General features: G+C 40.3%; 3 protein-coding genes and 1 long non-coding RNA gene across 8 annotated transcripts; all 4 read right to left on the reverse strand.

Annotated features, from left to right (window-relative positions):
* Nucleotides 1–50271: 50271 nt before the first annotated feature.
* On the reverse strand, nt 50272–183439 carry LOC149227076 (uncharacterized). Of its 5 annotated transcripts, none has more exons than XR_016247095.1 (4): nt 51240–51371; nt 50735–51134; nt 50531–50610; nt 50272–50443 (listed from the first exon to the last, which is right to left on the reverse strand). XR_016247095.1 is itself a non-coding variant. In XM_089375414.1 (4 exons), the coding sequence occupies exons 1-3, from the start codon at nt 51292–51294 to the stop codon at nt 50544–50546; spliced, it is 501 nt and encodes a 166-aa protein (XP_089231540.1). In that variant the 5' UTR covers nt 51295–51371; the 3' UTR covers nt 50272–50443; nt 50531–50543. The 5 variants fall into 5 exon arrangements, 4 of the variants coding, with proteins under 4 accessions (XP_089231540.1, XP_089231539.1, XP_089231538.1 ...); XM_089375414.1 differs by having other exon boundaries at nt 50531–50589; XM_089375413.1 differs by lacking the exons at nt 50531–50610; nt 51240–51371 and adding an exon at nt 183362–183439 and having other exon boundaries at nt 50272–50517.
* A 56785-nt stretch (nt 183440–240224) lies between these two features.
* Nucleotides 240225–241143, reverse strand: LOC149227077 (FRIGIDA-like protein 4a). The gene is made up of 4 exons (XM_089380396.1): nt 241035–241143; nt 240850–240938; nt 240690–240761; nt 240225–240572 (listed from the first exon to the last, which is right to left on the reverse strand). The coding sequence occupies exons 1-4, from the start codon at nt 241141–241143 to the stop codon at nt 240225–240227; spliced, it is 618 nt and encodes a 205-aa protein (XP_089236522.1).
* Nucleotides 241144–241522: 379 nt separating this feature from the next.
* On the reverse strand, nt 241523–259933 carry LOC149227078 (FRIGIDA-like protein 3). Its single transcript, XM_089380397.1, has 2 exons — nt 259832–259933; nt 241523–241990 (listed from the first exon to the last, which is right to left on the reverse strand). Exons 1-2 carry the CDS (start codon nt 259931–259933, stop codon nt 241523–241525), a joined length of 570 nt encoding a protein of 189 aa, XP_089236523.1.
* Nucleotides 259934–283040: 23107 nt separating this feature from the next.
* LOC149227079 (uncharacterized) lies at nt 283041–284069 on the reverse strand. The gene is made up of 3 exons (XR_016247096.1): nt 283939–284069; nt 283502–283860; nt 283041–283250 (listed from the first exon to the last, which is right to left on the reverse strand). It is a non-coding gene; the product is annotated as an uncharacterized LOC149227079 (long non-coding RNA).
* Between the last annotated feature and the right edge of the window lie 4289 nt (nt 284070–288358).

The following is a 288358-nucleotide window of genomic DNA, read 5'->3' on the forward strand; positions in this document are numbered from 1 at the left end:
GAGCAACAAGTCTTTGTAAGTAATGGGCAATCGCATTTCCAAAGTGGTTATCAACAACCATATTATAATGGTTGTGCCCATCAACCTTGTCAAAGTTGCCAGCATCAAATACATTATGCTGGTATGCAAAGACCCACTGCTCAGGCGATTCCATCTTATCCTGGGTATGCTTCGCCTAACCTGAATCAACAGTTGCCCTTTGTAGCAACTCTAGAATTACCAGATCTAAACCAGCTGATGAATGATCCAATTGCTTATGGCCCTTGGTGGCCAGCGATTCTGCATAAACTTCCATCAGATATTACTAAATTTAATGGAAATCCGGGTGAAGACCCATCGAATCATGTGATGACATTTCATCTGTGGTGTTCATTAAACACCCTAAATGATGATTCGATTAGGCTTCGCCTTTTCCAGAGGATGTTAACTGGTTCGGTAGCAAAATGGTATATCGAATTGCCCAGAGCTTCATTTGACAACTTCAGTACCCTAGCCACAACCTTTTTAACCCATTTTCGGTTACCGATAAGGTACGAAACAGGAACATAACTCCTTACCAATTTCAAGCAAACAACGGCCACTCACATATCCGATCATATAAATGAGTGGGGATGTCGTCGTAGAATGCTAAAAACATATGTTCCTGATCAGCTTTTAGCTGAATGGTTTATTAAGTCATTATTGCCTTCCATCACGGAAGATGTGGCAAAAGGGGGAGTCGTCACCGAAGAGCAAGTTATCGCTCGTGCATAATATTTAGACTTGATTTACACTCAGTCTGGTACGCTCTACGATAAAATACCTGACGCTCCTAGACCGGATTTCTCAGTCCCTCGTCCTCCTAAATCAAACAATGACTCTCATGCCGGCGATGGTGTGATTGGCACAACAGACACGAGATCGACAAAGGCTACATCTAAAAAGGCCCGTAAGATTTCCAGTCAAAATGCAAAAGAGGAACTTCTTGCCTCGGAAGTAAATGCCGTGTCGATCGACAAGGGCAAACAACTGAAGCAACCAGGGGGCAAGAAGAAAAAGAAAGGGAGAAAAAAGAAGCAGGATGAGTCATCTCCTAAAAAACCTTCTGCAAATCCTTCTGGGCAAAGGAAACCCCGTATGGGGTGTCATGTATGCGATGAGGATCATCGAACAAGAGATTGTCCACATAAAGCTGAAGTTAAGAAACTCTTTAAGAGTTCAAAAACATCAGCAATATTGACTGATTCGTTTCCAAACCCGGGAACCAAACTGGTTGCTAATCAAAATGCTTCCCGAACCCAAGTGCTTATGTTGTCTATCTCAAAGCACCAAAATGATGCTTTGACAAGGAATAAAGATTACAGGAATCCACAGCTGTCGAATAACAAGGCTAAACCGGTTGTTGGACAGCTTGCCCATGTTGGTACTGTCCCTGGTACGGAGGTTGAACAAATTGAGGTTGAGTAGTGACAACCGTACTTATACCAGGCTGACCTACAGGCATCTGGACTGTGGTTTGAATCGTAGATCCAGACAACGGTAAATATGTCTGAGGTGTGGTAACAGGGATAGTAGAAACTGGAGCCGTCGATACTCCAGAAGTAAGCATGGTAGATGTAGCGGTAGTTGCAGCAGCCGTTTGAGATGGAGTACTAGGTGCAATTGACGGCTGAGTAACTACCGAAGCTACAGAAGTTTGAACATTTGGCTGGACAGGTTGCGGTTGCTGGGTTGGACCAAAAACTACGGGTTGTCCAGCTTGAGGAACCATCTGTACACTTGGCTGCAACACCTGTTGACCCTGTGATGGATCCCACACTAACATTCCAGGGTACTAACCCGTAACAGGTTGAGGATACTGAGATCCATAACCAGATTGAGGGTAGGATTGATAATTGTAAGGTGCAGTTCCCATACTTGGAACATATGACTGACCTTGAGGCGGTTGATAACCTTGACTTGAGTATTGACCTTGAGGTTGATAACCTTGAGGTAAATACTGATACTGGGGTTGACCTTGACCTTGAGGTTGGTACCCTTGAGGTTGATAACCTTGGGGTTGATACCCTTGAGGTTGCCATCCTTGGGGTTGCCATCCTTGAGGTTGATATTGATACTGAGGTTGACCTTGGGGTACATATTGAGGCTGAGGTTGACCTTGAGGCACGTATTGCACCATAGGTACATACTGACTTTGAGGTTGCCCCCCAGACATGATTTGCGTACCTTGAGGTTGCCCCCCAGGCGTTAACTGCGGTTGCCCCCCAGGCGGTAATTGGCCACCTTGAGGTTGGGAAACGGGAACTAAACCTGACATCATGTAAATGTCTCCTACACCCAATGGTATATTACCACTGTTTCCAGCAAATAACCCATGATCAACGGGTTGAGGAGATGCCCCCGCAAAGGTACCAGAAAGTGACTGATACCCAGTGGGAACAGAAGGACCGCCGTGTAAAAAAGATTCAGGACTTTGAGTAAACACGGACGACTGACCAGACATATTTACAGGAGTATGAATACCTCCAGGTGGAAAAGGAGTACGAGGTGTAGAAAAACCTACTGAGTTGTCTAAAAAATTGGTTAACGCAAGGTACCAAGAAGTACTTCTAGGCGGACTGTAAAAGATGGATTCACGCTCTCTAAGATCAATAGTAAGTTGACCTTCAAGGTGAGAGACACCTATATCTTCTTCTGGAGCAAGTTCTTCTATAGCAATCAAACCAGAAGGAAGATTTTTGGTGATAATTCTTTCTATTCTCGGTGAATCAGGGACACTAGAAGTTGGAGTAACAGGTTCGGAAATTTCAGGTTCTTCGCCTGTTTCACTGGCAGATGAAAAACTACCAGCAAGCTCGGAAACTGTAACAGTTTCGGGATTGTAACCTGTTTCTAAACTTTGGTAATCTGGATGGACTACCAAGGAAGATTCTCCTTCTTCAGGTGAACCTACTATACTGTCACTAGGAGGAGTTACAAGGACCTTTAACCCTTCGTACTGACCCAGAATGTCTTCAGGAGATTCACCCCACGATTTACGGAGTTTTCTTAACAAATCTATTCCGGTAACAATCTCAGGAGACTTGCCCCGAAGTTGACGGGACTGTCTCGGTAATTCCGCCACAATTAAAGATTTTTAACTACAACACACGAAAACAAAGTAAAAATTTCAAATCAAACCATCTAAAGTCTTCTAAAGAAGCAAAAAAATTTGAAGCACACGCCTAAATAATCTAGAGCGTCAAACCAAACACAAACAGTAGTCTTCCGGACCAAAAGCGCTAGTTGGTGATTAGGCCCAACCTCGCAGGATTCAGTACAGAAATGGCGGGTGGAACAGTTACCTCGGCAACCTGCTTAATGAATAGACCGGCACAAGTTCCTCCACTTTAACCGTCTCGAAGTGAAGTGAACCCCCCGGAAAATCCAAGTGAGTATAACCGACGTCTGCTCCAGGTACAGTGGGACCTTCCCTCCACCGTCACCTCGGTAGAACCCTAAAGATTATGGTCACTAAAGTTACCAATCACAACAATTACACCTGGGGGAACAGTCTAAACTCCGACAGCACGCAAGGGCAGAGTAACAAGCTCAATCCCCTTACCGGCTCCTTGACAATAATCCAAGGTTTACCGATAAGTGACCCCTGGCTCCTCGACAATGGTTAATCCGAGGTTTACCATTTGTAATACGTACTGTCTGGCGTCGTTCCCAACGAGGGGGGAATGATCCCCTCACTGGTTCGGACACGAGCTCGTGCTTCTCCTTTAAGAGGAGCTTTCCCAGAGTGCAACTGAAACAATTGGATTTAATCTACTCAAGATAAACTATCTGTTTGGTTTTGTAGTCTTGGAGAGTTAAGTACTCACCTACTCCAAGACCCTAGCCTAAGCTATGTTGGTGTTTCAGAGCCCTAGAAAAATAAAAATTACTAGATTGATTTTAATTTAAGCGTTACTTTTAAGGTTGTTTCTTAAGTCAAAAGGTGATGGAAGTGAAACCAGTGGTGTGTTGACTCGACTCGAAACCACTACAAAATGCACCTAGGATGATTTACCCACTACTTTACTTTTTCGATGAATTGCTTAACTAAAAAGTTGAGAGAATGCAATCTTTATAAAAGCAACTTCTTAATTGAAGACAATCAAAGAAACAATTCGTTTGTCTTTTCCAAGCATAAAAAACATGACCGCTCTTTACATGCACGAAAAACTCTTTTTCTCTTTCAAAAACAAAAAGCTACTTGAAACAAGACTTTTAAAGAAGATGTTTTTGTATTTTTCTTTTAATAAAGAAAATAAATCTAAGGTAAGAAAAATCAATCTTAACAACTATTAAAATCTACGAAAATTCACTCACAAGCAAACTAAAAGGTAAATTTACTCTAAGCAATCTTAACGAGGCCAAAACCAACAATGATAATTCTAAGGTGTTTTACTTGATCACAATCAAATCAAGGACTAGCTTATTGCAGAACCAAAAACTAGCCAAAACAAAACTCTAATCTTTTTGTTCTTTTGTAAAATGGAAATCAACACTTTATAAACAAGTAATTCGAAATTTGACCCAAAACAACTTAAATGGCAAGCTGCTCACACAAGGAGACTTTACGACAGGCCCGACTTCTAAGAAGGCTGACTAACCAGAGAGATCTAAGGCTGGACAACTTTCTACCGTCAAAGTCACTACAGGACCTATCCAAAATCAAACCCTAGGCCTAAACTTCGTTGAAATCCACTAAAACACTCAAAGCTCACAAAACAAGTTCAGGTGAAAATTTTTGACAGGGTACTAAAGGATCTGGGCAGAAAACACTAAGAAAAATCAAAATCTAAAAGCAATTAAAGCAAAAAATGGAATTTTCCTAAATTTTACAGGAAGACGCAGGCAACCCGTTATAACAGGCGCGAGCCCGCTCTATGCAAATGGCAATAGCATGTCCAAAGACGCACTGTGCAGTACTCAGAGGGTGCGTCCTTCTGGAAAAGTTAAGAAAAACCAAATCTAACTAAATCTAAAGCTAAGCCACCCAGATACTAATTCTCACAGTCAAAAACCAGAAAATAAAAATGATTTTCTCAGAGCAAAGTTCACACAAAGGAAAAGACTTTCTCATTAATGGATTCCCCAGCGGAGTCGCCAATTTGTCGTGGCGGAAAAAGTCGTTTGTGCGGACACAACTGACCTCCCTAGGAGTCTAAACTCTCTAGCGACAAACAAGACAAAATGGAGTGATCTTTCTCTAAATATACCTTTTAAAACATGAAAACTACAAGTGTTTAGGCTTACCTTATTCCAAAACGCTGTTGTTGTAGTCCGTCCTTGCCGATCCGGATGAGCTCCTCCTTCACATCAATTCCTGCAACCACAAACAATCAAACAATTACCAAGCACTTGCATTTCATATAATAAAACATATATTCAACATGCAGACCAAGGAACACATGAAATAACTCATTAACACAAGCTATTGAGAAAAATAAACCAGTTTGTATTAATAACGAAACAAAGAAACTCTTACAACCTGGCCTTGGTGTTGTGCAAGTTCCTCCCAGGGTCCATCAAGGGTTTTCCTCTACTTTGACAAAGCTCACCCACTTCCAAGTAGAATCAAGCAAAGACAATCTCTCCTCACAAGGTTCTAAATGAGAGTCCTAATTCCTGCAGCATTTACCCAAAGAAAATGTATAGCTTCAACCTCTCCTCCCTCTGGCTCAATGCCTTTATTTATAGTGCTGTAAAGAGGTTATTCAGGTCCACCATCAATGGGATAATCCCCCTCTTTGGGTGGGATAGCTCCCTTATTGATGGGATAAGTTCCTCCTTAATAGGGATACATGAACCAACTGGAGGCGCATCCATTTCATCAAACCGACCTCTAGAAAGTTCTAGAAGTAACCACAAGTAACTTTTTTAAGATGAAACTTGCGCATTTTGCCTTTTACAGAAGGACGCACCTGTCCCTTAACATACAGAGCGTCCAAGGACGCAGCTTTTGTGAACATTGTGAGCGTCCCCGCAGGTAAGGCTAGAGAGAACCTGCGACCCCAGAGATAAACACATTTTTTACAAGACTTTCTCTCTTCTTTGAGTTTGAGATGGATAGCAGAGGCATAAGACTTGCCTAAGAGGGTAGCATGACTGTTGATTTGAGCCATACTAACTGTAAGTAGTCATGGTGACATTTTTTAGTGTAACAGATTGCCCCCTAAAGTGCGAAGCCTGGAATAGATTAGGGTTTTGTAATTCTAGGAAGGGTGAAGCGCTTTATCATTTCAAGGATTGTCTTGTGGATGACCTGGTTGGAACCTGCAATTTTCAACACAAAATACATGTATAAGATTATATCATCACTGAGGTAGGCATTCCCATACTCAGATTCAAAACTTTAACTAATGGACTAACTACTCTGATACAGGAATGATCTTGCAGTACATCATTTTTATAGACTTTTGTAGACACAGTATGGACGCAGCCATCTGTTTATGATTAGTCTACATAGATAATGAATACAAAACTCCTCGCAGCCTGGATGGTAGAAACTAGATCCAGGGTCTTCACTTCTACTTCCCGAATTGGTACGATTCTAGCCATGTGATTAAATGATTTGATGTCGAACATGTTAGAAACCACTTGATTACCAGTCGATGATGTAAACTGTTAACAAGCGTGAGAGAGACCACCAGTAATGTCAATGGTTCTCAAAGTACCAAGCACAACCCGTGAAATGTGAATAGATGTTTTGATGTCGAACACTTCACGGAATCCTTTGATCGAAAGTCAATGATGTAAACTGACGTCAAAGGCGAGAAACCTGCCATTGATGCATGCAGACTTCAAGGTACTGTCGATTCCTAAGTCATCTTTCTAGATAATGTGTCGATGTCGATAGAAAGCGACCCGTTGCAGGCAAGCCCGCAACACGAAATCATTGTTCAAGTTGAAGAAATGTTGCTGTAAGGACTGACTCAGGGATGGTCAAATGGATGACAAGTATTTTGCAGATGAAAGTTTTGCTTGCAGACCTCTTGAACACATAACGACACGACAGATGGCTTGGTGACGAATAACTCAAAGTTAATCCCCGGAACCCGGTTAAAGACTTTCAAAGTGGTTTGGTCAACTGTGAGGTAAAAGATTTCCCAACCCAGGTGAATGAAAAGTGTCGTGTTCAAGAGTGGTAATAAAGTTTCTTTTGAGACAAAAGGTAACAAACAGGTTCATTCTTCTCTCTTTTCCCCCACCATTTCTGGCAAGTACCTCTTTATTTTTAACAAGCTTGAGGAGGATAACATATGCTTGATTATAAGCTCATCCTTCGGACGAGTCCAACCTAGTTTAAATTCGAACCCTAGGAAGGAGTGGTTCGTTCCTGTTTGTAATTGAACAGGTCCTCTACTGTAAAAGTTTAACGAGCCCAGTATAGGAGAAACTCGGCGTTTTTCAATTTTAGAGAGTCTGAAAAAACTAAAGGAGACTCCACGTTGAACTTTTTCGTATATTTGTGTCCCTCAAGCCCGAAAAAGTATAAAATAATACCTGGGGGAACCGCTTGATCTTGCGACCAAGGAGTACTTTCATAATAGTGTCGTTGACCTGAAAAGTAAAAAGCGATCAAGGACACGTCGTTTTATTTCCTTATCGAGTTTGAAACGACAAAAACCCGGCAATCTTTTCCTGATTTTGCGGTCAGAAAAGAGCTAAAAGGGGACCGTCTTTTAATTCCGTTTTAACGAGTGTAAAAGAAACGCTCGGCGATCTTTTCATGTTTTAGGAGTCAGAAAAGGGCTTAAAAGATGACTCTGATATTTTTGTTTGTGAAAAATGACAATTTCCCTCGAAATCCCTTTGTCCTGCACAAAAGCAACACATTACTCATACCTGTTTAAAATAGGCAAAAATACATCGAAAAACATCTTTTCATGGTAAAAAATGAACTAATTCATCCAAAAAACCTATAAAAAGACCTTTTACCATGTCATTTTTACCGTTTGACTGTTGAGGTTGAAAAAGGAGCTTTTGACAAGAAACTTCCCGTGGTCGCTGCGGAAAATCTGACCGTCGGAATCGAACGCCGTCTTATCCAGGTATTTTACACATCCTACTCTGCATTTCTATCCGTTTAGAATTAATTTTTAGGTCTTAGTTTCATTTTTTTGGGGGGTTTTGGTTTTGGAATGCGCCTCTCGGCGGACGCGGGTGCCCTTCGGGTGACCCGCGTCCCCCGACTTTTTCCTATACAGGAAAACGGTCGGAAGACGCAGCCCGCCTTCAGGCCAGCCGCGTCCGGGCGCCCTGTGCTACAAAGCCGGGGTGCGTCTTCCGAGAAACGCGCATTTCAAAACCCCAACCCCCTCAAAAAACTACCAAAAATTCCCAAATCAATTTCTAATGCTATTTCTGATGTGCAGGGCATTAACCATGTTAGATTGGAGAGAAAGAGAGCATGTAGAGGATGATGAAGCTGCAATAAATCATCAACCTTCCCTGGATGCCCTAAGAGCATGCGGATTATACAAATATTGGACCATACCGGGCATGAGGGGCCAGGTAAGATTCTTGGAATGGCTGGTTGAGCGATGGAACGTTCAAGAACAATGCTTTTACATAGGAGGGCACCAGCTCGAGATAGAGCCCTCGGATGTATACTTTCTCACTGGCTTGCCGAACAGAGGTGAGCAACTCAGTCTTGCGGGGACTAGGCCGGGTGGCCAATCCCTTGATAGTCTCCGCGACGAGTGGTGCACACCTGGGGCTCACCATTCGAAAGGCATAGAGATAAAACACATCACTCTGCCTGAACTCAAAGTCATAGCGTTCACGGTTACCAGAATTTGCGGCGCGGCCGCTTTACACATTGCTTCCGGATCCCAAATGCGGATGGCAATTGACTGTTACCAAGGCACCATTTTCAACTGGTGTGAAGCTGTGTCGGCTCATATGAAGAGCCAACTGACCAAGGCAAAGAACGGACGACTAAAGACTTTTGGATATGGGCCTCTAGTCGTGAGCTTTGCCTTGGAGAGAGTTCCAATGCTGATCCCTCAGCAACTCACTGTTGATATCTTGGGTCCTCGGGAGCCAAAGCTGATACGATGGGTTGCGGTGATGGCCCGGCATCCTGACGAGGGCGCGACAGTGGTTCGATTCTCAGATAGTTACTTTCACTGGTTAGAGGACCAGGTTTTTTCGATACAGGACTTTCCGTATGCCGGAGTGGATTTTAGAGGTGATCCGGACATGGTTCTTCCACAGGGAGAACAATGGGATGACAGAGGTACTTTTATTTTCACAAGTTTTCTAATTATGTATTTTTTTTATTTTTCATATATATCGTCTCAAAACTAACAGTAAAATTTTCAAAATGCAGATGTTGGTCCACAGCGTCCAGCCAACCTCCGGCCTTTTGATAGACTACATCCAGCTGCACCGGTACCGGCCCCACAGGACGCGGCTGCAGAAGTACTAGCTGAGTTGGAGCATGATCTAGAGCGTCTCACGGCAGATATACCTGAGACTACTATGGACGACATTCCTATCAGGCTTCAGCGCTTCGTAGTCGCGGTCCCTGGACCGTTTAGGAGATTTTTGCGTAAGGTAGCCCGCGCAGTGGTGTCATACAGAGAGCACCACCAGTGATTGACTAGTCACTTTTGTAGTCACATGTGACATTTTGACTTTTTGTACTATCATTTTGCCGATCATAAGGTGTTTTCAACCTATGATCGAAGACGATGTATATATTTTTGACACACTTCTATCTATATATATCACTATTACCGGCTTATCTTGTTTAACATATGTGATGAAATGTTTTTAAATTTACTTGCATGATTATCGTAAATGTCTGTCCAACATTCGAGAAGCAATTGCATCTGCTAATGTATTCAAAGACCTTGGAATATGTTGATATTCAATGTAATCAAATTCACGTTCCAAGAGACGCACTCTCAAAAACAACCTTAATAACACAGGATTTCTAATGGCATAAACTCTATTAAGCTGTAATACAACAAGTTCAGAATCTAACCTCACTATCAAACGTCGAATTCCAAATGAAATAGATTCGGATAATAATTCAATCACTGCACTGTATTCTGCAATGTTGTTCGTTGTTTGACCGAGGCTTACCCCATGCATAGAAACTAACTCGTCAGAGGGCGAATAGATAACCCAAGCTGCGGAAGAGATATTCCGTGTACTACGACAAGCACCATCAGCAAATCCAATGTATGTTTGGAGAGGCGTCGACATCTGCAATATCAAGAGTAAAACCAAGATAAGCCAGAATAACGACGAAAAACCACACTCTCTAAGCTAAGCACACTGACTAAACTAACACACTTGCTAGCTAGAAAGAAAATCTAACCTATCTAAAAATTTCTCCATACCCATCATTTAAGCATAATACCTCTTTAGGTAAAGTCCATTTCTGGGTTTACCCAAAGAGTCCCCATCAAAGTCAACTAGCTCATAAGCCCCTTTTGCTAGCTTTCGCTTTACAATGTAGGGCCCATGCCACATGGGAACGAATTTTCCAGCACCTAGCTTATCGTTAGCTTGATCATATAATAGTACTAGGTCTCCTTCCGAAAAACTTCGAGGGGTTACATTTCTATCATACTGAGCTTTCATTCGTTTCGCGTGAGTCTCGATTGCCAATGTAGCGTCACGTCGAGTCTCATCTAATTTAGCCAAGTACAATAAACGTTTCTCCTCTTCGGAAGTAGCTGGAAGTAATTCGACAGCCATTTGAAGTGATGGGATTTCGCATTCAATGGGTAACACAGCTTCTAAGCCATAAACTAGCTGGAAAGGAGTGAACCCTGTTGAATTTTTCACTGAGGTTCGGTATGCCCATAGCGCTGAAAATAACATGTTGTGCCAATTCGACCGATGAACACCAATGGTTCGTCGGATCATGATAACTAGAACTTTGTTGATAGACTCAACCAAACCGTTGGCTTGCGGATAATAAGGAGTAGAGCTATCGTGGCGCAAACCAAGCTGGCTTGTAAGCTCAGTCATCATGACGTTTCGAAAATGGCTCCCATGGTCAGTAATGATTGCTTGTGGGACACCAAACCTAGTTATGATATGATTGAATACGAAAACTGCAGCTGTTTTGCCGCTTGCGTCGAATGTAGGCATCGCCTCGGCCCACTTAGTAAAATAATCAACCGCAAGGATGATATACGCATGCCCCCCGGCCGAGTGAGGGTTACAAGTAATAAAGTCGATACCCCATTTGGCGAATGGACCAACGGCAATTATAGGGTGGAGAGGAGCAGGTGGAGCGCGCATCTTGCGATCAAACACTTGACAGTTGTGGCACTTCCTGACTGCAATGATACAATCTTTAAACATAGACGGCCAGAAATAGCCAGCGCGCAACACCTTCTGAGCTGTGGCATACCCAGACATATGACCGCCACATGCTCCAGAGTGACAATCATTCAAAACCCTCTCAGCCTCTTCGTGAGTTAAACAACGTCGAAAAACTAAGTCTGCCCCCCGGCGATAAAGTGTATCTCCAATAATTTTGTATGGCTGGGATTGAAACCGAATTTTTCGACGTTCCGCTTTGGAAGCTTCAGGCCGAAAGGTTTGGGTTTGGAGATAGATGATTATATCCCCGTACCACGGATCTAAAGTACTGATAAGAAACAAAGATTCGTCCGCAATGGACTCCTCTGCCACAGTCTCTGTGTCAGCACTCGGGAAATCACACATCAATTCCGCAAAAACTAAGGATTTCTTAGACTTGGACTTCTCGAACTCCAAGTCGAACTCTTGCAGGATAACAATCCATTTAGAGTACTTGCCCCCTAGCAGTTGTTTTGTCAAAATATAAATCATAGGGTTGCAATCCGAAATAACTGTAGTTTTGCGGAGAAGAATGTAGTGACGAAAACGCTGGACAGCTTGAACGGCTGCCAGGGCCAATTTCTCCACATGCGAATATTTTAGCTCAGTGGGATTCAAGGTCCTACTAAGATAATATATCACATGCTCCGCTCCGAATTCATCTTCTTGAACTAACACCATTCCAATGGTGGAATGCGAAGCTGCGAGGTATAAGAAGTAGTCCTGGTTGTAGTTGGGAGGATGCAATAACGGTGCATGGGTCAACGCGTGTTTAAGTGCATCAAAAGATTGTTGGGCAATCTCGTCCCAAAAGAATTGTGCGTTCTGTTTCAACAACCGTGTAAAACCTTTAGTGACCTCGGCGTAGTTTGGGATGAATCGGCGTAAAAAGTTCGCTTTCCCTTGCAAACTTTGGAGTTGGCGCAAACTCGAAGGAGGAGGCAATTTGATGATAGCCTCGACTTTCGAGGGATCGACGCGAATGCCGGCTTTTGAAACAACAAATCCCAGCAATCGACCTGTTTCTATACAGAAAACACACTTGTGGGGATTCAACCGAATTCGATAATGCCTACACCTCATAAAGATTGCTCGTAGGTGGACAAGGTGATCAGCTCGATGTAAAGAATGAGCAGGCAAATCATCGAGATAGGGTTGCACAATGTGCTTGATGTCATGAAATGCATAAGACATCGCCCGTTGAAAAGTGGCCCCGGCATTCTTAAGCCCAAAAGGTAATTTGCAATAAGCAAATGTCCCCCATGGACAAATGAATGCCGTTTTTGGTTGGTCGGCAGGTAGAATATTGATTTGATTATAGCCCAAGAAACCATCCATGAAGGAAAACATTTCACTTCCGGCACAATCATCAATAATTTGATCGATATAAGGCGTAGGATAGTTGTCTTTTGGACAAGCTCGATTTATATCCCTATAGTCGATACAGATTCTTATTGTTCCTTGTTTCTTATTGACCGGAACAATATTCGATACCCAATCCGTTAACGGGATCGGATAAATGAAACCTGCTTTCAACAGCTTTTCGACTTCTGCTTTAATCGCAGCCGCTTTTCGAGGGTGAATTTGACGCAACCGTTGCCGGACGGGTTTAGCATCCGGGTAGGTCTTTATTTCATGAACAACAATGGCAGGATCAATTCCCGGCATTTCCTCGTAAGACCAGGCAAACACGTCGCGGAATTCTTGGAATAGGGCCTTGTAAGTTTGGATTTCTTCTTCAGTACATGCGGCACCTATATGAATGTTTTCCTCGATTCCGGGCTTCACTGAAATATCAATGGGAATAGTACGAGAAATATTCCCTAAATTCAACTCTGAATCAGAATGTTTCGTTGGATCCTGAGCGTCTTTGACATATTCAGCGGTAAAGATAGATGAAAAATCATTTTCAAATGCATCATCCTTAGGTAAAAACGAAGATCTGTGATGGAGATCCTCCCATGGTAGATCGTCTACACTTAGGATTTCGCGAAGTTGTTCGTCAGATGACACGACTTCGGGAAACGTTATCCGTTCTAAGGGTGAGGTGAAAAGTGACTCTTCACTGACCACATTCATTTGGTCGACTTCGGTTGAATGAAAGTCGGTAAAAGACATGAGAGCTTCATAAGCAATTTCATATGGACTCAAAGGCATAGCATCACCGAGTGAGTCTATCTCAGAGTCAGATGGGACAACCAAGGATCATCATAAATAATGTTTTCTGATGTAATCATATGAATTGTTGCAAACGAAGGATCTGCGCTGAGTGGAGGGAGAGGAAAAGTTCCCAGTAAACCGGAATCCTTAACTAAACCTACACCAACGTCCCTATAAGGGATTGTCGTCTTACCGACATGCTGGATACTCTCTGAAGAGGCTGGGTCGGATGAAAAGTATGTCAGCTGATCAATAGTCACGATCTTACCGTTATGTGGAAACTTAATTACTCTGAAGACCGATGAAACGACCGCTGTCATAGCATATGACCAACTTCGACCCAAAAGAAGGTTGTAGTCTAGAGGGGCATCAACCACTTCCACATCCAGACTAACGGTTTTACCTTCAACCCCTATAGGCAATTCTTGTAGAATACCAAACGGACGGAACCCACGGCCATCAAAGGCCTTAAGGATGGTGGGGGATTGGTTCAACGAAGGAGAACCAAGCGATCTCCAACATTGAATCGACATAATACACGTAGAAGCTCCCTCATCAATCACAGTCCGATGAATAGGCCTGTTTTTGACTATCACTGGAATTTGGAAAGCCATTTGATGGGGGAGACGTGGTGTACTATTTTCTAGATCAAAGATCATTAGGTTCGGGTCCTGAACATCGACAGCTCCGATAGCCGACAAAAGCAATTTCCGTTGTGCTGGGCATGATTGCAGCACTTCGAGTGCCGACATTGCTGAAGGTGAAACAGCTAAGTCCTCAACAATGTTGTAATTCTGGGCTGCTCTCGCATGTGGATTGAAAGCAGACCTTCGAAGTACACCCTTGGCGGGCGGCTTAATCACTAAGTCTGGGTTAGGTTTTTCGATCTGTAGTGGATCGGAACCAGGAGCTGAGGTTGATGGGTTAGAGTGAGAAGATTCTGCTTCCTTACCATCAACAGGAGCCTTACTACCATAATCTTGCGATCGAGTCGCAATCCTCACATGAGACATCATCAAAATGGGTTCTTCACTGGCATTCGAAGAAGAACCTATCATCTTATTCTCCTGCTCTGGAAATGGATTCTTTAACACAGCAGGAGTGGGAGAACCTTTGACTATTTTCACAACCTCGGCCCGATGAGGGCAATCTCTCGTAAAATGATCCTCTTCACAAATAAGACAAGGATATCGAGGTTTGCGTTTTTCGTCATTGGTTTCCGACTTTTCAGTTTTCTCCTTTGGAGCCTTGTCTGCTTTAGCCTTCTTCTTTCCTTTCTTCTTTCCACCGTTTTTTGATTTGGCCGTAGATGACTCTACAGCGTGAATGTCGGCGGTAAGTTCAGGAGAAGACTCTCCTGTCGGAGAATCAGGCAAAGTGATAATTGGAGTAGTTGAAGCCTTGGAAGACTTCTTCTTGCTCTTCGTAGTCACGATACCAATCATACCATCAGCGGCATGAGATCCCGAAGGAGCAGCAGCGATTTGATTCGACTTTGGAAGATCCGGAATCTTCTCGTGTAACGTACCCGACTGAGTGTAAACTAAGTCAAGGTATTGTGCCTGAGCAATGACTTGCTCCTCAGTAACTACTCCGGCCTTAGCTACATCTTCAGTAATCTTCGGTAATAATGATTTGACAAACCATTCAGCTAAGATTTGGTCCGGGATAAAAACTTTCACTAATCTCCTTCGACGTCTCCACTCATGAATGTGATCAGAAATATACGTGGACGTCGATTGTTTTAGTGAAGTTAATAACTCCGTGCCGTTATCGTATCTGACCGGCAACTGAAAGTGAGTTAAGAACGAGGTAGCTAACTGGCTAAAGTTGTAAAAAGAGGCCCGTGGTAACTCAATGTACCACTTGGCCGCGAGACCAATGAGTGTACGCTGGAAAAGACGTAAGCGGATGGAATCATCTGAGATAGAATTCGAAGCACACCAGAGGTGGTAAGTCATCACATGATTGGACGGATCCTCTCCAGACTTACCTTCGAACTTGGGTATATCGCTGGGCAACTTATTTGGCATTGGCGGCCAGAACTGAAGATATTGAATTGGATCGTTCGTTAGGCGCGTCAAGTCGGGTAAATCCAAAGTTGCAATAAACGGTAACTGCCGGTTAGGATCTCTAAAACTCTGGGTCACAATACCAGCCCCAGGAGGAGGATATCCAGGATAACTAGGAACAGGAGTCGCATTTGGGATATTATATCCTCCTGGAAAACCAGGATTAACCGGACCGTACTGGGGTTGTTGAGGTTGTTGATAAGTGTACCCAGGATACGGTTGATACTGGTAAACCGGTTGTTGGACAGCTTGCCCATGTTGGTACTGTCCCTGGTACGGAGGTTGAACAAATTGAGGTTGAGTAGTGACAACCGTACTTATACCAGGCTGACCTACAGGCATCTGGACTGTGGTTTGAATCGTAGATCCAGACAACGGTAAAGATGTCTGAGGTGTGGTAACAGGGACAGTAGAAACTGGAGCCGTCGATACTCCAGAAGTAAGTATGGTAGATGTAGCGGTAGTTGCAGCAGCCGTTTGAGATGGAGTACTAGGTGCAATTGACGGCTGAGTAACTACCGAAGCTACAGAAGTTTGAACATTTGGCTGGACAGGTTGCGGTTGCTGGGTTGGACCAGAAACTACGGGTTGTCCAGCTTGAGGAACCATCTGTACACTTGGCTGCAACACCTGTTGACCCTGTGATGGATCCCACACTAACATTCCAGGGTACTGACCCGTAACAGGTTGAGGATACTGAGATCCATAACCAGATTGAGGGTAGGATTGATAATTGTAAGGTGCAGTTCCCATACTTGGAACATATGACTGACCTTGAGGCGGTTGATAACCTTGACTTGAGTATTGACCTTGAGGTTGATAACCTTGAGGTAAATACTGATACTGGGGTTGACCTTGACCTTGAGGTTGGTACCCTTGAGGTTGATAACCTTGGGGTTGATACCCTTGAGGTTGCCATCCTTGGGGTTGCCATCCTTGAGGTTGATATTGATACTGAGGTTGACCTTGGGGTACATATTGAGGCTGAGGTTGACCTTGAGGCATGTATTGCACCATAGGTACATACTGACTTTGAGGTTGCCCCCCAGACACGATTTGTGTACCTTGAGGTTGCCCCCCAGGCGTTAACTGCGGTTGCCCCCCAGGCGGTAATTGGCCACCTTGAGGTTGGGAAACGGGAACTGAACCTGACATCATGTAAATGTCTCCTACACCCAATGGTATATTACCACTGTTTCCAGCAAATAACCCATGATCAACGGGTTGAGGAGATGCCCCCGCAAAGGTACCAGAAAGTGACTGATACCCAGTGGGAACAGAAGGACCGCCGTGTAAAAAAGATTCAGGACTTTGAGTAAACACGGACGACTGACCAGACATATTTACAGGAGTATGAATACCTCCAGGTGGAAAAGGAGTACGAGGTGTAGAAAAACCTACTGAGTTGTCTAAAAAATTGGTTAACGCAAGGTACCAAGAAGTACTTCTAGGAGGACTGTAAAAGATGGATTCACGCTCCCTTAGATCAATAGTAAGTTGACCTTCAAGGTGAGAGACACCTATATCTTCTTCTGGAGCAAGTTCTTCTATAGCAATCAAACCAGAAGGAAGATTTTCGGTGATAATTCTTTCTATTCTCGGTGAATCAGGGACACTAGAAGTTGGAGTAACAGGTTCGGAAATTTCAGGTTCTTCGCCTGTTTCACTGGCAGATGAAAAACTACCAGCAAGCTCGGAAACTGTAACAGTTTCGGGATTGTAACCTGTTTCTAAACTTTGGTAATCTGGATGGACTACCAAGGAAGATTCTCCTTCTTCAGGTGAACCTACTCTACTGTCACTAGGAGGAGTTACAAGGACCTTTAACCCTTCGTACTGACCCGGAATGTCTTCAGGAGATTCCGGTAACAATCTCAGGAGACTTGCCCCGAAGTTGACGGGACTGTCTCGGTAATTCCGCCACAATTAAAGATTTTTAACTACAACACACGAAAACAAAGTAAAAATTTCAAATCAAACCACCTAAAGTCTTCTAAAGAAGCAAACAAATTTGAAGCACACGCCTAAATAATCTAGAGCGTCAAACCAAACACAAACAGTAGTCTTCCGGACCAAAAGCGCTAGTTGGTGATTAGGCCCAACCTCGCAGGATTCAGTACAGAAATGGCGGGTGGAACAGTTACCCCGACAACCTGCTTAATGAATAGACCGGCACAAGTTCCTCCACTTTAACCGTCTCGAAGTGAAGTGAACCCCCCGGAAAATCCAAGTGAGTATAACCGACGTCTGCTCCAGGTACAGTGGGACCTTCCCTCCACCGTCACCTCGGTAGAACCCTAAAGATTATGGTCACTAAAGTTACCAATCACAACAATTACACCTGGGGGAACAGTCTAAACTCCGACAGCACGCAAGGGCAGAGTAACAAGCTCAATCCCCTTACCGGCTCCTTGACAATAATCCAAGGTTTACCGATAAGTGACCCCTGGCTCCTCGACAATGGTTAATCCGAGGTTTACCGTTTGTAATACGTACTGTCTGGCGTCGTTCCCAACGAGGGGGGAATGATCCCCTCACTGGTTCGGACACGAGCTCGTGCTTCTCCTTTAAGAGGAGCTTTCCCAGAGTGCAACTGAAACAATTGGATTTAATCTACTCAAGATAAACTATCTGTTTGGTTTTGTAGTCTTGGAGAGTTAAGTACTCACCTACTCCAAGACCCTAGCCTAAGCTATGTTGGTGTTTCAGAGCCCTAGAAAAATAAAAATTACTAGATTGATTTTAATTTAAGCGTTACTTTTAAGGTTGTTTCTTAAGTCAAAAGGTGATGGAAGTGAAACCAGTGGTGTGTTGACTCGACTCGAAACCACTACAAAATGCACCTAGGATGATTTACCCACTACTTTACTTTTTCGATGAATTGCTTAACTAAAAAGTTGAGAGAATGCAATCTTTATAAAAGCAACTTCTTAATTGAAGACAATCAAAGAAACAATTCGTTTGTCTTTTCCAAGCATAAAAAACATGACCGCTCTTTACATGCACGAAAAACTCTTTTTCTCTTTCAAAAACAAAAAGCTACTTGAAACAAGACTTTTAAAGAAGATGTTTTTGTATTTTTCTTTTAATAAAGCAAATAAATCTAATAACAAAAATCAATCTTAACAACTATTAAAATCTACGAAAATTCACTCATAAGCAAACTAAAAGGTAAATTTACTCTAAGCAATCTTAACGAGGCCAAAACCAACAATGATTATTCTAAGGTGTTTTACTTGATCACAATCAAATCAAGGACTAGCTTATTGCAGAACCAAAAACTAGCCAAAACAAAACTCTAATCTTTTTGTTCTTTTGTAAAATGGAAATCAACACTTTATAAACAAGTAATTCGAAATTTGACCCAAAACAACTTAAATGGCAAGCTGCTCACACAAGGAGACTTTACGACAGGCCCGACTTCTAAGAAGGCTGACTAACCAGAGAGATCTAAGGTTGGACAACTTTCTACCGTCAAAGTCACTACAAGACCTATCCAAAATCAAACCCTAGGCCTAAACTTCGTTGAAATCCACTAAAACACTCAAAGCTCACAAAACAAGTTCAGGTGAAAATTTTTGACAGGGTACTAAAGGATCTGGGCAGAAAACACTAAGAAAAATCAAAATCTAAAAGCAATTAAAGCAAAAAATGGAATTTTCCTAAATTTTACAGGAAGACGCAGGCAACCCGTTATAACAGGCGCGGGCCCGCTCTGTGCAAACGGCAACAGCGCGTCCAAAGACGCACTGTGCAGTACTCAGAGGGTGCGTCCTTCTGGAAAAGTTAAGAAAAACCAAATCTAACTAAATCTAAAGCTAAGCCACCCAAATACTAATTCTCACAGTCAAAAACCAGAAAATAAAAATGATTTTCTCAGAGCAAAGTTCACACAAAGGAAAAGACTTTCTCATTAATGGATTCCCCAGCGGAGTCGCCAATTTGTCGTGGCGGAAAAAGTCGTTTGTGCGGACACAACTGACCTCCCTAGGAGTCTAAACTCTCTAGCGACAAACAAGACAAAATGGAGTGATCTTTCTCTAAATATACCTTTTAAAACATGAAAACTACAAGTGTTTAGGCTTACCTTATTCCAAAACGCTGTTGTTGTAGTCCGTCCTTGCCGATCCGGATGAGCTCCTCCTTCACATCAATTCCTGCAACCACAAACAATCAAACAATTACCAAGCACTTGCATTTCATATAATAAAACATATATTCAACATGCAGACCAAGGAACACATGAAATAACTCATTAACACAAGCTATTGAGAAAAATAAACCAGTTTGTATTAATAACGAAACAAAGAAACTCTTACAACCTGGCCTTGGTGTTGTGCAAGTTCCTCCCAGGGTCCATCAAGGGTTTTCCTCTACTTTGACAAAGCTCACCCACTTCCAAGTAGAATCAAGCAAAGACAATCTCTCCTCACAAGGTTCTAAATGGGAGTCCTAATTCCTGCAGCATTTACCCAAAGAAAATGTATAGCTTCAACCTCTCCTCCCTCTGGCTCAATGCCTTTATTTATAGTGCTGTAAAGAGGTTATTCAGGTCCACCATCAATGGGATAACCCCCCTCTTTGGGTGGGATAGCTCCCTTATTGATGGGATAAGTTCCTCCTTAATAGGGATACATGAACCAATTGGAGGCGCATCCATTTCATCAAACCGACCTCTAGAAAGTTCTAGAAGTAACCACAAGTAACTTTTTTAAGATGAAACTTGCGCATTTTTCCTTTTACAGAAGGACGCACCTGTCCCTTAACATACAGAGCGTCCAAGGACGCAGCTTTTGTGAACATTGTGAGCGTCCCCGCAGGTAAGGCTAGAGAGAACCTGTGACCCCAGAGATAAACACATTTTTTACAAGACTTTCTCTCTTCTTTGAGTTTGAGATGGATAGCAGAGGCATAAGACTTGCCTAAGAGGGTAGCATGACTGTTGATTTCAGCCATACTAACTGTAAGTAGTCATGGTGACATTTTTTAGTGTAACAGATCATACACTCCATATGGGATTTTAAGTAACTTGCAAGTTGAACTGGGGGGCAAAACAATAGAAATAGATGTTGAAGTAATCGACGGAAACCTCGATTACAACATTCTACTGGGAAGGCCCTGGATATATGCCATGGCCACAGTTGTGTCAACCTACTTCAGGAAGATTGCATTTCCGTTTCAAGGAGGAATTACAATCGTCGACCAACAAACATTTCTCCCCAACAGTTCACAAGTTACGGGAAGCATTCCAATGATCCATGGAGGCAATCATTCGCTTCAAAATATTGGAGTAGGCCTCCTAAAAGACCCTGCCTTAATGGGTACTTTTTCCCTACCACCTCCTAGTAATTTGGCGGAAGTGGCCACAGTGGAAACCTGCAATATGGAATCTTCTATATCTAATGGATTCGGAAGATTCCTAAACATTTTGTCAGCATGGATCATCCCCCTAATAGAAATATTCTAGCAACCAATTTTCTTGGCCTGGGGGGCAAACCAAAATCAATGCTCATCGAGTGTTTGGATAGATAGGTCTAAGGAATATAGCACCTCTTCAGATCCTTGGTCACATGTACATTCTACAGACGAAGGAATCGTTCAATCAATGATGATAGGAGAGACACCATGGGAAGATTACCACCATCGCTCCCATCTTCCAGATAACAACGAAGATTATTCCAATGACCTTAATCATCCTTCAGTTTTTTATTTTCTATCAAATACTGTAAATACGGTGGCTTTCGAGGATGGTTCTTATCTCATGTCGACCTCGTTAAAAAATGAAACAAGGAGTCATGAGGATAGTTCTTTTAAAGTGTCAACCTCATTAAAAAATAAAACAAATCCCCTTTCCAAATCTCAAAGGTAAACCTTCATTCCAACCACCGAGTTGAATGTAATGAAGCTTGGGGGGCATGCACCTCGATTTACATTATTATGCTGGGGGCATGCAAACTTCTCACGACCAGTGTTACTGCAGGGTTCAAGCTCATTAAAAAATAAACCCACCATGAGCAGTGTTACTGCAGGGTTCAAGCTCGTTAAAAAATAAACCCTCATTGAGCAATTTTAGCGCATAGTTCAAGCTCGTTAAAAAATAAACATAAGCCATGAGCAAATGTTTCCCCCCGCATTTAAGCTCATTAAAAAATGAACTATTTCCCGGTAAATAACCATCGTGAATGTAGTACTCCAGCCTTTAAAAGCCTTGGTCGTGTTCTCATCATCACCTCCACTCTGTATTGGCCAATCATTCACCTCCATTTGATTGTTTACCCCTTTTGAGGAACAGCTGCGAAGAGTGATCTCACTAGCCATCCTTGTAACACTGCCGTGATTGGAAAATTCCAAACCTTACCTAGAATTAGATGCTACCCATTTCATCACTCGTTCCTCAAAAGACAAGTCTCCTTTAAGCTCTTTTCAACTCACTCGTAAAATATGAAAAGATTGCCGAGCCGTTGGCCTCTCCAACTCGTTAAAGGGACAGGAAGTGCTAGCCCTCCTCTAGATTTTAATCTTTTTGGACCGGAGGGATTATTACACAAAAAGATCGAGTGCTTGTTTTGTTCGGCTCGTTAAAAGTATCGAAAATTCATCCCTTATGTATTGTTTTATACTTTTTCGGACTTAAGGGATTAGATGACGAAAAAGGAATTTTGGAGTTACCTTTACGTTCCTTTTCAAACTCTCTAAAATTGAAAAGGACCGAGTTATCTTTGTCGTTAAACTCGTTAAAATTTTAATACCGACAAACTTGTCTATAGACAAGAATGAGTTTCACTATTGCTAGGCTCGTTAAAACATATCGATGGGTTTGCCCGAAGGGAAAATTATAGAACAAGAATATGTTATCCTCCTCAAGCTTGACAAAAATAAAGAGGTACTGGTCAGCAATGACTGGGGAAAATTGGGAAGAAAACTTGAAGAAACTTTGTTGGTAGCAAGTCGCTCTTGAACATGACACTTCCACTCCATGTCCGAGTCAGGTTGGGTTGTTTCATTCACCGGTCACATCACCATGGTCACGCCATACCATCCACATTTGCGGTTAATTCTACCAATCCATCACATCAGTGTCACCGATATGTTCAAGAGAAGTCATTCAGTGAATTCACCTGTGTCTCACCCACTACCATACATTATACTCCATTCTTTCATGACCGCCACCCTGAACCTTATATCACCAGATCGTTTTCACCTCCATTAAAATCATTTGCTCCATTCCGTGTCATTGATGTGGGATTCATTAAGGCCCTCCTGTGACGGATCACTTCTTGTCGACATCAGCTCATTATCCAAGAAGTTGATCTAGGAACACCCCGTCCAGTACTTTGAAGCTTGCATGCCTCAATGGCAAGTTTCTCACTTCCGGCGACAGGTTTACATCAATGGCCTTCGACCGAAAGATTTTGCGTGGTGTTCGACGCCAAGTCCTTTATTCACACCACGTGAATTGTACTGCAGTACCTTGAGGGTCATTATCATTATCGGTGATTCCTCTCGCGCTTTTTAACAGTTTACATCATTGACTGGTAATCAAGCGATGTCTTTGCATGTTCGACTTCAGAACATTTCTCACGTGGATCGACTTGTACTTCGAGTGAAGATCGAACGAGATTGAAGACCCGAAATCTAGTTTCATCCATCTGGGCTGTGATATATATTCAGGGAAAATAAAAACATTAAATGTACATCATTGCTGCACAAATAATCATCCACTCAAAAGGATGATGGCTCTACCAGAATCATCAGTCTACACTCAGACGATTGTCTGTCCTATGTATATGAAAATGAATTTATAAAGCTGAGCATGGGAATGCCCGCCTCAGCTAGATCATGAAAATAGTATGAAGATAATGTATTGTATTGTATCTTATTACAGGTCTCCTCCCAGCATTGAAAGAACTTCAGATCCTCATAATAAAGCATTTCACCCGACACCAAAAGGTTAACGGCCTCATACTTTAGGGGGCAACTGTTATAGACATTTTTGGGCCCTGCAACCCCAAGCATGAAATGTCCATAAATCAAGGGCTCCTAAGTCCCTAAAAGTGTTGTTCTAACCCCTAAAGGAACAAGGTCAACAGATTACAGCTTCTCCCAGAATTTCTCCATGAGAAACTGCTCAGAATTGGTTAAAACAGGATCATTGCAGCTGCTCCACTGGCTAAGTGCGTTGCATCTCACCTAAATACACTATGAGGGTGCGTTGCATTTCAAAAGTCCCTTCTGTGGGGTGTGATGAGCGAGAAATGACAAATGGCAGTGTCATTCCGCGAGGTGGAGAGGCAATGGAAGCTTGTGGGAGGAGATGCCAAACCAATTTCATTCATTCCATAAACAAAGTTGCTAAGAGATCCATTACTTTCATTGCATTTAGTAGTTTAATCACTATAGAAAATTACTTATAGGAGACCGTTATGAGGAGTTTTGGTTGCCTCGTTTGTATGTGTGAGATTATATGCATTGTGCGTTAAGTGGAGAACACTTTGTATTTAGTGGTTGTACCAGATGAGTGTAGAACTTCAGAAAGTTTTGAGAGATTAGATAGAAAATTTTATTCAGACTATTGTGCGTGGATTGAAGACTCGAATTGAGGGAATATTGTGGAGAAATGTTCTATTATTCAATGAATTTTTTTTGTGGCATTTAAAGGGTTATCTAGAAGGGTCATCTTTTGTAGTTGCAATTTTTGTATAAATTGAGAATTGCCTAGTAAGCTTTAGAATTATTTTCTTGTTTAGATTGTGGCCTCAAGCAAGTGGACATTTGCCTTAATTTTATAGGAGTTGTGCCTCCTGGTTGGTGGTGGCCAACATATTTAATTATTTAGTGGTTCCTTGGCTAATAGTACCTGAAAATTGTACTTCAGCGTATTTTGAATTAATAGAGAAAATAATTAAGAAAGTAGTTCGGTTGTTTTCCAACCCGCGAGGTTTTCTATCTAAAATATTAGTGCCTTCATGTGATGTTGTTTGTCCTCAATTATTTGCATGTTTTGTTGAGTTCTCATTTCGCAAAAGTTGTATTTCTCTTGAAATTTTCAATATTTGTGCAATAATGATTTACCTGATTATTTCTGGCTTCGAGCCAGTCGTATCAAAATCAAGTCCTCTGATTGCAGCTTAATGGTTGAAACGGGAATCCAAAGAGGACCATGGTTACTGAAGATGTTGAAATTCTTGTTTTTGACAAAGAGAAGTTTGCATTATGGAAGATGAGGATGAAAGCAAATTTGATGAGATTGGGTGTTTATGTCTATGCCACCATGGTGTCATGATATACAATTCCTGATACCATTTCCATAAGGATGAAAGCAAATTTGATGAGATTGGGTGTTTATGTCTACGCCACCATGGTGTCATGATATACAATTCTTGATACCATTCTTACAAATCTTAATGGGAAGAGATTTTATCAAATCAATGTTAAGGCAAAAAATGAAATTTTTCTGGACTTATTGAGAATGAACTTATTAAGGTCATGAACTTCAAGTAAACTAAGGATGTATGGGACAAAATATGGAACAAATATGAAGGCGATGACAAGGTTAAGAAGGTGAAGCTGAGAACCTACACACTACTAAATATTGAACCAATTTTCAATGACTCTTTGTATTTCTTATGTGAATCATTCATAGCTATAACCACAAAGAAAGAGATTTCGAGAAATTTCAAACGTTTCCCAGTGGCATTTTCTACATATCCGTTATCCTTGTAAGTTTAACTAAAATTGTCGTTGCAGATCATGTGGTCTTCCTATCAACAAAAATCGTTTTTCAAAATTATTTGAAGATAACCTCGATCATTTCTGCAATTCATTTGAGGATAACTTTCTTGTGCTGCTAAATGGTTGTCCCAAGACTAATGACCCTATTAATTATGCGATGAGCATGACTTAGTTGTGACATTTTTTCCATGGGAACGACCATCGCTAGAATGATGACCACACCAATTTTAAAAATTATATTATTACGATCTTAGTTGCTAAATCATGGGAGACCGGTATACAACAAAGTTTACCAAGTATGTGTTGAGATTAATGATGAAATGTATTAATGGACTGACCATTCAACTAAACCTTAGATTAAGAGTTTGTTCCTAATTTATAGGATGTTGTTTCAACTTCCCTAATTCTTTGTAAATTATATATTTCTCATTTAACCTTAGATTAGGAGTTTGTTCCTAATTTATAGGATGTTGTTTCAACTTCCCTAATTCTCTGTAAATTATATATTTCTCATGTAATGATTGTAAAGGAAAATTTTGTTGTGTTCCACACCTCTAACCTACTCAAGTTTAATTCAATAAATTTGATTCTTCTGTTTTAAACATGGTATCAGAGCTACAGGGTTGAGGACTGATTGTAACTTTGAATGCAGGAGTTATAGTGAAGTCTCCGAGGAAGTCCAATGTTCTTAGGAGGCAGATCCAGGAAGCATTTTTTTAAGAGAAATTAAGTGCGGATCAGTGGGGGATCTAGTGCCATAGTCACGACGATACAGTCCTATCTTATCCGTTTTTTATTTTCTCACTACCGTGCCAAGTCTATAGTCAATGCGCACCGTATATGCTGATAAAGAGAAGTTTCTTTCTGTTGGTGAAGAGAATGCAGGGTGGTGCTCCAAGTTCAGTCAGGCGATGCTATTTTCGCTGGTTTCAGGAAGCCTCTGCTCTTATTGACTAAGATCGTCATCGTAGCGGCTTAAGGTTGGAGGCCCTCTTTCACCAATGATTATGGAAACTATAGTTTGGAAATTATGGCAAGTTCAATCTATTGTGGCCGTGGTTTCACCTTGAAACATCTATCTACCTCTCTATTTTTCATACGACAACATTTTCTCTCTTCCCATCAATCGATACCTTATTCTTGAGCAGAGGCTAACAGTTACTGCAGGGCTGGAACTCCAAAAAAATTATGTGCTCTGTGAGGACTCTATAGCCAACGTGAAGGGCGTCTCGACTGCCGTGGAGGAGGCTGCCATTGAAAGTCGAAGGTGACTGTTGTGGGGTGGATCTGTTCGATGGAAGACCTCTTGCGTTGAAAAATTCTACGCATATGTGTGGAGATCGTGCATATGGATCCGGAAACTGTGATCGACTTGTAACATGAACCCACAATTGATTAGTGGAGAAGAGGACATAGATTTTCCGTCCTCAGTGTCGGCAACATGCTTTTCCATAGTAGCTTTGATCTTCGTGCTTTTCCACGGTGCCTTTGACATGCCCGACTTGGACATAATGCCTTTCCATAGCAGTAAGTTGTAATGTATTGAAGACTACCGGAGAAGGAATTGTGAGCACTTCTATGCTCTTTTGGACTCGTCTTTGCCGTCAAATGTCAGGAAAGGTCCTGCGAGAAACTTTGTTGTAGAGTTCTGGGCTTGAATGAAGCCTTAAAGGACTCCCATATTTCTCGAGGACAGTGACATTTCCCACATGATAGAGACAACCGTGCAAGATTTCGTAAATAAAGGGTATTGGAACGTTTTAAATTAAGATTTTAATTAAAGTTTTTAAATCAAAAGTTTATTTTTGTTAATTTAATTCTTTTTAAGGGGGGATTATTATTGATAAAGGGGGCTAAGGGTTTAATGGTTTAAAGTTGTTGGGGTTGAAGTTTTTTTTATTCAAGATGAATAATAAATTAGTAGAATCATTCCTCAATGATAATAGATCCAATTATTTTTGTTGGTAATTTAAGTTGCAGGCCCTGCTTGAGGGACACAATGCATGGGCAACTGTGAATAATGATGAGGTGAATTCGAAGATGCTTGCAGGAGGAATAGAAGCAAAAATCCAAGACTAGGACAAGCAGTGAGACTAAGGTGAGAATGATCATGAAATTGTCAGTCAAAGATTGCATTATTCCCCATATCTGTGATTGTAAGGCTGCACCAGAAATGTAGAAGATGCTCAAGGATCTTTATGAGGTCAAAAACACCAATCGATTGTTGTTCTTGAAGTGCAATATTCTCTCCATCAAGATTGAGGAGAATGAGACACTTGTAGCATTTATTTCATGGATCAAGGAGCTCAAGAACAAGCTCAGTGACATTGGTGAAGCTGTGTCACATAAAGATTTGGTCATAGTTACCATGAATCGTATGACTGATGAGTATCACCTGTTCATCACTAGCTTGAATGCAAGAGAAAAAGCCCCCGTGTTTGAATAATTGACAGAGATCCTCATGTAAGAGGAGAAAAGGTGGCTGACTCATAAATGTGAGAGTTCAAATCTAACCTTAATGGCGAAAAAGAAGCTCTTCAGAAGAAAGCAAAATGTAGCACAGAAGAGTAGTGCAACCCCACAGAGAAAGATGGCCTCACCTCAAGGTAAGTCTTTCAATAGAAATGACTCTGTGACCAGATGTTTTTATTGTGGTAGAACCGACCATATAGCTAGATATTGCATGAAAAAGAAGTCTGATGAAGGCCGAAAGAGACATAAACAACATACAGGTCATTTTTCTCATGAGGAACATAGTCAAAACCTCAAACTGTTCATATCTGATATTGTGTTGTCAGCTAAGGATGATGAAGTAGATACCTAGCTTGTTGACTCAGGTGCATCCATCCACATGACAGGGAACCTAAAACATCTAGAACATATCTAAGATATGAAAGAATTAAGGATACCTACAAAAAGGACTGATCCGATCCATAATGATACACCCGAAAATACAACATTTTTACTACTTGACCAACCATCGAGAGAGGCAAGTGCAACAGGTACACCAATCACTAGTAATGGTTTGAAGACTTCAAAGAGACTAGCAGTGGAGAAAACATATATCTTAGTGATGATAGAGGGTACAAAATCAAAGGTTATGGTAATATTCCTGTTGTTTTGTGTGATGGAAATATTAGACATATTCATAATGTAGTGTATGTACTAAGGATAAAGAAGAATCTAATCTTTGTCTCTATGATAATTGATCAGAATATCAAGGTAGAAATTTATAAATCATATTGTGTTATTAAAGACCTATTGGATTGTATGAAGCCTATTGCATCAGGTATTCATGTGGAAGGATTGTACAAGCTAAATGTTAAAAGCACACCACATTAGGCATTGACATCATGTGCCATGACTATAGTGGACTTGTGGCATTAGAGGTTCAGCCATATTAACTTCAATGATCTGGTACTATTATAGAAAAGAAGTATGGTCAAAGGTCTTCATGTTTAAAAGCCTATCAATATTCATTGTGATGCACTTCCACATGGAAATGTGCACAAAGATGAATTTCTTATGAATGTTGATAGAAGGAGCAGAGACATACTCGAGCTAGTACACACTAATTTATGCGGGCATATGTAGACAAGGTCATTAGGTGGTGCATACCATTTTATACTATTTATTGATTACTCTACTAGATTTACTTAGTTGTTTTTACTCACGAAGAAGAGCCACACTTTTGAATACTTCGAGGAGTTCAGAGGTATGGTTGAAAAGTAGACAGGTGAATGCATTAGGATTCTTCGCTCAGATTAAGGGAGAGAGTACAAGAAAGCTTGTGTCCTCAAATATTGCAAAGATCATGGGATACAACAATAGTTTACAGTACCCCACACTCCTCAATAGAACAAGATTGTATAGAGGAAGAATAGAACCCTTGTGGAGGGTGCTCACAGTATGTTAAAAGGTAAGAATCTTTCTAATGGGTTTTAGGCTAAAGCAATTAATATTGTAGTATATCTAAAGAATAGGAGTCCAACAAGAAATTTATATTTCAAAATTCCTTTTGAATCTTTATTTGGCTATAAGACTACAATTAAGGATTTTAGATTTTTTTGTAGTAAAGCCTTTACTCGTGTCCCAAAGGAATATAGAAATAAACTAGATTCAAAGGCCATTAAAAGTGTTTTTGTTGGGTATTGTACAGAATTTAAGGCTTACAAAATATTTAATCCCTCTACTAATAAAGTTTTTGTGAGCAGAGATGTAGTGTTCCATGAGAAAGTTAATGATGGAAGCCATAAGAGTGCTAATGAAGAAGGAACTAATGAATCAGGTGACAACAATTAGCAACAACAACACTGTTGGGCATGGAATCCCCCCACAATAGGTTTTGGGGCTCAAAGCCCAAGTTTTTGTCAAAGATGGAGTAGAACTCTCGGAATTGTAGGTGTGGAGCGTGAAGTGTACAATTGAGTCATAGGGTTGTCTGCCCTAAGCATTGTATTGTAAATTAGTGTAAATTCAGCCTAACCATGGTCCGCAGACCATGGGATTGTATAAATAGAGTGAGGCTCTAAGTTGTAAAGTCAGTTGATAATAAGAAGAGTAGTGAAGGAATGGTTCGAGCTTAGAGTAGAACTCTAAGTGTTTTGGGTTGTAGTGGTAGGAAGAGGCTCTACATCTGAGTGCGAAGAGGCCTAGTAGAGTACGCAGATGAGTGCACAGACCACTACAGCTGAGTGTGTGGGGTGGAGTTGAGTCTGTAATTGGGACAGAAGGCTAATAAAAAGAAGTTGATTCCTAATTATGTGTACTTGTTGTGCTTATCTTCTTTATGTTTATGATCATTTATGTATCACTTGCAATGATATAATTGTTGGATATATTTTAATAACCCTAAATCTTATGCATATAAGCTAAGTAAATAGTTAATAAGTGAATAACTTGGGTATTATATGGGTTGCACCCCGAGTAAGGTTGCATAGAAACCGCACCGCAGGTTGCGAAGGGATCACAAGTGTCTGCAGAAATAGGTCAAACCGCAGACCTACAGAAGCCCATCAGACATCCCAAGGGTATGGAAACCTGGTTCTAGCACCCTCCTATACTACGAAGGGTGAGACCTCAGTCCGTGCTCAGCGGAGTGTTGTCGAAAGAGCTGGTGGTAGCAGGCTTTGCTTGGCTAAATCATTTTCGAAACTGGGTTAGACCCCACTAAGAAAACAAATTGTTCCATTGCTGGAACCGGGATCTACATAAAAAATGTCTGATATCATGCAAGTGTGTTATAGACATTTTTGAGCACTGCAACCCCAATCAAACATGTCCATAAAATAAGGGCTCCTAAGTCCCTAAAACTGTTGTTCCATCCCGTAAAAGAACAAGGTTAGCTGATTACATCATCTCCCAGAAGTTCTCCATGAAAAACTACTCAGAACTCGTCAAAACTTGACCATCTCACCTGCTCCATGGTGAAAGTGCGCTGCATCCCACCAAAATGCACACGGGAGGTGCGATGCATACTGAAAAGCCCTTCTATGGGGTGCGACGGGTGAGAGTGGACAATTTGCAGAGTCAATTTGCGAGGTGGAGGATCATGGAATCTTCCAGAAACTTCTCCTCTGACACTTGCCTCTCTGCATTCGCCCAGGGATGAGTAAGAGATCATCAATCTCCAAGTGGAATCAAGAACTATCAGAGAGAGGACACTAATCAAATCTCAGAAGCTGACTCACCTCCCTGCAATCATCTATATATGGATCCCTCATCCCAGAGATCTGAAGGCTAGAATTTTGTATCTTGTAAGGAAGTGCTGCTGGTTTCTTGGTGTAACATCATAGTGTTGGGTGATCTAATCTTTTCATGAGGTGAAGAAGGGCTTTCTTGCTGAGAGGATGATGTTGGGTCAGAACAATTGGTTGTAATCCTGTTTGCTTTTCTTGATATTAATAAAGCTATTCAATTTTTCCTCCACATTCTTGTATGATTGATGATACATGCATTTGTGTGGTCAATATATACCTGGTCCTATACTGTTTATGATAGTAGATCTCTGTTATTAGATAGGGTTATGCTGCTTTGATTCCACAAGTTCTCTTTGAAGCTGGGTAGACGAGGAAGCGAGTGGCAAAGATCTATCAGAAGGGAGAGGAATCAAGCAAGGAACCAAGCGCAAGATAGAGGTTGGTCTCCTTTATTCCCCTCTTATCTACTTCTCATAAACGGAAACGAAAGTAGTTTTAGTTAGTTTGTTTCTAAGGTAGCTACCAGTCTTAGTGGGACTAGCAGCTCTGCATAGACACTAGATTTCCCAATAAAAAAATGGCGACTCCACTGGGGAGCTAATAGATTGTTTGTTTGTCTATATTTGTTTGCTTTATAAACTTACAGATGGAACCTGAAGTCAAGCCAGCTAGCCTTCGAATTGCATTTGCTATGCAAGTGTAAAGTAGATCAATGTTGCTTCAGTCTATCTCCGGGTTTTTCTTATGAACTAAACAATCGATTTACAAACTCTCTAATTGCCCTTATGGTGGCTCTAGTAACTTCCTTAGATCTACCCCTGTGATTTATTTACTGATTACGACTTGCTCGGCCTAAATCCCTGAACTGTGTTGCAAACTGTGATCAAGAACTGGATCAAAAGTCTCGCACTGTACCATCGCCCCCTCTCTTCAAGCATATCAGTATGCATCGCACTTCCCGTGTGCTGTAGGTGGGATGCATACCGGAATCCCTGTGTAACAAGTGCGCTCATCAGAAAAGACTAATTTTTCCTCCAGACTTTGATTTTTCTTCACTCTTTTCTGCTCTATTAAGGAGTTTTGCTGTCTGTAGTCAGTATACCTCTGTTGGAAACCCCCTTCTTTGCCATTATTCCGCCTCCATTGTGCAAAGAACTGTAAATTTTTTTATGTATTGTGGGTCATTTTCAGTTCTCTTTTACAAAGAAGTAGCATAGTTGAACTGTCGTTTCTTGATTTGGAAGTGTCGCAAGTGTCGTTTTCAGTCATACAAGAGAATCCGATTGTTCTTGATAGTAGATTACACTGTTACTCTTGTATTTGATTTGAATTAGTATTTTTTCAAATGTCTAAAGCAGGTTTTCAATTCCAAATCACAAAGTGTCGTCATTGTCTTCATTTTGTCTTGAAAAGAAGCTTGTTAGTAATGTCGCTTTGAAAAATAATTCAGATTTGCGCTTAGCTTTCTTTCTATCATTCACACATTAAGAAGGCTGAAAACAAATACATGCATGTGCATTTGCATTTAGAATGTTTGTTGGTTTGATTTAGGACAATGCATATAGTGTGTGCTCTCTGCTCTATGTTGAAATAATATCATCTCTCTTTCTTTAGTAGCTAGGATTTTCATTGCAAAAAAAATATTAAACGATTGTTTATCATCTTAGATTGCATTTTAGGAATTGTATATCTACATCACATGGTGAACCTGAAAGGAAAATTTCTTAAGCAAGATCAACTGTAAAATAAATTTAATGAATCTAAAAATGCTTTGGAACCTAACACAGAACATTTAGAAGTCTAGGCTAGAGACTATTCCGGTGTCGTAAAGCCTGGTAATTGTTGTTTTCATTGCTGGTTGGGTGATTCCTCCACTTTGAGACGACAAGTGCTAGTACGGACTTGTGCTCCCAAGTACCATCGAGTATATATTGGGAGACCACAATAGGCTATATCCTTTATACATAGGAAGTCGTGTCTGCCGCCCTATTGATCACAATGCACTGAACACAGCATTAGGGAAGACTGACTGCCGTATCGTAAAAGGTATTCTGCAGTTTTACGATTGGTTTGGTAATCCTTCTGTCTAGATTTCCAGAGTAGTCTCTTTCGTTCCTTTTCAGACTCCTTAAAGGAAAAGGTCCATCTGAGCACTTGCCACTTCAAGCTCATTAAAAATCAAAGGCGACTAGAGTCATATTTTGTTTTTTCTCGACTCTTAAAAATTGAAAAAACAAGTTGTGTCAAAGCTTCTAAAATTTATTTTAATTGGAATAAATATCACCTTTCCTACATTGGTCTTAGGTTGAGAAAAATGGAGTCAACCAACCAAGGATTTCCCCTTGGAGGAAATCCTAGTCCTTTCTCCTCTTGGGGAGATGTTGGTGCACCCCATATGGCCACATTGTTGCTTCCACGATTAACAATTTGCCTACCCATATGGCTCTTCTCGACCTCTGTCTTTCAGAACGCCATGATTCCTGAACAATCAAGTAAGCAACTAGACGACACCAAAGCTACCCGCCAACCTTCTACTTCGTCCGATTCTCCCTCTCCTCGTTCCTCTTCACTTGGTGAAGCTGGTAAAGCCAAAAATCAAGTAACTAAGAAGGAGAAGAAGAGGAAGGAGAAGAAAGAGAAGAAGAAGAAGGAGCCAAAGGCGAAAAGGGGCAATAAGGCATCATCTAGTGAAAATCCACACACTGCGCTGTCGAAGCCTAAATCTCCATGTGTCATTTGCAAAGGAGATCACTATCAACGAGATTTCCTTGCATCCCTCAGATCTTAAGGGATTGGTCTCCTCGTTTGCACAATCTGGTGTCAACAACCTCTGATGATCATGTTGAAAGTACACCGTCAACTAGTGAAAGCGAAGCATCTGGACAGAAAGGGAAAAGTAAATTCCCTTGTAAACTGTGTGGAGGCGATCACGCCGTCCACCATTGTCCCTTCCTAGATGAAGCTAAAAGAGTTTTGGACGACCGTCCAGTTTCACTGTTACGGCTCCCTCCTGGATATGAGAAACTCTTGCCAAGTCCATCCCTAGTTGAAAATCTGACTGACATGCCATTTTGGATAGTCGAAGCGTCTATCATTGAAGATAAACCATCTAAATTCACACCAGATGAAAGTCAAAAGGTCGAGGTGGCAGTTGACCCGGTCTTGCCTTCAGAAGGTCCATCTTCAAATGATACAGTCACCGGAGAGAATGAGAACGACACCGTTCAAATCCTCTTCGTAAACACGGACTCCGATGAACATAGGGGCAGTCTACCCGTTCCTTTACCGCAGGAAGGAAGTTCGTCAGAGTCATATCTGGCCGTCTATTCGGTCCCACCTGCAAGCAACCTAGTTGTTTCCTTCGATTGGAATCTACTAGGCAGACCCCGTTTACCGGCTAGTGTACCATTTCGAATCATTACTCAAATATACAGAATGGTCATGGCCGATACCATCATAGATAAAGGGGCTTCTGTGAGTATCCTTTCCTCAACTACTTGGAAAGCGCTTGGTTCGCCATCGCTTTTGCCTAAAATGAGAAATCTAACAGGCTTTGATAAAGGAACCAGTCGACCGTTAGGGATCCTTCCCAATGTGTCGATAACATTGAGAAGGAAAACCATTCACATGATCGTAATGGTAGTCCAAGGACCCCTGGATTATAACCTACTCCTTGGACGCAACTATATTTATTGCATGGGAGCCATTGTCTCCTCACTCTTTAGAGTAATGTGTTTTCCGCATGAAGGAAGAGTGGTCAAGCTCGTAGACCAGATTTCATTCCCCGGTTCACACATAGAAAATAGTCAAATACTATCCCTAAATGGTATTTTCATGCAAGGAATGTCTCATCAATCCCTAGTCCGTCCACTTGATGAGTGCGAGTGATTCAGGAGGACATGACTGGAACCCAGGGGGCATGCACCCTGGTCTGTTTCGGCAGGAAAACCTTCGGTATAGGGTAGGTTTTCACGAAGGATATATGACTAGTTTATGAGATTAAACTGGAATAAGATTCCTCCGTCAAAGTTATGTGAGTGGAGGCAAGTTGCGCCACTCACCTTTGTCTATTTCGGTAGACATCACTGAGGAAGTGTTTTGTTTACGGTGCAGATAGAACAGTCTTTGGTAACCTGGAAATTTTTCGCTATACCTGGGGGTATGCAAACCTTTTGGCATGCAAGAGAAGAGCGACCATTTATTTTTTAAATTTGTAGGTCCTCTAACCCTTTAAACTCATAGGATTGGTCGTTTCCTAACTTGCAGAAAGAAAGGATGCAAGGCAAAGCTTTGAAAAAATGCCATCTTAAATGAGACATCCTTATTATACGACTGGATCGAGTAGTTTTTATGTGGAGTTCAAGCTCATTAAAAAATAAACATACACAATGAGCAAATGTTTCCCCCAGAGTTTAAGCTCATTCATTAAAAAATGAACAATTTCCGGTAAATAACCATCGTGAATGCATTATCATCAGCCTTTGAAGCCTTAGTCGTGTTCTCATCATCACCTCCTCTCTGTATTGGCCGATCATTCACCTCCATTTGATTGTTTACCCCTTTTTGAGGAACAACTGTGAAGAGTGATCTTGTTAGCCATCCTTGTGACACTGCTGTGATTGGAAAATTCCAAACCTTACCTGGAATTAGCTACTACTCGAATTTATCACTTGTTCCTCGAAAAACGAGTCTCCTTTAAGCTCTTTTCATCTGACTCGTAAAATATGAAAATATTGCCAAGTAATTGGCCTCTCCAGCTCATTAAAGTGATAGGGAGTGCTATCCCTCCTTTAGATTTTAATCTTTTTTGACCTGAGGGATTATTACACAAAAAGATCAAGCGCTTGTTTTGTTCGGCTCGTTAAAATTACCGAAAATTCATCCCTTTTGTATTATTTTATACTTTTTCAGACTTAAGGGATTATATGACGAAAAAGGATTGTTGGAGTTTTCTTTACGTCCCTTTTTAGACTCTCTAAAATTGAAAAGGACTGAGTTATCTTTAGCGTTAAACGCGTTAAAACCGAATAGCGACAAACTTGTCCATAGAGAACAAAGAAACTTTATTGGTAGCAAGTCGCTCTTGAACATGACACTTTCACTCCGCATCCGAGTCGGGTTGGGTTGTTCCGTTCACTGGTCATATCACCATTGGTCCATCACACCAATCCATCATGTCAGTGTCGCCGATATGTTCAAGAGAAGTCGCTCAGAGAATTCACCTGTGTCTCATCCACTGCAATACATTTGCGCTCCATTCTTTCATGACTGCCACCCTGAACCTTATATCATCAGATCGTTTTCACCTCCATTAAAATCATTTGCTCCATTCCGTGTCGTAGATGTGGGATTCATTAAGGCCATCATGATGGATCACTTCTTGTCGACATCACCTAATTATCCAGGAAGTCGATCTAGGAACAACCCTTTCAGTACTTTGAAGCCTGCATGCCTCAATGGCAAGTTCATCACTTCCGGCGACAGGTTTACATCAATGGCCTTCGACCAAAAGATTTTGCGTGGTGTTCAACACCAAGTCCTTTATTCACACCACGTGAATTGTACTTTAGTACCTTGAGGGTCATCATCATTATCGGTGATTCCTCTCGAGCCTGTTAACAGCTTACATCATTGGTTGGTAATCAGGCGATGTCTTTCCATGTTCGACTCCAGAACATCTCTTACATGGATCGACTTGTACTTTGAGTGAAGATCGAACGAGATTGAAGACCCCGGATCTAGTTTCATCCATCCGGGCTACGATATATATTCAGGAAAATAAAGACATCAAATGTACATTATTGCTGCACAGATAATCATCCAACCCAAGGGATGATGGCTCTACCAGAATCATCAGTCTACACATAGACGATTGTCTGTCTTATGTACATGAATATGAATTTATAAAGCTGAGAATTAGAGTGCCTGCCTCAGCTAGATCATGAAAATATTATAGAGATAATGTATTGTATTGTATCTTATTACAGGTCGCCTTCCAGCTCGAAAGAACTTCGGATCATCATGATAAAACATTTCACCCAACACTAAAAGATTAACGACCTCATGCTTTAGGGGGTAACTATTATAGACATTTTTTGCACTGCAACCCCAATCAAACATGTCCATAAACCAAGGGCTCCTAAGTCCCTAAAAGTGTTGTTCCATCCCTTAAAAGAACAAGGTCAGCTGATTACATCATCTCCCAGAAGTTCTCCATGAAAAACTACTCAGAACTGGTCAAAACTGGACCATCCCGCCTGCTCCATGGTCAAAGTAAGCTGCGTCCCACCTAAATGCACATGGGAGGTACGATGCATACTGAAAATCCCTTCTATGGGGTGCGATGGGTGAGAGTGGACAAATGGCAGTGTCAATTTGTGAGGTGGAGGATCATGGAAGCTTCCAGAAACTTCTCCTATGACACTTGCCTCTCTACATTCGCCCAGGGATGAGTAAGAGATCATCAATCTCCAAGTGGAATCTAGAGATCCGGAGGCTGGAATTTTGTATCTTGTAAGGAAGTGCTGCTGGTTTCTTGGTATAACATCATAGTGTTGGGTGATCTAATCTTTTCATGAGGTGAAGAAGGGCTTTCTTGCTGAGAGGAGACGCTGGGTCAGAACAATTGGTTGTAATCCTCTTTGATTTTCTTGATATTAATAAAGCTATTCAAGTTTTCCTCCACATTCTTGTATGATTGATGATATATGCATTTGTGTGGTCAATATATATCTGGTCCTATATTGTTTATGATAGTAGATCTCTATTCTTGGATAGTGTTATGCTGCTTTGATTCCACAAGTGCTCTTTGAAGCTGGGTAGACGAGGAAGCGAGTGGCAAAGATCTATCAGAAGGGAGAGTCTTGTTGGGAAAAGTATCCAATACGGAATGACCCTATCCCACTCTAAGGGTGATAGTACCTCAGCAACAACCGAATGCAAAGCTATTCAAGATTACTTCTATATGAGATGTAAGAGAGAGGAGGAAGAGATCCACTAACCGTTATCTTCCACTAATGATTGATCCAATCTTCCCTCTTTGCTGCTTGCTCCCAGCTCCTTGCTCTTTCACTGGCCCAGCTACACAAAGATCCTGCAAAAGCACAAGAAAGGGAAACTACAAGAAGCATACATCCATAATTGATTCAAGGATTAGAATAAATCAAATATACAAGCATCAATACGCCACAAAGATACATGCATATAGAAGAACCTCAAATGCTTTATTAATGGAAGAAGTAAAGTTCTGAGAGTGTTACAACCATAAGAGGCCCAATCTAGCAACACCTCCCAGCAGAAAGAAATCTCCTCTTCACCTCCTTCAAAGCAATCACCCAATAGTTCTATGCACAAACCAACAACACTTCCTTACATTCACAAGATTCCAGCCCCTTAGACCTCATGAGAGAGCTCTATATATAGGAGTTTTGGAGAAAGGATGAGTCAGCTTGAGGCTGGCATGAAGCTGACTAGTGTCCTCTCCCACTTCAGTTATACTTCAGTTCTTGAGTCCACTTGGAGTTTCTTGCTTCCACTTGGAGATCTAGATCCTCTTACTCATCACAAGGCGAATTCCCTGATCCAAGTGTCATTTTGGAAGCTTCCTGGGCATTTGACACCTTGCAGAATGACTGTGCCACTTGGCCAATCTCGCCCAGCGCAGGTAGCCTTCATTGCTTTTGACATTCAGCGCAGGTACAGAGTGGAGCAGTTGACATTCAGCGCAGATGCTCAGTGGAGCAGCTGACATGATCCAGAAATAGCTTGTTTTTGAGTGTTTTCAGGTGGAGAACTGATTTTCAGTGCTGTGGTTTGTTGACCTTGTTCCTCTAGGGGTAGGAACAACATGTTTAGGGACTTTGGATCCCTCAGATTATTGACATTTCATGCTTCATGCTGTTAGGCACAAAAATGTCTATAACAGAGAGGAATCAAGCAAGGAACCAAGCGCAAGACAGAGGTTGGTATCCTTTATTCCCCTCTTATCTACTTCTCATAAAGGGAAATGAAAGTAGTTTTAGTTTGTTTGTTTCTAAGATAGCTACCAGTCTTAGTGGGACTAGCAACTCTGCATCGACACTATATTTCCCGATAACAGAGTGGAACCCTACAAAGAAAGAAATTGAAGAGTGGTTGGACAAGAAGATTCACGAGTTCACGGCATAGGAAAATAGAAATTCGCAAATATCTAAGAAGTAGTGATTGGATTTCTACTTGTACACTGAAATCCACAAGATATTATTTACATCTTTTCCATCTGAGTTGTATGAGTGGATCACAAAATTTGTAGACAACTAGGGAACGTGTGGCTCGACAAACCAATAGTGTGGACTCTAGAACTAGTGCGCAGACTAGAAGCCTCGGAAGAGAAGATAGCGCGAGCCATGGACCACTGGCTCGATTGAATAATAAGAGGATTTATCACTAAGTTCGCAGTAGACACGATTGTCAGCTATAGTGAGGCAAAGCGACATTTTCTCAACGAACCACGAGGTAAGTATGTTAAATCTTTACACACTTGGATTAAGATGTTATTGTGTGAAAAGCGGGTTATGCGAATAAATTAATGTTTGGGACTACGTGGGGCGGATGGATCTACAGAAGCGGAAGTAGTGAAGAGTTAGAAAACAACACCTTAATTTCACCCTCGCAGGAGAGCAAGGACGAACTTGTGAAGGTTTCTCCAAGAAGTGCGGTCAGTTTGATAAGACAACAAATTCCGCGTTTACCACCTCTAGCCACACCACCACCTGCTTCACCCCCCTCGCCTCAATCTCCACCCACTCCATCTCCACCACCTCCATAGTTCAATAATGTGAGCATGATCAAACTACCCATATTCAGAGGAGTAGGGAATGAAGATCTGAAACAATTATGGTTCGTAGTAAGAGAAGTATGGGAAGCATAGGTCGTCATCGATGATAATATAAAAAAGGCTACCCTAGTAAGTGCACTACAGGAACCCGTATTAACACAGTATATCAAGAATTCTAATGACCAGCCGAATGCAGGAATTATAGAGATCCAGGATGCGTTAAACAAGAATTAGCAGGACAAGATCAGAGACACAGTCAATCATCAAGTTTAAAGAGATCGCGATGATCCCCGGCGAGACCCCCTGGGATCTGGACCAAAGGCTGAAGAGTATGATCCGCAAAGTCTATATGATGTTAATGGATGCATAGCATTGTGCAGTGTTTGTGGCCTCGCTTATGGCACACTTAAGGACAATGTTGTCATAGCAAAAACTTTCTACCTAGGCCGAAGCATTGGAGATGGCAATGAGGTTGCATGAGATCCCTATACAAGACCATGGATTGCGAGTCCAACAGATCCATGTGCAACTACAAAATCTGTGTCTGGAAATTCAGATTTTGAAACAGGATAGGGCACCTCAGCTAGAGGGGTGTGAGGAAATATGGTGCATAAAATGTAAAGGCGAGGGCCACGACAAAGATCATTGTCCGATATTTGCGAACTACTTGGCAAGAGGAGGGCCAATTCCATTAAGACGGGAGGTACAGGCAGGGCCGAGTTCGGCATCTGCATTATGGTGCGTGATTTGCCAGGTAGGAGGACAACATACCACGGATAGTTGTCACCTATTGCAGAAGTATACGCAGACGTCCCAGCAGTTATTTTGTAATTTCTGTAGACCGGTAGGCCATGACAAATGCACCTGCCAAAGCTATGAACTCATGATGGATTGGACTCCTGCCTACAGGGTGCGGATCGAAACACGAACCCTCGACCCAAATGCAGGGATTGCGTGCACTGGGTTGAGGGGTGTGGTTGGGGTCGAGGTAGAATGGGACCAGGAAGGGGTCACAGTCAGATAATTTGCTACAATTGTGGAGGGCCATGGCATTATGCCTACGATTGTACGAACCCAACTAGGATATCATGTTGGTAGTGTATTCAGTTTGATCATGACGCAGAAGATTTTCCTTTGCTGATAGCAAAGATGCGCGAAAAGGGGGTACTCCAACCCCCTCCGACCGAGAATTTACAAATGATGAGGTCTGAACCACGTGAGGAAGACCCAAATGTAAACATGATGCTCAGAAGCACTATGACAATGGGAGATGATAAGGGGAAGCAGCAAGAAGAAAGAACATGGGTTCACGACGCTCCTACAAAGGAAGCCAAGTTTGATTTAGAATGGACAAAGGAGACATATATAGAAGCTAAGAAGAGTTTCATGGAGGCCTCCACTTCAGATAGCAAGGATCAACTAGAACGAGGGATGGATCCTTCCATGCTCACTACTTTTTTGGAGACATGCATGAAACTGTTGCGCGATAGCAAGGCAGTCAAAGGGCTACAGGAATTGATCACTAGGTGTGCAAGGTCAAGAGAACCGCGCGTGGTCTGAAAACTAGGAGCATGCGCTACACATAGGAAGGGAGATGAGGTTGACTATGCAAATAGGTGAATATGAAATGGATCAGGTAATAATGTACTACCTAAGCAAACATGGGAACACATGGGCAGACCCGCGTTGCAATGGTCCCCTATTCAGTTACGAATGGAAAACCAACATAATATTTTTCACATGGGAAGATTGCAAGGAGTGACAATCGATATTGAAGGCGCGAGCGCGCACGCAGATATTGAAGTGAAGAGATTTTCGATGATGAAAATCCCTATTATGCACTATTAGGAATAAACTGGGCTGCCGATATGAATGGAGTTATAAATCTGAACAAGTGCAAACTAACCTTCGAGAAAAAATCACTATGCGTAGCAGTACCACTGGACCCAGCCGATGGAGAGGGATACACTGAACCAGTGTGCGACAATGATAGTGATGACGATCTCAACTGTATCTACAAGATAACTGTACAAGGAGAGGATTGGGTGAATCTGACTATAGATGGAAGGATTTCGTGGGAGCACAAAAGCTCCTGCACTTCAGATTCAGACAAAGAGATAAAGCGGTGGCAGAATCGACTGCACAAAGTAACAATGCTAAACTACAACATGATGATCAGATCATTGTGTTGCATAAAAACAGAGGCAAGGGAACTACTGACATATGACAAATTATCAGTGGTGGATGAATTTCTAAGAAAATTCGAAAATTCAGTGCCAGAGTAGCAGCGGTTCGATGCGTTGAAGTGGGAATTTCGCATAACACCTACATGATGGTGGGGTATGCATCAAGGCACTTTTTCAGACTGGCATGGATGCCGAAGGATGAAGCACCTATGATTTGGAAAACCCCAAAGACGACGTAGACAAATATGATGGACGAGATGATCCATGCACACACCTCGCAAAATGGACCAAGGCCTATGGGGAAGAGCCACAGCCTGAATGGGTGCACCTATTCTACCATACCATGGATGTCATATGCATGAATCGGTATATAGAGACAGAGCTTTGCCATGGTACGGGCGAATGGGATGTGTTGTGCAACGGATTCTTGTTAATGTTCACATTTGAAGATCGTTGGTCACATACTATGGATGATGTGCTACAAGGAGTGAAAGTCGCTATCTTTAAAATACCACAGGAGCCAATGCAAGTACTTTAGCCAGAATGGGCAATGAAGTTAAGTAGCGCATTGGAGTGTTATAGCGTGAATGTTGAGGAAGATGATGAGGACCCATAGAACATTAACATTTCAGAAATAGAAGGCTCTCGTGAAGTTTGCAGACCATCTCTTGAAAACACTGACATCACTGCGCCATTAAAGACGAAGCAGGTCAACATCAGAATGGAGGCAGAACCAAAATACACAATGCTTGGGGACTATTAGGACAATGCCACAGTCGATAAGGTTGTTGAGTTACTCTGTGGATACCAAGACTTGTTCCTGACCAAAATTACAGACTTAAAAGGGATTGTGGGCGATTTAGGGATGACGAGGATCACCCTGAAACCTAACATGAAGCCAGTTAAGGAGCGGCCTTACGGCTTCAATCCAAAGTATAAAGAAAAGGTTTGCGATGAATTAGACAAAATGCTCATAGCCGGAATTATTGAACTAGTGGAAGAATCCGACTGCGTGAGTCTTATGGTGGTAGAGGAGAAAAAGCAAAAAGGTGAAATAAGAATATACGTAGACCTCAGGAAGCTGAACAATGCCTGTATACATGAACCATTCCCAACACCATTCACAGATGAAGTGCTAGAGAATGTTGGCGGGTAGGAAGCATACTTGTTCACGGATACCATCAGATCAAGATCACGCCAAAAGATAGGAGTAATATGACCTTCGCAACAGAATGAGGATGCTTTCAATACACCATAATGTCGTTTAGACTGAAGAATACCCTAGCTATATTTTCGTGCATCGTAGTAGCTTCATTCAAAGAATACATCCACAAATTTTTGGAAGTCTATCTTGATGATTGGACTATTTTTGGATTAGTTAAGCACCACATAGAAAGCTTACATTTGATGCTAGATATTTGCCACTGACACTAGATTGCGCTGAACTTGAAGAAGTTCACATTCCTCATTCCCTTTGGAAAGCTGCTCGGACACGTGGTCTACAAACAAGGGCTGATGGTGGACACTGCGAAGATTGTCATTATCCTCAATTTCGAAGCACCACAAAGTATTAAACAACTGCGAGCTACCTTGGGACAAACTAGATACTATATGAATTTCATCAAAAGTTATGCCCAAATAACCACATCGATGGAAAATCTATTGAAAAAATATGTTACATATTGCTCGAATGATGATTGCATGAAGAGTTTGGATGTCTTAAAGGGGAAACTAGCCTCCACACCCATCTTGGTCTTTCAGAAATGGGACGTGGAATTTCATGTACATGCTGATGTGTTGTGTATCGCGTTGGGAGTCGTACTCACATAGGAGAGCGCGAAGGGTGTGGATCACCCGATCGTGTTTGTGAGTCGAAGACTGTCCAAAGCAGAAAATAACTACTCTACCATCGAACGTGAAGGGTTGGCAATGGTGTATGCACTCCAAAAATACTGACAGTATTTACTGAGAGGACATTTCAAGATGTATACCAACCATTCAGCATTAAAATACCTGATGAACAAGCCTACGTTGGGGGGGTGAATATATAGATGGCTTTTACTCTTTCAGGAATATGATTTTGAGGTCATAGTCAAGCTGGGATGATTGAATGTAGGACTAGACCACTTGTCACGAATTGAGACGGGCAGGGAATTAACAAATTTGGAGGAGGGACTACTTGATGCATAGCTCTTTGCAATAGGTGTTATAGACAAAAACTTCACAGATATAATCCATTTTCTAACAATAGGGACTACACCGAACGAGTACTCAATCAGACAAAAGAAGAAATTTGTGGTGCGCATGGCGAAAATTTATGTCAGCGCGGGGAACATCTATAAGATGGGCAACAATGAGATATTGTGAAGATACGTACCTGAATTTGAACAAGGTCAGATCATCGTGGAAGCATATGGGAGTGCTATAGGAGGACACTATGTAGTGGAAGCATACGGGAGTGCTATAGGAGGACACTATGCAAGATGCACAACCACATATAAGATTCTTTGCTCAGGGCTATGGTGGTCGACCCTGCACCAGGATTCAAAAGTGCACTATAAGGCTTACGATATATATCAAAGGATGTGGAAACCATCATGAAGGGACGAGATACCACTAAATCCCCAAATAACACTATAGCCATTTGAGAAGTGTGCAGTCGACTTTGTGGGCCTAATCAAACCTCAGGGAAAGACAGGTGTGCACTACATCATCACCATGACGGAGTACCTAACATGATGGGCGGAAGCACAACTCGTCAAGGACTACATAGTCACTACAACTGCAAAGTTTTTGTTGAAAAATGTGTTGACACAATTTGGTTGTCACAAAATCTTAGTGAGTGTTTGCAAGACACATTTCTCAAATGAAGCCATCAACGCTCTCATAGAAGAGTTCTAGGTCTATCACCAGAAAATTACACTGTACCACCCACAGGCCAATGGAACAGTAGAAGCATTCAATAAAATACTTGATACTACACTGACCAAAGTATGTATTACGCAATGGGATGACTAGGACGTCCACGTACTCGATATGTTATGGGCATATAGGACAACATGTAAGAAATTGATGAGACAGACACCATTCCAGTTGGTCTATGGTATGGAAGAAGTCATGCCGATGGAATACATCATCGCTAGTCCACGAATAGTAGCACTCACAGGCATGATGGACCATGAAGCTCTGGAAGAAAGGCTCACGCAATTAACAGAGCTAAAGGAAGAATGATTTTTGGCTAGATTTCACCAACAGGTACAAAAGTAGCATGAAAAAGCCTGGCACGATGACCATATCAAGGTGCACACCTTCACAGTAAATGACTTAGTACTATTGTATGATAGAAAGTTTGAAAACTTTCTAGGAAAAATCTGAATGCACTGGCTGGGACCATATGTGGTAAGAGAGGTCACCAACAGAGGCACGGTCCAGTTAGTCAAACTCAATGGAGAATCTTTCCCAGGCAAGGTCAACAGCAGCTGCTTGAAACCCTACGTGGGTGGGCCAACTCTCTAAACTAATCGGCTGAAGCACAGTCTTCGCGGCTCGAGGAGCCAGACAAGGGGACTATAAACACAAGCACTAGAAGCTGGTACCAAAGAAGAGACATGAGTTAGATGTAGATGATTCAGAAGCAGGAATGTAGCAGATCCAGCAGACTACAGTTCAGTGTGTCGCGGACCTCAGGGAAGCAAAGGAATGGTTGGAAGGGCTCCGTGCTCAGATTTCCACACTAGCAGAGTGACTCGGGATGAGTCACGATGATTGTGTTGGGGGCCTGTTGGGCATGGAATCCCCCCCACAGCACGTTTCGGGGCTCAAAGCCCAAGTTTTGGTTAAAGGTGGTGTAGAACTGCACGAATTGTGGGCGTGGAGCACAAAGCGTACAATTGAGTCATAGGGTTGTCTGCCCTAAGCATTGTATTGTAAATTAGTGTAAAGTCATCTACCCATGGTCCGTGGACCATGGGATTGTATAAATAGAGCAAGGCTCCAAGTTGTAAAGTTAGTTGATAATAAGAAGAGTAGCGAAGGAATGGTTCGAGCTTAGAGTAGAACTCCAAGAGTCTTGGGTTGTAGTAGTAGGAAGAGGCTTTGTAGCTGAGTTCGTAGAGGCCTAGTAGAGTCTGCAGCTAAGTGTGCAGGCGGAGTCGAGTCTATATTCGGGACAGAAAGCTAATAAAGAGAAGTTGATTCCTAATTTTGTGTACTTGTTGTGGTTATCTTATTTATGTTTATGATCATTTATATATCGCGCGCACTGATATAATTGTTGAGTATGCTGTAATAACCCTAAAATTACACACATGAGCTAAGTAAATAGTTAATAAGTGAGGAACTTGGTTATTATATGGGCTGCGGCCCGAGCAGGACTGTGCGGAAGCTGCACCACAGGTTGCAAAGGGATCGCAAGTGCGCGTATCGATAGGCCAAACCGCGGACCTCGAGAAGCCCATCAGACATCCCAACGGTGTGGAAACCTATTTCTAGGACCCTCCCATACTACTTCGAATGAGACCTCAGTCTGAACTCCACGGACTGTTGCGAAAAGGGCTATTAGTACTGGGATTTTCTTGGCTAAATCATCTCTGAACCTGGGTCATGCCCCACTAAGACAACAAGCACCAGCAGCAGGAAGGGGAATAAGATGATGTAGTTGTCAAGCCAAGTCTATAAAAGGATGATCAGACAAGGTTTGAAGCTACCTTACCTCTTTGGAGATCAAGTAGGAAGGTTGAGTTGCCATTAGGATATAGGGAAAATGATTTTACAACTAGTATGACGAATGTTGTTGAACCCTCTAGTTATAAGGAAGCGAGTAAATATAGTGAATGGAGGGCTATTATGGAAGAGGAATATGAGTCAATTCTCAAAAAAATAAAGTGGCATTTAGTTAAACTACCTGAAGGCAAACAATCCGTAGGATGAAAATGGTTGTATAAGCCTAAATTTGAAGTATATGGGAGCATAGATAAATATAATGCTAGGTCGGCTGCAAAGGGGTATTCGTAGCAAGAAGTCATAGATTATGATGAAACATTTTCCCGTGTAGCTAAACTAAACACAATTGGATGATTCACTCGCTAGATGCTAAATCTTATTTTCTAAATGGGGACTTAAAAGAAGAAGTCTACTTAGTGCAACTTGAGGGGTTTGTGAAACAGGTTCAAGAACATTTAGTTTGCAGGTTGAAGACAGTGGTGTATCGACTAAAACAGGCACTGAGGTCATGGTATGACAAAATTGATTCATTTTTCCTGCAGCATGGTTATAAAAGAAGCAAAAATGACCCTAATCTTTATACCGTGTTTGATAAAGAGGGAAGGATTGTTTGGATTTATTTATATGTAGATGATCTAATTATTACAGTAAATGTTGATAATATCATTAAAGAAATCAAGGAGAAGATGTCACAAGTCTTTGAGATGAAAGACCTTGGAGAGCTACATTATTGTTTGGGTTTCGAAGTCTCGAGGGATTCTGGACAATCTTTTATGTCACAGAGTAAGCATGTGAGGAGCTTACTGGAAAAGTTCACAATGGATCAGTGCAAAGTTGCAATAGTAACTTTACAGTAGAATATAAAACTTCAGAATGATGATGGATCTAAGGAGGCACATGCGACTTTGTATAGACATTTGGTTGGGAGTCTAATCTACTTGACTACAATTAGGCCATATTTGGCATATTCGGTGAGTGCATTGAGCAAATTTATATCAAAGCCCCTTCAGACCAATTGGGTTGTAGTAAAACGTGTTTTAAGGTATCTCCATGGAACCTTAAATTTTGGTATTGCTTATACTGATTCATATGATGTTAAATTGATAGTTTTTTTACAATCCTATTGCAGTGGAAATGTACATGAGAGATGATCCATAACATGCTATGCATTTAGCATTGGATCTGGCGTCATTAAATGGAGCAACAAAAAGCAGAACACAATATCCTTGTCTTGTGCGGAAGCTGAATATCAAGTTATGTGTGGAGCAACATGTGAAGCAATTTGGTTGACAAGAATTCTCCTTATGTTGGAGAAGAAGAAAAGGTTGCAATAGTGATCAAATGCAACAACCTGAGCTCCATCAAACTTGCAAATAATGGAGTATTTTATAAGAACACAAAGCGTATGGATACACAGTTTCATTTTGTCATTTTGTGAGTGATAAAGTTCAGTCAAAAGAAATCCATATTGAGTATTGTACTAGTTGTGACAATGGTGCTAATATTTTTACCAAACCTCTTGGTTGAATCATTTTTGAATCGTTTAGGGAAGTGTTAGCCATATGTGTGAATCCATTTCGTCATTAAGGCGGAGTTTTGAGATTAATGATGAAATGTATTAATGGAGTGATGGTTCAACCAAAACTTAAATTAGGAGTTTGTTCCTGATTTCTAGGGTGTTGTTTTAACCTCCTTAATTGTGTGTAAATTATATATTTCTCATGTAATGATTGTAAGGGCAGAGTGCACAGGCGGTCTCCACCTGAGGTAATTGCAACCTTGAAGTCGTGGAAAATATTTTCCAAATAATGACAACCTTGAAGTGGTGGGAAATATTGTCCAAAGAATAACAAGTCCACTAATTTTACTACTCACATTTGGACGAATGTGTTTTATTTGCGACATGGTGGTCATGGTAAAACCCAGTAATTTTACAAATATGTTCCCATCAATATGTTGTAGTTGTGACATTTGACCTGTGGGTAATGCCAATGCAAGATCAACAGACTTATCAATTTAACAATATACATTGTGACGATTGTATTAGTGTCCCAATAATACAAACTCATTCTGCATTTAAAAAAAAAAAAGAACTTTGGTTGAGAAGGCCTCTTTATTTTTAAAGGACTAGCTAGTTGATTATTAATGTATGTTTGCATCTCATCCTTAGGATGAGAAGGATTTATTACCTTCTCTGCAATAAACTATATTTCCTAATTTTCATGTAAAATACCCTAAGAACCTATAACACTATCAATTATCAAATAATACCACGAAGATTTAAATACTAATGTCAAAACAACTCACCTAAACATTACAAAGATTCAATATAATTTCAAACAACTTAGAAATAGATGAGTTGGAAACATTAAATGACTGCATGTACAAACTTGTTAACCTCAACATTCTTGCATAAAAAATTCTATTTTTAAAACTTTAATGTCAATTATAAATAGAAATTGTGAAAACAAATGCAATTGAAGTTGACTTGAAATTGACAAATTCTTTAAGTAAACTTTGATCCAAACATGTTGAAAAATAGAAATTCTACAAGCTTAATAAGCAAAAGTATAATACAATGTTTAATCGTCACATGTGCATGAAATAAACACCCTCAATACAACTTTAAAATGTATAAATTCAATATAATTTGGAGTAAATAGAAAATAACAACAAACTGATCAAAGTTATGATGAAAAGTTCAATAACACTTGTTCAAATCTGCAAATATATTGACATGACATTATGATTGCATCAAAAAACAATGGACCAAAACCTTACAAATCTGATAAAAAAACAATATTAAAGACCTATATGTTCCAATGAATTGGAACAACATTCTAGAAAAAAAATTTCCATAAACTTCTCAATTCCATTCCAAACCACCTTGAAGAAAATCAAAATATCTTTCATGAAAAATAATGCATTTTTCCACCGAAATATGCATTACAACACCAATAACCAACTATTACAACAAAAAATTGCTAGATACTTGTCAAAAATCATGTAAGAACACTGTAACTGATCACAATATGTCAAAAGAAATGTTGGATTATTTGTAAACTGCCTTAAAAAATAAATACAACAATGCACATCAATCTCACTTAAGCTAAAGTGACCATAATAACATAACCATCCATTACCATACCTATTTTGTGGATTGAATTGGTATAAATATGCATTACAGAATGCTCACTTTTTCAAAAGTTCAAATAAAATTACAGGGTTTGTAAATAAAATTACAGGCTTTGAAAATTTATTAAAATTTAACATATAGAAAGTAAATTTAGCTTTCAACATATTAAAAAATATAACAAACCACGTTCACTAAAATACTTCAGTAAATGTTATATATATATATATATATATATATAATAAAATACTTCAGTGAATGTTATATATATATATTAATTAGAATAACCCTATTTAAAAAAATATGTATTTTAAATTTAATATTCATCTATAATTTTTGAATTAATTAATTTATTTAGCTAATTATTCAATTAACTTATTCAGAATCACAATAACTAAACAATTAATTAACTTATTCAGAATCACAATAACTAAACAATTAAAAACATTATAACAGAGAAACCAGGCAGGTAATTTGCTAATACATAAATCAAAATTACAACAAACCAGCGTCCAACTAGAATTGGTAGAATTGATATGGGGATGCCTTATTTATATAAAAACACGATTTGGCTCTCAACTGATTATATATGGACACCTAGTCAGTCTAAGATACACACATAATCTTCGACTGTATATATTCTTTCCCATACCTGCCATAGAAAGACACCTAGTCAGTCTAAGATACACAGATAATCTTCGACTGCATATATTCTTTCCCATACCTGCCATAGACGTCTTTCTAGCTACAAAAGAAAGCAAAATCATAAACCATGATATATTTGTGCATATACTCCATTGAGGAAAGAGCAGAGCATAAAGTCTACAAAACCCACCTAGTATAAGTTGGTCTACTTAAGTTGCAATTACCTGGTAGTAAGTTGCTCTAAAAGCTTATCGCGCTGTGTCCCCGCGCCCCACAAAGTTGTTCCTGCCGCCAACGTTGTTGTTGCCGCCAACGTTGTCGCTGCCGCCAAAGTTGTGGCTGCCGCGGACGTTCTGCCCTTGTGGTGGGCGGTTGGCCATCTTATTGTTGCCTTCGACGGAAGTGCCGTCGATCTGGGTGCCGCTGTTCTCCCCGCGCCCCACAGCGTTGTTCCTGCCGCCAACGTTGTTGCTGCCGGCAACGTTGTTGCTGCCGCCAACGTTGTGGTGGCCGTCGACGTTCTGCCATTGTGGTGGGGAATTGCCCATCTTCTTGGCTTACGGATACTGGATGGTATCACTAAGTTGAAACTGAACGCCTTCAAACCCGGCAAGACTCTCACTTCTGCTAAGAAACAATTCAGTCAGAAACTGCATAAGAAACAATTCAGTCAGAAACTGCATAACATGGACATTGATAAGTTAATGTGCATGAATGCAACAAGCATACCTACAACTGGAGTAGGGCAAAGTCCGTAAGCAAGGGGTGAGAAATACAATGGCATAGACTGCCTTATATAGAACCCTTATGGGGTGAGAAAACCATCTACGCTCCCAACCGGGGTTAAATTTTGATGTTTACAGTGCATGTGAGGACAATTCGGCGTATTAAATTCCTCTATGGTGGCCTCTTCTTTTTATGTCAAGTCAAGTCGAAGGGGGTATTTTCGTCCCACTTTGACAAGGGGTATTTCAGAAAGTGGTCTACTTTAATTTACAAGAGTGTCACGAGGATGACATGATCAATCATGCAAAGTCCAACGTCATATTTATTCGCGCAATTGGGCAGACGAAATTCTTTGTACCCCTACTATCTACTAATATTCGTGCAATTGGCGGAATTGGACCGACGAGTTATTCTTAATAATAATAAAGAAAAATACTTTGTACCCCTACTATCTACTAATATTCGTGCAATTAGGCAGATCAGTTATTCCTTTTCAAACAAAAAAAACCTCCGTTATTATTAAATCAAAATAAGGCAGGGTTTTAAAGCTTTCAACAGTAATCCACGTACTATTTGAAACAAATAGTACAGAGTTACGTTAGTAGTTGTTTCAGAACATTCACAACGTAATTTAATTCGTTGAAAAAAAAACAAACCTGAATTATTGGAAGCACCTGATTCTAGTGAAGTGCTCAATTTATTTAATATTGGTGACTGCTTAAAGTTATTATTAAATCAAAATAAGACATGGGTTTAAAGCTTTCCTCAATAATCCACGTACTATTTGAAGCAAATAGTACAGTCAGGTTAGTACAGAGTTAGGTTAGTAGTTGTTTCAGAACACTGACAACGTAATTAAATTGGTTGAAAAAACAACAAACCTGAATTATTGGAGTCACCTAATTATTTGGAGGCAGTAGGAATTTCCAGTGAAGTGTTCCATTTATTTAATATTGGTGACTGTTTAAAAGCTTTTATCTTCATCATGAAACTGTTTAAAAGCATAAGTTTTATTTTTATAATTTTGCATGTAACTTTATTTTATTGAATCGAAATATTACATGTTTTTTTTTGTAAGCTGGGGTGGGACTCTCCGATTTACATGTCCATTATGTAACCCTCTATGGGGGAAGGGTAGCCCAAGATTTGAACACTTCCGGTTCGGTGAGACTTCATTTCCACGGCCCTTGCCGCTTGAGCTACCCCATGTGGACAATCAAGATATTACATGTTACTATATGATTTAAATTTTAATTTAGGGTATTTTTGTTTTCGTAAAATTTATTGAGAATTATTTTTAACAAAATTACTCAATTGATTATTCTCTTGGAAATGCATATTTAGTAGTTAACTTTTTAAAGGATGAATATAGTTTTATCATGTAGAATGATATAAAGTATTTGTAAGTCTTTTCCTATAATAATATTATGTGATTCATAATTAGATTACTAATGTAGATATTTAGTTATTGTTGAAAATTCTTTTAAGGAAAAACATTGAGTTTGAAAACTTGACAATTTTGACTTCAAATCATTATTATAGATTTTTGTGGGTGGGGTTGATGAATTGAGGTTGCTGAGAGCTCCTCCATATATATTTTTTGTTGGAAGAGTGGTGTTAACATTGATGTCACTTGGTGTTTAGCCCTATTTTCTTTGTATTTATAATTCCATGTTCATAGAGAATATGAATGATAAACATTGAGTTGCCTATATTATTTACAATGATACATATATATAGTACATTGGTGTGACCCTTGGATTCATATTCCAAGTGCTTTCTTGGACTTCGGTGGTTGTTCACATTCCACACCAACCCATAGAGGATTAGGTGTCCAACATTCCCCCCTTAATCTGAAGGATTATGTATGAGTCAAAGAAGATAGTTGTAATAAAAAATGTGCAAAAATGCATGGCAGCACTAGATTAATGTGCTCTCTAAAATGTTGGTATAAGGGGGGTGGTTTAAGGATGACCACCAACACTCGAAAGCTTAGTGCACTTCCGAGAACTCTTCCAAATCTATCATGAACCTCACGTCTTCTGCAAGAGGAAGTGCTCCTCATGTTTTGAAGAGGGAAATCTTCAACCTTGAAAGGGAGGTCTCACCTCGCGTAAAATGTGAGAACCTCAACCTGAAAAAGGAGGTCTCAACCTGTGATGGTTTAACGTTGATGATTGCATCTTTATCTGTGGCTACAAATCTAAATTTGGTATGGCAAGTTGTGACTCAGGATTTTTTGATGTGTCTTTGAAGCTTGTTCATGACCATCACTTCCCCCCTATCAGATACAACGTGAGATGATGGAGAAAACTTGGCTGCAAGATTGTTCAACAATTTAGAACAAGTTCTGACATATGACTGAAATATCTTCTTCTCTATTGAAGCCCATTGCCAAGAGTGATCCATCGAGGATGAATCTTTGTTCTTCTAGGAGACTTGTTTTTTAAGCATACGTTTGAAGAATAAGTAAACTAACCACAATGCTTGAACGGATGAACACCAAAACAATGATATTTCATATGGCCAACTCGGTCACAGTGTTGCCATTTAATAACATGTTGTGGCTCCTATGGAAGAGGACCAAAATCTGAAGCAACTGAAGGTGAGTTGTCATGAAGAAATCCAACACTCTGAAACTTGATGGGCTTTGAGTAATCTCAAATATGAAAGGATTCCTCCTTGTCATATCCAAGACCTATTATGTGCTTGTTGTGGACAAGCCATTCCTAAACTCTAATGATCGACTAGGGAAGTGCAGACCAAACATTTACATTTGTATGCAAATATGTTGTTGGAATGGGCACAAGATGGGAGTCAACCCCAACTTTACTGATTTCGTAACTTTCTGGTTGTTGATGGGTGTTTGTTTTAACCTTGAACAGAGGATTGTTTTGAGCAGAAGACAACTTAGAATGAAAAATCTACTGAATCTCATATCAGTAGAACTGAGACTCCAACTGCAAAAAATGAATGTTTTCTTGTGCATTTTGTAGGGAGGTCATAATGTCAGAGAGAGTGTCTTTGTTGATTTTCACTGTACCATGACTAATGGAGTGTATTAAAGTATTTAATAACTTTAATACTCCATTAAGTGTGTCCATTTTCTAAGAAAAATAAAGACTCAACACACTAACAAGACTAGAAAAATCCCAACTAATTGCAATATAGATACGCTGATATATCGCACATATAAACCTTTAATTCAATGGCGCACACTCACATGACATATCAGGATAGGCTAGCTAACACCAGGTGGCTTCTTTAATCAATGCAGAAGAAATGACATGGTTGTAACAACCTTGAGTAATGCCGAATGGGAGTCCTCAACACCTACAAAGTGCATTTCCGTAAACAGCGAGCCCAAGGCGGAGAGTAAAAAACCAAGAGCTACCATTTAGCACATAGTTGTATTCTTCCCCATACACAAGGACATGCAACAATGCCAAAGGATAGGAAGGTGCTCAACAATGCTAATATATGTGCACCTCAGACATCAACGTAATAATATCTCCCTCTACCCATTAAGCATTTGACCAACAACAAAAGGTAAACCCGTTCTTCGTTGAAAGCAACATATCAACATTTAACAAATCTATCAACACAGATCAACCTTCAAACATAGCATAGGATAACACAAAGTTTGCACATATCTCATAAAACTTTATGGAACTTTACAAACGCATATGAAAACTTTATGGAGTGTACCAAGTGTGGCCTTGAAGAGTGAATAATGTTGTTTAATTGGTATGCACATACGAGTATCCATGGCACACAATTCACCATATAGTCAATCCATCAACTAGGACGATATGCATCTAACACAATTTGTAGGCACGATGAATTCAACATTGCATCATTCAATTTAAGTGCTTTAGATGCACCCTGCACAAAGTATCTTTATGTAATCAGTCTAAGACAATGAACAAGACGATGCTCCCTTCAATGATGCACTAACCATGGATTCGTTGCAGATTTCCAAATGCATTAGCCCTTAGAAGCTATTCAAGAAATGAAAAGACAAGAATTATTCCAGGATGCAAGCAGGTATCTTTGCAAAGATCTATAGTGCCTCTACAAATGGGATACTTTGAATGCATATGGGAACCTGCCTGTATCGCTAAATCTTAAGCTTCCTAGTGAGTCAAATGAAGGATCGATGCCAAGAACATTTGCCTAACCAGAAACTTCGAAACAAGATTGTCAATTTCGATCTAAGGAAATTGGCCAATGAGGGTTTTTCCTGCTTACTGGAGTGTTAGGGTAGAATTTTTAGACTGGAAATTACACACCTGATAGTGGTGGCAAAATTAACGTTCATGACAGCTACATAGACAGGGATGTCACAAAACATTTTGTCAAGCTACAAAGTTCAGTTGACAGAGTTCTAACGTCTCACGAATAACTGCAAAAAAATTAGGGTTTGATTACATATCTGAATGGAAGAACCAACAAACAACGAATTAATGGAGCGTTATGGACAGTGAGCAAAAATGACATAACTAAAAACAATGGCTCATATTTGGGCTGTAAATTCAGCTAGAATGTAGCTTAGAAGTGTAGGACTGAAATGCACAAGAAAGACCACAAATTAGTGGCAGATTTGAGTAGGGCCAGAATTGTCCGGCTCTGATACAATGTTAAACATATACATGGCAGAGGCAGAATATGAATGATAAACATTTAGTTGCCTCTATTATTCACAATGATACATATACATAGTACATTGGTGTGACCCTTAGATTCATATTCCAAGTGGTCTCCTGGACTTTGGTGGTTGTTCACATTCCACACCAACCCATAAAGGATTAGGTTTCCAACATTATGCTCTTTTATGGTGGTAATAATTTTCCTTGTACTCATTTTTGTGTATGCTCCTTTATGGTTTTAATAATTCTAAGCCTTACATCCTAATTTAATGAAATTGAGCTCCAAAATTTGTAGGCAAAGGTTACAAAGAACAAGTGTTAAGCCACCCTCTAGGTAAGTGGTGGACATATCTAATATGTAGTTATCCTTGTTGGCATGTCCATACTATCCCAATGAGTATCCTCTATGGGAGCATGTTTCATCCCCACTATGATGGTTGAACATGGAATTCTTGAAATGTGAGCACATCTAGTAATTGCGAGGGGCAATTACATTGGTTTTTGTACTTGGTTTTTGGTCAAATAATTTTAGGAAGTTCGTCTTTCTTCTAGAAGATGATCAACATTGGAAAATCTCTCTCTTTCCATGAAGGTAGTGGAAGGAGGAACCAAACCAATTTCACTGTATGAACATAGTTGTTGGGTGCTTGATTATTTTGTTTCTATTATCTAATCTAACCACTCTATAAAATTACTTATAGAAGAATGTTATGAGGAGTTCTAGTTGGCTCTTTTGTGTGTTAGAGATAATATGCATTTTTTGTTAACTTGAGAACACTTTGTATTTAGTGGTTGTACCAAAATTTTCAGAGATTAGATGAAATATGTTATTTATACTTTTATGCATTTATTGAAGATTTGACTTGAGGAAATATTATGGAGAAATTTTCTAGCATTTAGAAAAGTGTTTTAGTGGAAGTTGAAGGGTTATCTACAACTTCTACATTTGCAATTATTGTATCAATTGATAATTGCCTTGTAAACCTGAGAATTATTTATCTGTTGAGGTTGTGGCCTTAAAAAAGTGGATGCTTGCCTTATTTTGTAGGAGTTGTGGCTCCTAGTTGGTTGTGGCTAAAAAATTTCATTATTACGGAGTAGTGGCTCCTTTGCTAGTAGTGGTTGTATATTTTAATTGAGAATATTTTTGAATTAATAGAGAAGAAGAAGTAAGAAAATAGTTAGGTGGTTTTCTACCCCATGAAGTTTTCCACCTAAAATATTAGTTTCTTCATGTGATTTTTTTTTTGTGCCTTATTTGGTCCATGTGTTGTTGAGTTCTCATTTCTAAAATGTTTTACTTTTCGTAAAATTTGTAATATTTGTGCAATAATGATTCACCCCCCTTCATTGTTGCTAACTTCTAATAAGTGGTTTCAAATCCAACTCCTTTGATTACAACATGACCACTGAAAGAAGAATTCAAAGAGGATCATGGCTACATAAGATGTTAAAATTCATGGTTTTTACTAAGAGGATTTTGCATTGTCGAAGATAAGGATGCAATGAGATTTGATGAGCTTGGGTGTTGATGTATATGCCACTATGGTGTCATGATAAATAATTATTGGTAATATTCTTACAGATCTTTATGGGAAGAGAGTCTATCATAACAATGCTAAGGCCAAAAATATTATTTTGGTTGGACTTAGTCAACATTAACTTATTAAGGTGATACGATGCAAGTCTCCAAAGCATGTATGGGATAAGCTACAAAACAACTATGAAAGGGATAAAAAGGTGAAGAAGGGGAAGCTCCAAGCCTACACGCTACTAAATATTGAGCCAATTTTCAATGGCTCTTTTCCTTTCTTGTGACAATCATTCATAGCTATAATGACAAAAAAGAGATTTCACAAAACGTCAAGCATTTTTCACTTGTTGTAGTATACCTAGGGGGGATAATATTGGGTAAACAGGGAGGTACCCAAGGGAATAATGTAATGTAATAATGTGATCATGATAAATAAATGTACCATTATTAATAAATAAAGTGGTTAACCTGCATAATGTGAGGGACCACAAGTAGTTAGAAAATAATGTGACAAGCCCATAATATTTGATGTATAGTATTGAGAGACCCTATGGTATTGTATGTATGAAGCCTATATAGGTGTTAGAGACTCTCTATTGAGACATGTCAAGTATTGTTGTATTGAAAAGCATATGGTTTTTGGAGTGATCTCCTTCCTTAAGGAGTAGTTGTATGGTGTTACCCTACCTTAAGTGTTAGATATTAGTAAAGAGAAACATTTTATTTTATTCTTGTGTTATTTCTTGGGAATATTTTTCATGGTTGATATATTTTTAGGTCAGATATACTACAAGTGGTATCATAGCACTTTCTTCGGTAGAGTGGAAAGATTTTATTTATTTATCTATTTTCATATTTGCAAGAATTGTTTGGGCAATGAGTTTGTAGATCAGATCTCAAAATTTTGGTGAAAATTTCGCAAAACAAAAATAACATATTTGAATTCTGTGTGAAAAGATACCCAATTTCAAAAGACAATTAGTTGAATTAGTTTCTGGATGAGGGAGATATTGTTGATTTAAAATTAGTTGTTTTGTAGAAATTTTACTTACGACAACTCGTGGACGACAGCTCTTTAGTAATTTATTTTCAGTATTTTTGTGCATAATTTGTAAGATCCCAAATAGTAAATTTCAAAGATATCTATCACACATAGGTGTTCTAATAAAAATTCTCGCAATAAAAAACAACGAACCCAAAGGGATCTGAAAACGCAGCCTCTTATTTATATTAATAACTGAAAACAAGATGCCCCTACCAATAGCATGTATCGTTGCTCAACAATGACTACTCTAAAACACTAAAGTCCACTTGTGAATCTTGGATGGAACCACCACACCAAATGTCACTGTGGTTTTTTCATCTTGGGATCAACTTGGAACTCGCCACATCAAGTTCTGAACAAAACACAATAAGATAGAAAAACTCCTGATGATCCCAATGTATGGCTCCTAGCCCTTTTTATTGTCTTGATGGACTCTCTAGAAACTTTATTTTATTGTTTTCCCTCAAAAAATGAAGGAAAATACAATGGGAAAATGCCATGGTGAATACTATGGGTAGATTCTCTTCACTTTGACCATACCAAAAAGGGACTATTACAAATCCTCCGGCCCAAAGACTACTTGTCCTTAAACAATCCAATTTTACTCACAATACAACATGTGTACATTGATACCAAGATCCCATACAAATTAGTGTGTTATCCCATGCCTCCATGTTAAATGATCTTGAATGGATCCTTCAATACCTGGATCCAAAACAATCCTCCAACCAATCCTGGCCTTAATAGATCCAAGTGGATCCCAATTCCACCTAAGTTCTCAAACATGTAGGATATGATACCACCTCAACCATCCACTTCCTGTGCCTAAGGGCCCCTTCTACGATATGCCCTTGGCTAATAGTATCCTCCTAAGAATCATCCCATCAATAGAGTACCAACTCATAATCTCTCGCCAATCCATGCCATGACAAGGATGAATAACTCCACATGGAACAAATCTACCATGGTGATGTTGCTCGATGCCACACTCATGCTACTCCACCCAGTCACTCAACATGATCTATTTGGAGAACTCTTCCTTGCTCTCCACAATATATAGAGGTGGGCTAGTAGTGTTGCAAGCCTAATCTATGTACTCTTGTAGACGGCTTCTCTGGAACTCTGAATTGTACTCCTCTTGCTTCTTTGTGAGGGACTTAAGTCATTCCTCAACACTAGATAACTTGGTTGGTGATTCGGCACATAACCATATGAGCTCCTCAATTTTCCTATTCTCTTGTAAGATAGCATCTAGGACTGTCTATACTATGTGCTTCAACATCATAAGATCTATCTTGAAATGCATGATCTTTACCTAAAACTCCTCTATTGGAATTTTTGGTGCCACACTGAATTCCTCCGTATCTGTCTGCACTAGATGCTCAACTATCATAACTCCATCTTGAACCTTTGACCGACTCTCTAGAAATGGCCTATCCTACATACTACATTTTTCATGCTACCCCTTATGATCATGATCATCATATCAGTTTTCCACCACTGGCTCCTCACTTAAGTCTCCTAAAATGTCTTCTTCTTGGCCTTCTCCACCTCTGGGGGAAATATGTTGTCCATCCTCTCTAGTTGTCAAATATGGATGCACTAGTGGACCCTTAGTTACACTTTATTTCTAATACTCGTTATGCATATCCTCCTGGATATATGTGGACTCGGTTCTACAAGAGTCTACCACATCGTTAGGAGGAACTACCTCCTTCCTTTCCCCATGTAGTTTGTCATGCTTGCTGATTATCATCGGCTTGTCCTCGATGTATATCTGAAAAACATTGTGTTTCTTCTCACCATCCTAAAAATTAATAGACACATCTATAGTAGACTCTGCATGATCTGAAGAAATATCTTCTTCTATTTTCCTTGTTGTCTCCTTCCTATCACCTAGACATGAATGGTCAAGTGTGCAGATCCCTTGGAGATAAAGCATAGTCCTCTCCTTCTTAGTTCATTCTTGTTGCATCTTTTACTACCTTTGTTCTTGCTTCCTCCATTAATCCCTTTAAGCTCCTTCTTAGTCAACATCGTTCTTGTCAAGCTTATCTTTTGTATGACCAATTTCTTGATTAGATCATAGGCGGCTAATGATACAATTATTTCCTTCCTGCAAATGACCAATAGGTTGGATCTTACTATCTTGGAGATGCCGGCATCTACTTCTAGGAGCAAGGGCATAATATTTTTCTTTCTTGTTTTGATACTATCTCGATGAGTTGATGTAATGATGGTGTAAAAGTTGTAGAACACCTAAAATATCAAGTCCTCACATTGAAGATTCAACATGAATGTGCCAAAGCTGAATTTTGTCATGAGTTCTAAGATTTTGCGTCACTTCTTAAAGGTATGAGGCATGATGTTGTTTAACCCTTGAAGGGATTCTACCATTCATTGTAGTATCTCCCTCATGATATCATTATTGTAAGGTAGTAGTGGTGATGTTACAACTATGATCCCGTTGAGACAAGAAGCAATTGTGAACCTAAATTCTTCACAAGGATGCTCCTTGATTTTGGGTTGTATCAACGCAAACATGGATGGCTTGAGTTCCCAATTAAGTTTCTTCCATTCTAGCTACCTCGCCTTAGATAGACATGTGTCTAATTCCTCCAAATTATGAAGTTGTATGACTGAATTTTTTCGTTGCAATTAAAATCGATGTGGGAAGAGCTTAACTCCTCTTCCTTGTCCTTCCTTCGCTTCCCATGGGAACTTTTGCTGGAGAATGGCATGGACTCTTTTCGAGAATGGTTTGCTTTTTTTACTATCATTTTGTTCTAAGGAGGTATTCTTGTGTAAAAGACCATATATTTTCACTAGTTCATCAAGAAGTTTCTAAGTGTTTTCCAAGGTATTTTCAATATGATCCATCTTCTCCCATATGAAAGAAAGAAATTATGTAAGAATACACTATAGAGAGATTGTGTTAATCATGCCTTCCCAAAAATTTTGAACAAATTTGTCCAAAAAATACTATAGCCACAAACTTAGAAATGATTCTTTCTTCATTGTTTTTAATTTATTTATTTAATACCCAAAAACCCTATGTCTTCGAACTAATCGCAAAAAAAGAAAAATCCTCATTATCTCCAACCCCTTTTTTACAAAAACAAATAACTCAGTCTTTTTTTTAATTGAATTTAATATATTTATGCTAATAAACCCTCCTTATAACCCTCCTTATATATCCAATCAAAACAAAACAAAAATTATGTATGCTTATATTTCCACCACCGAGCACTCACTAGGTTTGCCCTCAACTTGGTCATAGCGGCCAATCCTGTCTCCTCTTGAAGTGGGGTGTTGTGCACCTAGAATGGGGTTAGCTTCTTTTGGTTCTAGATCTAACACTTCAACCTTTGTCTTTTGGGGAAAGCCCTCCTACTACGGGCCTGCTACAAATTTATTATGGCCCCTATGTCTAGCATACCTTGAATTAGTGGATGATCCTTGTATAACTGGCCCTAACGAGGATGACTTCAGGATCTTCCAATGGTTGTGTGTAGTCTGGTCTTTTCACTCATGCCGTTTTGATCCAACGTCTTCGTTTTGTAGCTTAAACCATGGTTCCTATGAAACCAGGTCCTCAGACTCACTTACTTCAAGGCACTATGATTTGACCAGGTCCATTATCACAAGACTTGAGATATTTCCAAAGAGTTTTAATGTGGCTTCAAGGACAAGATGGTCTTTGTTGTTGCTGAACAATCTATTGAATTCAGTATGGACAATCTCTTTTGAGCACCCCTTCCCAAGACGATGTGTTGACACCCTCCTCAAATCGGGTCCTTCAGTAGGTTGTATCAAATATTGAACTGGCTAGTCTACTTGGTATTATTCTCGATTGCCCATGATTTGGATCTCAGTGCAATTAGATCTCTGAAATACAAGATTAATTTTGGGTCTTAGCCTACTAATAATTGTAGATCTCAGTTTACAGCTAGCCTTTGAATAGTAATGAGACTTGGGCTATAGATTCAACCTGCAAGGAGCTACTATTTCGCCTTTTGGACCTAAAGAATACAAAATCGCTTCTCGACATCCACTAGAGGAAGGCTCTCTCCCTACATCAAAATTATTTTTCATTACAACCTTCCAATGATAAATGATTTAGCCTTGCATAAAACAATTTACCCCGCAGACTAATAAACTTAGATTCAACCTGTGTTGTGAGCTCTGTGCGTGGAGATGGTGTTCCCTTACTCTGATCTTGCGCCCAATGTGTTGTGATCACCACACAACCTCCACTTCCTTGATGCGACCTGCCTTGATGCAAATATCTCAAGGTTTTGGTCAATCTCGACTTGTATCCACGAATGTTAACATGGCTTTTGAGGACGACTGGTTTCGGATTACTGGCTTACCAATCTGCCTCCTAACCCTTGCATTCATAGTTCGTTGTATTGGCTGATCCAAAAATGGATCCTAGATAAACGTCTAAGTCTAAAAGACTTCATATAAGAGGTGAAAGGTGCCAAATGGCACACATCCTTTGTAAATCAGAAGAAAATGAAATTCACAGGCTGCTCTCAGAAATAGTCTCATTGCAGAGAGCCCTTCATTCTAAATCCAATGCAACTTGAATGGGAAAAAATAGACTTTAGATGCATAAGTTATCTCTTAATGAAGATGCCCAGTTTCCTTGGAAAAGGAGGTAATTTCTCTTTAAATGAGACTTAGGAAAAAAAATGTTTTTTAACATAAAGCCCTTAAATTTTCATCAGAGTGCAAGTCCTGAGGTGCAATGGAAATATGGCATCAGAGATGGCCCATTGCATTACTTCCAAAGGGAAGGACTTGAGCCAAAGGCATGAGGGATTCACGATGAGCGATATGCGATTAAAGCGACCGGAAATCAGGAGATTGGAGGAGCAAAGCGCTAGAACCCAGACCCCTGCAACAACACGATTGTGATCGAGCGATGGCTGATTATGAGTGTCGGTTATTGGCGTCAGCATATCCATATAACCCAAGGATGGACCCCTAGGCCGTAGTGATTAGGGATTGAGATATCGACGATTCGGGCTATCGGTCGATCAGCAATCGGGGTGATCGGCAATTGGGAGATTAGTGGTCCCAGATACACTTGGCTGTTGGGCAATGCGACTTGCGACTAGCGATAAAGGCCAAACCTGATAGGGATCATAAGCCCGATTTCATAATCTCTTAAGTCCATAAATTCCAACTTTGCAATGTATTTCCCATTTAATGGATTTTTGGCCATTGGCCATGTCGCTGAAACGATTGCAATATGGAATGGGAGGTGGGCCTGATAGGGATTTTAGGGGCGATTTGATGGAATTTCAAGTCCATAAATCAACACCTGATAGTGTATTTTTTGGCTATCTCTATGTATTGGGAAAAATGTTCCATTTATGGGATTTCTACACAGGAAGGTCCTGATTCCTCTGTAAAGGCCCTTGATCATCACGCCACGCTGCAAGAAAGCTTTTTATAGGAAAATGATGCATTTTGCAACCACGGAGCCACAGAGCCAAATGGCTAGCCTAGCTCAAAGGGAGCAGAGAAGCTAAAGAGCCGGAGAGAATGATTATGTAGAGAGAAAATGGCTATGGAAGCCGCAGAGTTGGGAGACTGCCTCAAAAGCCAAAGGGCCATGCAAGGTGATAGGCCGACAATTTTGGGAGCCCGTGGAGTTTGAGTTGCAGAAGTTGTAGAGAGCTCCAAAGCTAAAGGCCCAAAAGAAAGACAATGCTGGTACACAAAGGCACTTAAAGAAATGTAGTAAGCAGTAGTGTTGGATAGACATCAAAGCTCAAGAGCTCACGCTGTAACATCCCATAGCCGCAGAGCTGATAGAGGCAAAGACAAGCCACCAGAGGTTGGAGGCAAATTTCCCAGGGATGATTCCTCAGGATTAGGAATGGACAAGAGCCCGAGAGCGTGAAGGGCTTAACAACAAGTGAAGGGACAGAGAGCCAATAGCTACAGAGAGTGAGAGAGTGATAGCTGCAGAGAGCTCAATTGAGAGCAAGTTAAAGCTGGAAGCGGGATGCTGAAAGCAGTTGCAGAGTCGAAGAACTACTGAACAGAGCAGCTGAGGGAGCCTTTGGGGTCACATGAAGTTCAAGTGCAAAGATAAAGAGCTAAAGGTTGCAGAGAGCCAACGAAGCCAGAGCCAAAGAGCCAGAGCTGAAGAGTCAGAGCCAAGAGCCAGAACAAAGAGCCAAGAGCCAGAGTCAGAGCTAAGAGCCAGAACCAAGAGCCAAGAGCTAGAGTCAAAGCAAAGAGCTAGAATCGAGAGCCAAGAGCGAGAGCCATGAGCCGGAGCTTCAAGAGCCAAGGGATGAGATGGTAAAGTAAACCTATCATGTTTTGTGTAAATCGATGGAGTTGAGTCAAAGACTTGTAAAAGAACTGCTGCCATAATCCTAGATACCCTAGTCAAGTTGACTAGAGCTGAAGGATACATAGCCCAAGCGTGTTGGGTGAAATCCAAATTAAATTTTTGTTCTGTGTGTTTTGTTTCTTGTTTCATTAATATTTATTGTATGTATTTACATATCAGCATACACAGCAGATTCTAAAGAACATAAACAACCAACAATAAATATAAGCATACACCTATAATTTCAAGCATATTACTAATTCCGCATTGGTTAATCATGAAGACTTGGGAATATTTAAGATTTGGAAGTGGGAGAGGTTCTTGTAAGTTAGAAAAGAAGCCTAAGAGTGAATTTTTTAGATCAGGTGGTATCAGAGCTGAAGATTGATTAACCACACCTTAAGAAGGCTATATCAAAATGCTTGATTGACAGAGCAGAGATTTATTATCTAAAGGGTGTTAGGAAGTCAAGGACTGATTGTCTGATTGATGTATTCTTGTTTATAAACTGAATGTTGTTTGAGTTTGCAAAGGTGAGGGGAAAAGCTATGGATAGCTAAGTCCAAGAGAGGACAGGAAGGAAGAAGGGCTGAAGGCATTCTCCTTATCCCGAAGGACCTCAAGGAAATCATTGAAGCATAGGTGATGTACTTCACCTTTGTTTTAGCCACCTTGGATCAATGATCAAGGAAAAAATGTTAAAACCACCTTCTATGACCAGTTCAACAGATGTTCTATAAAAAGGCAAGGAAGAAGATAATTCTTCCCAAGAAGACCAGCCCATCCAAGAAGGGAAGTGGTTAGAAACTTTGGTTTAGAGGCACTATCAAAGGCAAGTTTAGGGAGGCTGAAACAAGAGGGTGAGCCACTCCCATTTGCTATTCAGATCAGTATATTAGTATTTTGTAGACCAAAGTTTCTCTCAGTGGTAAGGTGTGATCCAAAAATGATCCTCGATAAACCTCTAAGTCTAAAAGACTTCATATAAGAGGTGAAAGGTGCCAAATGGCTCACATACTTTGTAATCAGAGGAAAATGAAAGTCATAGGCTGCTCTCAGAAATAGTCTCATTGCAGAGACCCCTTCATTCTAAATCCAACACAACTTGAATGGGTGAAAATGGACTTCAGATGCAGAAGTTATCGCTTAAGGAAGATGCCCAGTTTCCTTAGAAAAGGAGGCAATTTCTTATTAAATTGGACTTACAAAAAAAATGTGTTTTTTAACATAAAGCCCTTAAATATTCATCGAAGTGCAAGTCCTAAGGTGCAATGGAAATATCGCATCAGAGGTGTCACATCACATTACTTCCAAAGGGAAGGACATGAGCCAAAGGCATGAAGGATTCATGATCAGAAATATGCGATTAAAGCGATCAATGATCGGGTGATCAGAGGAGCAGAGCGCCAAAACCCAAACCCCTGCGATAATTTGATTACGATGGAGTGATGGCCGATTATCGGCGTTAGCATATGTATATAACCCAAGGATGGACCCCTCGACCATAGCGATTAGCAATTGCGATATCGGTGTTCGGGACGATCGATCGATCGAAAATCGGGATGATCGGCAATCGGGAGATCAGTGGTCCCCAATACACTTGGTAGTTTGGCATCATGACCTGCTATTAGCGATAAAGTCTGGACCCGAGAGGGATCATAAGCCTGATTTCATAATTTTTGAAGTCTAGAAATTTGGACCTTTCAATGTATTTCCCTTTTAATATATTTTTGGCCATTGGCCATGCTGCCAAAGTGATTGCGATATGAAATGGAAGGTGGGCCCGATAGGGATTTTAGGGGTGATTTGATGGAATTTCAAGTCTGGAAATCAGCGCTCGATACTGTATCTTTTAGCTATCTCTGTGTATTGGAAAAAATGTTCTGTTTCCGAGATTTCTGCACAGGAAGGTCCCGATTCCTCTGTGATGGCCCCTGATCATCATGCCATGCTGGAGTAGACGTTTTATAGGAAAATGATGCATTTTGCAACCACGAAGCCACAAAGCCCGATGGCCAGCCTAGCCGGCAGGGAGCAGAGAAGCCAAAGAGCCGGAGATAATGATTATGTGCAAAGAAAATGACTGTGGAAGCCATAGACCCAGAAGACTACCTCAAAATCCAAAGTGCCATGCAAGGCAAGAGGTCGATGGTTTTGGAAGCCTGTGGAGTTTGAGCTACAGAAGTTGCAAAGAGGTCCAAATCCAGAGGCCCAAAAGAAAGGCACTGTAAAAGAAAGGCAGTGTTGATACGCAAAGGCGCTCGCAAAAATGTAGTAACTGCCAGTGCTATATAGACAGTGGAGCCCGAGAGCTCACGCTGTAACATCCCATGGCCACAGAGTTGACAAAGGCAAAGAAAAGCCACCAGAGGTTGGAGGCGAATTTCCCATGGATGATTCCTCAGGATTACGAATGGACAAGAGCATGAGAGTGTGAAAGGCTAGACAGAAAGCAAAGGAATAGAGAGTTGACAGCTGCAGAGAGCCAGAGAGCGATAGCTACAGAGAGCTCAATTGAGAGCAAGCTAAAGCTAGAAACAGGAGGTTGAAAGCAGTGGAAGAGTCGAAGAGCCACTGTGTAGAGAAGATGAGGGAGCCTTTGGGGTCAGATGAAGTTCAAGTGAAAATCCAGAGAGCTAAAGGTTGCAAAGAGCCAAAGAATCCAAAGCCAAAAAGCTAAAGCCGAAGAGCTAGAGCCAAGAGCTAGAACCAAGAGCTAAGATCCAGAACTAGGAGCTAAGAGCTAGAGTCAGAGCAAAGTGCCATAATCAAGAGCTAAGAGCTAGAGCCAAGAGCCAAAGCTTCAAGAGCCAAGGGATGAGATGGTAAAGTAAGCCCTACGTATTCTATGTAAACTGATGGAGTTGAGTCAAAGACTTGTAAAAGAACTGCTATCATAATCTTAGAGAGCCGAGTCGAGTTGAATAGAGATCAAGGAGACATAGCCCAAGATTTTTGGGTGAACTTCAAATTAAATTGTTGTTTTGTGTGTTTTGTTTCTTGTTGTTAATATTTATTGTATGTATTTACATATCAGCGTAAACAACAGATTTTAAATCACAAAAACATCCAACAATAAATATAAGCATACACCTATAATTTCAAGAATATTATTAATTCCACATTGGTTAATCATGAATTTCGCATTGGCTAATCATGAAGACTTGGGAATATTTAAAGCTTTAGAAGTGGGAGAGGTTCTTGTAATTTAGACAAGAAGCCTAAGAGCCCCATTTTCAGATCATTGGCAATCATGCAACTCATGATAACAGACCGTAATTTAGTGTGGAAAATATATATATATATATATAGATATATATATATATATATATATATATATATAGATATATATATATATATATATATATATATATATATATATATATATATATATATATATATATATATATATATATATATAGATATATATATATCGTTGCGGCGGGTTATAAACCCACAACGCTGTGATATGTGGGTCTTATGGACTCCAATCCCAATGTCAACCAAAGAAATGAAAATAAGAGTTGATCCTAGTGGTCAAACGACTACACAACAAAATGGCACTTTCACACTAGTGTGGCCAACCAACCTTATGCTTCTACAGTGGATATTTATGGCCTATTGGCCAAACCACTGTAAGGTGGATAAATAACAAATGACTTGTCCTTTTTATTATTATTATTATTACTAAACTCTCCCCCAATATAGATCAAGTTCTGTTCATCAAACTAGAAGTAGGAGAAATTCCAAAAGATACCAGTTAGGGTGATATTCAATCACCAAAGATGGAAATGTTTATTAGGGTGAGAATAAATCACACAGAAGTTTCCATAAAGAGAATGCACAACTCTCATATCTCTATAATATTCTAAAAAATTAAATTTGAAATAGATCTAGCACAGTTGAGTATTCTAATAAAAACACTTGCAATAAAAAACAATTAATATTAAAGGGATTTAAAAATGCAACCTCTTATTTATATTAATAACTGAATATAAGATGCATGCTCATATAAGACATATTGAAGCCCCCACCAATATCGTGTATGAGTTCTCAATAATGACTATTCTATAACATTGAAGCCCACTTGCGAATTGTGGATGGATCCACCACATCAATGTCACTGCAGGGTTTTCATCCCGCGACAACCTAGAACTTGCCATGCCAAGCTATGAACAAAACCCATTCTCATTACTATCCCCTTTATATGCTTGATCAACTCTCTAGAAACTTTGTTTTATTTTTTCCTTCAAAGAATGAAGGAAAATACTATGTGTAGATACCATGGGCAAATACCACTGTGAATACTATCGGCAGATTCTGTCCACTTTGACAATATAAAATAAAATAATATTACATAATTTTAGAAAACTAATTTCATAGCTTAGATTCTCTTGCAAAATCATCCAATTAAAAAAAAAACACGGTGGAATCAGAGTGTGGATGAGGGACATATAGCTCATTCAAACTCAACTATTTTCTCAGAATTTTTTGTGATGGCGAGACAATTGCAACACAAAATTGAGTTTCGAGAGTGCCCATATTGTGATTTCAATGATGATGCAAGGGTCATTCCATTTCAAATATAGGCTATAATAAGGGCCATATTAACCGAGTTGTGGCATTTTTAAATTGGTAGCACTGAGTAGGTAAATTTTTATAAAATCCTCATTCTATTTTAAAGCTTATGGCAAGATGCTTCTTACAGGAAAATATGATGGTCCTACTATTGAAAATTTATACAGTATCATAAGTCTCAAGTACCACTACTTTGGAGAATCTACATATGGAATCATTTGGAAGATGAGGTGGTTATATAGTGGAAGTCACTTGACAATAATTTTTTGAAGATACTTCCTCCTAAAGAAATTGAAAAACTCTTTTTGAACAAATAGTCTCATACTCGAAAGAAGGAAAATAATAATTATAAGGGGTTATTTTATCCTTATATCACCATAATACAAGTCAATGTACATATTCAAAAAGAGAATATCATTGTTGTTATTCGCCCTAGTCATAAGCATAATCTAATCAATCTCAAATTGGCCAAATGTTTGTAAGTTCTAGCACAACATAGTGCAAGCACATATGTTGATGAGGAACCTATTAAAATATTTAAGGACTTGAAGGTTACCATAGATAAATATGTATTACATGCTAACTCTTATGCTTTAGAAATGGATAAGGAAGATGTTGTTTTGGGTTATCCTTGGACGAACTCAGTGGGCACCATCAATATTAATGTACACAATAAATTGTTGAAGCTATGGTATAAGAGGAAGAAAATTACCCTAAATGATATTTCCATTAGGAACCAAGAAGATATTGTGAAGGCAGAAGAAAAACGCTCTAATGACACTAGCACATGAGATGATGAACCTTTGATGGTAAACCACCAAACTAATACCATCAATTAAAACTTCAACATATCGCCACTCACATCGCCAAGCAAGAAAATAACTAACAAGGTGGAAATGAATTAGCAAGAAGACCAAAAACCCCTTAACGACACATAGAGAGGTGTGACAATCCATCCATAACACATCAACATAGAGGAATCACAAGAACCATCTTCCATCTCAAGCAAGCGAGGCACCGGCTATGTCAATTGTTCACCTTTCTCTGGGATGGCTAGGTGCATGTGCCTAGTACTAGTTGACTATTCATTTGAGTAGATATTATTAATTGTGTTCTTCTCATGTTTTGGGGAAAACACATGTTTAAAGGGGGTGTAATGTAGTATATCTAGGGGGGATAATATGGGGTATAGAGAGCCATAATTAAATTAATAATGCTTTTGACCCGCATAATGCAAGGGACCAAAAGTAGTTAGGAAATAATGTTACAATCTCATAGTATTTGATGTATGGTATTGAGAGACCCATGGTAATTAGCCATGGTATTATATGTATGAAGCATATATAAGGGCTAGAGACTCTCTATTGAGGGCTAACAAGTATTGTGTATTGACAAGCATATGGCTTGTGAAGTGATCTCCTTCTTTAAGGAGTAGCTATATGGTGTTACCCTACCTCAAGGGTTTTCTAAAGATATCAATAAAGAAGCATTTTCATTCTAGAAATCTCTTATGTTATGTTTTTGGAATATTTGTTAGTTTAATATATTTTCAATTCAGATCTATTACAATCGTATTTTCGACATCTCTGTAATTATCATAAGTTCGATGATAATCATCGTAACGATTCATATGCCTAGTGACAATCGTCATTGCATGTTATGAAACCAACTCACAAAAAGATAGAAAAGATATATCAACACCTTAGAAATCAACATCTTCAAGGGGGAAACCTATTTTACATTACACAAATGAACAATTCATGGATGATACAAATGACAAGACCTCCTTTCGATAGATAGGAGTCTAAGGGGTCATAATATAATCAAAGCCGACATAACAATAATAATCTAAAGGCACAACAATAACAATAGTGGGCTTCTATGGGGCACAATAATAACAATAAGGTGTTACACTAGTATTATAGCGACCCAACATGCCTCTCTCCTTCAAAAAGTGTTGTCCTCAACACTTGAGTAGTTATGGATGCTTCTATATAAAATTATCATCCTTCCATGTGGAATCTTCAGTGGGTAAGTTCTTCCACTTTATGAGATAATCTGAAATTGATTGATTTCGTAGCTATCGATTTCTTGGTTTTGTAATTGCTTCAAGTTCCAATATGATTTTTCCTTCTTTGTCAAGTTTTGTCAATATTATTTGAACTAGGATCTTCTGCAACTTTTGAATGAGTTCCCACCCTGCTTCGTCATTATTCCATTCATCCCTTGCTTCATTTATCAAATTTGGTTGGATAATTATACCAACCTCTAGCATTTCTATAACCATACATTCAATTTCACTCCTTTGGGCATATGGATATCTATAAGGCCTGATGTTTTGAGGAAAACTTCCTCGAATCAAATGAATAACATGATCATGATCACAAATAGGTGGGAGGCATTTGGGAGTCTCAAATAACTTGGAGTGATTGTTCATGACTTTTTGGAGGTCTAGAGAAATAGATTATTTTAATGTGGGAACCTCTAGGGAACATAATTGTGCAATTACAGCTCATTTTTCTTTCTTTAGAAGCTTTTTCAGTCTGTTAGAGCTCATTATCCTTCTTGGTTTCCCTGTGATACCCATTTGTTCAACTTCCTTTCCTTCCAAAGAAAATTTCATGAAAAGTTCTTGAAAATTAAAATCTATTGTACCCAAGGATTGTAGCCATTTGACTCCTAGTACAACATCAACACCACCCATTGCAATGGAAAGAATTGGGATATTCAATACATATTATCCCATGGATAGCTTGATATTATGTCACTTTCTAGAGAAATTTATGGTTCCTCCACTTGTGACCATCACTTGACACTTTGGTGTTGGATATAGAAAGCAATTATATTCCTTGGCTATCTTACAATTAATAAAATTATGGGTATTGCCTGAATCAATCAACACTATTACCCTTTTCTTCTTGATATGTCCTTCTATCTTGATAGTTTGAGTAGTGGTAATTTTGGCCAATGCATTACAAGATATGGCCAGATTCATTTCTTCTTTCTCTAGGGTTTGTTCCTTGTGTGTATCCTCTTCTTTTGAAGTTTCTTGTTCCTTTTTATCCTCCTATTCATAATCTATGTGAATTAATTTCTTCCAAGCACACTTATGACCTTTATTGTATTTTATATCACAACTATAACAAAGTCCTTTTTCTCTTTTTCCTTCCAATTGTTGGGGTGTCAACCTTGTAGGTTGTGGAAGGGTAGGGGAAAAAACACTTCCATCCTTATAGTTGTGATTGGTAGGTTTCCTTGTTGCCATAATTTTTCTTTACATTTTTCTTGCCAACGTGAATGCCTTGTCCAATGAGTGAGGTTCCCAAAGACGAACCTCATGTTGGATGTGTTGCGTCTTGGATTTGTCTTATTTTTTATTCATTTCTCTCATATTGTTGTTTGGTTAAATGATTAACTATTGTGAATGTTTGTTACCTTCCTCATTTTAATATGATTAAAACTTTATTAATAAAGGTCTGTCTGTTATAGGCTTAAAATAGTTTTGATCATGCTTTTAAACATACTATGGATTCCTACACCAGTGTAGGCATGTTCGAGTTAAGACATGTTTAGTCTAGGAACTTTTTTAAGGCTTCCTACACAAGATCATTGAAGGTTGTGAAAAGCTACTTATGGAGGCTTGGCCGGAAGAGATAGAAGTCTCTAAACATGATGGATGACCTTGGAAAGCTCCTTAAGATCCAAAAACAGTATTGCTAGATCTATAAAGTGCCCAGGGTAATGTCGCTCCATGTCAAGGTATCCAACTAGAAGATATCGATTTGACTTATGAAGGAAAATCGAAAGAACCCGCTATATCTCTATGCAAGAACAGTGGGAAATAGAGGCCATTCTCGATGACTACACCAACGTTAGCCTTCAACTATTGGATGGATCCAAGATCAAGGCTCAAACTGTTGTTTTGATTAATGAACAGATGGCCTATGATCTGTTGGTTCTAGAAGAAAAATATCGGGTTAAGCACTGGTGAACTTCTTGTGAAAATTTTATAACATCGAGGGTGAATTGTTCTAAGACACATATAAACCATGATTTATACACGTTACCTCATCTATCCATCAAATTACCTTGGATTTTGGTTCTTTCCTAGAAAATTGAACTCCATTGAGCTTCCCCACTTCTTGTAATCTTAATTTCTCCATAACGTTTAAATTCCAATGATAGTCCTGGTGTTCCTTCTTACAAACCCCCCCCTATACCCAGTCAATGATTCATAATTCATTAGTTAACAAATTTATGGAGGGTTGAGCTATATTATTGGCAAACACTATACCAAAATTTATTGGTTGGTTATTGATCTAGTCTTACTCTGCAGACTTAACATCACCCCAGATGCTGACACGTATGCATTGCTGCTGGAGAATGAAGTTAATGTGAGTAAGGCCAAAGCTACCTGTTGTCGGGAAAACTAGTGTCTATGCAGAGCTACTAGTCCCACTAAGGCTGGTAGCTACCTTAGAAACAAACAAACAAAAACTACTTTCGATTTCCTTTATGAGAAATATATAAGAAGGGAATAAGGAGACCAACCTCTGTCTTGCACTTGGTTCCTTGTTCGATTCCTCTCCTTTCTGATAGATCTTTGCTACTCGCTTCCTTGTCTACCCAGCTTCACAGATCACCTGTAGAATCAAAGCAGCATAACACTATCCAAGAACACAGATCTATTATCATAAACAATATAGGACCAGATATATATTGACCACACAAATGCATAAATCATCAATCATACAAGAATGTGGAGGAAAACTTAAATAGCTTTATTGATAATCAAGAAAGAGCAAAGAGGATTACAATCAATTGTTCTGACCAAGCATCATCCTCTCAGCAAGAAAGCCCTTCTTCACCTCATGAAAAGCTTAGATCACCCAACACTATGATATTGCAGCAAGAAACCAACAACACTTCCTTACAAGATACAGAATTCCAGCCTCTGGATCTCTGGGATGAGGGATCCATATATAGATGTTTTCAAGGGAGGTGAGTCATCTTTTGAGATTTCATTAGTGTCCTCTCTGATAGTTCTTGATTCCACTTGGAGATTGATGATCTCTTACTCATCCCTGGGCGAATGCAGAGAGGCAAGTGTCACAGGAGAAGTTTCTGGAAGATTCCATGATCCTCCACCTTGCGGATTGACCCTACCATTTGTCCACTCTCGCCCATTGCACCCCATAGAAGGGCTTTTAAACATGCATCGCACCTACTGTGTGTATTTAGGTGGGATGAAATGTACTTTGACCATGGAGCAGGTGAAATGGTCCAGTTTTGACCAGTTCTAAGTAGTTTTTCATGGAGAACTTCTGGGAGATGTTGTAATCAATTGACCTTGTTCTTTTAGGGGTCAAAACAACACTTTTAGGGACTTAGGAGTCTTTGGTTTATGGACATTTAATGATTGGGGTTGCAGTGCCCAAAAATGTCTATAACAGTTGCCCCCTAAAGCATGAGGTCGTTAATCTTTTGATGTTGGGTGAAATGCTTTATCATGAGGATCTGTAGTTTTTTCAAGTTGGAAGGCAACCTGTAATAAGATACAATACAATACATTATCTTCATAATATTTTCATGATCTAGTTGAGGCGGGCATTCCCATGCTCAGCTTTATAAATTCATTTTCATGTACATGAGACAGATAATCATCTGAGTGTAGACTGATGATTCTGGTAGAGCCATCATCCCTTAGATTGGATGATTATCTATGCAGCAGTGATGTACATTTCATGTCTTTATTTTCCTGAATATATATCGCAGCCCGGATGGATGAAACTAGATCCGGGGTCTTCAATCTCTTTCGATCTTCACTCAAAGTACAAGTTGATCCATGTGAGAGATGTTTTGGAGTGGAACATGGAAAGACATCGCCTGATTACCAGCCAATGATGTAAGCTGTTAACAGGCGCGAGAGGAATCACCGATAATAATGATGACCCTCAAGGTACTACAGTACAATTCACGTGGTTTGAATAAGGGACTTGGCGTCGAACACCACGCAAAATCTCTCGGTCGAAGGCCATTGATGTAAACCTGTCGCCGGAAGTGAGAAACTTGCCATTGAAGCATGCAAGCTTCAAAGTACTGAAAGGGTTGTTCCTAGATTGACTTCTTGGATAATGAGCTGATGTCGACAAGAAGCGATCCGTCATAGGAGGGCCTTAGTGAATCCCACATCAATGACACGGAACGGAGCAAATGATTTTAATGGAGGTGAAAACGATCTGGTGATATAAGGTTTAGGGTTGCAGTCATGAAAGAATGGAGCGTAAATGTATTGCAGCGGATGAGACACAGGTGAATTCTCTAAGCGACTTCTCTTGAACATATCAGCAACACTGACATGACGGATTGGTAGCATTAACCCCAAATATGGATGGTGTGACAGAACCATGGTGATGTGACCAGTGAATGGAACAACCCAACCCGACTCAGATGCGGAGTGAAAGTGTCATGTTCAAGAGTGACTTGCTACCAACAAAGTTTCTTCAAGTTTTCTTCCCAATTTTTCCCCAGTCATTGCTAACCAGTACCTCTTTATTTTTGTCAAGCTTGAGGAGGATAACATATGCTTATTCTATAATTTTCCCTTCGGGCAACCCATCGCTATGTTTTAATGAGCCTAGCGATAGTGAAACTTGTTCTTGTCTGTTATGGACAAGTTTGTCGTTATTCGGTTTTAACGAGTTTAACGACAAAGATAACTCAGTCCTTTTCAATTTTAGAGAGCCTGAAAAGGGACGTAAAGGAAACTCCAGAAATCCTTTTTTGTCACATAATCCCTTGAGTTCGAGAAAGTATAAAACAATACAAAAGGGATGAATTTTTGGTACTTTTAACGAGCCGAACCAAACAAGCGCTCGATCTTTTTGTGTAATAATCCCTCAAGTCCAAAAAGATTAAAATCTAAAGGAGGGATAGCACTTCCGGTCACTTTAACGAGCTGGAGAGGCCAATAACTCGGCAATATTTTCATATTTTACGAGTCAGTTGAAAAGAGCTTAAACGAGACTCGTTTTTTGAGAAACGAGTGATAGATTCGGGTAACAGCTGATTCCAAGTAAGGTTTGGAATTTTCCAATCACAGCAGTGTCACAAGGATGGCTAACAGGATCATTCTCTGCAGCTGTTCTTCAAAAAGGGTAAACAATCAAATGGAGGTGAATGATCGGCCAATACAGAGTGGAGGTGATGATGAGAACACAACCAAGGCTTCAAAGGCTGATGATAATACATTCACGATGGTTATTTACCGGAAATGGTTCATTTTTTAATGAGCTTAAATGTTGGGGGAACATTTACTCATTGCTTATGTTTATTTTTTAACGAGCTTGAATTCCGCGTTAAAACTGATCGATATAATGGTCATTGATTTTCTTGATTTTACCATTAATAACTTTGTTCCTTCAAAGGTTGTACTGCTTGCTCAATTGCTTCATCAAACTAGTTAGAAATGAACAATATATGTTTGAAAAATGAGTCAAAACACAAACATTTTACTTGAATTACGAGAAAAGTAATTTAAAAGTGGTTTTTTACCTCTCATTTTACCATTTCATTTGAACTTTGGTTTGTTGGAGCTTTGGAGGTGCTTTCTGCTTTGATTTTCACTAGTTGATTCCGGGAGATTCTCTGGATGATTCTTGGTGCTGTCTGGACCAGCTAGGAGCTAAACCTGAGCTCTTCATTTTCATCCTTTCCTTTTTGAATTCTGAGCATGTTTTCTGGTTTTTCTGAGCCTCTAGGGTTTGAAAACTCGCCCTGACTCCATCACACCCTTTCTATATCGAAAGGTGCGTTTCATGATGGTCTGGCCATTAGCTAGTTAGCATGCAACGCACCCAGAACACTAATGGGGGTGTGATGGGCACAAGGAGGGAAAATTGTGCACAGTTTTTCATGGAAAGTTTTGCCTGTTTTTCACCAAATCAGGATCTGACTCTTCTCTTGTTTGTTTTCAGAGATTCATTGGAGAAAAATTCCTATTACATGGCGAGAACGTGAGCATGAAGAAGAGGACATGCTTGCTTTACATGATCCGGTTACAGTAAATGCACTGCGAAACTGTGGCCTATTCAAGTTTTTCCGCATCTCTAGCATGAGGCAACAAATCAACTTGTTGCAGCATTTTCTTGATGCCTAGGATCCTACCAGCCAGGTGTTCCAGATTAGGGGCAAATCTATCCCCTTGTCTGTCATGGACATCTATTTTTTGACTGGCTTATCGAGGTGAGGTGCCCCTATCTCATTATCAGGTTCAGCCCATGGGGGTGAATCTATGAGAGATTACATTCACAGGTATTGCAGAGAGGGATCTCAGCCGAGTAAGGATGGCAAGATCAATATCTGAGATGTCACTGACAGGCCCTTGAGGACCATTCTGTTCACTTTTGCTAGAATGGCTGGTAGTGCGGCTCTTCATGTGGCCAACCGGTCTTATATGCAGTATGCCTTAGAATGCCTTGAACCAAAGGTGCTCAACTGGTGTGATGCAGTATTCTTTGTGATGAAAGAACAATTGCCCAAGGTGAAAAATGGAAGATTGAAGAACTTTGGATATGGTTCTATTTTGACCGCTTTTGCCTTGGAAAAGATCCCTGATGCAGCCGCAGTATATTTCACTTGGTTTGCCTCCACCGACTGAGCCACAGATGCAGAGATGGGTTGACCATATGTCTAGACATGCTAGTCAATCTCAGGTTTCCTTTTTTGATACCTTCTTCGGGTGGTTCGATCATCAAGAGATGGTTTTTTCCGAGTATCCATATGCTGGTATGGATTTCCGAGGTGACCCAGATTTGGTACTGCCGGCTGGTGAGCAGTGGGGTGCCATTGGTAAAATTTTTGACCATATCTCTATTTATTATTTCTCTTTATAATTTCCTTGTGCTTTATTCTATCAAGACTAATCAGAACTCATGTCCTCATGTAGATGCTGGACCAGTTCGGCTAGTAGTACGCCTGAGAGTGCCAGGCGTTGCTCCAGCAGGAGAGGCTGTGGGAAGGGTTATCCTTCACGACCTTGATGTGGGCGAGACTCTTTCAGCATTACAATATCAGGTCGAGAGCCTCACTCTTGGTATTCCAGATGTGAGGACTGACGAGCTGCCTTTGAGGTTGCAGCGACATACTACTAGCATGCCAAGTCGATGGACTAGGCTTTTACGCATGATTGCAGTGGCGGTGACTTGTTATCACCAGCATGAGTAGACTAGGGTGCCCCCTAGCATTTTTTGAGTTTTGGGTCATTTGACCAATTTTTTCTTGGTTACAAAACATTATGTGTAAACCATAAACAATTATATATATCTTTGATTTTCAGAGTTTTATTTTGGTTAAGTTACATGATCCTGATGCAAATGTTGATGAAATGCTTCTTTTTATAAATGTTGCAAATGTCTATCTAACACATAATTTGCTAATGAGTCTGTTAATGTGTTTAAGTTTCTGGAAATATGTTGATATTGAATAAAATCAAATTGCCTTTCCAAAATCTTGACCCTTAGGAACATGCGATAGATGGCTGGATTTCGGATGGAGTAGATATCAGTGAGTTGTAGTATGACGAGCTGTGAGTCTAGCCTGATGACAAGTCGGTGTATGCCATGTGTGATGGCATCAGAGAGAAGTTCTATCAACGCGCTATATTCAACGATGTTATTTGTTGACTGACCAATACATACCCCTCTGAATATTACTAACTCGCTGCTTGGATCAAAAATGGCCCAGGCTGCAGAAGATAGGCTCCGCGAACTACGACTCGCTCCGTCAGCATATCCAACAGATGATTCCAATAGGTTCAACATCTGCAACAAATGTAAAAAGTGGATTACTTGACCAAAACGATTACCCTTAGCGAAAATAAAAATGTAACAAAAGCATATGGGTTACTACACTGCATCATGCATAGTAACGCTTAAGGTACAACCCGTTACGGGGTTGCGCCAGCGGAATCCCATCATAATCCATTAACTCGTAGGCTCCTTTTGCTAATACACATTTAACAATATAGGGGCCCATCCATAAAGACTTGAATTTACCTGCCCCCAATTTATCGGATTCTTGGTCGTAAAGTAAGACCAAGTCACCTTCTGAGAAGACACGGGGTTTGACATTCTTGTCGAACTGTGCCCTGACTCGTTTCTTATGGGCTTCGTTAGCCAAAGCGGCATCACGATGGGTTTCATCCAATTAGATTAGTTCTAAGAAACGAGCCTCTTCTTCTGAAGTTCCGGGGAGAAGGTCAACTTCACATTGAACTGGTAAGATTGCTTCTAGGCCATACACCAGTTGAAAGGGTGTAAACCCGGTTGCATTCTTTACCGATGTTCAGTATGCCCACAAGGCCGAGTACAGGATCAGGTACCAACTTCTTTTGTGGACTCCAATCATCCTTTGCAGCATCCGCTTCAGGACCTTGTTGGTTGCTTCAACTTGTCCATTGGCCTGCGGGTAATATGGAGTAGAGCTGTCATGGGACAACCCTAATTTGGCAGCCAATTCAACCGTCATGTGATTGCGAAAATGCGATCCATGATCTGTGACTATAGCCTGTGGAACGCCGAATCTAGTGACTACATGATTGGAAAAGAAAAGGGTAGTTGTTTCACCAGTGTTATCTAATGTAGGCATCGCCTCGGCCCATTTGGTAAAATAGTCTACTGCGGTTATGATATACCCATGCCCCCCGGTCGAGGTGGGGTTACATGTCATGAAATCAATGCCCCATTTGGCGAATGGCCCAACAACAATTCTTGGCTGCAAAGGTGCGGGTGGTCTTCTGGTTTTGCTATCGAAAATTTGACATGCATGGCAACTTCTAACTGCGTTTATGCAATATTTGAACATTGTTGGCCAGAAGTATCCTGCTCATAAAATTTTTTGCGCCGTAGCGTAACCAGATTGATGCCCCCCACACGCGCCTGAATGGCAATCATTTAGGACTCTTTCGGCTTCCTCATGGGTGAGGCACCTCCTCAGAACTGTATCGACACCACGACGGTAAAGCGTATCATCGACGATCATGTAGTCTTTTGATTGGTATAGAATACGTTCTTTTTCCCAGCGGGAGGTATTAGGCTTATATTTTTGGGTTGGGAGATAGATGATTATATCTCCGTACCACGGATTGCTTGAAGATATCAGAAACAAAGATTCATCCACGATGGTTTCTTCGGATGTTTCATTGTTGGACGACGATGGGAGATTGCATAGTAATTCCGCGAATACCAGGGATTTCTTCGATTTGGATTTTACAAATTCCAGATCAAACTCTTGAAGAATTGCTATCCATTTTGAATATTTTCCCCCCAGAAACTGTCGCGACAATATATAATTCATGGGGTTGCAATCTGATAGAACGATAGTTTTTTGAAAGAGGATATAGTGTCGAAATCTCTGTATCGCTTGAACAGCTGTGTTATAGAAATTTTTGTGCCTCGCAGCATGGAGCATGAAATGTCGATAATTACAGGGATCCTCAGTCCCTAAACATGTTGTTCTTACCCCTAGAGGAACAAGGTCAGCAAACCACAACACTTCCCATCAGTTCTCCACCTGAAAACACTCAAAAACAGGCTATTTTTGGATCATGTCAGCTGCTCCACTGAGCATCTGCGCTGAATGTCAACTGCTCCTCCTTGTACCTACGCTAAAAGTCAAAACCAATGAAGGCTACCTGCGCTGGGTGAGATTGGCCAAGTGGCACAGTCATTCTGCAAGGTGTCAGCTGCCCAGGAAGCTTCCAAACTGACACTTGGTTCAAGGAATTCGCCCTATGATGAGTAAGAGGTACTTGATCTCCATGTGGAAGCAAGGATCTCCAAGTGGACTCAAGAACTGAAGTTTAACTGAAGAGGGAGAGGACACAAGGCAGCTTTATGTCAGTCTCAAGCTGACTCATCCTTTCTCCTTCTACCCTATATATAGAGCTCTCTCATGAGGTCTAGGGAGGCTGGAATTTTGTGCAAAGTAAGGAAGTGCTGTTGGTTTACAGTTAGAGTTATTGGGTGATTGCTTTTATAGAGGAGAAGAGGAGATTTCTTGCTGCTGGGGAGGTGCTGCTGGATTGGAGCCATTTATGGTTGTAACCTTCTCAGAACCTTTATCTTCTATCAATAAAGCTTTTGGTGTTCTCCTATATACTTGTATTGCAATGATGTATTGTTTTTATCTGTATATTTGATCCATTCTAATCCATGCATCAGTTATGAGTACATGTTTCTTGTAGTTTCCCTCTCTTGTTTTTGCAGGATCTTTGTGTAGCTGGGCCGGCAAAAGGAGCAAGGAGCTGGGAACAAGAGGCAAAGAGAGGAGACAGGATCGACAAAAGCGAAAGACATCGGTTGGTCAATCTTTTCTTCCTTCTCTGTACTTTCATAAAGGAAAAATATCAAAGCTTTACTTTCAGTTGTTGCTAAGGAACTATCACCCTTAGAGTAGGGATAGGGTCATTCCGAGTCAGATACTTTTCCCCACAACAAACTGGCGACTCCGCTGGGGAGCCTAGTATCTTGTTGGTTTATTGTGTTTCTTGCTATTCATCTCATAAACAAAGAGAGCACCAAATCGAACTGCAATTGAGTCCTTCAATTGCAAAGTAGAGGGCAGCTGCTCTGACTCAGTTTCTGAGCAAGTTTATGATTTGAAGAGCTGATCCACAAGGACTCTTGTGCTCTTTGTGATAGCTTTTCATCCTCTTGATCATCCCTTAGCTTGTACTTGACCTATAGCTTTTTATTTCAGCAAAAACAGTGAATTTTTGAGCTTTTTATGACCCGGAAACCCTTGTAAACGCAACTCTCGTGTCTCAGTGCAGGCTGTCCAAAGGCAGTCTGCATTTCAGCGCAGGTACTCCCTTCGGGAACTGCGCTGAAAGTCAGTTTGACAGACCAGAGCCTGCGCTAGACCAGTTAGCCAGTGTCTTGCTGAGGTTTCCTACTGAGTCTTGGCCCTGTTTTCACTGTTGTTTTGCTGCTGATTGCTTGTCATTTGTACTTGCTGTAAACCAACTTTCCTTGACATTATTCTGCCTCAGTTGTGTGATGAAACTGTGATTGTTCTTTCATTATTTCGGGTTTCAGTTACAGTTTCCCATTGTGAAAAGCAAACAAGTATAGCTGTGGCCTCTTAGATCCTGAACTGTAAAAGTGTCTTTGTGATCTTAAGAGCTAGTTTTATTATTGTTCATGGCTGTTTGAGTTTGTTTGTTTTTCATCTTGTGGTTTGAACCTATACATTTCCAGTGTCTAAACAAGTCAATCTTAAGGTGTCTTTTGATTTTGGACAAGCTTGTTTACTTCCGCTTGAAATTAGATTCAAAGTTACACAACAGTTTCCTTTTTGTCTTACATCAACATTAAGGATAAAGAAAAGAAATATCTGCATTGTGCATGTGCATTATTGACAGTTTGCATGTTGATTTAGGAAAAAGTGCATTTAGTGTGTGTTCTATGATCTGTGTGAAAAGTTGATGTCTTTCTTTTCCCTCAGTAGATTAAGGTTTTCAAAGTTCAAAGATTGAAAAGTTTTGCTTCTCATCTTAGATTGCATTTAGGAAGTTGTATATATACATCTCGTGGTGATCCTTAAAGGCAAACTGCTAAGCAAGATCAACATTAAAATGAATTGAATTTACATAACAACGCATTGAAACATAACGCAAACACATAGAGGTCTAAGCTAGAGACGTGTTCCGGCGTCGTTAAACATGATATCTTAGCGTTGAGTGGTTGGGTGATTCCTCCACGGTGAAGCGATAAGTATCAATACGGATTTGTGCTCCCGCGTACCGTCGAGTATATTGGGAGACCCCTATAGGAATAAAGCCTTTATCCTTAGGAAGCCGTGTCGGCCGCCCTACTGATCGCGATGCAGTGAACACAGCATTCACGAAGATCGACCACCCGTACCGTAAAACGTATTCTGTGGTTTCGCGAAAGGTTTGGCACACCCTCTGCCTAGATCTCCAGAGCAGTTTCTTTTGGCCTTTTTCAAACTCTATAACTGAAAAATTCCAGCCGAGCATTTGTCACTTCGGGCTCGTTAATACATCGAAGGCGACTAGAGTCATCTTTAGCTTTTTCTCGACTCTTAAAACATGAAAAAGCAAAGTTGTGTCTAATAAAGCGTCGTTATAAAATTCATTTTAAACGGAACATAATCACCTCTTATTCCCGCGTTGATCTGTGAGTTGAGAACATGGAACGCCCCAACCAAGGAAGTACACAAGATGGAAATCCTAGTCCTTTCTCCTCTTGGGGAGAAGTTGGTGCGCCCCATATGGCCACATTGTCGCTTCCAGGACTGACAATAGGCCTGCCAGTTTGGCTGTTCTCGACCAATGTAGTTCAGGCCACCATGGTTCCTGATCAGTCGAGTCAACTGTTAGATCAGTCTAGAGCTGCCCACCAGCCTTCTACTTCTGATAACTCTTCCTCCAATCCTTCATCTTCGCAAGGTAGAGCCGGCAAAAGTCAGCCTCCCAAGGAGACGAAGGAAAAGAAGAAGAAAGAAAAGAAGAAGAAGGAGCCTAAGGCGACTGGGGGCAAGCAAAAGACATCTGACGAAAACCCACCCACTGCACAGACCGGGCCTAAATCGTCATGTGTCATATGTAGAGGAGACCATTTCCACAGAGATTGTCCCTGTATTCCCCGGATACTAAGGGACTGGTCCCCTCGTCTGCACAATTCGGGGGCATCAACCTCTGACAATCAAGTTGATGGCTTTCCGTCAACCAGCGAAAGTGAAGGATCAAGACAAAAAGGGGGAGTAAGATTCCCCTGTAAGTTGTGTGAAGGCAGTCATGCCATCCACCGTTGTCCCTTCTTAGACGAAGCGAAGAGAGTTTTGGAAGATCGTCCGGTTTCACCGGTAAAACTTCCTCCTGGATACAAAAAACTCGTGCCAAGTCCTTCGTTGGTTGAAAATACAGTTGGCCCGCTCAAGTGGTCGGCTGAAGCGTCAGTCACTGAAAATGAACCTACTGAATCCAGACCGGACGAAAGTCCAAAGGTCGATACGGCAGTTGACCCGGTTCTACCTTCAGAAGTTTCATCTTCAAATGACACCGTCGCCGAAGAGTCATCTTCATGCGACACCCTCACTGAAGAGAATAAGGATGACACCATCCAGGTTCTTTTCATCAGCACCGACTCTGATGAGTGTCAGGGCAATGCGCTCATTCCTTTATCGCAGGAAGGAACATCATCAGGGTCATATCCGGCCGTATATTCGGTCCCACCACCAAGCAACCTAGTTGTATCCTTTGATTGGAATCAACTAGGCAGACCCCGGTTACCAGCCAGTGTACCATTCAGAATCATTGTCCAGATCTATAGAATGATCATGGCTGGTACTATCATTGATGAAGGGGCGTCTGTGAGTATCCTTTCCTCTGTTGCTTGGAAAGCACTGGGTTCCCCAGCGCTTTTACCTGAGTTAAGAAATCTCTCAGGTTTTGATAAAGGAACCAGTCGACCATTAGGAATCCTCCCCAATGTGCCTGTTACATTGAAAGGGAAGACCATTAATTTGAACGTGATGGTCGTCCAAGGACCCTTGGATTATAACCTACTCCTTGGACGTGACTATATTTATTGCATGGGAGTGATAGTCTCCTCACTCTTTAGAGTAATGTGTTTTCCACACGAAGGAAGGATGGTCAAGCTCGTAGACCAACTTTCATTTCCGGGATCTCGCATCGCAAATAGTCAAATACCATTCCTAAATGGTCTGTTCACACAAGATTCGCCTCCGCCCCCAGTCCTCCTTCCCGATGAGTGCGAGTGATTCGGAAAGAAAGACTGGAACCCAGGGGGCATGCACCCTGGTCTGCTTCGGGCAGAAGAAACCCTGGGTATAAGGTAGAATTTCCGCAGAAGAATATGACTAGTCCGTACCCCGTCCGTGGATGGAAGAGGGGTTGTTCTGGAATAGTATTCTTTTGTTAAAGTTATGTGTTTGGCAAAAGAGTCATTCACCTTTGTCTAAAGAGGTGGGCAATGCCCAAGTAGGAATTCCCTTATTGCGACAAGCAGTAACCATCTTTGGGGAAAAGCAAGCCTCACCCATTAAAACAAATGTTTTGAAGGATAAGTAGGGGCAACCTCCAAAGAAAGAGATTCTATTGTTGTGACATAGGGTAACCATCTTTGAGTAACCTAATGATAGACATCGCCGAAGAAAGAGATTGATTTGCGGCAGCAAGTAGAACCCTCTTCGGATAATAAGAAAGAGGCAAGCCTCCCTCAATAATACCAATGTTTTGTCTTTGAGTAGTGTTCTTCTCTTGTCACAAATAGCTGTTCGTTAAAAGGTGGGCCGACGGGAAGACTGAGTACTGCGTAAGACCCCTTAGAATAACGAGAAGACTAATATCGTTAACATTAGATTAGCAAGATGACAAGTAGCTGTGAACACACAAAGAAAAGAAGAGGTGGGGGAGAGGAGGGGCAGCCTCGAAATCCTACCCTATACCTGGGGGCATGCAAACCTTCTGGAGTGCAAGCTAGGGGCGGTTATTTATCTGGTTTTAAGATTAACCGTTTTCCGAACTTACATAAAGGAAGGATGAGTTGGAGCATAGCTGTGGTAAGGCGCAAGCTCTATAAAAAATGGATCCTTAGAGGAGGCATTCTTATTTTATGACTGGTATATCGAGCAGTTTTAGCACATAGTTCATGCTCGTTAAAAAATAAACGCAAGATCCGAGCAGTTTTAGCGCATAGTTCATGCTCGTTAAAAAATAAACATAAGTTTATGAGCAGGCTTTCCTTTAGAGTTCAAGCTCATTCAGAAAAAATGAACCGGTAAATACCCTTTTGAGATCGTAAATTCATCAGCCATAAAAGCCTTGGTCGTGTTTGTGCACCGTCACCTCCACCGTCATTTGGCCGATCATTCACTTCCATTTGTGTGTTTACCCATTTTGAGGAACATCTGCGAAGAGTGATTTCACCTAGCCATCCTTGTGACACTGCCGTGATTGGAAAATTCCAACTTGTACCTGGAATCAGTTGCTATCCCTGTTCATCACTCGTTCCTCAAAAGACGAGTCCTCTTTGAGCTCTTTTCAGACTCGTAAAATATGAAAAGTTTGCTGAGTTTTGGCCTTCCAGCTCGTTAAAAGGACCGGAAGAGCTATCCCTCATTTAGACTTTAATCTTTTTGGACCTGAGGGATTATTACACAAAAAGATCGAGCGCTTGTCTTGTTCGGCTCGTTAAAAGTACCGAACACCCATCCCTTCTGTATTGTTTTATACTTTTTCGGACTTAAGGGATTAGATGATGAAAAAGGAATTATGGAGTTAACTTTCTGTACCTTTTCAGACTCTCTAAAAATGAAAAGGACCGAGTTTTCCTTGTCGTTAGACTCGTTAAAATGATTAAATAGCGACAAACTTGTCTTTAGACGAGAACGAGTTTCCCTATCGCTAAGCTCGTTAAATCATAGCGATGGGCTTGCCCGAAGGGCAGGTTATAGAACAAGCATATGTTATCCTCCTCAAGCTTGACAAAAATAAAGAGGTACTGGTCAGAAATGACTGGGGAAAAATTGGGAGAACATCAAAGCTTAATGGTAGCAAGTCGCTCTTGAACATGACACTTTTCTTCCGTACCACATCGGGTTGGGTTGTTTCATTCACCGGTCTCATCACCATGGTCTTCGCCAAACCATCCACATTTTGGGGTAATGCTACCGATCCATCGCATCAGTGTCGTTATATGTTCAAGAGAGGTCATTCTGAAAGTGTCAACCGTGTCCCATCCACTGCCATACATTATCCTTCATCCATTCATGATCGCCACCCTGAATCATATGTCACAGTTTGTTTTCACCTCCACTAAAATCATTAGCTCTGTTCCGTGTCATTGATGTGGGATTCATTAAGGCCCTCCTTTGACGGATCGCTTCTTGTCGACTTCAACTCATTATCCAAGAAGTTGATCTAGGAACAACCCCATCAGTACTTTGAAGCTTGCATGCCTCAATGGCAAGTTTCTCACTTCCGGCGACAGGTATACATCAATGGCCTTCGACCAGAAGATTTTGCGTGGCGTTCGACGCCAAGTCCTTTATTCACGCCACGTGAATTGTACTGCAGTACCTTGATGGTCATTATCATTATCGGTGATTCCTCTCGCGCTTGTTAACGGTTTTCATCATTGACCGGTAATCGATGTCTTTCCATGTTCGACTTCAGCGAAATTCTCACATGGATCGACTTGTACTTAGAGTGAAGATCGAACGAGTTTGAAGACCCCGGATCTAGTTTCATCCATCCGGGATGCGATACATATTCAGGAAATATAAAAGCATTTGTCATGTACATCATTGCAGCAGATGATCATCCTACTCAAAGGATGATAATTTCAGCAGAAAATTATCAGTCTACCATCAGACGATCGTCTGTTCTATGTACCGAAATGTATTTATAAAGCTGAGCATGGGAATACCCGCCTCAGCTAGATCATGAAAACAGAATGAAAAATAGTGTATTGTATTGTATTGTATTACAGGGCACCTCTCAGCACTTGAATGAACTTCGGACCCTCTGGATAAAGCATTTCACCCGATAAACGGCCTCATATTTTAGGGGGCAACTGTTATAGACATTTTTGTGCCTCGCAGCATGGAGCATGAAATGTCGATAATTACAGGGATCCTCAGTCCCTAAACATGTTGTTCTTACCCCTAGAGGAACAAGGTCAGCAAACCACAGCGCTTCCCATCAGTTCTCCACCTGAAAACACTCAAAAACAGGCTATTTTTGGATCATGTCAGCTGCTCCACTGAGCATCTGCGCTGAATGTCAACTGCTCCTCCTTGTACCTGCGCTGAAAGTCAAAACCAATGAAGGCTACCTGCGCTGGGCGAGATTGGCCAAGTGGCACAGTCATTCTGCAAGGTGTCAGCTGCCCAGGAAGCTTCCAAACTGACACTTGGTTCAAGGAATTCGCCCTATGATGAGTAAGAGGTACTTGATCTCCATGTGGAAGCAAGGATCTCCAAGTGGACTCAAGAACTGAAGTTTAACTGAAGAGGGAGAGGACACAAGGCAGCTTTATGTCAGTCTCAAGCTGACTCATCATTTCTCCTTCTACCCTATATATAGAGCTCTCTCATGAGGTCTAGGGAGGCTGGAATTCTGTGCAAAGTAAGGAAGTGTTGTTGGTTTACAGTTAGAGTTATTGGGTGATTGCTTTTATAGAGGAGAAGAGGAGATTTCTTGCTGCTGGGGAGGTGCTGCTGGATTGGAGCCATTTATGGTTGTAACCTTCTCAGAACCTTTATCTTCTATCAATAAAGCTTTTGGTGTTCTCCTATATACTTGTATTGCAATGATGTATTGTTTTTATCTGTATATTTGATCCATTCTAATCCATGCATCAGTTATGAGTACATGTTTCTTGTAGTTTCCCTCTCTTGTTTTTGCAGGATCTTTGTGTAGCTGGGTCGGCAAAAGGAGCAAGGAGCTGGGAACAAGAGGCAAAGAGAGGAGACAGGATCGACAAAAGCGAAAGACATCGGTTGGTCAATCTTTTCTTCCTTCTCTGTACTTTCATAAAGGAAAAATATCAAAGTTTTACTTTCAGTTGTTGCTAAGGAACTATCACCCTTAGAGTAGGGATAGGGTCATTCCGAGTCGGATACTTTTCCCCACAACAAGCTGCATGTGCCAGCTTTTCAACATAGGAATACTTGCTTTCTGTATCATTTAAGTTCCTACTTAAATAATATATAGGATGTTCAATTCTGTTGTCTTCTTGAACTAAAACCATTGCGATGGTTGTATCCGCTACAGCCAGATACAGGTTAAAGTCTTTTTGATAATCAGGAGCGTACATTAATGATGCTTTCATTAGGGATTCTTTCAAATCATCAAAGGAAGCTTGCGCGACCTGATCCCAGTCGAAGGGCAATTCCTTTTTCAATAGACGTGTATAACCTTTAGCAAGTTCGGCGTAATTTGGAATGAACCTCCTCAGAAAGTTTGCTTTCCCTTGGAGTTTCTGAATCTGAAGCAAATTTGAAGGTGGAGGCAAATTTATGATTGCCTGAACCTTACATGGGTCGAGACAAATCCCATCCTTTGAGACTACAAAGCCAAGCAAATGACCAGAACTGACACAGAACACACATTTGTGTGGATTGAGTCATATCTTGCAGTGTTAGCAACGTAGAAATATCGCTCTCAAATGCTGCGGATGATCGGTCCGCTTTCGCGAATGAGCCGGAAGGTCGTTGAGATATGGTTGAACAATGTTTTTGATGTCATGGAAGGCATAATTCATTTCCCTCTGAAATGTCACCCCTGTGTTTTTTAAACCAAAGGGTAATTTGCGATATGCGAATGTCCCCCATGGACAAATAAACGCAGTCTTTGACTGGTCCTATGGGCGTATATTTATTTGATTATAACCAGAGAATCCATCCATGAGTGAAAAGATTTCACATCCGGCGCATTCATCAATTATCTGGTCAATAAAAGGTGTAGTGTAGTTGTCTTTTGGACAAGCTTGATTTACATCCCTATAATCGACGCACACTCTAATCGTTCCTTGTTTTTTCATTACAGGAACAATGTTCGATACCCAATCGGTTAGAGGAACTGGGTAAATGAAACCAGCATGGAGAAGCTTTTCAACTTCTGCCTTGATGGCAGTGGCTTTCTTGGGGTGCACCTGCCATAGCCGTTGTCGTACTGGTTTGACATCTGGATACATCTTGATTTCGTGTTCAACTATACTCGAGTCAATGTCTGGCATTTCATCATATGACCAAGCAAAGACATCTCTGAATTCACAAAAAAGAGCGTTATATATTTCTATTTCTGAAGGAGAACAACATTTGCCAACATAAATATTCTCTACAACATCCATTTTGGTCGAGATATTTATGGCGATAGTCTCTTCAATATTGGACAAGTTTCGCTCGGAATCTACCATGTTTACAGTATTTGATAGGAAATAAAATACTGAAGGATAAGGAAGGTCATTAGGAGTATCTTCTTGACAATCCGGAAGATGGGAACGATGGTGGTAGTCTTCCCATTGCGCCCCGTCAGTTATCATTGACTGAACAATTCCTTCATCGATGTAATGCACTTGCGACCAAGGATCTAACGGGGTGCCATATTCCATAGACCTATCTATCCAAACGCTTGATGAGCGTTGATACGGGTCTGCCTCCCATGCCAAAAACATTGATTGCTACAATATTTCTATTGGGCTTGGAGGCAATACCTGCGGATGATCCATGTTAATATCGTTTTCTGAGATCTTTTGAACTGAAGATATCATATTGCAGGTTCCTACCGTAGCCACTTCCGCCAGATTGATTGGAGGTGGGAGGGCAAAAGTCCCCATTAATTAGTAGGCCTACTCCAATATTTTGAAGCGTATGGGGGCTTCCATGGATCATCGGAATGCTTCCCGTAACTTGGGAACTATTGGGGAGAAATGTTTGTTGGTCGAAAATTGTAATTCCTCCTTGAAAAGGAAATGCAATCTTCCTAAAGTAGGTCGACACAACTGCAGCCATAGCATATATCCATGGTCTTCCCAGTAGGATGTTGTAATCGAGGTTTCCGTTGATTACTTTGACATCTATTTCTACTGTTTTCCCTCCTAGTTCAACTTGCAAGTTACTTAGAATACCATATGGGGTATACGTTCATCCGTCAAATGCTTTTAATGTCGTCGAAGATCTTGACAAGGTTGGAGATCCTAAAGTTTTCCAGCGACTCATCGACATAATACATGTAGATGTCCCCTCATCAATAATTGTTCGATGAACAGTTTTGTAGAGGGCTTTCACTTGAATGAGGAAAGCTAGTTGAGCTGGTAACTGAGGATCATATCCTTTATGATTAAAGGACACAAGATTAGAATCCTTTGGGTCTATCCCACCTATAGCTGATAATAAAGCCTACTTTTGGGATGGATAATTTTGTAGTACCTCAAGTGTTGACATAGCGGATGGCGATTGGGCCAGATATTCCACTATATTATAATGATGTTCTGCTCTGGCACGACGATTAATTGTCGAGCTGTGTACTACTCCCTTTGGCGGTTTTATTGTTAGCTCTGGAATGATGGGCGGCGCAACTTCTGTCGAACTTGTTGTCGAACTACTAGGTTTATCTTTATCCTTGTTGTTCGACAGCTGTGGATTCCCGTAATCGTTATTCCTTGTCGATATCAAAGCATCATTTTGTTGTTTCGAAACCGACAACATCAGCACTTGGGATGGGGAAGCATTTTCACTAGCAACCAGATTTGTTCCTAGATTTGGAAATGGATCAGTCAATATTGCCGAGGTGTTTGAATTCTTGAAGAATCTTTTAAGTTCAGCTTTATGTGGACAATTTTTTGTCCAATGATCCACATCACATATTAAGCATGGATTTTTTGGTTTCCTATCTCTAGGAGGGTTTGCAGAAGAATTTTCAGGTGATGATTGCTCCTGTTTCTTCTTCTTCCCTTTGCTTTTCTTCTTGCCTCCTGGTTGCTTGGTTTCTTTGCCTTTATCAGTCGAGACAGCATTTACTTCTGAGGCGAGAAGTTCTTCTTTTGCATTTTGACTAGAAATCTTACGGGCCTTTTTAGATGTAGCTTTTGTCAATTTCGTGTCTGTCGCACCAATCACACCATCGCCGGCACGAGATTCATTGTTTGATTTAGGAGGAGGAGGGACAGAAAATTCCGGTCTGGGAGCGTCAAGGATTTTATCGTAGAGCGTGCCAGACTGAGTATAAATCATGTCTAAATATTGCTCACAAGCAATAACTTGCTCTTCAGTGACTCCTCCTCCTTTTGCCACATCTTCTATAAAGGAAGGTAATAATGACTTAATAAACCATTCAGCCAAAAGCTGATCAGGAACATACGTTTTTACCATTCTGCGACAACGTCGCCACTCATGAATATGATCGGATATGTGAGTGGTCGTTGTTTACTTGAAATTGGTAAGAAGTTCTGTTCCTGTTTTGTACCTTATTGGAAACTGAAAATGGGTTAAAAAGGTTGTGGCTAGGGTACTGAAGCTATCAAACGAAGCTCTGGGTAACTCAATATACCACTTTGTTGCCGGACCAGTTAACGTCCTCCGAAAGAGGTGAAGCCTAATCGAATCATCGTTTAGGGTGTTTGATGAACACCACAAATGAAATGTCATCACATGATTCGATGGGTCTTCACACGGATTTCCATTAAATTTAGGAATATCTGACGGAAGTTTATGCGGACTTGCTGGCCACCAAGGGGCGTAAGCAATTGGATCGTTTGTTAGCCTATTTAGATCTGATAACTCTAAAGTTGCCACGAAGGGTAACTGTTGATTCAGGTTTGGCGAAGCATACCCAGGATAGGATGGAATGGCCTGAGCAGTTGGTCTTTTCATACCAGCATAATGCATTTGATGCTGGTAACTTTGGTAAGGTCGACGGGCATAACCATTGTAGAATGGTTGATTTTGACCGTTTTGAATATACGGCTGCCCACTATTTGCAAAGATTTGTTACTCAGATCCTTGGTAAACGTGTTGGAATTGTGGTTGTTGGTATTGCACCAGCCATGGTTGCAGAGCTAGGTGCTATTGTCCAATACTGACTGTTTGACCAAGATGAGGGGTATTGTACCAGTTTGGGCCTGTGTCATTCCACTAGTTGGTGATTGTGGTTGAGTCGCAGGGACAAGAGGCTGTTGCATTACAACCTGAGAAACCTGAGGTTGGCATATGACAAGAAACGCTTGTACTTGCAACACTGTCACCATAGCCAGCGTAGTTGGTATATTTGACATAGGTAAACATTGTTGCATCGAATATACAACTCTTGGTTGTTGAGGCAGTATTGGCACCCAACAGCTAGATGTAATTCTAGCATAACCTGAATTTTGTTGTGAACTCACGTATGGTTGTCCTCCCAAAGCTGACAATGAAAGGGTATACTGCTCCCCATACAGCGGTAATCCGGTACTTAAAGGAATTGTTTGCCCTTGAGGACCAGACTCCCCAAATTGACACCCTGAAGGATCAATTTGCTGAGACTCAACATAAGAGTTCCCAGATACCATTCCGGATGAACACACAGGAATGGACCATACTGTTGAAATAGCCCCTGAGTGGACCCCGTCTAGCGATTGAGAGCTAGTTGGGACAGATGGTATGATGGCGAACATCATTGGAGTGACAGTAGGAAGTTCTGTCGTCGCTGTGTCGGATGACACAGTCCTAGATGTCGACAATTTTTCAGACATTTCTAGTCTATCCAAAAGATTGCCTAGCGATTCTATAGGAGCTTCCGGTGATGGTAGACTAATTTCTGATGAAGAAGGATATAGAGTGATCCCGACTCCAAATAGCGATGGAGTACTAGATGGATGATCTTCCACAATCTCTTCTATATAAATCAGACCAGGTGGAAGAGGTAGACCGTCTGGTCCGTAAAATATTTCTAGTGCTGAAGAAGGTATAGAATCTGCAGTGACAGATGCTTAGGGAATAACACCTTCCGAATCAACTGTAGATGGAGCTCGTTCAGTAATACAAGTGTTTATCTTCATACTAGGATTAGTTCTAATGTCCTTTGGTGGCTGCTGAACTTCTTCTGTAAAGGCAGGGATACCAGAAATGTTTGGAGTAACCGGCGTCTCTGATGGTGTTGGAACACTTGTTCTAACTTTACTAGGGGATTTAGAACTGGTTAAACGAGTTCACTTTGTCTGTAACAGTTTAGATTCCGAAGACAAAGACGGTTGACTCGTAAGCCTCTGCGAACGACGGGGTTTCAATTGACTTTCTTCCACGATTATGGATTACTCGATCAACTAAAAATCAAGGGGAAATATGTTTTTGGATTAAATGAATTTTAGACGCTTTGACACAACTTGTTTTTTCAATTTTTAAGAGTCCAGAAAAACCAAAAGATGACTCTAGTCACCTTCGATTTTTAATGAGCTTGAAGTGACAAGTGCTCAGATGGACCTTTTTGTTATAGACATTTTTGTGCCTTACTATAAGCATGAAATGTCCATAATCTAAGGGATCCAAAGTCCCTAAACATGTTGTTCCTACCCCTAGAGGAACAAGGCTAGCAAACCACAGCAATTCACAGAAGTTCTCCACCAGAAACTGCTCAAAAACAAGTCAATTCAGGATCAATTCAGAGGCTCCACTAGCTGTCTGCGCTGAAATGCAGAGATTACACTGGCTAGATGCACTGCAATGCAGGTAGAAGCACTACCAGGGTGCGCTGAGTGGGAAGTGACAAATGGCAAGTTCATTCAACGAGGTGGAAAGACCCTGGAAGCTTCCAGAATCTTCTCCAATGACACTTGCCTCAATGAATTCGACTAGTGATGAGTAAGAGGCTCTTAGTCTCAAAGTGGAAGCAAGAACTGACAGAGGGAGAGGACACTAGTCAGATCCCAAGCTGACTCATCCTCTCTCCAAACATCTATATATGGATCTCTCCTCCATGAGATCTAGGAGGCTGGAATTTTGTTATTGCAAAGAATTGCTGTTGGTTTGAGATTGGAATCATTGGGTGCTTAATGCTTTGAAGGAAGGTGAAGATAGGAATTTCATTTGCTGGGAAGGAGATGCTGGATTGGAGCCCTCTTGGTTTTATCTCCTCCTGAACCTTGTTATTCATCAATAAAGCTATCTTGGTTTCTCCTATATACTGATGTATCTTTGATGTATGATTGCATTAGTATGTTTAGTTTATTTCTAATCCTGAACTAGTTATGAATATGAATCTATGCCTTTGTGTAGTGTTCTCTTCTTGTGATCTTGCAGAAACCTGCTGAAGCTGGGCAAGCGAGAAGGCAAGTAGGTGGGAACTCTCAAAGAGAAGAGAAACCGGATCGAGGGACAAACGGAAGACACCGGTTAGTCCATCCATCTCTCTTCATTCTTAATTCATAAAGGAAGAATACTAGAATAGTTGTTTCTGTTTGTTGCTAAGGCACTGTCACACCTTAGGTGGATAGGATCGTCCTGCATAGTCATTTTTCCCCACAACAAATTGGCGACTCCGCTGGGGAGATCTGTTTAGTCATTTTATTTGTGTCTCTATCATTGTTTGTTTCATAGACTCAAAAGCAGCAATCGAACTGCATCTGCTATTTTCAGATGCAAAGTAGACAGTTGATGCTTTGATCCAATCACTGGATTTGTCTATGATCTGAACAATGGACTCACAAACGATTTGATGATCCTTTGTGATAGATCTTAGCCCTCCCTCAAAGCATCCCTTTGATTGTACCTTGCTTGTTGCTTTGATTTGGCCTGAAACTGTGGATTAAATAGCAAACTGTGACCCAGAACCCAGTGAGGAACTCTCGTTTCTCCTTCAGCGCAGACTCTGTGAAGAGGTTCTGCATTTCAACGCAGGTCTCGTGAAGGCTACCTGCGCTGAATGTCAAAACCTCTGTGTTTAGGGTGCGTTGATCCAGTTAGGCCTTGTGCAGCTGGGGTTCTCTGCTCTGTTTTTCCTTGTTTTGATCTCTGATTTTTGCAGCCTGTAACCAGCATAGGTACCTGTCTGGTAACTCCTTTTCTCTGCTTAAATTCCGCCTCCTTTTGTACAAAAAAACTGTGAGTGTTTTTATGTGTTTGTGGCATCATTTACAGTTTTCCTTTGCAAGAGTGAAATAGTCATCTTGTAGCCCTTGATTCAGATCTGTTGATTGTGATCTTAGGGGAGAGTTCATTGGCTGTTTACAGTTGGTTATACATTCATTTTTGCTTTTGGTTTGAGTTTGTCTCTTTTGAGTGTCAAAACAAGTATTCATTTCGAAAATCGTTAAGTGTTGTAATCTCTTCTACCATTTCTGATTTCGAAAAAGTAAACTTGTTTGTATTTGTCATTTAAAAGCAAATTCAAAGTTGTACAAAAAGCTTTCTTTTTAGGCATCAATATTAAGAGAGCAGAAAACAAACACTTGCATTGTGCATTTGCATCTTGGTAGTTTTCATGTTTGATTTAGGAAAAGTGCATTTAGAGTGTGCTGATTGCTCTTTGAGAAAAGATGGGTGTCTTTCTTTTCCCTTTGTAGCTAGGATTTTCATTGTTGAAAAAGAGATAAAATTTGCTTATCATCTTTAGACTACATTTAGGAATTTTATCATACATCTCGTGGTGATCCAAAAAGGCAAACTTCTAAGAAATATCAACCTAAAATAAATTGAATGAACTTAACAACGCTTTGTAACTTAACGCACAACATAGAGGTCTAGGCTAGATACGTGTTCCGGCGTCGTAAAGCCTGGTGACTGTTGATCTCGCTGATGGTGGGTGATTCCTCCTAAGGGACGATAGCGCCAGTACGGATTGTGCTCCCACGTACCGTCGAGTATATATTGGGAGACCCCTATAGGCATAAAACCTTTATCCTTAGGAAGCCGTGTCGGCCGCCCTACTGATCGCAATGCACTGAACACAGCATTCAGGAAGATTGATCACCCGTACCTTAAAAAGTATTCTGCGCTTTTGCGAAAAGTTTGGCACACCCTCTACCTAGAACTCCAGAGCAGTTCCTTTTGGCCTTTTTCAGACTCTATAACGAAAAAACTCCATCCGAGCATTTGTCACTTCGGGATCATTAAAACATCGAAGGAGACTAGATTCATCTTTAGCTTTTTCTCGACTCTTTAAAATTGAAAAAGCAAGTTGTGTCTAAAGCGTCGTTAAAATTTATTTTAAACGGAACAATCAACCGTTTTTCCTGCGTTGATCTTTAGGTTGAGAAAATGGAGCACACTAACCAAGGAATTCCCCTTGGTGGAAATCCTAGTCCCTTCTCCTCTTGGGGAGATGTTGGTGCGCCCCATATGGCCACATTGTCGCTTCCAAGACTGACAATTGGCTTGCCGGTCTGGCTCTTCTCAACCAATGTCGTTCAGAACACCACTATTCCTGAACAGTCGAATCAACAGTTAGACCAGACCAGAGTTACCCACCAGCCTTCTACTTCATCTAATTCTTCCTCTCCTCCTTCCTCTTCGCTTGACGGAACTGGTAAAACAAAAAACTAAGTTCCTAAGGAGAAGAAGGAAAAGAAGAAGAAAGAGAAGAAGAAGAAGGAGCCAAAAGCGACTGGGGGAAAACAAGTGTCGTCTGACAAAAATCCACACATAGCACTGACTAGGCCTAAATCGCCATGTGTCATATGCAAGGGAGACCACTTCCATAGAGATTGTCCCTGCATCCCTCAGATACTAAGGGACTGGTCTCCCCATTTGCACAATTCGGTGGCGTCAACCTATGATAGCCATGTTGACAGCACACCGTCAACTAGTGAAAGTGAAGCCATAGGACAGAGAGGGAAAGCTAGATTTCCCTGCAAACTGTGTGAAGGCGACCATGCCTTCCACCGTTGCCCCTTCTTAGACGAGGCTAAAAGAGTTTTGGAAGATCGCCCGGTTTTACCAGCGCAACTTCCTCCTGGATATCAAAAACTCCTGCCAAGTCCTTCACCAGTTGAGAACCCGGCTGGCCCGCTCAGGTGGTCAGCCGAAGCACCTATCATTGAGGATGAACCATCTGAATCCATACCTGACGAATGTCAAAAGGTTGAAGCGGCAGTTGACCCAGTTTTGCCTTCAGAAGTTCTATCTTCGAATGATACCATCACAGAAGAGAATAAAGACGACACCATCCAAATTCTCTTCATCAACACAGACTCCAACGAACAAGGGGGCAATTTTCCCATTCCTTTATCGCAGGAAGGAACTTCGTCAGAGTCATACCCGGCCGTATATTCGGTCCCACCACCAAGCAACCTAGTTGTATCCTTCGATTGGAACCAACTAGGTAGACCCCGGTTGCCAGCGAGCATACCATTCAGAATTATCGTTCAAATATACAGAATGGTAATGGCTGGCACCATCATTGATGAGGGGGAATCTTTGAGTATCCTTTCCTCTATTGCTTGGAAAGCGCTTGGTTCGCCAACGCTTTTGCCTGAAATGAGAAATCTGACAGGCTTTGATAAAGGAACCAGTCGACCTTTAGGGATCCTCCCCAATGTGCCTATTACATTGAAAGGGAAGACCATTCAAATGAATGTGATGGTCGTTCAAGGACCCTTGGATTATAACCTACTCCTTGGAGGAGACTATATATATTGCATGGGAGCCATCATCTCCTCACTCTTTAGAGTAATGTGTTTTCCGCACGAAGGAAGAGTGGTCAAGCTCGTAGACTAGCTTTCATCTCCCGGATCACGCATCGCAAATAGTCATATACCATCCCTAAATGGTCTCTTCACGCAAGAAATGTCTCAACCCACAGTCCGTCCTCCCGATGAGCACGAGTAATTTGGAAGGATATGACTGGAACCCAGGGGGCATGCGTCCTGGTCTACTTCGGCAGGAAAACTTTGGGTATAGGGTAGGTTTCCGCGGGAGAATATGTGTTACACTAAAAAATGTCACCATGGCTATTTACAGTTAGTATGGCTCTATCAACAGTCATGCTATCCTCCTGGGCAAGTCTTATGCCTCTGCTCTCCATGTCAAACTCCAAAAAGAGAGAAAGTCTTTATAAATGTATTTATCTCTGGGTACGCAGGTTCTCTCAACCTTACCTGCGGGTACGCACCCAATGTTCACAAAAGCTGCGTCCTTTTACGCTCTGTATATAAAGGGGCAGGTGCGTCCCCCTGTAAAGGTCAAAATGCGCAAGTTTCATCTTTAAAAAGTTACTTGTGGTCATTTCTAGAGCATTCTAGAAGGTTGTTTGACGTGTATTGAGCGCCTCCAGATGGTTCATGTACCCCTATCAAAGAGGAACTTATCCCATCAATGAGGGAGCTATCCCATCCAAAGAGGGGATTATCCCATTGATGGTGGACCTGAATAACTTCCTCTAGACCACTATAAATATAGGCATTGGGCCAGAAGGAGGGGAGGTTGGAAGCTAAACATTTCTAAGGGTAGATGCTGCTGGAATTAGGACTCCCATTTAGAAACTTGTGAGGAGAGATTGTCATCTTTGCTTGTTCTATTTGGAAGTGGGTGAGCTTTGTCAAAGTAAAGGAGAACTCTTGATGGACCCTGGGAGGGACTTGCACAACACCAAGGCTCAGGTTGTATTTGTTCCTTTTGTTTCCTATTAATGCAAATGAGTCCATTCTTCTCAATAACTTGTTATTATGAGTTGTTTCATGTACTCCTTGGTCTATGTGTTAAATATGTTCTATTCTATGAGATTATCAAGTGCTATTTAATCGTTTGATTGTTAGTGGATGCAGGTTTCAAAGTGAAGGAGGAGCTCATCCGGATCAGCGAGGCTAGAGTGCTACAACAGCGTGGGACTACAGGTAGGATCTAAACACTTGATTTCCCGTATAGTAAATGCATGTTTAGAGAAGGATTGCTCTTGTTTGTCTTGTTTGTCACTAGAGAGTCTTAGGCTCCTAGGGAGGTTGGTTGTGTCCGCACAATCGACTCTTTCCGCCTGACAAATTGGCGACTCCGCTGGGGACTCCATTGATGTGAAAGTTTTTTCCTTTGTATGCAACTTTGCTCTGAGAAAAGTCATTTCTTTTCTGGTTTTTGGCTCTGTGACTCTATTTTTGGGTGGGTTAGCTTAGGGTTAGATTAAATTTAGTTTTTCTTGGTTTTTTCAGTAGGACGCACCCTCTGAGTATTGCACAGTGCGTCTTTGTACACACTGTTGCTGTGTGCACAGAGCGGGCCCGCACCTGGCTTAACTGGTTGCCTGCATCCCCTGCTAAAAATTAAGAAATTTCCATTTTTTACATTTTTTCTCTTAGATTTTGCTTTTTCTTAGTTTTTACTGCCCAGATCCATTAGTCTCTTGTCAAAAATCTTCACCTGAACTTGTTTCGATAGCATTGAGTGTTTTAGTGGATTTCATAGAAGTTTAAGCCCTAGGGTTTGATTTTTGAGTAGGTCTTGTAGTGACTTTGGCGGTAGAAGTTGTCAAGCCTTAGATCTCTCTGGTTTTGTCAGCATTCTTAGAAGTCAGACCTGTCATAAAGTCTACCTATGAGAGCAACTTACCTTTGAGTGGTCTCTTTGGCAAATTTCGAAGTGCTTGTTGATTGAGTATTGAATTCCATTTTACAAAAAGAACAAAAAGATTTGAGTTTTGTTTTGACTAGTCTTTTGATTCTGCATTAGCTGGTCCTTGACTTGATTTTGGTCAAGTAAAACAACCTAGAATCATCTTTGTAGGCTTTTACCTCGTTAAGTTTGCTTAGAGTAAATTTCTTTTTGATTTGCTTGTGAGTCAAGTTTTCATAGATTTTATAGCTTTTAAGATTGATTTTCGTTAAAATAGATTTATATGCTTTGTTAAATAAAAGAAAATACAAAAACATCTCCTTTGAAAAGTTTTGTTTCAAGTAGCTTTGAAGAGTTTTGAAAGAAAAAGAGTTTTTCGTGCACGTAAGGAGTGGTCATGTTTGTATGCTTGGAAAGATAAAGAGAATTGTTTCTTTGATTGTCTTTACTAAGAAAGTTGTTTTCTATAAAATTTGCATCTCTCAACTCTCTTAGTTAGGAATTTCATTGAAAGAGAAAAGTAGCGAAAATCATCTTAGGTGCATCTTTGTAGTGGTTTGAGTCGAGTCTACACACCATTGGTTTCACTTCCGCTACCTTTTGTCTTTAAGAAAAATCATAAAATTAACGCTTAAAGTAAAATCAACGTAGTAACTTTTATTTACTAGGGCTCTGAAACACCAATTTAGATCAGGCTAGTGTCTTGGAGTAGGTGAGTAATTAACTCTCCAAGACAAAAAAACCAAACAAGTAGCTTATCTTGTGATAGAATAAATCCAATTGTCTCATTTGTACTCTGGGAAAGCTCCTCTTAAAGGAGAAGCACGAGCTCGTGTCCGAACCAGTGAGGGGATCAATCCCCCCTCGTTGGGAACGACGCCAGACACGCATGTATTACAAACGGTAAACCTCGGATTAACCATTGTCGAGGAACCAGGGGTCACTTGTCGGTAAACCTTGGATTATTGTCAAGGAACCGGCAAGGGGATTGAGCTTGATACTCTGCCCTTGCGTGCTGTCGGAGTGTAGACTGTTCCCCCAGGTGCATTTGTTGCGGTTGGTAACCTTAGTGACCATTATCTTTAGGATTCTACCGAGGTGACGGTGGAGGGAAGATCCCACTGTACCTGGAGCAGACGTCGGCTAGACTCACTTGGATTTTCCGGGGGGTTCACTTCACTCGAGACGGTTAAAGTGGAGGAACTTGTGCCGGTCTATTCATTAAGCAGGTTGTCGGGGTAACTGTTCCACCCGCCACTTCTGTACTGAATCCGGCGATGTTGAGTTTCATCACCAACTAGCGTTTTCGGTCTGGAAGGCTACTATTTGTGCTTGGTTTGACGCCCTAGATTCTTTAGGCGTGTGATTCAAATTTGTTTGGTTCTTTAGAGACTTTAGGTGGTTTGATTTGAGATTTTACTTTGTTTTCGTGTGTAGTAGTTAAAAGTTTTTAACTGTGGCAGAATTACCGAGACAGTCCCGTAGACTTCGGGGCCAGTCTCCTGAAGTTGTTTCTGTGGCCGAATTGTTGAGAAGATCCCGTAGACTTAGGGGTGAACCTCCTCGAGACAACCCTAGTAATCTAGAATGTTTGAAGGTTCTTGTAACTCCTCCTAGTGGCAGTAGAGTAGGTTCACCTAAAGAAGGAGAATCTTCCTTGGTAGTCCATTTAGATTACCAAGGCCTAGAGACAGGTTATAATCCCGAAGCTGTTACAGTTTCTGAGCTTGTTGGTAGTTTTTCGTCTGCTAGTGATACAGGCGAAGAACCTGAAATATCTGAACCTGTTACTCTGACTTCTAGTGTTCCGGATTCACCAAGAGTAGAACGAGTTATCACCGAAAATCTTCTGACTGGTCTGATTGCTATCGAAGAACTTGCTCTAGAGGAAGAAATAGGTGTCTCTAACCTTGAAGATCAACTTACTATTGATCTCAGGGAGCGTGAATCTATCTTTTACAGTCCTCCTAGAAGTACTACTTGGTACCTTTCCTTAACCAATTATTTAGACAACTCAGGGGTAGGTTTTTCTACACCTCGTACTCCCTTTCCACCTGGAGGTATTTATACTCCTGTAAATATGTCTGGTCAGTCGTCCGTGTTTACTCAAACTCCTGAATCTTTCTTACACGACGGTCCTTCTGTTCCCACCGGGTATCAATCACTTTCTGGTACCTTTGCGGGGGCATCTCCTCAACCCATTGATCATGGGTTATTAGCTGGAAACAGTGGTAATATACCATTGGGTGTAGGAGACATTTACATGATGTCAGGTTCAGTTCCCGTTTCCCAACCTCAAGGTGGCCAATTACCGCCTGGGGGGCAGCCTCAATTAACGCCTGGGGGGCAACCTCAAGGTACACAATTCGTGTCTGGGGGGCAACCTCAAGGTCAGTATGTACCTATGGTGCAATACATGCCTCAAGGTCAACCCCAGCCTCAATATGTACCCCAGGGTCAACCTCAGTATCAATATTTACCTCAAGGGTATCAACCCCAAGGGTATCAACCTCAAGGGTATCAAGCTCAAGGTCAAGGTCAACCCCAGTACCCGTATTTACCTCAAGGTTATCAACCTCAAGGTCAATACTCAGGTCAAGGTTATCAACCACCTCAAGGTCAGTCATATGTTCAAGGTATGGGATCTGCACCTTTCAATTATCAATCCTATCCTCAATCCGGTTATGGATCTCAGTATCCTCAACCTGTTACGGGTCAATACCCCGGAATGTTAGTGTGGGATCCATCACAGGGTCAACAGGTGTTGCAGCCAAGTATACAGTTGGTACCTCAAGCTGGACAACCCGTAGTTTCTGGTCCACCCCAGCAACCGCAACCTGTCCAGTCAAATGTTCAAACTTCTGTAACTTCGGTAGTTACTCAACCGCCAATTGCACCTAGTACTCCATCTCAAACGGCTGCTGCAACTACCGCTACATCTGCCACACTTACTTCTGGAGTATCGACGGCTTCGGTTTCTACTGTCTTTGTAACCACTCCTCAGACATCTTTACCGTTGTCTGGATCTACGATTCAAACCACGGTCCAGATGCCTACAGGTCAGCCTGGTATAAGTACGGTTGTCACTACTCAACCTCAGTTTGTTCAACAACCGTACCAGGGACTGTACCAACATTGGCAAGCTGTCCAACAGCCGGTTTACCAGTATCAACCGTATCCTGGGTACACTTATCAACAACCTCAACAACCCCAGTACGGTCCGGTTAATCTTGGTTTTCCAGGAGGATATAATATCCCTAATACGACTCCTGTTCCTAGTTATCCTGGATATCTTCCTCCTGGGACTGGTCTTGTGACCCAGAGTTTTAGAGATCCTAACCGGCAGTTACCGTTTATCGCAACTTTGGATTTACTAGACTTGACGTGCCTAATGAACAATCCAATTCAATATCTTCCGTTCTGGCCGCCAATGCCAAATAAGTTGCCCAGCGATATACCCAAGTTCGAAGGTAAGTCTGGAGAGGATCCGTCCAATCATGTGATGACTTACCACCTCTGGTGTGCTTCAAATTCTATCTCGGATGATTCGATCCGCTTACGTCTTTTCCAGCGTACACTCATTGGTCTCGCGGCCAAGTGGTACATTGAGTTGCCACGGGCTTCTGTTTACAATTTCAGCCAGTTAGCTACCTCGTTCTTAACTCACTTTCAGTTTCCGGTCAGATACGATAACGGCACGAAGTTATTAACTTCACTAAAACAATCAACGTCCACGTATATTTCTGGTCACATTCATGAGTGGAGACGTCGAAGAAGGTTAGTGAAAGTTTTTATCCCGGACCAAATCTTAGCTGAATGGTTTGTTAAATCATTATTACCGAAGATTACTGAAGATGTAGCTAAGGCCAGAGTAGTTACTGAGGAGCAAGTCATTGCTCAGGCGGAGTACCTTGACTTAGTTTACACTCAGTCGGGTACGTTACACGAGAAGATTCCAGATCTTCCAAAGTCGAATCAAATCGCTGCTGCTCCTTTGGGATCTCATGCCGCTGATGGTATGATTGGTATCGTGAATACAAAGAGTAAGAAGAAGTCTTCCAAGGCTTCAACTACTCCTATAATCACTTTGCCCGATTCCCCGAAAGGAGAGTCTTCTCCTGAACTTTCCGCCGATATTCACACTGTAGAGTCATCTACGGCCAAATCAAAAAACGGTGGAAAGAAGAAAGGAAAGAAGAAGGCTAAAGCAGACAAGGCTCCGAAGGAGAAAACGGAAAATTCAGAAACCAATGACGAAAAGCGCAAACCTCGATATCCTTGTCTTATTTGTGAAGAGGATCATTTTACGAGAGATTGCCCTCATCGGGCCGAGGTTGTGAAAATAGTCAAAGGTTCTCCCACTCCTACTGTGTTAAAAGATCCATTTCCAAAGCAGGAGAGTAAAATGATAGGTTCTTCCTCGACTGCCAGTGAAGAACCCATTTTGATGATGTCTCATGTGAGGATTGCGACTCGATCGCAAGATTATGGAAGTAAGAATCATGTTGATGGTAAGGAAGCAGAATCTTCTCATTCTAATCCATCAACCTCAGCTCCTGGTTCCGATCCACTACAGATCGAAAAACCTAACCCGGGCTTAGTAATTAAACCGCCCGCCAAGGGTGTACTTCGAAGGTCTGCTTTCAATCCACATGCGAGAGCAGCCCAGAATTACAACATTGTCGAGGACTTAGCTGTTTCACCCTCAGCAATGTCGGCTTTAGAAGTGCTGCAATCATGCCCAGCACAACGAAAATTACTTTTGTCGGCTATCGGAGCTGTTGATGTTCAGGACCCGAACCTGATAATCTTCGATCTAGAAAATAGTACACCGCGTCTACCCCATCAAATGGCTTTCCAAATTCCAGTGATAGTCAAAAACAGGCCTATTCATCGGACTGTGATTGATGAGGGAGCTTCTACGTGTATTATGTCGATTCAATGTTGGAGATCACTTGGTTCTCCTTCGTTGAACCAATCCCCAACCATCCTTAAGGCCTTTGATGGCCGTGGGTTCCGTCCGTTTGGTATTCTACAGGAATTGCCTATAGGGGTAGAAGGTAAAACCGTTAGTCTGGATGTGGAGGTGGTTGATGCCCCTCTAGACTACAACCTTCTTTTGGGTCAAAGTTGGTCATATGCTATGACAGCAGTCGTTTCATCGGTCTTCAGAGTAATAAAGTTTCCATATAACGGTAAGATCGTGACCATTGATCAGCTGACATACTTTTCATCCGACCCAGCCTCTTCAGAGAGTATCCAACATGTCGGTAAGACGACAATCCCTTATAGGGACGTTGGCATAGGTTTAGTTAAAGATTCCGGTTTACTGGGAACTTTTCCTTTCCCTCCAATCAACGCAGACCCTTCATTTGCATCAATTCATATGATTACATCAGAAAACATTATTTATGATGATCCTTGGATTGTCCCATCTGAATCTGAGATAGACTCATTCGGTGATGCTATGCCTTTGAGTCCATATGAAATTGCTTATGAAGCTGTCATGTCTTTTACCGACTCGCGTTCAACCCAAATCGACCAAATGAATGTGGTCAATGAAGAATCACTTTTCACATCAACCTTAGAACGGATAGCGTTTCCCGAAGTCGTGTCATCTGACGAACAACTTCGCGAAATCCTAAGTGTAGACGATCTACCATGGGAAGATCTCCATCATAGATCTTCGTTTTTACCTAAGGATGATGCTTTTGAAAATGATTTTTCATCTATCTTTACCGCTGAATATGTCAAAGATGCTCAGAATCCAATGAAACATTCTGATTCAGAGTTGAATTGAGGGAATATTTCTCGTACTATTCCCATTGATATTTCAGTGAAGCCCGAAATCGAGGAAAACATTCATATAGGTGCCTCATGTACAGAAGATGAAATCCGAAATTACAAGGCCCTATTCCAAGAATTCCGCGATGTGTTTGCCTGGTCTTACGAGGAAATGTCGGGAATCGACCCTGCCATTGTTGTTCATGAAATAAAGACCTACCCGGATTCTAAACCCGTCCGGCAACGGTTGCGTCAGATTCACCCTCGGAAAGCGGCTGCAATTAAAGCAGAAGTCGAAAAGCTGTTGAAAGCAGGTTTCATTTATCCAATCCCGTTAACGGATTGGGTATCAAATATTGTTCCGTTCAACAAGAAACAAGGAACAATAAGAACCTGTATCGACTATAGGGATATAAATCGAGCTTGTCCAAAAGACAACTATCCTACGCCTTATATCGATCAAATTATTGATGATTGTGCCGGAAGTGAAATGTTTTCATTCATGGATGGTTTTTCGGGCTATAATCAAATCAATATTCTACCTGCCGACCAACCAAAAACGACATTCATTTGTCCATGGGGGACGTTTGCTTATTGCAAATTACCTTTTGGACTTAAGAATGCCGGGGCCAATTTTCAACGGGTGATGTCTTACGCATTTCATGACATCAAGCACATTGTGCAACCGTACCTCGATGATTTTCCTGCTCATTCTTTACATCGAGCTGATCACCTTGTCCACTTGCGTGCAATATTTATGAGGTGTAGGCATTATCGAATTCGGTTGAATCCCCACAAGTGTGTGTTCTGTATAGAGACGGGTCGATTGCTGGGATTTGTTGTTTCAAAAGCCGACATTCGCGTCGATCCCTCAAAGGTCGAAGCTATCATCAAATTGCCTCCTCCTTCGAGTTTGCGCCAACTCCAAAGTTTGCAAGGGAAAGCGAACTTTTTACGCCGATTCATTCCAAACTACGCCGAGGTCACTAAAGGTTTTACACGGTTGTTGAAACAGAACGCTCAATTCTTTTGGGATGAGATTGCCCAACAATATTTTGATGCACTTAAACACGCATTGACCCATGCACCATTGTTGCATCCTCCCAACTACAACCAGGACTACTTTTTATACCTCGCAGCTTCTCATTCCACTCAGTGGGCACCATCAATATTAATGTACACAATAAATTCTTGAAGCTATGGTATAAAAGGAAGAAAATTACGCTACATGATATTTCCATTAGGAACCAAGAAGATATTGTGGAGGCAGAAGAAAAAAGCTCTAATGACACTGGCACATGAGATGATGAACCTTTGATGGTAAACCACCAAAGTAATACCATCAATTAAAACTTCAACATATTGCCACTCACATCACTAAGCAAGAAAATAACTAACAAGGTGGAAATGAATTAGCAACAAGACCAACAACCCCTTTGACGACACATAGAGAGGTGTGACAATCCATCCATAACAAATCAACACAGAGGAATCACGAGAACCATCTTCCATCTCAAGCAAGCGAGGCACCGGCTAGATAAATTGTTCACCTTTCTCTAGGATGGCTAGGTGCATGTGCCTAGTACTAGTTGACTATTCATTTAAGTAGATATTATTATTTGTGTTCTTATCATGTTTTGGGGAAAACACATGTTTAAAGGGGGTGTAATGTAGTATATCTAGGGGGGATAATATGGGGTATAGAGAGACATAATTAAATAAATAATGTTTTTAACCCGCATAATGCAAGGGACCAAAAGTAGTTAGGAAATATTGTTACAATCTCATAGTATTTGATGTATGGTATTGAGAGACCCATGGTAATTAGCCATGGTATTATATGTATGAAGCATATATAAGGGCTTGAGACTCTCCATTGAGGGCTAACAAGTATTGTGTATTGACAAGCATATGGCTTGTGAAGTGATCTCCTTCCTTAAGGAGTAGCTGTATGGTGTTACCGTACCTCAAGGGTTTTCTAAAGATATCAATAAAGAAGAATTTTCATTCTAGAAATATCTTATGTTATGTTTTTGGAATATTTGTTAGTTTAATATATTTTCACGTCAGATCTATTACAATTGTATTTTTGACATCTCTGTAATTATCGTAAGTTCGATGATAATCATTGTAATGATTCATATGGTTAGAGACAATTGTCATCGCATGTTATGAAACCAGCTCACAGAAAGATAGAAAAGATATATCAATGCCTTAGAAATCAACCTCTTCAAGGGGGAAACCTATTTTACATTACACAAATGAACAATTCTTGGATGATACAAATGACAAGACCTCCTTTCGATATATAAGAGTCTAAGGGGTCATAATATAATCAAAGTCGACATAACAATAATAATCTAAAGGCTCAACAATAACAATAGTGTGCTTCTATGGGGCACAATAATAACAATAAGGGTGTTGCACTAATAACAATAAGGTGTTACACTAATATTATAGCGACCCAACATGCCCCTCTCGTTCAAAATGTGTTGTCCTCAACGCTTGAGTAGTTATGGATGCTTCTATATAAAATTATCATCCTTCCATGTGGAATCTTCAGTGGGTAAGTTCTTCCACTTTATGAGATACTCTGAAATTGATCGATTTCGTAACTATTGATTTCTTGGTTCTGTAATTGCATCAAGTCCCAATATGATTTTTCCTTCATTGTGAAGTTTTGTCAATATTGTTTGAACTAGGATCGTCTGCAACTTTTGAATGATTTCCCACCCTGCTTCGTCATTATTCTATTCATCCCTTACTTCATTTATCAAATTTGGTTGGATAATTATACCAACCTCTACGATTTTTGTAACCATACATTCAATTTCACTCCTTTGGGCATATGGATATCTGTAAGGCCTCATGTTTGGAGGAACACTTCCTCGAATCAAATGAATAACATGATCATGATCACAAATAGGTGGGAGGTCTTTGGGAGTCTCGAATACCTTGGAGTGATTGTCCATGACTTTTTGGAAGTCTAGAGAAATAGATTATTTCAATGTGGGAACCTCTAGGGAACATAATTGTGTAATTACAGCTCGTTTTTCTTTCTTTAGAAACTTTTTTCAGTCTGTTAGAGATCATTATCTTTCCTGGTTTCCCTGTGATACCCCTTAGTTCAACTTCCTTTCCTTCCAAATAAAATTTCATGGAAAGTTCTTGATAATTAAAAGCTATTGTACCCAAGGATTGTAGCCATTTGACTCCCAGTACAAAATCAACACCACCCATTGCAATGGAAAGAATTGGGCTATTCAATACATATTCTCCCATGGATAGCTTGATATTATGTCACTTTCCAGAGAAATTTATGGTTCCTCCACTTGTGACCATCACTGCACACTTCGGTGCTTGATATAGGAAGCAATTATATTCCTTGGCTATATTACAATTAATATAATTATGGGTATTACCTGAATCAATCAACAGTATTACCCTTTTCTTCTTGATATGTCCTTCTATCTTGATAGTTTGAGTAGTGGAAATTTTGGCCAATGCATTACAAGATATGGCCAGATTCATTTATTTTTTCTCTAGGGTTTGTTCCTAGTGTATATCCTCTTCTTTTGAAGTTTCTTGTTCCTTTTCGTCCTCCTCTTCATAATATATGTGAATTAATTTCTTATAAGCACACTTGTGACCTTTATTGTATTTTCTATCACAACTGTAGCAAAGTCCTTTTTCTCTTTTTCCTTCCAATTGTTGGGGTGTCAACCTTGTAGTTTGTGGAAGGGTAGGGGAAAAAACACTTCCATCCTTATAGTTGTGATTGGTAGGCTTCCTTGTTGCCATAATTTTTCTTTACATTTTTCTTGCCAACATGAATGCCTTCTCCAATGAGTCAGGTTCCCAAAGACGAACCTCATGTTGGATGTGTTGGGTCTAGCATTTGTCTTATTTTTTATTCATTTCTCTCATGTTTTTGTTTGGTTAAATGATTAACTATTGTGAATGTTTGTTACCTTCCTCATTTTAATATGATTAAAACTTTATTAATATAGGTCTGTCTATTACAGGTTTAAAATCGTTCCAGGTGATAAGGAGTTGATTTCTAAGGTCACAACTATGCCTACATATGGAGAAAGAGTCTTTAGGATACATGTTTTAGCTGGGATTGATGTCCCATTCTTCCTAATGGACAAGTTCAAAGAAAGGAATTGGAATGAATGGGTGCAAGGGTCTTGGTTGGAAGACAAATGGCATGGGCTGCTATGAATCACTGAGTTGTGTTTCAAATGTGAAGGGTGTTTCAACCGGGTAAAATTATATCATTTTCATTTCACAGCTCACTGAGCAAGACAATTGAGAATGAATTCATGTTATTTTTTAGAAATTGTGAATCATATGGCTACTCAGGTTCATGCCAGGACAAACCCATCTCCACACTTCATTTATCACAAGGATTTAATTAAATTATTAATTGAATGTTAGTTGGCAAAGGTTGGAAAAACATGGGGCCGTTTTTTGTTCTAGGAGGGTTTCAACCCGAGCCCCTTAACTCTAAACGAGGAAGGATGATCTAGATTTACACAGGAATGAAACAAATTACATATATAACCATAAATCTAGAGATGCAATAGAAATAATACTTCCTTTAATTGATGTAAAATACTGAAATATGCTTACAAATGGAAGTGGAAATAACCTAGCTCGGGCAATGGTAGCTTATCTCTCGAAAGAGATGTGGTGGCTACGTCCCTCTGAAATGTGTTAAAATGAGGCTCGAAGGCCTATTTAATGTTTAGAAACAATGGAAAACCCTAAACATCCAAAAACCTAACCCTAGGAGATGAAGCACCAAACTATGGGCCCAGTTTGGGTAAATTGGTACATCAACTTCCCGGGGTCGTCACATTGGCATACAATCTTTGTTTGACGTGCACAATACCTTATTAGAAATATCTACCTGAGGATTATTACTTTTGAGTGTGTAACATCAGTCTGTAGACCCATGTTGCTCACAGTTTTCCCAAAAAAAAGTAGTAAATTGTGCTACAAGGAAACTAAAAAACTGCAAGAAAAAATGGTGGGGGTCCAAGTGGAATGGGCAGGTGGCCACCAATATCCACCTGGATGATTCTTCCCCCCATTAGGAAGAAATGGTCCCTATTGCATTGAGTTCCTCCATGAGATAAGGAAACTTCTGTTGAACTTGGTCCCTGGTGAGCCACTTGCCTTGGTGAAGGAGTTGGCATGATTTGAAAACTTGATATAGTTGTATCCTTTGTTGTTGGGTGTTCTTGATCTGTGTGTCCATAGTCCAATTAGTTGTGGCATGTTCCATGCAATCTGGTTTTAACTCTATAGGTGTGAGTTGTTTTGCAATGTCTGATTGTCTAGCAATGGTGGGAAGTATGGTCGAAGGTGGTCCACATTGAACACTGGGTGTAGGCCAAGGAATGGGCGAATGTTGAGCTCAAATGCATTATCTCCCACAACCTTCGTAATGGTGTAAGGACCATATCAGAGTGGCTTGAGTTTCTGATAGTCTACGGTAAGGTGTTCATTTTTCAAATGCAACCAGACTTTGTCGCCCACCTGAAACTTGTGTTGCACCGGATGTTGATCATATCACTACTTATACTTGGAATTTGATTTCTCCAAAATGTCATGTACTTGCTGGTGGATATTTTGGATGTGCTCACTAAAATTGTTTTCCTTATCGATTTTGGACTGGACATTAGTTGAATCTTCTTGAGTAGCTGCAAATGGCATGGCCACATGAATTGGACATGGTGGCTGGAATCCCAAGCCCACCTGAAAAGGGCTATGGCTAGTTGAGATGTGGAGAGCCTGATTATAGATGTGCTAGACATAGGGGAGGTTCTCATCCCATGTGCATCGAATCTTTGACTTGTACATGCGTAGAATGTGTATGACAATCTTGTTAATGACCTTTGTCTGGACATTAGTTTGGGGATGGAAAGCTGTGGACTTAGTGAGCTTAGTGTCCAACATCGACTAGAGACTGGAACAAAATGCACTGAGGAACCCTTTGTCCTGATATGAGATGATGCACTGTGGGATCCCAAAGTGTACCCACACTTGTTCAAAGAAGAGTTTAGAAGTGGCTTCTACTATGATATTCTTCTTCTAGGCCAACATAATGGCCATCTTTGAGAATCTGTCATTGACCACAAAAAAACTATCGTTGCAATGCTTAGTAGAAGGAAGGCCCGACATGTATTCCATGGAGATAGATTTCGAAGTTCAACTAGAGGTAGGCAATGAAGTATAGAGGCCTTGCTTCTTGATGGTTGGCTTGGGAATGGCACAAGCAATGTAGGCTCTGATGTACTTCCCGACATCTTGTCGAAGATTTGGCCAATAGAAATACTTCTGCAGTACTGCCATAGTTTTCTCGACCACAAAATGCCCACCAGCCTAACTGTAGTGCACTTCCCAAATCATCTTGGTACATTCGCTCGAAGGAACACAAATGTGACCCAGGTGGCATAACAAGGCATCCTCGAGGTGAAAATTTGTAACATGCTGACCCTCCAAGAGCGTCTGGTATGTGTGGCCGAATTCTGGGTCACTTTTGTAGAGAAATGTCCAATTAGAAGTCTCGTGCCCATAAGAGTTGAGCACGGTGGTTAACCCCATGATAAGTGGTTGGCTGAAGCAATCTGCAACATTATTGGTGCTACCCTTCTTATACTTCATATTCAAATGGAAATGTTGCAGGTGTGTGGACTACTTCTTATGGCGATCATTTTGAAACTTCCCTTGCATCTGTATGAACTATAGGGGATGGTGGTCTATATGGATGATTGTTTCCTTCCGCAAAATGTAATGCTTCCATTGTTGGCAGGCTTGCACAATGGAATAGATCTCTTTGTCATAAGTGGGATACTTCTGGACTTTGTCTAAAAGTGTCTCAGTATGATATGGCACTAGATGCCCATGTTGTGTAAGGACTTCGCCAATATCATAGTCAGAGGCATTTGTCTCAATCTCAAATGGATGTTGCAAGTCTGGTAATGCGAGCACTGGTGCCAAGCAAAGGTGATGTTTCAAATCTATGAATGCCTTCTATTGAGATTCAGACCAAAATAATTTTTCTCTCTCCTCCCTTGGTGACTTGACTCAAGGGCCAAGTGATATGAAAGAATCCCAACAATAACCTGTGGTAGAAAGTGGCAAGGCCCAGAAAGCTACGGAGCTATGTCAGAGTGGTTGGAGCTAGTCAATACCTAATGACTTGGATCTTGGCTAGATCCACATGCACCACCCGTTAATCAATAATGTATCCCAGATACTGAACTTGGGTCATGCCAAAAGTGCATTTCTCCAAATTGGCACATAGATTATGTTGTTGCAGTGTTTGGAGAACCTGTCGAATATGATGGAGGTGCTCTTCCCAAACCTGGTTGAAGATCAGTATGTCATCCAAGTATACCACTACAAATGAGTTGGTGAATAGCCACAAGATGTCATCCATTAGCCTCATGAAGGTTGCAGGAGCATTCGTCAACCTGAAAGGCATAACCAACCATTCGAAAATGCCCTCCTTAGCTTTCAAGGCAGTCTTACAAACATCAGAGGGTTCAATTGGCACCTAGTGATATCCTGACTTCAAGTTGATCTTGCTGAAAAATCTTCCCCCCTTCAGTTGGTCCAGAAGGTGATCAATTCATGGGATCGGGTACCTATCATGTACAATGATCTTCTTCAGTGCCTGATAGTCAATACAGAGTCTCCAAGTACCATTCTTCTTCTGTACCAACAGGATCGGGCTCCCACAGGGCAATGAACTAGGTTAGATGTGACCTTTCTGCAGTAGTTCTTGAATCTGCCTCTTGATTTCACCATTCTCTAGAATGGAGTGCCGATAGATTCGTCCATTGTGCAGTCATGCACCTGGGGTCATATCGATGGAGTTCTTGACCTAACAGTGTAGAGGGACCCCTACAGGGGAGGTGAAGATGTCCTCATACTCCTGCACAACCTTGTCCATCTGTTATTGTCATGTAGAGGGGTCCTATCTAGAGGTCGTGGCCACTGTCTTCTTCTTTCCCTGAGGGCACATCATCAGGAAAATAAATTTCCCGGTTTTGGAAATGAGCTTACTACATTATTTTGCAGTAACCAAAGAGATGGAAGTAGGCAGTGCTACCTCCGATATCATGTACAACTTATTTCCCAAAGTAATAATAGCAGCACGAGGCCTTGACTCATACACAATATGCCACTTCTAGAAGTATGGTTGGCCTAATAATACATCACAAAAATCAAGGGGAGCAATGTCACATAATGCCTCATCTGTGAAGGGCTTGAAGTTGTATGGAAGGCGACACTGTTGGCTCACGCGAAGATCTTCTCCTTGGTGAAGCCACTCGATGGTGTACCATTGTGGATCTGCTATTGTCGGTAAGCATAGCTACTTCACCGGCTATGTTGAAATGAGGTTCTTTTGGCTCTTGTTGTCGACAATGAACTGTAATGGGGAACCCTTTATACACATCTAGGAGTGGATGAGGTGCTCCTCCTCCTCTAGATATTTGAGTTCCTCCTTTTGGATCTTTGTGATGGCAACAGTGGCATTGTGCTCCAAAACAGTAATCTTCTTCCCTTTGTCATTCCCCTTGTCTGGTTCTGACTCGGAGTCGGAACATACATTTGATTCTGAAGACTTTAGCTCACTTGTGTTGTGAGGGGAGCTCTTATGGAACTCAGACCACTTCCCCGTGTCCTTCTTCGGCTTCGTGGTGTTGTTCTTTGCTTGTGGCTTTGGTGGGTTATCCTAGGCCACCCCGCCTTGACTTTTTCCTTTGTTCAGTGGTTTGGGGGCACCTTTCCCTTGCGTCGGATTTGCATATCCAAAGTCTCACTTCTTATATTTAAACTTATGCTCGATCTTGATAATGTACGGAACACCATGCCGAGCGAGGAGATGTCGAGGAACTCCATCTCATCGTCGATGTACCTGTGTAGGCAGTTGTGGTATTTGAGTACCAAATTCTGATCAAAATCCTTGATATCCAACTTTGTGCGAAGGGTATGAAAAAAATTGGTAAACTCTAGTATGTCTTGGTCCCTTCACTACAATAGCATGGTCCACTTTATGTATTTATCCTCATAGCTTCCGACAGGGTAGTACTGCTCCTTGATGGCATCCCGGAATGAATTCCAAGTGGGTGCAACTAAAAATAGTGAGGTCATACTTTCATCCTTCTCCTCACAGTAGGTTTCCCACCAGTCCTTAATGTGGGGGGCTGCTTTGACAAGAGAGAAAGTAATCTAGTTGGTTGGGATATAAGGAGTTACAACTTGAACTAGCTGAGCCTTTACAAGGCCAACCTCGTAAATCCTGATAGCCTCCCATGGCAGATGAAAAGAAAGATGAGGGAGTAGGAGATCCTATCAAAACCTTGATTGAAGAGGCCCTCGAGTGACAAAGTAACGTGATGATGGACAACTTGCCTAGATCCTTGAGCGGCTACCCAGGGGCGACACATCTACTTCCAGCAGCTACTCTGGAAGCATCACACCCTTTAAGGTACAAGTTAACTTTGACATTCCCATATTTGAGGGTCAGATAGATACAGATGCTATAGATAAATGGTTATATCTACTAGAAGGATATTTTTCTGTTCATGGATTTTACGGCTAGGAAACGATTACTTTCTCTAATGGAGTTTAGGCTTCTGTTATCCATATTATGTTAGAGAAAGATTTCGGCGAAAATCACATGGAACATCATTTGTCGACGCGTTTCGAACCAACTAGTGTGGTTCATCGTCAGGACAAGTTGGGGACATGCAAAGAGAAACAGAGAAAGAGCAGACCGCTCCGATACCACGATATGGATTTAAATATGAACGCAAAAAATTACAGGTATAACCATAAATCTAGAGATGCAACAAAAATAATACTTCCTTTCAATGATGTAAAATACTTAAATATGCTTACAGACAGAAATGGAAATAAGCTAGCTTTAGCGATGGTAGCTTATCTCTAAGAAGAGATGTGGTAGCTACCTACCTCTGAACTATGTTACAATGAGGCTCGAATGCCTATTTATTGTTTAGAAACAATGGAAAACCCTAAACATCCAAAAACCTAACCCTAGGATATGAAGTGCCAAAGTATGGCCCCGTTTGGGTAAATTGGTACATAAACTTCCCGAGGTCATCACTTTGGCATACGATCTTTGTTTGACGTGCACAATACCTTGTTAGAAATATCTATTCAAGGATTACAAGTTTTGAGTTAGAAAGATCAATCTATAGACCCATTTTGCTCCTAGGTTTCTTAAAAACCGTCATTTAGGGCCTCAAAATGGCTCGGAAGTTTAGGGCCCAAAAACTGCCAAAAATAGTAAATTTTTCTACAAATAAGGAAACTAAAAAACTAGAAGAAACAATTGTGGGGGTCCAAGTGGAATAGGTGGGTAGCCACCAATATCCATTTGGATCAAAGGAAAAAGGGTACCAAACAAATCGAGAACCCTCAAGAAGGAACCTCCTCTCACAGCACCCCTACTGTGCAAATCAGAAGTCAAAAGAAGGAATACCAACTCTCACCTTCTGTTCTTAGAATACCCAAGTTTTAGTCTAGAAGAAGTGATGAAAAATAAAATTGACTGCAAACCCTACTACTGCAAATTTTCCTCTTACTAGGAATTCCACTCATGCTGAAAGTCCACCTATTGAAGGTTCCCATGCAGAAATCTAGCTAACAGTGAAAACCAGGGGAAAGAGGGTTGAGCCTGAACAAGAACCCATCCTATTTGAAATTTTCAAAGGAGGTAAACAATCTCACTCCCTACCCTTGAACAAATTGATACTGAATATAAAGTTGAAAAAAAACCCTGACCTTGCCAAAGAAGTCATAGACATGGATAATAGTCCACTAAAAGGCCTAATCATAAACAGGGATAAAACTACAAGTTCAAAAGGCTCAAATAAAAAAAAGGCAACCAAGAAGAATATACCCATGGAAACTATACAGAGAAATAGGTAGAGGATGGATAAGGTGCATGTTTTATTGGAAACAACTGGTACCATTAACTGAGACGTTGGTAGCCATTTTGAGCTTCACTATCAAAGTGAAATTTTAATCAAGCACCTATCAGTGTTTAAGCATAAAAAGGCACAAAGGAGCATTGAGGGTTCCAACCTTGGGCCTAGTTTGGGTTCCAACCGGACCATGGTTCCGCAACTCTGGGTTCCGACATCCGCCCCCACTTCGCTACTTGGTCAACTGAACGAGCGGGTTTCTATAATGTTTGGGTAGTGAAGGCACTAGAGAATGAGTTGTGCCTCATTGGTGCTGGAGTCAAATAGCCCAGTATTGGTTCCAATTTCGAACCCCATTCAGTTCAACTGTCGGCCCGTTAAAGTTTTTGTGCATTGAAATTTGGAACTTGTGTTGTTAATTGGGTTGGAAGTTCCGTAGTTTGTTAACAGTGTTGATTGGTGGGCACGTCTACCAGGGGTGGCCTGCCCCAAAATCATTTTTTTTATATATAAAATGCATGTGGGGTGTGCGATGGTAGGGTTTGATAGCCCACCACCTTGTATTAGATATTTATATATGTGGTTGGTTAACGAGGTTGCTAGCCTGCCAACCATTTCTTATATTTTATTTTATTTCTTATATATATAGCCCCATTGGTTAAAAGATGTTGACCAGAAAATAAGGGATATTTGAAAAATTAAACATCCTACAGATTTGCCCATTCCAGTGGCCAAATTCCGTGCACGATGTCTCGGTCAATTTTTTTCCTCCTTAAGCCTGCCACTTGTCCATCATTGACCAGAACTTTGAGCAGCCATAACTTGACCATACAAACTCATATTTGAGCGACATTCACACCATTAGAATGAGGGTGACGAGCACTACGATCTAACCTTGGTTTTGCTTCCATCCAACAACTTTCATTTTGATCTATTTTCAAGGCAACTTGTACTTCGGGATCCTCTTAGATCATCATGGCTCCAAGAGAACTTAGAAGATGAATCCAACAATCATAAACACTGTAATTATGTAATTATATGCATAATTTTCTATTAATAAAACTATTATAATTCCACTAATATTCATATCTTAGCCATAAATTATTCTCTCTAGTATGCATCTACTATTCAAGGGAATATCATACACATAATTGTGAATTTGAAGTTTTCGTTAACCCAAAGAGACCAAATATGCTAGACATATGAATCTAACATATCATGGCCTTAATACATATATAATAAATTCCAATCACCACTTGTTAACATGGATAAATAAGTGCCACGCCAACAATGAGCTTATTTAGAATTCTAGAAAATAATTGTGTTTGTTGATAAAAGACACAAAGTAGCCTCGCGGCTAGAATACACAGTCAATTGTTAAAAGCATGAACCTCTCGTTTGCTACAAGGTCTAATTCCAATATTATCATTCTTGTTGATGAATTCCTCTAGTGAAAATCCCTACACTGCAACACCTTCCATGGCCTAATATCCTCCTATTATAAATATATAAATACCTAGACTTCTAGACTTCATTGTGGTCATTAATATTGTTTGTGTGAACAATTATATTAAGTTTTTTCTGGGGATCTTATGGGTGGAAAGTAACATTTTATGACCTAATATAAGTAATTTGATAAAAATTACCAATGATGGGCAACAACTATACTTACACCCAAGTCATTTTTCATTGTTGGTCACTTAGTTTGTCTAATCAACAGTCACTTCTGAAACCATTTAAAAGATTGCAAACTAAGCAGGAAGATTTCAAAATAAATACCACAAAAATTTGAGGGTGCATGGAATATTGGTTGCAATGAGAAAAAAGAATATCAAAATGACTAAGAAGTTTGTTGAATATTTTCAAAATTGAGAAACAAAATACCTCACAACTATGGAGGCAATGGAAAATTTCACTACAATGTTGTGATTAGCCATAAAACTTACAGGGAACTAAAAAAATTCTCTCTAAAAGTCCAAGAATAATAGATAAAGAAACTTGGTGAAGTAAGCCCAGTGCATGAAATATTACAAGAGCATCTGAGGACTAAACTGCTTCCTAGACCTTGTTACTCCATCGTCTCATAATCTCAATATTGGTCTGCAAATGCAATAGTTAAAGATTGAGTAACAAGGAAGTAAAATTATTAGTTAAGAAAATATGTAACCATGAAAACTTACATAAAGCCTTACTATCACTACCTAAAGAAAGCATGGAAAATTTTAGGGGCTATTATTTGTAGGTGGGTTAATTTTCTATGTTTTTTCCAAAAAAAAAAAAAAGATTCACCAATTTCCATTTTTCCCAAAATTATTCGCCAAAATTTTATATCATAAAATTATTTTACCTTAAAAATCATTGAATTTTTATAGAGATTATATAAAATCATTAGAAATTTGAATATTTTACAAACTATCACTAAACATTTTAAAGTTTTCATCTTACGAACTAGTAAGATTCGCCAAGGCTTCTAAACTTTAAGATACATTTTCATCCTTAAAATTTTCCCTAAAATCAAGTGAATTGCAATGACAAGGGTAGAATTCGCTACAATAATATTATTTCAAACAATATTTTATTTAAGATGTACCTCTCATTTTGACCAGACAAGGCCCTATGTGTGATCCTACATAAAACATTTATTGCATTAGTCCCATACATACCGGTCTCATTATTCATGTCTTTCAATAATGAAATTTTCACAATAATAGCCTGGAAGAAACTTGATGAAGAATCAATAAAGACCAAACTAAGGAAGAATAATAATAGATCAAAATAAAAGAGAGATAGAAGCTAATACCTCACCTCATCAGTAGAAGGAGAAACCTCCTTGATGATCAAATAAACCATTCTCCTCAAGCCAATGTACTTAAACTAAAATAACTTTGTGACATCAAAGAAAACTTATATAGCTTCAACCTAAAATGTAAATGAGACTTGAATTAGAAAATAAGATAGCAAATGTCACATACAAAAAACTGAAACAACTATAAATGAAAGAGATATTTAATACGAAAGAACAAACTAACCTTTGTCAAAGTCTCTTGATTAATTAAATATAAAGCTTTGTGCTAACCTGATTAGCATCCAAACCAAAAATTTGTATGTCAAACAAGAAGTAAATAAATTTATTCAAATAATTGTACCCAAAATTCATACTTTTTGAAAAGAAATACCAACCTGTGCCAATCTCCTTGCATTGAGTTGAGGATCATTGAAAACGAGGGCTTCATGCAACACTGCTCCTTTTTCATCCCCACAAAAGGGAGAGTACCCTATTGAAATTAAATGAGTCCATTATTAAGGTCATTGAAGACTCCACAGGATCTATGGGATGTCATCAAGAGAACCACATAAAATGTATACAAATATATGTAGGCATACAAAATATGAGATGGGATATGTAGTTAAGAAACTTGTGGTCAAGTGGTTAAATCAGAGTACTTTTAGTGTTTAGAAATGACTTCAAAATTTCTGAAAAAACATGTTTTTGTATTTTTGTGGCCAACACAGTTAACTACCACATTTGATACCAAGGGAATGTCATAGTAACCTTGAAAATCCACAATTTTTGCACATCTCAAGGAACAATGCCAAGTCCAAATTATGGATGAATTCAATGGAATAAATAACGCTTCTCTGTGCCATATAACCTAAGTCACTGGACACAAGGACATATGATATGCAAGACATGCAAATATGAGAGTCTGACATTGGACATGGAAACCCCTTGGAACATGACGCATAAGACATGTTAAATACTACATTATATATATTAAAAAAGTTGATGGATATTACACAAATTCTCATGATGATACAAATTTGATCAAACATGTATATTGTAACATTATGCATACAATCATGATTCATCAATGATATACATTTACAAATACCACTTCCTACTACATCAATGACGAATACAATAAATTAACATTGGCAAACATAAGAAATTAACCATAAAATATAATTTTCTCATTAAATCATCAAAATCATGATGTATTACATAGATATGAAGTCATCAGGACTCCTGACTCAGAATACTAATGGAAAATAGAAAATAATAAACAAAGTTGACACTAGAACCTGTTGGATACCTATAGTAATAGGTTTCATATTTCATGATTGGCAAGAGAAAAGCCAAATATGCTCTGCTCTCGTATCCCAAAGATCCCATATTTCCTAGAAAGCAAGAGCTGGGTAAAGTGTTTCAAGTATTGAGGACCTTATTTCAAATTTTGTGGATGATTCAACAGTCTAATCTGGATCATGCCATGTTTCAATTTTGAGTTGTAGAATAGAGAAAGAGGTCTGTCCAAACAGCTTAATCTTGGCAGACAAGTAGTTCAGGTAGAGAAGCAAAGGTTCCCAAAAGTTTAATCTGGGACCTTGGAAGACATAAGGGTAGAAGTAGATAGAGAGAAAAGGAAAAAGCCAAAGAAAAGAAAAGGCAATTGAGGGTTGCAAGTCCAAGTGCCCCTCCAAGAAGAAACAAAAAATGCTAGGCAAATAGTTGGGTAGGCAGTTGTGGTTGCAGAAAGAATATGATCACCATTACACAGGCATCAATAGGTCTCTTGCCAAGGCAATAAATCTATCAGCAAACAAAGTGGTGAATTCCATGAACTCACAGCAAAGAGCATCACTAACTTCTTTTCTTTCCCTCTCTAGTCCATCACTAACACCCCCTTTCTAATTCCCCTCCTTCATTCATATTAACTCCTAATTCTACTATATAACCTCCCCTATCTTACCCCCACCCCTAATATTATTAACACTAAGGTGTATAAAACCCCAAATCTTATGTATATTCCCTCCCCTAGGCATAATAGCCGTGTATTGTTCAAAAGGGACCAAAATGGCATCTGGCCACTTTGGTGAACCTATTCCACCCTATTTCCCCTTTGCTGCAAGTCAATTTGCCCTCAAATCACCTCTGCACTGATAAAACCCCTCTCCAAACCCCTTTGGCATATAAAACCTTTGCAAAGGCTAATACCCGCCTCTGGCACGTTTCCCAATCCTACCGCATGGTTGGTTAATCAAAACATTTAAAAAAAAACCCATAAAACCCACAAAGTTTGATTTTTCTGCCCGCACTATCAAACGCGCGTCTTTTCCCTCCGCCAGCCGTCGGATCAAGCCCATCAGATCCAACGGCCCACATCAATATCGGAGCGCTTCCTGTGGCGGCACGTTAACCTCCGGGAAAGTGACGTTGCGCCTTGTCACGCCTCCTCCACGCGTCAACCGATGGACCATCTCGGAGCCCGCTCTGACAGCCTCTGCGCCGTACCTAAACCGCCCCGAGAAACCGCGGCGGTTAAGGCCTTAACCGTGACCGCTGCAGTTTGACCGCCACCTACCCGCCGCTGACTCGCCGCCACGTCATTGCCTGCTCGTACCTGCCTCTCGTATGGGTCCACCTCACTGCTGACTGGACTGCCACCTCGCCGCCCCTTGACCAGTCACCCACTGCCACGTCGCCCGATGACGTCAACTGACGTCACCTCACCATGACCCACCAATGACGTCATGCTGACGTCAGCAGAAAAAAGCGCCAAATTGGTAAAATAACCCATATTCACCAATTTTCCCGTGTTTTTACCATTTTCACTGTGATTTCTGCTGAATGCTCTGCATGACCGTTTGAACTCAAATTTTCGCCAACCAGTCAATTAGCCCGGGCGACCTCCTCAAACAGCAACTGTGCACCTGTGTTTCAACCTCTGCTCGTCGAATTACAGGTGCCCCTCTCCTACAGAAAGCAAACTGGAACAGCTGCTAAATCTTCAGCAGCACAGCAGCAAACTACTGAGAAGACACCCCAGGCAGCAAGCAAAGACAAAGGAAAACAGGTGGAACAACCACCTATATTGATAGAAGAACAAGTTGACACCTTGCTACAGCAGCAAGAAGAAATGGAACAGCAAGAACTGGGGCAGCAACAAGAAGAAGCACAGTCCAGTGAACAACAGCCCTTGCAGCAGGAAAAGGGGACAGATCTACCTAGTTACACCGAGCAGCAGCCCCAAACAGAGGTGCCTCCCAGGACAGACACCAATGTAGACACCTCAGTCCTCCAAACACCACAGAAGGAGGATGTGACCAGGAAAAGGGAGAGAGAGACCCCCCACACCTCATCCTTCATCAGAGGAGAGAAGAGACAAAGACTGAATGACTCCCAAGAGGAGGACATAGCAGTAAGGCAAGCCATGGGCATGGGCCCACCCAGTGGAGAACTTTCGGCCAGCTCATCTCAGCGTGGACATGACATGACTATGGGAGGAGAGGTCAGCTCCTCCGGTCAACACAGAAAAGGGCAGTCAAGTATAAAACAGCAATTCATTGACATCAAAAGGAGGAGTGATCCCATAAAAGTGCAGCTGTATGATCACTTGTTAAACCTAGCTCCTAGCAACCAGCAGAGACTCATGTCTGCTTTCGATGTGAGCGAAGGCAAAATGGTAATGAGCCACTTCATGCCCACAACTTTGCAGCCTCAGTCCACCTCGGACTATCTAAGAACCAACATGGAGGTTCTTGCCAAAGACATACACCCCATGGACAAGATTGAATTACATAAGCAAACTGGTGAAATGGTGTATGCCTCCCTGGCAGATGAGACATTGGAGAACTATAAACTAAAGAGCAGCCTGGATAACACAGCTTCTCAGCTGGAGTTAGAAAGAGCATCATCACAAGCCAAGGACAATAGGATCAAGTCCTTGGAAGAGGTAATTATAGAGATAGGGCATGATCCTAAAGATGTCAAGGGCATCCAAGAACTCCTGAAGATAAGGGATGCAGACATGGCGGCCCTAAGAAAGAAAATCAAACTCCCGGCCACCATCCATCCACAAACAGATGAAGTTGCCCAGCAAAGGCAAGAAAAGGATGCTACAGATCTGCTGGTATCCCTATACAAAGAGCTGGTTAGGACTCAAGACCAGCTAGGACAAACTGAAGCTGCAAAGGCAGCACTACAAGAAACACTGAAGCAAAGAGAAGGGGGCCAACCCTCCCAGCCTCCTCCTGTGATAATAAATCTTGAGGAAATCCCTCCAAAGACCACTCCTCCTCCTCAGCAAACAGAAGCTACAGCACCAACTACAGCGCCATCCACAGCAACAACATCTACAACATCAGAACAGGCTACTAGTTTAGACATGCAAAAGCTGCAAGCTGAGATCCAAGCTATGGAATCTCAAATGAAAGAGCTGGAGGAACTTAAGAAAACCTTGACCAAGGTAAATGAAAAGTTTGACAAGAGCAAACAGAATGAAGCAGCCAAGGAGAGAGAGGTAAAAGCTCTTAAGAGGAGAATCGCTGAACTAGAGAAAGAGCTTGCACTAGAAAAGGTGACAGCTGAAATGAAAGCAGTGCTATGGAGCAACATTGGGCGGTCCATCGCCAACCAGTGGCAATATATTGAGACCATGGATGAGCAAATGGTGCTCATCACTAAAGCAAACAGAGAAATACAGAGGGCCAGGGCAAGCCTTGGACACATGCCAGAAGCTGCTACTAGGATAATCAATACTCTGAACTATAAGACTAGCTCTCAATTAGCTGTCATGGGAATCACCAACAGGACAGAAACAATTGCTGTAGCCAAGAGAGTCATAACATTGAGGAACCTGGTTGGAACACTGGAGAGGAGGACACAGGATATGCAAACTGAAATCAACAGATTCCTGGAAAAGTTCGTGGCACTACAAAACAGAGGCCTCCCCAGCATTTTAAGCAGTGTAGGAAGACTGCTCACCCTGGACAATTACAATAAGAGAATTGATGCCCAGGCAGTAGCAGAGATTGCACAACCGCCCAGCACTTCAGCAGAACCAGGGCCAGCCACCGGGCAGAGTATGTATGACAGAGTGGAGAACCTGTTTTTCCTCATGAATGAAGTTGACCATCTGTTTGATACACCACCTAACTTCTTCAAATTCACAGAAGCAGATGAAACTCTAGGGGCAATCTTAGCACACCAACTGCCCACACAGGATGCCTGGAGAAATTTGACACAGACAGTTTTGTCAGGCCAGAATCAGTAGCGCCAATTCTCCAGGCAAATGAGCATACATGCGCAGGCACAATTTTGAAGAAAGATATCTACAGAGAAGAGGCAGAGGCTGAGCCAACTCAGCAGGACCATTGACTCACCACAAGCAACAGTCACAATCACAGGTGACCAGTCCAGGATACAGCGTACAAAGCCTTAAAGACAGATCTTCCAGCATTTATTCAGAATATCTCGACCGACTTAGCTGTTTCCAAAAGCTAAAATATCTTCTGACAGAGCATTAAAATGCCTGTACTCTGTAATCAATGCTGTATTAAATTTTGATCATAATATCTTAAGTAGTTGGTAAGAATGTAAAATCTGAGATAACTCAGAACTCAGATATTTTGTAAATGACCGCAAGTATATATTCACCCTTCACAGCAGTTGGAGGGGTTGTTGCAATTTTCTTTTGAAGAGCTCTCGCTCGTTGTAATATTTTCAGAGAAGTAATACAAAGGAATAATGGAATTTCCAAGGCTTGGTGTTCTTTGATGTATTGTGGTGAAAGATGAATGTTACAGGATTCCAGGGTGTTGCATAAAACAATAAGTATTCTCAAATCTCTTTGTTATATGTTTTCGAGTCTTTTGTTCTCTTTTGTTGTTCAAATGTTTTACACTTGATAGCAAGGTGAAAGGATAGTTCCAGGATTTAACCATGTTTACCCTGGACTCAAACTGAGCTATTATATATGTTTTCCTCAGATACAGTGACAGAATTGTAATTCTTAATTGCTGCATTTCAAAACTGTGTCTTTTACTGTGACAGGCATTCTCAGGGATTCAATTTTTGCCCCTGAGACCTCCGTCTTTCTCCTCTTAAAGTTGTCTGTTGGAAATATATAGACAATAAGTGAAAATTCTTAAATGCTTTTCACTGTTTGTGTTACCTGTTTCCAGTCATTTAATCAAAAAAATATGTTCTATTAAACACTCAAATGGCCCTGTAAGTTCCATCTTTCGTCTCAAAATTTCAAACACATATAGCCACAGACTCCATTGCCCAATGGTACTCAACCTCTCTGAAAAATACATCACTAGAATCTAAAAGGAGTTTCATCAACCAAAACATAAACAAAACCAGTGCATAATAGCTAGCCTAAAACCCTATCATAAACAGTTACAAATCATAAAGAGAGAGCCCTCTCTGATCACAGTTTGGCTAGAAACAGTGATCCAAAGATTGGTTAGTGGTTACCCCGGCCGTATTCCCTTGGGAGTCATAGGGAACAACCTGGGTGTTAACATAATTGGCGACTCCGCTGGGGACTTAAGATTTTTTCAATTACTATCTATTTTCAAAAGCTACCATCAAGCCTGAAACTAGCCAAGAGGCCTTAGGACTGTTTCTGTAAACACAGGGGCAGCTTTAGGGAAGAGCTAACTAGGGAATCTTCATCTTAGCTTTGAAAAATATATAGTCATTCCAGAATTCTTACCTAGTCCTTGTACATACAAAACCCTCTGTATAAAGTTCTAAAAGAATACTTAGAAGCTGGCTCCCAAAAGAAACCCAAGGCACACTAGGGCAAACCCTGACCCTGATCAACCCGTCATTGTTGATAATCCAAATATCATACCAAAGAACATAAGGAGACAGCAAAAGCAGGAGAAGCTTGCTGATTCAGATATAAGTTTAGACCAACCTATCCTCATTCCAACTCCTTGTAAAGTCCTTTTCCGTTCCACACCTAATTCCCCTAGCTCATCATCAACACCTCACAGCCCTCCTCTCCCATCTTCACCATCTGCACATACTCTTTCAACCAGTTTCCCCCTTGTTACCCCTGTTATACCTGTGATCCCAGCTGTCCCATTTGTTCCTATTAACCCTATAAATCCCATAAACATGGCTAACAGATATGCACCTCTGCAGATACCAGCCAATGCTCCAGCTCTACCCCAAGACTACCAAACTAGACTCTCATTTTTTGACTCCCATGGCCCTTTGACAGCCATCCAGCATGCTAAAAAGATGCAAGATCACTTTGAGACCTATGAAATAGATGATGACAGTGTCAGGATGAGAATCTTTGTTCAAAGCTTAACTGGGGATGTCAGAACTTGGTTTAGATCCTTAAATGCAAATTCCATTGCAACCCCTGAAGTTCTATACCAGGAATTTACCAACAGATGGGAGAAAAAGAGAGATCCGCACCATATACTTGGTGAATATAACACTATTAAAAGAGGTCCCCAAGAAACGGTTTTGGAGTATTGTGCTAGGTTTAACAACATATACAATGCTATCCCCCAGAACTTAAGGCCCCCTCCTGATTTGGCCCTTTATAACTTCCCTGATGGTTTTGATTCTGATATGGCCTATCAGTTGAGAGAAAGAGACCCTCCAACCCTCGCAGAAGCCCAAAGAGTTGCAGTCACTGTAGAGGCCAACCTAATTGCCAAAAGAAACAGGGCAAAGCTTGAAAAGAAGGTTGGTTTCAAAGAAGAGCCCTCAGGCTTTGATCAAAAGTTGGATGCAATACTAAACAGCATGAAAAGACTAGGTGAAAGAGTGGAATCAGTTGAAAGAAAGTCATCATGGGAGGCACCACAAAACAATCCTCCTAGAAACCCAAATTTTAGGAGAACACAGAACCCCAATATAGGAAAGACAGGTGCTGACCAAGATATCAGACCCCCTTTTCAAGAAAATTATGCAGAAACTTCCTCAGCTAATCAGCTCAATGAAGATCCTGAGATCAACTTAATAGGTCTGGATGGTAAAAGCCAGGTTTTCTTAACACAAGAAGACCATGAGGAGGATGAAAGCAAAACATTCCAAACACAATCAGGAGAATCCTTTGACTTTAAACAAGGGTATGATACTGCTGTCTATGAAGTCCATAAACAATACAAACTAAGAAGTCGGACTGTAAATGCAAATCAGCCTGAGAAGGTAAAGGAGAAACAACAATCTAAAGAAACCTTAGTCACTGAACCTAATGACAAAACAAACTTGCCTGCAAAGGAAGTAGTGGTTGAGGAGGTCACTGAACTACTGCCCACACCACAACAGCCCACGGCAACCTCATCCTCCCACCCAAATCCGAACATTACCCCTCAAGTCATGGGTATGAGGGGCAGGTTCCAAAATCAAGATGAAATCCAACAAGAAGATTCAATGAACAGAGAAAGGACTGCTATCCGTGACTCTAAAATTCAGGTGGATAAACCCTTTGACCTAGGAACAGAGATTGGCAAGTTAAAGATAGCAATTCCCCTGTCAGAGCTAGCCAAGCATGACATATATAAGCAACAGATCAAAAAATCCCTTCAGCTCACCAACAGCAAAGATGATGTAAATGTGCTAGATGACACTCCAGAATTACTGTTTGGCCCAGAGGTAGACGGAAAGACAGTAGTCACAGGGGTTTTACCTTTTTATGTCAGCTTGCATATTCATGATAAAATACTGCATAATGCAATGTTTGACTCAGGTGCCTCTCACAACCTTATGCCAAAAGCGGTCATGGAAAGGTTAAACTTAGACATCACAAGACCATACAAAGACATGTTTTCTTTTGATTCTAGTCAAGTCAAATGCTTGGGCCTAATTAAGGATTTATGTGTGTCCTTGGTTCAATTTCCCAACAAAACCATTTTAATGGATGTTGTTGTTGCTGATATCCCACCCAAATATGGGATGCTCTTATCAAGATCATGGGGAGCCAAACTCCAAGGCTCCCTGCAATTGGACATGTCATATGCAACCATTTCTGTATTTGGGCAACCAAAAAGACTTTATAGGGAAACACTCATGAAATATATGGTCAGCAGTGAAGAAAAGCCTCAAAATTTCCCAATATATGCTGTCCATTCAGACATAGACTCCTTCATCCTCTTCAATGACAGCGCAAGCTTCTCAAACAATGACATTAAAACCGAAACACCCATACAAGAACAAAACATTGATCAAACAAGTGGCACCTGCCAAATTTCAATCAGCCCAACAATACCCATTAACCCTCCTCTAGTTGTCAAAGATTGTCAAACAAATGATGAAATTATCCTAGGAGACAAATGGGAAAAGAAACCTCAACTCATGCTCACATTGCCATCCCATGAAAAGAATTTAAAATCTCCTGACCAGCAAGATAGTCTGTGGGTCCTAGAGTTTGATGGCTCAGTTAACAAGTTAGGGGCAGGAGCTGGAGTATGGATACATAACAAAGAGAAAGGCTGTGCAGAAGGCCGGGCTTATAGATTGAACTTTAAATGCACTAACAACATGGCAGAATATGAAGCTCTGCTACTAGGTCTCAAGATTGCAAAATCATTACAAGCACATAGCCTCTCAATCATGGGGGACTCTGATCTAGTAATTCAACAAGTAAAAGGGGATTTTGTCACCAATGACAAAAGATTAAGGTCCTATAGGTCTGCTGTAATTGAAATACTAGAAACTTTCTCCGAGTTTGTTCTCACAAAGATTCCAAGGGGCCACAATCTCCATGCTCACAGCTTGGCAACATTTGCCAGCACCTTCAAATTCCCACTACAACCCAACAATTGTTTCACAGCAGAGGTCAAATATAGGCCTTCTATTCCAAACAATGTCAAAGAGTGGCAAGTATTTGAGAATGACATGCAAATAAACAACTTTTTAACCTTGCAACAAGAGTTTACAGGATTAAATATTGACCTTGAGACAGCAAGTCAATCTCAAATAGTTGATGGAGCAAGTCAATCACAATTACAGTTTCAACAGTCTGCCCACCCAATGTCACCTAGAACAGCCAAACAACTACTCAGTCCAACCATTTTCAACAAAGAAAACATTCAGCAAATTCACCAAATTGACTGTGAAGAGCTGAGCAACGCTGGAGATGAAATCATACAACTCAAAGACAATCTTCTTCCAGCAGGTCTTACCCCACTAGAGGATATTTTTGACTCAAATGATGTCCCCAGGAAACCAAAGATGCAGCCATTAGATGCAACAATTGAAGAATGTAACATTGGTACCACTGACAAGCCTAAAATAATAAAGCTATCTGCTGCTTTGCCCCCTGACCAAAAACCCAAATATATTGATCTCTTTAAAGAGTTCCAAGATGTCTTTGCCTGGGGTTATGAGGACTTGAAGTCTTATGATACCTCTGTTATCCAGCACACCATTCCCCTCAAGCCTAATCAAAAACCATTCAAACAGAAATTGAGAAGAATCAATCCTGTGCTTCTTCCTTCCATTGAAAAGGAATTACAAAAAATGTTCAAAGCTGGTATCATAGCACCAATCAGGTTTTCTGAATGGATTTCAAATTTGGTCCCTACAAGAAAGAAAACTGGTGAGATTAGACTTTGTGTAGACTTAAGGAATTTGAACCTAGTGTCGCTCAAAGACAACTACCCCTTGCCCAAAATGGACCACATCCTTCAAAGAGTAGTAGGAGCCTCAAGGATATCATTGTTGGATGGCTTCTCAGGTTTCAATCAAATCCTGGTGCACCCTGATGATCAAGACAAGACTGCATTTACTACCCCATGGGGCACTTTCAAGTATGTGAAGATGCCCTTTGGATTGAAAAATGCAGGGGCAACATTTCAGAGAGCAATGGACATTGCTTTTGCAAAGCAAATTCATGATTTCTTGGTCATTTACTTAGATGATCTTACACCCTTTTCAAAATCTGACCAAGAACACTTGAAACATTTAAGACAAATCTTCATAACATGCAGAAAATATGGTATTTCCTTAAACCCCAAGAAGTCATTATTTGGTTTGGAAGAAGGGAAACTTTTAGGACACATCATTTCGAAAGATGGCATAAGAATTGATCCAGATAGGATACAAGCTATCCTACAAATGCCTCACCCAAGTAATATCAAGGAGCTGCAAGGATTCTTAGGAAAAATCAACTTTTTGAGAAGGTTTATCCCAAATTTAGCAGAGTTAATCAGATTACTAAACAATATGCTAAAGAAAGATTCAAAGGTCAAATGGACTGTTGAAGCAAAACAAGCTTTTGAAAGTATAAAATTGGCCTTGACTCAAACCCCAGTGTTAACTAACCCTCAGTTTGACAGAGACTTCATCATTTTCTCCTTTGCCTCCCAACATACTATTGCTGCTGTTTTATTACAGAAAGATGACCAAGGGAATGAAAAGCCCATTGCTTTTTTCAGCAGAGCTCTTAGAGATGCCCCCCTAAAGTACCAAATAATGGAGAAACAAGCCTATGCCTTAATCAAAGCTATCAAAGACTTTAGGATTTACATCCTTTACTCCCATGTTGTGGCTTATGTACCAAGTCCTATTGTCAAAGACATCCTCACACAAGAAAACTTAGAGGGAAGAAGAGGAAAATGGATTGCAAATATACTTGAATTTGACATTGAAATAAAGCCTACAAAGCTGATAAAAGGGCAAGGTTTGGCCAAGTTAATGACAGAAGCAAATTTCCAAGCCTTAGACATTAACCAACTGGACAGTGAAACAGAGCTGGCGACTCCAAAGATCAATGTAGCCTTTGAACAATCTCCATGGTACTCTGATATCTGTTATGTGTTACAAAACTTGTGTGCTCCCCCAGGACTGTCCAGAACTAAGTCTAGGTTCCTAAAAATGAAAACATCTAAATTTTGTGTGATAGATGAGAATCTACTCTGGAAAAACCATGAAGGTATTTTGCTGCACTGTCTTCTTGAGAGTGAAACTGACAATATCATGCAAGAATTCCATGCTGGAGACTGTGGTGGACATTTGTACTGGAAGTCCACTGTAGACAAGATATTAAGGGCTGGTTATTACTGGCCCACTATGTTCTCTGATGTGAAGAAATTCACAACATCATGCCACAAGTGCCAACTGTTTGAAGGCAAAAGACAGTTGCTGCCACTTCCTTTGAGGCCCATTGCAACAGAGAGACCTTTTCAACAATGGGGCTTGGATTTCATTGGAGAAATTCATCCCTCATCTTCAGGACAACACAGATGGATCTTGACAGCAACAGACTACTTCACCAAGTGGATTGAAGCTGTCCCATGCAGACAAGCAAATGATTCAGTAATCATTCAATTTTTGGAAAACAATATACTGGCTAGATTTGGCTGCCCAGACAAGATAATAACAGACAATGCTGCTGCCTTCAGATCCAAGAAGATGGTGAACTTCTGCCATAAATTTCACATTACTTTAGGCCATTCTACAGCTTACTATCCTCAAGGAAATGGCCTTGCTAAATCATCAAACAAAAGCCTGATAAACATCATAAAGAAAGTGCTGGAAGAGAACAAAAAGAACTGGCATAAGAAACTAGTAAATGCTTTATGGGCAGACAGATTAACCACTAAAAGATCAATTGGGACCAGCCCATATGAGTTAGTCTATGGATTAGAGGCCAGATTTCCTTCATCACTAGGAGTGCCGGTTATGAAACTCCTACAAGAAAGCCAAGCAGAGCCAAATGACATGCAAAGAAGGATTAACCAGATAATTTGTCTACAGCAGACCAGAGAACAAGTTTTCAGCAGAGTGCAGATACTACAAGAGAAACTGAAAAAGGCCTTTGATAGAAGAACTAAAGCAGAAGATTTCAATGTAGGGGACAAAGTTTTAAAGTGGGATGCAAGAAGAGAAGAGAAAGGAAAACATGGGAAGTTTGATTCTTTATGGAAAGGACCATTTTCTGTCCAAGCAGTACAAGGTAATAACACCTACTTCCTAAAAAGTTTGACTGTAACTGAAATGGATGAAGGTCCTGTCAATGGCAGGATGCTGAAGCACTATTTTGACTGTTCACTATGATAGAAATTCAGAGGTTCATTGTATATATGCAGTTGTACATATTCCTTTTTGATTTAAATTGTATAAAGAGGTTTTCCCAAATGCTGCACCTAGCAGCAACAGGCAGATAGAATCAGAGGTTCTCCAAGAAAGGCACACTATTTTGACAGATTATATGCAGCAAATTTCAAAGATTAAGATAGGCAGTCAAGGAATAAGGCAATCTGACCTGCTGTTCTTGGTCTTTCAAAAGAAAAACCATTCCCATGTGGAGCCACTGTTGGATACCTATAGTAATAGGTTTCATATTTCATGATTGGCAAGAGAAAAGCCAAATATGCTCTGCTCTGGTATCCCAAAGATCCCATATTTCCTAGAAAGCAAGAGCTGGGTAAAGTGTTTCAAGTATTGAGGACCTTATTTCAAATTTTGTGGATGATTCAACAGTCTAATCTGGATCATGCCATGTTTCAATTTTGAGTTGTAGAATAGAGAAAGAGGTCTGTCCAAACAGCTTAATCTTGGCAGACAAGTAGTTCAGGTAGAGAAGCAAAGGTTCCCAAAAGTTTAATCTGGGACCTTGGAAGACATAAGGGTAGAAGTAGATAGAGAGAAAAGGAAAAAGCCAAAGAAAAGAAAAGGCAATTGAGGGTTGCAAGTCCAAGTGCCCCTCCAAGAAGAAACAAAAAATGCTAGGCAAATAGTTGGGTAGGCAGTTGTGGTTGCAGAAAGAATATGATCACCATTACACAGGCATCAATAGGTCTCTTGCCAAGGCAATAAATCTATCAGCAAACAAAGTGGTGAATTCCATGAACTCACAGCAAAGAGCATCACTAACTTCTTTTCTTTCCCTCTCTAGTCCATCACTAACACCCCCTTTCTAATTCCCCTCCTTCATTCATATTAACTCCTAATTCTACTATATAACCTCCCCTATCTTACCCCCACCCCTAATATTATTAACACTAAGGTGTATAAAACCCCAAATCTTATGTATATTCCCTCCCCTAGGCATAATAGCCGTGTATTGTTCAAAAGGGACCAAAATGGCATCTGGCCACTTTGGTGAACCTATTCCACCCTATTTCCCCTTTGCTGCAAGTCAATTTGCCCTCAAATCACCTCTGCACTGATAAAACCCCTCTCCAAACCCCTTTGGCATATAAAACCTTTGCAAAGGCTAATACCCGCCTCTGGCACGTTTCCCAATCCTACCGCATGGTTGGTTAATCAAAACATTTGAAAAAAAACCCATAAAACCCACAAAGTTTGATTTTTCCGCCCGCACTATCAAACGCGCGTCTTTTCCCTCCGCCAGCCGTCGGATCAAGCCCATCAGATCCAACGGCCCACATCAATATCGGAGCGCTTCCTGTGGCGGCACGTTAACCTCCGGGAAAGTGACGTTGCGCCTTGTCACGCCTCCTCCACGCGTCAACCGATGGACCATCTCGGAGCCCGCTCTGACAGCCTCTGCGCCGTACCTAAACCGCCCCGAGAAACCGCGGCGGTTAAGGCCTTAACCGTGACCGCTGCAGTTTGACTGCCACCTACCCGCCGCTGACTCGCCGCCACGTCATTGCCTGCTCGTACCTGCCTCTCGTATGGGTCCACCTCACTGCTGACTGGACTGCCACCTCGCCGCCCCTTGACCAGTCACCCACTGCCACGTCGCCCGATGACGTCAACTGACGTCACCTCACCATGACCCACCAATGACGTCATGCTGACGTCAGCAGAAAAAAGCGCCAAATTGGTAAAATAACCCATATTCACCAATTTTCCCGTGTTTTTACCATTTTCACTGTGATTTCTGCTGAATGCTCTGCATGACCGTTTGAACTCAAATTTTTGCCAACCAGTCAATTAGCCCGGGCGACCTCCTCAAACAGCAACTGTGCACCTGTGTTTCAACCTCTGCTCGTCGAATTACAGGTGCCCCTCTCCTACAGAAAGCAAACTGGAACAGCTGCTAAATCTTCAGCAGCACAGCAGCAAACTACTGAGAAGACACCCCAGGCAGCAAGCAAAGACAAAGGAAAACAGGTGGAACAGCCACCTATATTGACAGAAGAACAAGTTGACACCTTGCTACAGCAGCAAGAAGAAATGGAACAGCAAGAACTGGGGCAGCAACAAGAAGAAGCACAGTCCAGTGAACAGCAGCCCTTGCAGCAGGAAAAGGGGACAGATCTACCTAGTTACACCGAGCAGCAGCCCCAAACAGAGGTGCCTCCCAAGACAGACACCAATGTAGACACCTCAGTCCTCCAAACACCACAGAAGGAGGATGTGACCAGGAAAAGGGAGAGAGAGACCCCCCACACCTCATCCTTCATCAGAGGAGAGAAGAGACAATGACTGAATGACTCCCAAGAGGAGGACATAGCAGTAAGGCAAGCCATGGGCATGGGCCCACCCAGTGGAGAACTTTCGGCCAGCTCATCTCAGCGTGGACATGACATGACTATGGGAGGAGAGGTCAGCTCCTCCGGTCAACACAGAAAAGGGCAGTCAAGTATAAAACAGCAATTCATTGACATCAAAAGGAGGAGTGATCCCATAAAAGTGCAGTTGTATGATCACTTGTTAAACCTAGCTCCTAGCAACCAGCAGAGACTCATGTCTGCTTTCGATGTGAGCGAAGGCAAAATGGTAATGAGCCACTTCATGCCCACAACTTTGCAGCCTCAGTCCACCTCGGACTATCTAAGAACCAACATGGAGGTTCTTGCCAAAGACATACACCCCATGGACAAGATTGAATTACATAAGCAAACTGGTGAAATGGTGTATGCCTCCCTGGCAGATGAGACATTGGAGAACTATAAACTAAAGAGCAGCCTGGATAACACAGCTTCTCAGCTGGAGTTAGAAAGAGCATCATCACAAGCCAAGGACAATAGGATCAAGTCCTTGGAAGAGGTAATTATAGAGATAGGGCATGATCCTAAAGATGTCAAGGGCATCCAAGAACTCCTGAAGATAAGGGATGCAGACATGGCGGCCCTAAGAAAGAAAATCAAACTCCCGGCCACCATCCATCCACAAACAGATGAAGTTGCCCAGCAAAGGCAAGAAAAGGATGCTACAGATCTGCTGGTATCCCTATACAAAGAGCTGGTTAGGACTCAAGACCAGCTAGGACAAACTGAAGCTGCAAAGGCAGCACTACAAGAAACACTGAAGCAAAGAGAAGGGGGCCAACCCTCCCAGCCTCCTCCTGTGATAATAAATCTTGAGGAAATCCCTCCAAAGACCACTCCTCCTCCTCAGCAAACAGAAGCTACAGCACCAACTACAGTGCCATCCACAGCAACAACATCTACAACATCAGAACAGGCTACTAGTTTAGACATGCAAAAGCTGCAAGCTGAGATCCAAGCTATGGAATCTCAAATGAAAGAGCTGGAGGAACTTAAGAAAACCTTGACCAAGGTAAATGAAAAGTTTGACAAGAGCAAACAGAATGAAGCAGCCAAGGAGAGAGAGGTAAAAGCTCTTAAGAGGAGAATTGTTGAACTAGAGAAAGAGCTTGCACTAGAAAAGGTGACAGCTGAAATGAAAGCAGTGCTATGGAGCAACATTGGGCGGTCCATCGCCAACCAGTGGCAATATATTGAGACCATGGATGAGCAAATGGTGCTCATCACTAAAGCAAACAGAGAAATACAGAGGGCCAGGGCAAGCCTTGGACACATGCCAGAAGCTGCTACTAGGATAATCAATACTCTGAACTATAAGACTAGCTCTCAATTAGCTGTCATGGGAATCACCAACAGGACAGAAACAATTGCTGTAGCCAAGAGAGTCATAACATTGAGGAACCTGGTTGGAACACTGGAGAGGAGGACACAGGATATGCAAACTGAAATCAACAGATTCCTGGAAAAGTTCGTGGCACTACAAAACAGAGGCCTCCCCAGCATTTTAAGTAGTGTAGGAAGACTGCTCACCCTGGACAATTACAATAAGAGAATTGATGCCCAGGCAGTAGCAGAGATTGCACAACCGCCCAGCACTTCAGCAGAACCAGGGCCAGCCACCGGGCAGAGTATGTATGACAGAGTGGAGAACCTGTTTTTCCTCATGAATGAAGTTGACCATCTGTTTGATACACCACCTAACTTCTTCAAATTCACAGAAGCAGATGAAACTCTAGGGGCAATCTTAGCACACCAACTGCCCACACAGGATGCCTGGAGAAATTTGACACAGACAGTTTTGTCAGGCCAGAATCAGTAGCGCCAATTCTCCAGGCAAATGAGCATACATGCGCAGGCACAATTTTGAAGAAAGATATCTACAGAGAAGAGGCAGAGGCTGAGCCAACTCAGCAGGACCATTGACTCACCACAAGCAACAGTCACAATCACAGGTGACCAGTCCAGGATACAGCGTACAAAGCCTTAAAGACAGATCTTCCAGCATTTATTCAGAATATCTCGACCGACTTAGCTGTTTCCAAAAGCTAAAATATCTTCTGACAGAGCATTAAAATGCCTGTACTCTGTAATCAATGCTGTATTAAATTTTGATCATAATATCTTAAGTAGTTGGTAAGAATGTAAAATCTGAGATAACTCAGAACTCAGATATTTTGTAAATGACCGCAAGTATATATTCACCCTTCACAGCAGTTGGAGGGGTTGTTGCAATTTTCTTTTGAAGAGCTCTCGCTCGTTGTAATATTTTCAGAGAAGTAATACAAAGGAATAATGGAATTTCCAAGGCTTAGTGTTCTTTGATGTATTGTGGTGAAAGATGAATGTTACAGGATTCCAGGGTGTTGCATAAAACAATAAGTATTCTCAAATCTCTTTGTTATATGTTTTCGAGTCTTTTGTTCTCTTTTGTTGTTCAAATGTTTTACACTTGATAGCAAGGTGAAAGGATAGTTCCAGGATTTAACCATGTTTACCCTGGACTCAAACTGAGCTATTATATATGTTTTCCTCAGATACAGTGACAGAATTGTAATTCTTAATTGCTGCATTTCAAAACTGTGTCTTTTACTGTGACAGGCATTCTCAGGGATTCAATTTTTGCCCCTGAGACCTCCGTCTTTCTCCTCTTAAAGTTGTCTGTTGGAAATATATAGACAATAAGTGAAAATTCTTAAATGCTTTTCACTGTTTGTGTTACCTGTTTCCAGTCATTTAATCAAAAAAATCTGTTCTATTAAACACTCAAATGGCCCTGTAAGTTCCATCTTTCGTCTCAAAATTTCAAACACATATAGCCACAGACTCCATTGCCCAATGGTACTCAACCTCTCTGAAAACTACATCACTAGAATCTAAAAGGAGTTTCATCAACCAAAACATAAACAAAACCAGTGCATAATAGCTAGCCTAAAACCCTATCATAAACAGTTACAAATCATAAAGAGAGAGCCCTCTCTGATCACAGTTTGGCTAGAAACAGTGATCCAAAGATTGGTTAGTGGTTACCCCGGCCGTATTCCCTTGGGAGTCATAGGGAACAACCTGGGTGTTAACAGAACCCGAAACCATAAAATAGGAAGGATGAACCTCATAGGTTGTTTCCAACAGGATATAGGTTATACCTATAGCTCATTAACATCGAAATCAACATTATTACCACCACTTTTGTCTTCTATGTCCTCCTCCTCTATATCCAATGTAATCTATGCATCTATTGGTTTGGAGGATGAACCCTCTAGCACTAGCACATTATGATCCAAGTTGGTCAATGCTAACTCAATATTGTTTTCCAAACTCATATCATCAAGAAGCACATCCCACATCTTTGTCTTTCCCTTCAACCATCCCTCCCTATGTTTGTAAATAATAGGAAGGTTGGTGTGTACATACACCTTCTCTTTACCCTTATTTGTTTCCCTTGATTGAGTCATGAGTGCTATAAAAATAAATAAAAATTCACTACTAGAAGATTGTATATGCAAAAACAATGGACAGCTAGACTGTTGTAGCAAAATTGTAAAAAGAAAAATGGAAGGGAAATCCACTTACTTGTAGCTTTAATCACCTCGAAAATGCTCATATCTCCTTTATTGGTCACTCCCATAATCCCACAACACCCAAACAAAAATGAAAATGGAAAAATGCAGCTACATTTCAGCTTTTATCAAGCATGTTGGTCACTTTTTGGTGGACACTTGTCCAAAAATAATGATTCTCTCTAGGAATGAATCAGACTCCTTGTAGACATAAATCTAAAATTCAAATATGCACCAACAACGAATCAAACATGTTTCAGTATCAAACTGTGTCCAGCATGATGGATTCATGACACATGTGGGGTGGCAAGATGAATCTGATGACTAAGCATGGAACCCAAAGGTAAAGCCTACTTCATCAACAAAAAGCTATTTCCCAAATAACAGAAAATATTCAATTACAACATATTATATAATATAATTCCCAGATTACATTGTGAACCGAAAGATTTTGTAAACTCCCCCCTCTTTGGTAATGATAAAAAAATATGTAATTTTTTTTATATTCCGATAACCTCGTTTGCAAAAACCTCCTACATGCTTAACCATGAAATTTAGCCATGCATTAAAAAATCATCCAATAGTTGCCTGAAAAGTGTAGAATCAAAAGTTTAGATATTTCTCCATACCCAAAACCATGTGGTGGTACCCAACCAGAAATAAGTTTTGACAATGTGACGTGGATATTAGCACAACATAAAAAATATACTGCAACTATCGTACAATTATCGCTATATCCACAACGACAAAAAATTTAGCCAAAAGTGATACACCTTCCACTGTAAACTTACCAACAAACTGATATAAAATGAACCCAACAAACTATATATGTGTGAGTCATCTAAATTAGCTTTGCACAACATAACAAGCAATGATCAATTCCATTACGTGTTCATATAAGTCTCGCTAAATTGAAATACATAAAAATTTGAACTAAAAAGGCATTTGTACAAATAATTCTATCAGATCTACAAAAAGTGGGCATTGATTCATGCCCCTGAGGTTTTGTCATGAATGCCCTAATGTATGGATTTATGAATATTTCCAACACTCTCTCCTCTTAAGATGGAAGTGACACATATTGTAAGCATCAACAACTAGGCACATTGATAAGAGGTTTAAAATTACATGCCATATCATCAAATAAAATTCCTAGAGGGTCTCTAAATATTCAATGAATGCTTAAAATTTTCAGTGAATTTTAGGAGAATGGATAGAAGAATATATTTGTCATCTCTATCATCATCCTTCTTCACTAAGGACTGAATAGGTGCCACTGTTGTTCAATAAATGGTGGCTGGCCTCGATTCTGGTTTTAGTCTTAAGCCTTCTTAAGGAACTCTAGGATTGATGTACCCTACATCCTCTCATTCCCTTATTCTTGGTTGTCATCCTTCTTGGCTCCTTTGCCATCATTTATGGGCTAGTACCTATTCCTCTCATCTCAGGGGGGGCTTAGCTCATCTCTGATCTGCAGGGCTTATTGAACATCGAGCTTTGTTCCCACCTCTCGTGCTTGATATCATTAGATAGGGTTATCTCTGAGCAGCTAGATATCCAGCTTATCGAAAACAAATGCCAATGATACTCTTTCTCTAAGTGGATTTTATAGTGCTCATCTGGAATGAGATGGGATATTACGTAATTAAATTCATTCTGCTACTCTCTCTTCATATTGTGTTCTTGGGTAAGAATTATGTTTGAAGTTTTGGTCACAGAAAGGTCAAAATTTTGATTTAAGGATTGATTGGTTATGTAATATGTTCATAGTATAAATTAAATTAGATAAATAACTTGATATCCAAGTTTAAAAAAAATTATCTTAAGTTAAATGGTTATGTCTTTGAGAATAAAAAACGTAGATATGTATGAAAAGTTAAGTATTTAACTAAGGAAAATGTTTCCTCGACAAATTAACCAACACTTCTTTGTGCACATATTTTTCATAATGTATTTGACCCAACTATAAGCCCACTCCCATTTTGGATAATATGTCATCATTTGAATTTAATTCCATGTCAATGTGATCAAAGGATATAACCATGAAGATTCTAATCAACTTCGTAACTCTAATCATCCACTAATATAATAAAGAAGTGTTTAAGGAACTATAACCTTTCAACCAATCTATAACACCCTTTAAATCCCATTTTAGTTGTAATTTTAGATTGTTGTGACACAATTAAAATGACTAACATAAACGAATGCTTCATATTATTACAATACTATTTAGGTAGTAGTATTTTAGTTCCTAAACTAAATTAGTCATTCGTTTTAGTCTTTGTTAGTTGTATTACTTATTAGCTAGTTGTATATTTTAACTCGGGACTAAATTAGTCATTTACTTAAGTCATTTTTAGTTGGGTCACTTAAGACTCATAAGTTTTTGTAGAATTTCACTTGGAATATCTATGGTGACAAAAATTTTTAGTCACCTGGTCACTAATTCATCATCTTCTACTAATTTCCACATAGAAGAGTAACCACATGCTTATTACATCAAAAACATTATTTCAATAAACAAATCCATAACCATTTCAACCAAAAATGCATCATACAGTAATCAATGTGTAAACAAGCACAAATGATTACTTATCTTTGAATTTTTAGGGTAAGTGTGTCTAGGACAAGGACTCGCCACCTAGCCATAGACAAATGTAGCCACACTTACTTGTAGATGTCACCCTTGAGCCGTATTATAGATTATGAGGGGGGTGCTTTCTTAAGAGAATAGATCACCAATTGTCACCTGAAATGGGTAATTCCAAAGGCCCTCTTCTTCAACCCCACCAGCTGATTGCTACCATCTTCTTTACCACAAGGAGTCTAATGCTTTTCTACATCACCCCAAGTGTGTGCATAGTGCTTCACTCCATTCTTGGAAGTCCAAAATCCATTGTAATAGTAAGGAAATAACAAGGGGTATTCAATCAAGTCTTCCTTTAACTCAAGTGACCTTGTCTCCACTCACAGCCTCCAAGGACCCAAGCTGTTACAAGACTCCATGGATCATATCTCAATCCAGATCCTTTGGTGAACCCAAGTTGTTACAGGGCTTCGGAGACTAGTAACTTAATCAAAAACCTTCAGGGTACCTAAGATCTAATCCCCTTCTCTTATGTTCTCCTCTACACTGCCTATTGATCGAAGAAGATTTATTTGTTTCTCTGGTAATGAAATTATTTCATCTTATATTGCTTCATTCGAATTTTTGCTCACTTCCCGCCTATTTGAATGTCTATGCTGCCTCTTTTTCATTGTCTATAGGGATTTTTCAACCTTGACCTTTCTCCCTTCCTAATCTTGCATTTACTTCTCTGTCCTTGTTGCCCTTCAATGCACAATCTCTCTGTTGGATCTCTTGTCCCTTTTTCTTTGTTACTATTTTTTTAGCAACATTGGATTTGTACCTTCTATTGCATCCCATTTAAATTAAGAATGATTTCATTATTTCATGAACTATTCAACTTTTAATTATTGTCTAAGAAATTTAGGTTTCTTTCTCTCCACAAGAAAACCTCAATCATTTGAAGCAAGCAATCCTCCTCCCCATCTCTAGAATTCGTGTCCCTTTAGCTCGATCCCATTTTTTTAATTTCACATATTTGTAAAAATATTTAGAATTCCTTTTATGAGAGAACCATGGGTGGGGTTGTCACAATTTTCATATGGAGTGGTGAGCTCTTTCTAGTGGTATCTAGTGAAACAAGAGGAGGTGGTAGCCTCCAAAAGATAGGAGCCTGCACACTGGTAAGAGTCTACATTAGTGAAAGATGTAATAAGATATTTTTTTATAATAATAAGAATATAGAGACAACTAAAATGATGGTTTTTCCCATTTGGGTTTTCCACAGAATATTTGGTGTCCCTATGTGTTGATGTATTGATAATGTGTTGCATTCTTATGGTTCACATGACTTATGATTAAATATTGCTCATGGTTTATTTCTCTTGCCTAGATCTACTACATAATGTGTTGTGAATTAAACGATGGTTTAGTTAACAATATAAAAAAAATTAGTAAAATTACTAATTGCATGAAATACTGATTCAACCCCACTCTTAGTATTTCTATCATCAAATACTTCTAGAGCACATCTAGCATTTTCCAAACTAGTAATCTAGATTTCATTCTTGAGTTCCATTTCCAGAGTTGAATTTGAAAACTAATAATACGTAATCAAACAATGAAGTTTGAGCATTTAGTGATCATAATTATGACATTACACATTTTTTATAGACATATTTGGGAACATAAACCCCAAACTTATATGTCGATAAACTAGGGCTCATCAACCCCTAAAAGAGTTGTTTCATGCCCTAAAAGAACATAGTCATTTGATTTTAGGCTAGTTATGGTTGCACTTGGTTTTTTTTGGATTTGGGTAGTGGGATCGCTTAGATGAACAGAGATTTTCTTTTTCCATTGGGCTATGGATTCAAAAGTCAGACAAATAAGACTATATCAAGGTTCTAAAAGACAGTGTCTACAGGGAAAGATAGGTGAGTTTTTGCATATCTCAAGGGTTCGATGGTGAAGTGGCTTCTAATTGGATCCAGGGAGCAATTAAAGGTTCCCTAGGCCACATTATGGAAGGATTGAAAGAGGTTAACAAGGATGGGAGAGCACTCAAGGATTCTTAGATCCGGGTATCAGAAAAAAAAAAAAAAAAAAAAAAAAAAAAAAAAAAAAAAAAAAAAAAAAAATGTAAATGACTAACTATTTAAAACATAGTGTATTTAAACAAATTCTGAGTGTTATATCCAGTTAATACATTCAAATTTAAAAAAAAATTAAGTTTTTGAAAACATAAGAAATGTAACAAAATAACATAAGGAAGATAGTTCACTGCAAATAGCTCATCTTATGAATCCTCGAGTTCAATGCTTTTATTACTTTGTTCCAGTCTGTTGACTTGAAAATGGTACAATCACCCTTGGGTTCAAGATCAAAATAGCTCTACAAATGTATATTAATCCTCCTAAAATACTTCAAATGAGGAAGTATTTATAGAAATTCTAAACTGAAATATATTGAAAAACTATCAAGATTGGTTTTGCAAATATCTCAAACTGTTTTACATTAATAGAACTTAAATAAATGACACTCAGAACTAGTGAATCTATTTGACACTATATTTATGGATTGATGGTGACAAAGAAGAGATGTTTGAATTTGATAGCAAATCTTAATTGATGATGAGGCTTCTATGTCACTAACTACCTCCTTCCTTTGTGCATTCTGACCCAGAAATTCTGCAAAATTATGGTCCACTCATACCTTTGTATATCTCAAGCTAAGATAGAAATGTGAAAAGAGAAAGAGGTTATTGTAGATATGTATGTTATTGAGATAAACCTCTTTTAGTTTCCTAAAATTCAGCTCCAGACGTTCACAGTATTCTATTAAAAAGGATGTCAAAAACAATACTTTGCACAGTGTGAAAAATAGGTTGTGACTATATGCATTTATCTCGCTTTTTTTAATACCCATGTAAAAAATGAGATAGGTTTTGCATACTTGCATCTTTGGAACACAAACCTCCTCCAGTTTCATAGAATGAATCTTGGATTGGCCACAATAGTTTCTGCAAAAGTATGACGTAAATAGGAAATTTCTAGAAAATGTACCATTCCTCCTTTGATTCATCTTTTAATCTTAATTTTCTTTTAACAGTTTTTACCTTTACTTTGGATAAACTTCATTGTCTCTAGTGAAAGTGTCTTCATCTCTATTTAACCCTTAGTGCCTCCATGTTTACTTTTACAGTTTACCTTGATTGCTGTATTTTTTCATCTATCTTTACTTTGACATGAATTTATTTTATCTGTATGCTATGTAACTATCTTCCATGTTGTTTGTCTTCCCACTGGCTTCTTTTATTCACTTTGAATTTTCAACCTGATACACTTCTATTGATACTCTTTCATTTGGCTAATTTATATTTTTCATTTTGCTGTGCTTTTATGACTTTCACTGTAACCTTTTGACTTTTATTGTACATTTTCAAATGAGAGGGTCATTCTGGCTTTTTCCCAAAATACCTAGAAATTGGTGAATTGGATTGCAAATTGGTTTGAATGGTGATTGGAGAGGGTATGGTGGCTGTAGATGTGAACTGGATGCTCAAATTGGTTGTCTAGAGCTTCTTCAGGCGGTAGATGGCAGTAAAATTTGGTCACAGAGGCTGAGGGTGTCGCAAACGTATTGTTGAGGTCTTATAGAGAAAACGCGTGAAAAATGAAGAAATGGGGCTTCTCAGTCTTTTAAAGGGCAATGGTTATATTTTGACAGGGAAAGTATTTTATGGGCAGTGGATGGTTTTCGCATTGGGCGGGGAGGCAGCTTTTGACACCATCGCATTACTTTTGGCAGGAAATCAGTATTTCCCTGAGGGAATGTGATCTATGCTAGAGGCTGACACGTAGAAAAATTAGGCCTGAGCAAAACTCCTAATAGCACATGCTCTCGGGTTGATAAAGGTCAGAGGGGGAGTGAGCGCGATATAGAAGCATGTCATCAGATCTAGGGTGAGAGATCTAAGGGCTGTCACATGGTGAAGTTGCATAGAGGAAAATCAGGGTGAGGATTTGCAGGGTTTTCTTTAACGGTACCAAGGGTTGGTGGGTTAATAGGTTTATGCTGGGAAAATATGAAGCGAGAAGTTAATTTAAACAATGTGGGGGCTGAAACTATAGTTTATAATTAAATCAGGGTTTGGATATTATCTATGAAGGAGTTATTTAATATGGGAAAAATGTATATCGAGGAGCTAATACATTAGGTTAGTATGGTAATATGGAATGAATGAGCGGAATGTAAAATATAGTAAGCATAATGTAAAATATGATGTTTGGTTTGAATTTCTTCACTGTGGTGGCCCAATATCAACATTTAACACTTATACTTATGATAAAAGCATTTTTGGTGGGTTTTTGAGTATTTTGAATGAGAGGGGAATATGTTAAGGGGGTTTTACCTTTCCTAGGTAAAATGTGTTTTAAACTTAGGAAAATGGGATTTTGTAAGGTAAAGTGAGTGATGTAAAGGGAAAAGGGTGTTTTCATGAATGAGAAGGGTTTCAATAAGGTGGAATCCAATACTTGATGTCCATGAGTCATTAAGTCGGGGATCCGGTCCCACCAAAAGTCAGAGGTATGCTCTAAGCCTTTATGACTGAAGTATTTTAGTACTAGAGCACATTGTGGGGAGGGAAATTAGTAATATGCCAAATGATGTTTATGAATGATTGTAAAAATTTCTTGTACCTACCCATATGCTATTTTAACATTTTACTCGGTATTTAGATGGGTGCATTTGAGTTTGCAAACCCTTATTCATTTTTATTTGAAACAAGAAACTAACTAATTCAAACCTTATTTCATCCAAGAGCTCAAGTTAAACTATAGAGCTCCCTATCATTCTATATTTTTACTATTGATCTGCGAAGATTAAACTCTTTGGCTAGATCTTTATTCTCTATCTATCAACATTAAATTTAAAGCATGAAAATTCAAGATTAAGCTGTTTTACTTATCATGGATTATGGTATTTTAAACAAGCTACACATGAACATTGTTTGTAGAAAAACTAAAATAGTAGTGGCATTTGAATTTGCACACTTTCATGATCTGTTTTTATCTCTTTTTGTGGGGTTCATATTTTTCACCTTTTGGATCTTTGTTTCTTTTTGTCCTTTGATTGTTATTTTAGGACATACCCTCTTTACACTTCTTAATTTGGGAATACATTTGCAGAAAGTAAAGGTATGTACAATATCACAATACTGACCATAGTCAATTCGAAATTATGAATCATATTATTATAGGACCCTAACAGGTGCCACTTCCAAAAATCTAATGGTCCCAAGAGTCACTTCACCTACCGCACTTTAATCTAGGCAGAGGTCTCGAGTGACATTTAAAAAAAAATTTGGTGCTTGAATCAATGGTGTAGGTGTAATATGAGGGCATTGTCTCGGTTTTCAAAAACCATTAAAAAATGGTGTCATGGTGGTTTCAAAAACCAGAGTTTTGTCATTGTCCAATTAGTGATTCCACCTTCATTCAATCAACATGCTTCCACTACGCCAACCACCACCAAGTCACCATGTGCACCACTCCACCTCACTCCACCAACACTATTCTGGGAGGTCATGTCTTTAGGTCAATGGAGTTAATTATAGGCTTTGATACCACTCTTACACAAGTCTCGAGAATTCCATGATCCAAATGAATCATTCTGTGGTGATATTATTTAACACTTGAAGAAAATATTTATACAATCGGATCAGAAGGGGGGCAGTTATGTCTCCATAACTAGAAACAAAACTGGAAATACCTAATCTATTTTCTAATCATAACTATATACAATAATCGTGAAGGATTAAAACATTTTGTAGTCCTTTTAATGACTATTTTTTTTAAACTCATTGAGAATCATTTTTAACAAAATGATGCTATTTAATTTTCTCCTAGAAATGTGTATTTGGTGGTTAATGTGTTTAAGGATATAAATAGTTTTATCGTGTAAAGTGGTATATAGAATTTTCAAGTATTTTCATTCAATAATATTAGTTGGATTCATAATTATATTACTAATGTAGATATTTAGTTATTTTTTAACACTCCCTTAAGGAAAAAAAATTGAGCTTAAAAGCTTGAGGATTTTCCCTTCAAATCATTATTATAGATTTTTGTGCATGGGGTGTGATGAATTGAGGTTGCCTTCCATCTTATTAATTTTTATAAACCATTGATTTGAAATTAATTTGGGGTGGGGGAAAGAAGATGACGTGCCCTTTATATTTTGTTTTTGTTGGCATTATGGTGTTGACATTGATGTCACTTGGTGTTCATCACTATTTGCCTTGTATTTCTGATTACATGCCTTGTATTAAGTCTTATATATGTGTTATAGACATTTTTGGGCCCTGCAACCCCAAGCATGAAATGTGCATAAATCAAGGGCTCCTAAGTCCCTAGAAGTGTTGTTCTAACCCCTAAAGGAACAAGGTCAACAGATTACAGCTTCTCCGAGAAGTTCTCCGTGAGAAACTGCTCAAAATTGGTCAAAACAGGATCATTGCAGCTGCTACACTGGCTAAGTGCGTTGCATCTCACCTAAATACACTATGAGGGTGTGTTTCATTTCAAAAGTCCCTTCTGTGGGGTGTGATGGGCGACAAATGACAAATGGCAGTGTCATTCCGCGAGGTGGAGAGGCAATGGAAGCTTCCAGAATCTTCTCCTGTGACACTTGCCTCACCGAATTCGACAAAGGATGAGTAAGAGGCCTTCAGTCTCCAAGTGGAAGCAAGAACTAGCAGAGAGAAGACACTAATCAAATCACAAGCTGGCTCATCCCCCTTACAGATATCTATATATGGATCCCTCATCCCATAGATCCAGAGGCTGGAATTTTGCATATTGTAAGGAATTGTTGTTGGTTTCTAGAGACAAACATCAAATTGTTGGGTGATCTAAGCTTTGTTTGAGGTGAAGAGGGGCTTCTTTGCTGGGAGGTTGATGTTGGGTCAAAACAACTGGTTGTAACTCCTCCTGGATCTTTTCTTGTTTATCAATAAAAACTATTTGAGTTTTCCTCCATGATTTTGTATCATTGATGCTTGTTACATTTGTATGGTCAATTTACATCTGATCCGAGATTGTTTATGATTATAGATCCATGTCTTTGTATAGTGCTATGCTTCTGTGATCTTACAGGTACTTTGTGAAGCTGGGCGTGCAAGGGAGCAGGTAGCTGAGGACTATTAAAGAAGAGAGGGATCGAGTTGAAAGATTAGCGCAAGATAGAGGTTGGTCTTTCTGTTCCTCTCTATCTATAATTCATAAAGGAAAAACAAAAGTAGTTTTTCTCTGTTTGTTTCTAAGGAAGCTAGCACACCATAGTGGGATAGAGCAATTCTAAATAGACACTTTTCCCTGTAACAAAATGGCGACTCCACTGGGGAGAGAATTAGTTTGTTTGTTTATCATTCTTTGTTGTTTGTTTCATAAACTTATAGGTAGCATTCGAACTGCATTTGCCATAACAAATGCAAAGTAGATAGATGCGACTTCAATCCATCTACTGGATCTATTTATGCTTTAAACAACTGATTCACAAACTATATGATTTCCCTTGTGATAGCTCTTAGATCCTCCTTAGATCTACCCCTAATTGTTGCATTACTGATTGCTTTTTTCTCGACCAAAATGCAAGAACTGAACTGCAAACTGTGACCCGAAACCCAAACAGAATCTCGTTTGGTGCCCAGCGCAGGTATTGTTCAGAGAATCTGAACTTCAGCGCACTTCCTGAGTGGACAAAGTGCACTACATTTCAAATTCTTTGTGTTACAGGTGCGCTGATCAGACTAGGCTCTGTGCAGTTTTGGTTTCTGTGATTCATTCTTTCCAGTTCTATTCCTGAATTTTGCTGCCTGTGATCAATATATGTCTGTTTGAAACCCCTTTTCCTTGCTGTTATTCCACCTCCTTTGTACAAAAGAACTGTAGATGTTTTTGTGTGTTTGTTGAGTCATTTACAGTTTTCCTTTGCAAAAGTAGCATAATCGTACTGTCGTCCTTTGATTTGAAACTGTCGCAAGTGTCGATTTCAATCCTAGCAAAGAGTTTGAGTGTTGTTGATGGTCGATTATCCTGTTACTATTGTTTTTGGTCTGAATTTGTAATTTTCTATTGTGAAGAACACGTATTCATTTCAAAATCGTAAGGTGTTGTGATCGTCTCCATTTTTGATTTCGAAAAGAAACTTGTTGATATTTGTCGCTTGAAAAGAAATTCAGATTTGTGCATCAACTTTCTTTTTAGCATTCATATACTAAGAAAGTTGAAAACAAATACATGCATGTGCATTTGCATATAGACAGTCTCATTGGCTTGATTTAGGAAAGTGCATTTAGAGTGTTCTCTTTGCTCTTTGTGAAAAGATTCTGTCTTTCTTTCCTTACTAGCTAGGATTTTCATTGCACAAAGAAGATAAAATGTTTATTTATCATCTTAGATTGCATTTTAGGAATTACATCTACATCTCACGGTGAACCTGAAAGGCAAACTTCATAGACAAGATTAACTATAAAATAAATTCAATGAATCTAACAATGCTTTGGAACTTAACGCACAACATTTAGAAGTCTAGGCTAGAGACGTATTCCAGCGTCATAAAGCCTGGTAACCGTTGTTCTCACTGATGGTTGGGTGATTCCTCCACTTTGAGGAGATAAGTGCCAGTACGGACTTGTGCTCCCACGTACCGTCGAGTATATTTTGGGAGACCCCAATAGGCTTAATCCTTTAACCATAGGAAGCCGTGTCTACCGCCCTATCGATCGCAATGCATTGAACACAGCATTCGGGAAGATTGACTGTCGTACCGTAAAAAGTATTCTCCATTTTCGATTGGTTTGGTAATCCCTCTACCTAGATTTCCAGAGCAGTCTCTTTCGTTCCTTTTCAAACTCCTTAACGGAAAAGGTCCATCTGAGCACTTGTCACTTCAGGCTCATTAAAAATCGAAGGCGAATAGAGTCATCTTTTGTTTTTTCTCGACTCTTAAAAATTGAAAAAACAAGTTGTGTCAAAGTGCCTAAAATTTATTTTAAACGGAATAATCATCACCTTTCCCTTGTTGGTCTTCGAAGTTATTCTCCCTTCATCGCAAGTTCTCGTAGAATCACTAGGAAATCTCTTGGATAGACTAGATATGTCTGAACAACCGTCGACATCTAGGACTGTGTCATCCGACACAGCAGTAGCAGAACCTCCTGTTGCTACTCCAACAATGTTCGCCGATATACCATCTGTCCCGGCAAGTTATCAACAACAAGCTGGAGTCCAATCAGGGACTGTTTCAATGACATGGTTAGTTCCTATTTCTTCATCCAGATTATCATTTTGTATTTCTTATGTTGAAACTCAACAAATCGATCCAATGTGTCTTCAAAGGCCAATCTTCCCTTTAAGTACTAGATTGCCACCATATGGAGGGCAGTATGTCGTTTCATTGTTCCCTCCCGGAGAACAACCATGTGGGAGTTTACAACAAAGTTCAGGTCAAACTGGAATTACATCCAGCGGTTGGGTACCAATACTGCCTCAGCAACCAAGGGTTGTATATTCAATGCAACCAGTCCACCCTATGTCGAATATTCCCACTATACCTTCTATGGTGACTGTGTCGCAAGAACAAGCGCTACCTTTTGTATGTCAACCCCAAGTTTCTCAGGTTGCAATACAACAGCCTCTTGTCTCAACGACTCAATCAAAACTTCAGGTTAGTGCCTCCTTATCTGGAGTGACTTAGCCTCAAACAAGTACTATGACTCCTCATCTTGGTCAATCATCTAGTATTGGGCAACAAAAAATGGTCCAGCAATCATGGCTGATACAATCTCAACAACCGCCATCCCAGCAATCATATCAAGGACCTGAGCAACAAGTCTTTGTAAGTAATGGGCAATCGCATTTCCAAAGTGGTTATCAACAACCATATTATAATGGTTGTGCCCATCAACCTTGTCAAAGTTGCCAGCATCAAATACATTATGCTGGTATGCAAAGACCCACTGCTCAGGCGATTCCATCTTATCCTGGGTATGCTTCGCCTAACCTGAATCAACAGTTGCCCTTTGTAGCAACTCTAGAATTACCAGATCTAAACTGGCTGACGAATGATCCAATTGCTTATGGCCCTTGGTGGCTAGCGATTCTGCATAAACTTCCGTCAGATATTACTAAATTTAATGGAAATCCGGGTGAAGACCCGTCGAACCATGTGATGACATTTCATCTGTGGTGTTCATCAAACACCCTAAATGATGATTCGATTAAGCTTCGCCTTTTCCAGAGGATGTTAACTGGTTCGGTAGCAAAATGGTATATCAAATTGCCCAGAGCTTCATTTGACAACTTCAGTACTCTAGCCACAACCTTTTTAACCCAGTTTCAGTTATCGATAAGGTACGAAACAGGAACATAACTCCTTATCAATTTCAAGCAAACAACGGCCACTCACATATCCGATCATATAAATGAGTGGCGATGTCGTCGTAGAATGCTAAAAACATATGTTCCTGATCAGCTTTTAGCTGAATGGTTTATTAAGTCATTATTGCCTTCCATCACGGAAGATGTGGCAAAAGGGGGAGTCGTCACCGAAGAGCAAGTTATCGCTCATGCATAATATTTAAACTTGATTTACACTCAGTCTGGTACGCTCTACGATAAAATACTTGACGCTCCTAGACCAGATTTCTCAGTCCCTCGTCCTCCTAAATCAAACAATGGCTTTGTTAGATAATCTTCGGCAAAATCACATAATCAATCTTTTTTTCGACGCGTTTCGAACCAACCAGTGTGGTTCATCGTCAGGACAAGTTGAAGACTAATCTGGTTAAGCTGGTTTAAATATAGTATGCAGAGATTCCAACGGCTATAATGCCAACGGCTAATTTTGACCAAAGGTCTTAGTCAAACCACTAATTATATTATTAATATTCTTAGAAACTGCTAAAACATATAATTTATTTATAATAGTTTATATACTAAGGGAGTTCCTTTGTTATTTTTGAGTATGAATAATATAATATCATTCCAATGTTATTTAGTATTAAATTATTCTTATTCTAAAAAATATTGTTACATTAGGTAAATTGTGTATTAATTTAATAATAATTGTTTAAAGCTAGAAGTCCAGAGGTAAACTCTAATATATTATTTTAATTAATTATATCAAAAGGCCCAATCGAAAGTAAAAATAATAATTAAATCATCTATATAATTGATAATTCCAATATTATTAAATTAGTATTCTTGTTAAATCTTTAATATTTAGTTACAATAGGTAAATACATAATTAAAGAATATGTTTATTAATAATAGAATATAGTTAAATTGTGTATTAATTCAATATTAATTGTTTAAAGCTAATGGTCCAAAGGTAACCCTTATTATATTATTTTAATTAATTATATCAAATTGGCCCAAAAATAATCTATGTTTATTAAAAGATCTATATAATATATAATTCCAATGTTTTTTAAATTAGTATTCTTGTTAAATCTTTATTATTTAGTTACATTAGGTAAATACATAATTAAAGTATACGTTTATTAATAATAGAATATAGGTAAAATGTGTATTAATTTAATATTAATTGTTTAAAGCTAATGGTCCAAAGGTAAACTCTAATATATTATTTTAATTAATTATATCAAATTGGCCCATTCGAAAATAATTTATGTTTATTAAATAATCTATATAATTTATAATTCCAATATTTCTAAAATAGTATTCTTGTTAAATCTTTATTATTAAGTTACATTAGGTAAATACATAATTAAAGTATGTTTATTAATAATAGAATATAGGTAAATTGTGTATTAATTTAATATTAATTGTTTAAAGCTAATGGTCCAAAGGTAAACTCTAATAAATTATTTTAATTAATCAAAATGGCCCATTCGAAAATAAAAATAATAATTTATGTTTATTAAATAATCTATATAATGTATAATTCCAATATTTTTAATTTAGTATTCTTGTTAAATCTTTATTAATTAGTTACATTAGGTAAATACCATACTTAAAGAATATGTTTATTAATAATAGAATATCCAACAAATATAACTAACTCAAACTCACTCACTATTATAGGTATATCATATAATAATATCAAATTATTATATATAAAAATATAATAATTTCTTATTTATTATTTGACATAAAGGTCATTTTTCAACTATATCACTTTCTATAATTCATATTTAATAATTATATTCATTAAATAAGTAATATTAATTCACTAAAAAGATATCTATGTCAATTAGGTAAATAGATTATTACTAATAGTCAAATATATAAGCAATTAGTTAAAGGGAAATTCTAAAGGAATGGGAGAAATAAATAAAAATGCATAAAAAATGGAGATAAAAAATCTAATCTAAAGGAAAATACCCCTTAGAATTAAACGGGATAAGCCCGAAATTGCTTAGTAACTAATTAATAATCCATACATTCCTTAATAATAGGATTAATCCGCCAAAAACACACCTACGGAGATGGAAGACAGAGACCCTAAGACCTAACAAAAGGGGGATGAGGAGGCTAGGAAGACAAGGCTGGGACCCAGCAACTGCTAATCTTCCAGCCATCATCCCTATTAAGATTGTTCGGCCTTTTCTCAATCTCCAGGGCCTCTCTAAATGACTCTCATGCCGGCGATGGTGTGATTGGCACAACAGACACGAGATCGACAAAGGCTACATTTAAAAAGGCCCGTAAGATTTCCAGTCAAAATGCAAAAGAGGAACTTCTTGCCTCGGAAGTAAATGCCGTGTCGATCGACAAGGGCAAACAACTGAAGCAACCAGGGGGCAAGAAGAAAAAGAAAGGGAGAAAAAAGAAGCAGGATGAGTCATCTCCTAAAAAACCTTCTGCAAACCCTTCTGGGCAAAGGAAACCCCCTGCGGGGTGTCATATATGCGATGAGGATCATCGGACAAGAGATTGTCCACATAAAGCTGAAGTTAAGAAACTCTTTAAGAGTTCAAAAACCTCAGCAGTATTGACTGATTCGTTTCCAAACCCGGGAACCAAACTGGTTGCTAATCAAAATGCTTCCCGATCCCAAGTGCTTATGTTGTCTATCTCAAAGCACCAAAATGATGCTTTGACAAGGAATAAAGATTACAGGAATCCACAGCTGTCGAATAACAAGGCTAATGAACAACCTAGTAGTTCGACAACAACTTTGACCAAAGTTGTGCCACCCATCATTCCTGAACAAATGATAAAGTCGCCAAAGGGAGTAGTACACAAATCGAAATTTAATCCTCATTCAAAAATAGCAAAAAATTATAATATAATAGAGGACCTGGCCCAATCGCCATCTGCTATGTCGATACTTGAGGTACCGCAAAATTGCCCCTCCCAAAAGCAAGATTTATTATCAGCAATAGGTGGGATTGACCCACTGGATTCCAATCTTGTGGCCTTTGATCATAAATGATATGACCCTCAGTTACCAGCTCAACTAGCTTTCCTTATTTAAGTGAAAGCCCTCAACAAAATTGTTCATCAAACAATTATTGATGAGGGGGCATCTACATGTATTATGTCAATGAGTTGCTGGAAAAATTTAGGCTCACCACCCTTGTCGAGATCATCAACGATGTTAAAAGCATTTGATGGACGATCATACACTCCATATGGGATTTTAAGTAACTTGCAAGTTGAACTGGGGGGCAAAACAGTAGAAATAGATGTTGAAGTAATCGACGGAAACCTCGATTACAACATTCTACTGGGAAGGCCCTGGATATATGCCATGGCCACAGTTGTGTCGACCTACTTCAGGAAGATTGCATTTCCATTTCAAGGAGGAATTACAATCGTCGACCAACAAACATTTCTCCCCAACAGTTCACAAGTTACGGGAAGCATTCCAATGATCCATGGAGGCAATCATTCACTTCAAAATATTGGAGTATGCCTCCTAAAAGTCCTTGCCTTAATGGGTACTTTTTCCCTACCACCTCCTAGTAATTTGGTGGAAGTGGCCATAGTGGAAACCTGCAATATGGAATCTTCTATATCTAATGGATTCAGAAGATTCCTAAACATTTTGTCAGCATGGATCATCCCCCTAATAGAAATATTGTAGCAACCAATTTTCTTGGCCTGGGGGGCAAACCAAAATCAACGCTCATCGAGTGTTTGGATAGATAGGTCTAAGGAATATAGCACCTCTTCAGATCCTTGGTCACATGTACATTCTACAGACGAAGGAATCGTTCAATCAATGATGATAGGAGAGACACCATGGGAAGATTACCACCATCGCTCCCATCTTCCAGATAACAACGAAGATTATTCCAATGACCTTAATCATCCTTCAGTTTTTGATTTTCTATCAAATACTGTAAATACGGTGGATTTCGAGGATGGTCCTTATCTCATGTCGACCTCGTTAAAAAATGAAACAAGGAGTGATGAGGACAGTTCTTTTAAAGTGTCAACCTCATTAAAAAATGAAACAAATCCCCTTTCCAAATCTCAAAGGTAAACCTTCATTCCAACCACCGAGTTGAATGTAATGAAGCTTGGGGGGCATGCACCTCGATTTACGTTATTATCCTGGGGCCATGCAAACTTCTCACGACCAGTGTTACTACAGGGTTCAAGCTCATTAAAAAATAAACCCACCACGAGCAGTGTTACTGTAGGGTTCAAGCTCGTTAAAAAATAAACCCGAATTGAGAAATTTTAGCGCATAGTTCAAGCTCGTTAAAAAATAAACATAAGCCATGAGCAAATGTTTCCCCCCGCATTTAAGCTCATTAAAAAATGAACTATTTCCCAGTAAATAACCATCGTGAATGTAGCACTTCAGCCTTTAAAAGCCTTGGTCGTGTTCTCATCATCACCTCCACTCTGTATTGGCCAATCATTCACCTCCATTTGATTGTTTACCCCTTTTGAGGAACAACTGCGAAGAGTGATCTCACTAGCCATCCTTGTAACACTGTCATGATTGGAAAATTCCAAACCTTACCTAGAATTAGCTGCTACCCATTTCATCACTCGTTCCTCAAAAGACAAGTCTCCTTTAAGCTATTTTCAACTCACTCGTAAAATATGAAAAGATTGTCGAGCCGTTGGCCTCTCCAGCTCGTTAAAGGGACAGGAAGTGCTATCCCTCCTCTAGATTTTAATCTTTTTGGACCGGAGGGATTATTACACAAAAAGATCGAGCGCTTGTTTTGTTCAGCTCGTTAAAAGTATCGAAAATTCATCCCTTATGTATTGTTTTATACTTTTTCGGACTTAAGGGATTAGATGACGAAAAAGGAATTTTGGAGTTACCTTTACGTTCCTTTTCAAACTCTCTAAAATTGAAAAGGACCGAGTTATCTTTGTCGTTAAACTCGTTAAAATTTTAATAGCGACAAACTTGTCTATAGACAAGAATGAATTTCACTATCGCTAGGCTCGTTAAAACATAGCGATGGGTTTTCCCGAAGGGCAAATTATAGAACAAGCATATGTTATCCTCCTCAAGCTTGACAAAAATAAAGAGGTACTGGTCAGCAATGACTGGGGAAAATTGGGAAGAAAACTTGAAGAAACTTTGTTGGTAGCAAGTCGCTCTTGAACATGACACTTCCACTCTGTGTCCGAGTCGGGTTGGGTTGTTTCCTTCACCGGTCACATCACCATGGTCACGCCATACCATCCACATCTGCGGTTAATTCTACCAATCCATCACATCAGTGTCACCGATATGTTCAAGAGAAGTCATTCAGTGAATTCACCTGTGTCTCACCCACTACCATACATTCTACTCCATTCTTTCATGACCGCCACCCTGAACCTTATATCACCAGATCTTTTTCACCTCCATTAAAATCATTTGCTCCATTCCGTGTCATTGATGTGGGATTCATTAAGGCCCTCCTGTGACGGATCACTTCTTGTCGACATGAGCTCATTATCCAAGAAGCTGATCTAGGAACACCCCGTCCAGTACTTTGAAGCTTGCATGCCTCAATGGCAAGTTTCTCACTTCCGGCGACAGGTTTACATCAATGGCCTTCGACCGAAAGATTTTGCGTGGTGTTCGACGCCAAGTCCTTTATTCACACCACGTGAATTGTACTGCAGTACCTTGAGGGTCATTATCATTATCGGTGATTCCTCTCGCGCTTGTTAACAGTTTACATCATTGACTGGTAATCAAACGATGTCTTTCCATGTTCGACTTCAGAACATTTCTCACGTGGATTGACTTGTACTTCGAGTGAAGATCGAACGAGATTGAAGACCCCAGATCTAGTTTCATCCATCCGGGCTGCGATATATATTCAGGGAAAATAAAAACATTAAATGTACATCATTGCTGCACAAATAATCATCCACTCAAAAGGATGATGGCTCTACCAGAATCATCAGTCTACACTCAGACGATTGTCTGTCCTATGTATATGAAAATGAATTTATAAAGCTGAGCATGGGAATGCCTGCCTCAGCTAGATCATGAAAATAGTATGAAGATAATGTATTGTATTGTATCTTATTACAGGTCTCCTCCCAGCATTGAAAGAACTTCGGATCCTCATAATAAAGCATTTCACCCGACACCAAAAGGTTAACGGCCTCATACTTTAGGGGGCAACTGTTATAGACATTTTTGGGCCCTGCAACCCCAAGCATGAAATGTCCATAAATCAAGGGCTCCTAAGTCCCTAAAAGTGTTGTTCTAACCCCTAAAGGAACAAGGTCAACAGATTACAGCTTCTCCCAGAAGTTCTCCATGAGAAACTGCTCAGAATTGGTCAAAACAGGATCATTGCAGCTGCTCCACTGGCTAAGTGCGTTGCATCTCACCTAAATACACTGTGAGGGTGCGTTGCATCTCACCTAAATACACTGTGAGGGTGCGTTGCATTTCAAAAGTCCCTTCTGTGGGGTGTGATGAGCGAGAAATGACAAATGGCAGTGTCGTTCCGCGAGGTGGAGAGGCAATGGAAGCTTCCAGAATCTTCTCCTGTGACACTTGCCTCACTGAATTCGACCAAGGATGAGTAAGAGGCCTTCAGTCTCTAAGTGGAAGCAAGAACTATCAGAGAGAATACACTAATAAAATCACAAGCTGACTCATCCCCCTTACATATATCTATATATGGATCCCTCATCCCAGAGATCCAGAGGCTGGAATTTTGCATATTGTAAGGAATTGTTGTTGGTTTCTAGAGACAAACATCAGATTGTTGGGTGATCTAAGCTTTGTTTGAGGTGAAGAGGGGCTTCTTTGCTGGGAGGTTGATGCTGGGTCGGGACAACTGGTTGTAACTCCTCCTGGATCTTTTCTTGTTTATCAATAAAAACTATTTGAGTTTTCCTCCATGCTTTTGTATCATTGATGCTTGTTACATTTGTATGGTCAATTTACATCTGATCTTAGATTGTTTATGATTATAGATCCATGTCTTTGTATAGTGCTATGCTTCTGTGATCTTACAGGTACTTTGTGAAGTTGGGCGTGCAAGGGAGCGGGTAGCTGAGGACTGTCAGAGAAGAGAGGGATCGAGTCAAAAGATTAGCGCAAGACAGAGGTTGGTCTTTCTGTTCCTCTCTATCTATAATTCATAAAGGAAAAACAAAAGTAGTTTTTCTCTATTTGTTTCTAAGGCAGCTGTCACACCTTAGTGGGATAGAGCAGTTCTAAATAGACACTTTTCCCTGTAACAATATGCTCCTTTAAGGTTGTAATAATATGCCTTGTACTGAGTATTTTACATGCTTCTTTATGGTTGTAATAATGTCTAATTCTTACATCTTAATGCACTAAATTTGAGCTCCAAAATTGGTGGATGAAGGTTACAAAGATCAAGCATTGAGCCATCGTTTCTGGATGCAGTGGTGAATAGAGCTAATAGTGTTAAGCCATCCTCTCTCGAAGCAGTGGTGAACAAAGAAAATATGTTTATATCTTATTTTTCATGCCCGTAAAATCCCGACCAGGATCCTCTATGGGAGCACGTGTTTTCCCCGCTATGATGGTTGAAAGTGGATTTCCTGAAATGTGCCCCCAGCCAGTAATTCCAGGAGAATTTACTTTAGATTTTTCATTTGGTCTTTTTTCGAATAGTTCGAAGAAGTTTGTATCCCTTCTCGAGGATTATCAAAGTGGAAAATCTCTTCATTCAGTATGAAGGTTGTGGGAGGAGATGCCAAACCAATTTCATTCATTCCGTAAACAAAGTTGCTAAGAGATCCATTACTTTCGTTGCATTTAGTAGTTTAATCACTATAGAAAATTACTTATAGGAGACCGTTATGAGGAGTTTTGGTTGCCTCGTTTGTATGTGTGAGATTATATGCATTGTGCGTTAAGTGGAGAACACTTTGTATTTAGTGGTTGTACCAGATGAGTGTAGAACTTCAGAAAGTTTTGAGAGATTAGATAGAAAATTTTATTCAGACTATTGTGCGTGGATTGAAGACTCGAATTGAGGGAATATTGTGGAGAAATGTTCTATTATTCAATGAATTTTTTTTGTGGCATTTAAAGGGTTATCTAGAAGGGTCATCTTTTGTAGTTGCAATTTTTGTATAAATTGAGAATTGCCTAGTAAGCTTTAGAATTATTTTCTTGTTTAGATTGTGGCCTCAAGCAAGTGGACATTTTCCTTATTTTTATAGGAGTTGTGCCTCTTGGTTGGTGGTGGCCAACATATTTAATTATTTAGTGGTTCCTTGGCTAATAGTACCTGAAAATTGTACTTCAGCATATTTTGAATTAATAGAGAAAATAATTAAGAAAGTAGTTCGGTTGTTTTCCAACCCGCGAGGTTTTCTATCTAAAATATTAGTGCCTTCATGTGATGTTGTTTGTCCTCAATTATTTGCATGTTTTGTTGAGTTCTCATTTTGCAAAAGTTGTATTTCTCTTGAAATTTTCAATATTTGTGCAATAATGATTTACCTGATTATTTCTGGCTTCGAGCCAGTCGTATCAAAATCAAGTCCTCTGATTGCAGCTTAATGGTTGAAAGGGGAATCCAAAGAGGATCATGGTTACTGAAGATGTTGAAATTCTTGTTTTTGACAAAGAGAAGTTTGCATTATGGAAGATGAGGATGAAAGCAAATTTGATGAGATTGGGTGTTTATGTCTATGCCACCATGGTGTCATGATATACAATTCCTGATACCATTTCCATAAGGATGAAAGCAAATTTGATGAGATTGGGTGTTTATGTCTATGCCACCATGGTGTCATGATATACAATTCCTGATACCATTCTTACAAATCTTAATGGGAAGAGATTTTATCAAATCAATGTTAAGGCAAAAAATGAAATTTTTCTGGACTTATTGAGAATGAACTTATTAAGGTCATGCACTTCAAGTAAACTAAGGATGTATGGGACAAAATATGGAACAAATATGAAGGCGATGACAAGGTTAAGAAGGTGAAGCTGAGAACCTACACACTACTAAATATTGAACCAATTTTCAATGACTCTTTGTATTTCTTATGTGAATCATTCATAGCTATAACCACAAAGAAAGAGATTTCGAGAAATTTCGAACATTTCCCAGTGGCATTTTCTACATATCCGTTATCCTTGTAAGTTTAACTAAAATTGTCGTTGCAGATCATGTGGTCTTCCTATCAACAAAAATCGTTTCTCAAAATTATTTGGAGATAACCTCGATCATTTCTGCAATTCATTTGAGGATAACTTGCTTGTGCTACTAAATGGTTGTCCCAAGACTAATGACCCTATTAATTATGCGATGAGCATGACTTAGTTGTGACATTTTTTCCATGGGAACGACCATCGCTAGAATGATGACCACACCAATTTTACAAATTATATTATTACGATCTTAGCTGCTAAATCATGGGAGACCGGTATACAACAAAGTTTACCAAGTATGTGTTGAGATTAATGATGAAATGTATTAATGGAGTGACCATTCAACTAAACCTTAGATTAAGAGTTTGTTCCTAATTTATAGGATGTTGTTTCAACTTCCCTAATTATTTGTAAATTATATATTTCTCATTTAACCTTAGATTAGGAGTTTGTTCCTAATTTATAGGATGTTGTTTCAACTTCCCTAATTCTTTGTAAATTATATATTTCTCATGTAATGATTGTAAAGGAAAAGTTTGTTGTGTTCCACACCTCTAACCTACTCAAGTTTAATTCAATAAATTTGATTCTTCTGTTTTAAACATGGTATCAGAGCTACAGGGCTGAGGACTGCCTGTAACTTTGAATGCAGGAGTTATAGTGAAGTCTCCGAGGAAGTCCAATGTTCTTAGGAGGCAGATCCAGGAAGCATGTTTTTAAGAGAAATTAAGTGCTGATCAGTGGGGGATCTAGTGCCATAGTCACGACGATACAGTCCTATCTTATGCGTTTTTTATTTTCTCACTATCTTGCCAAGTCTACAGTCAATGCGCACTGTATATGCTGATAAAGAGAATTTTTTTTTCTGTTGGTGAAGAGAATGCAGGGTGGTGCTCCAAGTTCAGTCAGGCGATGCTATTTTCGCTGGTTTCAGGAAGCCTCTGCTCTTATTGACTAAGATCGTCATCGTAGCGGCTTAAGGTTGGAGGCCCTCTTTCACCAATGATTATGGAAACTATAGTTTGGAAATTATGGCGGGTTCAATCTATTGTGGCCTTGGTTTCACCTTGAAACATCTATCTACCTCTCTATTTTTCATACGACAACAATTTCTCTCTTTCCATCAATCGATACCTTATTCTTGAGCAGTGGCTAACAGTTACTGCAGGGCTGGAACTCCAAAAAAATTATGTGGTCTGTGAGGACTCTATAGCCAATGTGAAGGGCGTCTCGACTGCCGTGGAGGAGGCTGCCATTGAAAGTCGAAGGTGACTGTTGTGGGGTGGATCTGTTCGAGGGAAGACCTCTTGCGTTGAAAAATTCTACACATATGTGTGGAGACCGTGCATATGGATCCGAAAACTGTGATCGGCTTGTAACATGAACCCACAATTGATTAGTGGAGAAGAGGACATAGATTTTCCGTCCTCAGTGTCGACAACATGCTTTTCCATAGTAGTTTTGATCTTCGTGCTTTTCCACGGTGCCTTTGACATGCCCGACTTGGACATAATGCCTTTCCATAGCAGTAAGTTGTAATGTATTGAAGACTACCGGAGAAGGAATTGTGAGCTCTTCTATGCTCTTTTGCACTCGTCTTTGCCGTCAAATGTCAGGACAGGTCCTGCGAGAAACTTTGTTGTAGAGTTCTGGGCTTGAATGAAGCCTTAAAGGACTCCCATATTTCTCGAGGACAGTGACATTTCCCACATGATAGAGACAACCGTGCAAGATTTCATAAATAAAGGGTATTGGAACGTTTTAAATTAAGATTTTAATTAAAGTTTTTAAATCAAAAGTTTATTTTTGTCAATTTAATTCTTTTTAAGGGGGGATTATTATTGATAAAGGGGGCTAAGGGTTTAATGGTTTAAATTTGTTGGGGTTGAAGTTTTTTTTATTCAAGATGAATAATAAATTAGTAGAATCATTCCTCAATGATAATAGATCCAATTATTTTTGTTGGTAATTTAAGTTGCAGGCCCTGCTTGAGGGACACAATGCATGGGCAATTGTGAATAATGATGAGGTGAATTCGAACATGCTTGCAGGAGGAATAGAAGCAAAAATCCAAGACTAGGACAAGCGGTGAGACTAAGGTGAGAATGATCATGAAATTGTCAGTCAAAGATTGCAGTATTCCCCATATCTGTGATTGTAAGGCTGCACCAGAAATGTAGAAGATGCTCAAGGATCTTTATGAGGTCAAGAACACCAATCGATTTTTGTTCTTGAAGTGCAAGATTCTCTCCATCAAGATTGAGGAGAATGAGACACTTGTAGCATTTATTTCATGGATCAAGGAGCTCAAGAACAAGCTCAGTGACATTGGTGAAGCTGTGTCACATAAAGATTTGGTCATAGTTACCATGAATCGTATGACTGATGAGTATCACATGTTCATCACTAGCTTGAATGCAAGAGAAAAAGCCCCCGTGTTTGAATAATTGACAGAGATCCTCATGTAAGAGGAGAAAAGGTGGCTGACTCATAGATGTGAGAGTTCAAATCTAACCTTAATGGCGAAAAAGAAGCTCTTCAGAAGAAAGCAAAATGCAGCACAAAAGAGTAGTGCAACCCCACAAAGAAAGATGGCCTCACCTCAAGGTAAGTCTTTCAATAGAAATGACTCTGTGACCAGATGTTTTTATTATGGTAGAACCGACCATATAGCTAGATATTGCATGAAAAAGAAGTCTGATGAAGGCTGAAAGAGACGTAAACAACATACAGGTCATTTTTCTCATGAGGAACATAGTCAAAACCTCAAACTGTTCATATCTGATATTGTGTTGTCGGCTAAGGATGATGAAGTAGATACCTAGCTTGTTGACTCAGGTGCATCCATCCACATGACACAGAACCTAAAACATCTAGAACATATCTAAGATATGAAAGAATTAAGGATACCTACAAAAAGGACTGATCCGATCCATAATGATAGACCCGAAAATACAACATTTTTGCTACTTGACCAACCATCGGGAGAGGCAAGTGCAACAGGTACACCAATCACTAGTAATGGTTTGAAGACTTCAAAGAGACTAAGAGTGGAGAAAACATCTATCTTAGTGATGATAGAGGGTACAAAATCAAAGGTTATGGTAATATTCTTGTTGCTTTGTGTGATGGAAATATTAGACATATTCATAATGTAGTGTATGTACTAAGGATAAAAAAGAATCTAATCTTTGTCTCTATGATAATTGATCAGAATATCAAGGTAGAAATTTATAAATCATATTGTGTTATTAAAGACCTATTGGATTGTATGAAGCCTATTGCATCAGGTATTCATGTGGAAGGATTGTACAAGCTAAATGTTAAAAGCACACCACATTAGGCATTGACATCATGTGCCATGACTACAGTGGACTTGTGGCATTAGAGGTTCAGCCATATTAACTTCAATGATCTGGTACTATTATAGAAAAGAAGTATGGTCAAAGGTCTTCATGTTTAAAAGCCTATCAATATTCATTGTGATGCACTTCCACATGGAAATGTGCACAAAGATGAATTTCTTATGAATGTTGATAGAAGGAGGAGAGACATACTCGAGCTAGTACACACAAATTTATGCGGGCATATGTAGACAAGGTCATTAGGTGGTGCATACCATTTTATACTATTTATTGATTACTCTACTAGATTTACTTAGGTGTTTTTACTCACGAAGAAGAGCCACACTTTTGAATACTTCAAGGAGTTCAGAGGTATGGTTGAAAAGTAGACAGGTGAATGCATTAGGATTCTTCGCTCAGATTAAGGGAGAGAGTACAAGAAAGCTTGTGTCCTCAAATATTGCAAAGATCATGGGATACAACAATAGTTTACAGTACCCCACACTCCTCAATAGAACAAGATTGTATAGAGGAAGAATAGAACCCTTGTGGAGGGTGCTCACAGTATGTTAAAAGGTAAGAATCTTTCTAATGGGTTTTAGGCTAAAGCAATTAATATTGTAGTATATCTAAAGAATAGGAGTCCAACAAGAAATTTATATTTCAAAACTCCTTTTGAATCTTTATTTGGCTATAAGACTACAATTAAGGATTTTAGATTTTTTTGTAGTAAATCCTTTACTCGTGTCCCAAAGGAATATAGAAATAAACTAGATTCAAAGGCCATTAAAAGTGTTTTTGTTGGGTATTGTACAGAATTTAAGGCTTACAAAATATTTAATCCCTCTACTGATAAAGTTTTTGTGAGCAGAGATGTAGTGTTCCATGAGCAAGTTAATGATGGAAGCCATAAGAGTGCTGATGAAGAAGGAACTAATGAATCAGGTGACAACAATTAGCAACAACAACATTGTTGGGCATGGAATCCCCCCACAACAGGTTTTGGGGCTCAAAGCCCAAGTTTTTGTCAAAGATGGAGTAGAACTCTCGGAATTGCAGGTGTGGAGCGTGAAGTGTACAATTGAGTCATAGGGTTGTCTGCCCTAAGCATTGTATTGTAAATTAGTGTAAATTCAGCCTAACCATGGTCCACAGACCATGGGATTGTATAAATAGAGTGAGGCTCTAAGTTGTAAAGTCAGTTGATAATAAGAAGAGTAGTGAAGGAATGGTTCGAGCTTAGAGTAGAACTCTAAGTGTCTTGGGTTGTAGTGGTAGGAAGAGGCTCTACATCTGAGTGCGAAGAGGCCTAGTAGAGTACGCAGATGAGTGCACAGACCACTACAACTGAGTGTGTGGGGTGGAGTTGAGTCTGTAATTGGGACAGAAGGCTAATAAAAGGAAGTTGATTCCTAATTATGTGTACTTGTTGTGCTTATCTTCTTTATGTTTATGATCATTTATGTATCACGTGCAATGATATAATTGTTGGATATATTTTAATAACCCTAAATCTTATGCATATAAGCTAAGTAAATAGTTAATAAGTGAATAACTTGGGTATTATATGGGTCGCACCCCGAGTAAGGTTGCATAGAAACCGCACCGCAGGTTGCGAAGGGATCACAAGTGTCTGCAGAAATAGGTCAAACCGCAGACCTCCAGAAGCCCATCAGACATCCCAAGGGTATGGAAACCTGGTTCTAGCACCCTCCTATACTATGAAGGGTGAGACCTCAGTCCGTGCTCAGCGGAGTGTTGTCGAAAGAGCCGGTGGTAGCAGGCTTTTCTTGGCTAAATCATTTTCGAACCTGGGTTAGACCCCACTAAGAAAACAAATTGTTCCATTGCTGGAACCGGGATCTACATAAAAAATGTCTGATATCATGCAAGTGTGTTATAGACATTTTTGAGCACTGCAACCCCAATCAAACATGTCCATAAAATAAGGGCTCCTAAGTCCCTAAAAGTGTTGTTCCATCCCGTAAAAGAACAAGGTCAGTTGATTACATCATCTCCCAGAAGTTCTCCATGAAAAACTACTCAGAACTCGTCAAAACTGGACCATCTCACCTGCTCCATGGTCAAAGTGCGCTGCATCCCACCAAAATGCACACGGGAGGTGCGATGCATACTGAAAAGCCCTTCTATGGGGTGCGACGGGTGAGAGTGGACAAATGGCAGAGTCAATTTGCGAGGTGGAGGATCATGGAATCTTCCAGAAACTTCTCCTGTGACACTTGCCTCTCTGCATTCACCCAGGGATGAGTAAGAGATCATTAATCTCCAAGTGGAATCAAGAACTATCAGAGAGAGGACACTAATCAAATCTCAGAAGCTGACTCACCTCCCTGCAATCATCTATATATGGATCCCTCATGCCAGAGATCTGAAGGCTAGAATTTTGTATCTTGTAAGGAAGTGCTGCTGGTTTCTTGGTGTAACATCATAGTGTTGGGTGATCTAAGCTTTTCATGAGGTGAAGAAGGGCTTTCTTGCTGAGAGGATGATGCTGGGTCAGAACAATTGGTTGTAATCCTGTTTGCTTTTCTTGATATTAATAAAGCTATTCAAGTTTTTCTCCACATTCTTGTATGATTGATGATATATGCATTTGTGTGGTCAATATATACCTGGTCCTATATTGTTTATGATAGTAGATCTCTGTTATTAGATAGTGTTATGCTGCTTTGATTCCACAAGTTCTCTTTGAAGCTGGGTAGACGAGGAAGCGAGTGGCAAAGATCTATCAGAAGGGAGAGGAATCAAGCAAGGAACCAAGCGCAAGATAGAGGTTGGTCTCCTTTATTCCCCTCTTATCTACTTCTCATAAAGGGAAACGAAAGTAGTTTTAGTTAGTTTGTTTCTAAGGTAGCTACCAGTCTTAGTGGGACTAGCAGCTCTGCATAGACACTAGATTTCCCGATAACAAAATGGCGACTCCACTGGGGAGCTAATAGATTGTTTGTTTGTCTATATTTGTTTGCTTTATAAACTTACAGACGGAGCCTGAAGTCAAGCCAGCTAGCCTTCGAATTGCATTTGCTATGCAAGTGTAAAGTAGATCAATGCTGCTTCAGTCTATCTCCGGGTTTTGTTTATGAACTAAACAATCGATTTACAAACTCTCTAATTGCCCTTATGGTGGCTCTAGTAACTTCCTTAGATCTACCCTTGTGATTTATTTACTGATTACGACTTGCTCGGCCTAAATCCCTGAACTGTGTTGCAAACTGTGATCAAGAACTGGATCAAAAGTCTCGCACTGTACCATCGCCCCCTCTCTTCAAGGATATCAGTATGCATCGCACTTCCAGTGTGCTGTAGGTGGGATGCATACCGAAATCCCTGTGTAACAGGTGCGCTCATCAGAAAAGACTAATTTTGCCTCCAGACTTTGATTTTTCTTCACTCTTTTCTTCTCTATTCAGGAGTTTTGCTGTCTGTAGTCAGTATACCTCTGTTGGAAACCCCCTTCTTTGCCATTATTCCGCCTCCATTGTGCAAAGAACTGTAAATGTTTTTATGTATTGTGGGTCATTTTCAGTTCTCTTTTACAAAGAAGTAGCATAGTTGAACTGTCGTTTCTTGATTTGGAAGTGTCGCAAGTGTCGTTTTCAGTCATAGAAGAGAATCCGATTGTTCTTGATAGTAGATTACACTGTTACTCTTGTATTTGATTTGAATTAGTAGTTTTTCAAGTGTCGAAAGCAGGTTTTCAATTCCAAATCACAAAGTGTCGTCATTGTCTTCATTTTGTCTTGAAAAGAAGCTTTTTAGTAATGTCGCTTTGAAAAATAATTCAGATTTGCGCTTAGCTTTCTTTCTATCATTCACACATTAAGAAGGCTGAAAACAAATACATGCATGTGCATTTGCATTTAGAATGTTTGTTGGTTTGATTTAGGACAATGCATATAGTGTGTGCTCTCTGCTCTATGTTGAAATAATATCATCTCTCTTTCTTTAGTAGCTAGGATTTTCATTGCAAAAAAAAGATTAAACGATTGTTTATCATCTTAGATTGCATTTTAGGAATTGTATATCTACATCACGCGGTGAACCTGAAAGGAAAATTTCTTAAGCAAGATCAACTGTAAAATAAATTTAATGAATCTAAAAACGCTTTGGAACCTAACGCACAACATTTAGAAGTCTAGGCTAGAGACTATTCTGGTGTCGTAAAGCCTGGTAATTGTTGTTTTCATTGCTGGTTGGGTGATTCCTCCACTTTGAGACGACAAGTGCCAGTACGGATTTGTGCTCCCAAGTACCATCGAGTATATATTGGGAGACCACAATAGGCTATATCCTTTATACATAGGAAGTCATGTCTGCCGCCCTATTGATCACAATGCACTGAACACAGCATTAGGGAAGATTGACTGCCGTACCGTAAAAGGTATTCTGCAGTTTTGCGATTGGTTTGGTAATCCTTCTGTCTAGATTTCCAGAGTAGTCTCTTTCGTTCCTTTTCAGACTCCTTAAAGGAAAAGGTCCATCTGAGCACTTGTCACTTCAAGCTCATTAAAAATCGAAGGCGACTAGAGTCATCTTTTGTTTTTTCTCGACTCTTAAAAATTGAAAAAACAAGTTGTGTCAAAGCTTCTAAAATTTATTTTAATTGGAATAAATATCACCTTTCCTACATTGGTCTTAGGTTGAGAAAAATGGAGTCAACCAACCAAGGATTTCCCCTTGGAGGAAATCCTAGTCCTTTCTCCTCTTGGGGAGATGTTGGTGCACCCCATATGGCCACATTGTCGCTTCCACGATTAACAATTGGCCTGCCCGTATGGCTCTTCTCGACCTCTGTCGTTCAGAACACCATGATTCCTGAACAATCAAGTAAGCAACTAGACGACACCAAAGCTACCCCCCAACCTTCTACTTCGTCCGATTCTCCCTCTCCTCCTTCCTCTTCACTTGGTGAAGCTGGTAAAGCCAAAAATCAAGTAACTAAGAAGGAGAGGAAGAGGAAGGAGAAGAAAGAGAAGAAGAAGAAGGAGCCAAAGGCGAAAAGGGGCAACAAGGCATCATCTAGTGAAAATCCACACACTGCATTGTCGAAGCCTAAATCTCCATGTGTCATTTGCAAAGGAGATCACTATCAACGAGATTTCCTTGCATCCCTCAGATCTTAAGGGATTGGTCTCCTCGTTTGCACAATCTGGTGTCAACAATCTCTGATGATCATGTTGAAAGTACACCGTCAACTAGTGAAAGCGAAGCATCTGGACAGATGGGAAAAGTAAATTCCCTTGTAAACTGTGTGGAGGCGATCACGTCGTCCACCATTGTCCCTTCCTAGATGAAGCTAAAAGAGTTTTGGACGACCGTCCAGTTTCACTGTTACGGCTCCCTCCTGGATATGAGAAACTCTTGCCAAGTCCATCGCTAGTTGAAAATCTGACTGACACGCCATTTTGGACAGTCGAAGCATCTATCATTGAAGATAAACCATCTAAATTCACACCAGATGAAAGTCAAAAGGTCAAGGTGGCAGTTGACCCGGTCTTGCCTTCAGAAGGTCCATCTTCAAATGATACAGTCACCGGAGAGAATGAGAACGACACCGTTCAAATCCTCTTCGTAAACACAGACTCCGATGAACATAGGGGCAGTCTACCCATTCCTTTACCGCAGGAAGGAAGTTCGTCAGAGTCATATATGGCCGTCTATTCGGTCCCACCTGCAAGCAACCTAGTTGTTTCCTTCGATTGGAATCTACTAGGAAGACCCCATTTACCGGCTAGTGTAACATTTCGAATCATTACTCAAATATACAGAATGGTCATGGCCAATACCATCATAGATAAAGGGGCTTATGTGAGTATCCTTTCCTCAACTACTTGGAAAGCGCTTGGTTCACCATCGCTTTTGCCTAAAATGAGAAATCTAACAGGCTTTGATAAAGGAACCAGTCGACCGTTAGGGATCCTTCCCAATGTGCCGATAACATTGAGAAGGAAAACCATTCACATGATCGTAATGGTAGTCCAAGGACCCCTGGATTATAATCTACTCCTTGGACGCAACTATATTTATTGCATGGGAGCCATTGTCTCCTCACTCTTTAGAGTAATGTGTTTTCCGCATGAAGGAAGAGTGGTCAAGCTCGTAGACCAGATTTCATTCCCTGGTTCACACATAGCAAATAGTCAAATACTATCCCTAAATGGTCTTTTCATGCAAGGAATGTCTCATCAATTCCTAGTCCGTCCACTTGATGAGCGCGAGTGATTCAGGAGGACATGACTGGAACCCAGGGGGCATGCACCCTGGTTTGTTTCGGCAGGAAAACCTTGGGTATAGGGTAGGTTTTCACGAAGGATATATGACTGGTTTATGAGATTAAACTGGAATAAGATTCCTCCATCAAAGTTATGTGAGTGGAGGCAAGTTGCGCCACTCACCTTTGTCTATTTCGGTAGACATCGCTAAGGAAGTGTTTTGTCTGCGGTGCAGATAGAACAATCTTTGGTAACCTGGAAATTTTTCGCTATACCTGGGGGCATGCAAACCTTTTGGCATGCAAGAGAAGAGTGACCATTTATTTTTTAAATTTGTAGGTCCTCTAACCCTTTAAACTCATAGGATTGGTCGTTTCCTAACATGCAGAAAGAAAGGATGCAAGGCAAAGCTTTGAAAAAATGCCATCTTAAATGAGACATCCTTATTATACGACTGGATCGAGCAGTTTTTATGTGGAGTTCAAGCTCATTAAAAAATAAACATAAACAATGAGCAAATGTTTCCCCCAGAGTTTAAGCTCATTCATTAAAAAATGAACAATTTCCGGTAAATAACCATCGTGAATGCATTATCATCAGCCTTTGAAGCCTTGGTCGTGTTCTCATCATCACCTCCACTCTGTATTGGCCGATCATTCACCTCCATTTGATTGTTTACCCCTTTTTGAGGAGCAACTGTGAAGAGTGATCCTGTTAGCCATCCTTGTGACACTGCTGTGATTGGAAAATTCCAAACCTTACCTGGAATTAGCTACTACCCGAATTTATCACTTGTTCCTCGAAAAACGAGTCTCCTTTAAGCTCTTTTCATCTGACTCGTAAAATATGAAAATATTGCCAAGTAATTGGCCTCTCCAGCTCGTTAAAGTGATAGGGAGTGCTATCCCTCCTTTAGATTTTAATCTTTTTCGACCTGAGGGATTATTACACAAAAAGATCGAGCGCTTGTTTTGTTCGGCTTGTTAAAATTACCGAAAATTCATCCCTTTTGTATTATTTTATACTTTTTCAGACTTAAGGGATTATATGACGAAAAAGGATTGTTGGAGTTTTCTTTACATCCCTTTTCAGACTCTCTAAAATTGAAAAGGACTGAGTTATCTTTAGCGTTAAACTCGTTAAAACCGAATAGTGACAAACTTGTCCATACAGACAATAACGAGTTTCAGTATCGCTAGGCTTGTTAAAACATAGCGATGGGTTTGCCAGAAGGGAAAATTATAGAAAAAGCATATGTTATCCTCCTCAAACTTGAAAAAAATAAAGAGGTATTGGTCAGCAATGACTGGGGAAAATTTGCGAAGAAAACTTGAAGAAACTTTATTGGTAGCAAGTCGCTCTTGAACATGACACTTTCACTCCGCATCCGAGTCGGGTTGGGTTGTTCCGTTCACTGCTCATATCACCATTGGTCCATCACACCATCGATATTTGGGGTTAATGCTACCAATCCATCATGTCAGTGTCGCCGATATGTTCAAGAGAAGTCGCTCAGAGAATTCACTTGTGTCTCATCCACTGCAATACATTTACACTCCATTCTTTCATGACTGCCACCCTGAACCTTATATCATCAGATTGTTTTCACCTCCATTAAAATCATTTGCTCCATTCCGTGTCGTAGATGTGGGATTCATTAAGGCCATCCTATGATGGATCACTTCTTGTCGACATCACCTCATTATCCAGGAAGTCGATCTAGGAACAACCCTTTCAGTACTTTGAAGCCTGCATGCCTCAATGGCAAGTTCCTCACTTCCGGCGACAGGTTTACATCAATGGCCTTCGACTGAAAGATTTTGCGTGGTGTTCAACACCAAGTCCCTTATTCACACCACGTGAATTGTACTGTAGTACCTTGAGGGTCATCATCATTATCGGTGATTCCTCTCGAGCCTGTTAACAGCTTACATCATTGGTTGGTAATCAGGTGATGTCTTTCCATGTTCGACTCCAGAACATCTCTCACATGGATCAACTTGTACTTTGAGTGAAGATCGAACGAGATTGAAGACCCCGGATCTAGTTTCATCCATCCGGGCTACGATATATATTCAGGAAAATAAAGACATCAAATGTACATTATTGCTGCACAGATAATCATCCAACCTAAGGGATGATGGCTCTACCAGAATCATCAGTCTGCACATAGACGATTGTCTGTCTTATGTACATGAATATGAATTTATAAAGCTGAGCATTAGAGTGCCTGCCTCAGCTAGATCATGAAAATATTATGAAGATAATGTATTGTATTGTATCTTATTACAGGTCGCCTTCCAGCTCGAAAGAACTTCGGATCCTCATGATAAAGCATTTCACCCAACACTAAAAGATTAACGACCTCATGCTTTAGGGGGCAACTGTTATAGACATTTTTTGCACTGCAACCCCAATCAAACATGTCCATAAACCAAGGGCTCCTAAGTCCCTAAAAGTGTTGTTCCATCCCTTAAAAGAACAAGGTCAGCTGATTACATCATCTCCCAGAAGTTCTCCATGAAAAAATACTCAGAACTGGTCAAAACTGGACCATCCCACCTGCTCCATGGTCAAAGTGCGCTGCATCCCACCTAAATGCACATGGGAGGTATGATGCATACTGAAAATCCCTTCTATGGGGTGCGATGGGTGAGAGTGGACAAATGGCAGTGTCAATTTGCGAGGTGGAGGATCATGGAAGCTTCCAGAAACTTCTTCTATGACACTTGCCTCTCTACATTCACCCAGGGATGAGTAAGAGATCATCAATCTCCAAGTGGAATCCAGAGATCCGGAGGCTGGAATTTTGTATCTTGTAAGGAAGTGCTGTTGGTTTCTTGGTATAACATCATAGTGTTGGGTGATCTAAGCTTTTCATGAGGTGAAGAAGGGATTTCTTGCTGAGAGGAGACGCTGGGTCAGAACAATTGGTTGTAATCCTCTTTGATTTTCATGATATTAATAAAGCTATTCAATTTTTCCTCCACATTCTTGTACGATTGATGATATATGCATTTGTGTGGTCAATATATATCTGGTCCTATATTGTTTATGATAGTAGATCTCTGTTCTTGGATAGTGTTATGCTTCTTTGATTCCACAAGTGCTCTTTGAAGCTGGGTAGACGAGGAAGCGAGTGGCAAAGATATATCAGAAGGGAGAGGAATCAAGCAAGGAAACAAGCACAAGACAGAGGTTGGTATCCTTTATTCCCCTCTTATCTACTTCTCATAAAGGGAAATGAAAGTAGTTTTAGTTTGTTTGTTTCTAAGATAGCTACCAGTCTTAGTGGGACTAGCAACTCTGCATCGACACTAGATTTCCCGATAACAGAGTGGAACCCTACAAAGAAAGAAATTGAAGAGTGGTTGGACAAGAAGATTCACGAGTTCACAGCATAGGAAAATAGAAATTCGCAAATATCTAAGGAGTAGTGATTGGATTTCTACTTGTACACTGAAATCCACAAGATATTCTTTACATCTTTTCCATCTGAGTTGTATGAGTGGATCGCAAAATTTGTAGACAACCAGGGAACGTGTGGCTCGACAAACCAATAGTGTGGACTCTAGAACTAGTGCGCAGACTAGAAGCCTCGGAAGAGAAGATAGCGCGAGCCATGGACCACTGGCTCGATTGAATAATAAGAGGATTTATCACTGAGTTCGCAGTAGACACGATTGTCAGCTATAGTGAGGCAAAGCGACATTTTCTCAACGAACCACGAGGTAAGTATGTTAAATCTTTACACACTTGGATTAAGATTTTATTGTGTGAAAAGCGGGTTATGCGAATAAATTAATGTTTGGGACTACATGGGGCGGATGGATCTACAGAAGCGGAAGTAGTGAAGAGTTAGAAAACAACACCTTAATTTCACCCTCGCAGGAGAGCAAGGACGAACTTGTGAAGGTTTCTCCAAGAAGTGCGGTCAGTTTGATAAGACAACAAATTCCGCGTTTACCACCTCTAGCCACACCACCACCTGCTTCACCCCCCTCGCCTCCATCTCCACCCACTCCATCTCCACCACCTCCATAGTTCAATAAGGTGAGCACGATCAAACTACCCGTATTCAGAGGAGTAGGGAATGAAGATCTGAAACAATTATGGTTCGTAGTAAGAGAAGTATGGGAAGCATAGGGCGTCATCGATGATAATATAAAAAAGGCTACCCTGGTAAGTGCACTACAGGATCCCGTATTAACACAGTATATCAAGCATTCTAATGACCAGCCGAATGCAGGAATTATAGAGATCTAGGATGCGTTGAACAGGAAATTTAGCAGGACAAGATCAGAGACACAGTCAATCATCAAGTTTAAAGAGATCGTGATGCTCCCCGGTGAGACCCCCTGGGATCTGGACCAAAGGCTGAAGAGTATGATCCGCGAAGTCTATATGATGTTAATGGATGCATAGCATTGTGCACTGTTTGTGGCCTCGCTTATGCCACACTTAAGGACAATGTTGTCATAGCAAAAACTTTCTACCTAGGCCGAATCATTGGAGATGGCAATGAGGTTGCATGAGATCCCTCTACAAGACCATGGATTGCGAGTCCAACAGATCCATGTGCAACTACAAAATCTGTTTCTGGAAATTTAGATTTTGAAACAGGATAGGGCACCTCAACTAGAGGGGTGTGAGGAAATATGGTGCATAAAATGTAAAGGCGAGGGCCAGGACAAAAATCATTGTCCAATATTTGCGAACTACTTGGCAAGAGGAGGGCCAATTCCATTAAGACGGGAGGTACAGGCAGGGCCGAGTTCGGCATCTGCATTATGGTGTGTGATTTACCAGGTAGGAGGACAACGTACCACGGATAGTTGTCACCTATTGCAGAAGTATACGCAGACGTCCCAGCAATTATTTTGTAATTTTTGTAGTTCGGTAGGCCATGACAAATGCACCTGCCAAAGCTATGAACTCATGATGGATTGGACTCCTGCCTACAGGGTGTGGATCGAAACACGAACCCTCAACCCAAATGTAGGGAATGCGTGCACTGGGTTGAGGGGCGTGGTTGGGGTCGAGGTGGAATGGGACCAGGAAGGGGTCACGGTCAGATAATTTGCTACAACTGTGGAGGGCCATGGCATTATGCCTACGATTGTACGAACCCAACTAGGATATCATTTTGGTAGTGTGTTCAGTTTGATCATGATGCAGAAGATTTTCCTTTGCTGATAGCAAAGATGCGCGAAAAGGGGGTACTCCAACCCTCTCCGACCGAGAATTTACAAATGATGAGGTTTGAACCACGTGAGGAAGACCCAAATGTAAACATGATGCTCAGAAGCACTATGACAATGGGAGATGATAAGGGGAAGCAGCAAGAAGAAAGAACATGGGTTCACGACGCTCCTACAAAGGAAGCCAAGTTTGATTTAGAATGGACAAAGGAGACATATATAGAAGCTAAGAAGAGTTTCATGGAGGCCTCCACTTCAGATAGCAAGGATCAACTAGAACGAGGGATGGATCCTTCCATGCTCACTACGTTTTTGGAGACATGCATCAAACTGTTGCGCGATAGCAAGGCAGTCAAAGGGCTACAGGAATTGATCACTAGGTGTGCAAGGTTAAGAGAACCGTGCGTGGTCTGAAAACTAGGAGCATGCGCTACACATAGGAAGGGAGATGAGGTTGACTATGCAAATAGGTGAATATGAAATGGATCAGGTAATAATGTACTACCTAAGCAAACATGGGAACACATGGGCAGACCCGCGTTGTAATGGTCCCCTATTCAGTTATGAATGGCAAACCAACATAATATTTTTCACATGGGAAGATTGTAAGGAGTGACAATCGATATTGAAGGCGCAAGCGCGCACGCAGATATTGAAGTGAAGAGATTTTCGATGACAAAAATCCCTATTATGCACTATTAGGAATAAACTGGGTTGCCGATATGAATAGAGTTATAAATTTGAAGAAGCGCAAACTAACCTTCGAGAAAAAATCACTATGCGTAGCAGTACCACTGGACCCAGCTGATGGAGAGGGATACATTGAACCAGTGTGCGACGATGATAGTGATGACGATCTCAACTGTATCTACAAGATAACTGTACAAGGAGAGGATTGGGTGAATCTGACTATAGATGGAAGGATTTCATGGGAGCACAAAAGCTCCTGCACTTCAGATTCAGACAAAGAGATAAAGCGATGGCAGAATCGACTGCACAAAGTAACAATGCTAAACTACAAAATGATGATCAGATCATTGTGTTGCATAAAAACAGAGGCAAGGGAACTACTGACATATGACAAATTGTCAGTGGTGGATGAATTTCTAAGAAAATTCGAAAATTCAGTGCCAGAGCAGCAGCGGTTCGATGCGTTGAAGTGGGCATTTCGCATAACACCTGCATGATGGTGGGGTATACATCAAGGCACTTTTTCAGACTGGCATGGATGTCAAAGGATGAAGCACCTATGATTTGGAAAACCCCAAAGACGATGTAGACAAATATGATGGACGAGATTATCCATGCACACACCTCGCAAAATGGACCAAGGCCTATGGGGAAGAGCCACAGCCTGAATGGGTGCACCTATTCTACCATACCATGGATGTCATACGCATGAATCGGTATATAGAGACAGAGCTTTGCCATGGTACAAGCGAATGGGATGTGTTGTGCAACGGATTCTTGTTAATGTTCACATTTGAAGATCGTTGGTCACATACTATGGATGATGTGCTACAAGGAGTGAAAGTCGCTATCTTTAAAATACCACAGGAGCCAATACAAGTACTTTAGCCAGAATGGGCAATGAAGTTAAGTAGCGCATTGGAGTGTTATAGTGTGAATGTTGAGGAAGATGATGAGGACCCATAGAACATTAACATTTCAGAAATAGAAGGCTCTCGTGAAGTTTGTAGACCATCTCTTGAAAACACTGACATCACTGCGCAATTAAAGACGAAGCAGGTCAACATTGGAATGGAGGCAGAACCAAAATACACAATGCTTGGGGACTATTAGGACAATGCCACAGTCGATAAGGTTGTTGAGTTACTCTATGGATACCAAGACTTGTTCCTGACCAAAATTACAGACTTAAAAGGGAATGTGGGCGATTTAGGGATATCGAGGATCACCCTGAAACCTAACATGAAGCCAGTTAAGGAGCGGCCTTACGGCTTCAATCGAAAGTATAAAGAAAAGGTTTGCGATGAATTAGATAAAATTCTCATAGCCGGAATTATTGAACCAGTGGAAGAATCCGACTACGTGAGTCTTATGGTGGTAGAGGAGAAAAAGCAAAAAGGTGAAATAAGAATATACGTAGACCTTAGGAAGCTGAACAATGCCTGCATACATGAACCATTCCCAACACCATTCACAGATGAAGTACTAGAGAATGTTGGCGGGTAGGAAGCATACTTGTTCACGGATACCATCGATCAAGATCACGCCAAAAGATAGGAGCAATATGACCTTCGCAACAGAATGAGGATGCTTTCAATACACCATAATGTCGATTAGACTGAAGAATACCCTAGCTATATTTTCGTGCATCGTGGTAGCTGCATTCAAAGAATACATCCACAAATTTTTGGAAGTCTATCTCGATGATTGCACTATTTTTGGATTAGTTAAGCACCACATAGAAAGCTTACATTTGATTCTAGATACTTGCCACCGACACTAGATTGCACTGAACTTGAAGAAGTTCACATTCCTCATTCCCTTTGGAAAGCTGCTGGGACACGTGGTCTATAAACAAGGGCTGATGGTGGACACTGCGAAGATTCTCATTATCCTCAATTTCGAAGCACCACAAAGTATTAAACAACTGCGAGCTACCTTGGGACAAACTAGATACTATACGAAGTTCACCAAAATTTATGCCCAAATAACCACATCGATGGAAAATCTATTGAAAAAATATGTTACATATTGCTCGAATGATGATTGCATGAAGAGTTTGGATGTCTTAAAGGGGAAATAGCCTCCACACCCATCTTGGTCTTTCAGAAATGGGACGTGGAATTTCATGTACATGCTAATGTGTTGTGTATCGTGTTGGGAGTCGTACTCACATAGGAGAGCGCAAAGGGTGTGGATCAACCGATCATGTTTGTGAGTCGAAGACTGTCCAAAGCAGAAAATAACTACTCTACCATCGAACGTGAAGGGTTGGCAATGGTGTATGCACTCCAAAAATACTGACAGTATTTACTGAGAGGACATTTCAAGATGTATACCAACCATTCAGCATTAAAATACCTGATGAACAAGCCTACGTTGGGGGGATGAATATGTAGATGGCTTTTACTCTTTCAGGAATATGATTTTGAGGTCATAGTCAAGCTGGGATGATTGAATGCAGGACCAAACCACTTGTCACGAATTGAGACGGGCAGGGAATTAACAAATTGGGAGGAGGGACTACTTGATGCATAGCTCTTTGCAACAGGTGTTATAGAAAAAAACTTCACAGATATAATCCATTTTCTAACAATAGGGACTACACCGAACGAGTACTCAATCAGACAAAAGAAGAAATTTGTGGTGCGCATGGCGAAAATTTATGTCATCGCGGGGAACCTCTATAAGATGGGCAATAATGAGATATTGTGAAGATACGTACCTGAATTTGAACAAGGCCAGATCATCGTGGAAGCATATGGGAGTGCTATAGGAGGACACTATGTAGTGGAAGCATACGGGAGTGCTATAGGAGGACACTATGCAAGATCCACAACCACATAGAAGATTCTTTGCTCAGGGCTATGGTGGTCGACCCTGCACCAGGATTCAAAAGTGCACTATAAGGCTTGCGATATATATCAAAGGACGTGGAAACCATCATGAAGGGACGAGATGCCACTAAATCCCCAAATAACACTATAGCCATTTGATAAGTGTGCAGTCAACTTTGTGGGCCTAATCAAACCTCAGGGAAAGACAGGTGTGCACTACATCATCACCGTGACGGAGTACCTAACATGATGGGCGGAAGCACAACTGGTCAAGGACTACACAGTCACTACAACTGCAAATTTTTTGTTGAAAAATGTGTTGACACGATTTGGCTGTCACAAAATCTTAGTGAGCGTTTGCAAGACACATTTCTCGAATGAAGCCATCAACGCTCTCATAGAAGAGTTCTAGGTCTATCACCAGAAAATTACACTGTACCACCCACAGGCCAATGGAACAGTAGAAGCATTCAATAAAATACTTGAGACTACACTGACCAAAGTATGTAATACGCAACGGGATGACTAGGACGTCCACGTACTCGGTATGTTATGGGCATATAGGACAACATGTAAGAAATTGATGAGACAGACACCATTCGAGTTGGTCTATGGTATGGAAGAAGTCATGCCGATGGAATACATCATCGCTAGTCCATGAATAGTAGCACTCACAAGCATGATGGACCATGAAGCTCTGGAAGAAAGGCTCACGCAATTAGCAGAGCTAAAGGAAGAATTATTTTTGGCTAGATTTCACCAACAGGTACAAAAGTAGCATGAAAAATCCTGGCACGATGACCATATCAAGTTGCACACCTTCATGGTAAATGACTTAGTACTATTGTATGATAGAAAGTTTGAAAATTTTCTAGGAAAATTCTGAATGCACTGGCTGGGACCATATGTGGTAAGAGAGGTCACCAACAGAGGCACGGTCCAGTTAGTCAAACTCAATGGAGAATCTTTCCCAGGCAAGGTCAACAACAGCTGCTTGAAACCCTACGTGGGTGGGCCAACTCTCTAAACTAATCGGCTGAAGCACAGTCTTCGCGGATCGAGGAGCCAGACAAGGGCACGGGACTATAAACACAAGCACTAGAAGCTGGTACCAAAGAAGAGACATGAGTTAGATGTAGATGATTCAAAAGCAGGAATGTAGCAGATCCAGCAGACTACAGTCCAGTGTGTCACGGACCTCAGGGAAGCAAAGGAATGGTTGGAAGGGCTTCGTGCTCAGATTTCCACACTAGCAGAGTGACTCGGGATGAGTCACGATGGTTGTGTTGGGGGCCTGTTGGGCATGGAATCCCCCCCACAGCACGTTTCAGGGCTCAAAGCCCAAGTTTTGGTTAAAGGTGGTGTAGAACTGCACGAATTTTGGGCGTGGAGCACAAATCGTACAATTGAGTCATAGGGTTGTCTGCTCTAAGCATTGTATTGTAAATTAGTGTAAAGTCATCTACCCATGGTCCGTGGACCATGGGATTGTATAAATAGAGCAAGGCTCCAAGTTGTAAAGTTAGTTGATAATAAGAAGAGTAGCGAAGGAATGGTTCGAGCTTAGAGTAGAACTCCAAGAGTCTTGGGTTGTAGTAGTAGGAAGAGGCTTTGTAGCTGAGTTTGTAGAGGCCTAGTAGAGTCTGCAGCTAAGTGTGCAGGCAGAGTTGAGTCTATATTCGGGACAAAAAGGTAATAAAGAGAAGTTGATTCCTAATTTTGTGTACTTGTTGTGGTTATGTTATTTATGTTTATGATCATTTATATATCGCGCGCACTGATATAATTGTTGAGTATGCTGTAATAACCCTAAAATTACACACATGAGCTAAGTAAATAGTTAATAAGTGAGGAACTTGGTTATTATATGGGCTGCGGCCCAAGCAGGACTGTGCGGAAGCTGCACCACAGGTTGCAAAGGGATCGGAAGTGTGTGTATTGATAGGCCAAACCGCGGACCTCGAGAAGCCCATCAGACATCCCAACGGTGTGGAAACCTATTTCTAGGACCCTCCCATACTACTTCGAATGAGATCTCAATCCGCACTCCACGGACTGTTGCCAAAAGGGCTAGTAGTACTGGGATTTTCTTGGGTAAATCATCTCTGAACCTGGGTCATGCCCCACTAAGACAACAAGCACCAGCAGCAGGAAGGGGAATAAGATGATGTAGTTGTCAAGCCAAGTCTATAAAAGGATGATTAGACAAGGTTTGAAGCTACCTTACCTCTTTGGAGATCAAGTAGGAAGGTTGCGTTGCCATTAGGATATAGGGAAAATAATTTTACAACTAGTATGACGAATGTTGTTGAACCCTCTAGTTATAAGGAAGCGAGTAAATATAGTGAATGGAGGGCTATTATGGAAGAGGAATATGAGTCAATTCTCAAAAAAATAAAGTGGAATTTAGTTAAACTACCTGAAGGCAAACAATCCATAGGATGAAAATGGTTGTATAAGCCTAAATTTGAAGTATATGGGAGCATAGATAAATATAATGCTAGGTCGGCTGCAAAGGGGTATTCGTAGCAAGAAGTCATAGATTATGATGAAACATTTTCCCGTGTAGCTAAACTAAACATAATTGGATGATTCACTTGCTAGATGCTAAATCTTATTTTCTAAATGGGGACTTAAAAGAAGAAGTCTACTTAGTGCAACTTGAGGGGTTTGTGAAACAGGTTCAAGAACATTTAGTTTGCAGGTTGAAGACAGTGGTGTATCGACTAAAACAGGCACTGAGGTCATGGTATGACAAAATTGATTCATTTTTCCTGCAGCATGGTTATAAAAGAAGCAAAAATGACCCTAATCTTTATACCGTGTTTGATAAAGAGGGAAGGATTGTTTGGATTTATTTATATGTAGATGATCTAATTATTACAGTAAATCTTGATAATATCATTAAAGAAATCAAGGAGAAGATGTCACAAGTCTTTGAGATGAAAGACCTTGGAGAGCTACATTACTGTTTGGGTTTCGAAGTCTAGAGGGATTCTCGACAATCGTTTATGTCATAGAGTAAGCATGTGAGGAGCTTACTGGAAAAGTTCACAATGGATCAGTGCAAAGTTGCAATAGTACCTTTACAGTAGAATATAAAACTTCAGAATGATGATGGATCTAAGGAGGCACATGCGACTTTGTATAGACAGTTGGTTGGGAGTCTAATCTACTTGACTACAATTAGGCCATATTTGGCATATTCGGTGAGTGCATTGAGCAAATTTATATCAAAGCCCCTTCAGAGCAATTGGGTTGTAGTAAAACGTGTTTTAAGGTATCTCCATGGAACCTTAAATTTTGGTATTGCTTATACTGATTCATATGATGTTAAATTGATAGTTTTTTTACAATCCTATTGCAGTGGAAACGTACATGAGAGATGATCCATAACATGCTATGCATTTAGCATTGGATCTGGCGTCATTAAATGAAGCAACAAAAAACAGAACACAATATCCTTGTCTTGTGCGGAAGCTGAATATCAAGTTATGTGTGGAGCAACATGTGAAGCAATTTGGTTGACAAGAATTCTCCTTATGTTGGAGAAGAAGAAAAGGTTGCAATAGTGATCAAATGCAACAACCTGAGCTCCATCAAACTTGCAAATAATGGAGTATTTTATAAGAACACAAAGCTTATGGATACACAGTTTAATTTTTTCATTTTGTGAGTGATAAAGTTCAGTCAAAAGAAATCACTGCCGCCAACGTTGTGGCTGCCGCGGACGTTCTGCCCTTGTGGTGGGCGATTGCCCATCTTATTGTTGCCTTCGACGGACATTGATAACGGCAACACTCTCACTTCTGCTAAGAAACAATTCAGTCAGAAACTGCATAACGTGGACATTGATAAGTTAATGTGCATGAATGCAACAAGCATACCTACAACTGGAGTAGGGCAAAGTCGGTAACCAAGGGGTGAGAAATACAATGGCATAGACTGCCTTATATAGAAGCATGCGAACTCCAAACTCGGATTTGAAAACCATCTACACTCCCAACCTGGGTTAAATTTTGATGTTTACAGTGCATGTGAGGACAATTCGGCGTATTAAATTCCTCTATGGTGGCCTCTTCTTTTTATGTCAAGTCAAGTCGAAGGGGGTATTTTCGTCCCACTTTGACAAGGGGTATTTCAGAAAGTGGTCTTCTTTTTATATCAAGTCAAGTCGAAGGGGGTATCTTCGTCCCACATTGACAAGGGGTATTTCAGAAAGTGGTCTACTTTAATTTACAAGAGTGTCACGAGGATGACATGATCAATCATGCAAATTCCAACGTCACGAGGATGATCGATATGGTGGACGCCCTATTTGCGGAGGCAACTACTCATATTTATTCGCGCAATTGGGTAGACGAAATTCTTTGTCCTATTTACAGATGTGACTACATAAATTGGCAGAATTGGACCGACGAGTTATTCTTAACAATAATAAAGAAAAATACTTTGTACCCCTACTATCTACTAATATTCGTGCAATTAGGCAGATCAGTTATTCCTTTTCAAACGTAAAAAACCTCCGTTATTATTAAGATAGGGTTACGTTAGTAGTTGTTTCAGAACATTCACAACGTAATTTAATTCGTTGAAAAAAAAACAAACCTGAATTATTGGAGGCACCTGATTATTTGGAGGATGTACGAATTTCACGTCTTCTGCAAGAGGAAGTGCTCCTCATGTTTTGAAGAGGGAAATCTTCAACCTTGAAAGGGAGGTCTCACCTCGCATAAAATGTGAGAACCTCAACCTGAAATGGGAGGTCTCAACCTGTGATGGTTTAACACTGATGATCGCATCTTTATCTGTGGCTACAAATCTGAATTTGGTATGGCAAGTTGTGACTCAGGATTGTTTGATGTGTCTTTGAAGCTTGTTGATGACCATCACTTCCCCCCTATCAGATACAATGTGACATGATGGAGAAAACTTGGCTACAAGATTGTTCAACACTTTAGAACAAGTTCTAACATATGACTGAAATATCTTCTTCTATATTGAATCCCATTTCCAAGAAGTGATCCATCGAGGATGAATATTTTTTCTTCTAGGAGGCTTGTTTTTTAAGCATATGTTTGAAGAATAAGTACGCTAACCACAATGCTTGCACGGATGAACATCAAAACAATGATATTTGATATGGCCAACTCAGTTACAGTGTTGCCATTTAACAACATGTTGTGGCTCCTATGGAAGAGGACCAAAATCTGAAACAACTGAAGGTGAGTTATCATGAAGAAATCCAACACTTTGAAACTTGATGGGCTTTGAGTAATCTCAAATATGAAAGGGTTCCTCCTTGTCATACCTATTATGTGCTTTTTGTGGACAAGCCATTCCTAAACTCTAATGATCAACTAGAGAAGTGCAGATCAAACATTTACATCTGTATGCAAATATGTTGCTGGAATGGACACAAGATGTGAGTGAACCCCAACTTTACTGATTTTGTCACTTTCTGGTTGTTGATGGGTGCTTGTTTTAACCTTGAATAGAGGATTGTTTTGAGTAGAAGACAAATTAGAATGACAAATCTATTGAATCTCATATCAGTAGAACTGAGACTCCAACTGCAAAAAATGAATGTTTTCTTGTGCATTTTGTAGGGAGGTCACAATGTGAGAGAGAGTGTCTTTGTTGATTTTCACTGTACCATGACTAATGGAGTGTATTAAAGTATTTCATAACTTTAATACTCCATTAAGTGTGTCCATTTTCTAAGAAAAATAAAGACTCAACACTCTAACAAGACTAGAAAAATCCCAACTAATTGCAATATAGATACGCTGATATATCGCACATATAAACCTTTAGTTCAATGGCGCACACTTATATGACATATCAGGATAGGCCAGCTAACACCAGATGGCTGCTTTAATCGATGCAGAAGAAATGACATGGTCATAACAACCTTGAGTAATGCCGAATGGGAGTCCTCAACACCTACAAAGTGCATTTCTGTAAACCGTGAGCCCAAGGTAGAGAGTAAAAAACCAAGAGCTACCATTTAGCACATAGTTGTATTCTTCCCCATACACAAGGACATGCAACAATGCCAAAGGATAGGAAGGTGCTCAACAATGCTAAGATCTTTGCACCTCAGACATCAACGTAATAATATCTCCCTCTACCCATTGAGCATTTGACCAACAACAAAAGGTAAACCCGTTCTTCATTGAAAGCAACATATCAACATTTAACAAATCAATCAACACAGATCAACCTTCAAACATAGCATAGGATAGCACAAAGTGAGCACATATCTCATAAAACTTTATGGAACTTTACAAACACATAGGTGAACTTTATGGAGTGTACGGTCAAGTGTGGCCTTGAAGAGTAAATAATGTTGCTTAATTGGTATGCACATACGAGTATCCATGCCAAACAATTCACCGTATACTCAATCCAACAACTACGACCATATGCATTTAACACAATTTGTAGGCATGATGAATTCAACATAGCATCATTTAGTTTAAGTGCTTTAGATGCACCCTATACAAAGTATCTTTATGTAATCGGTCTAAGACAATGAACAAGACGATGCTCCCTTCAATGATGCACTAACCATGGATTCGTTGCAGATTTCCAAATGCATCGACCCTTAGAAGCTATTCAAGAAATGAAAAGACAAGAACAATTCCAAGATGCAAGCAGGTATCCTTGCGAAGATCTATAATGCCTCTGCAAATGGGATACTTTGAATGCATATGGGAACCTGCCCGTATCGCTAAAGCTTACGCTTCCTAGTGAGTCAAATGAAGGATCGATGCCAAGAACATTTTCCTAACCAGAAACATCGAAACAATATTGCCAATTTTGATTTAGGGAAATTGGCCAATGAGGGTTTTCCCTGCTTACTGGAGTGTTAGGGTAGAATTTTTAGATTGGAAATTACACACCTGATAGTGGTGGAAAAATTAATGTTCGTGACGGCTACATAGATAGGGATGTCACAGAACATTTTGTCAAGCCACATAGTTCGGTTGACAGAGTTCTAACATCTCATGAATAACTGCAGAAATTTTAGGGTTTGATTACATATCTGAATGGAAGAACCAACAAACAACGAATTAATGGAGTGTTATGGGCAGTGAGCCGAAATGACATAAATAAAAACAATGTCTCATATTTGGGCTGTAAATTCAGCTCGAATGTAGCGTAGAAGTGTAGGACTGAAATGCACAAGAAAGACCACACATTAGTGGCAGATTTGAGTAGGGCCAAAATTGAAACATATACATGGCAGAGGTAGAATATGAATGATAAACATTTAGTTGCCTCTATTATTCACAATGATACATATATATAGTACATTGGTGTGACCCTTAGATTCATATTCCAAGTGGTCTCCTGGACTTCGGTGGTTGTTCACATTCCACACCAACCCATAAAGGATTAGGTTTCCAACATTAGGCTCTTTTATGGTGGTAATAATTTGCCTTGTACTCATTTTTGTGTATGCTCCTTTATGGTTTTAATAATTTCTAAGTCTTACATCCTAATTTAATGAAATTGAGCTCCAAAATTCGTAGGTGAAGGTTACAAAGAACAAGTGTTAAAACACCCTCTAGGTAAGTGGTGGACATATATAATATGTAGTTATCCTTGTTGGCATGTCCATACTATCCCAATGAGTATCCTGTATGGGAGCATGTTTCATCCCCACTATGATGGTTGAACATGGAATTCTTGAAATGTGAGCACATCTAGTAATTGTGAGGGGAAATTCCATTGGTTTTTGGTCAAATAATTTTAGGAAGTTCGTCTTTCTTCTAGAAGATGATCAACATGGGAAAATCTCTCTCTTTCCATGAAGGTAGTGGAAGGAGGAACCAACCCAATTTCACTGTATGAACATAGTTGTTGAGTGCTTGATTATTTTGTTTCCATTATCTAATCTAACCACTCTATAAAATTACTTATAGAAGAATGTTATGAGGAGTTCAAGTTGGCTCTTTTGTGTGTGTTAGAGATAATATGCATTTTTTGTTAACTTGAGAACACTTTGTATTTAGTGGTTGTACCGAAATTTTCAGAGATTAGATGAAAGATGTTATTTAGACTTTCGTGCATTGATTGAAGATTTGACTTGAGGAAATATTATGGAGAATTTTTCTAGCTTTTAGAAAAGTTTTTTAGTGGAAGCTGAAGGGTTATCCACAACTTCTACATTTGCAATTGTTGTATCAATTGATAACTGCCTTGTAAACCTGAGAATTATTTATCTATTGAGGTTGTGGCCTTAAGAAAGTGGATGCTTGCCTTCTTTTTGTAGGAGTTGTGGCTCCTAGTTGGTTGTGGCTAAAAAATTTCATTATTACGGAGTAGTGGCTCCTTTGCTAGTAGTGGTTGTATATTTTAATTGAGAAGATTTTTGAATTAATATAGAAGAAGAAGTAAGAAAACAGTTAGGTGGTTTTCTACCCCATGAAGTTTTCCACCTAAAATATTAGTTTCTTCATGTGATTTTTTTTTTTTTGCCTTATTTGGTCCATGTTTTGTTGAGTTCTCATTTCTAAAAAGTTTTACCTTTTGTAAAATTTGTAATATTTGTTCAATAATGATTCACTCCCCTTCATTGTTGCTAACTTCTAACAAGTGGTGTCAGATCCAACTTCTTTAATTAAAACATAACCACTGAAAGGAGAATTCAAAGAGGATCATGGCTACATAAGATGTTAAAATTCATGGTTTTTACTAAGAGGATTTTGCATTGTCGAAGATAAGGATGCAATGAGATTTGATGAGCTTGGGTGTTGATTTATATGCGACTATGATGTCATGATAAATAATTATTGGTAATATTCTTACAGATCTTTATGGGAAGAGAGTCTATCATAACAATTCTAAGGCCAAAAATGTTATTTTGGTTGGACTTAGTGAGCATTAACTTATTAAGGTGATATGATGCAAGTCTCCAAAGCATGTATGGGACAAGCTACAAAACAACTATGAAAGGGATAAAAAGGTCAAGAATGGGAAGCTCCAAGCATACACACTACTAAATATTGAGCCAATTTTCAATGGCTTTTTTCCTTTCTTGTGACAATCATTCATAGCTATAATGACAAAAAAGAGATTTCACAAACATCAAGCATTTTTCACTTTTTGTAGTATACCTAGGGGGGATAATATCAAGTAAATAGGGACGTACAATGGGAAAATGCCATGGTGAATACCATGGGTAGATTCTGTCCACTTTTACCATACCAAAAAGGGACTACTACAAATCCTCCCGCCCAAAGACTACTTGTCCTTAAACAATCCAATTTTACTCACAATAGAACATGTGTACATTGATACCAAGATCCCATACAAATTAGTGTGTTATCCCATGCCTCCATGTTAAATGATCTTGAATGGATCCTTCAATACCTGAATCCAAAACAATCCTCCAACCAATCCTGGCCTTAATAGATCCAAGTGGATCCTAATTCCACCTAAGTTCTCAAACATGTAGGATACGATACCACCTCAATCATCCACTTCTTGTGCCTAAGGGCCCCTTCTACGATATGCCCTTGGTTAAGAGTATCCTCCTAAGCATCATCCCATCAATAGAGTACCAACTCATAATCTCTCGCCAATCCATGCCATGACAAGGATGAATAACTCCACATGGAACAAATCTACCATGGTGATGTTGCTCGATGCCACACTCATGCTACTCCACCAAGTCACTCAACATGATTTATTTAGAGAACTCTTCCTTACTCTCCCCAGTATATAAAGGTGGGCTGGTAGTGTTGGAAGCCTAATCTATGTACTCTTGTAGAGGGCTTCTCTAGAACTCTGAATTGTACTCCTCTTGCTTCTTTGTGAGGGACTTAAGTCACTCCTCAACACTAGATAACTTGGTTGGTGATTCGGCACATAACCATATAAGCTCCTCAATTTTCCTATTCTCTTGTAAGATAGCGTCTAGGACTGTCTATACTATGTGCTTCAACATCATAAGATATATCTTGAAATGCATGATCTTTACCTAAAATTCCTCTATTGTAATTTTTTGTGCCACACTGAATTCGTCTGTATCTGTCTGCACTAGATGCTCAACTATCATAACTCCATCTTGAACCTTTGACCGACTCTCTAGAAATTGCCTATCCTACATACGACATTTTTCATGCTACCCCTTATGATCATGATCATCATATCAGTTTTCCACCACTGGCGCTGTTACACTAAAAAATGTCACCATGACTATTTACAGTTAGGATGACTCTATCAACAATCATACTACCCTCTTAGGCAAGTCTTATTCCTCTGCTCTCCATGTCAAACTCCAAAAAAGAGAGAAAGTCTTTCTAAATGTATTTATCTCTGGGGACGTAGGTTCTCTCAACCTTACCTGCGGGGACGCACCCAATGTTCACAAAAGCTGCGTCTTTGGACGCTCTGTATGTAAAGGGGCAGGTGCGTCCCCCTGAAAAGGTTAAAATGCGCAAGTTTCATCTTTAAAAAGTCACTTGTGGTCATTTCTAGAGCATTCTAGAAGGTTGTTCGACGTGTATTGAGCGCCTCCAGATGGTTCATGCACTCCTACCAAAGAGGAACTTATCCCATCAATAAGGGAGCTATCCCAACCAAAGAGGGGATTATCCCATTGATGGTGGACCTGATTAACTTCCTCTTGAGCACTATAAATACAGGCATTGGGCCAGAAGGAGGGGAGGTTGAAAGCTATACATTTCTAAGGGTAACTGCTGCAGGAATTAGGACTCCCATTTAGAAGCTTGTGAGGAGAGATTGCCATCTTTGCTTGTTCTATTTGGAAGTGGGTGAGCTTTGTCAAAATAAAGGAAGACTCTTGTGGACCCTGGAAGGAGCTTGCACAACACCAAGGCTCAGGTTGTAATGGTTCCTTTTGATTACCTTTAATGCAAATTGGTCCATTCTTCTCAATAACTTGTTGTTTATGAGTTATTTCATGTACTCCTTGGTCTATATGTTGGATATGCTTTGTTTTATGTTATAATCAGGTGCTATTTAATTGTTTGACCATTGGTGATTGTAGGTTTTGGAGAAAAGGAGGAGCTCATCCAGATCAACAAAGCTTGGACTTCTACAACAGCGTTTGGACAAAGGTAAGAACAAAACACTTGATTTCTCATATCATGATGCATGTTTAGAGAAGGATAGCTCTAGTTTGTTTTGTTTGTCATTAGAATGTCTTAGACTTCTAGGAAGGTCGGTTGTGTCCGCACTAGTGACTGATTCCGTGTGACAAATTGGCGACTCCACTGGGGAGATTCCATTGATGAGAAAAGTCTTTTCCTTTGTGTGAACTTTGCTTTGAGAAAATTGGTTTATTTTTCTGGTTTTGGCTCTGTGACTTTGTCTGTGGGTGGGTTAGCTTAGGATTAGTTTCATTTTGGTTTTTCTTGAGTTTTTCAGTAGGACGCACCCTCTGAGTGCTGCACAGTGCGTCCCTGGACGCACTTTTGCTGTGTGCACAGAGCGGGCCCGCACCTGTGCTAACGGGTCGCATGCGTCCCCTGCTAAAATTTGAGAAAATTCCATTTTTTGCTTTTTTGCTCTTAGATTTTGTTTTTTATTAGTTTTTACTGCCCAGATTCATTAGTCCCTTGTCAAAGATCTTCACCTGAACTTGTTTCGATAGCATTGAGTGTTTTATTGGATTTCATCGAAGTGTAAGCCCTAGGGTTTGATTTTTGAGTAGGTCTTGTAGTGACTTTGGCGGTAGAAGTTGTCAAGCCTTAGATCTCTCTGGTTTTGTCAGCATTCTAAGAAGTCAGACCTGTCACAAAGTCTACCTATGAGAGCAACTTACCATTGAGTTGTTTCTTTGGGCAAATTTCGAAGTGCTTGTTGATTAAGTCTTGAATTCCATTTTACAAAAAGAACAAAAAGATTTGAGTTTTGTTTTGACTAGTCTTTTGATTCTGCATTAGCTGGTCCTTGATTTGATTTTGATCAAGTAAAACAACCTAGAATCATCTTTGTGAGCTTTTGCCTTGTTAGGTTTGCTTAGAGTAATTTCTCTTTTGATTTGCTTGTGAGTCAAGTTTTCATAGATTTTGTAGCTTTTGAAATCATTTTTTAGTTAATATAGGTTTATATGCTTTAGTAAAAAGAGAAAATACAAAAACACCTCCTTTGAAAAGTTTTGTTTCAAGTAGCTTTGAAAAGTTTTGAAAGAAAACGAGTTTTTTCGTGCACGTAAAGAGTGGTCATGTTTGCATGCTTGAAAAGAAAAAGAGAATTGTTTCTTTGATTGTCTTTTCTAAGGAAGTTGTTTTCTCTAAAATTTGCATTCTCTCAACTCTCTTAGTTAAGAATTTCATTGAAAAAGCAAAATAGCGTAAATCATCTTAGGTTCATCTTTGTAGTGGTTTGAGTCGAGTCTACACACCATTGGTTTCACTTCCACTACCCTTTGTCTTTAAAGAAAAACCATAAAATTAACGCTTAAAGTAAAATCGACGTAGTAACTTTTATTTACTAGGGCTCTGAAACACCAATTTAGATCAGGCTAGTGTCTTGGAGTAGGTGAGTAATTAACTCTCCAAGACAACAAAACCAAACAAGTAGCTTATCTTGTGATAGAATAAATCCAATTGTCTCACTTGTACTCTGGGAAAGCTCCTCTTAAAGGAGAAGCACGAGCTCATGTCCGAACCAGTGAGGGGATCAATCCCCCCTCGTTGGGAACGACGACAGACACGCACGTATTACAAACGGTAAACCTCGGATTAACCATTGTCAAGGAGCCAGGGGTCACTTGTCGGTAAACCTTGGATTATTGTCAAGGAGCCGGCAAGGGGATTGAGCTTGCTACTCTGCCCTTGCGTGCTGTCGGAGTTTAGACTGTTCCCCCAGGTGCATTTGTTGCGGTTGGTAACCTTAGTGACCATTATCTTTAGGATTCTACCGAGGTGACGGTGGAGGGAAGATCCCACTGTACCTGGAGCAAACGTCGGCTAGACTCACTTGGATTTTCTGGGGGGTTCACTTCACTCGAGACGGTTAAAGTGGAGGAACTTGGTCCAGTCTATTCATTAAGCAGGTTGCCGGGGTAACTGTTCCACCTGCCACTTCTGTACTTAATCCAGCGAGGTTGGGCTTCATCACCAACTAGCGCTTTCGGTCTGGAAGGCTACTGTTTGTGTTTAGTTTGACGCCCTAGATTCTTTAGGCGTGTGATTCAAATTTGTTTGGTTCTTTAGAGACTTTAGGTGGTTTGACTTGAAATTTTATTTTGTTTTCGTGTGTAGTAGTTAAAAGTTTTTAGCTGTGGCGGAATTACCGAGACAGTCCCGTAGACTTCGGGGCAAGTCACCTGAAATTGTTACCGGAACAAATTTGTTAAGAAAACTCCGTAGATCATGGGGTGGATCTCCTGAAGACGTTCTGGGTCAGTACGAAGGGTTGAAGGTCCTTGTAACTCCTCCTAGTGGCAGTAGAGTAGGTTCACCTGAAAAAGGAGAATCTTCCTTGGTGGTCCATCCAGATTACCAAAGTTTAGAGACAGGTTATAATCCCGAAGCTGTTACAGTTTCTGAGCTTGTTGGTAGTTTTTCGTCTGCTAGTGATACAGGCGAAGAACCAGAAATATCTGAACCTGTTACTCCGACTTCTAGTGTTCCTGATTCACCGAGAATAGAAAGAATTATCACCGAAAATCTTCCTACTGGTTTGATTGCTATTGAAGAACTTGCTCCAGAGGAAGAAATAGGCGTCTCTAACCTTGAAGATCAACTTACTATTGATCTAAGAGAGCGTGAATCTATCTTTTACAGTCCTCCTAGAAGTACTACTTGGTACCTTTCGTTAACCAATTATTTAGACAACTTTGGGCTAGGTTTTTCCACACCTCGTACCCCTTTTCCACCTGGAGGTATTCATACTCCTGTAAATATGTCTGGTCAGTCGTCCGTGTTTACTCAAAGTCCTGAATCTTTTTTACATGGCAGTCCTTCTGTTCCCACTAGGTATCAATCTCTTTCTGGTACCTTTGCGGGGGCATCTCTTCAACCCGTTGATCATGGGTTATTAGTTGGGAACAGTGGTAATGTACCATTGGGTGTAGGAGACATTTACATGATGTCAGGTTCAGTTCCCGTTTCCTAACCTCAAGGTGGCCAATTACCGCCTGGGGGGCAGCCTCAGTTAATGCCTGGGGGGCAACCTCAAGGTCAGTACGCGCCTATGGCGCAATACATGCCTCAAGGTCAACCCCAGCCTCAATATGTACCCCAAGGTCAACCTCAGTATCAATATCAACCTCAAGGATGGCAACCTCAAGGATGGCAACCCCAAGGGTATCAACCCCAAGGGTATCAACCTCAAGGGTACCAACCTCAAGGTCAAGGTCAACCCCAGTATCCGTATTTACCTCAAGGTTATCAACCTCAAGGTCAATACTCAAGTCAAGGTTATCAACCACCTCAAGGTCAGTCATATGGTCAAGGTATGGGAACTGCACCTTACAATTATCAATCCTATCCTCAATCCAGCTATGGATCTCAGTATCCTCAACCTGTTATGGGTCAATACCCTGGAATGTTAGTATGGGATCCATCACAGGGTCAACAGGTGTTGCAGCCAAGTATACAGTCGGTACCTCAAGCTGGACAACCTGTAGTTTCTGGTCCACCCCAGCAACCGCAACCTGTCCAGTCAAGTGTTCAAACTTCTGTAACTTCGGTAGTTACTCAGCCGCCAATTGCACCTAGTACTCCATCTCAAATAGCTGTTGCAACTACCGCCACATCTACCATACTCACTTCTGGAGTATCGATGGCTCTGATTTCTACTGTCTCTGTAACCACTCCTCAGACATCTTTACCGTTGTCTGGATCTACGATTCAAACCACGGTCCAGATGCCTGTAGGCCAGCCTGGTATAAGTACGGTTGTTACTACTCAACCTCAATTTGTTCAACCTCCGTACCAGGGACAGTACCAACCTGGGCAAGCTGTCCAACAACCGGTTTACCAGTATCAACCGTATCCTGGGTACACTTATCAACAACCTCAGCAACCCCAGTACGGTCCGGTTAATCCTGGTTTTCCAGGAGGATATAATATCCCAAATGCGACTCCTGTTCCTAGTTATCCTGGATATCCTCCTCCTGGGGCCGGTATTGTGACCCAGAGTTTTAGAGATCCTAACCGGCAGTTACCATTTATCGCAACTTTGGATTTACCAGACTTGACGCGCCTAACGAATGATCCAATTCAATATCTTCTGTTCTGGCCGCCAATGCCAAATAAGTTGCCCAACGATATACCCAAGTTCGAAGGTAAGTCTGGAGAGGATCCGTCCAATCACGTGATGACTTACCACCTCTGGTGTGCTTCAAATTCTATCTCGGATGATTCGATCCGCTTACGTCTTTTCCAGCGTACACTCATTGGTCTCGCAGCCAAGTGGTACATTGAGTTACCACGGGCCTCTTTTTACAATTTTAGCCAGTTAGCTACCTCGTTCTTAACTCACTTTCAGTTGCCGGTCAGATACGATAACGGCACGGAGTTATTAACTTCACTAAAACAATCAACCTCCACGTATATTTCTGATCACATTCATGAGTGGAGACGTCGAAGAAGGCTAGTGAAAGTTTTTATCCCGGACCAAATCTTAGCTGAATGGTTTGTTAAATCATTATTACCAAGATTACTGAAGATGTAGCTAAGGCCGGAGTAGTTACTGAGGAGCAAGTCATTGCTCAGGCGCAATACCTTGACTTAGTTTACACTCAGTCGGGTACATTACACGAGAAGATTCCAGATCTTCCAAAGTCGAATCAAATCGCTGCTGCTCCTTCGGGATCTCATGCCGCTGATGGTATGATTGGTATCGTGAATACAAAGAGCAAGAAGAAGTCTTCCAAGGCTTCAACTACTCCTATTATCACTTTGCCCGATTCCCCGACAGGAGAGTCTTCTCCTGAACTTACCGCCGATATTCACGCTGTAGAGTCATCTACGGCCAAATCAAAAAACGGCGGAAAGAAGAAGGCTAAAGCAGACAAGGCTCCGAAGGAGAAAACAGAAAAGTCGGAAACCAATGACGAAAAGCGCAAACCTCGATATCCTTGTCTTATTTGTGAAGAGGATCATTTTACGAGAGATTGCCCTCATCGGGCCGAGGTAGTGAAAATAGTCAAAGGTTCTCCCACTCCTGCTGTGTTAAAAAATCCATTTCCGGAGCAGGAGAATAAGATGATAGGTTCTTCCTCGAATGCCAGTGAAGAACCCATTTTGATGATGTCTCATGTGAGGATTGCGACTCGATCGCAAGATTATGGTAGTAAGAATCCTGTTGATGGTAAGGAAGCAGAATCTTCTCACTCTAACCCATCAACCTCAGCTCCTGGTTCCGATCCACTACAGATCGAGAAACCTAACCCGGACTTAGTAATTAAACCGCCCGCCAAGGGTGTACTTCGAAGGTCTGCTTTCAATCCACATGCGAGAGCGGCCCAGAATTACAACATTGTTGAGGACTTAGCTGTTTCACCCTCAGCAATGTCGGCGTTAGAAGTGCTGCAATCATGCCCAGCACAACGAAAATTGCTTTTGTCGGCTATAGGAGCTGTTGATGTTCAGGACCCGAATCTAATAATCTTCGATCTAGAAAATAGTACACCGTGTCTCCCCCATCAAATGGCTTTCCAAATTCCAGTGATAGTAAAAAACAGGCCTATTCATAGGACTGTGATTGATGAGGGAGCTTCTACGTGTATTATGTCGATTCAATGTTGGAGATCCCTTGGTTCTCCTTCGTTGAACCAATCCCCCACCATCCTTAAGGCCTTTGATGGCCGTGGGTTCCGTCCGTTTGGTATTCTACAGGAATTGCCTATAGGGGTAGAAGGTAAAACCGTTAGTCTGGATGTGGAAGTGGTTGATGCCCCTCTAGACTACAACCTTCTTTTGGGTCGAAGTTGGTCATATGCTATGACAGCGGTCGTTTCATCGGTCTTCAGAGTAATTAAGTTTCCACATAACGGTAAGATCGTGACTATTGATCAGCTGACATACTTTTCATCCGACCCAGCCTCTTCAGAGAGTATCCAGCATGTCGGTAAGACGACAATCCCTTATAGGGACGTTGGTGTAGGTTTAGTTAAAGATTCCGGTTTACTGGGAACTTTTCCTCTCCCTCCACTCAGCGTAGAACCTTCATTTGCAACAATTCATATGATTACATCAGAAAACATTATTTATGATGATCCTTGGATTGTCCCATCTGACTCTGAGATAGACTCATTCGGTGATGCTATGCCCTTGAGTCCATATGAAATTGCTTATGAAGCTCTTATGTCTTTTACCGACTCTCATTCAACCGAGATCGACCAAATGAATGTGGTCAGTGAAGAATCACTTTTCACCTCAACCTTAGAACGGATAGCGTTTCCCGAAGTCGTGTCATCTGACGAACAACTTCGCGAAATCCTAAGTGTAGACGATCTACCATGGGAGGATCTCCATCACAGATCTTCGTTTTTACCTAAGGATGATGCATTTGAAAATGATTTTTCATCTATCTTTACCGCTGAATATGTCAAAGACGCTCAGGATCCAACGAAACATTCTGATTCAGAGTTGAATTTAGGGAATATTTCTCGTACTATTCCCATTGATATTTCAGTGAAGCCCGGAATTGAGGAGAACATTCATATAGGTGCCGCATGTACAGAAGATGAAATCCAAACTTACAAGGCCCTATTCCAAGAATTCCGCGATGTGTTTGCCTGGTCTTACGAGGAAATGCCGGGAATCGATCCTGCCATTGTTGTTCATGAAATAAAAACCTACCCGGATGCTAAACCCGTCCGGCAACGGTTGCGTCAGATTCACCCTCGAAAAGCGGCTGCGATTAAAGCAGAAGTCGAAAAGCTGTTGAAAGCAGGTTTCATTTATCCGATCCCGTTAACGGATTGGGTATCGAATATTGTTCCGGTCAATAAGAAACAAGGAACAATAAGAATCTGTATCGACTATAGGGATATCAATCGAGCTTGTCCAAAAGACAACTATCCTACGCCTTATATCGATCAAATTATTGATGATTGTGCCGGAAGTGAAATGTTTTCCTTCATGGATGGTTTTTCGGGCTATAATCAAATCAATATTCTACCTGCCGACCAACCAAAAACGGCATTCATTTGTCCATGGGGGACATTTGCTTATTGCAAATTACCTTTTGGGCTTAAGAATGCCGGGGCCACTTTTCAACGGGCGATGTCTTACGCATTTCATGACATCAAGCACATTGTGCAACCGTATCTCGATGATTTGCCTGCTCATTCTTTACATCGAGCTGATCACCTTGTCCACCTACGAGCAATCTTTATGAGGTGTAGGCATTATCGAATTCGGTTGAATCCCCACAAGTGTGTTTTCTGTATAGAAACAGGTCGATTGCTGGGATTTGTTGTTTCAAAAGCCGGCATTCGCGTCGATCCCTCGAAAGTCGAGGCTATCATCAAATTGCCTCCTCCTTCGAGTTTGCGCCAACTCCAAAGTTTGCAAGGGAAAGCGAACTTTTTACGCCGATTCATCCCAAACTACGCCGAGGTCACTAAAGGTTTTACACGGTTGTTGAAACAGAACGTTCAATTCTTTTGGGACGAGATTGCCCAACAATCTTTTGATGCACTTAAACACGCGTTGACCCATGCACCGTTGTTGCATCCTCCCAACTACAACCAGGACTACTTCTTATACCTCGCAGCTTCGCATTCCACCATTGGAATGGTGTTAGTTCAAGAAGATGAATTCGGAGCGGAGCATGTGATATATTATCTCAGTAGGACCTTAAATCCCACTGAGCTAAAATATTCGCATGTGGAGAAATTGGCCCTGGCAGCCGTTCAAGCTGTCCAGCGTTTTCGTCACTACATTCTTCTCCGTAAAACTACAGTTATTTCGGATTGCAACCCTATGATTTACATTTTGACAAAACAACTGCTAGGGGGCAAGTACTCTAAATGGATCGTTATCCTGCAAGAGTTCGACTTGGAGTTCGAGAAGTCCAAGTCTAAGAAATCCTTAGTTTTTGCGGAATTGATGTGTGATTTCCCGCGTACTGACACAGAGACTGTGGCAGAGGAGTCCATTGCGGACGAATCTTTGTTTCTTATCAGTACTTTAGATCCGTGGTACGGGGATATAATCATCTATCTCCAAACCCAAACCTTTCGGCCTGAAGCTTCAAAGCGGAACGTCGAAAAATTCGGTTTCAATCCCAGCAATACAAAATTATTGGAGATACACTTTATCGCCGGGGGGCAGACTTAGTTTTTCGACGTTGTTTAACTCACGAAGAGGCTGAGAGGGTTTTGAATGATTGTCACTCTGGAGCATGTGGCGGTCATATGTCTGGGTATGCCACAGCTCAGAAGGTGTTGCGCGCTGGTTACTTCTGGCCATCTATGTTTAAAGATTGTATCATTGCAGTCCGGAAGTGCCACAACTGCCAAGTGTTTGATCGAAAGATGCGCGCACCACCTGCTCCTCTCCACCCTATAATTGTCGTTGGTCCATTCGCCAAATGGGGTATCGACTTTATTACTTGTAACCCTCACTCGGCCGGGGGGCATGCGTATATCATCCTCGCGGTTGATTATTTCACTAAATGGGCCGAGGCGATGCCTACATTCGACGCAAGCGGCAAAACAGCTGCAGTTTTCGTATTCAATCATATTATAACTAGGTTTGGTGTCCCACAAGCAATCATTACTGACCATGGGAGCCATTTTCGAAACATCATGATGACTGAGCTTACAAGCCAGCTTGGTTTGCGCCACGATAGCTCTACTCCTTATTATCCGCAAGCCAACGGTTTGGTTGAGTCTATCAACAAAGTTCTGGTTATCATGATCCGACGAACCATTGGTATTCATCGGTCGAATTGGCACAACATGTTATTTTCAGCGCTATGGGCATACCGAACCTCAGTGAAAACCTCAACAGGGTTCACTCCTTTCCAGCTAGTTTATGGCTTGGAAGCTGTGTTACCCATTGAATGCGAAATCCCATCACTTCAAATGGCTGTCGAATTACTCCCAGCTACTTCCGAAGAGGAGAAACGTTTATTGTACTTAGCTAAATTAGATGAGACTCGACGTGACGCTGCATTGGCAATCGAGACTCACGCAAAGCGAATGAAAGCTCAGTATGATAGAAATGTGACCCCTCGAAGTTTTTCGGAGGGAGACCTAGTGCTTTTATATGATCAAGCTAACGATAAGCTAGGTGCTGGAAAATTCGTTCCTATGTGGCATGGACCCTATATTGTAAAGCGAAAGCTAGCAAAAGGGGCTTATGAGCTGGTAGATTTTGATGGGGACTCTTTGGGTAAACCCAGAAATGGACTTTACCTAAAGAGGTATTATGCTTAAATGGTGGGTATGGAGAAGTTTTAGTTAGGTTAGGTTTTCTTTCTAGCTAGTATGTTTGTTAGTTAGTCAGTGTGCTTAGCTTAGCGAGTGTGTTTTTTCGTCGTTATTCTGGCTTATCTTGGTTTTACTCTTGATATTGCAGATGTCGACGCCTCTCCAAACATACATTGGATTTGCTGATGGTGCTTGTCGTAGTACACGGAATATCTCTTCCGCAGCTTGGGTTATCTATTCACCCTCTGACGAGTTAGTTTCTATGCATGGGGTAAGCCTCGGTCAAACAACGAACAACATTGCAGAATACAGTGCAGTGGTTGAATTATTATCCGAATCTATTTCATTTGGAATTCGACGTTTGATAGTGAGGTTAGATTCTGAACTTGTTGTATTACAGCTTAATAGAGTTTATGCCATTAGAAATCCTGTGTTATTAAGGTTGTTTTTGAGAGTGCGTCTCTTGGAACGTGAATTTGATTACATTGAATATCAGCATATTCCAAGGTCTTTAAATACATTAGCAGATGCAATTGCTTCTCGAGTGTTGGACAGACATTTACGATAATCATGCAAGTAAATTTAAAAACATTTCATCATACATGTTAAACAAGATAAGCCGGTAATAGTGATATATATATAGATAGGAGTGTGTCAAAAAATATACATCGTCTTCGATCATAGGTTGAAAAACACCTTATGATCGGCAAAAATGATAGAGTACAAAAAGTCAAAAATGTCACATGTGTCTACAAAGTGACTAGCCAATCACTGGTGGTGCTCCCTGTACGACACCACTGCACGGGCTACCTTGCGCAAAAATCTCCTAAACGGTCCAGGGACCGCGACTACATAGCGCTGAAGTCTGATAGGAATATCATCCATAGTAGTCTCAGGCATATCCGCCGTCAGACGCTCTAGATCATGCTCCAACTCAGCTAGTACCTCTGCAGCCGCCGCGTCCTGTGGGGCCGGTACCGGTGCAACTGGATGTCTCCTCTCAAAAGGCCGGAGGTTGGCTGGACGCTGTGGACCAACATCTGCATTTTGAAAATTTTACTGTCAGTTTTGAGACGATATATATAAAAAACAAAAAAAAATACATAATTTGAAAACTTGTGAAAAATAAAGTACCTCTGTCATCCCATTGTTCTCCCTGTGGAAGAACCATGTCCGGATCACCTCGAAAATCTACTCCGGCATACGGAAAGTCCTGGATCGAGAAAACCTGGTCCTCCAACCAGTGAAAGTAACTATCAGAAAATCGAACAACTGCCGCGCCCTCGTCAGGATGCCGGGCCATCACCGCAACCCATCGTACCAGCTTTGGCTCCCGAGGACCCAAGATATCAACAGTGAGTTGCTGAGGGATCAGCATCGGAACTCTCTCTAAGGCAAAGCTCACGACTAAAGGCCCATATCCAAAAGTTTTCAGTCGTCCGTTCTTTGCCTTAGTCAGTTGGCTCTTCACGTTAGCCGACACAGCATCACACCAGTTGAAAATGGTGCCTTGGTAACAGTCAATTGCCATCCGCATTTGGGACCCGGAAGCAATGTGTAAAGCGGCCGCGCCGCAAATTCTGGTAACCGTGAAAGCTATAACTTTGAGTTCACGCAGAGAGATGTGTTTGATCTCCACGCCTTTCGAATGGTGTGCACCAGGTGTGCACCAATCTTCCCGGAGACTAACAAGGGATTGGCCACCCGGCCTAGTCCCGGCTAGATTGAGTTGCTCGCCTCTATTTGGCAAGCCAGTGAGAAAGTATACATCCGAGGGCTCTATCTCGAGCTGGTGCCCTCCTATGTAAAAGCATTGTTCTTGAACGTTCCATCTCTCAACCAGCCATTCTAAGAATCTTACCTGAGCCCTCATGCCAGGTATGGCCCAGTATTTATATAGCCCGCATTCTTTTAGGGCATCAATGGAAGGTTGATGTTCAATTGCAGCTAAATCAACGTCTTCATGCTCTCTTTCTCTCCAATCCAACATGGTGAGTGCCCTACACACCAAGAAATAATGATTAGAACTGATTTGGGGAAATTTGAATGGTTATTTGTGGAGATTGGGGTTTTAAAATCCGCCTTTCACGGAGGACGCACCCCGCGTTTACAACACAGGGCGTCCGGACGCAGCTGGCCTGAAGGTGGGCTGCGTCCCCCGACCATTTTCCTGTATAGGAAAAAGTCGGGGGACGCAGGTCACCCGAAGGGCACCTGCGTCCACCGAGGGGCGCATTCTAAAACCTAAACCCCCCCAAAAAACAAAACTAAAACCTAAAAATCAACTTTAATCGGATGAAATTGAAGAGTAGGATGTTGTAAAATACCTGGAAGAGACGGCGTTCGATTCTGACGGTCGGATTTTCCGCAGCGACCACGGGAAGTTTCTTGCCAAAAGCCCTTTTTCAACCTCAACAGTCAAACGGTAAAAATGACATGGTAAAAAGTCTTTTTATAGGTTTTTTGGATGAATTTGTTCATTTTTCACCATGGAAAGATGTTTTTCGATGTATTTTTTCCTATCTTAAACAGGTATGAGTAATGTGTCGCTTTTGTGCAGGACAAAGGGACTTAGAGGGAAAATTGTCATTTTTCACAAACCAAAATATCAGAGTCATCTTTTAAGCCCTTTTCTGACTCCTAAAAAATGAAAAGATTGCCGAGCGTTTCTTTTACACTCGTTAAAACGGAATTAAAAGACGGTCCCCTTATAGCTCTTTTCTGACCGTAAAATCAGGAAAAGATTGCCGGGTTTTTGTCGTTTCAAACTCGATACGGAAATAAAACGACGTGTCCTTGATCGCTTTTTACTTTTCAGGTCAGTGACACTAATTATGAAAGTACTCCTTGGTCGCAAGATCAAGCGGTTCCCCCAGGTATTATTTTATACTTTTTCGGGCTTGAGGGACACAAATCTACAAAAAGTTCAACTTGGAGTCTTCTTAAGTTTTTCAGACTCTCTAAAATTGAAAAACGCCGAGTTTCTCCTATACTGGGCTCGTTAAACATTTCACAGTAAAGGACCTGTTCAATTACAAACAGGAACGAACCACTCCTTCCTAGGGTTCGAATCAAAACTAGGTTGGACTCATCCGAAGGATGAGCTTATAATCAAGCATATGTTATCCTCCTCAAGCTTGTTAAAAATAAAGAGGTACTTGCCAGAAATGGTGGGGGAAAAGAGAGAAGAATGAGCCTATTTGTTACCTTTTGTCTCATAAGAAACTTTATTACCACTCTTGAACACGACACTTTTCATTCACCTGGGTTGGGAAATCCTTTACCTCACAGTTGATCAAACCACTTTGAAAGTCTTCAGCCGGGTTCCGGGGATTAACTTTGAGTTATTTAGCACCAAGCCATCTGTCGTGTCGTTATGTGTTCAAGAGGTCTGCAAGCAAAACTTTCATCTGCAAAATACTTGTCATCCATTTGACCATCCCTGAGTCAGTCCTTACAGCAACATTTCTTCAACTTGAACAATGATTTCGTGTTGTGGGCTTGCCTGCAACGGGTCGCTTTCTATCGACATCAGCACATTATCTAGAGAGATGACTTAGAAATCGTCAGTACCTTGAAGTCTGCATGCATCAATGGCAGGTTTCTCGCCTTTGACGTCAGTTTACATCATTGACTTTCGATCGAAGGATTCCGTGAAATGTTCGACATCAACTCATTCATTCACATCTCATGGATTGTACTGGGTACTTTGAGAACCATTGACATTACTGGTGGTCTCTCTCATGCTTGTTAACAGTTTACATCATCGACTGGTAATCAAGTGGTTTCTACCATGTTCGACATCAACTCATTTATTCGCATGGCTAGAATCGTACCAATTCGAGAAGTAGAGATGAAGACCCTGGATCTAGTCTCTACCATCCAGGCTGCGAGGAGTTTTGTATTCATTATCTAAGTAGACTAATCATAAACAGATGGCTGCGTCCATACTGTGTCTACAAAAGTCTATGATTATGATGTACTGCAAGATCATTCCTGTATCAGAGTAGTTAGTCTGTTAGTTAAAGTTTTAATCTGAGTATGGGAATGCCTACCTCAGTGATGATATAATCTTATACATGTATTTTGTGTTGAAAATTGCAGGTTCTGACCAGGCTCTCCACGAGATAATCCTTGAAATGATAAAGCGCTTCACCCTTCCTAGATAATACAAAACCCTAATCTATTCCAGGCTTCGCACTTTAGGGGGCAATCTGTTACACTAAAAAATGTCACCATGACTATTTACAGTTAGGATGACTCTATCAACAGTCATACTACCCTCTTAGGCAAGTCTTATGCCTCTGCTCTCCATGTCAAACTCCAAAAAAGAGAGAAAGTCTTTCTAAATGTATTTATCTCTGGGGACGCAGGTTCTCTCAACCTTACCTGCGGGGACGCACCCAATGTTCACAAAAGCTGCGTCTTTGGATGCTCTGTATGTAAAGGGGCAGGTGCGTCCCCCTGAAAAGGTTAAAATGTGCAAGTTTCATCTTTAAAAAGTCACTTGTGGTCATTTCTAGAGCATTCTAGAAGGTTGTTCGACGTGTATTGAGCGCCTCCAGATGGTTCATGCACTCCTACCAAAGAGGAACTTATCCCATCAATAAGGGAGCTATCCCAACCAAAGAGGGGATTATCCCATTGATGGTGGACCTGATTAACTTCCTCTTGAGCACTATAAATACAGGCATTGGGCCAGAAGGAGGGGAGGTTGAAAGCTATACATTTCTAAGGGTAAATGCTGCAGGAATTAGGACTCCCATTTAGAAGCTTGTGAGGAGAGATTGCCATCTTTGCTTGTTCTATTTGGAAGTGGGTGAGCTTTGTCAAAGTAAAGGAAGACTCTTGTGGACCCTGGAAGGAGCTTGCACAACACCAAGGCTCAGGTTGTAATGGTTCCTTTTGATTACCTTTAATGCAAATTGGTCCATTCTTCTCAATAACTTGTTGTTTATGAGTTATTTCATGTACTCCTTGGTCTATATGTTGGATATGCTTTGTTTTATGTTATAATCAGGTGCTATTTAATTGTTTGACTGTTGGTGATTGCAGGTTTTGGAGAAAAGGAGGAGCTCATCCAGATCAACAAAGCTTGGACTTCTACAACAGCGTTTGGACAAAGGTAAGAACAAAACACTTGATTTCTCATATCATGATGCATGTTTAGAGAAGGATAGCTCTAGTTTGTTTTGTTTGTCATTAGAATGTCTTAGACTTCTAGGAAGGTCGGTTGTGTCCGCACTAGTGACTGATTCCGTGTGACAGGCGCCTCACTTAAGTCTCCTAAAATGTCTTCTTCTTGGCCTTCTCCACCTGTGGGGGAAATATGTTGTCCATCCTCTCTAGTTGTCAAATATGGATGCACTCGTGGACCCTTACTTACACTTTATTTCTAGTACTCATTATGCATATCCTCCTAGATATATGTGGACTCGGTTCCACAAGAATCTACCACATCGTGAGGAGGAGCTACCTCCTTCCTTTCCCCATGTAGTTTTTCATGCTCGCTGATTATCATCGGCTTGTCCTCGATGTCTATCTGAAAAACATTGTCTTTCTTTTCACCATCCTAAAAATTAATAGACACATCTATAGTAGACTCTGCAAGATCTGAAGAAATATCTTCTTCTTTTTTCCTTGTTGTCTCCTTCCTATCACCTAGACATGAATGGTCAAGTGTGCGAGGTCCCTTGGAGATAAATCATAGTCCTCTCCTTCTTAGTTCATTCTTGTTGCAACTTTTACTACCTTTGTTCTTGCTTCCTCCATTAATCCCTTTAAGCTCCTTCTTAGTCAACATCGTTCTTGTCAATCTTATCTTTTGTATGACCAATTTCTCGATTAGATCATAGGCAACTAATGATACAATTACTTCCTTCCTGCAAATGACCAATAGGTTGGATCTTACTATCTTGGAGATGTCGGAATCTCCTTCTAGGAGCAAGGGCATAATATTTTTCTTTCTTGTTTTGATACTATCTCGATGAGTTGATGTAATGATGGTGTAAAAGTTCTAGAACACCTAAAATATCAAGTCCTCACATTGAAGATTCAACATGAATGTGCCAAAGCTGAACTTTGTCATGAGTTCTAAGATTTTGCGTCACTTCTTAAAGGTATGAGGCATGATGTTGTTTAACCCTTGAAGGGATTCTACTATTCATTGCAATATCTCCCTCATGATATCATTATTGTAAGGTAGTAGTGGTGATGTTACAACTATGATCCTGTTGAGACAAGAAGAAATTGTGAGCCCGAATTCTTCACAAGGATGCTCGTCGAGTTTGGGTTGTATCAACGAAAACATGGATGGCTTGAGTGCCCAATTAAGTTTCTTCCATTCTAGCTCCCTTGCCTTAGATAGACATTTGTCTAATTCCTCCAAATTATGAAGTTGTGTGACTGACTTTTTTCGTTGCAATTCAGATCCAAGTGGGAAGAGCCTAACCCCTCTTCCTTGTCCTTCCTTCACTTCCCATGGGAACTTTTGCTGCAGAATGGCATGGGTCGAGAATGGTTTGCTTCTTTGACTATCATTTTGGTCTAAGGAGGTATTCTTGTGTAAAAGACCATATATTTTCACTAGTTCATCAGGAAGTTTCTAAGTGTTTTCCAAGGTATTTTCAAGATGATCCATCTTCTCCCATATGAAAGCAAGAAATTATGTAAGAATACACTATAGAGATATTGTGTTGATCAGGCCTTCCCAAGTATTTTGAACAAATTTGTCCCAAAAATACTATAGCCACAAACTTAGAAATGATTCTTTCTTCATTTTTTATTTATTTATTTATTTAATACCCAAAAACCCTTATGTCTTCTAACTAATCGCAAAAAAATATATTCCTCATTATCTCCAACCCCCTTTTTACAAAAACAAATAACTCAGTCTTTTTTTAATTGAATTTAATATATTTATGCTAATAAACCAGCCTTATAACCCTCCTTATATATCCAATCAAAACAAAACAAAAATTAAATATGCTTATATTTCTACCACCGAGCACTCACTAGGTTCGCCCTCAACTTGGTCATAGCGGCCAATCTTGTCTCCTCTTGAAGTGGGGTGTTGTGCACCTAGAAAGGGGTTAGCTTCTTTTGGTTCTAGATCTAATACTTCAACCTTTGTCTTTTGGGGAAAGCCCTCCTACTACGGGCCTGCTACAAATTTATTATGGCCCCTATGCCTAGCATACCTTCAATTAGTGGATGATCCTTATATAACTAGCCCCAACGATGATGACTTCAGGATCTTGCAGTGGTCGTGTGTAGTCTAGTATTTTCACTCATGCCGATTTGATCCAACATCTTCGTTTTGTAGCTTAAACCATGGTTCCTATGAAACCAGGTCCTCAGACTCACTTCCTTCAAGGCACTACGATTTGACTAGGTCCATTATCACAAGACTTGAGATATTTCCAAAGAGTTGTAATGTGGCTTCAAGGACAAGATGGTCTTTTTTGTTGCTGAACGATTTGTTGAACTCACTACGGACAATCTCTTTTGAGCACCCCTTCCCACGACGATGTGTTGACACCCTCCTCAGATCGGGTCCTTCAGTAGGCTGTATCAAATATTGAACTAGCTAGTCTACCTAGTATTATTCTTGATTGCCCACGATTTGGATCTCAGTGAAATTAGATCTCTGAAAATTTGATCTCAACTGCAATACAAGATTAATTTTGGGCCTTAGCCTGCTAATAATTGTAGATCTCAGTTTACAGCTGGCCATTGAAAAGTAATGAGACTTGGGCTACAGATTCAACTTGCAAGGAGCTACTATTTGGCCTTTTGGATCTAAAGAATACAAAATCGTTTCTCGGCATCCACTAGAGGAAGGCTCTCGCCCTACATCAAAATTATTTTTCATTACAGCCTTCCAATGATAAATCATTTAGCCTTGCATAAAACAATTTACGCCACATACTAATAAACTTAGAGTCAACGTGTGTTGTGAGCTTTGTGCGTGGAGATGGTGTTCCCTTACTATGATCTTGAGCCCAATGTGTTGTGATCATCACACAACCTCCACTTCCTTGATGCGACCTGCCTTGATGCAAATATCTCAAGGTTTTGGTCAATCTCGACCTGTATCCACGAATGTTAACATGGCTTTTCAGGACCACTGGTTTCGAATTATTGGCTTACCAATCTGCCTCCTAACCCTTGCATTCATAGTTCGTTGTATTGGTTGTTCCAAAAATGGATCCTAGATGAAACTCTAAGTCTAAAAGACTTCATATAAGAGGTGAAAGGTGCCAAATGGCACACATCCTTTGTAAATAAGAAGAAAATGAAATTCATAGGCTACTCTCAGAAATAGTCTCATTGCAGAGTCATTCTAAATCCAATGCAACTTGAATGGGCAAAAATAGACTTCAGATGCATAAGTTATCTCTTAAGGAAGATGCCCAGTTTCCTTGAAAAGGAGGTAATTTCTTATTAAATGGGACTTAGGAAAAAAACATGTTTTTTAGCATAAAGCCCTTAAATATTCATCGGAGTGCAAGTCCTAATGTGCAATGGAAATATGGCATCAGAGATGTCCCATCGCATTACTTCCAAAGGGCCATGCAAGGTGATAGGCCGATAGTTTTGGGAGCCCGTGGAGTTTGAGCTGCAGAAGTTGCAGAGAGCTCCAAAGCTAAAGGCCTAAAAGAAAGACAGTGCTGGTACACAAAGACACTCAAAGAAATGTAGTAGCTGGTAGTGCTAGATAGATAGCAAAGCTCGAGAGCTCACACTATAACATCCCATATCCGCGGAGCTAACAGAGGCAAAGAGAAGCCACCAGAGGTTGGAGGCAAATTTCCCAAGCATGATTCCTCAGGATTAGGAATGGACAAGAGCCCGAGAGTGTGAAAGGGTGGACAACAAGTGAATGGACTGAGAGCCAGAGAGCGATAGCTGTAGAGAGCTCAATTGAGAGCAAGCTGAAGCTAGAAGCGGGATGCTAAAAGCAGTTGCAGAGCCGAAGAGCTACTGCACAGAGCAGTTGAGGGAGCCTTTGGGGTCACATGAAGTTAAAGTGCAAAGAAAAAGAGCTAGAGCTGAAGAGTCAGAGCCAAGAGTCAGAGCCAAGAGCCAGAGTCAGAGCTAAGAGCCGGAACCAAGAGCCAAGAGCCAGAGTCAGAGCAAAGAGCGAGAATCAAGAGCCAAGAGTGAGAGCCATGAGCTAGAGCTTCAAAAGCCAAGGGACGAGATGGTAAAGTAAGCCCATCATGTTCTGTGTAAATCAATGGAGTTGAGTCAAAGACTTGTAAAAGAACCACTACCATAATCCGAGACCCCCTAGTCAAGTTGACTAGAGCTCAAGGATACATAGCCCAAGAGTGTTGGGTGAACTACAAATTAAATTGTTGTTCTGTGTGTTTTGTTTCTTGCTGCATTAATATTTATTGTATGTATTTACATATCAACATACACAACAGATTCTAAAGCACATAAACAACCAACAATAAATATAAGCATACACCTATAATTTCAAGCATATTATTAATTCTGCATTGGTTAATCATGAAGACTTGGGAATATTTAAGCTTTGGAAGTGGGATAGGTTCTTGTAAGTTAGACAAGAAGACTAAGAGCTCCTTTTTTAGATCAGGTGGTATCAGAGCTTAAGATTGATTAACCACACCTTTAAGAAGGCTATATCAGAATGCTTGATTAACAGAGCAGAGATTTCTTATCTAAAGGGTGTTAGGAAGTCAAGGACTGATTTTCTGATTGATGTATGCTTGTTTGTAAACTGAATGTTGTTTGAGTTTGCAAAGGTGAGGGGAAAAGATATAGATAGCTAAGTCCAGAAGAGGACAGGAGGGAAGAAAGGCTGAAGGCATTCTCCTTATCCCAAAGGACCTCAAGGCAATCATTGAAGCACAAGTGATGTACTTCACCTTTGTTTGAGGCACCTTGGATCAATGATCAAGGAAAAAAAGTTAAAACCACCTTCTATGACTAGTTCAGCAAAAGTTCTATAGAAAGGCAAGGAGGAAGATAATTCTTCCCAAGAAGACCAGCAAATCCAAGAAGTGAAGTGGTCAGAAACTTTGGTTTAGAGGCATTATCAAAGGCAAGTGTAGGGAGGCTGAAAGAAGAGGGTGAGTCACTCTCATTTGTTGTTCAGATCAGTATATCAGTATTTTGTAGACAAAAATTTCTCTCAGTGGGAACGTGTGATCCAAAAATGGATCCTCGATAAACCTCTAAGTCTAAAAGACTTCATATAAGAGGTGAAAGGTGCCAAATGGCACACATCCTTTATAATCAGAGGAAAATGAAAGTCACAGGCTGCTCTCAGAAATAGTCTCATTGTAGAGACCCCTTCATTCTAAATCCAACACAACTTGAATGGGTGAAAATGGACTTCAGATGCAGAAGTTATCACTTAAGGAAGATTCGTTTAACAGGAAATTTAGCAGGACAAGATCAGAGACACAGTCAATCATCAGGTTTAAAGAGATCGCGATGCTCCCTGGCAGGACCCCCTGGGATCTGGACCAAAGGCTAAAGAGTATGATCCGCGAAGCCAATATGGCGTTAACAGATGCGTAGCATTGTGCAAAGTTTGTGGCCTCACTTACTCCACACTTAAGGACAATGTTGTCATAGCAAAAACTTTCTATCCAGGTCGAAGTGTTGCAGATGGCAATGAGGTTGCATGAGACCCTATACAAGACCCTGGATTGCGAGTCCGATAGATCCACGTGCAACTACAAAATCTGTGTCTGGAAATGCAGATTTTGAAACAGGATAGGGCACCTCAGCGAGAGTGGTGTGAGGAAGTATGGTGCATAAAATGTAAAGGTGAGGGCCACGACAAAGATCACTGTCCGGTATTTGCGAACTACTTGGCAAGAGGAGGGCCAATTCCATTAAGACGGGAGGTATAGGCAGGGCCGAGTTTGGCATCTGCATTATGGTGCGTGATTTGCAGGTAGGAGGACAACATACCACAGATAGTTGTCACCTATTGCAGAAGTATACGCAGACGTCCCAGCAGTTATTTTGTAATTTCTGTAGACCAGTAGGCCATGACGAATGCACCTGCCAAAGCTATGAATTGATGATGGATCTGACTCCTGCCTACAGGGTGCAGAGCAAAACACAAACCCTCGACCCAAATGCAGGGATTGCATGAACTGGGTTGAGGGGCGTGGTTGGGGTCGAGGTGGAATGGGACCAGGAAGGGGTCACGGTCAGATAATTTGCTACAATTGTGGAGGGCCACGACATTATGCCTACGATTTTATGAACCCAACTAGGATATCATGTTGGTACTATAGTCAGTTTGATCATGACGCAGAAGATTTCCCTTTGCTGATAGAAAAGATGCGCGAAAAGGGGGTACTCCAACCCCCTCCGACCCAGAATTTACAAATGATGAGGTCTGAACCACGCGAGGAAGACCCAACTCTAAACATGATGCTCAGAAGCACTATGACAATGGGAGATGATAAGGGGAAGCAGCAAGAAGAAAGCGCGTGGGTTCAAAAGGCTCCTACAAAGGAACCCAAGTTTGATTTAGAACGCAGAAAGGAGACATTTATAGAAGCTAAGAAGAGTTTCATGGAGGCCTCCACTTCAGATAGCAAGGATCAACTAGAACGAGGGATGGATCCTTCCATGCTCACTACTTTTTTGTAGAGGTGCATGAAACTATTGCGCGATAGTAAGGTAGTCAAAGGGCTACAGGAATTGATCACTAGGTGTGCAGGGTCAGGAGAACCACGCGTGGTCCGAAAACTGGGAGCATGCATTGCACATAGGAAGGGATTAGGTAATAATGTACTACCTAAGCAAACATGGGAACACATGGGCAGACCCACATTGTAGTGGTCCCCTATTCAGTTACGAATGGCAAACCAACATAATATTTTGCACATGGGAAGATTGCAAGGAGTGACAATCGATATTGAAGGCACGAGCGTGCAAGCAGATATTGAAGTGATAGAGATTTTTTATGACAACAATCCCTATTATGCACTACTAGGAATAAACTGGGCTACCGATATGAATGGACTTATAAATCTAAATAAACGCAAACTAACCTTCGAGAAAACGTCACTATGTGTAGTAGTACCACTGGACCCAGCCGATGGAGAGTGATACACTAAACCAGTGTGCGACGAAGATAGTGATGACGATCTCAACTGTATCTAAAAGATAACTACACAAGGAGAGGATTGGGTAAATCTGACTACAGATGGAAGGATTTCATGGGAGCACGAAATCTCCTACACTTCAAATTCAGACGAAGAGATAAAGTGATGGCAGAATCGACTTCACAAAGTAACAATGCTGAACTGCAACATGATGATCAGATCATTGTGTTGCGTAAAAACAGAGGCAAGGGAACTACTGACATATGACGGATTGTCAGCGGTGGATTAATTTATGAGAAAATTCGAAAATTCAGTACCAGAGCAGCAACAGTTCGATGCGTTGAAGTGGGCATTTCGCATAACACCCGCATGATGGTGGGGTATGCATCAAGGCACTTTTTCAGACTAGCATGGATGAGAAGGATGATGCACTTATGGTTTTGAAAACCCCAAAGACGATGTAGACAAATATGATGGACGAGATGATCCATGCACACACCTCGCAAAATGGACCAAGGACTATGGTGAAGAGACACAGCCTGAATGGTGCACCTATTCTACCATACCATGGATGTCATACCCATGAATCGGTATATAGAGACAGAGCTCTGCCATGGTACGAGCGAATGGGATGTGTTGCGCAAGGGATTCTTGTTAACGTTCACATTTGAAGATCGTTGGTCAGATACTATGGGTGATGCGCTACAAGGAGTGAAAGTCGCTATCTTTAAAATACCTGTTACACTAAAAAATGTCACCATGACTATTTACAGTTAGGATGACTCTATCAACAGTCATACTACCCTCTTAGGCAAGTCTTATGCCTCTGCTCTCCATGTCAAACTCCAAAAAGAGAGAAAGTCTTTATAAATGTATTTATCTCTGGGTACGCAGGTTCTCTCAACCTTACCTGCGGGTACGCACCTAATGTTCACAAAAGCTGCGTCCTTGTAGGCTCTGTATGTAAAGGGGCAGGTGCGTCCCCCTGTAAAGGTCAAAATACACAAGTTTCATCTTTAAAAAGTTACTTGTGGTCATTTCTAGAGCATTCTAGCAGGTTGTTCGACGTGTATTGAGCGCCTCCAGATGGTTCATGTACCCCTACCAAAGAGGAACTTATCCCATCAATAAGGGAGCTATCCCATCCAAAGAGGGGATTATCCCATTGATGGTGGACCTGAATAACTTCCTCTAGATCACTATAAATACAGGCATTGGGCCAGAAGGAGGGGAGGTTGGAAGCTAAACATTTCTAAGGGTAGATGCTGCAGGAATTAGGACTCCATTTAGAAGCTTGTGAGGAGAGATTGCCATCTTTGCTTGTTCTATTTGGAGGTGGGTGAGTTTTGTCAAAGTAAAGGAGAACTCTTGATGGACCCTGGGAGGGACTTGCACAACACCAAGGCTCAGGTTGTAATTGTTCCTTTTGTTTCCTATTAATGCAAATGAGTCCATTCTTCTCAATAACTTGTTATTTATGAGTTGTTTCATGTACTCCTTGGTCTATGTGTTAAATATGTTTTATTCTATGAGATTATCAAGTGCTATTTAATCGTTTGATTGTTAGTGGATGCAGGTTTCAAAGTGAAGGAGGAGCTCATCCGGATCAGCGGAGCTGGACTGCTACAACAGCGTTGGACTACAGGTAGGATCTAAACACTTGATTTCTTATATAGTAAATGCATGTTTAGAGAAGGATTGCTCTTGTTTGTCTTGTTTGTCACTAGAGAGTCTTAGGCTCCTAGGGAGGTTGGTTGTGTCCGCACAATCGACTCTTTCCGCCTGACAAATTGGCGACTCCGCTGGGGACTCCATTGATGTGAAAGTATTTTCCTTTGTATGCAACTTTGCTCTGAGAAAAGTCATTTATTGTCTAGTTTTTGGCTCTGTGACTTTGTTTTTGGGTGGGTTAGCTTAGGGTTAGATTCAATTTAGTTTTTCTTGTTTTTTCCAGTAGGACACACCCTCTGAGTATTGCACAGTGCGTCCCTGTACGCACTATTGCTGTGTGCACAGAGCGGGCTCCCACCTGTCTTAACTGGTTGCCTGCGTCCCCTGCTAAAATTTAAGAAAATTCCATTTTTTGCATTTTTTCTCTTAGATTTTGTTTTTTCTTAGTTTTTACAGCCCAGATCCATTAGTCTCTTGTCAAAGATCTTCACCTGAACTTGTTTCGATAGCATTGAGTGTTTTAGTGGATTTCATAGAAGTTTAAGCCCTAGGGTTTGATTTTTGAGTAGGTCTTGTAGTGACTTTGGCGGTAGAAGTTGTCAAGCCTTAGATCTCTCTGGTTTTGTCAGCCTTCTTAGAAGTCAGACCTGTCATAAAGTCTACCTGTGAGAGCAACTTACCTTTGAGTGGTCTCTTTGGCAAATTTCGAAGTACTTGTTGATTGAGTATTGAATTCCATTTTACAAAAAGAACAAAAAGATTTGAGTTTTGTTTTGACTGGTCTTTTGATTCTGCATTAGCTGGTCCTTGACTTGATTTTGGTCAAGTAAAACAACCTAGAATCATCTTTGTAGGCTTTTGCCTCGTTAGGTTTTCTTAGAATAAATTTCTTTTTAATTTGCTTGTGAGTCAAGTTTTCATAGATTTTATAGCTTTTGAGATTGATTTTCGTTAAAATAGATTTATATGCTTTATTAAATAAGAGAAAATACAAAAACATCTCCTTTGAAAAGTTTTGTTTCAAGTAGCTTTGAAGAGTTTTGAAAGAAAAAGAGTTTTTCGTGCACGTAAGGAGTGGTCATGTTTGTATGCTTGAAAAGATAAAGAGAATTGTTTCTTTGATTGTCTTTACTAGAAAGTTGTTTTCTATAAAATTTGCATTTCTCAACTTTCTTAGTTAGGAATTTCATTGAAAGAGAAAAGTAGCGTAAATCATCTTAGGTGCATCTTTGTAGTGGTTTGAGTCGAGTCTACACACCATTGGTTTCACTTCCGCTACCTTTTGTCTTTAAGAAAAACCATAAAATTAACGCTTAAAGTAAAATCGACGTAGTAACTTTTATTTACTAGGGCTCTGAAACACCAATTTAGATCAGGCTAGTGTCTTGGAGTAGGAGAGTAATTAACTCTCCAAGACAACAAAACCAAACAAGTAGCTTATCTTGTGATAGAATAAATCCAATTGTCTCATTTGTACTCTGGGAAAGCTCCTCTTAAAGGAGAAGCACGAGCTCGTGTCCGAACCAGTGAGGGGATCAATCCCCCCTCATTGGGAACGACACCAGATACGCACGTATTACAAATGGAAAACCTCGGATTAACCATTGTCGAGGAGCCAGGGGTCACTTGTCGGTAAACCTTGGATTATTGTCAAGGAATCGGCAAGGGGATTGAGCTTGATACTCTGCCCTTGCGTGCTGTCGGAGTGTAGACTGTTCCCCCAGGTGCATTTGTTGCGGTTGGTAACCTTAGTGACCATTATCTTTAGGATTCTACCGAGGTGACGGTGGAGGGAAGATCCCACTGTACCTGGAGCAGACGTCGGCTAGACTCACTTGGATTTTCCGGGGGTTCACTTCACTCGAGACGGTTAAAGTGGAGGAACTTGTGCCGGTCTATTCATTAAGCAGGTTGCCGGGGTAACTGTTCCACCCGCCACTTCTGTACTGAATCCGACGATGTTGGGTTTCATCTCCAACTAGCGTTTTTGGTCTGGAAGGCTACTGTTTGTGCTTGGTTTGACGCCCTAGATTCTTTAGGCGTGTGATTCAAATTTGTTTGGTTCTTTAGAGACTTTAGGTGGTTTGATTTGAGATTTTACTTTGTTTTCGTGTGTAGTAGTTAAAAGTTTTTAACTGTGGCGGAATTACCGAGACAGTCCCGTAGACTTCGGGGCCAGTCTCCTGAAGTTGTTTCTGTGGCCGAATTGTTGAGAAGATCCCGTAGACTTAGGGGTTTACCTCCTCGAGACGACCCCAGTAATCTAGAGGGTTTGAAGGTCCTTGTAACTCCTCCTAGTGGCAGTAGAGTAGGTTCACCTGAAGAAGGAGAATCTTCCTTGGTAGTCCATTCAGATTACCAAGGCCTAGAGACAGGTTATAATCCTGAAGCTGTTACAGTTTTTGAGCTTGTTGGTAGTTTTTCGTCTGCTAGTGATACAGGCGAAGAACCTGAAATATCTGAACCTGTTACTCCGACTTCTAGTGTTCCGGATTCACCAAGAGTAGAACGAGTTATCACCGAAAATCTTCCTACTGGTCTGATTGCTATCGAAGAACTTGCTCCAGAGGAAGAAATAGGCGTCTCTAACCTTGAAGATCAACTTACTATTGATCTCAGGGAGCGTGAATCTATCTTTTACAGTCCTCCTAGAAGTACTACTTGGTACCTTTCGTTAACCAATTATTTAGACAACTCAGGGGTAGGTTTTTCTACACCTCGTACTCCCTTTCCACCTGGAGGTATTTATACTCCTGTAAATATGTCTGGTCAGTCGTCCGTGTTTACTCAAGCTCCTGAATCTTTCTTACAGCGCAGTCCTTCTGTTCCCACTGGGTATCAATCACTTTCTGGTACCTTTGCGGGGGCATCTCCTCAACCCATTGATCATGGGTTATTAGCTGGAAACAATGGTAATATACCATTGGGTGTAGGAGACATTTACATGATGTCAGGTTCAGTTCCCATTTCCCAACCTCAAGGTGGCAAATTACCGCCTGGGGGGCAACCTCAGTTAACGCCTGGGGGGCAACCTCAAGGTACACAAATCATGTCTGGGGGGCAACCTCAAGGTCAGTATGTACCTATGGTGCAATACATGCCTCAAGGTCAACCCCAGCCTCAATATGTACCCCAGGGTCAACCTCAGTATCAATATTTACCTCAAGGATGGCAACCTCAAGGGTATCAACCCCAAGGGTATCAACCCCAAGGGTATCAACCTCAAGGGTATCAACCTCAAGGGTATCAACCTCAAGGTCAAGGTCAACCCCAGTATCTGTATTTACCTCAAGGTCAATACTCGGGTCAAGGTTATCAACCACCTCAAGGTCAGTCATATGTTCAAGGTATGGGAACTGCACCTTACAATTATCAATCCTATCCTCAATCCGGTTATGGATCTCAGTATCCTCAACCTGTTACGGGTCAATACCCCGGAATGTTAGTGTGGGATCCATCACAGGGTCAACAGGTGTTGCAGCCAAGTATACAGTTGGTACCTCAAGCTGGACAACCCGTAGTTTCTGGTCCACCCCAGCAACCGCAACCTGTCCAGTCAAATGTTCAAACTTCTGTAACTTCGGTAGTTACTCAGCCGCCAATTGCACCTAGTACTCCATCTCAAACGGCTGCTGCAACTACCGCTACATCTACCACACTTACTTCTGGAGTATCGACGGCTCCGTTTTCTACTGTCTCTGTAACCACTCCTCAGACATCTTTACCGTTGTCTGGATCTACGATTCAAACCACGGTCCAGATGCCTACAGGTCAGCCTGGTATAAGTACGGTTGTCACTACTCAACCTCAATTTGTTCAACAACCGTACCAGGGACAGTACCAACATGGGCAAGCTGTCCAACAGCCGGTTTACCAGTATCAACCGTATCCTGGGTACACTTATCAACAACCTCAACAACCCCAGTACGGTCCGGTTAATCCTGGTTTTCCAGGAGGATATAATATCCCTAATGCGACTCCTGTTCCTAGTTATCCTGGATATCCTCCTCCTGGGACTGGTCTTGTGACCCAGAGTTTTAGAGATCCTAACCGGCAGTTACCGTTTATCGCAACTTTGGATTTACCAGACTTGACGCGCCTAACGAACGATCCAATTCAATATCTTCCGTTCTGGCCGCCAATGCCAAATAAGTTGCCCAGTGATATACCCAAGTTCGAAGGTAAGTCTGGAGAGGATCCGTCCAATCATGTGATGACTTACCACCTCTGGTGTGCTTCAAATTCTATCTCGGATGATTCGATCCGCTTACGTCTTTTCCAGCGTACACTCATTGGTCTCGCGGCCAAGTGGTACATTGAGTTACCACGGGCCTCTTTTTACAATTTCAGCCAGTTAGCTACCTCGTTCTTAACTCACTTTCAGTTGCCGGTCAGATACGATAACGGCACGGAGTTATTAACTTCACTAAAACAATCGACGTCCACGTATATTTCTGATCACATTCATGAGTGGAGACGTCGAAGAAGGCTAGTGAAAGTTTTTATCCCGGACCAAATCTTAGCTGAATGGTTTGTTAAATCATTATTACCGAAGATTACTGAAGATGTAGCTAAGGCCGGAGTAGTTACTGAGGAGCAAGTCATTGCTCAGGCGCAATACCTTGACTTAGTTTATACTCAGTCGGGTACGTTACACGAGAAGATTCCAGATCTTCCAAAATCGAATCAAATCGCTGCTGCTCCTTCGGGATCTCATGCCGCTGATGGTATGATTGGTATCGTGAATACAAAGAGCAAGAAGAAGTCTTCCAAGGCTTCAACTACTCCTATAATCACTTTGCCCGATTCCCCGACAGGAGAGTCTTCTCCTGAACTTTCCGCCGATATTCACGCTGTAGAGTCATCTACGGCCAAATCAAAAAATGGTGGAAAGAAGAAAGGAAAGAAGAAGGCTAAAGCAGACAAGGCTCCAAAGGAGAAAACGGAAAAGTCGGAAACCAATGACGAAAAGCGCAAACCTCGATATCCTTGTCTTATTTGTGAAGAGGATCATTTTACAAGAGATTGCCCTCATCGGGCCGAGGTTGTGAAAATAGTCAAAGGTTCTCCCACTCCTGCTGTGTTAAAAGATCCATTTCCAAAGCAGGAGAGTAAGATGATAGGTTCTTCCTCGACTGCCAGTGAAGAACCCATTTTGATGATGTCTCATGTGAGGATTGCGACTCGATCGCAAGATTATGGTAGTAAGAATCCTGTTGATGGTAAGGAAGCAGAATCTTCTCATTCTATCCCATCAACCTCAGCTCCTGGTTCCGATCCACTACAGATCGAAAAACCTAACCCGGACTTAGTAATCAAACCGCCCGCCAAGGGTGTACTTCGAAGGTCTGCTTTCAATCCACATGCGAGAGCGGCCCAGAATTACAACATTGTTGAGGACTTAGCTGTTTCACCCTCAGCAATGTCGGCTTTAGAAGTGCTGCAATCATGCCCAGCACAACGAAAATTACTTTTGTCGGCTATCGGAGCTGTTGATGTTCAGGACCCGAACCTGATAATCTTCGATCTAGAAAATAGTACACCGCGTCTACCCCATCAAATGGCTTTCCAAATTCCAGTGATAGTAAAAAACAGGCCTATTCATCGGACTGTGATTGATGAGGGAGCTTCTACGTGTATTATGTCGATTCAATGTTGGAGATCGCTTGGTTCTCCTTCGTTGAACCAATCCCCGACCATCCTTAAGGCCTTTGATGGCCGTGGGTTCCGTCCGTTTGGTATTCTACAGGAATTGCCTATAGGGGTAGAAGGTAAAACCGTTAGTCTGGATGTGGAGGTGGTTGATGCCCCTCTAGACTACAACCTTCTTTTGGGTCGAAGTTGGTCATATGCTATGACAGCAGTCGTTTCATCGGTCTTCAGAGTAATAAAGTTTCCATATAACGGTAAGATCATGACCATTGATCAGCTGACATACTTTTCATCCGACCCAGCCTCTTCAGAGAGTATCCAGCATGTCGGTAAGACGACAATCCCTTATAGGGACGTTGGCGTAGGTTTAGTTAAAGATTTCGGTTTACTGGGAACTTTTCCTTTCCCTCCAATCAACGCAGACCCTTCATTTGCATCAATTCATATGATTACATCAGAAAACATTATTTATGATGATCCTTGGATCGTCCCATCTGAATCTGAGATAGACTCATTCGGTGATGCTATGCCTTTGAGTCCATATGAAATTGCTTATGAAGCTGTCATGTCTTTTACCGACTCGCGTTCAACCGAGCTCGACCAAATGAATGTGGTCAGTGAAGAATCACTTTTCACCTCAACCTTAGAACGGATAGCGTTTCCCGAAGTCGTGTCATCTGACGAACAACTTCGCGAAATCCTAAGTGTAGACGATCTACCATGGGAAGATCTCCATCACAGATCTTCGTTTTTACCTAAGGATGATGCTTTTGAAAATGATTTTTCATCTATCTTTACCGCTGAATATGTCAAAGACGCTCAGAATCCAACGAAACATTCTGATTCAGAGTTGAATTTAGGGAATATTTCTCGTACTATTCCCATTGATATTTCAGTGAAGCCCGGAATTGAGGAGAACATTCATATAGGTGCCTCATGTACAGAAGATGAAATCCAAACTTACAAGGCCCTATTCCAAGAATTCCGCGATGTGTTTGCCTGGTCTTACGAGGAAATGCCGGGAATCGACCCTGCCATTGTTGTTCATGAAATAAAGACCTACCCGGATGCTAAACCCGTCCGGCAACGGTTGCGTCAGATTCACCCTCAGAAAGCGGCTGCGATTAAAGCAGAAGTCGAGAAGCTGTTGAAAGCAGGTTTCATTTATCCAATCCCGTTAACGGATTGGGTATCGAATATTGTTCCGGTCAACAAGAAACAAGGAACAATAAGAATCTGTATCGACTATAGGGATATAAATCGAGCTTGTCCAAAAGACAACTATCCTACGCCTTATATCGATCAAATTATTGATGATTGTGCCGGAAGTGAAATGTTTTCCTTCATGGATGGTTTTTCGGGCTATAATCAAATCAATATTCTACCTGCCGACCAACCAAAAACGGCATTCATTTGTCCATGGGGGACATTTGCTTATTGCAAATTACCTTTTGGACTTAAGAATGCCGGGGCCACTTTTCAACGGGCAATGTCTTATGCATTTCATGACATCAAGCACATTGTGCAACCGTACCTCGATGATTTGCCTGCTCATTCTTTACATCGAGCTGATCACCTTGTCCACTTACGAGCAATCTTTATGAGGTGTAGGCATTATCGAATTCGGTTGAATCCCCACAAGTGTGTTTTCTGTATAGAGACGGGTCGATTGCTGGGATTTGTTGTTTCAAAAGCCGGCATTCGCGTCGATCCCTCGAAGGTCGAAGCTATCATCAAATTGCCTCCTCCTTCGAGTTTGCGCCAACTCCAAAGTTTGCAAGGGAAAGCGAACTTTTTACGCCGATTCATTCCAAACTACGCCGAGGTCACTAAAGGTTTTACACGGTTGTTGAAACAGAACGCTCAATTCTTTTGGGATGAGATTGCCCAACAATCTTTTGATGCACTTAAACACGCGTTGACCCATGCACCGTTGTTGCATCCTCCCAACTACAACCAGGACTACTTCTTATACCTCGCAGCTTCGCATTCCACCATTGGAATGGTGTTAGTTCAAGAAGATGAATTCGGAGCGGAACATGTGATATATTATCTTAGTAGGACATTAAACCCCACTGAGCTAAAATATTCGCATGTGGAGAAATTGGCCCTGGCAGCCGTTCAAGCTGTCCAGCGTTTTCGTCACTACATTCTTCTCCGTAAAACTACAGTCATTTCGGATTGCAACCCTATGATTTATATTTTGACAAAACAACTGCTAGGGGGCAAGTACTCTAAATGGATCGTTATCCTGCAAGAGTTCGACTTGGAGTTTGAGAAGTCCAAGTCTAAGAAATCCTTAGTTTTTGCGGAATTGATGTGTGATTTCCCGCGTGCTGACACAGAAACTGTGGCAGAGGAGTCCATTGCGGACGAATCTTTGTTTCTTATCAGTACCTTAGATCCGTGGTACGGGGATATAATCATCTATCTCCAAACCCAAACCTTTCGGCCTGAAGCTTCAAAGTCGGAACGTCGAAAAATTCGGTTTCAATCCCAGCAATACAAAATTATTGGAGATACACTTTATCGCCGGGGGGCAGACTTAGTTTTTCGACGTTGTTTAACTCACGAAGAGGCTGAGAGGGTTTTGAATGATTGTCACTCTGGAGCATGTGGCGGTCATATGTCTGGGTATGCCACAGCTCAGAAGGTGTTGCGCGCTGGCTATTTCTGGCCATCTATGTTTAAAGATTGTATCATTGCAGTCCGGAAGTGCCACAACTGTCAAGTGTTTGATCGCAAGATGCGCGCACCACCTGCTCCTCTCCACCCTATAATTGCCGTTGGTCCATTCGCCAAATTGGGTATCGATTTTATTACTTGTAACCCTCACTCGGCCGGGGGGCATGCGTATATCATCCTCGCGGTTGATTATTTTACTAAATGGGCCGAGGCGATGCCTACATTCGACGCAAGCGGCAAAACAGCTGCAGTTTTCATATTCAATCATATTATAACTAGGTTTGGTGTCCCACAAGCAATCATCACTGACCATGGGAGCCATTTTCGAAACATCATGATGACTGAGCTTACAAGCCAGCTTGGTTTGCGCCACGATAGCTCTACTCCTTATTATCCGCAAGCCAACGGTTTGGTTGAGTCTATCAACAAAGTTCTGGTTATCATGATCCGACGAACCATTGGTATTCATCGGTCGAATTGGCATAACATGTTATTTTCAGCGCTATGGGCATACCGAACCTCAGTGAAAACCTCAACAGGGTTCACTCCTTTCCAGCTAGTTTATGGCTTGGAAGCTGTGTTACCCATTGAATGCGAAATCCCATCACTTCAAATGGCTGTCGAATTACTTCCAGCTACTTCCGAAGAGGAGAAGCGTTTATTATACTTAGCTAAATTAGATGAGACTCGACGTGACGCTGCATTGGCAATCGAGACTCACGCGAACCGAATGAAAGCTCAGTATGATAGAAATGTGACCCCTCGAAGTTTTTCGGAGGGAGACCTAGTGCTATTATATGATCAAGCTAACGATAAGCTAGGTGCTGGAAAATTCGTTCCTATGTGGCATGGACCCTACATTGTAAAGCGAAAGCTAGCAAAAGGGGCTTATGAGCTGGTAGATTTTGATGGGGACTCTTTGGGTAAACCCAGAAATGGACTTTACCTAAAGAGGTATTATGCTTAAATGGTGGGTATGGAGAATTTTTAGTTAGGTTAGGTTTTCTTTCTAGCTAGTATGTTTGTTAGTTTAGTCAGTGTGCTTAGCTTAGAGAGTGTGTTTTTCGTCGTTATTCTGGCTTATCTTGGTTTTACTCTTGATATTGCAGATGTCGACGCCTCTCCAAACATACATCGGATTTGCTGATGGTGCTTGTCGTAGTACACGGAATATCTCTTCCGCAGCTTGGGTTATCTATTCGCCCTCTGACGAGTTAGTTTCTATGCATGGGGTAAGCCTCGGTCAAACAACGAACAACATTGCAGAATACAGTGCAGTGGTTGAATTATTATCTGAATCTATTTCATTTGGAATTCGACGTTTGATAGTGAGGTTAGATTCTGAACTTGTTGTATTACAGCTTAATAGACTATATGCCATTAGAAATCCTGTGTTATTAAGGTTGTTTTTGAGAGTGCGTCTCTTGGAACGTGAATTTGATTACATTGAATATTAGCATATTCCAAGGTCTTTAAATACATTAGCAGATGCAATTGCTTCTCGAATGTTGGACAGACGTTTACAATAATCATGCAAGTAAATTTAAAAACATTTCATCACATATGTTAAACAAGATAAGCAGGTAATAGTGATATATATATAGATAGGAGTGTGTCAAAAAATATACATCGTCTTCGATCATAGGTTGAAAAACACCTTATGATCGGCAAAATGATAAGTACAAAAAGTCAAAAATGTCACATGTGTCTACAAAATGACCATCCAATCACTGGTGGTGCTCCCTATACGACACCACTGCACGGGCTACCTTACACAAGAATCTCCTAAACGGCCCAGGGACTGCGACTACGTAGCGCTGAAGTTTGATAGGAATATCATCTATGGTAGTCTCAGGTATATCCACCGTCAGGCACTCTAGATCCTGCTCCAACTCAGCTAGTGACTCTGCAGCCGCGTCCTGTGGAGCCGGTACCGGTGCAACTGGATGTCTCCTCTCAAAAGGCCGGAGGTTGGCTGGGCGCTGTGGACCAACATCTGCATTTTGAAAATTTTTACTATCAGTTTTAAGACGATATATATATAAAAAACAAAAAAATATATAATTTGAAAACTTGTGAAAAATAAAGTACCTCTGTCGTCCCATTGTTCTCCCTGTGGAAGAACCATGTCCGGATCACCTCGAAAATCTACTCCAGCATACGGAAAGTCCTGGATCGAAAAAACCTGGTCCTCTAACCAGTGAAAATAACTATCAGGGAATCGAACAACCGCCGTGCCCTCGTCAGGATGCCGGGCCATCACCGTAACCCATCGTATCAGCTTTGGCTCCCGAGGACCCAAGATATCAACAGTGAGTTGCTGAGGGATCAGCATCAGAACTCTCTCTAAGGCAAAGCTCACAACTAGAGGCCCATATCCGAAGGTCTTCAATTGTCCGTTCTTTGCCCTAGTCAGTTGGCCCTTCATATTGGCCGACACAACATCACACCAGTTGAAAATGGTGCCTTGGAAACAGTCAATTGCCATCCGCATTTGGGACCCGGTGGCAATATGTAAAGCGGCTGCACCGCAAATTCTGGTAACCGTGAAAGCTATAACCTTGAGTTCACGCAAAGAGATGTGTTTGATTTCTACGCCTTTCGCATGATGTTGATTGGGTATGCACCAATCTGCCCGGAGACTAGCAAGGGATTGGCCACCCGGCCTAGTCCCGGCTAGATTGAGTTGCTCACCCCTATTTGGAAAGCCAGTGAGAAAGTATATGTCAAAAGGCTCTATCTTGAGCTGGTGCCCTCCGATGTAAAAGCATTGCTCATGAATGTTCCATCTCTCAACCAGCCACTCCAAGAATCTCACCTGAGCCCTCATGCTAGGTATGGCCCAGTATTTATATAATCCACATGCTTTTAGGGCATCAATATAAGGTTGATGATTAATTGCGGCTAAATCAACGTCCTCGTGCTCTCTTTCTCTCCAATCCAACATGGTGAGTGCCCTACACACCAAGAAATGAAGATTAGAATTGATTTGGGAAAATTAAAATGGTTGTTTGTGGAGTTTGGGGTTTCAAATTCCGCCTTTCGCGGGGGACGCACCCCGCGTTTAGGACACAGAGCGTCGGGACGCAGCTGGCCTGAAGGTGGGCTGCATACCCCGACCTTTTTCCTGTGTGGGAAAAAGTCGGGGGACGCAGGTCACCCTTAGGGCACCTGCGTACCCCGCAAAGCGGATTTTAAAACCCAAAACCCCCCAAAAATCAAAACTAAAACCTAAAACAAACTTTTAATCGGATGAAATTGAAGAGGAGGATGTTGTGAAATACCTGGAAGAGACGGCGTTCGATTCTGATGGTCGGATTCTCCGCAGCGACCACGGGAAGTTTCTTGCCAAAAGCCCTTTTTTCAACCTCAACAGTAAAATGGTAAAAATGACATGGTAAAAAGTCTTTTTATAGTTTGTTTTTGGATGAATGAATGCTAGGTTTGTTCATTTTTCACCATGGAAGGATATTTTTCAATGCATTTTTGCCTATCTTAAACAGGTATGAGTAATGTGTCGTTTTTGTGCAGGACAAAGGGATTTAGAGGGAAAATTGTCATTTTTCACGAACCAAAATATCAGAGTCATCTTTTAAGCCCTTTTCTGACTCCTAAAATATGAAAAGATTGTCGAGCGTTTCTTTTACACTCGTTAAAACGAAATTAAAAGACGGTCCCCTTATAGCTCTTTTCTGACCGTAAAATCAGGAAAAGATTGCCGGGTTTTTGTCGTTTCAAACTCGATACTGGAAATAAAACGACGTGTCCTTGATCGCTTTTTACTTTTCAGGTCAGTGGCACTAATTATGAAAGTACTCCTTGGTCGCAAGATCAAGCGGTTCCCCCAGGTATTATTTTATACTTTTTCGGGCTTGAGGGACACAAATCTACGAAAAAGTTCAACTTGGAGTCTTCTTAAGTTTTTCAGACTCTCTAAAATTGAAAAACGCCGAGTTTCTCCTATACTGGACTCGTTAAACATTTCACAGTAAAGGACCTGTTCAATTACAAACAGGAATGAACCACTCCTTCCTAGGGTTCGAATCAAAACTAGGTTGGACTCATCCGAAGGATGAGCTTATAATCAAGCATATGTTATCCTCCTCAAGCTTGTTAAAAATAAAGAGGTACTTGCCAGAAATGGTGGGGGAAAAGAGAGAAGAATGAGCCTGTTTGTTATCTTTTGTCTCAGAAGAAACTTTATTACCACTCTTGAACACGACACTTTTCATTCACCTGGGTTGGGAAATCTTTTACCTCACAGTTGATCAAACCACTTTGAAAGTCTTTAGCCGGGTTCCGTGGATTAACTTTGAGTCGTTTGTCACCAAACCATCTGTCGTGTCGTTATGTGTTCAAGAGGTCTGCAAACAAAACTTTCATCTGCAAAATACCTATCATCCATTTGACCATCCCTGAGTCAGTCTTTACAGCAACATTTCTTCAACTTGAACAAATGATTTCGTGTTGTGGGCTTGCCTACAACAGGTCGCTTTCTATCGACATCAGCACATTATCTAGAGAGATGACTTAGAAATCGTCAGTACCTTGAAGTCTGCATGCATCAATGGCAGGTTTCTCGCCTTTGACGTCAGTTTACATCATTGACTTTCGATCGAAGGATTCCGTGAAATGTTCGACATCAACTCATTCGTTCACATCTCATGGATTGTACTGGGTACTTTGAGAACCATTGACATTACTGGTGGTCTCTCTCATACTTGTTATATATGAATGGACTTATAAATCTAAATAAGTGCAAACTAACCTTCGAGAAAACGTCACTATGCGTAGTAGTACCACTGGACCCAGCCGATGGAGAGCGATACACTGAACCAGTGTGCGATGGAGATAGTGATGACGATCTCAACTGTATCTAAAAGATAACTACATAAGGAGAGGATTGGGTAAATCTGACTATAGATGGAAGGATTTCATGGGAGCACGAAATCTCCTACACTTCAGATTCAGACGAAGAGATAAAGCGATGGCAGAATCGACTTCACAAAGTAACAATGTTGAACTGCAACATGATGATCAGATCATTGTGTTGCGTAAAAACAGAGGCAAGGGAACTACTGACATATGACGGATTGTCAGCGGTGGATTAATTTATGAGAAAATTCGAAAATTCAGTACCAGAGCAGCAACAGTTCGATGCGTTGAAGTGGGCATTTCGCATAACACCCGCATGATGGTGGGGTATGCATCAAGGCACTTTTTCAGACTAGCATGGATGCCGAAGGATGATGCACTTATGGTTTTGAAAACCCCAAAGACGATGTAGACAAATATGATGGACGAGATGATCCATGCACACACCTCGCAAAATGGACCAAGGACTATGGTGAAGAGACACAGCCTGAATGGTGCACCTATTCTACCATACCATGGATGTCATACCCATGAATCGGTATACAGAGACAGAGCTTTGCCATGGTACGGGCGAATGGGATGTGTCGCGCAAGGGATTCTTGTTAACGTTCACATTTGAAGATCATTGGTCAGATACTATGGGTGATGCGCTACAAGGAGTGAAAGTCGCTATCTTTAAAATACCACAGGAGCCAATGCTAGTACTTCAGCCATAATGGCCGATGCAGTTAAGTAGCGCACTGGAGTGTTATTGCGTGAATGTTGAGGAAGATGATGAGGACCCATAGAACATTAACATTTCAGAAATAGAAGGCTCTCATGAAGTTTGCGGACCATCTCTTGAAAACACTGACATCACTGCACCACTAAAGACGAAGCAGGTCAACATTGGAAAGGAGGCAGAACCAAAATACACAATTCTTGCGAACTAGTAGGACAATGCCACAGTCGATAAGGTTGTTGAGTTACTCTGCGGATACTAATACTTGTTCCTAACCAAAATTACAGACTTAAAAGGGATCGTGGGTGATTTAGGGATGATGAGGATCACCCTGAAACCTAACATGAAGCCAGTTAAGGAGCGACCTTACCGCTTCAATCCAAAGTATAAAGAAAAGGTTTACGATGAATTAGACAAAATGCTCATAGCCGAAATTATTGAACCAGTGGAAGAATCCGACTGGGTGAGTCTTATGGTGGTAGAGGAGAAAAAGCAGAAAGGTGAAATAAGATTATACGTAGACCTCAGGAAGTTGAACAATGCCTGTATATATGAACCATTCTCAACACCATTCACAGATGAAGTATTAGAGAATGTTGGCGGCTAGGAAGCATACTTGTTCACGGATACCACCAGATCAAGATCACGCCAAAAGATAGGAGCAATATGACCTTCGCAACAGAATGGGGATGCTTTCAATACACCATAATGTCATTTAGACTAAAGAATTCCCTAGCTATATTTTCATGCATCGTGGTAGTTGCATTCAAAGAATACATCCACAAAGTTTTGGAAGTCTATCTGGATGATTGGACTATTTTTGGATTAGTTAAGCACCACATAGAAAGCTTACATTTGATGCTAGATACTTGCTGCCGACACCAGATTGCACAAAACTTGAAGAAATTCACATTCCTCATTCCCTTTGGAAAGCTGTTGGGACATGTGGTCTGCAAACAAGGGCTGATGGTGGACACTGTGAAGATTGTCGTTATCCTCAATTTTGAAGCACCACAAAGTGTTAAACAACTGCGAGCTACCTTGGGACAAACTAGATACTATATGAAGTTTATCAAAAGTTATGCCCGAATAACCACATCAATGGAAAATCTATTGAAAAAATATGTTACATATTGCTCGAATAATGATTGCATGAAGAGTTTGGATGTCTTAAAGGGGAAACTGGCCTCCATGCCAATCTTGGTCTTTCCGAAATGGGACGTGGAATTTCATGTACATGCTGATATGTTGTGTATAGTGTGGGGAGTTGTACTCACATAAGAGGGCGCGAAGGGTGTGGATCACCCGATTGTGTTTGTGAGTCGAAGACTGTCCAAACCAGAAAATAACTACTCCATCATTGAACGTGAAGGGTTGGCAATGGTGTATGCACTCCAAAAATATTGACAATATTTACTGAGAGGACATCTCAAGATGTATACTAACCATTCCACATTAAAATACCTGGTGAAAAAGCCTACGTTGGGGGGGTGAATATGCAGATGGCTTTTACTCTTTCAGGAATATGATTTTGAGGTCATAGTCAAGGTGGGATGATTGAATGTAGGACTAGACCACTTATCACGAATTGCGACGGGCAGGGAACTAACAAATTGGGAGGAGGGACTACCTGATGCACAGCTCTTTGCAGTAGGTGTTACAAATGGAAACTTCACAGATATAATCCATTTTCTAACAATAGGGACTGCACCGAACGAGTACTCAATCCGAAAGAAGAAGAAATTGGTGGTGCACGTGGCGAACATTTCTGTGATTGCGGGGAACCTCTATAAGATGGGCAACAATGAGATATTGTGAAGATACGTACCTGAATTTGAACAAGGTCAGATCATCATGGAAGCATATGGGAGTGCTATAGGAGGACACTATGCAAGATGCACAACCACACGAAAGATTCTTTTCTCAAGGCTATGGTGGCCGACCCTGCACCAGGATTCAAAAGTGCACTGTAAGGCCTGCGATATATATCAAAGGACAGGGAAACCATCACCAAGGGACGAGATGCCACTAAATCCCCAAATAACACTATAGGCATTTGAGAAGTGTGCAATCGAATTTGTGGGCCCAATCAAACCTCAGGGAAAGACACGTGTGCGCTACATCATCACCGTGATGGAGTCCCTAACAAGATGGGCGGAAGCACAACTGGTCAAGCACTACACAGCCACTACGACTGCAAAGTTTTTGTTCAAAAATTTGTTGACACGATTTGGATGTCACAAAATCTTAGTGAGCGTTTGCAAGACACATTTCTCGAATCAAGCCATCAGTGCTCTCATAGAAGAGTTCTAGGTCTATCACCAGAAAATTACACTGTACCACCCACAAGCCAATGGAACAGTAGAAGCATTCAATAAAATACTTGAGACTACAATGACCAAAGTATGTAATGCGCAACGGGATGACTAGGACGTCCATGTACTCGGTATGTTATGGGCATATAGGACAACATGAAAGAAATTGATGGGACAGACACCATTCTAGTTGGTCTATGGTATGGAAGCAGTCATGCCGATGGAATACATCATCCATAGTCCAAGAATAATAGCACTCATAGGCATGATGGACCACAAAGCTCTGGAAGAAAGGCTCACGCAATTAGAAGAGCTCAAGGAAGAATGATTTTTGGCTGGATTTCACCAGCAGGTACATGACCATATCAAGTTGCACACCTTCAAGGTAAACGACTTAGTACTATTGTATGATAGAAAGTTTGAAAATTTTCTAGGAAAATTCTGAATGCACTGGCTGGGACCATATGTGGTAAGAGAGGTCACCAATAGAGGCACAGTCCAGTTAGTCAAACTCAATGGAGAATATTTCTCAGGCAAGGTCAATAGCAGCTGCTTGAAACCCTACACGGGTGGGCCAACTCTCTAACTAATCGGCTAAAGCACACTCTTCGCGGCCTGAGGAGCCAGACAAGGCCGCGGGACTATAAACACAAGCACTAGAAGCTCGTACCAAAGAAGAGACATGAGTCAGATGTAGATGATTCAGAAGTAGGAATGTAGCAGATCCAGCAGACTACAGATCACTGTGTCGCGTACCTTAGGGAAGCAAAGGAATGGTTGGAAGGGCTCTTGTGCTCAGATTGCCACAGTAGTAGAGTGACTCGGGATGAGTCACGATGATTGTGTTGGGGGCTTGTTGGGCATGGAATCCCCCCCACAGCATGTTTTGGGGCTCAAAGCCCACGTTTTGGTCAAAGGTGGTGTAGAACTGCACGAATTGTGGGCGCGGAGCATGAAGCATACAATTGAGTCATAGGGTTGTCTGCCCTAAGCATTGTATTGTAAATTAGTGTAAAGTTGTCTACCCATGGTCCATGGACCATGGGATTGTATAAATAGATCAAGGCTCCAAGTTGTAAAGTTAGTTGATAATAAGAAGAGTAGCGAAGGAATGGTTCAAGCTTAGAGTAGAACTCCAAGAGTCTTGGGTTGTAGTAGTAGGAAGAGGCTCTGTAGCTGAGTGCGTAGAGGCCTAGTAGAGTCTGCAGCTAAGTGTACAGGGTGAAGTCGAGTCTATATTCGGGACTGAAAGCTAATAAAGAGAAGTTGATTCCTAATTTTGTGTACTTATTGTGGTTATCTTATTTATGTTTATGATCATTTATATATCGCACACACTGATATCATTGTTGAACATGCTGTACTAACCCTAAAATTACACACATGAGCTATGTAAACAGTTAATAAGTGAGGAACTTGGGTATTATATGGGCTGCGACCCGAGCAGGACTGTGAGGAAGCTGCACCGTAGGTTGCCAAGGGATCACAAGTGTGCGTAGTGATAGGTTAGACCACGGACCTCGAGAAGCCCATCAGACATCCCAACGGTGTGGAAACCTATTTCTAGTACCCTCCCATACTACTTTGGGTGAGACCTCAGTCCGCACTCCATGGACTATTGCTGAAAGGGCGAGTAGTACTGGGATTTTCTTGGCTAAATCATCTCCGAACCTGGGTTAGGCCCCACTAAGACAACAAGCACCAGCAGCAGGAAGGGGAATAAGATGATGTAGTTGTTAAGCCAAGTCTATAAAAGGATGATCAGACAAGGTTTGAAGCTACCTTACCTCTTTGGAGATAAGGTAGGAAGGTTGGGTTGCCATCAAGATATAGGGAAAATGATTTTATAACTAGTATGACGAATGTTGTTGAACCCTCTAGTTATAAGGAAGCCAATGAATATAGTGAATGGAGGGCTATTATGGAAGAGGAATATGAGTCAATTCTCAAAAAAATAAATTGGCATTTAGTTAAACTACCTGAAGGCAAACAATCCATAGAATGAAAATGGTTGTATAAACCTAAATTTGAAGTAGATGGGAGCATAGATAAATATAATGCTAGGTCCATTGCAAAGGGGTATTCATAGCAAGAAGTCATAGACTACGATGAAACATTTTCCAGTGTAGCTAAACTAAACACAATTGGATGATTCACTGCCTAGATGTTAAATCTTATTTTCTAAATGGGGACTTAAAAGAAGAAGTCTACTTTGTGCAACTTGAGGGGTTTGTCAAGCAAGTTCAAGAACATTTAGCTTGCAGGTTGAAGACAGCGGTGTATCGACTAAAACAGGCACCGAGGTCATGGTATGACAAAATTGATTCATTTTTCATGCAGCATGGTTATAAAAGAAGCAAAAATGACCCTAATCTTTATATCGTGTTTGATAAAGAGGGAAGGATTGTTTGGATTTATTTATATGTAGATGATCTAATTATTATAGTAAATGTTGATAATATCATTAAAGAAATCAACAAGAAGATGTCACAAGTCTTTGAGATGAAAGACCTTGGAGAGCTACATTACTGTTTGGGTTTGGAAGTCTCGAGGGATTCAATATTTTATGTCACAGAGTAAGCATGTGAGGAGTTTACTGGAAAGGTTCATAATGGATCAGTGCAAAGCTGGAATAGTACCTTTACTGTAGAATATAGAACTTCAGAATGATGATGGATCTAAGGAGGCACATGCGACTTTGTATAGACAGTTGGTTGGGAGTCTAATCTACTTGACTACAATTAGGCCATATTTGGCATATTCGGTGAGTGCATTGAGCAAATTTATATCAAAGCCCCTTGAGAGCAATTGGGTTGCAGCAAAAGGTGTTTTAAGGTATCTCCATGGAACCTTAAATTTTGGTATTGCTTATACTGATTCATATGATGTTAAATAGATAGTTTTTTTACAATCCTATTGCAGTGGAAATGTACATGAGAGATGATCCATAACATGCTATGCATTTAACATTGGATCTGGGGTCATTAAATGGAGCAACAAAAAGCAAAACACAATATCCTTGTCTTGTGCAGAACATGTGAAGCAATTTGGTTGACAAGAATTCGCCTTCTGTTGGAGAAGAAGAAAAGGTTGCAATAGTGATCAAATGCAACAAACTGAGCTCCATCAAACTTGCAAATAATCGAGTATTTTATATGAACACAAAGCGTATCGATACACAATTTCATTTTGTTAAGGGATAAAGTTCAGTCAAAAGAAATCCATATTGAGTAAGGTCCTTTCCAACTACTTTACGCTTTCCAACTGCTTTACCCATGAAACTTTGAAGGAGGTTGTTACTGCCCACCTTTTGGCATTTCACCCTCACTATAAGCCTTTCACTAGAGGAATAAAGAAAATGATATTGATTTGCAGAGGCAGCTAGCTCAACAGGCCTTCTTCACAACTCTCTACCATTGAATAATTCACCCACCATGTTTGTTTGTTTGTTTGGTTGGGATGGAACATAAAAGAAACACCCAGACATGACATGATTCCCCATGTCAGGAAGGTTATTTCTTTATTCGCTTGAATGGGGATAAATATTCCCCTGACTCCAACAATATTTGGCTTTGCTATTCATTTAGTGTATGGATATGCCCACACGGAATCTCATGCATGCCAGAGGTGACAATGGTGCTAATATTTTTACCAAACCTCTTGGTCGAAAAAATTGTTTAGGGAAGTGTTAGCCATATGTGTGAATCCATTTCTTCATTAACGCGGATTTTTGAGATTAATGATGAAATGTATTAATGGAGTGATGGTTCAACCAAAACTTAAATTAGCAGTTTGTTCCTGATTTCTAGGGTGTTGTTTCAACTTCCTTAATTGTGTGTAAATTATATATTTCTCATGTAATGATTGTAAGGGTAGAGTGCACATGCAATCTCCACAACCTTGAAGTGGTGGAAAATATTTTCCAAACCATGACAACCTTGAAGTCGTGGGAAATATTGTCCAAAGAATAAGAAGGCCACTAAATTTACTAATCACATTTGGATGAATGTGTTTTACTTGGGACATGGTGGTCATGGTAAAACCCAGTAATTTTAAAAATATGTTCCCATCAATATGTTGTAGTTGTGACATTTGACCCATGGGTAATGGCAATGCAAGATCAATAGACTTATCAATTTAACAATATACATAGTGACATTATTGTATTAGTGTCGCAATAATACGAACTCATTCTGCAGTTGAAAAAAAAAAGAACTTTGGTTGAGAAGGCCTCTTTCTTTTTAAAGGACTAGCTAGTTGATTATTAATGTATGTTTGCATCTCATCCTTAGGATGAGAAGGATTTATTACCTTCTCTGCAATAAACTATATTTAAGAACCTATAACACTATCAATTATCAAATAATACCACGAAGATTTAAATACTAATGTCAAAACAACTCACCTAAACATTACAAAGATTCAATATAATTTCAAACAACTTAGAAACAGATGAGTTGGAAACATTAAATGACTGCATGTACAAACTTGTTAACCTCAACATTCTTGCATAAAAAATTCTATTTTTAAAACTTTAATCTCAATTATAAATAGAAATTGTGAAAACAAATGCAATTGAAGTTGACTTGAAATTGACAAATTCTTTAAGTAAACTTTTATCCAAACATGTTGAAAAATAGAAATTCTACAAGCTTAATAAGAAAAAGTATAATACAATGTTTAATCGTCACATGTGCATGAAATAAACACCCTCAATACAACTTTAAAATGTATAAATTCAATATAATTTGGAGTAAATAGAAAATAACAACAAACTAATCAAAGTTATGATGAAAAATTCAATAACACTTGTTCAAATCTGCAAATATATTGACATGACATTATGATTGCATCCAAAAACAATGGACCAAAACCTTACAAATCTGATATAAAAACAATATTAAAGACCTATATGTTCCAATGAATTGGAACAACATTCTAGACCAAAATTTCCATAAACTTCTCAATTCCATTCCAAACCACTTTGAAGAAAATCAAAATATCTTTCATGAAAAATAATGCATTTTTCCACCGAAATATGCATTACAACACCAATAGCCAACTATTACAACAAAAAAATGCTAGATACTTGTCAAAAATCATGTAAGAACACTGTAACTGATCACAATATGTCAAAAAAATGTTGGATTATTTGTAAACTGCCTTAAAAAATAAATACAACAATGCACATCAATCTCACTTAAGCTAAAGTGACCATAATAACATAACCATCCATTACCATACCTATTTTGTGGATTGAATTGATATAAGTATGCATTACAGAATGCTCACTTTTTCAAAAGTTCAAATAAAATTACAGGGTTTGTAAACAAAATTACAGGCTTTGAAAATTTATTAAAATTTAACATATAGAAAGTAAATTTAGCTTTCAACATATTAAAAAATATAACAAACAGCGTTCACTAAAATACTTCAGTGCATATTTTATATATATATATATATATATATACAAGAATAACCCTATTTAAAAAAATATGTATTTTAAATTTAATATTCATCTATAATTTTTGGATTAATTAATTTATTTAGCTAATTATTCAATTAACTTATTCAGAAGCACAATAACTAAACAATTAAAAACATTATAACAGAGAAACCAGGCAGGTAATTTGCTAATACATAAATCAAAATTACAACAAACCAGCGCCTTATTTATATAAAAACACGATTTGGCTCTCAACTGATTATATATGGACACCTAGTCAGTCTAAGATACACACATAATCTTCGACTGTATATATTCTTTCCCATACCTGCCATAGAAAGACACCTAGTCAGTCTAAGATACACAGATAATCTTCGACCGCATATATTCTTTCCCATACCTGCCATAGACGTCTTTCTAGCTACAAAAGAAAGCAAAATCATAAACCATGATATATTTGTGCATATACTCCATTGAGGAAAGAGCAGAGCATAAAGTCTACAAAACCCACCTAGTATAAGTTGGTCTACTTAAGTTGCAATTACCTGGTAGTAAGTTGCTCTAAAAGCTTATCGCGCTGTGTCCCCGCGCCCCACAAAGTTGTTCCTGCCGCCAACGTTGTTGTTGCCGCCAACGTTGTCGCTGCCGCCAACGTTGTGGCTGCCGCGGACGTTCTGCCCTTGTGGTGGGCAATTGCCCATCTTATTGTTGCCTTCGACGGAAGTGCCGTCGATCTTGGTGCCGCTGTTCTCCCCGCGCCCCACAGCGTTGTTCCTGCCGCCAACGTTGTTGCTGCCGGCAACGTTGTTGCTGCCGCCAATGTTGTCGTTGCCGTCGACGTTCTGCCATTGTGGTGGGGAATTGCCCATCTTCTTGGCTTACGGATACTGGATGGTATCACTAAGTTGAAACTGAACGCCTTCAAATCCGGCAAGACTCTCACTTCTGCTAAGAAACAATTCAGTCAGAAACTGCATAACGTGGACATTGATAAGTTAATGTGCATGAATGCAACAAGCATACCTAAAACTGGAGTAGGGCAAAGTCGGTAAGCAAGGGGTGAGAAATACAATGGCTTAGACTGCCTTATATAGAAGCATGCGAACTCCAAACTCGGATTTGAAAACCATCTACGCTCCCAACCGGGGTTAAATTTTGATGTTTACAGTGCATGTGAGGACAATTCGGCGTATTAAATTCCTCTATGGTGGCCTCTTCTTTTTATGTCAAGTCAAGTCGAAGGGGGTATTTTCGTCCCACTTTGACAAGGGGTATTTCGGAAAGTGGTCTACTTTAATTTACAAGAGTGTCACGAGGATGACATGATCAATCATGCAAAGTCCAACGTCACGAGGATGATCGATAGGGTGGACGCCCTATTTGCGGAGGTAACTACTCATATTTATTCGCGCAATTGGGCAGACGAAATTCTTTGTCCTCTTTACAGATGTGACTACATAAATTGGCGGAATTGGACCGACGAGTTATTCTTAATAATAATAAAGAAAAATACTTTGTACCCCCACTACTATCTACTAATATTCGTGCAATTACGCAAATCTGCATAAGAGGATGAATGAAATTACTTAAATGCAAAGTGATAGTCTCTAGAGAACATGTCGTGAATAAGTGGGTATTCTAGGTTTACCTTTTGATGTCTTGGATTCTATTTCAAACTCTGGGAATCCATTAGTGAATCTATTCTCGAGAGGGTGAGAAACAATAATAGGTAGTGATGTTGTAGGTACATTTGGGTAAATATCCATTTCTTTCTTTACACCAGCTCTTTCTTTAGGAAAATAAATGTCATTTATAATCAAGCCTTCATAAATTTCATGTATGGCAAGGTTAATGAGAAGATGGACGTGTATTCCTTTGGAGTAGTTCTTCTAGAGCTAATAACTGGAAGAAAACCAATCAATGACAAGAATCCTAAAGGCCAAGAAAGCTTGGTTATGTGGGTAGGGCTCTAGTGTCCTTGCTTGTTTTGTATTTGATAATTTTGGATTCTTTTGGTTTCTTTGTCTTGGTTCAGAATCTTAATCTCTTGTAAATTTCAATTTAGGCAAGGCTGCTTGTTTTGTATTTGATAATTTTGGATTCTTTTGGTTTCTTTGTCTTGGTTCAGAATCTTAATCTCTTGTAAATTTCAAAATTTAGGCAAGGCCATTACTGGCAGCTGGCTCTGTAAAAGAACTTGCAGATCCACTTTTGGAAGATGCTTATGACATGAGGAAGATGAAGAGAATGGTCATTGGTGCAGCATGTTGTCTGAGACAGGCAGCTTAATTTCGACCTCGAATGAACACAGTAATTACTCTTATTCTCATTAGTTGCATATATATGTTTCAGTTTCTGATCTTATGTCAGATTTAGTTTCTTGAAGACATTTCCTTTCCTGTGAGGAGTTAGTGCTAGAATTGTTTTTTCCCATAACGAAGAATGGCACATGAAATATCGAGTTGATATCCTTCTGACATAGAGTAAAGGGTGTTTAGACCTAGTGTTTAGGGTTGTAATCTAAACATTTGTTTAGTAGTTCAATTTGTAAAATCATCACCCTTAAACAGGCTAGCCCTAAATGCTGATGGTGGATTATGGCAAAATATTCAAAGCCTCAATTGCCAATAATCTATTTTTCCATTAATGAAATATAATATTCTTTGAATATTAGCAAAAGAGATTACATCATATCTCAAACCAAAGCTTCAGTATGCAAATTACCCCTCCCTGAATAGGCAAGAAGAGCCAGCATATCTGCTTTCACTTCAATATCAAGAGAGTATATAGCTTTCCTGAGAATCACTATCGTAGCTGAAATCTGGATTGCAAGATTTGAATTGAAAGCTTTGGTTTCCCCAAATAAAGTGGCTTACCTTTGCATTAAACTGACTTTGTGAAATTTCAAACAATGGATAAATGTTAATGTAAGAACGTGAACTTATTCTTCCTCATTGTTTGTCTGTAACTTATTATTGCAGACTTTGAAATTACTACGAGGAGAAGGAGATGACCTACCTTATTGGACCAAGAGGTAATTGACAATGTCCATGGAATTAGATGAATTGATTGAGGATGAATCTGGAGAAAACTCTAGGAGTTGTGACATCCAAACTCATCTATCACTTGCAATGCTTGGAGTTGATGATGATTTGGTATCAAACAGTAGTCCAGATCAAAGTGTAAATCTTGTACATGAGAGCAGAACATTGGAAGATTATTTCTATGGACATTATAGCCGTTCAACAAGCTTTGATTGATTTAAATCTACTTCTCTGGGCTTCATAATTTTTCTTACTCCTTGCTTCTGTAAAAGCTTAAATATTTTATACTTGGTGTATTACTGTGAGCCAATGCCACTACTTAGCTATGTTCAATTTCAACCACTCTCCATATTGGCTGAAGCTGTGTCTGAAGTTGAGTGGAGTCCATGTAAAGTCCCTTGCCAATTCCTTGTATAAATGTGAAAGCCATTAGTGGTCACTCGTTTTGGTGACCCACTGGTGCTCACTAGAGCTGAAAAATTTTCTTGTCCTTGCCTTTGGAGCAATTGTATGTATGTGGAAGGAAAAGCAATTATGATATCGCTATTGATATGCCAAACCATTGTTATGTACTTTTTTAGGTCTGAAGATGTGTAACTTGTGGTTTAGCTTGGTACATTCTCTTGTATACCAGTTTACTTTGAATTTGTCAATATCATAAGCCCAATAGCGATTTAAGTGTATGTCTGCATGGTAGAACTGCATTGCGGTTGAACTTTTTCTAAAATTAAGTTGTATTTAAAGAAATATGGTGTCTAAAAAGCATAGAACTCCAAACATCAAATCTCTTTGCTCCTTGTAGGCTTGAACCAACATCTCTTCTAGAGAAATTCAACAATTCTAATTTAATAATCATATCGGCCTCTCTTTGTACCTTTTGAGACAATTGCTAGTTCTAGATGGGACATATAACTCCAATGTGCTTTGTCCTCGTTACAGAGAACCCAAAAATATTAATGCAGGATATAACAACTATACCACTAGCACTACAAATCATTTCTGCTCAAAAAGGGGGATTTAAATCATGCAGCAGCTTAAGAGGGGCAGGGTCCAGTTTCAAAAATAGCCTTACAATTAGACTAATCAAAATAAAATATGATTCGCTTCATAGGCATAGAGTAAACAGGTACCAATGAGGTAACGTGCAAGTGGACAATTAAATCATATTCAGCACAAGTCCAGCCCTCGGCATACAATGCAATTGAAAATCTTGTGTTATGAGCTCCGAACAAGATTACAAATGATATATTATTCACCAAATTTTAATCTTCCACAAAGAGACAGATTGATCCTCTCTGATTTGTCAAACAAATAAAAAAAATACCAAAATTATGCATAGAATCATCTTTGAACTGTAAACACTACAGTATATAGTAACCTGGGAAAGTGATGAAGAACTCAATACCATACAAAAATAAAATTCCTTAATAGAAGAAAACACCACTGAAAATTGTGAAAAGCTGCCAAATGAACTTTTCCAATCTTTTAGATTTACAGAAACAAAGTCAAAAAACCTCTTCAAAGCTAAGTTCTTACTACCAGCCACATCCAATAGAAAAGGTTTTATGGGGCCTGATAAGATCAGAACTTGCTTGACCATGGTAAGATAAGCACCGTACCTACCTAATGTATAAAAGAAGACTGATAAGCTGGAGGAGGGGCAGGCAGTCTACTGCCAAAGTGATGGTTGCTGTAATTAGTAGAGGAATTGTAAGAATCAGAACCCAACAACGAAGGCCCCATGTTATCTGATGGATACATATATGGGCTTGAGAGCGAGACTGGAGTCCTATTTCCAACACCATAGCCTGCTCCATATAATCCTTGGTTTGATTTGTCATATGCATTTTGGCCCTATAGGTTGTAGGATGTAACACCTGGAGCTGCACCAGAATATTGTACTCTATCCAAAGACCTATAAAAGCTTCTATCTGCACCATTGGAAGAAGCATAAAGAGTCGGAGTTCTTTCATCTACACTTAACGGAGGCATATATATACCAGCATTTCCTCCATTGGCACGAGGATGCTTAGGTTGAGACTTAACAGCACCTGCAGACCTTTTTCTGTCAGCCTTAGCTTTCTCTAGCTGAGCTACACGCTTTTGAAGAGGATCTGGTGAGAACTGCAATTCAAGTTTGTGCTCCTTAATGCACTTTATAACATCTCTGTAGGTAGAAAGCTCTTTTGTATTTACTTCATTCTGTAGCAGCAAATAAAAATATCGGTCAAAAAAGGAACTTCTGATATAACCAACAATACTAAGCCAAAATGATCATCACATAACAAGACATTTTGTATAACAGTAATACAATCGTACTTGTGCAACAATAGAGTTATTCCCGCTTTTTAAACTTGTCTGAGAAGCTTTATTCGCATCTTTCATATATTCCTTCAACAAAGGAACAGGTGCAAACTTCTCTGTCAGCCCAAATGCATGAGCAAAGTTGACTGCCTCAATTTGTTTTCAACAAAGGAACAGGTGCAAACTTCTCTATCAGCCCAAATGCATGAGCAAAGTTGATTGCCTCAATTTGTTTTCCACTATTGACCAGGGTTTCTACAACATCTGCAAGAAATTGTCACAAAATTTTCATTTAATCTGAATATGTCACAAACATTTGAAATACCAAAAGATAGTTTACTGTGAAAGAAAAAACAATACAGACAACTTCAACGGATTTGTCAATAAAGATAACAGCTATGCCAGCTTGAGACCATTTTCGTAAGTAAACAGTTCCCCACTCATGAAAGGCCTTATGACACTTTACCATAGATGATCATCTTCAGGTGCCTTTATTAATATCAACAAAATAACTTACATACAACTGTCTACCTCATAAAAAGATGTCTACCTAGTAGAGGCCACTCAATATCTACCTTGCATATGAAATGTTGAGATCTAAAGAAAAGACTACCAACCCCGTCAACTTAGAAACCCGTTTACTGGACTAAACAAAAAACGTTGGGAAGGTTTACTACAGCCAGGATTACAAAAATTTATCTTCAACTCAATCAGCCACAACCAAGTATACTGATAAAATCCACCAGTCCCTCAAAAAACCAAGCTAGCCATGAATGCCAGAAAAACAACAAAAAGCCTATCTACCAAAATGGATGGAAATTTTGCCAGCCTAGCCACTGAGGCTAACATTACAGAACACCAGCCAACCAAGCTGGCATTTTTGATTCAAGTCCATGGGAACGACAGAGTTCAGGTGTCTGCCTGTACCGTGCAAATGCAAGAACAAGCTTGCATAAGTCATCTTTATCAAACTCTGACGCAATTCCAAAAGTAGCTAGAAGTTGCAAGAAGGCCTGGGCCTCCAACGAATTGCCATTGGCAACATCTCCTTCAAGGTTTATCTTTGACTTCCATTCATGTGCAATACTTTTGGCTTGCTCCTTTATATTTAAGGGCAGAACTGGATGTTCAACACCCAAAATAGGATCTGCCAAAACAGGTACAAGAGATTCCAGTAATAATGTACAGGCCCAGCGTAGAGCCGGGAGCCCAGACTCTTTCTTGTCACTTGACTTTTGTTCAAGAGAATAAAACCCCTCCAAGGACTCCAACACTAACCGTGGTGGGTCAGTTGGAGAGTTTAATGCAGAGGGAACCTAATTGCAAAGCCCTATTTCCAATTGCAAAAGTCATTAAGAATGGGAAGAAAGGATTTAGGGATTATAATATTTGAAAATTTCTATTTTTAAAGTATTATAAAATGAGTTTAGATATTTATATAACAATAATAAGTGGAAATCAGAAAAAGAAAAAGAAAAGAAAAGAAATTGATTGGAGATAAACTTTTTATAATTTTGTAAATGTTATTGAGTTCCAATGCTCAAACAAAATATTTATAAAAGGTAATTCACTGGTCTGTGGATGAAGCAAGCATTTGGAGGCTAATTCGTGAAGTCTGACAATAAAAGAGGTGAAATTAGAATGAGTAATGATAAGACAGACATCCTTGTATAGAAATTGCAATGAGGTTCTTCTTAAAGGTGACTTAATTGTATCACATTGATTTTGACATGACAACATCAGCAAAATGATATAAAAGTCGTTGCAACTAGTACATCTGTGTTTGGTGCATTAATCACTATATGAGATTGAAGGAATCTGGCGCATTCTCGATCAGAACTATTGCTTGATTGACAACAACATGAGTCTTGTGTTGTACAACAATTGTATAATTGGTGCATTAATCACTGTATGAGATTGAAGGAATCTGGTTGCATTCTCAATCAGAACTATTGACAACAGCATGGGCCTTGTGTTGTACAACAATTGTATAATTTGATTATGAAGGATTTAAAGAGAAGTAATGTTGTTTTTTATGATCCTAGCAAGGATTAGCAAATATACTATTTATTGGTCCCTGTGGTATACATTGTTTGGACCTTGTTTTCTCCCTTAATTGTAAGTGCATAAAAATATTAGATTCATAGGACAGGGTACCATTAATCATGTGATCCAATGATCTTGGACGTTTTTTATTGAATTCTTCAAAACTTATTTCCATTTGATCTTCCAAAATGTGAAGATAGTTTTATTGGTTGGAACAATGCTACAACTTACAAGTTATAATAACAGAGATTCTGTTCTGCATAATGCTTTCCACCTTGCAATCTTTTTGTGGATATGGTTAAGCAATATTCTCTTCGAGTAAAGAATAAATTATTGTGTGTAGAGTCATTGGGTTTACTATAGTAATGATCGTAACATTTTGTAGTCTTTTGTTTGTTGTTATGTGGTTTAGTGGTTGAGATAGTGCATTACCATGTTAATGACCCTAAGTCAAACTTAGAGATCAGAGCCCTCAATTATAAGTTGGTTGAATTTTATGAGATTTATATGCAATATTAATTCAATAATTAAAAAAAAATATAGACTTAAGCACCCTAAATAAACTTCAATTTATACATCTTTAGAATCTCATTTATGCTACATATCTGCATCTTATGTACATTTTCCCATTCCCATGTCGGAATTGTTCCTCAATTTATGCCTTACGGCGTTTGCTTTGCAACATTTGATGCAAATGCTAGTAATAATAAAGAAAAATACTTTGTACCCCTACTACTATCTACTAATATTCGTGCAATTACGCAGATCAGTTATTGCTTTTCAAACAAAAAAAACCTTAGTTATTATTAAATCAAAATAAGACAGGGTTTTAAAGCTTTCAACAGTAATCCACGTACTATTTGAAACAAATAGTACAGAGTTAGTTTAGTAGTTTTAATTTGTTGAAAAAAAAACATACCTGAATTATTGGAGGCAGTACGAATTTCTAGTGAAGTGCTCAATTTATTTAATATTGGTGACTGTTTAAAAGTTATTATTAAATCAAAATAAGACAGGGTTTTAAAACTTTCAACAATAATCCACATATTATTTGAAGCAAATAGTACAGAGTTAGGTTAGTAGTTGTTTCAGAACATTAACAACGTAATTTAATTGGTTGAAAAAACAACAAACCTGAATTATTGGAGGCACCTTATTATTTGGAGGCAGTAGGAATTTCTAGTGAAGTGCTCAATTTATTTAATATTGGTGACTGTTTAAAAGCTTTTACCTTCATCATGAAACTGTTTTAAAGCATAAATTTTATTTTTATAATTTTGCATGCGACTTTATTTTATTGAATCGAGATATTACATGTTACTATATGATTTAAACTTTAATTTACGGTATTTTTGTTTTCGTAAAATTTATTGAGAATTACTTTTAACAAAATTACTCAATTGATTATTCTCTTGGAAATGCATATTTAGTAGTTAACTTTTGAAAGGATGAATATAGTTTTATCATGTAGAATGATATAAAGTATTTGTAAGTCTTTTCTTGTAATAATATTATGTGATTCATAATTAGATTACTAATGTAGATATTTAGTTATTGTTGAATTTTTTTTTAAGGAAAAACATTGAGTTTGAAAACTTGACAATTTTGACTTCAAATCATTATTATAGATTTTTGTGTGTGGGGTTGATGAATTGAGGTTGCTGAGATCTCCTCCATATATATTTTTTGTTGGCAGAATGGTGTTAACATTGATGTCACTTGGTGTTTAGCCCTATTTTCTTTGTATTTATAATTCCATGTTCGTAGAGAATATGAATGATAAACATTGAGTTGCCTATATTATTTACAACGATACATATATATAGTACATTGGTGTGACCCTTGGATTCATATTCCAAATGCTTTCTTGGACTTCGGTGGTTGTTCACATTCCACACCAACCCATAGATGATTAGGTGTCCAACATTCCCCCCCTTAATCTGAAGGATTATGTATGAGTCAAAGAAGATAGTTGTAATAAAAAATGTGCAAAAATGCATGGCAGCACTAGATTAATGTGCTCTCTAAAATGTTCGTATAAGGGGGGTGGTTTAAGGATGACCACCAACACTCCAAAGCTTAGTGCACATTCCGGAACTCTTCCAAATCTATTATGAACCTCACGTCTTCTACAAGAGGAAGTGCTCCTCATGTTTTGAAGAGGGAAATCTTCAACCTTGAAAGGGAGGTCTCACCTCGCATAAAATGTGAGAACCTCAACCTGAAAAGGGAGGTCTCAACCTGTGATGGTTTAACGCTGATGATCGCATCTTTATCTGTGGCTACAAATCTGAATTTGGTATGGCAAGTTGTGACTCAGGATTGTTTGATGTGTCTTTAAAGCTTGTTGATGACCATCACTTCCCCCCTATCAGATACAACGTGAGATGATGGAGAAAACTTGGCTACAAGATTGTTCAACACTTTAGAACAAGTTCTGACATATGACTGAAATATCTTCTTCTCTATTGAAGCCCATTGCCAAGAAGTGATCCATCGAGGATGAATCTTTGTTCTTCTAGGAGGCTTGTTTTTTAAGCATATGTTTGAAGAATAAGTATGCTAACCACAATGCTTGCACTGATGAACATCAAAACAATGATATTTCATATGGCCAAATCTGTCACAATGTTGCCATTTAACAACATGTTGTGGCTCCTGTGGAAGAGGACCAAAATCTGAAACAACTGAAGGTGAATTGTCATGAAGATATCCAGCACTCTAAAACTTGATGGGCTTTGAGTAATCTCAATATGAAAGGATTCCTCCTTGTCATATCCAAGACCTATTACGTGCTTGTTGTGGACAAGCCATTCCTAAACTCTAATGATCGACTAGGGAAGTGAAGAGCGAACATTTACATCTGTATGCAAATATGTTGCTGGAATGGGCACAAGATGGGAGTCAACCCCGACTTTACTGATTCTGTCACTTTCTGGTTGTTGATGGGTGTTCATTGTAACCTTGAACAGAGGATTGTTTTGAGTAGAAGACAACCTAGATTGACAAATCTACTGAATCTCATATCAATAGAACTGAGAATCCAACTGCAAAAAATGAATGTTTTCTTGTGCATTTTGTAGGGAGGACACAATGTCAGAGAGAGTGTCTTTGTTGATTTTCACTGTACCATGACTAATGGAGTGTATTAAAGTATTTAGTAACTTTAATACTCCATTAAGTGTGTCCATTTTCTAAGAAAAATAAAGACTCGACACTCTAAGAAGACTAGAAAAATCCCAACTAATTGCAATATAGATACGTTGATATATCGCACATATAAACCTTTAATTCAATGGCACACACTCATATGACATATCAGGATAGACCAGCTAACACCAGGTGGCTACTTTAATCAATGCAGAAGAAATGACATGGTCGTAACAACCTTGAGTAATGCCGAATGGGAGTCCTCAAGACCTACAAAGTGCATTTCCATAAAAGGTGAGCCCAAGGTGGAGAGTAAAAAACAAAGAGCTACCATTCAGCACATAGTTGTATTCTTCCCCATACACAAGGACATGCAACAATGCCAAAGGATAGGAAGGTGCTCAACAATGCTAAGATCTGTGCACCTCAGACATCAACGTAATAATATCTCCGTCTACCCATTGAGCATTTGGCCAACAACAAAAGGTAAACTTGTTCTTCATTGAAAGCAACATATCAACATTTAACAAATCAACCAACACAGATCAACCTTCAAACATAGCATAGGATAATACAAAGTGTGCACATATCTCATAAAACTTTATGGAACTTTATAAATGCATATGCAAACTTTATGGAGTGTACCAAGTGTGGCCTTGAAGTGTAAATAACGTTGTTTAATTGGTATGCACATATGAGTATCCATGCCACACAATTCATCGTATAGTCAATCGAACAACTAGGACCATATGCATCTAACACAATTTGTAGGCACGATGAATTCAACATAGCATCATTCAGTTTAAGTGCTTTAGATGCACCCTACACAAAGTATCTTTATGTAATCGGTCTAAGACAATGAACAAGGCGATGCTCCCTTCAATGATGCACTAACCATGGATTCGTTGCAGATTTCCAAATGCATCGGCCCTTAGAAGCTATTCAAGAAATGAAAAGACAAGAATGATTCCAAGATGCAAGCAGGTATCCTTGCGAAGATCTATATTGCCTTTGCAAATGGGATACTTTGAATGCATATTGGAACCTGCCCGTATCACTAAAGTTTAAGCTTCCTAGTGAGTCAAATGAAGGATCGATGCCAAGAACATTTGCCTAACCAGAAACTTCGAAACAAGATTGCCAATTTCGATCTAGGGAAATTGGCCAATGAGGGTTTTCCCTGCTTACTGGAGTGTTAGGGTAGAATTTTTAGACTGGAAATTACACACCTGATAGTGGTGTAAAAATTAATGTTCGTGATGGCCACATAGACAGGGATGTCACAGAAAATTTTTTCAAGCCACACAGTTCGGTTAACAGAGTTCTAACATCTCATGAATAACTGTAGAAAATTTAGGGTTTGATTACATATCTGAATGGAAGGACCAACAAAAAACGAATTAACGGAGCGTTATGGGCAGTGAGCCAAAATGACATAACTAAAAACAATGGCTCATATTTGGGCTATGAATTCAGTTGGAATGTAGCTTAGAAGTGTAGGACTGAAATGCACAAGAAAGACCACAAATTAGTGGCAGATTTGAGTAGGGTCAGAATTGGCCGGCTCTGATACGATGTTAAACATATACATGGCAAAGGCAGAATATGAAAGATAAACATTTAGTTGCCTCTATTATTCACAATGATACATATACACAGTACATTGGTGTGACCCTTAGATTCATATTCCAAGTGGTCTCCTGGACTTCGGTGGTTGTTCACATTCCACACCAACCCATAAAGGATTAGGTTTCCAACATTATGCTCTTTTATGGTGGTAATAATTTTCCTTGTACTCATTTTTGTGTATGCTCCTTTATGGTTTTAATAATTTCTAAGTCTTACATCCTAATTTAACGAAATTGAGCTCCAAAATTTGTAGGCGAAGGTTACAAGGAACAAGTGTTAAGCCACCCTAGGTAAGTGGTGGACATATCTAACATGTAGTTATCCTTATTGGCATGTTCGTCCTATCCCAATGAGTATCCTCTATGGGAGCATGTTTCATCCCCACTATGATGGTTGAACATGGAATTCTTGAAATGTGAGCACATCTAGTAATTGTGAGGGGCAATTCCATTGGTTTTTGTACTTGGTTTTTGGTCAAATAATTTTAGGAAGTTCGTCTTTCTTCTAGAAGATGATCAACATGGGAAAATCTCTCTCTTTCCATGAAGGTAGTGGAAGGAGGAACCAAACCAATTTCACTGTATGAACATAGTTGTTGAGTGCTTGATTATTTTGTTTCCATTATCTAATCTAACCACTCTATAAAATTACTTATAGAAGAATGTTATGAGGAGTTCTAGTTGGCTCTTTTGTGTGTGTTAGAGATAATATGCATTTTTTGTTAACTTGAGAAAGCTTTGTATTTAGTGGCTGTACCAAAATTTTCAGAGATTAGATGAAAGATGTTATTTAGACTTTTGTGCATTGATTGAAGATTTGACTTGGGGAAATATTATGGAGGATTTTCCTAGCTTTTAGAAAAGTGTTTTAGTGGAAGCTTAAGGGTTATCTACAACTTCTACATTTGCAATTGTTGTATCAATTGATAATTGCCTTGTAAACCTGAGAATTATTTATCTGTTGATGTTGTGGGCTTAAGAAACTGGATGCTTGCCTTATTTTTGTAGGAGTTGTGGCTAAAAAATTTCATTATTACGGAGCAGTGGCTCCTTTGCTAGTAGTGGTTGTATATTTTAATTGAGAAGATTTTTGAATTAATAGAGAAGAAGAAGTAAGAAAACAGTTAGGTGGTTTTCTACCCCATGAAGTTTTCCACCTAAAATATTAGTTTCTTCATGTGATTTTTTTTTTGTGCCTTATTTGGTCCATGTGTTGTTGAGTTCTCATTTCTAAAAAGTTTTACTTTTCGTAAAATTTGTAATATTTGTGCAATAATGATTCACCCCCATTCATTGTTTCTAACTTCTAACCAGTGGTTTCAGATCCAACTCATTTGATTACAACATAACCACTGAAAGGAGAATTCAAAGAGGATCGTGGCTACATAAGATGTTAAAATTCATGGTTTTTACTAAGAGGATTTTGCATTGTCGAAGATAAGGATGCAATGAGATTTGATGAGCTTGGGTGTTGATGTATATGCCACTATGGTGTCATGATAAATAATTATTGGTAATATTCTTATAGATCTTTATGGGAAGAGAGTCTATCATAACAATGCTAAGGCCAAAAATGTTATTTTGGTTGGACTTAGTGAGCATTAGCTTATTAAGGTGATACAATGCAAGTCTCCAAAGCATGTATGGGACAAGCTACAAAACAAATATGAAAGGGATAAAAAGGTGAAGAAGGGGAAGCTCCAAGCCTACACGCTACTAAATATTGAGCCAATTTTCAATGGCTCTTTTCATTTCTTGTGACAATCATTCATAGCTATAATGACAAAACAGAGATTTCACAAAACGTCAAGCAATTTTCACTTTTTGTAGTATACCTAGGGGGCATAATATCGGGTAAACAGGGAGGTACCCAAGGGAATAATGCAATTTAATAATGTGATCATGATAAATAAATGTACCATTATTAATAAATAAAGTGGTTACCTTGCATAATCTGAGGGAACACAAGTAGTTAGAAAATAATGTGACAAGCCCATAGTATTTGATGTATAGTATTGAGAGACCCGTGGTATTGTATGTATGAAGCCTATATAGGTGTTAGATACTCTCTATTGAGACATGTAAAGTATTTTTGTATTGACAATCATATGGTTTGTGGTGTGATCTCCTTCCTTAAGGAGTAGATGTATGGTGTTACCCTACCTTAAGTGTTAGATATTAGTAAAGAGAAGAATTTTATTTTATTCTTGTGTTATTTCTTGGGAATATTTGTCATCGTTCATATATTTTTAGGTCAGATATACTACAAGTGGTATCATAGCACTTTCTTTGGTAGAGTGGAAAGATTTTATTTATTTATCTATTTTCATATTTGTAAGAATTGTTTGGGCAATGAGTTTGTAGAGCGGATCTTGAAATTTTGGTCAAAATTTAACAAAACAAAAATAACATATTTGAATTTTGTGTGAAAAGATACCCAATTTCAAAAGACAATTAGTTGAATTAGTGTATGCATGAGGGAGATATTGTTGATTTAAAATTAGTTGTTTTGTAGAAATTTTACTTACGACAACTCGTGGATGACAGCGATTTAGTAATTTATTTTCAGTTTTTTGTGCATAATTTGTAAGATCCCAAATAGTAAATTTCAAAGAGATCTATCACACTTAGGTGTTCTAATAAAAATTATCGCAATAAAAAACAACGAACCCAAAGGGATCTGAAAACGCAGTTTCTTATGTATATTAATAACTAAAAACAAGATGCATGCTCATAAAAGACATACCGAAGCCCCTACCAATAGCATGTATCATTGCTCAACAATGACTACTCTAAAACACTAAAGTCCACTTTTGAATCTTGGATGGATCCACCACACCAATGTCACTGCAGGTTTTTCATCTTGGGATCAACTTAGAACTCGCCACACCAAGTTCTGAACCAAACACAATAAGATAGAAAAACTCCCGATGATCCCAATGTATGGCTCCTAGCGCTTTTTATTGTCTTGATGGACTCTCTAGAAACTTTATTTTATTGTTTTCCCTCAAAAAATGAAGGAACATACAATGGGAAAATGCCATGGTGAATACCATGGGTAGATTCTGTCCACTTTGACCATACCAAAAAAGGGAATATTACAAATCCTCCGGCCCAAAGACTACTTGTCCTTAAACAATCCAATTTTACTCACAATAAAACATGTGTACATTGATACCAAGATCCCATACAAATTAGTGTGTTATCCCATGCCTCCATGTTAAATGATCCTGAATGGATCCTTCAATACCTGGATCCAAAACAATCCTCCAACCAATGTTGGCCTTAATAGATCTAAGTGGATCCCAATTTCACCTAAGTTCCCAAACATGTAGTATATGATACCACCTTAACCATCCACTTCCTGTGCCTAAGGGCCCCTTCTACGATATGCCCTTGGCTAAGAGTATCCTCCTAAGAATCATCCCATCAATAAAGTACCAACTCATAATCTCTCACCAATCCATGCCATGACAAGGATGAATAACTCCACATAGAACAAATATACCATGGTGATGTTGCTCGATGCCACACTCATGCTACTCCACCCAGTCACTCAACATGATCTATTTGGATAACTCTTCCTTGCTCTTCCCAATATATAAAGGTGGGTTGGTAGTGTTGCAAACCTAATCTATGTACTCTTGTAGAGAGCTTGTCTGGAACTCTGAACTGTACTCCTCTTGCTTCTTTGTGAGGGACTTAAGTCATTCCTCAACACTAGATAACTTTTTTGGTGATTCGGCATATAACCATATGAGCTCCTCAATTTTCCTATTCTCTTGTAAGATAGCGTCTAGAACTGTCTATACTATGTGCTTCATCATCATAAGATCTATCTTGAAATGCATGATCTTTAGGTAAAATTCCTCTATTGGAATTTTTGGTGCCACACTGAATTCCTCCGTATCTGTCTGCACTAGATGCTCAACTATCATAACTCAATCTTGAACCTTTGACCGACTCTCTTGAAATGGCCTATCCTACGTACTACATTTTTCATGCTACCCATTATGATCATGATGATCATATCAGTTTTCCACCACTGGATCCTCACTTAAGTCTCCTAAAATGTCTTCTTATTGGCCTTCTCCACCTCTGGGAAAATATGTTGTCCATGCTCTCTAGTTGTCAAATATGGATGCACTGGTGGATCCTTACTTACACTTTATTTCTAATACTCATTATGCATATCCTCCTGAATATATGTGGACTCAGTTCTACAAGAGTCTACCACATCGTTAGGAGGAACTACCTCCTTCCTTTCCCCATGTAGTTTGTCATGCTCGCTCATTATCATCAGCTTGTCCTCGATGTCTATCTAAAAAACATTGTGTTTCTTCTCACCATCCTAAAAATTAATAGACACATCTATAGTAGACTCTGCATGATCTGAAGAAATATCTTCTTCTTTTTTCCTTGTTGTCTCCTTCCTATCACCTAGACATGACTGGTCAAGTGTGCGAGGTCCCTTGGAGATAAAGCATAGTCCTCTCCTTCTTAGTTCATTCTTGTTGCATCTTTTACCACCTTTGTTCTTGCTTCCTCCATTAATCCCTTTAAGCTCCTTCTTAGTCAACATTGTTCTTTTCAAGCTTAACTTTTGTATGACCAATTTCTCGATTAGATCATAGGTGGCTAATGATACAATTACTTCCTTCCTGCAAATGACCAATAGGTTGGATCTTACTATCTTGGAGATGTCGGCATCTCCTTCTAGGAGCAAGGGCATAATACTTTTCTTTCTTGTTTTGATACTATCTCGATGAGTTGATGTAATGATGGTGTAAAAGTTGTAGAACACCTAAAATATCAAGTCCTCACATTGAATATTCAACATGAATGTGCCAAAGCTGAACTTTATCATGAGTTCTAAGATTTTGTGTCGCTTCTTAAAGGAATGAGGAATGATGTTGTTTAACCCTTGAAGGGATTCTACTATTCATTGCAGTATCTCCCTCATGATATCATTATTGTAAGGTAGTAGTGGTGATGTTACAACTATGATCCTGTTGAGGCAACAAGCAATTGTGAGCCTGAATTCTTCACAAGGATGCTCCTCGAGTTTGGGTTGTATCAACTCAAACATGGATGGATTGAGTGCCCAATTAAGTTTCTTCCATTCTAGCTACCCTGCCTTAGATAGACATGTGTCTAATTCCTCCAAATTATGAAGCTGTATGAATGACTTTTCTTGTTGCAATTCAGATCCAAGTGGGAAGAGCTTAACCCCTCTTCCTTGTCCTTCCTTCACTTCCCATGGGAACTTTTGCTGCAGAATGGTATGGACTCTTGTCAAGAATGGTTTGCCTCTTTGACTATCATTTTGGTCTAAGAAGGTATTCTTGTGTAAAAGACCATAAATTTTCACTAGTTCATCAAGAAGTTTATAAGTGTTTTCCAAGGTATTTTCAAGATGATCCATCTTGTCCCATATGAAGCAAGAAATTATGTAAGAATACACTATAGAGAGATTGTGTTAATCATGCCTTCCCAAATATTTTGAACAAATTTGTCCTAAAAATACTATAGCCACAAACTTAGAAATGATTCCTTCTTCATTATTATTTATTTATTTATTTAATACCCAAAAACCCTTATGTCTTCGAACTAATCGCAAAAAAAAAATCCTCATTATCTCCAACCCCTTTTTTACAAAAACAAATAACTCAGTCTTTTTTTTAATTGAATTTAATGTATTTATGCTAATAAACCCTGCTTATAACCCTCCTTATATATCCAATCAAAACAAAACAAGAAGTATATACACTTATATTTCCACCACCAAGCACTCACTAGGTTCTCCCTCAACTTGGTCATAGCAGCCAATCGTGTCTCCCCTAATGAGGATGACTTCAGGATCTTCCAGCGGTCGTGTGTAGTCTCGTATTTTCACTCATGCCGATTTGATCCAACGTCTTTGTTTTGTAGCTTGAACCATGGTTCCTATGGAACTAGGTCCCCGGACTCACTTCCTCCAAGGCACTATGATTTGACCAGGTCCATTATCACAAGACTTGAGATATTTCCAAAGAGTTTTAATGTGGCTTCAAGGACGAGATGGTCTTTGTTGTTGCTGAATGATTTGTTGAACTCACCATGGACAATCGCTTTTGAGCACCCCTTCCCACGATGATGTGTTGACACCCTCCTCAAATCGGGTCCTTCAGTGGGCTGTATCAAATATTGAACTGGCTAGTCTACCTGGTATTATTCTCGATTGCCCACAATTTGGATCTCAGTGCAATTAGATCTCTGAAAATTTGATCTCAACTGAGATACAAGATTAATTTTGGGTCTTAGCCTGCTAATAATTGTAGATCTCAGTTTACAGCTAGCCTTTGAATAGTAATGAGATTTGGGCTATAGATTCAAGTTGCAAGGAGCTACTATTTGGTCGTTTGGATCTAAAGAATACAAAATTACTTCTGGGAAGGCTCTCACCATACATCAAAATTATTTTTCATTACAACCTTCCAATGATAAATTATTTAGCCTTGCATAGAACAATTTACCCCGCAGACTAATAAACTTAGAGTCAACCTGTGTTGTGAGCTCTGTGCGTGGAGATGGTTTTCCCTTACTCTGATCTTGCGCCCAATGTGTTGTGATCACCACACAACCTCCACTTCCTTGATGCGACCTGCCTTGATGAAAATATCTTGAGGTTTTGGTCAATATCGACCTGTATCCACGAATGTTAACATGGATTTTGAGGACCACTGGTTTCGAATTCCTGGCTTACCAATCCGCCTCCTAACCCTTGGATTCATAGTTTGTTGTATTGGCTGATCCAAAAATGGATCCTAGATAAACCTCTAAGTCTAAAAGACTTCATATAAGAGGTGAAAGGTGCCAAATGGCACACATCCTTTGTAAATCAGAAGAAAATGAAATTCGCAGGCTGCTCTTAGAAATAGTCTCATTGCAGAGAGTCCTTCATTCTAAATCCAATGCAACTTGAATGGGAAAAAACAGACTTCAGATCCATAAGTTATCTCTTAAGGAAGATGCCCAGTTTCCTTGGAAAAGGAGGTAATTTCTTATTAAATGGGACTTAGGAGAAAAACGTGTTTTTTAACATAAAGCCCTTAAATATTCATCAGAGTGCAAGTCCTAAGGTGCAATGGAAATACAACATCGGAGATGTCCCATCGCATTACTTCCAAAGGGAAGGACTTCAGCCAAAGGCATGAAGGATTCGTGATGAGCGATATGCGATTAAAGCATCGGCAATCTGGAGATCGAAGGAGCAAAGTGCCAGAACCCAGACCCCTGCAACAATGCGATTGTGATGGAGTGATGGCTGATTATCAGTGTCGGCGATTGGCGTCGGCATATCCATATAACCCAAGGATGGACCACTAGGCCGTAGTGATTAGGGATTGTGATATCAGTGATTCGGGCGATCGGATGATCGACAATCGAGGTGATCGGCAATTGGGAGATCAGTGGTCCCTGATACACTTGGCTATTAGGCAGTGTGACTTTCGACTAGCGATAAAGGCCAAACCTGATAGGGATGATAAGCCCGATTTCATAATTTTTTAAGTCCATAAATTTGAACTTTTCAATGTATTTCCCGTTTAATGGATTTTTGGCCATTGGCCATGCCGCTGAAACGATTGTGATATGGAATGGGAGGTGGGCCTGATGGGGATTTTAGGGGCGATTTGATGGAATTTCAAATCCATAAATCAGCACCTGATAGTGTATTTTTCAGCTATCTCTATGTAGTGGGAAAAATGTTCCATTTATGGGATTTCTACACAGGAAGGTCTTGATTCCTCTGTAAAGGCCCATGATCATCACGCCACACTGCAAGAAAGAATTTTATAGGCAAATGATGCATTTTTCAACCATGGAGTCACAGAGCCAAATGACTAGCCTAGCTCACAAGGAGTAGAGAAGCCAAAGAGCCGAAGAGAATGATTATGTAGAGAGAAAACGGCTGTGGAATCCACAAAGTTGGAAGACTGCCTCAAAAGCCAAAGGGCCATGTAAGGTCATAGGCCGACAGTTTTGGGAGCCCGTGGAGTTTGAGCTGCAGAAGTTGCAGAGAGCTCCAAAGATAAAGGCCCAAAAGAAAGACAATGTTGGTATGCAAATACACTCAAAGAAATGTAGGAGCCGGTAGTGCTGGATAGACAGCAAAGCTCGAGAGCTCGTGCTGTAGCATCCCATAGTCCCAGCGCTGACAGAGGGAAAGAGAAGCCACCAGAGGTTGGAGGCAAATTTCCCAAGGATGATTCCTCAGGATTAGGAATGGACAAGAGCCCGAGAGCATGAAAGGCTGGACAACAAGTTAAGGGACAGAGAGCCAATAGCTACAGAGAGCTAGAGAGTGATAGCTGTAGAGAGCTCAATTGAGAGCAAGCTGAAGCTGGAAGCGGGATGCTGAAAGTAGTTGCAGAGCCGAAGAGCTACTACACAGAGCAGCTGAGGGATTCTTTGGGGTCACATGAAGTTCAAGTGAAAAGACAAAGAGCTAAAGGTTGCAGAGAGCCAAGGAAGCCAGAGCCAAAGAGCTAGAGCTGAAGAGTCAGAGCCAAGAGCCAGAACCAAGAGCCAAGAGCCAGAGTCAGAGCAAAGAGCCAGAATCAAGAGCCAAGAGTGAGAGCCATGAGCCAGAGCTTCAAGAGCCAAGGGATGAGATGGTAAAGTAAGCCCATCATGTTCTATGTAAATCGATGGAGTTGAGTCAAAGACTTGTAAAATAACTACTGCCATAATCCCAGAGACCCTAGTCAAGTTGACTAGAGCTCAAGGATACATAGCCCAAGAGTGTTGGGTGAACTCCAAATTAAATTGTTGTTCTGTGTGTTTTGTTTCTTGCTGCATTAATATTTATTGTATGTATTTACATATCAACATACACAACAAATTCTAAAGCACATAAACAACCAACAATAAATATAAGCATACACCTATAATTTCAAGCATATTATTAATTCCGCATTGGTTAATCATGAAGACTTGGGAATATTTAAGCTTTGGAAGTGGGATAGGTTCTTGTAAGTTAGACAAGAAGACTAAGAGCGCCTTTTTTAGATCAAGTGGTATCAGAGCTTAAGATTGATTAACCACACCTTTAAGAAGGCTATATCAGAATGCTTGATTGACAGAGTAGAGATTTCTTATCTAAAGGGTGTTAGGAAGTCAAGGACTGATTTTCTGATTGATGTATGCTTGTTTGTAAACTGAATGTTGTTTGAGTTTGCAAAGGTGAAGGGAAAAGCTATGGATAGCTAAGTCCAGGAGAGGACAGGAAGGAAGAAGGGCTGAAGGCATTCTCCTTATCCCAAAGGACCTCAAGGCAATCATTGAAGCACAAGTGATGTACTTCACCTTTGTTTGAGCCACCTTGGATCAATGATAAGGGAAAAAAAGTTAAAACCACCTTCTATGACTAGTTCAGCAGAAGTTCTATAGAAAGGCAAGGAGGAAGATAATTCTTCCCAAGAAGACCAGCCCATCCAAGAAGCGAAGTGGTCAGAAACTTTGGTTTAGAGGCACTATCAAAGGCAAGTGTAGGGAGGCTGAAAGAAGAGGGTGAGTCACTCTCATTTTTTGTTCAGATCAGTATATCAGTATTTTGTAGACCAAAATTTCTCTCAGTGGGAACGTGTGATCCAAAAATGGATCCTCGATAAACCTCTAAGTCTAAAAGACTTCATATAAGAGGTGAAAGGTGCCAAATGGCACACATCCTTTGTAATCAGAGGAAAATGAAAGTCACAGGCTGCTCTCAGAAATAGTCTCATTGAAGAGACCCCTTCATTCTAAATCCAGCACAACTTGAATGGGTGAAAATGGACTTCAGATGCAGAAGTTATCACTTAAGGAAGATGAGTTGAACAGGAAATTTAGCAGGACAAGATCAGAGACGCAGTCAATCATCAGGTTTAAAGAGATCATGATGCTCCCCGGCGAGACCCCCTGGGATCTAGACCAAAGGTTGAAGAGTATGATCCATGAAGCCAATATGGCGTTAACGGATGCATAGCATTGTGCACAGTTTGTGGCCTCCCTTACGCCACACTTAAGGAAAATGTTGTCATAGCAAAAACTTTCTAGCCAGGCTGAAGCGTTGGAGATGGAAATGAGGTTGCATGAGACCCCTATATAATACCCTGGATTGCAAGTCCAATAGATCCACGTGCAACTACAAAATATGTGTCTGGAAATGCAGATTTTGAAACAGGATAGGGTACCTCAATGAGAGGGGCGTGAGGAAGTATGGTGCATAAAATGTAAAGGCGAGGGCCACGACAAAGATCATTGTCCGGTATTTGCGAACTACTTGGCAAGAGGAGGGCCAATTCCATTAAGACGGGAGGTATAGGCAGGGCCGAGTTTGGCATCTGCATTATGGTGCGTGATTTTCCAGGTAAGAGGACAACATACCAGAGATAGTTGTCACCTATTGCAGAAGTATACGCAGATGTCCCAATAGTTATTTTGTAATTTCTGCAGACCGGTAGGCCATGACGAATGCACCTGCCAAAGCTATGAACTGATGATGGATCGAACTCCTGCCTACAGGGTGCAGACCGAAACATGAACCCTCGACCCAAATGCAGGGATTGCGTGCACTGGGTTGAGGGGCGTGGTTGGGGTCGAGGTGGAATGGGACTAGGAAGGGGTCACGGTCAGATGATTTGCTACAATTGTGGAGGGCCACGGCATTATGCCTACGATTGTACGAACCCAACTAGGATATCATGTTGGTAATGTAGTCAGTTTGATCATGACGCAAAAGATTTCCCTTCGCTGATAGCAAAGATGTGTGAAAAGGGGGTACTCCAACCCCCTCCGACCCAGAATTTACAAATGATGAGGTCTGAACCACGCGAGGAAGACCCAAATCTAAACATGATGCTCAGAAGCACTATGACAATGGGAGATGATAAGGGGAAGCAGCAAGAAGAAAGCACGTGGGTTCACAAGGCTCCTACAAAGGAACCCATGTTTGATTTAGAAGGCACAAAGGAGACATTTATAGAAGCTAAGAAGAGTTTCATGAAGGCCTCCACTTCAGATAGCAAGCATCAACTATAACGAGGGATGGATCCTTCCATGCTCACTACTTTTTTGGAGACATGCATTAAACTGTTGTGCGATAATAAGGCAGTCAAAGGGCTACAGGAATTGATCACTAGGTGTGCAGGGTCAGGAGAACCGTATGTAGTCCGAAAACTGGGAGCATGCGTTGCACATAAGAAGGGAGATGAGGTTGACTATGCAAATAGGTGAATACGAAATGGATCAGGTAATAATTTACTACCTAAGAAAGCATGGGAACACATGGGCAGACCCACATTGCAATGGTCCCCTATTCAGTTACGAATGGCAAACCAACATAATATTTTGCACATGGGAAGATTGCAAGGAGTGACAATCGATATTGAAGGCGCGAGCGCGCAGGCAGATATTGAAGTGATAGAGATTTTCGATGACAACAATCCCTATTATGCACTACTAGGAATAAACTGGGCTACCGATATGAATGGAGTTATAAATTTGAAGAAGCACAAACTAACCTTCGAGAAAAGGTCACAATGTGTAGTAGTACCACTGGACCCAGCCGATGGAGAGCGATACACTGAACCAGTGTGCGACGATGATAGTGATGACGATCTCAACTGTATCTACAAGATAACTACACAAGGAGAGGATTGGGTAAATCTGACTACAGATGGAAGGATTTCGTGGGAGCACGAAAGCTCCTGCACTTCAGATTCAGACGAAGAGATAAAGCGGTGGCAAAATCGACTGCAGAAAGTAACAATGCTGAACTGCAACATGATGATCAGATCATTGTGTTGCATAAAAACAGAGGCAAGGGAACTACTGACATATGATGGATTGTCAGCGGTGGATGAATTTCTGAGGAAATTCAAAAATTCAGTACCAGAGCAGTAGCAGTTCAATGCGTTGAAGTGGGCATTTCACATAACACCCGCATGATGGTGGGGTATGCATCAAGGCACTTTTTCAGACTAGCATGGATGCCGAAGGATGATGCGCCTATGATTTGGAAAACCCCAAAGACGATGTAGACAAATATGATGGACGAGATGATCCATGCACACCTTGCAAAATGGACCAAGGCCTATGGGGAAGAGCCACAGCCTGAATGGGTGCACCTATTCTACCATACCATGGATGTCATACCCATGAATCGGTATACAGAGATAGAGCTCTGCCATGGTACGGGCGAATGGGATGTGTTGCGCAAGGGATTCTTGTTAACGTTCACATTTGAAGATCGTTGGTCAGATACTATGGATGATGCGCTACAAGGAGTGAAATCCACTATCTTTAAAATACCATAGGAGCCAATGCAAGTACTTCAGCCAGAATGGGCGATGCAGTTAAGTAGCGCACTGGAGTGTTATAGCGTGAATGTTGAGGAAGGTGATGAGGACCCATAGAACATTAACATTTTAGAAATAGAAGGCTCTCATGAAGTTTGCGGACCATCTCTTGAAAAAACTGACATCAATGCGCCACTAAAGACGAAGCAGGTCAACATTAGAATGGAGGCAGAACCAAAATACACAATGCTTGAGGACTATTAGGACAATGCCACAGTCGATAATGTTGTTGAGTTACTCTGTGGATACCAAGACTTGTTCCTGACCAAAATTACAGACTTAAAAGGGATCGTGGGCGATTTAGGGATGATGAGGATCAGCCTGAAACCTAACATGAAGCCAGTTAAGGAGCGGCCTTACCGCTTCAATCCAAAGTATAAAGAAAAGGTTTGCAATGAATTAGACAAAATGCTCATAGCCGGAATTATTGAACTAGTGGAAGAATCTGACTGGGTGAGTCTTATGGTGGTAGAGGAGAAAAAGCAGAAAGGTGAAATAATAATATACGTAGACCTCAGGAAGCTTAACAATGCCTGTATACATGAACCATTCCCAACACCATTCACAGATGAAGTATTAGAGAATGTTGGCGGCTAGGAAGCATACTTGTTCACGGATACCATCAGATCAAGATCACGCCAAAAGATAGGAGCAATATTACCTTCGCAACAGAATGGAGATGCTTTCAATACACCATAATGTCGTTTAGACTGAAGAATGCCCTAGCTATATTTTTGTGCATCGTGGTAGCTGCGTTCAAAGAATACATCCACAAATTTTTGGAAGTCTATTTGGATGATTGGACTATTTTTGGATTAGTTAAGCACCACATAGAAAGCTTACATTTGATGCTAGATACTTGCCGCCGACACCAGATTGCGCTGAACTTGAAGAAGTTCACATTCCTCATTCCCTTTGGAAAGTTGCTAGGACATGTGGTCTGCAAACAAGGGATGATGGTGGACACTGTGAAGATTGTCGTTATCCTCAATTTCGAAGCACCACAAAGTGTTAAACAACTGCGAGCTACCTTGGGAAAAACTAGATACTATATGAAGTTCATCAAAAGTTATGCCCAAATAACCACATCGATGGAAAATCTATTGAAAAAATGTGTTACATATTGCTCGAATGATGATTGCATGAAGAGTTTGGATGTCTTAAAGGGGAAACTGGCCTCCATGCCAATCCTTGTCTTTCTGAAATGGGACATGGAATTTCACGTACATGTTAATGTGTTGTGTATCGCGTTGGGAGTCGTACTCACAAAGGAGGGCGTGAAGGGTGTGGATCACCTGATCATGTTTGTGAGTCAAAGACTGTCCAAAGAAGAAAATAACTACTCTACCATCGAACATGAAGGGTTGGCAATGGTGTATACACTCCAAAAATACCGACAATATTTACTGCGAGGACATTTCAAGATGTATACCAACCATTCCGCATTAAAATACCTGGTGAACAAGCCTGCGTTGGGGGGGTGAATATGCAAATGGCTTTTACTCTTTCAGGAATATGATTTTGAGGTCATAGTAAAGCTGGGATGATTGAATGCAGGACTAGACCACTTGTCACAAATTGAAACGGGCAAGGAACTAACAAATTGGGAGGAGGGACTACCTGATCCACAGCTCTTCACAGTAAGTGTTACAAACGGAAACTTCACACATATAATCCATTTTCTAACAATAGGGACTACATGTTACACTAAAAAATGTCACCATGACTACTTACAGTTAGTATGGCTCAAATCAACAGTCATGCTACCCTCTTAGGCAAGTCTTATGCCTCTGCTATCCATCTCAAACTCAAAGAAGAGAGAAAGTCTTGTAAAAAATGTGTTTATCTCTGGGGTCGCAGGCTCTCTCTAGCCTTACCTGCGGGGACGCTCACAATGTTCACAAAAGTTGCGTCCTTGGACGCTCTGTATGTTAAGGGACAGGTGTGTCCTTCTGTAAAAGGCAAAATGCGCGAGTTTCATCTTAAAAAAGTTACTTGTGGTTACTTCTAGAACTTTCTAGAGGTCGGTTTGATGAAATGGATGCGCCTCCAGTTGGTTCATGTATCCCTATTAAGGAGGAACTTATCCCATCAATAAGGGAGCTATCCCACCCAAAGAGGGGGATTATCCCATTGATGGTGGACCTGAATAACCTCTTTACAGCACTATAAATAAAGACATTGAGCCAGAGGGAGGGGAGGTTGGAGCTATACATTTTCTTTGGGTAAATGCTGCAGGAATTAGGACTCCCATTTAGAACCTTGTGAGGAGAGATTGTCTTTGCTTGATTCTACTTGGAAGTGGGTGAGCTTTGTCAAAGTAGAGGAAAACCCTTGATGGACCCTGGGAGGAACTTGCACAACACCAAGGCCAGGTTGTAAGAGTTTCTTTGTTTCGTTATTAATACAAACTGGTTTATTTTTCTCAATAGCTTGTGTTAATGAGTTATTTCATGTGTTCCTTGGTCTGCATGTTGAATATATGTTTTATTATATGAAATGCAAGTGCTTGGTAATTGTTTGATTTTTGTGGTTGCAGGAATTGACTTGAAGGAGGAGCTCATCCGGATTGGCAAGGACGGACTACAACAACAGCGTTTTGGAATAAGGTAAGCCTAAACACTTGTAGTTTTCATGTTTTAAAAGGTATATTTAGAGAAAGATTACTCCATTTTGTCTTGTTTGTCGCTAGAGAGTTTAGACTCCTAGGGAGGTCAGTTGTGTCCGCACAAACGACTTTTTCCGCCACGACAAATTGGCGACTCCACTGGGGAATCCATTAATGAGAAAGTCTTTTCCTTTGTGTGAACTTTGCTCTGAGAAAATCATTTTTATTTTCTGGTTTTTGACTGTGAGAATTAGTATTTGGGTGGCTTAGCTTTAGATTTAGTTAGATTTGGTTTTTCTTAACTTTTCCAGAAGGACGCACCCTCTGAGTACTGCACAGTGCGTCTTTGGACGCGCTGTTGCCGTTTGCACAGAGCGGGCCCGCACCTGTTATAACGGGTTGCCTGCGTCTTCCTGTAAAATTTAGGAAAATTCCATTTTTTGCTTTAATTGCTTTTAGATTTTGATTTTTCTTAGTGTTTTCTGCCCAGATCCTTTAGTACCCTGTCAAGAATTTTCACCTGAACTTGTTTTGTGAGCTTTGAGTGTTTTAGTGGATTTCAACGAAGTTTAGGCCTAGGGTTTGATTTTTCAATAGGTCCTGTAGTGACTTTGACGGTAGAAAGTTGTCCAGCCTTAGATCTCTCTGGTTAGTCAGCCTTCTTAGAAGTCGGGCCTGTCGTAAAGTCTCCTTGTGTGAGCAGCTTGCCATTTAAGTTGTTTTGGGTCAAATTTCGAATTACTTGTTTATAAAGTGTTGATTTCCATTTTACAAAAGAACAAAAAGATTAGAGTTTTGTTTTGACTAGTTTTTGGTTCTGCAATAAGCTAGTCCTTGATTTGATTGTGATCAAGTAAAACACCTTAGAATAATCATTGTTGGTTTTGGCCTCGTTAAGATTGCTTAGAGTAAATTTACCTTTTAGTTTGCTTATGAGTGAATTTTCATAGATTTTAATAGTTGTTAAGATTGATTTTTGGTTATATTAGATTTATTTGCTTTAATAAAAGAAAAATACAAAAACATCTTCTTTAAAAGTCTTGTTTCAAGTAGCTTTTTGTTTTTTAAAGAGGAAAAGAGTTTTTCGTGCATGTAAAGAGCGGTCATGTTTTTATGCTTGGAAAAGACAAACGAATTGTTTCTTTGATTGTCTTCAATTAAGAAGTTGCTTTTATAAAGATTGCATTCTCTCAACTTTTTAGTTAAGCAATTCATCGAAAAAGTAAAGTAGTGGGTAAATCATCCTAGGTGCATTTTGTAGTGGTTTCGAGTCGAGTCAACACACCACTGGTTTCACTTCCATCACCTTTTGACTTAAGAAACAACCTTAAAAGTAACGCTTAAATTAAAATCAATCTAGTAATTTTTATTTTTCTAGGGCTCTGAAACACCAACATAGCTTAGGCTAGGGTCTTGGAGTAGGTGAGTACTTAACTCTCCAAGACTACAAAACCAAACAGATAGTTTATCTTGAGTAGATTAAATCCAATTGTTTCAGTTGCACTCTGGGAAAGCTCCTCTTAAAGGAGAAGCACGAGCTCGTGTCCGAACCAGTGAGGGGATCATTCCCCCCTCGTTGGGAACGACGCCAGACAGTACGTATTACAAACGGTAAACCTCGGATTAACCATTGTCGAGGAGCCAGGGGTCACTTATCGGTAAACCTTGGATTATTGTCAAGGAGCCGGTAAGGGGATTGAGCTTGTTACTCTGCCCTTGCGTGCTGTCGGAGTTTAGACTGTTCCCCCAGGTGTAATTGTTGTGATTGGTAACTTTAGTGACCATAATCTTTAGGGTTCTACCGAGGTGACGGTGGAGGGAAGGTCCCACTGTACCTGGAGCAGACGTCGGTTATACTCACTTGGATTTTCCGGGGGGTTCACTTCACTTCGAGACGGTTAAAGTGGAGGAACTTGTGCCGGTCTATTCATTAAGCAGGTTGCCGGGGTAACTGTTCCACCCGCCATTTCTGTACTGAATCCTGCGAGGTTGGGCCTAATCACCAACTAGCGCTTTTGGTCCGGAAGACTACTGTTTGTGTTTGGTTTGACGCTCTAGATTCTTTAGGCGTGTGCTTCAAATTTGTTTGCTTCTTTAGAAGACTTTAGGTGGTTTGATTTGAATTTTTTACTTTGTTTTCGTGTGTTGTAGTTAAAAATTTTTAATTGTGGCGGAATTACCGAGACAGTCCCGTCGACTTCGGGGCAAGTCTCCTGAGATTGTTACCGGAATAGATTTGTTAAGAAAACTCCGTAAATCGCGGGGTGAATCTCCTGAAGACATTCCGGGTCAGTACGAAGGGTTAAAGGTCCTTGTAACTCCTCCTAGTGACAGTAGAGTAGGTTCACCTGAAGAAGGAGAATCTTCCTTGGTAGTCCATCCAGATTACCAAAGTTTAGAAACAGGTTACAATCCCGAAACTGTTACAGTTTCCGAGCTTGCTGGTAGTTTTTCATCTGCCAGTGAAACAGGCGAAGAACCTGAAATTTCCGAACCTGTTACTCCAACTTCTAGTGTCCCTGATTCACCGAGAATAGAAAGAATTATCACCGAAAATCTACCTTCTGGTTTGATTGCTATAGAAGAACTTGCTCCAGAAGAAGATATAGGTGTCTCTCACCTTGAAGGTCAACTTACTATTGATCTAAGGGAGCGTGAATCCATCTTTTACAGTCCTCCTAGAAGTACTTCTTGGTACCTTGCGTTAACCAATTTTTTAGACAACTCAGTCGGTTTTTCTACACCTCGTACTCCTTTTCCACCTGGAGGTATTCATACTCCTGTAAATATGTCTGGTCAGTCGTCCGTGTTTACACAAAGTCCTGAATCTTTTTTACATGGCGGTCCTTCTGTTCCCACTGGGTATCAGTCACTTTCTGGTACCTTTGCGGGGGCATCTCCTCAACCCGTTGATCATGGGTTATTTGCTGGAAACAGTGGTAATATACCATTGGGTGTAGGAGACATTTACATGATGTCAGGTTCAGTTCCCATTTCCCAACCTCAAGGTGGCCAATTACCGCCTGGGGGGCAACCGCAGTTAACGCCTGGGGGGCAACCTCAAGGTACACAAATCGTGTCTGGGGGCCAACCTCATAGTCAGTATGTACCTATGGTGCAATACTTGCCTCAAGGTCAACCTCAGCCTCAATATGTACCCCAAGGTCAACCTCAGTATCAATATCAACCTCAAGGATGGCAACCCCAAGGATGGCAACCTCAAGGGTATCAACCCCAAGGTTATCAACCTCAAGGGTACCAACCTCAAGGTCAAGGTCAACCCCAGTATCAGTATTTACCTCAAGGTTATCAACCTCAAGGTCAATACTCAAGTCAAGGTTATCAACCGCCTCAAGGTCAGTCATATGTTCCAAGTATGGGAACTGCACCTTACAATTATCAATCCTACCCTCAATCTGGTTATGGATCTCAGTATCCTCAACCTGTTACGGGTCAGTACCCTGGAATGTTAGTGTGGGATCCATCACAGGGTCAACAGGTGTTGCAGCCAAGTGTACAGATGGTTCCTCAAGCTGGACAACCCGTAGTTTCTGGTCCAACCCAGCAACCGCAACCTGTCCAGCCAAATGTTCAAACCTCTGTAGCTTCGGTAGTTACTCAGCCGTCAATTGCACCTAGTACTCCATCTCAAACGGCTGCTGCAACTACCGCTACATCTACCATACTTACTTCTGGAGTATCGACGGCTCCAGTTTCTACTGTCCCTGTTACCACACCTCAGACATCTTTACCGTTGTCTGGATCTACGATTCAAACCACGGTCCAGATGCCTGTAGGTCAGCCTGGTATAAGTACGGTTGTCACTACTCAACCTCAATTTGTTCAACCTCCGTACCAGGGACAGTACCAACCTGGGCAAGCTGTCCAACAACCGGTTTACCAGTATCAACCGTATCCTGGGTACACTTATCAACAACCTCAACAACCCCAGTACGGTCCGGTTAATCCTGGTTTTCCAGGAGGATATAATATCCCAAATGCGACTCCTGTTCCTAGTTATCCTGGATATCCTCCTCCTGGGGCTGGTATTGTGACCCAGAGTTTTAGAGATCCTAACCGGCAGTTACCGTTTATTGCAACTTTGGATTTACCCGACTTGACGCGCCTAACGAACGATCCAATTCAATATCTTCAGTTCTGGCCGCCAATGCCAAATAAGTTGCCCAGCGATATACCCAAGTTCGAAGGTAAGTCTGGAGAGGATCCGTCCAATCATGTGATGACTTACCACCTCTGGTGTGCTTCGAATTCTATCTCAGATGATTCCATCCGCTTACGTCTTTTCCAGCGTACACTCATTGGTCTCGCGGCCAAGTGGTACATTGAGTTACCACGGGCCTCTTTTTACAACTTTAGCCAGTTAGCTACCTCGTTCTTAACTCACTTTCAGTTGCCGGTCAGATACGATAACGGCACGGAGTTATTAACTTCACTAAAACAATCGACGTCCACGTATATTTCTGATCACATTCATGAGTGGAGACGTCGAAGGAGATTAGTGAAAGTTTTTATCCCGGACCAAATCTTAGCTGAATGGTTTGTCAAATCATTATTACCGAAGATTACTGAAGATGTAGCTAAGGCCGGAGTAGTTACTGAGGAGCAAGTCATTGCTCAGGCACAATACCTTGACTTAGTTTACACTCAGTCGGGTACGTTACACGAGAAGATTCCGGATCTTCCAAAGTCGAATCAAATCGCTGCTGCTCCTTCGGGATCTCATGCCGCTGATGGTATGATTGGTATCGTGACTACGAAGAGCAAGAAGAAGTCTTCCAAGGCTTCAACTACTCCAATTATCACTTTGCCTGATTCTCCGACAGGAGAGTCTTCTCCTGAACTTACCGCCGACATTCACGCTGTAGAGTCATCTACGGCCAAACCAAAAAACGGTGGAAAGAAGAAAGGAAAGAAGAAGGCTAAAGCAGACAAGGCTCCAAAGGAGAAAACTGAAAAGTCGGAAACCAATGACGAAAAACGCAAACCTCGATATCCTTGTCTTATTTGTGAAGAGGATCATTTTACGAGAGATTGCCCTCATCGGGCCGAGGTTGTAAAAATAGTCAAAGGTTCTCCCACTCCTGCTGTGTTAAAGAATCCATTTCCAGAGCAGGAGAATAAGATGATAGGTTCTTCTTCGAATGCCAGTGAAGAACCCATTTTGATGATGTCTCATGTGAGGATTGCGACTCGATCGCAAGATTATGGTAGTAAGGCTCCTGTTGATGGCAAGGAAGCAGAATCTTCTCACTCTAACCCATCAACCTCAGCTCCTGGTTCCGATCCACTACAGATCGAAAAACCTAACCCAGACTTAGTGATTAAGCCGCCCGCCAAGGGTGTACTTCGAAGGTCTGCTTTCAATCCACATGCGAGAGCAGCCCAGAATTACAACATTGTTGAGGACTTAGCTGTTTCACCTTCAGCAATGTCGGCACTCGAAGTGCTGCAATCATGCCCAGCACAACGAAATTGCTTTTGTCGGCTATCGGAGCTGTCGATGTTCAGGACCCGAACCTAATGATCTTTGATCTAGAAAATAGTACGCCACGTCTCCCCCATCAAATGGCTTTCCAAATTCCAGTGATAGTCAAAAACAGGCCTATTCATCGGACTGTGATTGATGAGGGAGCTTCTACGTGTATTATGTCGATTCAATGTTGGAGATCGCTTGGTTCTCCTTCGTTGAACCAATCCCCCACCATCCTTAAGGCCTTTGATGGCCGTGGGTTCCGTCCGTTTGGTATTCTACAAGAATTGCCTATAGGGGTTGAAGGTAAAACCGTTAGTCTGGATGTGGAAGTGGTTGATGCCCCTCTAGACTACAACCTTCTTTTGGGTCGAAGTTGGTCATATGCTATGACAGCGGTCGTTTCATCGGTCTTCAGAGTAATTAAGTTTCCACATAACGGTAAGATCGTGACTATTGATCAGCTGACATACTTTTCATCCGACCCAGCCTCTTCAGAGAGTATCCAGCATGTTGGTAAGACGACAATCCCTTATAGGGACGTTGGTGTAGGTTTAGTTAAGGATTCCGGTTTACTGGGAACTTTTCCTCTCCCTCCACTCAGCGCAGATCCTTCGTTTGCAACCATTCATATGATTACGTCAGAAAACATTATTTATGATGATCCTTGGTTCGTCCCATCTGACTCTGAGATAGACTCACTCGGTGATGCTATGCCTTTGAGTCCATATGAAATTGCTTATGAAGCTCTCATGTCTTTTACCGACTTTCATTCAACCGAAGTCGACCAAATGAATGTGGTCAGTGAAGAGTCACTTTTCACCTCACCCTTAGAACGGATAACGTTTCCCGAAGTCGTGTCATCTGACGAACAACTTCGCGAAATCCTAAGTGTAGATGATCTACCATGGGAGGATCTCCATCACAGATCTTCGTTTTTACCTAAGGATGATGCATTTGAAAATGATTTTTCATCTATCTTTACCGCTGAATATGTCAAAGACGCTCAGGATCCAACGAAACATTCTGATTCAGAGTTGAATTTAGGGAATATTTCTCGTACTATTCCCATTGATATTTCAGTGAAGCCCGGAATCGAGGAAAACATTCATATAGGTGCCGCATGTACTGAAGAAGAAATCCAAACTTACAAGGCCCTATTCCAAGAATTCCGCGACGTGTTTGCCTGGTCTTACGAGGAAATGCCGGGAATTGATCCTGCCATTGTTGTTCATGAAATAAAGACCTACCCGGATGCTAAACCCGTCCGGCAACGGTTGCGTCAAATTCACCCTCGAAAAGCGGCTGCGATTAAAGCAGAAGTCGAAAAGCTGTTGAAAGCAGGTTTCATTTATCCGATCCCGTTAACGGATTGGGTATCGAATATTGTTCCGGTCAATAAGAAACAAGGAACAATAAGAATCTGTATCGACTATAGGGATATAAATCGAGCTTGTCCAAAAGACAACTATCCTACGCCTTATATCGATCAAATTATTGATGATTGTGCCGGAAGTGAAATGTTTTCCTTCATGGATGGTTTCTCGGGCTATAATCAAATCAATATTCTACCTGCCGACCAACCAAAAACGGCATTCATTTGTCCATGGGGGACATTTGCTTATTGCAAGTTACCTTTTGGGCTTAAGAATGCCGGGGCCACTTTTCAACGGGCGATGTCTTATGCATTTCATGACATCAAGCACATTGTGCAACCCTATCTCGATGATTTGCCTGCTCATTCTTTACATCGAGCTGATCACCTTGTCCACCTACGAGCAATCTTTATGAGGTGTAGGCATTATCGAATTCGGTTGAATCCCCACAAGTGTGTTTTCTGTATAGAAACAGGTCGATTGCTGGGATTTGTTGTTTCAAAAGCCGGCATTCGCGTCGATCCCTCGAAAGTCGAGGCTATCATCAAATTGCCTCCTCCTTCGAGTTTGCGCCAACTCCAAAGTTTGCAAGGGAAAGCGAACTTTTTACGCCGATTCATCCCAAACTACGCCGAGGTCACTAAAGGTTTTACACGGTTGTTGAAACAGAACGCACAATTCTTTTGGGACGAGATTGCCCAACAATCTTTTGATGCACTTAAACACGCGTTGACCCATGCACCGTTATTGCATCCTCCCAACTACAACCAAGACTACTTCTTATACCTCGCAGCTTCGCATTCCACCATTGGAATGGTGTTAGTTCAAGAAGATGAATTCGGAGCGGAGCATGTGATATATTATCTTAGTAGGACCTTGAATCCCACTGAGCTAAAATATTCGCATGTGGAGAAATTGGCCCTGGCAGCCGTTCAAGCTGTCCAGCGTTTCCGTCACTACATTCTTCTCCGCAAAACTACAGTTATTTCGGATTGCAACCCTATGATTTATATTTTGACAAAACAACTGCTAGGGGGCAAGTACTCTAAATGGATTGTCATCCTGCAAGAGTTCGACTTGGAGTTCGAGAAGTCCAAGTCTAAGAAATCCTTAGTTTTTGCGGAATTGATGTGTGATTTCCCGAGTGCTGACACAGAGACTGTGGCAGAGGAGTCCATTGCGGACGAATCTTTGTTTCTTATCAGTACTGTAGATCCGTGGTACGGGGATATAATCATCTATCTCCAAACCCAAACCTTTCGGCCTGAAGCTTCCAAAGCGGAACGTCGAAAAATTCGGTTTCAATCCCAGCCATACAAAATTATTGGAGATACACTTTATCGCCGGGGGCAGACTTAGTTTTTCGACGTTGTTTAACTCACGAAGAGGCTGAGAGGGTTTTGAATGATTGTCACTCTGGAGCATGTGGCGGTCATATGTCTGGGTATGCCACAGCTCAGAAGGTGTTGCGCGCTGGCTATTTCTGGCCGTCTATGTTTAAAGATTGTATCATTGCAGTCAGGAAGTGCCACAACTGTCAAGTGTTTGATCGCAAGATGCGCGCTCCACCTGCTCCTCTCCACCCTATAATTGCCGTTGGTCCATTCGCCAAATGGGGTATCGACTTTATTACTTGTAACCCTCACTCGGCCGGGGGGCATGCGTATATCATCCTTGCGGTTGATTATTTTACTAAGTGGGCCGAGGCGATGCCTACATTCGACGCAAGCGGCAAAACAGCTGCAGTTTTCGTATTCAATCATATCATAACTAGGTTTGGTGTCCCACAAGCAATCATTACTGACCATGGGAGCCATTTTCGAAACGTCATGATGACTGAGCTTACAAGCCAGCTTGGTTTGCGCCACGATAGCTCTACTCCTTATTATCCGCAAGCCAACGGTTTGGTTGAGTCTATCAACAAAGTTCTAGTTATCATGATCCGACGAACCATTGGTGTTCATCGGTCGAATTGGCACAACATGTTATTTTCAGCGCTATGGGCATACCGAACCTCAGTGAAAAATTCAACAGGGTTCACTCCTTTCCAGCTAGTTTATGGCTTAGAAGCTGTGTTACCCATTGAATGCGAAATCCCATCACTTCAAATGGCTGTCGAATTACTTCCAGCTACTTCCGAAGAGGAGAAACGTTTATTGTACTTGGCTAAATTAGATGAGACTCGACGTGACGCTACATTGGCAATCGAGACTCACGCGAAACGAATGAAAGCTCAGTATGATAAAAATGTAACCCCTCGAAGTTTTTCGGAAGGAGACCTAGTACTATTATATGATCAAGCTAACGATAAGCTAGGTGCTGGAAAATTCGTTCCCATGTGGCATGGGCCCTACATTGTAAAGCGAAAGCTAGCAAAAGGGGCTTATGAGCTAGTTGACTTTGATGGGGACTCTTTGGGTAAACCCAGAAATGGACTTTACCTAAAGAGGTATTATGCTTAAATGATGGGTATGGAGAAATTTTTAGATAGGTTAGATTTTCTTTCTAGCTAGCAAGTGTGTTAGTTTAGTCAGTGTGCTTAGCTTAGAGAGTGTGGTTTTTCGTCGTTATTCTGGCTTATCTTGGTTTTACTCTTGATATTGCAGATGTCGACGCCTCTCCAAACATACATTGGATTTGCTGATGGTGCTTGTCGTAGTACACGGAACATCTCTTCCGCAGCTTGGGTTATCTATTCGCCCTCTGACGAGTTAGTTTCTATGCATGGGGTAAGCCTCGGTCAAACAACGAACAACATTGCAGAATACAGTGCAGTGATTGAATTATTATCCGAATCTATTTCATTTGGAATTCGACGTTTGATAGTGAGGTTAGATTCTGAACTTGTTGTATTACAGCTTAATAGAGTTTATGCCATTAGGAATCCTGTGTTATTAAGGTTGTTTTTGAGAGTGCGTCTCTTGGAACGTGAATTTGATTACATTGAATATCAACATATTCCAAGGTCTTTGAATACATTAGCAGATGCAATTGCTTCTCGAATGTTGGACAGACATTTACGATAATCATGCAAGTAAATTTAAAAACATTTCATCACATATGTTAAACAAGATAAGCCGGTAATAGTGATATATATAGATAGAAGTGTGTCAAAAAATATATACATCGTCTTCGATCATAGGTTGAAAACACCTTATGATCGGCAAAATGATAGTACAAAAAGTCAAAATGTCACATGTGACTACAAAAGTGACTAGTCAATCACTGGTGGTGCTCTCTGTATGACACCACTGCGCGGGCTACCTTACGCAAAAATCTCCTAAACGGTCCAGGGACCGCGACTACGAAGCGCTGAAGCCGGTAGGAATGTCATCCATAGTAGTCTCAGGTATATCTGCCGTGAGACGCTCTAGATCATGCTCCAACTCAGCTAGTACTTCTGCAGCCGCGTCCTGTGGGGCCGGTACCGGTGCAGCTGGATGTAGTCTATCAAAAGGCCGGAGGTTGGCTGGACGCTGTGGACCAACATCTGCATTTTGAAAATTTTACTGTTAGTTTTGAGACGATATATATGAAAAATAAAAAATACATAATTAGAGAACTTGTGAAAATAAAAGTACCTCTGTCATCCCATTGTTCTCCCGGTGGAAGAACCATGTCCGGATCACCTCTAAAATCCACTCCGGCATACGGAAAGTCCTGTATCGAAAAAACCTGGTCCTCTAACCAGTGAAAGTAACTATCTGAGAATCGAACCACTGTCGCACCCTCGTCAGGATGCCGGGCCATCACCGCAACCCATCGTATCAGCTTTGGCTCCCGAGGACCCAAGATATCAACAGTGAGTTGCTGAGGGATCAGCATTGGAACTCTCTCCAAGGCAAAGCTCACGACTAGAGGCCCATATCCAAAAGTCTTTAGTCGTCCGTTCTTTGCCTTGGTCAGTTGGCTCTTCATATGAGCCGACACAGCTTCACACCAGTTGAAAATGGTGCCTTGGTAACAGTCAATTGCCATCCGCATTTGGGATCCGGAAGCAATGTGTAAAGCGGCCGCGCCGCAAATTCTGGTAACCGTGAACGCTATGACTTTGAGTTCAGGCAGAGTGATGTGTTTTATCTCTATGCCTTTTGAATGGTGAGCCCCAGGTGTGCACCACTCGTCGCGGAGACTATCAAGGGATTGGCCACCCGGCCTAGTCCCCGCAAGACTGAGTTGCTCACCTCTGTTCGGCAAGCCAGTGAGAAAGTATACATCCGAGGGCTCTATCTCGAGCTGGTGCCCTCCTATGTAAAAGCATTGTTCTTGAACGTTCCATCGCTCAACCAGCCATTCCAAGAATCTTACCTGGCCCCTCATGCCCGGTATGGTCCAATATTTGTATAATCCGCATGCTCTTAGGGCATCCAGGGAAGGTTGATGATTTATTGCAGCTTCATCATCCTCTACATGCTCTCTTTCTCTCCAATCTAACATGGTTAATACCCTGCACATCAGAAATAGCAATTAGAAATTGATTTGGGAATTTTTGGTAGTTTTTTGAGGGAGTTGGGGTTTTGAAATGCGCACTTCTCGGAAGACGCACCCCGGCTTTGTAGCACAGGGCGCCCGGACACGGCTGGCCTGAAGGCGGGCTGCGTCTTCCGACCATTTTCTCGTATGAGAAAAAGTCGGGGGACGCGGGTCACCCGAAGGGCACCCGCGTCCGCCGAGAAGCGCATTCCAAAACCAAAACCCCCCAAAAAATGAAACTAAGACCTAAAAATTAATTCTAAACGGATAGAAATGCAGAGTAGGATGTGTAAAATACCTGGATAAGACGGCGTTCGATTCCGACGGTCAGATTTTCCGCAGCGACCACGGGAAGTTTCTTGTCAAAAGCTCCTTTTTCAACCTCAACAGTCAAACGGTAAAAATGACATGGTAAAAGGTCTTTTTATAGGTTTTTTGGATGAATTAGTTCATTTTTTACCATGAAAAGATATTTTTCGATGTATTTTTGCCTATTTTAAACAGGTATGAGTAATGTGTTGCTTTTGTGCAGGACAAAGGGATTTCGAGGGAAATTGTCATTTTTCACAAATAAAAATATCAGAGTCATCTTTTAAGCCCTTTTCTGACTCCTAAAACATGAAAAGATCGCCGAGCGTTTCTTTTACACTCGTTAAAACGGAATTAAAAGACGGTCCCCTTTTAGCTCTTTTCTGACCGCAAAATCAGGAAAAGATTGCCGGGTTTTTGTCGTTTCAAACTCGATAAGGAAATAAAACGACGTGTCCTTGATCGCTTTTTACTTTTCAGGTCAACGACACTATTATGAAAGTACTCCTTGGTCGCAAGATCAAGCGGTTCCCCCAGGTATTATTTTATACTTTTTCGGGCTTGAGGGACACAAATATACGAAAAAGTTCAACGTGGAGTCTCCTTTTGTTTTTTCAGACTCTCTAAAAATGAAAAACGCCGAGTTTCTCCTATACTGGGCTCGTTAAACTTTTACAGTAAAGGACCTGTTCAATTACAAACAGGAACGAACCACTCCTTCCTAGGGTTCGAATTTAAACTAGGTTGGACTCGTCCGAAGGATGAGCTTATAATCAAGCATATGTTATCCTCCTCAAGCTTGTTAAAAATAAAGAGGTACTTGCCAGAAATGGTGGGGGAAAAGAGAGAAGAATGAACCTGTTTGTTACCTTTTGTCTCAAAAGAAACTTTATTACCACTCTTGAACACGACACTTTTCATTCACCTGGGTTGGGAAATCTTTTACCTCACAGTTGACCAAACCACTTTGAAAGTCTTTAATCGGGTTCCGGGGATTAACTTTGAGTTATTCGTCACCAAGCCATCTGTCGTGTCGTTATGTGTTCAAGAGGTCTGCAAGCAAAACTTTCATCTGCAAAATACTTGTCATCCATTTGACCATCCCTGAGTCAGTCCTTACAGCAACATTTCTTCAACTTGAACAATGATTTCGTGTTGCGGGCTTGCCTGCAACGGGTCGCTTTCTATCGACATCGACACATTATCTAGAAAGATGACTTAGGAATCGACAGTACCTTGAAGTCTGCATGCATCAATGGCAGGTTTCTCGCCTTTGACGTCAGTTTACATCATTGACTTTCGATCAAAGGATTCCGTGAAGTGTTCGACATCAAAACATCTATTCACATTTCACGGGTTGTGCTTGGTACTTTGAGAACCATTGACATTACTGGTGGTCTCTCTCACGCTTGTTAACAGTTTACATCATCGACTGGTAATCAAGTGGTTTCTAACATGTTCGACATCAAATCATTTAATCACATGGCTAGAATCGTACCAATTCGGGAAGTAGAAGTGAAGACCCTGGATCTAGTTTCTACCATCCAGGCTGCGAGGAGTTTTGTATTCATTATCTATGTAGACTAATCATAAACAGATGGCTGCGTCCATACTGTGTCTACAAAAGTCTATAAAAAATGATGTACTGCAAGATCATTCCTGTATCAGAATAGTTAGTCCATTAGTTAAAGTTTTGAATCTGAGTATGGGAATGCCTACCTCAGTGATGATATAATCTTATACATGTATTTTGTGTTGAAAATTGCAGGTTCCAACCAAGTCATCCACAAGACAATCCTTGAAATGATAAAGCGCTTCACCCTTCCTAGAATTACAAAACCCTAATCTATTCCAGGCTTCGCACTTTAGGGGGCAATCTGTTACACTAAAAAATGTCACCATGACTACTTACAGTTAGTATGGCTCAAATCAACAGTCATGCTACCCTCTTAGGCAAGTCTTATGCCTCTGCTATCCATCTCAAACTCAAAGAAGAGAGAAAGTCTTGTAAAAAATGTGTTTATCTCTGGGGTCGCAGGTTCTCTCTAGCCTTACCTGCGGGGACGCTCACAATGTTCACAAAAGTTACGTCCTTGGACGCTCTGTATGTTAAGGGACAGGTGCGTCCTTCTGTAAAAGGCAAAATGCGCAAGTTTCATCTTAAAAAAGTTACTTGTGGTTACTTCTAGAACTTTCTAGAGGTCGGTTTGATGAAATGGATGCGCCTCCAGTTGGTTCATGTATCCCTATTAAGGAGGAACTTATCCCATCAATAAGGGAGCTATCCCACCCAAAGAGGGGGATTATCCCATTGATGGTGGACCTGAATAACCTCTTTACAGCACTATAAATAAAGACATTGAGCCAGAGGGAGGGGAGGTTGGAGCTATACATTTTCTTTGGGTAAATGCTGCAGGAATTAGGACTCCCATTTAGAACCTTGTGAGGAGAGATTGTCTTTGCTTGATTCTACTTGGAAGTGGGTGAGCTTTGTCAAAGTAGAGGAAAACCCTTGATGGACCCTGGGAGGAACTTGCACAACACCAAGGCCAGGTTGTAAGAGTTTCTTTGTTTCGTTATTAATACAAACTGGTTTATTTTTCTCAATAGCTTGTGTTAATGAGTTATTTCATGTGTTCCTTGGTCTGCATGTTGAATATATGTTTTATTATATGAAATGCAAGTGCTTGGTAATTGTTTGATTGTTTGTGGTTGCAGTAATTGACTTGAAGGAGGAGCTCATCCGGATCGGCAAGGACGGACTACAACAACAGCGTTTTGGAATAAGGTAAGCCTAAACACTTGTAGTTTTCATGTTTTAAAAGGTATATTTAGAGAAAGATTACTCCATTTTGTCTTGTTTGTCGCTAGAGAGTTTAGACTCCTAGGGAGGTCAGTCGTGTCCGCACAAACGACTTTTTCCGCCATGACACTACACCGAACGAGTACTGAATCCGATAGAAGAAGAAATTGGTGGTGTGCTTGGAGAAAATTTATGTCATCGCCGGGAACCTCTATAAGATGGGCAACAATGAGATATTGTGAAGATATGTACCTGAATTTGAACAAGGTTAGATCATCGTGGAAGCATATGGGAGTGCTAGAGGAGGACACTATGTAGTGGAAGCATATTGGATTGCTATAGGAGGACACTATGCAAGATGCACAACCACACAGAAGATTCTTTGCTGAGGGCTATGGTGGCCGACCCTGCACTAGGATTCAAAAGTGCACTGTAAGGCCTACAATATATATCAAAGGACGGGGAAACCGTCACAAAGGGACGAGATGCCACTAAATCCCCAAATAACACTATAGCCATTTGAGAAGTGTGCAATCCACTTTGTGGGCCCAATCAAACCTCAAGGAAAGACAGGTGTGCACTACATCATCACCGTGATGGAGTACCTAACATGATGGGCGGAAGCACAACTGATCAAGGACTACACAGCCGCTACAACTGCAAAGTTTTTGTTCAAAAATTTGTTGACATGATTTGGCTGTTCCAAAATCTTAGTGAGCATTTGAAAGACACATTTCTCGAATGAAGCCATCAGCGCTCTGATAGAAGAGTTCTAGGTCTATCACCAGAAAAGTACACCGTACCACCCACAGGCCAATGGAACAGTAGAAGAATTCAATAAAATACTTGAGACTACACTAACCAAAGTATGTAATGTGCAACGGGATGACTAGGACGTCCACGTACTCGGTATGTTATGGGCATATAGGACAACATGCAAGAAATTGACGGGACAGACACCATTCCAGTTGGTCTATGCTATGGAAGCAGTCATGCCAATGGAATACATCATCCCTAGTCCAAGAATAATAGCACTCACAGGCATGATGGACCACGAAGCTCTGGAAGAAAGGCTCGTGCGCAATTAGAAGAGCTCAAGGAAGAACGATTTTTGAGCTGGATTTCACAAGCAGGTACAAAAGTAGCGTGAAAGATCCTAGCACGATGACCATATCAAGTTGCGCACCTTCAAGGTAAATGACTTAGTACTATTGTATGATAGAAAGTTTGAAAATTTTCTAGGAAAATTCTGAATGCGCTGGCTGGGACCATGTGTGGTAAGAGAGGTCACCAAAAGAGGCACAGTCCAGTTAGTCAAACTCAATGGAGAATCTTTCTCAGGCAAGGTCAACAACAACTACTTGAAACCCTACACGGGTGGGCCAACTCTCTAACTAATCGGCTGAAGCACAGTCTTCGCGGCCCGAGGAGCCAGACAAGGCCATGGGACTATAAACACAAGCACTAGAAGCTGGTACCAAAGAAGAGACATGAGTCAGATGTAGATGATTCAGAAGCAGGAATGTAGCAGATCCAGGAGACTACAGATCAATGTGTCACGAACCTCAGGGAAGTAAAGGAATGGTTGGAAGGGCTCTGTGCTCAGATTGCCACACTAGCAGAGTGACTTGGGATGAGTCATGACGATTGTGTTGGGGGCCTGTTGGGCATGGAATCCCCCCCACAGCACGTTTTGGGGCTCAAAGCCCAAGTTTTGGTCAAAGGTGGTGTAGAACTGCACGAATTGTGGGCGCAGAGCATGAAGCATACAATTGAGTCATAGGGCTATCTGCCCTAAGCATTGTATTTTAAATTAGTGTAAAGTCATCTACCCATGGTCCGTGGACCATGGGATTGTATAAATAGAGCAAGGCTCGAAGTTGTAAAGTTAGTTGATAGTAAGAAGAGTAGCGAAGGAATGGTTCGAGCTTAGAGTAGAACTCCAAGAGTCTTGGGCTGTAGTAGTAGGAAGAGGGTCTGTAGCTGAGTCCATAGAGGTCTAGGAGAGTCTGCAACTAAGTGTGCAGGGTGAAGTCGAGTTTATATTCGGGACATAAATCTAATAAAGACAAGTTGATTCCTAATTTTGTGTACTTGTTGTGGTTATCTTCTTTACGTTTATGATCATTTATATATCACACACATTGATATAATTGTTGAATATGCTGTAATAACCCTAAAATTACACACATGAGCTAAGTAAATAGTTAATAAGTGAGGAACTTGGGTATTATATGGGTTGCGGCCCGAGCAGGACTGTGAGGAAGCTGCACTACAGGTTGCAAAGGGATCGCAAGTGCGCGTAGCGATAGGTCAGACCGCGGACCTCGAGAAGCCCATCAGACATCCCAACGGTGTGGAAACCTATTTCTAGGACCCTCCCATACTACTTTGGGTGAGACCTCAATCCGTACTCCACAGACTGTTGCCAAAAGGACCAGTAGTACTGGGATTTTCTTGGCTAAATCATCTCCGAACCTGGGTCAGGCCTCACTAAGACAACAAGCACGAGCAGCAGGAAGGCGAATAAGATGATGTAGTTGTCAAGCCAAGTCTATAAAAGGATGATCAGACAAGTTTTGAAGCTAACTTACCTCTTTAAAGATCAAGTAGGAAGGTTGAGTTGCCATCAAGATATAGGGAAAATGATTTTATAAATAGTATGATGAATGTTGTTGAACCCTCTAGTTATAAGGAAGCCAGTGAATATAGTGAATGGAGGGCTATTATGGAAGAGGAATATGAGTCAATTCTCAAAAAAATAAATTGGCATTTAGTTAAACTACCTAAAGGAAAACAATCCATAGGATGAAAATGGTTGTATAAGCCTAAATTTGAAGTAGATGGGAGCATAGATAAATATAATGCTAGGTCGGTTGCAAAGGGGTATTTGTAGCAAGAAGTCATAGAATATGATGAAAAATTTTCCCGTGTAGCTAAACTAAACACAATTGGATGATTCACTCGCTACATGTTAAATCCTATTTTCTAAATGGGGACTTAAAAGAAGAAGTCTACTTAGTGCAACTTGAGCGGTTTGTCAAACAGGTTCAAGAACATTTAGTTTGCAGCTTGAAGACAACAGTGTATCGACTAAAACAGGCACTGAGGTCATGGTATGACAAAATTGATTCATTTTTCGTGGAGCATGGTTATAAAAGAAGCAAAAATGACCCTAATCTTTATACCGTGTTTGATAAAGAGGGAAGGATTGTTTGGATTTATTTATATGTAGATGATCTAATTATTACAGTAAATGTTGATAATATCATTAAAGAAATCAAGGAGAATATGTCACAAGTCTTTGAGATGAAAGACCTTGGAGGATTGTTTGGATTTATTTATATGTAGATGATCTAATTATTACAGTAAATGTTGATAATATCATTAAAGAAATTAAGGAGAAGATGTCACAAGTCTTTGAGATGAAAGACCTTGGAGAGTTGCATTACTGTTTTGGTTTGGAAGTCTCGAGGGATTCTGGACAATATTTCATGTCACAGAGTAAGCATGTGAGGAGCTTACTAGATCAGTGCAAAGCTGCAATAGTACCTTTACAGTAGAATATAAAACTTCAGAATGATGATGGATCTAAGGAGGCACATGCGACTTTGTATAGACAGTTGGTTGGGAGTCTAATCTACTTGACTACAATTAGGCCATATTTGGCATATTCGATGAGTGCATTGAGCAAATTTATCAAAGCCCCTTGAGAGCAATTGGGTTGCAGCAAAAGGTGTTTTAAGGATCTACATGGAACCTCCAATTTTGGTATTTCTTATATTGATTCATATGATGTTAAATTGATAGTTTTTTTACAATCCTATTGCAGTGGAAATAGGCGAGAGATGATCCATAACATGCTATGCATTTAGCATTGGATCTGGGGTCATTAAATGGAGCAACAAAAAGCAGAACACAATATCCTTGTCTCTTGCGAAAGCTGAATATCAAGTTATGTGTGGAGCAACATGTGAAGCAATTTGGTTGACAAGAATTCTCCTTATGTTGGAGAAGAAGAAAAGGTTGCAATAGTGATAAAATGCAACAACCTGAGCTCCATCAAACTTGCAAATAGGAGTATTTTATAAGAACACAAAGAGTATCGATACACAATTTCATTTTGTCATTTTGTCAGGGATAAAGTTCAGTCAAAAGAAATCCATATTGAGTATTGTACTAGTTGTGACAATGGTGCTAATATTTTTACCAAACCTCTTGGTCAAAAAAATTACTTACGGAACTGTTAGCCATATGTGTTGTGTGAATCCATTTCTTCATTAAGACAGAGTTTTGAGATTAATGATGAAATGTATTAATGGAGTGATGGTTCAACCAAAACTTAAATTAGGAGTTTGTTCGTGATTTCTAGGGTGTTGTTTCAACTTCCTTAATTGTGTGTAAATTATATATTTCTCATGTAATGATTGTAAGGGCAGAGTGCACAGGCAGTCTCCACCTAAGGTAATTGCAACCTTGAAGTGGTGGAAAATATTTTCCAAAGCATGACAACCTTGAAGTCGTGGGAAATGTGTTTTACTTGCGACATGGTGGTCATGGTAAAACCCAGTAATTTTACAAATATGTTCCCATCAATATGTTGTAGTTGTGACATTTGACCCATGGGTAATGCCAATGCAAGATCAACAGACTTATCAATTTAACAATATAGCTTGTGACGATTGTATTAGTGTCACAATAATACAAACTCATTCTGCACTTAAAAAAAAAGAACTTTGGTTGAGAAGGCCTCTTTATTTTTAAAGGACTAGCTAGTTGATTATTAATGTATGTTTGCATCTCATCCTTAGGATGAGAGGGATTTATTACCTTCTCTGCAATAAACTATATTTCCTAATTTTCATGTCAAATACCCTAAGAACCTATAACACTATCAATTATCAAATAATACCACGAAGATTTAAATATTAATGTCAAAACAACTCACCTAAACATTACAAAGATTCAATATAATTTCAAACAACTTAGAAACAGATGAGTTGGAAACATTAAATGACTGCATGTACAAACTTGTTAACCTCAACATTCTTGCATAAAAAATTCTGTTTTTTAAACTTTAATCTCAATTATAAATAGAAATTGTGAAAATAAATTCAATTGAAGTTGACTTGAAATTGACAAATTCTTAAAGTAAACTTTGATCCAAACATGTTTAAAAATAGAAATTCTACAAGATTAATTAGCAAAAGTATAATACAATGTTCAATATTCACATGTGCACGAAATAAACACCCTCAATACAACTTTAAAATGTATAAATTCAATATAATTTGTAGTAAATAAAAAATAACAACAAACTAATCAAAGTTATGATGAAAAATTCAATAACACTTGTTCAAATCTGCAAATATATTGACATGACATTATGATTGCATCCAAAAACAATGGACCAAAACCTTACAAATCTGATATAAAAACAATATTAAAGACCTATATGTTCCAATGAATTGGAACAACATTCTAGAACAAAAATTTCCATAAACTTCTCAATTCCATTCCAAACCACCTTAAAGAAAATCAAAATATCTTTCATGAAAAATAATGCATTTTTCCACGGAAATATGCATTACAACACCAATAGCCAACTATTACAACAAAAATTGCTAGATACTTGTCAAAAATCATGTAAGAACACTGTAACTAATCACAATATGTCAAAAAAAAATGTTGAATTATTTGTAAACTGCCTTAAAAAATAAATACAACAACGCACATCAATCTCACTTAAGCTAAAGTGACCATAATAACATAACCATCCATTACCATACCTATTTGTGGATTGAATTGATATAAGTATGCATTACAGAGTGCTCACTTTTTCAAAAGTTCAAAAAAAATTACAAGCTTTGGAAAATTATTAAAATTTAATATATAGAATGTAAATTTAGCTTTCAACATATTAAAAAATATAACAAACCACGTTGACTAAAATACTTCAATGAATGTTATATATATATATATATATATAAATTAATTAAAATATGTATTTTAAATTTAATATTCATGTATAGTTTTTTGAATTAATTATTTTATTTAGCTAATTATTCCATTAACTTATTCAGAAGCACAATAACTAAACAATTAAAAACATTATAACAGAGAAACCAGGCAGGTAATTTGCTAATACATAAATCAAAATTACAACAAACCAGCGTCCAACTAGAATTGGTAGAATTGATATGGGAATGCCTTATTTATATAAAAACACGATTTGGCTCTCAACTGATTATATATGGACACCTAGTCAGTCTAAGATACATAATCTTCGACTGTATATATTCTTTCCCATACCTGCCATAGAAACACACCTGGTCAGTCTGAGATACACAGATAGAAACACACCTGGTCAGTCTGAGATACACAGATAATCTTCGACTGCATATGTTCTTTCCCATACCTGCCATAGACGTCTTTCTAGCTACAAAAGAAAGCAAAATCATAAACCATGATATATTTGTGCATATACTCCATTGAGGAAAGAGCAGAGCATAAAGTCTACAAAACCCACCTAGTATAAGTTGGTCTACTTAAGTTGCAATTACCTGGAAGTAAGTTGCTCTAAAAGGTTATCGGGCTGTTGCTGCCGCCGCCGCCTTTGTTGTTGCTGTTCATGGTGTTGTTGCTTTTGGTGGTGTTATTGTTGCCTACGACGGAAGTGCCGTCGATCTTGGTGCCGGCGCCGTTGACGTTCTTGGTGCCGCTGTTGTCCCCGCGCTCCACAACGTTGTTCCTGCCGCCAACGTTGTCGCTGCCGGCAACGTTGTTGCTGCCGCCAACGTTGTGGTGGCCGTCGACGTTCTGCCATTGTGGTGGGGAATTGCCCATCTTCTTGGCTTACGGATACTGGATGGTATCACTAAGTTGAAACTGAACGCCTTCAAATCCGGCAAGACTCTCACTTCTGCTAAGAAACAATTCAGTCAGAAACTGCATAACGTGGACATTGATAAGTTAATGTGCATGAATGCAACAAGCAAACCTACAACTGGAGTAGGGCAAAGTCGGTAAGCAAGGGGTGAGAAATACAATGGCATAGACTGCCTTATATAGAAGCATGCGAACTCCAAACTCGGATTTGAAAACCATCTACGCTCCCAACCGGGGTTAAATTTTGATGTTTACAGTGCATGTGAGGACAATTCGGCGTATTAAATTCCTCTATGGTGGCCTCTTTTTTTTTTTATGTCAAGTCAAGTCGAAAGGGGTATTTTCGTCCCACTTTGACAAGGGGTATTTCAGTAAGTGGTCTACTTTAATTTACAAGAGTGTCACGAGGATGACATGATCAATCATGCAAAGTCCAACGTCATGGATGATCGATATGGTGGACGATTCGCGCAATTGGGCACACGAAATTCTTTGTCCTATTTACAGATGTGACTACACCGACGAGTTATTCTTACTAATATTCGTGCAATTAGGCAGATCAGTTATTCCTTTTCAAACAAAAAAAAACCTCCGTTATTATTAAATCAAAATAAGGGAGAGTTTTAAAGCTTTCAACAGTAATCCACGTACTATTTGAAACAAATAGTACAGAGTTAGGTTAGTAGTTGTTTCAGAACATTCACAACGTAATTTAATTCGTTGAAAAAAAACCAAACCTGAATTATTGGAGGCACCTGATTATTTGGAGGCAGTACGAATTTCTAGTGAAGTGCTCAATTTATTTAAATATTGGTGACTGCTTAAAAGTTATTATTAAATCAAAATAACACATGGGTTTAAAGCTTTCCTCAATAATCCACGTACTATTTGAAGCAAATAGTACAGTCAGGTTAGTACAGAGTTAGGTTAGTAGTTGTTTCAGAACACTGACAACGTAATTTAATTGGTTGAAAAAACAACAAACCTGAATTATTGGAGGCACCTAATTATTTGGAGGTAGTAGGAATTTCCAGTGAAGTGTTCCATTTATTTAATATTGGTGACTGTTTAAAAGCTTTTATCTTCATCATGAAACTGTTTAAAAGCATAAGTTTTATTTTTATAATTTTGCATGCAACTTTATTTTATTGAATCGAAATATTACATGTTTTTTTTTTTGTAAGCTCGGGTGGGACTCTTCGATTTACATGTCCATTATGTACCCCTCTACGGGGGAAGGGTAGTCCAAGATTTGAACACTTCCGGTTCGGTGAGACTTCATTTCCACGGCCCTTGCCGCTTGAGCTACCCCATGTGGACAATCAAGATATTACATGTTACTATATGATTTAAATTTTAATTTAGGGTATTTTTGTTTTCGTAAAATTTATTGAGAATTATTTTTAACAAAATTACTCAATTGATTATTCTCTTGGAAATGCATATTTAGTAGTTAACTTTTTAAAGGATGAATATAGTTTTATCATGTAGAATGATATAAAGTATTTGTAAGTCTTTTCCTATAATAATATTATGTGATTCATAATTAGATTACTAATGTAGATATTTAGTTATTGTTGAAAATTCTTTTAAGGAAAAACATTGAGTTTGAAAACTTGACAATTTTGACTTCAAATCATTATTATAGATTTTTGTGGGTGGGGTTGATGAATTGAGGTTGCTGAGAGCTCCTCCATATATATTTTTTGTTGGAAGAGTGGTGTTAACATTGATGTCACTTGGTGTTTAGCCCTATTTTCTTTGTATTTATAATTCCATGTTCATAGAGAATATGAATGATAAACATTGAGTTGCCTATATTATTTACAATGATACATATATATAGTACATTGGTGTGACCCTTGGATTCATATTCCAAGTGCTTTCTTGGACTTCGGTGGTTGTTCACATTCCACACCAACCCATAGAGGATTAGGTGTCCAACATTCCCCCCTTAATCTGAAGGATTATGTATGAGTCAAAGAAGATAGTTGTAATAAAAAATGTGCAAAAATTCATGGCAGCACTAGATTAATGTGCTCTCTAAAATGTTGGTATAAGGGGGGTGGTTTAAGGATGACCACCAACACTCGAAAGCTTAGTGCACTTCCGAGAACTCTTCCAAATCTATCATGAACCTCACGTCTTCTGCAAGAGGAAGTGCTCCTCATGTTTTGAAGAGGGAAATCTTCAACCTTGAAAGGGAGGTCTCACCTCGCGTAAAATGTGAGAACCTCAACCTGAAAAAGGAGGTCTCAACCTGTGATGGTTTAATGTTGATGATTGCATCTTTATCTGTGGCTACAATTCTAAATTTGGTATGGCAAGTTGTGACTCAGGATTTTTTGATGTGTCTTTGAAGCTTGTTCATGACCATCACTTCCCCCCTATCAGATACAACGTGAGATGATGGAGAAAACTTGGCTGCAAGATTGTTCAACAATTTAGAACAAGTTCTGACATATGACTGAAATATCTTCTTCTCTATTGAAGCCCATTGCCAAGAGTGATCCATCGAGGATGAATCTTTGTTCTTCTAGGAGACTTGTTTTTTAAGCATACGTTTGAAGAATAAGTAAACTAACCACAATGCTTGAACGGATGAACACCAAAACAATGATATTTCATATGGCCAACTCGGTCACAGTGTTGCCATTTAATAACATGTTGTGGCTCCTATGGAAGAGGACCAAAATCTGAAGCAACTGAAGGTGAGTTGTCATGAAGAAATCCAACACTCTGAAACTTGATGGGCTTTGAGTAATCTCAAATATGAAAGGATTCCTCCTTGTCATATCCAAGACCTATTATGTGCTTGTTGTGGACAAGCCATTCCTAAACTCTAATGATCGACTAGGGAAGTGCAGACCAAACATTTACATTTGTATGCAAATATGTTGTTGGAATGGGCACAAGATGGGAGTCAACGCCAACTTTATTGATTTCGTAACTTTCTGGTTGTTGATGGGTGTTTGTTTTAACCTTGAACAGAGGATTGTTTTGAGTAGAAGACAACTTAGAATGAAAAATCTACTGAATCTCATATCAGTAGAACTGAGACTCCAACTGCAAAAAATGAATGTTTTCTTGTGCATTTTGTAGGGAGGTCATAATGTCAGAGAGAGTGTCTTTGTTGATTTTCACTGTACCATGACTAATGGAGTGTATTAAAGTATTTAATAACTTTAATACTCCATTAAGTGTGTCCATTTTCTAAGAAAAATAAAGACTCGGCACACTAACAAGACTAGAAGAATCCCAACTAATTGCAATATAGATACGCTGATATATCGCACATATAAACCTTTAATTCAATGGCGCACACTCACATGACATATCAGGATAGGCTAGCTAACACCAGCTGGCTACTTTAATCAATGCAGAAGAAATGACATGGTTGTAACAACCTTGAGTAATGCCGAATGGGAGTCCTCAACGCCTACAAAGTGCATTTCCGTAAACAGCGAGCCCAAGGCGGAGAGTAAAAAACCAAGAGCTACCATTTAGCACATAGTTGTATTCTTCCCCATACACAAGGACATGCAACAATGCCAAACGATAGGAAGGTGCTCAACAATGCTAATATATGTGCACCTCAGACATCAACGTAATAATATCTCCCTCTACCCATTAAGCATTTGACCAACAACAAAAGGTAAACCCGTTCTTCGTTGAAAGCAACATATCAACATTTAACAAATCTATCAACACAGATCAACCTTCAAACATAGCATAGGATAACACAAAGTTTGCACATATCTCATAAAACTTTATGGAACTTTACAAATGCATATGAAAACTTTATGGAGTGTACCAAGTGTGGCCTTGAAGAGTGAATAATGTTGTTTAATTGGTATGCACATACGAGTATCCATGGCACACAATTCACCATATAGTCAATCCATCAACTAGGACGATATGCATCTAACACAATTTGTAGGCACGATGAATTCAACATTGCATCATTCAATTTAAGTGCTTTAGATGCACCCTGCACAAAGTATCTTTATGTAATCAGTCTAAGAAAATGAACAAGACGATGCTCCCTTCAATGATGCACTAACCATGGATTCGTTGTAGATTTCCAAATGCATTAGCCCTTAGAAGCTATTCAAGAAATGAAAAGACAAGAATTATTCCAGGATGCAAGCAGGTATCTTTGCAAAGATCTATAGTGCCTCTACAAATGGGATACTTTGAATGCATATGGGAACCTGCCCGTATCGCTAAATCTTAAGCTTCCTAGTGAGTCAAATGAAGGATCGATGCCAAGAACATTTGCCTAACCAGAAACTTCGAAACAAGATTGTCAATTTCGATCTAAGGAAATTGGCCATTGAGGGTTTTTCCTGCTTACTGGAGTGTTAGGGTAGAATTTTTAGACTGGAAATTACACACCTGATAGTGGTGGCAAAATTAACGTTCGTGACAGCTACATAGACAGGGATGTCACAAAACATTTTGTCAAGCTACACAGTTCAGTTGACAGAGTTCTAACGTCTCACGAATAACTGCAAAAAAATTAGGGTTTG

Source organism: Pinus tabuliformis, chromosome J (assembly GCF_031772625.1).
Source record: "Pinus tabuliformis cultivar Carrire ecotype Pingquan chromosome J, CPIR1, whole genome shotgun sequence".
In the NCBI taxonomy this organism is placed as follows: Eukaryota; Viridiplantae; Streptophyta; class Pinopsida; order Pinales; family Pinaceae; genus Pinus; species Pinus tabuliformis.

Bases quoted from the DNA above. Each gene is read 5' to 3' on its own strand.
- LOC149227076 (XM_089375413.1), bottom strand. From the start codon at position 183,416: ATGCCATTGTATTTCTCACCCCTTGGTTACCGACTTTGCCCTACTCCA. The intron at 51,135-183,361 runs GTATGCTTGTTG...GTTTCTTAGCAG, and splicing joins TTGCCCTACTCCAGTTGTAG to AAGTGAGAGTCTTGCCGGGT. The intron at 50,518-50,734 runs GTAATTGCAACT...TTTCTATGGCAG, and splicing joins TTAGAGCAACTTACTACCAG to GTATGGGAAAGAATATATAC.
- LOC149227077 (XM_089380396.1), bottom strand. From the start codon at position 241,143: ATGGTAAAGTGTCATAAGGCCTTTCATGAGTGGGGAACTGTTTACTTA. The intron at 240,939-241,034 runs GTATTGTTTTTT...AATTTCTTGCAG, and splicing joins CAAATCCGTTGAAGTTGTCT to ATGTTGTAGAAACCCTGGTC. The intron at 240,762-240,849 runs GTTCCTTTGTTG...CCTTTGTTGAAG, and splicing joins TGATAGAGAAGTTTGCACCT to GAATATATGAAAGATGCGAA.
- LOC149227078 (XM_089380397.1), bottom strand. From the start codon at position 259,933: ATGGGTCCTCATCACCTTCCTCAACATTCACGCTATAACACTCCAGTG. The intron at 241,991-259,831 runs GTATTTTAAAGA...CTTTGCAATTAG, and splicing joins TACTTGCATTGGCTCCTATG to GTTCCCTCTGCATTAAACTC.